The sequence below is a fragment of the Tenebrio molitor genome, chromosome 6 (genome assembly GCF_963966145.1).
Source record: "Tenebrio molitor chromosome 6, icTenMoli1.1, whole genome shotgun sequence".
Classification (NCBI taxonomy): Eukaryota; Metazoa; Arthropoda; class Insecta; order Coleoptera; family Tenebrionidae; genus Tenebrio; species Tenebrio molitor.
Window position 1 is genome coordinate 10,093,846 of NC_091051.1, and position 280,007 is coordinate 10,373,852.

General features: G+C 34.3%; 38 protein-coding genes, 6 long non-coding RNA genes and 2 pseudogenes across 74 annotated transcripts; 14 read left to right on the forward strand and 32 right to left on the reverse strand.

Moving 5' to 3' along the window:
* Positions 1-709: 709 nt before the first annotated feature.
* LOC138134130 (uncharacterized) lies at positions 710-1,413 on the reverse strand. The gene is made up of 2 exons (XR_011160648.1): positions 942-1,413; positions 710-890 (listed from the first exon to the last, which is right to left on the reverse strand). It is a non-coding gene; the product is annotated as an uncharacterized lncRNA (long non-coding RNA).
* A 5,938-nt stretch (positions 1,414-7,351) lies between these two features.
* Positions 7,352-7,829, reverse strand: LOC138133546 (uncharacterized). The gene is made up of 2 exons (XR_011160403.1): positions 7,547-7,829; positions 7,352-7,484 (listed from the first exon to the last, which is right to left on the reverse strand). It is a non-coding gene; the product is annotated as an uncharacterized lncRNA (long non-coding RNA).
* Positions 7,830-10,748: 2,919 nt separating this feature from the next.
* Positions 10,749-11,555, reverse strand: LOC138133307 (uncharacterized). Its single transcript, XR_011160318.1, has 2 exons — positions 11,054-11,555; positions 10,749-10,990 (listed from the first exon to the last, which is right to left on the reverse strand). It is a non-coding gene; the product is annotated as an uncharacterized lncRNA (long non-coding RNA).
* Positions 11,556-13,908: 2,353 nt separating this feature from the next.
* On the reverse strand, positions 13,909-15,277 carry LOC138133498 (uncharacterized). 2 transcript variants are annotated; one of them, XR_011160385.1, is made up of 3 exons: positions 14,749-15,277; positions 14,464-14,691; positions 13,909-14,409 (listed from the first exon to the last, which is right to left on the reverse strand). It is a non-coding gene; the product is annotated as an uncharacterized lncRNA (long non-coding RNA). The 2 variants fall into 2 exon arrangements; XR_011160384.1 differs by lacking the exon at positions 14,749-15,277 and having other exon boundaries at positions 14,464-14,742.
* Positions 15,278-16,850: 1,573 nt separating this feature from the next.
* On the reverse strand, positions 16,851-18,089 carry LOC138132820 (uncharacterized). Its single transcript, XM_069050480.1, has 3 exons — positions 17,900-18,089; positions 17,260-17,842; positions 16,851-17,206 (listed from the first exon to the last, which is right to left on the reverse strand). Exons 2-3 carry the CDS (start codon positions 17,498-17,500, stop codon positions 17,025-17,027), a joined length of 423 nt encoding a protein of 140 aa, XP_068906581.1. The 5' UTR covers positions 17,501-17,842; positions 17,900-18,089; the 3' UTR covers positions 16,851-17,024.
* Positions 18,090-18,472: 383 nt separating this feature from the next.
* Positions 18,473-23,244, reverse strand: LOC138132819 (myogenesis-regulating glycosidase-like). The gene is made up of 12 exons (XM_069050479.1): positions 22,766-23,244; positions 22,626-22,713; positions 22,428-22,579; positions 22,219-22,375; positions 21,867-22,164; positions 21,689-21,808; positions 21,494-21,632; positions 21,278-21,440; positions 20,250-21,224; positions 19,571-20,193; positions 18,728-19,523; positions 18,473-18,676 (listed from the first exon to the last, which is right to left on the reverse strand). The coding sequence occupies exons 1-9, from the start codon at positions 23,189-23,191 to the stop codon at positions 21,040-21,042; spliced, it is 1,728 nt and encodes a 575-aa protein (XP_068906580.1). The 5' UTR covers positions 23,192-23,244; the 3' UTR covers positions 18,473-18,676; positions 18,728-19,523; positions 19,571-20,193; positions 20,250-21,039.
* An 845-nt stretch (positions 23,245-24,089) lies between these two features.
* On the reverse strand, positions 24,090-26,567 carry LOC138133424 (myogenesis-regulating glycosidase-like). Its single transcript, XM_069051332.1, has 11 exons — positions 26,516-26,567; positions 26,345-26,455; positions 25,841-26,298; positions 25,701-25,788; positions 25,503-25,654; positions 25,298-25,451; positions 24,950-25,247; positions 24,780-24,899; positions 24,587-24,725; positions 24,369-24,531; positions 24,090-24,315 (listed from the first exon to the last, which is right to left on the reverse strand). The coding sequence occupies exons 1-11, from the start codon at positions 26,544-26,546 to the stop codon at positions 24,131-24,133; spliced, it is 1,899 nt and encodes a 632-aa protein (XP_068907433.1). The 5' UTR covers positions 26,547-26,567; the 3' UTR covers positions 24,090-24,130.
* A 332-nt stretch (positions 26,568-26,899) lies between these two features.
* LOC138133146 (myogenesis-regulating glycosidase-like) lies at positions 26,900-27,635 on the reverse strand. The gene is made up of 4 exons (XM_069050949.1): positions 27,544-27,635; positions 27,351-27,489; positions 27,160-27,295; positions 26,900-27,084 (listed from the first exon to the last, which is right to left on the reverse strand). Exons 1-4 carry the CDS (start codon positions 27,633-27,635, stop codon positions 26,900-26,902), a joined length of 552 nt encoding a protein of 183 aa, XP_068907050.1.
* Positions 27,636-29,580: 1,945 nt separating this feature from the next.
* LOC138133035 (myogenesis-regulating glycosidase-like) lies at positions 29,581-32,193 on the reverse strand. Its single transcript, XM_069050819.1, has 11 exons — positions 32,042-32,193; positions 31,882-31,992; positions 31,378-31,835; positions 31,238-31,325; positions 31,040-31,191; positions 30,831-30,987; positions 30,483-30,780; positions 30,307-30,426; positions 30,117-30,255; positions 29,893-30,055; positions 29,581-29,839 (listed from the first exon to the last, which is right to left on the reverse strand). Exons 1-11 carry the CDS (start codon positions 32,058-32,060, stop codon positions 29,649-29,651), a joined length of 1,896 nt encoding a protein of 631 aa, XP_068906920.1. The 5' UTR covers positions 32,061-32,193; the 3' UTR covers positions 29,581-29,648.
* A 1,061-nt stretch (positions 32,194-33,254) lies between these two features.
* On the reverse strand, positions 33,255-36,289 carry LOC138133147 (myogenesis-regulating glycosidase-like). The gene is made up of 11 exons (XM_069050950.1): positions 36,252-36,289; positions 35,521-35,675; positions 35,017-35,474; positions 34,877-34,964; positions 34,679-34,830; positions 34,467-34,623; positions 34,119-34,416; positions 33,943-34,062; positions 33,752-33,890; positions 33,530-33,692; positions 33,255-33,476 (listed from the first exon to the last, which is right to left on the reverse strand). Exons 1-11 carry the CDS (start codon positions 36,287-36,289, stop codon positions 33,292-33,294), a joined length of 1,953 nt encoding a protein of 650 aa, XP_068907051.1. The 3' UTR covers positions 33,255-33,291.
* Positions 36,290-36,625: 336 nt separating this feature from the next.
* On the reverse strand, positions 36,626-39,069 carry LOC138133149 (myogenesis-regulating glycosidase-like; annotated as a pseudogene).
* A 2,624-nt stretch (positions 39,070-41,693) lies between these two features.
* LOC138133151 (myogenesis-regulating glycosidase-like) lies at positions 41,694-55,316 on the reverse strand (annotated as a pseudogene).
* On the reverse strand, positions 52,915-54,259 carry LOC138133055 (myogenesis-regulating glycosidase-like). The gene is made up of 6 exons (XM_069050848.1): positions 54,085-54,259; positions 53,737-54,034; positions 53,561-53,680; positions 53,380-53,509; positions 53,153-53,315; positions 52,915-53,099 (listed from the first exon to the last, which is right to left on the reverse strand). The coding sequence occupies exons 1-6, from the start codon at positions 54,104-54,106 to the stop codon at positions 52,915-52,917; spliced, it is 918 nt and encodes a 305-aa protein (XP_068906949.1). The 5' UTR covers positions 54,107-54,259.
* LOC138133056 (myogenesis-regulating glycosidase-like) lies at positions 54,264-55,089 on the reverse strand. The gene is made up of 3 exons (XM_069050850.1): positions 54,636-55,089; positions 54,496-54,583; positions 54,264-54,448 (listed from the first exon to the last, which is right to left on the reverse strand). Exons 1-3 carry the CDS (start codon positions 55,059-55,061, stop codon positions 54,264-54,266), a joined length of 699 nt encoding a protein of 232 aa, XP_068906951.1. The 5' UTR covers positions 55,062-55,089.
* Positions 55,317-56,883: 1,567 nt separating the features above from the next.
* On the reverse strand, positions 56,884-59,420 carry LOC138133152 (myogenesis-regulating glycosidase-like). The gene is made up of 11 exons (XM_069050952.1): positions 59,402-59,420; positions 59,242-59,352; positions 58,738-59,195; positions 58,598-58,685; positions 58,400-58,551; positions 58,190-58,346; positions 57,826-58,123; positions 57,650-57,769; positions 57,468-57,597; positions 57,246-57,408; positions 56,884-57,191 (listed from the first exon to the last, which is right to left on the reverse strand). Exons 1-11 carry the CDS (start codon positions 59,418-59,420, stop codon positions 57,007-57,009), a joined length of 1,881 nt encoding a protein of 626 aa, XP_068907053.1. The 3' UTR covers positions 56,884-57,006.
* Positions 59,421-62,496: 3,076 nt separating this feature from the next.
* LOC138134019 (myogenesis-regulating glycosidase-like) lies at positions 62,497-64,956 on the reverse strand. Its single transcript, XM_069052083.1, has 11 exons — positions 64,914-64,956; positions 64,754-64,864; positions 64,250-64,707; positions 64,110-64,197; positions 63,912-64,063; positions 63,700-63,856; positions 63,352-63,649; positions 63,176-63,295; positions 62,994-63,123; positions 62,776-62,938; positions 62,497-62,722 (listed from the first exon to the last, which is right to left on the reverse strand). The coding sequence occupies exons 1-11, from the start codon at positions 64,930-64,932 to the stop codon at positions 62,538-62,540; spliced, it is 1,881 nt and encodes a 626-aa protein (XP_068908184.1). The 5' UTR covers positions 64,933-64,956; the 3' UTR covers positions 62,497-62,537.
* Positions 64,957-67,482: 2,526 nt separating this feature from the next.
* LOC138133117 (myogenesis-regulating glycosidase-like) lies at positions 67,483-70,582 on the reverse strand. Of its 2 annotated transcripts, XM_069050921.1 has the most exons (11): positions 70,360-70,582; positions 70,197-70,307; positions 69,693-70,150; positions 69,553-69,640; positions 69,355-69,506; positions 69,143-69,299; positions 68,786-69,083; positions 68,198-68,317; positions 68,003-68,141; positions 67,785-67,947; positions 67,483-67,731 (listed from the first exon to the last, which is right to left on the reverse strand). In XM_069050921.1, exons 1-11 carry the CDS (start codon positions 70,376-70,378, stop codon positions 67,547-67,549), a joined length of 1,890 nt encoding a protein of 629 aa, XP_068907022.1. In that variant the 5' UTR covers positions 70,379-70,582; the 3' UTR covers positions 67,483-67,546. The 2 variants fall into 2 exon arrangements, with proteins under 2 accessions (XP_068907022.1, XP_068907023.1); XM_069050922.1 differs by lacking the exon at positions 70,197-70,307 and having other exon boundaries at positions 70,360-70,419.
* A 1,340-nt stretch (positions 70,583-71,922) lies between these two features.
* On the reverse strand, positions 71,923-72,472 carry LOC138133119 (uncharacterized). The gene is made up of 2 exons (XR_011160251.1): positions 72,316-72,472; positions 71,923-72,259 (listed from the first exon to the last, which is right to left on the reverse strand). It is a non-coding gene; the product is annotated as an uncharacterized lncRNA (long non-coding RNA).
* Positions 72,473-72,569: 97 nt separating this feature from the next.
* On the forward strand, positions 72,570-73,403 carry LOC138133118 (uncharacterized). Its single transcript, XM_069050923.1, has 4 exons — positions 72,570-72,750; positions 72,799-72,927; positions 73,044-73,154; positions 73,205-73,403. The coding sequence occupies exons 1-4, from the start codon at positions 72,703-72,705 to the stop codon at positions 73,343-73,345; spliced, it is 429 nt and encodes a 142-aa protein (XP_068907024.1). The 5' UTR covers positions 72,570-72,702; the 3' UTR covers positions 73,346-73,403.
* Positions 73,404-81,395: 7,992 nt separating this feature from the next.
* Positions 81,396-82,303, forward strand: Rpi (Ribose-5-phosphate isomerase). The gene has a single exon (XM_069051066.1). It carries the CDS (start codon positions 81,450-81,452, stop codon positions 82,197-82,199), a length of 750 nt encoding a protein of 249 aa, XP_068907167.1. The 5' UTR covers positions 81,396-81,449; the 3' UTR covers positions 82,200-82,303.
* Positions 82,241-83,224, reverse strand: LOC138133234 (uncharacterized). Its single transcript, XM_069051067.1, has 2 exons — positions 83,063-83,224; positions 82,241-83,014 (listed from the first exon to the last, which is right to left on the reverse strand). The coding sequence occupies exons 1-2, from the start codon at positions 83,063-83,065 to the stop codon at positions 82,487-82,489; spliced, it is 531 nt and encodes a 176-aa protein (XP_068907168.1). The 5' UTR covers positions 83,066-83,224; the 3' UTR covers positions 82,241-82,486.
* A 1,403-nt stretch (positions 83,225-84,627) lies between these two features.
* On the forward strand, positions 84,628-88,789 carry Iswi (Imitation SWI). Its single transcript, XM_069049911.1, has 5 exons — positions 84,628-84,835; positions 84,936-85,517; positions 86,148-87,163; positions 87,214-87,448; positions 87,503-88,789. Exons 1-5 carry the CDS (start codon positions 84,785-84,787, stop codon positions 88,652-88,654), a joined length of 3,036 nt encoding a protein of 1,011 aa, XP_068906012.1. The 5' UTR covers positions 84,628-84,784; the 3' UTR covers positions 88,655-88,789.
* Positions 88,790-89,232: 443 nt separating this feature from the next.
* Positions 89,233-103,441, reverse strand: bbc (choline/ethanolaminephosphotransferase 1 bbc). Of its 6 annotated transcripts, none has more exons than XM_069049918.1 (9): positions 102,992-103,441; positions 93,087-93,327; positions 92,874-93,032; positions 92,502-92,633; positions 91,273-91,404; positions 90,833-90,991; positions 90,657-90,782; positions 90,414-90,564; positions 89,233-89,513 (listed from the first exon to the last, which is right to left on the reverse strand). In XM_069049918.1, the coding sequence occupies exons 1-9, from the start codon at positions 103,222-103,224 to the stop codon at positions 89,437-89,439; spliced, it is 1,410 nt and encodes a 469-aa protein (XP_068906019.1). In that variant the 5' UTR covers positions 103,225-103,441; the 3' UTR covers positions 89,233-89,436. The 6 variants fall into 6 exon arrangements, with proteins under 6 accessions (XP_068906019.1, XP_068906013.1, XP_068906018.1 ...); XM_069049912.1 differs by lacking the exon at positions 91,273-91,404 and adding an exon at positions 91,758-91,889 and having other exon boundaries at positions 102,992-103,440; XM_069049913.1 differs by lacking the exons at positions 89,233-89,513; positions 91,273-91,404 and adding exons at positions 89,812-90,156; positions 91,758-91,889.
* A 1,674-nt stretch (positions 103,442-105,115) lies between these two features.
* LOC138133111 (serine/threonine-protein phosphatase 6 regulatory ankyrin repeat subunit B-like) lies at positions 105,116-108,248 on the reverse strand. The gene is made up of 3 exons (XM_069050915.1): positions 108,123-108,248; positions 106,842-108,065; positions 105,116-106,793 (listed from the first exon to the last, which is right to left on the reverse strand). Exons 1-3 carry the CDS (start codon positions 108,139-108,141, stop codon positions 105,385-105,387), a joined length of 2,652 nt encoding a protein of 883 aa, XP_068907016.1. The 5' UTR covers positions 108,142-108,248; the 3' UTR covers positions 105,116-105,384.
* Positions 108,249-109,480: 1,232 nt separating this feature from the next.
* On the reverse strand, positions 109,481-112,888 carry HisRS (histidine--tRNA ligase). The gene is given in 8 exon segments (XM_069050632.1): positions 109,481-109,856; positions 109,907-110,232; positions 110,235-110,535; positions 110,635-110,841; positions 110,894-111,115; positions 111,397-111,618; positions 112,192-112,479; positions 112,664-112,888. Coding segments are annotated over 8 exon segments (1,881 nt in total). The 5' UTR covers positions 112,754-112,888; the 3' UTR covers positions 109,481-109,631.
* Positions 112,889-113,092: 204 nt separating this feature from the next.
* Positions 113,093-134,464, reverse strand: LOC138132909 (proton channel OtopLc-like). 13 transcript variants are annotated; one of them, XM_069050624.1, is made up of 15 exons: positions 134,313-134,464; positions 134,215-134,258; positions 128,351-128,515; positions 124,026-124,156; positions 121,165-121,564; positions 120,774-120,839; positions 119,974-120,271; positions 119,759-119,919; positions 117,025-117,181; positions 116,611-116,823; positions 116,289-116,525; positions 115,989-116,235; positions 115,652-115,933; positions 115,296-115,476; positions 113,093-115,239 (listed from the first exon to the last, which is right to left on the reverse strand). In XM_069050624.1, exons 3-15 carry the CDS (start codon positions 128,498-128,500, stop codon positions 114,931-114,933), a joined length of 2,832 nt encoding a protein of 943 aa, XP_068906725.1. In that variant the 5' UTR covers positions 128,501-128,515; positions 134,215-134,258; positions 134,313-134,464; the 3' UTR covers positions 113,093-114,930. The 13 variants fall into 13 exon arrangements, with proteins under 13 accessions (XP_068906725.1, XP_068906724.1, XP_068906719.1 ...); XM_069050623.1 differs by having other exon boundaries at positions 134,306-134,464; XM_069050618.1 differs by lacking the exons at positions 134,215-134,258; positions 134,313-134,464 and adding an exon at positions 132,981-133,162.
* A 4,850-nt stretch (positions 134,465-139,314) lies between these two features.
* LOC138134165 (proton channel OtopLc-like) lies at positions 139,315-146,689 on the reverse strand. 2 transcript variants are annotated; one of them, XM_069052266.1, is made up of 7 exons: positions 146,040-146,689; positions 143,786-143,977; positions 143,623-143,736; positions 142,946-143,169; positions 142,494-142,670; positions 142,282-142,442; positions 139,315-142,118 (listed from the first exon to the last, which is right to left on the reverse strand). In XM_069052266.1, the coding sequence occupies exons 1-7, from the start codon at positions 146,243-146,245 to the stop codon at positions 140,958-140,960; spliced, it is 2,235 nt and encodes a 744-aa protein (XP_068908367.1). In that variant the 5' UTR covers positions 146,246-146,689; the 3' UTR covers positions 139,315-140,957. The 2 variants fall into 2 exon arrangements, with proteins under 2 accessions (XP_068908367.1, XP_068908368.1); XM_069052267.1 differs by lacking the exon at positions 146,040-146,689 and adding an exon at positions 144,539-144,870.
* Positions 146,690-147,056: 367 nt separating this feature from the next.
* Vamp7 (Vesicle-associated membrane protein 7) lies at positions 147,057-148,351 on the reverse strand. 2 transcript variants are annotated; one of them, XM_069052274.1, is made up of 5 exons: positions 148,109-148,351; positions 147,856-148,059; positions 147,573-147,801; positions 147,454-147,521; positions 147,057-147,402 (listed from the first exon to the last, which is right to left on the reverse strand). In XM_069052274.1, exons 2-5 carry the CDS (start codon positions 148,057-148,059, stop codon positions 147,238-147,240), a joined length of 666 nt encoding a protein of 221 aa, XP_068908375.1. In that variant the 5' UTR covers positions 148,109-148,351; the 3' UTR covers positions 147,057-147,237. The 2 variants fall into 2 exon arrangements, with proteins under 2 accessions (XP_068908375.1, XP_068908374.1); XM_069052273.1 differs by having other exon boundaries at positions 148,131-148,343.
* LOC138134168 (ATPase ASNA1 homolog) lies at positions 147,928-156,093 on the forward strand. Its single transcript, XM_069052271.1, has 3 exons — positions 147,928-148,068; positions 154,880-155,145; positions 155,194-156,093. Exons 2-3 carry the CDS (start codon positions 155,036-155,038, stop codon positions 156,074-156,076), a joined length of 993 nt encoding a protein of 330 aa, XP_068908372.1. The 5' UTR covers positions 147,928-148,068; positions 154,880-155,035; the 3' UTR covers positions 156,077-156,093.
* On the forward strand, positions 149,166-153,978 carry LOC138134163 (uncharacterized protein PF3D7_1120000-like). Of its 3 annotated transcripts, none has more exons than XM_069052264.1 (3): positions 149,166-150,935; positions 150,984-151,619; positions 151,665-153,978. In XM_069052264.1, exons 1-3 carry the CDS (start codon positions 149,228-149,230, stop codon positions 153,803-153,805), a joined length of 4,485 nt encoding a protein of 1,494 aa, XP_068908365.1. In that variant the 5' UTR covers positions 149,166-149,227; the 3' UTR covers positions 153,806-153,978. The 3 variants fall into 3 exon arrangements, with proteins under 3 accessions (XP_068908365.1, XP_068908366.1, XP_068908364.1); XM_069052265.1 differs by having other exon boundaries at positions 151,671-153,978; XM_069052263.1 differs by having other exon boundaries at positions 150,984-153,978.
* LOC138134173 (cyclin-dependent kinases regulatory subunit-like) lies at positions 153,916-154,822 on the reverse strand. 3 transcript variants are annotated; one of them, XM_069052278.1, is made up of 2 exons: positions 154,463-154,822; positions 153,916-154,404 (listed from the first exon to the last, which is right to left on the reverse strand). In XM_069052278.1, the coding sequence occupies exon 2, from the start codon at positions 154,382-154,384 to the stop codon at positions 154,139-154,141; it is 246 nt and encodes an 81-aa protein (XP_068908379.1). In that variant the 5' UTR covers positions 154,385-154,404; positions 154,463-154,822; the 3' UTR covers positions 153,916-154,138. The 3 variants fall into 3 exon arrangements, with proteins under 3 accessions (XP_068908379.1, XP_068908378.1, XP_068908377.1); XM_069052277.1 differs by having other exon boundaries at positions 153,916-154,408; positions 154,463-154,807; XM_069052276.1 differs by having other exon boundaries at positions 153,916-154,414; positions 154,463-154,783.
* Positions 156,094-156,172: 79 nt separating the features above from the next.
* On the reverse strand, positions 156,173-157,783 carry Arp10 (Actin-related protein 10). Its single transcript, XM_069052269.1, has 5 exons — positions 157,632-157,783; positions 157,341-157,581; positions 157,099-157,295; positions 156,972-157,048; positions 156,173-156,919 (listed from the first exon to the last, which is right to left on the reverse strand). Exons 1-5 carry the CDS (start codon positions 157,697-157,699, stop codon positions 156,390-156,392), a joined length of 1,113 nt encoding a protein of 370 aa, XP_068908370.1. The 5' UTR covers positions 157,700-157,783; the 3' UTR covers positions 156,173-156,389.
* A 17-nt stretch (positions 157,784-157,800) lies between these two features.
* Positions 157,801-160,065, forward strand: LOC138134167 (transforming growth factor beta regulator 1). The gene is made up of 4 exons (XM_069052270.1): positions 157,801-158,001; positions 158,057-158,264; positions 158,320-158,596; positions 158,649-160,065. Exons 1-4 carry the CDS (start codon positions 157,876-157,878, stop codon positions 159,052-159,054), a joined length of 1,017 nt encoding a protein of 338 aa, XP_068908371.1. The 5' UTR covers positions 157,801-157,875; the 3' UTR covers positions 159,055-160,065.
* Positions 159,036-161,013, reverse strand: tank (EI24 domain-containing protein tank). Its single transcript, XM_069052272.1, has 7 exons — positions 160,907-161,013; positions 160,660-160,822; positions 160,418-160,605; positions 160,119-160,368; positions 159,719-160,062; positions 159,582-159,659; positions 159,036-159,304 (listed from the first exon to the last, which is right to left on the reverse strand). Exons 2-7 carry the CDS (start codon positions 160,672-160,674, stop codon positions 159,190-159,192), a joined length of 990 nt encoding a protein of 329 aa, XP_068908373.1. The 5' UTR covers positions 160,675-160,822; positions 160,907-161,013; the 3' UTR covers positions 159,036-159,189.
* Positions 161,014-161,029: 16 nt separating this feature from the next.
* On the forward strand, positions 161,030-161,958 carry Trs23 (trafficking protein particle complex subunit 4-like protein Trs23). Its single transcript, XM_069052275.1, has 2 exons — positions 161,030-161,348; positions 161,398-161,958. The coding sequence occupies exons 1-2, from the start codon at positions 161,174-161,176 to the stop codon at positions 161,874-161,876; spliced, it is 654 nt and encodes a 217-aa protein (XP_068908376.1). The 5' UTR covers positions 161,030-161,173; the 3' UTR covers positions 161,877-161,958.
* A 10,295-nt stretch (positions 161,959-172,253) lies between these two features.
* LOC138133043 (transcriptional regulator Erg-like) lies at positions 172,254-192,440 on the forward strand. Its single transcript, XM_069050829.1, has 4 exons — positions 172,254-173,394; positions 177,140-177,424; positions 188,404-188,641; positions 192,093-192,440. The coding sequence occupies exons 1-4, from the start codon at positions 172,518-172,520 to the stop codon at positions 192,409-192,411; spliced, it is 1,719 nt and encodes a 572-aa protein (XP_068906930.1). The 5' UTR covers positions 172,254-172,517; the 3' UTR covers positions 192,412-192,440.
* Positions 192,441-193,055: 615 nt separating this feature from the next.
* On the forward strand, positions 193,056-202,612 carry LOC138133044 (neuronal acetylcholine receptor subunit alpha-5-like). Its single transcript, XM_069050830.1, has 8 exons — positions 193,056-193,217; positions 200,938-201,131; positions 201,182-201,291; positions 201,347-201,563; positions 201,622-201,790; positions 201,844-201,996; positions 202,046-202,215; positions 202,263-202,612. Exons 1-8 carry the CDS (start codon positions 193,136-193,138, stop codon positions 202,482-202,484), a joined length of 1,317 nt encoding a protein of 438 aa, XP_068906931.1. The 5' UTR covers positions 193,056-193,135; the 3' UTR covers positions 202,485-202,612.
* A 4,025-nt stretch (positions 202,613-206,637) lies between these two features.
* LOC138133413 (leucine-rich repeat-containing protein 70-like) lies at positions 206,638-208,084 on the forward strand. Its single transcript, XM_069051321.1, has 2 exons — positions 206,638-206,885; positions 206,945-208,084. Exons 1-2 carry the CDS (start codon positions 206,876-206,878, stop codon positions 208,048-208,050), a joined length of 1,116 nt encoding a protein of 371 aa, XP_068907422.1. The 5' UTR covers positions 206,638-206,875; the 3' UTR covers positions 208,051-208,084.
* An 864-nt stretch (positions 208,085-208,948) lies between these two features.
* On the reverse strand, positions 208,949-216,146 carry lace (serine palmitoyltransferase long chain base subunit). Its single transcript, XM_069051320.1, has 7 exons — positions 215,985-216,146; positions 215,779-215,835; positions 215,669-215,722; positions 213,200-213,534; positions 210,699-211,063; positions 210,046-210,646; positions 208,949-209,990 (listed from the first exon to the last, which is right to left on the reverse strand). The coding sequence occupies exons 1-7, from the start codon at positions 216,123-216,125 to the stop codon at positions 209,750-209,752; spliced, it is 1,794 nt and encodes a 597-aa protein (XP_068907421.1). The 5' UTR covers positions 216,126-216,146; the 3' UTR covers positions 208,949-209,749.
* LOC138133415 (uncharacterized) lies at positions 215,141-215,570 on the forward strand. Its single transcript, XR_011160357.1, has 2 exons — positions 215,141-215,381; positions 215,435-215,570. It is a non-coding gene; the product is annotated as an uncharacterized lncRNA (long non-coding RNA).
* Positions 216,147-216,490: 344 nt separating the features above from the next.
* On the forward strand, positions 216,491-227,763 carry tho2 (THO complex subunit 2-like protein). 5 transcript variants are annotated; one of them, XM_069051316.1, is made up of 21 exons: positions 216,491-216,648; positions 216,844-217,009; positions 217,068-217,202; positions 217,255-217,370; positions 218,062-218,449; positions 218,499-218,818; positions 218,868-219,695; positions 219,746-219,863; positions 219,913-220,257; positions 220,653-221,240; positions 221,295-221,822; positions 221,874-221,937; positions 222,074-222,176; positions 222,232-222,376; positions 222,430-222,628; positions 222,689-222,726; positions 226,911-227,069; positions 227,122-227,182; positions 227,234-227,307; positions 227,361-227,422; positions 227,609-227,763. In XM_069051316.1, exons 1-21 carry the CDS (start codon positions 216,581-216,583, stop codon positions 227,637-227,639), a joined length of 4,536 nt encoding a protein of 1,511 aa, XP_068907417.1. In that variant the 5' UTR covers positions 216,491-216,580; the 3' UTR covers positions 227,640-227,763. The 5 variants fall into 5 exon arrangements, 4 of the variants coding, with proteins under 4 accessions (XP_068907417.1, XP_068907418.1, XP_068907419.1 ...); XM_069051317.1 differs by having other exon boundaries at positions 227,125-227,182; XM_069051318.1 differs by having other exon boundaries at positions 222,077-222,176.
* Positions 227,764-227,875: 112 nt separating this feature from the next.
* LOC138133414 (zinc finger protein 784-like) lies at positions 227,876-228,928 on the reverse strand. The gene is made up of 2 exons (XM_069051322.1): positions 228,787-228,928; positions 227,876-228,733 (listed from the first exon to the last, which is right to left on the reverse strand). Exons 1-2 carry the CDS (start codon positions 228,800-228,802, stop codon positions 228,180-228,182), a joined length of 570 nt encoding a protein of 189 aa, XP_068907423.1. The 5' UTR covers positions 228,803-228,928; the 3' UTR covers positions 227,876-228,179.
* A 50-nt stretch (positions 228,929-228,978) lies between these two features.
* ocm (over compensating males) lies at positions 228,979-239,981 on the forward strand. 2 transcript variants are annotated; one of them, XM_069051315.1, is made up of 6 exons: positions 228,979-229,113; positions 232,697-238,642; positions 238,696-238,822; positions 238,874-239,080; positions 239,132-239,410; positions 239,462-239,981. In XM_069051315.1, the coding sequence occupies exons 2-6, from the start codon at positions 232,716-232,718 to the stop codon at positions 239,663-239,665; spliced, it is 6,744 nt and encodes a 2,247-aa protein (XP_068907416.1). In that variant the 5' UTR covers positions 228,979-229,113; positions 232,697-232,715; the 3' UTR covers positions 239,666-239,981. The 2 variants fall into 2 exon arrangements, with proteins under 2 accessions (XP_068907416.1, XP_068907415.1); XM_069051314.1 differs by lacking the exon at positions 228,979-229,113 and adding an exon at positions 229,686-230,500.
* A 6,655-nt stretch (positions 239,982-246,636) lies between these two features.
* LOC138133416 (G1/S-specific cyclin-D2-like) lies at positions 246,637-261,984 on the forward strand. Its single transcript, XM_069051324.1, has 4 exons — positions 246,637-247,277; positions 247,329-247,544; positions 251,372-251,528; positions 260,944-261,984. Exons 1-4 carry the CDS (start codon positions 247,074-247,076, stop codon positions 261,228-261,230), a joined length of 864 nt encoding a protein of 287 aa, XP_068907425.1. The 5' UTR covers positions 246,637-247,073; the 3' UTR covers positions 261,231-261,984.
* A 71-nt stretch (positions 261,985-262,055) lies between these two features.
* On the reverse strand, positions 262,056-262,927 carry DCTN5-p25 (Dynactin 5, p25 subunit). Its single transcript, XM_069051325.1, has 4 exons — positions 262,762-262,927; positions 262,523-262,710; positions 262,361-262,472; positions 262,056-262,306 (listed from the first exon to the last, which is right to left on the reverse strand). The coding sequence occupies exons 1-4, from the start codon at positions 262,807-262,809 to the stop codon at positions 262,106-262,108; spliced, it is 549 nt and encodes a 182-aa protein (XP_068907426.1). The 5' UTR covers positions 262,810-262,927; the 3' UTR covers positions 262,056-262,105.
* A 76-nt stretch (positions 262,928-263,003) lies between these two features.
* RpL31 (ribosomal protein L31) lies at positions 263,004-263,796 on the reverse strand. Its single transcript, XM_069051326.1, has 3 exons — positions 263,661-263,796; positions 263,233-263,468; positions 263,004-263,180 (listed from the first exon to the last, which is right to left on the reverse strand). Exons 2-3 carry the CDS (start codon positions 263,454-263,456, stop codon positions 263,030-263,032), a joined length of 375 nt encoding a protein of 124 aa, XP_068907427.1. The 5' UTR covers positions 263,457-263,468; positions 263,661-263,796; the 3' UTR covers positions 263,004-263,029.
* Between the last annotated feature and the right edge of the window lie 16,211 nt (positions 263,797-280,007).

Here is a 280,007-nt window from a genome sequence, read left to right on the forward strand (position 1 = left end):
GTTGGGTTAAGTCAGCGAATTTTGGTAAATTACTGTCAAAATTATTTACGGAAAAATTAATAATTACTCCATACAGATTAAGACAAATTTCACTTAAAGTAAGTTTATGTAAATCGCGGATACTGAATATCCTCAGGAAGTACAAATATCATCCCTACAAGACACAGTGTCATCAACAGATTTTTGCTGTTGATGAAGAAAGTAAGAGTGAAACATGTTATGAAATAGAGAAGCGTTCTAATGATCGTTGCATTCTGTCGACAATTTGCTTCACAGACGAATCTACTTTTACACTAAATAACGAACCAAATGTTCAAAACACGCGATATTGGGCTCAAGAAAACCCTCGAGTAAATATTCCTACTAGAACTCGGTATCCTCAAAAAATTCATGTCTGGGCTGGGATTTTAATAACATTTGAAATAAAGGGAAATTTAAATTCAGCAAATTATTTAGATTTATTATTAACTAAGGTAGGAACTGCATTGTAATTTTTTCAAAGAATTTATAATAAAAACTGCTTAAACTGTTAATTACTTTTACCGGTTTCAGTATAGTTAAGCGTTGGTTTACATTCACAAAAGTTGGATGGTAGGTGAGTCATAACTGTACTAGTACAGTTATAGAATCATAACTGTACTAGTACAGTTATGCTGTAGGGTAATATTGCCATAGTGACAATAGTGACATGTCAACAACAATCAACAAATGAAGACAATATCTAACTTTATTCATTATTAATTCAAACAATCGGAACTAAAAACAACAATAATTACTTAAATAGACGGAACTCTGCCATAGTAAAAGTGAACTGCACTTCATAGCATGAGGCATCGGGTAGTACCTACGTCCAAAATGATGAGGGGCAGAGGGGCTATATTTCTTCGACTCTATAAACAAAAAGATAAATACGCTACGAAACTAACACTATGAGCACTTACCAGTTCATGAAAATACGCCAACATCACTGTCATTTACACTTGTAACCTTATTTAGATCCTGCCCTTGTTTGAGTGTCTCTATGATTTCAGATAAGTACCTCCTGCCTTTCGATTTTTCCGGTATTAAGCTATTTAAAGCTTGTTCTTCTTCATTTAAGACGTTTTCCGGTAAAACACTATCATTCAAACTCATTTTGCGAAATGTCTGTTTGTATAAACAACCAAATGTAACTATGACACTCGAACATATCATGCAAACGCGATCAACTCAATCTATTTGTGTGTTTGGATTTAATTGTTTTAAATTCTCTTCGGCTTATTCTGAAACCGGTAAACTATTGAACAAACCGCGGATGTTATGAATCATAACAACCTTAGATGTCTTAAAATCCTCGCTCTACGAGCTCGGATTTCAAACCGACATCTGCGGTAGTTATGATAGTCATAACATCGCTAGGTATGTTAATAGCTATAATATCATAGGTAATTTAATTTATGTATCACTGAATCATTATTTGTTTTTTATACCTTGACAACGAGATATATTAAGTAGGCTATAATGCCCTAGGGCGTATAAATCATAATGCCCGCTTATTACGCCCGCTCAAACAAGTCGTCATAGATACGAGCCACCGCAAACTAGGAAATTTAGCAAAATCAAGTTCACAATTTATAAATTTTTGAAATGTTCACAAATTCAAATGCAGTGAAACATAAAACGTTGTATGCACCACGGGCATTACTCGATGTTTATCCTCTCGGGCACCTTAAAAACTCTCGGGCCTGGCGGCCCTCGACCTTTTAAACTGGTTGCCCTCGAACATAAACATCTTCATAATGCCCTTGATACATAAATAACTATTTTAGGCAGAATATAGCCCAAGGGAGTCCGTTTCGGCTCAGGGACGTGAGGGTCACAGGTTCAATTCCGACCCAGGGCGAAATTAAAAAAAAAAAAGGCTATATTCTGTCTCGTGATTCGGAAGTCACGTTAAGCCATTGGTCCCGGTCTATTGAGTTGGTCATCATGCCCCTCATAGATTTGTAAAACTAGTCCTAGACTGTGTAACAAATTTTTTGATGTATCGAAATAATGGCATAATATCTATAAACTGAATGCACAGTGTTAATTGTCTATGTTCGACTTTGAGAGTGGACACCCGGTATAATAGGTAAGGAAGGGTTACTAAATTATATGGACTTTTTCAGATTAACTAAAAAATGCTTTATTACTCACAGTCATGTCTTTCTAATTTTTTACATGTGTTGTTTATTTAATAAAATGTTAATTTCAACTAACATTTACATTACACAAAGATTTTTTTCCAAAAACATTAGGTAATTAGTGTCTTCTTATTCTAATATTCTTTAAACGTAAATTAGGTACAACTTTGAATATTATTCTCTGCTGCTGATTATATAAATTTATAATAATTAAATATTTCTACTGGTAGTATAGAAGAACTTAAACTAATTTCAGGATTGTAACTATAAATTAAAAAAGCATGTTTTATTTCAAATACATATTTTATATCGTATAATTCCAACAATTACAATTATTTTTTATAATTACAAATAATTATATTCTTAGGAAATAAGTAACAAAAATGTGCTCATTTAATTTAATCGATCTAATTTCCAAAATTCTACACTAATTAATTATAGTCTCAGAATTTGCATGTTAAATAAATACTAAAAGAGAATGTATGCTTTCACCGTGCAGCAGTTGAGGCTGTTGTGGATTCTGTAAACATTAAAAAAAAATCAAAATTAGTACGAATACGAGTAGAATCAGATAGTTTGAATTACCGTTATTGTCATCGTTTGCTCCGCTGCTACTACCTCCATTTTCATTACAAGTACTATTTCGATTGGTTATTAGACTTCCCACCTGGTCCACAACACACAAAACTTCTTTGCCAGCGTCGGTCAAACCATCAACTACTCCACCAATAAGATCTCCAAGTAGTGGTTTCGATTCTACATCATTTGTGTAGAATGAAAAGAAGAACAAGCACAAGAATGTTACAGCGACCTTCATGATTACTTTTTTAGAGAAAAAATAAAACTGTTAACTTCGAAACCAATACATCCTTTTTATATAAATGAATGATACAAAACAGACATTGTTTTACACCTTGACAAATATTTTTATTTTGCATGATAAACATAACAATGACTGTTTTGGCGGTTATTTAATTGTTGAGATAATATTTTTAAGTGATCTTGACAATGAAGATTGTATAAAACAAATAATTGCATACGACGTCAAAAAATACAAAACATTACGTATTTTATTTATATGTAAATAAACAACAATGATACAGAGATAAAATGACGAAGTAAAAAGTCATATATTTTTTTTAACGATTAATGCGCTGAAAATAAAAAATAATAAATGAACGACTAGTTCAATAAAATTTAACAGCTGAAATAATGTTATCAAGACATGAAACCTTTCAATATGTGTAAGAGAAAAGAAACCCGGAACTCTAATGAAAAAGTTATAAAAAATTCAAATTCCCCAATAGATATGGTACACTTCTATTAAAAAAAAAAAGCGTATACGTATTGAGGGCTACTGTAAATGGGAATAAAATTAATTAATCGTTTCCAAGAAAACGTATTACTGACATTTTGTATGTATGTCAAATGTGTGAACACTGTTTTTTTATAAATTTTTAAATTGTTGTTAGATTGTTGAGAGTTGCCTTTTTCCATAAATTTGTGAATAAAAGTTTGAATTGTGTTTGTAGTAATTGGTAATACTTGCCTAATAAATAAGGCAAAACATTTACACACATTAAAATCTCTGAAGAATACATCGATCAAATCCAGCTATCATCACGGGTTTTGTTACAGGTTTCTAAGTAACAACAACTAAAAGATAGGTTTACGATATGGCAATCTAGCCAAAGTTGTGCTCACTACTTGTACACTTTTTTTTTTTAATAGAAGTGTACAGGGTCATTATAAATGATTGTCCCATCGCAGTTGGCGTTGGTGACAGGGTTTAATGTGCCGCAAACCTTATAAAATGAGTGAGACTAGTATCGCCGATAGGTGGCGCTCCTGGCGGCAGTGGAAATCAAATTTACAAAGTTTGCCTAACGTTGCGAGACTGCGGCAAATTCAAAATTTGAGTGGGTTTTCAATGCCAACTGCGATGGGACAATCATTTATAATGACCCTGTGGCCTGTAGTAACAAAGTAGGTAGCTATACTTCGTCCAGCGAGAGATTGGGAGATTTTAAACTTTAGACAACACTACAAAATCCACTAGTAGTACATTCAATAGGGACATAAAGATGGCTCCACCTTGCAAAAGGTACAGAAAAATTTATACTTGGCAGGTATCTTCTATTAGGCATGTAGTGACCCAGTTTAAAATTTAAAATTTTTAATTCCCGGTACCGCCACGAGAGCGCACCAAATGGGAAGGTACTAGCGGCTAGACTAGGAACTAAGGGATGGGGTTGGTACTCTTGGCGAGTTGTGGACGCTGTTGAAAAGCGGAAAGATAGGGGGGATGAAACGGGCTCGCGCGGGCGGTTGAAGGGGGTAGGTCACTTTTGTTTAGTTTTTCGAAACGAACACACCTTGCGAAGAGCGATCCAAGTTTCTCAAATTTGTAAGTTAAATCTGAACAATTACACTACCGTTCCGAGTAGATATTTGTGTCCCCGTGAGGAATTCGACATTTTTTTGAATTCACCTGGGTAATTTATTCCACTTTCGTTACTTTTTTTGTGTTTTGTTTTGGGACCAGGACCACGTGGTAAGGGTATGTTGTAGATTTCATTTTGTTGCATGCTGTTCCTTTAAGAAAGCGCCCATTTGTTAATTTTAAGCGTTATCTTTCTCCCGGGAGGTTCATTTTTTTTGCAATCTCGTAATTTCGAAAATTCGGAGCCGTCGTCCAAACCGCGTGCGTCCATTTTGTTTTTTTTTTTTTTCACGAACATTTTCTAACGGCACTCGACCCGCCATTTTCTTTTGTTTAACATTACCAGCGATTATTGTATCCGTGATTTATGTTGTTTACTTATATTTGTGCCATTTAAAGTGGTTTTATTTTATCGTTATTTAACTTCACGTTTTGTTCTCTTTTATTTCCTCATTGTTTGATGTTGCGGTTTGTTTTGCTTATGTTATCCTTGTTTAATGTTGTGTTTTGTTTTGTTTATTTGATCCTTGTTTAATGTTGCGCTTTGTTTTGTTGGATTTTTTTTCATCGTTTAATGTTACGCTTTGTTCGATAGAGTTAAACTCGGTTTTTTTTTTCCTTCGTGTTGTTGCTAGATTTCGGAAAAGTTAAAGTAAAATGTTGTAAGTGCGCCCCTGTGGGAGCTAGGTGACAATCAGGAAGTCGTGGGGTTTTTTTTTAGTAAATTTCTGTGGAAGCTACGGTTATTTAGAGCCGTTAGCGGGGACGGACCTTAGTCTTTGCGGGAGCGGCGTCGGGATGTTTTCGTGAAGCTTCCGTCGACGGTTATAGAGACTTCAGGGTTTTGTCCGGAAACGGTTGGTTGGGGACGGCGGACCTAGGTCTTTGCGGTTGCGGTCTAGGAATGCTAATCGTACGACCCCGAAACGCTCTGTCAATCTTGCTTGGTCGGTGAAATAGTCTGACGCTCATTAATACCCCGAATATCTATAAACGTCGCTTGATTTCAAGATGATTCAGATTATTCTTCTGAGTCCCCCCCGCGGCCGAAAGTTTGTTACCTCCAGCTCTAAGCTCCCGTTGGCGTACCTTGACCGCGTAGTTTCAAATAACCATTGTTTTTGTCATTAATCTAATTATGAAATATGAGTAATACCTGGGATACGGTTTTTGAAGAGGGTTTTTCATCCGTCCCTGTCTGTAATAACTGCCTTATAATTTGTTTACTTGTTTTGCAAGCTTTAACTGTCATTTTGTCTGTCATGTGCCCGTTTTTTTGTTATTTTAAATATTGTTGCATTCATCTTGTCGTTTATCTTTGTGATGTTCTCAACTAGTTAATTTCTCGTACTTCGTTAAACATAATTTCTGTCCTTTGTATTCGTTTCAATTTCTTTTTCATCAAAGTTATTACAGGCATTTTTAATAAAAGGTATTTTGCGTCCCTCACATGTGTGTTTTATTTGCGGCACTCTTCCAACTGGAACCCTCATCGTTTGCATTCCGAACCTTTTTTCCGCCAAAAGAGCGACACAACGTAGGGCTCCTCCGCTTCGATGACGATCACGACCACATTTGTTACCGTTTTGCGCAGGTTCAAATATTTGGCGGAAAAAGTAATGTATTCAAATCATTACAGGCATATTATTAATATTGCCGGGTTTGCGACCTTGGGGGGTTGCCGCTCGCCCCGCCATACTGGAGAATAGCGGTGGAAAATCACATTTCTGCGATTATTTCATTATCCGTGCGAGATACGTCTATCTAAGTTATTATAGAAAATGTAGAGCGTACAGCGTTAAGAAGTAGTTACCTTAGTATTTTTTCGATTTCCTTTAAAAAATAATAAAAGGTGCTTTTTTCAATATTTCTATACATCAACTTCAAATCCACATCTCTTGCATTTAATTTTTAGATTAGAAAAATGTATGTATAAGATTTTTTTTACCATCACACTGATAAAAAATGGATATAAGCAAAGTGTTTTTTGTCAATATTCCTAAAGATATAAATTGTGTAAACTGTTGGTAATTCATAATTGTAGTAATGCCATTATTTTCATTAATGTTTATAAATTACACATTTATTATTCACTTGTAGTTAATAGGTTCTAAGCTGAAACATGTGTGACAATATACAGGTGTCCCAAAAATGGCGTACAAACTACTTACTACGAGGATGTCTAAATGTACATGAAAAAATATGGAAAAAATGTTTCCGACAAAAAAATCAATTATTTTTATAATTATTATTAACGGTAATAGAATGTAAACAAAGATATATTTATACATCATTACTTTCAATGTTACCGTAGAGGTATAAAATAAAAACAGATGATATTCTTTCGGTTGATATTGTTCAACTTCCAGGAAGGATAAGGCATGTACATACTTGTATTACATAAATCTTCTTTATTTGATTAGGATTACTCTCTTTACTAAACAGTACTTAACTTCACAAAGAATCAAACCGGTAGATACTTTAAGATTTCGCATTTTACATTTTGAATTAAGATGAAAATCAATAATAAAAATCAAAATTTTAATAATAAATGTAACAATAAAAAGAAATTGCTATTATTCTACTTCATAATAGTATATTACAACTCACGGCTTTAGTACATATCAGATCTTTTTCCAAATTATTCTTTTTAATAAAATTAAAAGTAACATAACAAAAGTATGTTCTTTAAAACTCACAAACAAATAGGAAATACGCATAGTTACGATTAAATAAATCCAAATTTAGTAGATGTCAAAAATTGATTTATTTCATTTATAATTGATAATTAATATCTACATTAACGGTCAATCAGATTAAATAATTCTTTTGTCTCTACGTTGCTCCCTCATTGCTAGGTGACGTTTCTGAGGTCTCTGTAAAAAAAACATTTTTCGTTATATGTATGTATATGCTAGAAATTAAATTGCATAATTACCATTATTGTCATTGTTGTTATTGCTGTTACTTCCATCATTATTTTGACTGCAACCCTCACTTGGTCGTTCATTTACCAAATCGTCTAGTCCTTGTACAATGCATCCAACTTGATTGACAACATTAGTTAAATCATCGACTACCCCACCAATGATTTCATCCAGAATTGGTTTCGATTCCACATTTCTCAGTGAAATGCAAAAGAAGAAACACACAAAAACAGCAGCAAACTTCATTGTTCTCTTGGTGATGAAATACTTGAACTATTTAGTGTTGGATCGCACTCCACCTTTTTATACAAATGGAGATTAACTTTTTGGCATAACACTTTAATACATTGTAAACATGTATTATATTTTGTAAAGGAATGTTTTTAATGTTGTAATTTTTAAGTTCTTCTAAATCGTTATTAACACTTGACAAATAAACAGTAAAAATAAACCAAAAAACAGATTGGGCCGTATGATTTCCCTTTCATTAAAGTTAAAGAACGTCGTTAAATTGTTTTGTCTCTGTCTAACATAGTGCTTGACATATACTCTCACTTTGTCTAATCAATTATTTATCTAATGAAAGGCTTAACGAACGGGAAATCATACGGCCCAATGGATCTAAATTCAAATAAAAGTCTTACGTCCACTACATGTGCCTACTTGTTGCCATAAGTTTACGCACACAAACACAAGAAATGAAATTCCTCAGAATAGTGAAAGCATGTAGAAAATTTGTTAGATATAGAAGGAGAATATAAGAAATTCATTAAACATTTAAGTTCGATGAAAGAATTACAGAAAATTGAAGAAAATGCAAAAACGAAGGAAGAAGAAATGCAGTTAAACTGCCAAGAAATGAATACCGAAAGAAAAAACTTTACGTTAACGTTAACGTTAAGATTTTTTATTTTTTAATCCACATAAAATAATATTAATAATTAAGAGTGTAAAATATAAAATTGCCAATCAACAATTATAATTAATTATACTTAATAAACTTAATTATAATTATTATTAAGTTTACTATCCCACCTCCACCCGACGGCACGGCAATTTTGCCGGAGTACATACACTATTACGGATAATACTATCAAGTAATAGTGCAGAATATAGTTTATTAAAATTTATTAAGTAGCATTCATTGTCGATTAGGTTTGGTAATTTGAAGAGTCTAAAACGGCTGTACAGTTGAATTTTGTTTAATTGAAAATTTTAAGTCCTTTTGCTAAACACAAAAGATTAAAACACCTAGACCATCAAACCATTATGCTTATAGAATTATTCAATTAACTAACAAAAAACAAAATAAATGTATTGGAAGTTGTATTGTAAGTACTATTAAATAAGTGAAACGAAATAGCAGACTGATTCATATAGTGCTTGTAACTTCCTAAGAAACCCTGACTTAAGCCCTAAATAAACCGAACAAAGACCCTAGTTAAAGAAATTTATTGTCATAGTGTGCCTGTCAATCACTAGAAGGTCTCCGACAAATATTTTGAGTACTACCCCAGGTAATTTTTTTCTCCGAGACCGCCTAGTGATTGACAGGTACAATATCACAATAAATTTCTTTAAGTAGGGTCTTTGTTCGGTTTATTTATGACTTAAGCCAAAATTCCTTACGAATTTAAAAATACTATAACTGGCCTTTACTTTAGTATGGATTACAAATCATCTCTCCTCCAGTAGATGCACATCATAGTTACTTTCAACACCAATACCTGTTTACTATGAAGTCGTAACAATGTCGATTTTGAATATATTATAAGGTCTATAAAACACTAGGGCACTTATGAACCCATAATTAAACTGTTTTTCAAAAAATGTAATACATAAAATTAGAATTACAGAGTGTCTCAAAAATGGCGCCCAATCTCCTAAGGGTCTTAAAGAATAGAAATCTGGGAAGGTAAATCTCAATACAAAATTTGATCGGACCAACAGATTTTGTATAACTTGCTCTTAAATATGGTAATTTCAAAGAGATGTATCTCCTTTATTACCAAATTTTACAGCTGAATTATAAATTACTTTACAATGTTACTTTTTCTAAGACCCCTTTAGGTAGTGGAACAACACCGAAGTAATTCTTTTTAGAGTAATGACCTAGCAAAATGCGCTAAAATAACAGTGACAACATTGACCTCAAAGGAGAATTTATTTAGTTGATTATGCATACCAACCAATGTTGCCAAATTTGCTTATTTTAAAATGTGTATAACTTAGAAAATAGTCAAAGGAAAAAAAATTCACAACGAAATTGAACTCAACTCTTCAAATAGTTTAACCCCTCAAGAGATTGGGCGCCATTTTCGAGACACCCTGTATATGAAATAGGAATCTCAGATGAAATCATTTATTGAGGCTTACGTTAACATTTATATTAAAAAATAAAATAAATTTTTGGGTTTTGATGATGTTTTAACAGCAAATATGTAAGTCACTCAAGAAAAATTAGCTCACTCGAACAAGCACTCGTGGCTAAATATTTCTTTCGTGACTTATTTGCCTTATAAGACACTTGTATAATAAACAGCTATAAGCCATCAAAAATTAAACCATCACTCTTATATCTGTTATATTTCAATAGCATTCTAATCTAACATTTAAATGGCACTATAATATTGTTTTTTCTAATTAATTAAAAAACATCAATTTTAAACAAAACTGTTAATACGATCACAAAGAACATATTTTGTTGCAGGATAATTCCTTATAGCTACATTTATACTATATCAGAAACATTTTATTTCCTAATTTTAACTATAAATATACTTAACAGGTGTTTTTTTAAATTTGGTGTCGAAGTAGGCGTTGAACTGTCGATTGTGAACGCACTATATAGGTTAGGTTACGGATCACGGATAAGCTGTTTAAATCTTACGCTTACGAGTGGTGCGATCTCAATCGACTCTCCAACGCCTATTTCGACGACAAATGAAAAAAAAAACACCCTTTATAACTAAGTATAAAATTTTATTTACCAACATTGCCTTCTAATGTCTAGATCTAACCTGTGTTTTAACCGTGTTTTTTAGAACGTGGAGTTCAAGAAACGACATACGATTTCGGATTCATGGATAACTCGATTACAAATTAATTTGATGGCTCGATATTTCCACTTATACATATAATGGAGGAATTTATTCTTAAACTTATTGTAGGATTGTCGCTATAAATCAAGACACATATTAAGAACACGAATCATTTTACTTCCAGTTTTTATATTAAAACAAATAATTACAATAAATAATTTAAATTGAAAACTTTCTTACAGCTAAAATAATGACAATCATATTTGCAGGTTGTTAAACAAGTAATATAATTTTCAGTTTTTAACTATAATACGCAACAGTCACAGAATTCACACAAAATAAATTAAAATTAAATATATGTATTTAGGTTTTCGTACATATTTCACCGCGCTGCAGCTGAAGCTGTTGTTGCTTCTGAAAAAATTCCAAAACATTAAATTAGAATATATGCGAATAAAATAAAATAGTTTGAATTACCATTATCATTGTTATTTGTAGTATCATCATTTCCTCCGTTATCATTTTCATTACAAGTACTATTTTGGTTGGTTATTAGACTTCCCACCTGGTCCGCAACACATAAAATTTCTTTACCAGCGTCGGCCAAACCATCGACTACACCACCAATAAGGTCACCAACTAGAGGTTTCGATTCCACACAATTTGTGTGGAACGAGAAGAAGAACAAGCACAAAAATATTATTGCAAACTTCATTGTTACCCTTTTTAGAGAAAAAATAAAACTGTTACCTTTGAAAACATTGCATCCTTTTTATACGAATGAATAACACTGAACCGATATTACGTTTAAACCTAGGCAAATATTGTGTATAATAAACATAATAAAGATTGTTTTTTAATTGCTCAAATAATAATATTTTTAAGTGCTCTTGAGAATACAATATTATTTACGTGTAAATAAGCCACAATGACGTAGGGATGCTAGTATAAAAAAAAAGAATTATGAGATCAAATATTTTTTAAATTATGTATAACAACTGGTTCAATAAAATTCATTAGATTAGATATTTGCTTCGAGAATAGGAGTCGTTAAATTATTCTATTTTTAATGTAAAACATTGCAAAGACAGAAAAAAAAAAGATTTTTTGGGTCTACATTTTAGGTTAGCTGTCAACATGCTTCAATTAACGGTTTCCAATGCCTTCCCAGCCCAGGATTTCATTTGAACGCGCGATACAATAGTAGATTATATCATTTTTCTAACACTAATATCTTATACTGTTTCCATGGTGCATTTGAGCTCACACCTTATGTTTCCCATAAAATACGCTTTTCTCTATAAGACACGTCGTCAATAGCAACGTATCTTATAGAGTCATAAAATACGCTCACACATATTATTCAAGTAACATTTTATTCATCATTTTTACAGTAATTATCACAAAAGTGAAAAGTACAATTATTGAATTGGAACTGTCACATTAGCTTCGTGCTCTTGTTCCTAACATCTTCTTCTTTAACTTCTGCTGTTTCATCCAATGCAAGTGCCCGGTCATCGAAAACTGGCAATCTTTACATTTTCTTCAAATGATTCTTGCCGTAGTGTGAATTAACTTTTAATGACGTTCTACACACTTACCCCATATCAAGAAAAGCCAAAATGACATCTTCCGTTACCTCCGTGATGCTTTTTTTATTGTTCCGACCTTGAAACGATACATACACCTTTTCGTATGCACTTTTAGACTTCATTGGTAACAAATTGCCTCTTTTTTCTTATTTCTTCTGGAACGTTTTGGCACATTTCAACGATTAAAATTGTTTTTTTCCAAATTTGTTGATATTATTACCATAGTACCCACGGCAACCTCCGCATTTTGTGTATTGTGACGCGCCTCGAATAATTTCTGAATTTATTAAAATTTCTGATAAGATGTTAGTGTTAGAAAAAATCTTGAAGACAACGCGTGTTTTATAGTTTAAAAATCTCGATCTATTAAATCCTCGCTCCCTGCGGTCGCTCTGATTTAAACTACGATCTCGATTTTTAAATCGTCTATAAAACTCTTGTTGTCTTAATAGCTATAAGACTAAAAATGAGTCTTTTTGTGCTAAGCCCAGAGATTGAAGATCGAGACAAAGTCGTTTTTGTGATTAAACAAAATATTTATTTATTAATAATTCATAACAATTGTGTTTTATTTACGATGTATCATGTGTTTAACCAAAAAATTTAACTACCTTCGTTTTCATTTTGTAATTGAAGCAATCCACAACAAGAATTGATTTATTACACATTTATTACAGTACAATCTTTATTCATCTTTTCAAACATTTTATTCTAGGTATAATTTTACCGCAATGTAGTGAAAATTTTAAATTTAACAAAGATTCATAGAAATGCATCGAACACAATTTTTGCTTAAATTACTACTGCTGGTACAATATATCCTAACAATAAGGGAGTCCGTTTCGGCTCAGGGACGCGAGGGTCGCGGGTTCGATTCCGACCCAGGCCAAAATTTAAAATAATTATTAAAAAAAAAAAAAAAAAAAGGCTATATTCTGTCTCGTGATTCGGAAGTCACGTTAAGCCATTGGTCCCGGTCTATTGAGTTGGTCATCATGCCCCTCATAGATTTGTAAACCAGTCCTAGACTGTGTAACAAATTTTTTAATTTTATTTAGAAAAAGCATATTTTGAATTAAGTACAAAGAAAATAACAAAAGTCCATTCCAGAATCTACATTTTACATTTTTCATATACATTTTGTAAAATTAAACTGCAAAAAAAACATACAAATCACAAGTTTAAAGAAAATCTTGTGTTCTTACCGTTATTATTGTTGTCATTATTGGTACCACTAGACTTCTCATTTTGAGTATTTTGGTTACAAGAACTTTCTTGGTTAGTCAATGCGCCTTGAAGTCCACTGACAACACACTGGACTTGCTGACCGAGAGATCCCAGTGCATCAGTTAAACCGCTAATAAGATCACCAAGTGCCGGTCTCGACTCCACCGAATTCATGTGAACGGTGAATACAAATAGACACACAAAAATCGGAACAAATTTCATTGTTACAACCAATCCTGTTAAAATACTGACACGGGACACAAATTTAATAATAAATTTTTTCATCCTCCTATATATAGGTACCTAGCCTTTGAATAAAAATAATTAGGTTTGTCCTTGTTTTACTACTTTTGGTAAAATTTGCCAAGGAAAATTTGCTTAATTTTGGTAATTTTTCTACTGTGTTCAAATAAAAAATATTTTGAAGTATATTGTTTGTACAGATGATATCAATGCTAAGATAATTCAAATGGTGTCGGTTCATTGTCACAAACAGAGATAAAAACTCGACAATATTACATAAATAGTAGTGATATTATTTATTACATTATTAAAACAATATACAAAGGTGAGGATATTACAGAATTAAGTTACTTTAGTTCATGCAATTTTTTGCCAGTGCAATTATTTACTAGTCATACCAAGATCGAGACAACATCCAAATGTACAGGGAAAACAATTTTTATCACATAATTATTTATAAATTTTATCGATATTTTGAATAAGAATATAATTATGTGACACGTGATAACGTATATTTATAATTTTTTCAATTTTACAAATTGACTGCCATTAATTGCCCACTTTCTTAAAACTTGTATTTTATCATAAAACACTCAATTATTAATTATATTCCAAACTCTTAGGACAAAACTTTTAAAATTATTCCGATGAACTAGGTACTTTCTGAAGCTTTAGCTTCTGAAGACGATTTCTCTGAAGTAGTCGAAACCTTTTCTTCTACACTTGTTTTGGCGTCCCCATCATCTGGTATAATTGTGGTACTAGACTCTTCTAATTTAATCATCATTAATTATTGTTACGAATTAAATTTGTTAAATTAATTACCACTCTTATTGTCGGACGTGTTCTTTGTTTCAGTGTCACTCTTTTTTTCATCTTGTTTGTTTTCATCTGAAGCTTCGTTCTTGCCACCTCCTAGCACCCCACCGAAATCTTCAACTCCAGTTTTAACTTTCTTGTTAACATCTTCAATCCCGGTTTGGATTTTTTCTAGAATCAGGCCGGATTCCACAAGGCATGTTTGAAAAACGCACAAATATAAAAACAGAAAAACTACAACGAATTTCATTGTTACAATATTTATTGAAGTATGGAACTAGAATGTGTCACCTCCAGCTTCTGGAATTAATATAAGGACCAGAAGACACGGTATCAGTTAGTGTGTTTGGTAGTGATGTTCGAAAATAAAATTCTTATTATATAATTAAGATAATAATTGACTAAAAAAATTGTTTTTCATATTATTCAAGTGGTTAATTCCATTAACAATATGATAATAATTAGGAGATTGGTCAGTTTATAGAAATAACACCAAATGTTTTCAAAATAAGCATTTTTTTTAATTAACAAAAGCATTAAGTACTTGATAAAGAAAATTAATTATAAAACTTCTGGAGACAAAACAAGTCCAAGCTATGTCTTTTGGTGGTTCTAATGATGAAAAGACTCTCTCTGTTTGTACCACATTAAGCGGCACAAAGTACTGAAGTGTGACTAAGTTATTTGATTTAGTTCAACAAAAGCAAACATTTGTTAGTTGAGATAATAAATCTACAACCTAAGCCTGAGGAACTTTGTAGACCTTGTGCTTACTTTGTTGTATGCAGAACCATACTTAACTCAAAAGTTACCTTATAAACACAAACTTATAGAGATTTTCCTTTGCACCACTAAAAATTGCCATTATAAAATGAATAACTTAAAAATATTTCAAAATTCTCCAGAGACATTCGAAACATTCCTCCACCCTCTACAAAAATGTCTTCAGCATTCTGATTACATCATAAAACACTTCCAAGCAAAGCAGAGCACACCAGAAACCCGCAAATATTCCTTCTTCTCTCTTCAGCAGATTCTGTTTTTGGATTCATCTACTCATAATTCTTAAGAGTCTTTCTGAATTTTCAAAATCTGCAAAAGTTACGATTATTATAACACTGATGCAGAACCGGTCTGCTATTGGTTCAGTTTCGGAATGTGGAAGCACTCTCGATTGCTACCATCCCCACTCCCCGGAAGGTGCCCCAACAAAAATAAACTCATTAAAATATTTTCAATAAGTAAAAATAAATCCAAGAAACGAATTAAAACTTGCTGAATAATAAATATTCATAGTTTTTGATACTGGAAAATAATTCCCGTAGCACATATCTCTTTCAACATTCTTTGATTCGATTTATACAGTGTGGAACAAAATGATTGTCATCTAGTTAGCTTTGGAATTTTCGCACATCTAAATTTTCCTGTACCGCTCTACTGTTTTTAAAGTACCTAAAGTTGACTCATGTTGCAAAAAAACACTTGTCATTTGCAACAGCATTTTTTCAATATTTGTGAACCAAATAATGGACAAAACAACCAGAAAATCATTGTTTGGATTTAATATTTTCCATATAAGTACAGTTTTAAAGTAATTTCAAGTGACTAATTCCATAAAAGTGCTGTTGTGTTTTTTGTGGTTTTTTGCAACTTGTAATATGTAATTCTGTCAATAAATGTCATCAATCGAATTGACAATTGTTAAAATTTACTGAATTGAATTAACAAACGATGTTTGCCACTTTCAAGACTGTGTTGCATTCAAATCATCAAGTATATTTTCAAGTTAGGGTATTGCCTTTTTTTGTAGAACGGCACGTGTTTTTACAAAGGTAATAAAAGGTAATACAAGGTACCTAGATTAAAAAAAAATGTGTTCCACACTGTATTACTACAGGATTATTATGATATTCCATATATCGAAAAGTTTCATTCTGCTTTGACCACCAAGCACTTTTGAAAACAAGTAGGTACGTTTAACTAATACAAAACTTGCTAAAAAAAACCATCCTGAAGCTTTGTCATTTCAATGGTGCCTAACTATGAAAGATCTTGAAAAATTCTTCGTTGTGTCTCACAACATTCCTTTCACATTTAGCAAGAAGTACAATGTTTTTACATGATAGGACAGAGGTAGCGGTACTATTAGGACTTCCATTAATACATTTAAGCCTCTAAGTTATTAATTACCTACATATGTACCTGTTGATACGACGTTACAGTTTTTGCACAAAATGGGAAACATGAAAAAATAGAGTCAGTTTAGATCTAGCAACTATGATACCATTATTTTCAAATTTCGAAAATTTTCCATTTCTCATTGAGGCCCGAAGTTTATTTGAAATTCACACAAATATAAAATTATACAGAAAACATTAAGTCTAAACGCAATATAGATTGTTAAACAACATTTATTTTAACTAACAACGAGTTATTTAACAAAGATCAAAATTCTAAATTTTAATTATTTGTTTTTAAAAGTAGCAACACATTTTAATTGACAAAGCAATAACAACCATTATCTATATTTTTACATTCCATCAAAAATTATACCATCAATCTACTAATTAGTACTCTTCTCTGCAATTTCCCTTCCCATCACCGCGATATCCCTCAGGACAATTAGCACCCACTGATATGACTCTTCTCCCCTGAGAAACAGTAGCTCTTGTTGACTCACTTGTAACCGACACGTCATCAGTAGTTTTCTTAGTTACTTTTTCAGCTGTGGCTGGCGTTACGTCATGCCCTACAAGACAATATGTATTAGAATTTTTGAAACATTTGTCCAAAAAAAATTACCTTTTTTGCCAGGTTTCTCATCTGTGTCAATTTCGTTATTTTTCTCTTCTTGTCCATTCTCATCGCAACTACTGTCCTGATTTTGAGTTATCAGTCCTCCAAGTTTATGTACGCCACATTTGATTTTATGTCCGGTGTCGGATATGCCTGTTTTGATTTTATCAAAAAGTACACCTGATTCTACTAAACTCGATTGAAAAACATACAAAAATAAAAATAAGAAAATCACAGTGAGCTTCATTGTTCTGACTTCTATAAGATGAACTCAATTCTGTTATTTTCGAAGTATATAATCGTGCAGTTTAATGTAAACATCATATCATTTGTTTATGTTTCAAAATAATACCTAATCACAGATAACAATCCTTAATTAAAAAATTAATTGAAAGAACAAATCAACAAAGAGGACTCTCAGCTTTACGTATAAACACAATAAATAATTAAAATTCATACGATTGGACTACTTTTTATTTAAATGATTCTCTACATCGTCCATATTTATCCATACGTTCTCCCTCGTTACAATTTGACTTCACACTAAACAGATTTCTTTCTTGGACAAAAACGTTTGTTGAGTTGACACCTAAAATAATACCCTTTTCTCTTTTATTATACTTAACTATTTACGCCAAAAACAAACCTTCAATTTTCGATGGAATCTCATCAAAAAAATATATCCTAGACTCCGTGGAAGAATTTACTGCGTCCAGTTTACAAGAAGTGCATGAAGAATTTTTTTTTGGAAAACCCAAAGCTACATTTAAAATTATGACAAATAATAATACTTTCATTACGAATGTCGTCAAATGGAGCACACGTGAAGCACATAAATGATTTGTGATAAGGGTGACCGTTGAGAATAAGTTTATCAGTTATTTACGTCGCAAAAGATGTTTTTACTGTTTCCAAGAAATTATCAATTTTACTATTCTTCCTCGTACAAATTAATTGTCACATTTTTTTGAAATTGGTGCAAACGTTCTGACTGTGTATCAGAATGTTCTTTCACGTAAAAAGAATCAATTTGATAATGCTGATGATGTTTCACTGTTCCCTCAGATCCTGAGTAAACGACATCTAACGCCTTGTTTAGCTGCAAACAAACTTACGTGATTTTATCTATAAACACACCTGAATCCACACTATATGTTTGGAAAATATATGGAAGTAAGAGTACAAAGCTGATATCGCAAGAAAGAAAAATACCCCTCTGTATTTTGTACTACATATATTTTTATGAAACAGCTGTCATGATTTGTTTAAAAACAAAATTATTATATTACTGTCTACTTATCACATTTTTTTTAGAAAATAACAATTGACAATCACGGCCAAACCTCCACACACCTGTTGTTAACCAATGTTTGTGGGTACTGACAAGCCACAGCATCCAGTAAATGCCTCGACCCTACGGTAACTAATAAACATTAACATTTTTATTCTGCGTACAATTATTTCAGTTACTTACTTCCGGTGGTATTAATGAATTTTGTCTTATTCCTGTGAATTGTGGGAATTGCCGAGCATAATAACCCGAAAACCAAAACCACTAAAAATATGACAGTTTTTAGCCACATGATTATTTCGTTATACGAGGAATGATCTCATTAACTTATGTATATGTTTAATCGTTTAGTCCTTGCCGATAATTTCTGTTTACGCTTTAAAATGATTGGATGACACCATTAACATTCAAAAGATTGCATTTCAGAGAATTAAAATATCAGCGCATTTTTTCTCATTTTAATTTATTACTTAGATATTCTAGATCGCAGTTAACAGTAAAAACATGAAAACAAAATTTGTTTGTTCAAATTACAGACACAAGCAAAAATGCTATACTCCGTACGCTGATAGATTGCACGTTTTTTGACAGAAGACAGACACAGAAACAAGTATGGTCCGAATTAATCTGCAAGGCTACAACGGTTTTCTAAATAACGTGAAACAATTGAGATGGAGAGTTTAGTATTTTTCACTGCGTTATGTTTTGGAACTAGAATTTAAAAACGTGCAATCTATCAGCGTACGGACTATACGCTATTATTTATTAAACAATTCTGGACACATTCTGCTTGATTCTGTTGCTTAAATCTTATTCAGCTTGCGTGATGTGCACTTTTGGAATACTGTATAAAACAAAAATGAATAAAAAAATGTTTCATTACAATTATTTTATTTATTAAAAGTCATTCTGCATTTTCCGTTGATTAATCTTGCCTTGTGATGACAAAGAGGTTTGAATAGAGACTTTTCTGTTCTCGCTAAAAATATAAATAAAATAAAATTCTTACTGTCTTATACAACATACCCTGTTTAGAAGTCGTCTCTTCTTCCGAACCACTATCAAATGTTTCAGGAGATTCGCCTGCAACTGACGCAGTGTCAGTAATTGCTACTGTGGAAGTATTAACAGGGGTGGCATTAATTGGCTCCACAAACAAAACTAAAACTAGTGTCAAAACTAAAATTAACGCTAGAAGTCTCAACATACTGTTACAAAAACTAGAACACCAACTTAAATGAATCAGAACACTTGGGCATCTTCTTCATTCTTCTTTTGTCGTCTTATCAGATGCTTCGTATTGTCTTTCATTTTTAATCACCAAAAACCATTATTTAATTTAAGAGCCAGAAGCAATACAATTCATTCTTAATAAAATTGATTGCTGTGCTGATTCGTGACCTTTGATAAGAAGTTTAGACTATTAAACTTTATTTCAGTAAATAATTGTTTATTTCGTATATTTATAAAACGTATGCTCACTAAATAAAAATGTATCTTTTCTCATAATTCTCATTATGATCACTGAGAATTTGAAAGATAGTTGGAACCAAATGCAACTTATTCTCTTCCGGATCTTCCGAAACCTGCCTCAGTGATAATTTCTTCGTTTGGTAAATTAACCACCGGTGTTATGGATTCTCCATTGCCTATACCAAAACTGAGGAATTTAAATCTGGTATCGACAAATACATTTCTACGTTACCATTGTCATCGCCAACTTTGTTGTTGCTTTGGGACTTCTGACAAGGATCTTCTTCATGCTCGTGTTCAATTAATAAACTTTTTGCTTGATGTAGTCCACACTTGACAGTTTGTTTAACATTAGAATAAGTCGATTTAATTCGATCAGTTATTGCACCCGAATCCACTAAAGTCATTTGAAATACACAAACACATAGAAACAAACAAAGCAACAACTTCATTTTAAATAACAAAAAAATTACGTATTGTATCTTGTGCCACAACTTTTGAGTGATGGGATATACACCTCATCCGAAGCACAATTGGACTTTATATCGAATAATTTTTTTGTTGAAAACTTTTCTGTTGTGAATTTCTTCTGCCACTGCAGTGAAGATTGGGTGCTAGTGGTACGGAAGGTAGTCGCCTGTTCAATACGATAACTCGCCGGTACACAAATTATAATTTGACTCAAGAAGATTATAAGACAACAAAATTTTAATTTCATTTTCATTACTGAAGTCAAATGGACAGAACATGGAAAGAATCTTGTTTTCAATCTGACCTAAGAATGGGAATTTGCGGCGATAACCTTGTTTAATCCTCGCACATTCTTGTCGTTGTAAAATCCCGACTTATGGAGAAGTACGTCACATTCTCAAGAGATAGCTTTTGACCTAGCTCGATAACCAATACAAATAAATTACAACATGTTGTACTTTCGATTTTATTGAAAGACTTTCAAGGTGGTCTTAGACTAATTCAAAGAAAGGGAGGGGAATAATCGCAAAGAAATAATTTTTCAAAAAAAGTTATTGTTTAATGAAAAATGGGAGAACATCGATTGGTGCTGGATAAGCTTTCAAAATTTGTGGACCTTCGTATTCTGTACCGTCATTTCCATCCTTCCACGAACCACTAGGAAGAACTATATCTCTACTGGTGGCACCTTCTTCCACAATTGGAGCTACAAGTATTGTTTCTCCCAACAAGTACTCTGCAAGAAAGAAATCGTCTCAAGCTTTCAGTTTTCGAAATGCTTGTACTTACCATCGTTCACTTTTAAAGCGTCGGCATTAGTCGGATCAACCCACCAGATGGGCGGATTCACAGGAGTTCCATTTGCAATACTATTATCCATTGCATTTAAAATTTCATCAGCATACTCTTCATGTAAGGCGACAAATTTCTTGGTGATTGCAACTGCATCAAACTAAAATACATTTAATGACTAGTAGAGGTGGTAATATTTAAATACAACAATACATCGTCACTGGTTATGTCCCATGGTAAATAACTAAATTGCAAAGTGGGCATAAAGGTATTTGCTTGAGTCCATCTGGCAATTAGTTCTGCAGTTGGTTGTTCACTATAACCATTTCCTCCAATCATGTCAGGAAGAGCACTGAAAGAGGTCATAATAAGTATATGGAAAAGAACAAAAGAAAATCTAACACGTACAATACGTAACCGTTTATGTTGAATTGCAAAAGACTTGTAACTAAAGAATGAAGCCCATTATTGAGACCCCACCTTGAATCCTTGTCCAACATTCTGACAAATATTGGCAAGTCTTGTGTTCTAAAATATTTGGTAAGTCACAGCTCATTTACGATTCCAAATCAATAATTGTTGTTACCTCCACGCTGATCTAACTTCAATCGAACTACCAAATGTGGCACAATTTCTAACATAAGCTGAAGTAATAGAATTGGGACTTAATTCTACGTCCCCATTTAGAACTGGATTTGGTGGAGGATAATCACTTTCTCCTGCATCAAATTTAAAAGTATCAATTCCATGTAGCTCTTGTAATAATTTAAGCCTGTCAATAACCCACATTCTTGCTTCTTCGTTAGTGTAGTCGATATAATGAGCATTGTTGCTCTCCCACCAACTGGTCACGTCACCACCATCATCCGACTTCACAAAATAACCTATAATGTTTTAATTTAGATTGCTAAAAAAGAATTTTAACATTAAATAAGTACCATGTTCTTCACCGTATGTGCTTGGCTCTTCACAGTCATCATTTACAAATGGTGAATTCCATAAAGCTACACTAAATCCTAAATCTTTTAAAGTTTGTACTGTGTTGTTTATACCCGCGAATTTGTCGCTGCTAAAAGTAAGTGTACCAAAACACGTCTAAAAGTTTAAAAAATTATAGAGTCATCAAATTATTCTTGGTAGCTCGAACCTCCCAAAACTCGTCAATTTCTATTTGTCCTGTAAAACCGTGATCAGCAATATCTGTAGCGAAACCAACTACGATATCGTCGGTTATATCTTTTTTGTATTTAGCCCAAGTGGTCCAAATTGGATGACGAATTACCCATTCATCAGGATGACCTAAAATTCTAAGTCATTTTTTTGTCAAATCAATAAAAATTTTAACCTTCAGGTTTGCCCAAGAAGTTGTTGACTGCGTGTAAATGACCTTCTTTAGCATCATTCTTCGCAACGAGACTGTACTCCAAAAGAACCTTAAATTTGAATTAGGTTGCAAAATACAGTTTTAATCTTTGACCATATTACTCTATCACGTCGTATGTAAGGTCCTGATAATGAACCTAAGAAACAAATACCTCCTGGTTTCAAATTGTTTTGGTCCAGATATAATGGAACTCTGTCATCAACAAAAACGAAACCTCCTTTGGAATTTAACCAGTACCGTTCACCTACAGCTCCATTATCGCTCTTTATGGTTGTGTAAACTCTGTTTTGGATCGATACATTTTCTACAGGCCAATCAGCTTGCCACATTTCAGGACCACCAAACCAGTTCGTTTCTTCAGGATTTAAATCTAAACAATCTTGAAATGTTATTTCAACATCATTAGACTGCCACGAAATTGAAAAACCGCTGTCGATGCTATCAATTGTCAAGTTAACATTCTCATTTTGAAGATAACAACTGGAAGCTCCTTCACAGTTATCTGGTATATCTATACTTGTTGTCATACCAATTTGTCCAGAAATTTTCTCCTGATCGTCTGTAAATAAATCTTCAAACAACGTCTTTTTTCGGTAGAGGCGTCTTACCTAACGACAAGCTTATTCCAATTGAATTTTCACCATCAGTCAATTCTAGATTCACATTATCGTTATTCAATCGTATGCTATAAGCTTGCAGAAGAAAGCATAAGAACCAAGCTGCAATTTATAATTTAGGATATCGTTAAAGAATCTTGACAGTACTTACCAATAATTTGTAGTTTCATTTTTTTATGATTTATACGATCGCCTTTGACATCTGTATTTATATGTTTATCAAATATTATTTATCTAATTATTATTTTTTGTTAAACATTTAAGTGTTTTTCAATTTATAGATGCCGATATTATCTTTATATTTACCAAAGAGGTAAGGTAAAACAATTTTTCCACAACCTGTTACATACTTATAAAAGAGACAGTTTGGAAGATCTCCTCAGACATGCATTTGAAAATTATCTCAAATTTATCTTGGTTGGTGTGTTTTGCACTAATTGGAAAAATAATTTAAGGGCATCAGAAAAAAATTGTTTATATTAAGCAAAAAGAAACCGGAGGGGTCTCAACCTTGACCATCCAAAATCTAATCTTGATGAATTATTATAAATCGAAATCCTCTAGATTTCTCTTTAGTTTTGAAAAAATCTTAATTTTTTATTAAAATGTAACAACACGTCGAAAGCACTTAACTTTTTAAAAGGAGAATTGTTGGGTTTAAAACAATAATAAATACATATTACGAGTACCACTTGTCGACAGTGGTAGTACAAAGCTGATATGAAGTACAAATGTTTGATTAAACAATAACAGAGATAAAAATAAAAGATTTTATTCAGGATAACATTTTAAAGAATAAACAAATAAAACTACTTGAATCCATCTTTATTAAAATTATTACAAAAACAGTTACTGCTTAATAAAAAATGGAAGCACATCAATCGGTGCTGGATAAGCTTTCAAAACTTGAGGTCCTTCATATACCGTTCCGTCGTTTCCATCCTTCCACGAACCACTAGGAAGAACTACGTCTCTACTGGTAGCACCTTCTTCGATAATTGGCGCCACAAGTATTTTCTCTCCCAACAAGTACTCTGCAAGAAAGAAATCGTCTCAAGCTTTCACTTTTCAAAATGCTTGAACTTACCATCATTCACTTTTAAAGCGTCAGCATTAGTCGGATCGACCCACCAGATGGGTGGATTTACAGGAGTTCCATCTGTAATACTATTATTCATTGCATTTAAAATTTCATCAACATACTCTTCATGCAAGGCGACAAATTTCTTGATGATTGCCTCTCCGTCAAACTAAAATTAATTTAATTGGCTTAGAAAAAGTTATCACATTTAAATATAAAAATACATCGTCACTAGTTATCTCCCATGGTAGATAACTAAACTGCATGGAGGGCATAAAGGTATTCGCTTGAGTCCACCTGGCAATCAGTTCTGCAGTTGGGGGTACAAGATAACCGTTTCCTCCAATCATATCAGGAAGGACACTGAAACAGTTTGATATTACATACCCATAAAATCGAAACAAAGTCTAATCGTACAATACATAACCACTTGAATTTAACTGCAACAGAGCTGTAATTATAGAGTGGAGTCCATTAATGATACCCCAGCTTGAATCTCTGTCCCCCATTCGTATCAACATTGGCAAGTCTTGTGTTCTAAAATACTCGGTTCACATTCAAGATTGCAAGCTAATCATTTTTATTACCTCCATGCAATTCTAGTTTCAATTAGACCGCCGAAAGTTGCGCAAGTTCTAGCATAAGCTGAAGTTATAGAGTTGGGAGTTAATTCGACATCACCACCAAGAATTGTATTTGGTGGAGGATAATCACTTTCTCCTGCATCAAATTTAAAACCATCAATACCATGCTGTTCTTGTAATAACTTGAGCCTATCACTAAACCAGTTTTTTGCTTCTTCATTAAGAAAATCGATCCAATGAGTTGGGTTACCATCCCACCAATTCGTTTCGTCATTACCATCTTCTGACTTGACAAAATAACCTTTAACATATTCAGTTGCTAAAAATAAACACTAATGTGAAAATATATACCATGTTCTTGACCGTAGGTCACCATATCTTCACATTCATGGTTAACAAAAGGGTGAGCCCAGAGAGTAACAGTAAAACCTAATTCTTTTAACGTTTGTACGGTGTTATTTATATCAGAGAATTGTTCATTAAAAGTGAGTGTACCGTAGCATGTCTAGAAAAAAATTAATCATTTCGGATCAGATAAGGTTTGTGTAGACCCTACTTCCCAGTAATCGTCAATTTCTATTTGTCCTGTAAAACCATGATCAGCAATATCTTTAGCAAAAGCAACGACGATATCATCATTTATGTCTCTTTTGTATTTAGCCCAGGTGGTCCAAATTGGATGACGAATTATCCATTCGTCAGGGTGAGCTAAAACCCTATATTATTTGTTTATTATATCAATTAAAATCAAAACCTTTAGGTTTCCCCAAGAAATTATTGACGGCGTGTAAATGGGCGTCTTTAGCATCATTCTTCACGACTAGATTGTATTCCAAAAGAACCTTAAATTAAAATGGTGTTACACAATAAAATCTTAATACTTGACCGAATTACTCTATCTCGTCCGGTGTAAGGTCCCGATAAGGAACTTATAAAACAAATACCTCCTTGTTTCAAGTTATTTTGATCCAAAAATAATGGAACTTTATCGTCAACAAATACGAAACCTCCTTTGGAATTTAACCAGTACCGTTCACCTACAGCTCCATTATCGGACTTGATGATTGTATAAGCCCTGTTTCGAATTTTTACATTCTCTATAGGCCAATCAGCTTGCCACATTTCAGGACCACCAAACCAATTCATTTCTTCAGGATTTAAATCTAAACAATCCTGAAATGTTATTTCAACATCATTAGACTGCCATGAAATTGAAAAACCGCTGTCGATGCTATCAACTGTCAAATTAACATTCACATTTTGAAGATGGCAACTAGAAGCTCCTTCGCAGTCATCTGGTATGTCTACACTCGTTGTCATACCAATTTCTCCAGAAATTTTCTTCTCATCATCTATAAATAAACCTCAAAACAACGTCTTTAATCGATAGAATGTTACCTAAAAATAAACTTATTCCAAGTGAATTTTCACCAACAGTCAATTCTAGATTCACATTCTCGTTATTTAATCGTATGCTATTAGCTTGCACAAGAAAGCATAAGAACCAAGCTGGAATTTATAATTTCAGTTATCATTAAGGAATATATATAGTTAATTGACCATACTTACCAAAAATTTTTGGTTTCATCGTTTGGTTCATGTTGTTTAATTTCTTCGAATATCTTTATACTTGTTTTTATATGTTTGTCAAGTGTATTTTATCTAATCATTAACACTTGTAAAACAACTCGAAGAGTTTTTAAATTTATATAAAGACGCAGATAATACTCGTATCTTTATGTTTATAAAAGAGACACATAAATGAACAAATTTTCCATTACCTTATATTTCTTTATTTTAGCCCACAAAAACGACTATTTGGTGGACCTTAACGTTGACTATCGGGAATTTAATCTAGATAATCAGAGATTAAGTAGCAAAACTTATTAAAGATGGAATTATATAGGACAAACAAATACTCGAATGCATCTTTATTAAAATGTTGAAAATATGTTACTGTTTAATAAAACATGGAAGGACATCAATTGGTGCTGCGTAGTCTTCCAAAATTTGAGAACCTTCATATACCGTTCCGTCGTTTCCATCCTTCCAAGAACCACCAGGAAGAACTACATCTCTACTAGTAGCACCATCTTCGATAATTGGTGCGACAAGTATTGTCTCTCCCAACAAGTACTCTGCAAGAAAGAAACCGTCTCAAGCTTTCACTTTTCAAAATGCTTGAACATCATTCAATTTTAAAGCGTCAGCACTAGTCGGATCGACCCACCAGATGGGCAGATTTACAGGAGTTCCATCTGTAACAATATTATTCATTGCATTTAAAATTTTATCAGCATACTCTTCATGTAAGACAACATATTTCTTGATAATTGCCTCTCCGTCAAACTAAAATTAATTTAATCCGTTTAGAAAAAGTTATCACATTTAAATATCACAGTACATCGTTACTAGTTATCTCCCATGGTAAATAACTAAACTGCATGGTGGGCATGAAGGTATTTGCTTGAGTCCACCTGGCAATTAATTCTGCACTTGGGTCTCCATTATAACCGTTTCCTCCAATCATATCAGGAAGGACACTGAAACGATTTCATATTAGATGCCCATAAAATCAAAACAAAATGTAATCGTACAATACATAACCATTTATATTGAACAGCAACAGAGTTGTAATTATGGAGTGGAGTCCATTATTGACAGTCCAGCTTGAATCTCTGTCCCCCATTCTTAACAATGTTGGCAAGTCTTGGATTCTAAAATATTCGGTACTCATTCAAAATTACAATCTAATCATTTTAATTACCTCCGTGCAACTCTAGATTCAATGAGATCGCCAAAAGTAGCACAAGTCCTAACATCTGGGCGTCCAAACTGATGTGATATATACTGATTTTTCAAAAGCTTTTCATAGGCTGGACCATGAAATCCTTGTCAGAAAGCTAGGGACATTGGGTTGCTCTTCTAACTTTGTAAATTTTTTGTATTCTTACCTGAGTGGTCATAAGCAGTTTATTAGTGTTCATGGACATCGTTCTAATTTTTTTAATGCTCCGCTGGTGTGCCTCAAGGATCTGTGTTGGAACCGCTACTCTTCAATATTTTTATTGATGACATAATTTAGGATCTTTCAGTATCCTCTTTGCTGTACGCAGATGATATGAAGATTTTTACGTCTATTAGAGAAGTTGGTGATTGTGTCAAGTTGCAGAATAATATTGATTTAATCTCCAGTTCGTGCATACGAAGTAGCCTTCAGTTAAATATAGCCAAATGATTCTTAGTAATAAAAAACAAAAGAATTTGATTATAATAGTGCTGTTTTGGAGAGACCTGACTTCGTTTCTGACTTGAGAGTGCTGTCTGATAATAAGCTGTCTTTTACAGGCCACATCAACTCTGTTATAAAAAAATTCCTGGAAGACCTATGGCTATATTATTAGGAATACCAGAGATTTCTCTAGTACCTAGTACACTTATTTCAATCATTTGTCAGAAGTAAACTTGAATATGCGTCGATTGTTTGGTTTCCTCGTCATCTGTTCACATTGCTAGTATTGAACGTTGGCAGCGTAGATTCTTGAAATACTTATGTTTCAGAGAGGATGGATGCTATGCTCCTATTGGATATTCACAGACCATTTTATTGGAACGTTTCTCGTTTAAAAGTTTATCTGAACGCAATAAATTAATGAATTTATTGTTTTTGTACAAAATTCTTCATAACTTGATTGACTGTTGTTCTTTGCTCAGTCAGATTAATTTTTGTGTTGGAAAGCATTCTATTACTACTCGTAGTAAAAACTTATTCTATTTATCAACTCCAAGAACGGATTTTCTTAAATTTTCTCCTTTGAACAACATGCTTAATATTTCCAACTCTGTCGGTGATCTCGTTTATCTGTTCTCGTGTAATATTGAATTGTTGAAATCACTGGAATTCCTTTGGAATTTAACCAGTATCGTCCATTATCGATCTTTACGATTGTATTAATTCTGTTGTCAATTTTCACATTTTCGATTGGCTAATTGGCGTGCCACATTTCAGGTCTACCAAACCAGTTTGTTTCTCCAGAATTTAAATTTAAACAATCTTCAAGTGTTACTTCAGCGTTAGTGGTTTGCCATGAAATTGCAAAACCGCTGTCAATGCTATCAATTATCAAATCGCTTAAAATCCGTTCACACAGGAGAAAATTCTCAAATTCTGACAGTGTCAAACAAAAAAATATTTTTTGTAATATTCGTAACTAATTAGTATTTTTCATTCGATCTGCATCGTGCACCTCATCAACTCATTCGTCATTTATGGGACCGGATGGGTGACGATTTCGGAAATTGACGAATTATAGAAAATTCCAAGAAAACTAACTAAAACACATTTTGAAGTTGTACATGTACTGTTTTTATCATTTTAATTGATATAACTACATAACTTCTATGCATATTTGTATTTATGTAGTATTTTGACTTTTTTTCACTTGATTAAAAAAGAGGTGTATACATCACAACTATAACAGTTCAATCTTTTAAATGGTTAAAAAGCAGACCACCACGGTGCAGATAATCAAGTTTTTTTTTTTATTTACTGTAAACAGAAGTAAATCATAATAAGGATAGCATTGCTGTAATACATGAAATAAAAGTATTTAAATAAAATAATAACAGATAAATTTTGTCAAAGAAAGTTTATTATGGATAAAACAAATAAGCTCATAGAACAACGTTTATTAAAATATTTTTAAAAATATGTTTTAATAAAAAATGGAAGGACATCAATTGGGGCTGAATAATCTTTCAAAATTTGAGGACCTTCATATAATTTGCCGTCGTTTCCATCCTTCCAAAAACCTCTAGGAAGAACTATATCTCTACTAGTACTACCTTCTCCGACAATTGGCGCGACAAGTATTGTCTCTCCCAACAAGTACTCTGCAAGAAAGAAACCGTGTCAGGCTTTCACTTTTCAAAATACTTGAACTTACCATCATTGACTTTTAAAGCGTCAGCATTAGTCGGATCGACCCACCAGATAGGCGGATTTACAGGAGTTCCATCTGTAATACTATTATTCATTGCATTTAAAATTTCATCAGCATACTCTTCATGTAAGGCAACATATTTCTTGATAATTGCCTCTCCGTCAAACTAAAATTAATTTAATTCGATTAGAAAAAGTTACAATATTTCAATATATTGCAATATGTACATCGTCACTTGTGATATCCCATGGTAAATAGCTAAACTGCATGGTGGGCATAAAGGTATTCGCCTGAGTCCACCTGGCAATTAATTCTGCAGTTGGAGCTCCAGCATAACCGTTTCCTCCAATCATATCAGGAAGAGCACTGCAACATTTCACCATATATCCGTGAGGTCAAAATAAAAGATAATCGTACAATACGTAGCCATTTAAGTTGAACTGCAAAAGACTCGTAATTAGAGAGTGGAGTCCATTATTGAGACCCCATCTTGAATCTTTATCCAACATTCTCACAAATATAGGTAGATCCTGTGTTCTAAAAGATTTGATGTTCCATCATGCAATCATTGCAACATAAATATGTTTTATTACCTCGATGCAGATCTAACTTCAATTAAGCCACCAAAAGTAGCACAAGTCCTAACATAAGCTGAAGTTATAGAGTTGGGACTTAATTCTACGTCCCCATTAAATACTGGATTTGGGGGAGGATAATCACTTTCTCCTGCATCAAATTTAAAAGCATCAATACCATGCTGTTCTTGTAGTAATTTGAGCCTATCGGTGTACCATTTCGCTGCTTCTTCATTAGTAAAGTCGATGTAATGTGCTGGATTGCCATCCCACCAACTCGTTTGGTCACCTCCATCTTCTGATTTGACAAAATAACCTGTAACAATTTTAGTTGATGAAAATAAACACTACAGTAAAATAAAATACCATTCTCTTCACCAAAGGTCATTGTATCTTCACAGTCGTGGTTAACAAAAGGATGGGTCCACAGAGTAACAGTAAAACCTAAATCTTTTAATGCTTTTACCGTATCGTTTATACTCGCAAATTGTTCACTGTTAAAAATTAGTGAACCGTAACACGTCTACAAAATATTTGAATCATATTCACATCACGAATGTTTTTCTAGCCCTTACTTCCCAATAATCATCAATTTCTATTTGTCCTGTAAAACCGTGGTCAGCAATATCTTGAGCGAAACCAACAACGATATCGTCGTTAATGTCTTTTTTGTATTTAGCCCAAGTCGTCCAAATTGGATTACGGATTATCCATTCGTCAGGATGACCTAAAATTTGAAGTTATTTTTTTGTCAAATTAATTAAAATTTTAACCTTCAGGTTTGCCCAAGAAGTTGTTGACTGCATGCAGATGACCTTCTTTGGCATCATTCTTAGCAACAAGATTGTATTCCAAGAGAACCTTAAATTTTATGCAGGTTACACAATAAAGTTTTAATACTTGACTACATTACTCTATCTCGTCCGATGTAAGGTCCCGATAAGGAACTTATAAAACAAATACTTCCTTGCATCAAGTTGTTTTGATCCAAAGATAATGGAACCTTGTCATCAACAAATACGTAACCTCCTTTGGAATTTAACCAGTACCGTTCACCTACAGCTCCATTATCGGACTTTATGGTTGTATAAACTCTGTTTTTGATCGATACATTTTCAATAGGCCAATCAGCATTCCACATTTCAGGACCACCAAACCAGTTTGTTTCTCCAGAATTTAAATTTAAACAATCCTCAAGTGTTATTTCAGCGTTAGTGGTTTGCCATGAAATTGAAAAACCGCTATCAATGCTCTCCACTGTCAAGTTAACATCTCCATTATCAAGCTGGCAACTAGAGGCTCCGTCACAGTCATCTGGTATATCTATACTTGTGGTCAGACCAATTTGTCCAGAAATTTTCTCGTCATCACCTGTAAATTAATCTCAAAACAACATCTTTTCTTACTGAAGTGTTACCTAAGGTTAAAATTATTCCAATTGAATTGTCACCAGCGGTCAATTCTAGATTCACATTATCATTATTCAATCGTATGCTATTGGCTTGCACAAAAAGGCATAGGAATGAAACTGCAACATATAATTTAACATATCGTTGAAAACCATAGAGAGTACTTACCAATAGCTTTTAGTTTCATTTTTAATGTTCTACACACGAATACGTGTAAGACCTGTTTTTATATAATTCTCAAGTGTAATTTATCTAATCATTGATTCTTGTCAAAGCAGAGTTTTTAAATTTATAAAAATGAAAATTTTATCTTTATGTTTACAAAAGAGATAAATGAAAAATAAAAGCTTCATCAACCTGAATCACGACTATCGGAAATCTACCTAATCCAGATGTAGGTACTGTAAATAGAAATCTCTTAGATATCTTTTTAGCTTACAAGGAACTACTTTCACCTAAGTTGTCGCCTTCGCAACAATTTGTAGATACAGGCGAATGCGTTAGATAAGGACAACATAAAGTGCACAATGTTAGCTGCTGATGACTTTGTTGTTTGTTTATATAAAATAGCTATTTACGTTACAAGACCGGTAGTAACGTTTTTATGGACGAGCTAGTGAATTACAGGTCGAGCCCGATAGGGCGAGACTTGTAAACTAGCGAGGCCATAATGCGTCTACCGATCGTGTGACGTACAAGATTTTTTAGTATACTGAGACAATTATTTAAAAGAAAATAAATTTAAATAAAAAAATTTGGCTCTGAAAAAGATTGCTATGCCTTGTTACTATGATAACAAACGATTCATCAAAATTCAGTCTGTCGAAGTTTTTCATGTGATTTCTTTCATTTGCGCTAACTTCCTTTAATAAAATGAATTCTCCCAACCGAACCGAAGCAGAAGTCAAGTTTTCTTCCCAGACCACCTTTTGGAGAAGATAGATAGTGCGCGATCAAACTTATTGCTCCAAAAATCATCGGGAAGATATTTGACAGAGTACAGGTTGTTCTACAATTGGAGAATACGAAATAAAGTTGTTTGGATTGACAAAGGGTAATACTTGCCTTTAGAAAACCATTTCAATGATATAAGTAATTGTACATTTAATTTTTATATAAATAAAATCCAATAAATCTGACAAATTATTTGACATTTGCTACCGGCCGCCGTAGAAAGTAAAACGGACTAGACCACAAACATGTGTAAATCTGACAAATTATTTGACATTTGCTACCGGCCGCCGTGGAAAGTAAAACGGACTAGACCATAAACATGTGTCTACCGGACTCGTCGTCAGGGCAGTAGACACTGCTACCAGCACAGTATACTAAAAAATATATTTTCTATTATTTAAGTAAAAGATAGTATAGGACAAACAAATACTCGAATGCATCTTTATTCAAATGTTCAAAATATGTTACTGTTTAATAAAATATGGAAGGACATCAATCGGTGCTGAATAATCTTTCAAAGTTTGAGGACCTTCATATACCGTTCCGTCATTTCCGTCCTTCCACGAACCACTTGGAAGAACTATATCTCTACTAGTACCACCTTCTTCGATAATTGGCGCGACAAGTATTGTCTCGCCCAACAAGTACTCTACAAGAAAGAAACCGTCTCAAGCTTTCACTTTTCAAAAAGCTTGAACTTACCATCATTCACTTTTAAAGCGTCAGCATTAGTGGGATCAACCCACCAGATGGGCGGATTTACAGGTGTTCCATCTGTAATACTATTATTCATTGCATTTAAAATTTCATCAGCATACTCTTCATGTAACGCAACATATTTCTTGATAATAGCCTCCCCGTCAAACTAAAATTAATTAAATTCGATTAGAAAAAATTACAATATCAATATACATATTACATTACATCGTCACTTGTTATATCCCATGGTAAATAGCTAAACTGCATGGTGGGCATAAAGGTATTCGCCTGAGTCCACCTGGCAATTAATTCTGCAGTTGGAGCTCCAGCATAGCCGTTTCCTCCAATCATATCAGGCAGGACACTGCAACATTTCAGCATAATATCCATGAGATCAAAATAAAACATAATCGTACAATACGTAGCCATTTATATTGAACTGCAAAAGACTCGTAATTAGAGAGTGGAGTCCGTTGTTGAGACCCCATCTTGAGTCTTTATCCAACATTCTCACAAATATTGGTAGATCTTGGGTTCTAAAAGATTTGATGTTCGATCATCCAATCATCACAATAGAAAGATGTTTAATTACCTCGATGCAGATCTAACTTCAATTAAGCCCCCAAAAGTAGCACAAGTTCTAACATAAGCTGAAGTTATAGAGTTGGGACTTAATTCTACGTCACCATTATATACTGAATTTGGGGGAGGATAGTCACTTTCTCCTGCATCAAATTTAAAACCATCAATACCATGTTGTTCTTGTAGTGATTTGAGCCTATCGATATACCATTTCGCTGCGTGTTCATTAGTAAAGTCGACGTAATGTGCTGGATTGCCATCCCACCAACTCGTTTCGTCACCACCATCTTCTGACTTGACAAAATAACCTGTGACATTTTTAGTTAATAAAAATAAACGCTACACTAAAATTAAATACCATTCTCTTCACCATAGTTCATTGTATCTTCACAGTCGTGGTTAACAAAAGGATGAGTCCACAGAGTAACAGTAAAACCTAAATCTTTTAATGTTTTTACTGTATCGGTTATACTCGAAAATTGTTCATCGTTAAAAGTTAGTGAACCGTAACACGTCTAGAAAATATGTGAAACATATTCATATCATCACCAATGTTTTTCCAACTCTTACTTCCCAATAATCATCAATTTCTATTTGTCCTGTAAAACCGTGATCAGCAATATCTTGAGCGAAATCAACTACGGTATCGTCGTTTATGTCTTTTTTGTATTTGGCCCATGTCGTCCAAATTGGATTGCGAATTATCCATTCGTCAGGATGACCTAAAATTCTAAGTCAATTTTTTGTCAAATCATTTAAAATTTTAACCTTCAGGTTTCCCCAAGAAGTTGTTGACTGCATACAGATGACCTTCTTTAGCATCATTCTTAGCAACTAGATTGTATTCCAAAAGAACCTTAAATTTAATTGAGGTTACACAATGAAGTTTTAATATTTGAGTGTATTACTCTATCTCGTCCGACGTAAGGTCCCGATAAGGAACTTATAAAACAAATACTTCCGTCTATCAAGTTATTTTGGTCCAAAGATAATGGAACCTTGTCATCAACAAATACGAACCCTCCTTTCGAATTTAACCAGTACCGTTCACCTACAGCTCCATTATCGGACTTTAGGGTTGTATAAATTCTGTTTTTGATCGATACATCTTCAATAGGCCAATTAGCATTCCACATTTCAGGACCACCAAACCAGTTTGTTTCTCCAGAATTTAAATCTAAACAATCCTCAAATGTTATTTCAGCGTCAGTGGTTTCCCATGAAATTGAAAAACCGCTGTCAATGCTCTCCACTGTCAAACTAACATCTCCATTCTCAAGCTGGCAACTAGAGGCTCCGTCACAGTCATCTGGTATATCGATACTTGTGGTCAGACCAATTTGTCCAGAAATTTTCTCATCATCATCTGGAAATAAACCTTAAAACAACGTCTCTTAACTTTAAAGTCTTACCTAACGACAAGCTTATTCCAATTGAATTTTCACCAGCGGTCAATTCTAGATTCACATTATCATTATTCAATCGTATGCTACTGGCTTGCACAAGAAGGCATAGGAACGAAGCTGCAACATATAATTTAACATATCGTTGAAGAGCATTGACAATACTTACCAAAAAATTTTAGCTTCATTTTTATTGTTCTTAACACGAATACGTGGGAGACCTGTTTTTATATGATTGTCAAGTGTAATTTATCTAATCATTGATTCTTGTCAAGCTTTTAAGAGTTTCTAAATTTACAAAAATTAAAAACGATGATTTTATCTTTTTGTTTACAAAAGAGATAAATGAAAAACAAAATCTTCATCAATGACTATCGGAAATATACCTAATCTAAAGGTGCTGTAAATAGAAATCGTTTAGCTATCTTTTTAGCATACAAGGATATATTTTCGTCTTCGCAACAATTTGTAGATATAGGCGAATGTGTTAGATAAGGACTACATAAAGTGCACAATGTTAGCTGTTGATGATTTGTCCAACACGAAAAAAATGTTTAAAAAAATATTTTTATTGTTTAAGTAGAATATACAATGCCCCAAAAAAGTTAAGGATATTCTCGATATGTGAATGATAACGCTCGTCTGCACAGGATACGATTGGTTTTGGAAACCTTAGATTTGCAAGAAATTCAACATTTTCAGCTACCTGCACGATCTCCGGAGTTCAACCCTATTGAAACCGTCTGAGACCTTGGAAGCACTCGCAGAATATTTGCATTATCCAGAGAATATTCGGGTATTGAGTGACTTGTTCCCTATTTTGTGGCAACAGACCCCCAGGAAGAGATTGACAACTTAATTCGTCGTATTAGAGAGGTTATACGGGTACGAGGACGAAATACCGATTATTTGAAATTAAAACAAAAATTATTTCATTTCATTTAATTTTAATTTTATTTAATTTCAAGGGTTTTACTTTTTTTGGTTCCATTCTGTATTGATCTGGCTGAAAATGAATGGAATTACACATGTGTATCGATTATGATCCCTGTTCTTGTTCACATACAGCAATATCCTTAACTTTTTTGGGGCAGTGTAGTATAAGACAAACAAATACTCGAATGCATCTTTATTAAAATGTTCAAAATATGTTACTGTTTAATAAAATATGGAAGGATATCAATCGGTGCTGAATAATCTTTCAAAGTTTGAGGACCTTCATATACCGTTCCGTCATTTCCATCCTTCCACGAACCACTTGGAAAAACTATATCTCTACTAGTACCACCTTCTTCGATAATTGGTGCGACAAGTATTTTCTCTCCCAACAAGTACTCTGCAATCAAGTAATCGTCTCAAGCTTTCACGTTTCAAAATGCTTCAACTTACCATCATTCACTTTTAAAGCGTCAGCATTAGTCGGATCAACCCACCAGATGGGCGGATTTACAGGAGTTCCATCTGTCATACTATTATTTATTGCCTCTAAAATTTCATCAGCATACTCTTCATGCAAGGCGACATATTTCTTGATGATTGCCTCTCCGTCAAACTAAAATTAATTTAATTCCTTTAGAAAAAGTTATCACATTTAAATATCACAGTACATCGTCACTAGTTATCTCCCATGGCAAATAACTAAACTGCATGGTAGGCATAAAGGTATTTGCTTGAGTCCACCTGGCAATTAATTCTGCACTTGGGTCTCCATTATAACCGTTTCCTCCAATCATATCAGGAAGGACACTGAAAGGGTTTGATATTATTACATGTCCATAAAATCAAAACAAATTGTAATCGTACAATACATAACCCTGTATATTGAAGAGCAACAGAGTGGTAATTATAGAGTGGAGTCCATTATTGACGGTCCAGCTTGAATCTCTGTCCCATTCCATCCATTCTTAACAATGTTGGCAAGTCTTGGGTTCTAAAATAATCGGTATTTAATCAAGATTACAATCTAATTATTTTTATTACCTCCATGCAACTCTAGTTTCAATGAGACCGCCGAAAGTAGCGCAAGTTCTAACATAAGCTGAAGTTATGGAGTTGGGACTTAATTCTACATCACCAGAAAAAACTGAATCTGCTGGAGGGAAATCACTTTCTCCTGCATCGAATTTAAATCCGTCAATACCATGTTGTTCCTGTAATAATTTAAGCCTATCGACAAACCAATTTTTTGCATCATCATTAGTAAAATCGATGTAATGAGCTGGATTACCATCCCACCAATTCGTTTCGTCATTACCATCCGCTGACTTAGCAAAATAACCTTTAACATTTTCCGTTGCTTAAAATGAACACTAATGTAAAATTACATACCATGTTCTTCACCGTAATTCACTATATCTTCACAGTTTTCGTTAACAAAAGGATGAGCCCACAGAGTAACAGTAAAACCCAAATCTTTTAACGTTTTTACAGTGTCAGTTATACTAGAGAATTGTTCGTCGTTAAAGGTAAGACTACCGTAGCATGTCTAGAAAAATGTATTTTAATTTCAAATCTGATTAAATTTGTGTAGATTTTACCTCCCAGTAATCATCAATTTCTATTTGTCCTGTAAAACCATGATCAGCAATATCTTTAGCAAAATCAACGACGACATTGTCATTTATGTCTTTTTTGTATTTTGCCCAAGTCGTCCAAATTGGATGACGAATTATCCATTCGTCAGGTTGAGCTAAAACTCTGTATTATTTATTTATTACATAAATTAAAATCAAAACCTTTAGGTTTCCCCAAAAAATTATTGACGGCGTTCAGATGGGCTTCTTTAGCATCATTCTTAGCAACAAGATTGTATTCCAAAAGAACCTTAAATCAAAATCGAGTTACACAACAAAAACTTAATACTTGACTAAATTACTCGATCTCGTCCGACGTAAGGTTCCGATAAGGAACTTACAAAACAAATACTTCCTTCTTTCAATATATTTTGATCCAAAAATAATGGAACCTTGTCATCAACGAATACGAAACCTCCTTTGGAATTTAACCAGTATCGTTCATCTACAGCACCATTATCGGTTTTTACGACTGTATAAATTCTGTTGTCAATTTTCACATTTTCGATTGGCCAATCGGCGTGCCACATCTCAGGTCCACCAAACCAGTTTGTTTCTTCACGATTTAAATCTAAACAATCCTGAAATTTCATTTCAGTGTCATCAGACTGCCATGAAATTGAAAAACCACTGTCAATGCTACTAATCGTCAAGTCAACATTGTCATTTTGAAAATGGCAACTAGATTCTCCATCGCAATCATCTGGTATGTCTACACTCGTTGTCATACCAATTTCTCCAGAAATTTTCTCCTCATCATCTGTAAATAAGTGTCAAAACAACGTCTTATATCGTTAGAATCTCACCTAACGACACGCTAATTCTAATTGAATTTTCACCACCAGTCAATTCTAGATTGACATTATCATTATTCAATCGTATGCTATAAGCTTCCAGAAGGAAGCATAAGAAGCAAGCTGCAATTTATAATTTATGTTATAGTTAAAAACCTCTGACAATACTCACCAATGATTTGTAGTTTCATGTTTTAACGTTTTTAACACGGATACAGGGTAAGACATGTTTTTATATGATTGTCAACTACTATCTATCTAATCATTGATTCTTGTCAAACCTTTAAGAATTTTTAAGTGTACAAAAATAAAGATTTTATCCTTATGTTTACAAACGAAATAAATGAAAATCATAAACTTCGTCAACCTGAATCATGACTATCGGAAATTTAATCTAGATGAAGATGTAAATCGAAATTACTCAGCTATCTTTTTAGCTTACAAGGAAACGTTCTCACCTAAAGTGGTCGCCTTAGCAACAATTTGTGTGTATAGGCGAATGCGTTAGGTAATCACTACACATGAGTATAAAATCCATAATATTAGCTACTACTGACTTGTAGAACACGAGAAAAGCATGTTCAAAATTGTAGATTACGTTACGAGTTAAGAAAAGAGGAAGTTTACTAGACGAGTATGGCAAGTTCAAGTACCAGTGTCAGCGAGTTCTTAAATGCCATACGAGTCCAGTAAAATCACTTTTCTGACGAGGAGCATATACTATTTTTTTGCATTTTAAGAATACATATTAAAATTTGTTCGTATGCTGTAAAGTGAGCTATTACTATATAATATACTCGTAGTTCCTTATTGTATAAAATTCGAAAAAATATATTTTTGTAATATTAGTTACTAATTATTTTTCATTCGATCTGCATCTTGCATAATAGTAGTTTATTTCATGAGTTCGTGCGTAAATTGGGCCTTTTTTGGCTGGCACTAGTGGTCCATTTTAAAACGCGAGTGAAACGAGCGTTTTAAAGGCCCACGAGTGCCAAAAAAAGGCCCAATTTACACACGAACGAATTGAATACAACGTTTTTCTGTTCGACGAGACCCTTAAAGGCTCCAAATCGCTTAAAATCTTTAAAATTAGCTTGACGTTTCGTTTTGACAAGTTGTGACATTTATCAAAATAAGTTTTTTCTACAACCGTCAAGAAAAACGTGACATTTTTGCTTCCTTATCAAGTCGCAAAGTACATAGGTCATTTTTGGTAGATCAAAAATATTTGTCAAAAAGTTTCCTTGGATGCTTTAATAACTATTTTTGTAAAACAGTGAAAAAAAATAAGCATCCAAGGAAAATTTTACAAAAATTAAAAAATTGAAAAATTTAAAAATGCGGTTGAAGTACAAAATAATTGTGTTTTTCTATAACTGATTCAAAAAATTGGTATTCACGCATAGTTATCCATGCGTGAATTGGGTCATTTTCTTACGTGTATTTTTTTTTATTAATACTATAGTAACTATAGCATATAGTCAGTGTGTCAAAAGCGATTTCACTCACATAACTTTTTCTGTTTTTCACTTCACCCAGTGTTTTTTATTAGTTATCTAGCAACATGGTCACTGGTTGATATACTTCAGATCTCCTTCAAAAATTTGAATTTTAAAATTTAGTTTTGAAAGCAAATGTAGAAAAAATATTGTTTTTCTAATTCAGTTACGAAAAGTAACTATTGTGATATGTCATTTTAGTTGTCAAACGTGCTTCATTTAATAACTAGTCAAAAACGTGACATTATATTATCACTAGTGTTAAAAAGTGACATTATATTATCACTAGTGTTAAAAAGTGACATTAGTATTATTATCCCGGAAAATTATTGAAATAGCAGATTTAAACAGGATTTTAATTAGAATGTGGGCTTTTCGTAACTAAATTAGAAAAAATCTTGTATGAAACTTGTAGCAAAATGGCTATTTTTTTGCACACGACATGCTGGACCACTCGTTGACACTCGTAGTCGCTCATTTTGCAACTCGTTGCATAAATAGCTATTATATTTCGTGCGTGAAGATGTTTTTCGTGCATTGAAAGGCTTTTACTGCCTCGACCTACGTCTCGGCTTAAAAGACCTTTTCATGCACAAAAAACACTCTCTGCACGCGCTTAATATAAAAATAACTATTATATTCGAATGACTTTGAAGTCTCGACCAAAAACTCATTCTCATGCGCCAACAAAAAACAATCATTTTGCGCACTTAATACAAAAATAACTATTGTTGTAAGCACTTTATCAACTCCCATTATAGTAGAAATTCGGTCATTCGTCAGGTCCGGGAGCGGGTGGGTAACGAATTTCGGAAATTGACGAATTATAGAAAATTCCAGGAAAAATAAATAAAACAGATTTTGAAGTACAACATTATATTAATAACATAATTACACAACATTTTTGTTTTATAATACAAAAATTTCCGATAATATTGCGGAATCTGGAAAAGTACCCCGAATGCTTGTAGTGTTTCCACGTTGAATGGTAAGGGAAATCCTCTCGAAAAGGAATTTCTTTGAAGTACATATTATTATGTATTGTTTTCATAATTTTAATTGATGTAACTACGTAACTTTTACATTTGTATCTACTCGTATGTAGTATTTTGTCTTTTTTTCACTTGATTAAAGAAGCGGTGTAAACATCGCAACTGTAACAGTTCACTCTATTAAATCGTTAAAAAGCAGACCACCACGGTGCAGATAATGAAGATTTTTTTTTATTTATTGTAAACACAAGTAAATCATAATAAGGATAGTATTACTGTAATATGAAGTGAAAATATTTAAAGAAAATAATAACAGAGATCAACTTTGTCAAAGACAGTTTATTTTGGTTAAAACAAATAAGCTAGCAGAATCAACCTGTATTAAAATATTTTTTTAAATATGTTACTGTTTAATAAAAAATGGAAGGACATCAATTGGTGCTGAATAGTCTTTCAAAATTTGAGGACCTTCATATACTTTTCCATCGTTTCCATCCTTCCAAGAACCACTAGGAAGAACTATATCTCTACTAGTACTACCCTCTTTGACAATTGGCGCGACAAGTACTTTTTCTCCCAACAAGTATTCTGCAAGAAAGAAATCATCTCTAGCTTTCACGTTTCAAAATGCTTTAACTTACCATCATTCACTTTTAAAGCGTCAGCATTAGTCGGATCGACCCACCAGATGGGCGGATTTACGGGAGTTCCATCTGTAATACTATTATTCATTGCATTTAAAATTTCATCAGCATACTCTTCATGTAAGGCAACATATTTCTTGATGATTGCCTCTCCGTCAAACTAAAATTAATTGAATTCAATTAGAAAAAGATATAATGCCTAAATATCACAGTACATCGTCACTAGCTATTTCCCATGGTAAATTACTAAACTGCATGGTGGGCATAAATGTATTTGCTTGAGCCCACCTGACTATTAATTCTGCATTTGCGTCTCCGTTTCCTCCAATCATATCAGGAAGAACACTGCAACATTTGAGCATTATATCCATAATATCAAAATTAATAATAATCGTACAATCCGTAGCCAACTAAATTGAACTGCAAAAGATTCGTAATTAGAGATTGGAGCCCGTTATTGAGTCCCCACATTGAAGTTTTGTCCACCATTCTTACAAATATTGGTAGATCTTGTGTTCTAAAAAATCCCATATTCGATCATGCAATTATTTCAATTTAAATATCTCTTTTTACCTCCACGCTACTCTAACTTCAACTAAGCCACCAAAATAAGCACAAGTTCTAACGTAAGCTGAAGTTATAGAGTTGGGACTTAATTCTACGTCACCTTTAAATACTGGATTTGGAGGAGTGTAATAACTTTCCCCTGAATCAAATTTGAAACCATCAATACCATACTGTTCTTGTAATATCTTGAGCCTATCGATACACCATTGCGCTGCTTCCTCGTTTGTAAAGTCGATGTAATGTGCTGGTTTGCCATCCCACCAACTAGTTTCGTCACCACCATCTTCTGACTTGACAAAATAACCTTTAATATTTTTAGTTGATAAAACTAAACACTACAGTAAAATGAAATAAATACCATTCTCTTCACCATAGGTCATTGTATCTTCACACTCGTGGTTAACAAAAGGATGACTCCACAGAGTAACAGTAAAATCTAAATCTTTTAATGTTTTTATCGTATCGTTTATACCAGGAAATTTATCACTGTTAAAAGTTAATGAACCGTAACACGCCTAAAAAATATTTGCAACATATTCATATCATCACCAATGTTTTTCTACTTCTTACTTATCATCAATTTCTATTTGTCCTGTAAAACCGTGGTCAGCAATGTCTTTAGCGAAACCAACTATGATTTCGTCGTTTATGGCTTTATTGAATCTAGCCCAAGTCGACCAAATTGGATGACGAATTATCCATTCATCAGGATGATCTAAAATTTTTAAAGGAAAGTAAAAATTAAATTAAAAAAATTTTTTTTTGCTTGCCGAAAAAAACATGAAAAATATAAAATATTAAAGTCTGCGAATTTTATTTTCAAGGCACTTGCCTTCGAAACACTGGGTCCTTGGTGCGAAGAAACTAGAACTTTTATCAACACAATCGGCTCTAAGTTGGTTAAAGAAACTGGCAACGTCAGGGCAAAACAATTTCTTCGTCAAAGACTTTCTTTGGCCATTCAACGGGGCAATGCAACAAGCATTCGCGGCACCCTTCCTCATAGCCCATCATTGGATGAAATTTTTTTAATTTAATTTTTACTTTCCTTTAAAATTTTGTTCTTGTTTAAATTTTTATTTTTCATGTGTTATTATATTACAATCTAAAATTTTTAGGTTTTTTTTTTGTCAAATCTATTAAAATTTTAACCTTTAGGTTTGCCCAAGAAGTTGTTGACTGCATGCAAATGACCTTCTTTAGCATCTTTCTTGGCAACTAGATTGTATTCCAAAAGAACCTTAAATTAAAATCGAATTACACAATAAAGTATCAATACCTAATTGACTAAATTACTCTATCTCGTCCGATGTAACGGTCCGACAATGAACTTATAAAACACATACTTCCTTGTATCAAGTTATTTTGGTCCAAAAATAATGGAACCTTATCATCAACAAATACGAAACCTCCTTTGGAGTTTAACCAGTACCGTTCACTTACACCTCCATTATAGGACTTTGTGGATATATAGATTTGGTTTTCGAAGAAATCGTTTTCTATAGGCCAATCAGCCTGCTTCCTTTCACGACCCCCAAACCAGGTTGTTTCTTCAGGATTTAAATTTAAACAATCCTGAAATTTTATTTCAGTGTCATCAGACTGCCATGAAATTGAAAAACCACTGTCAATGCTATCAATCATCAAGTCAACATTGTCATTTTGAAGATGGCAACTAGATTCTCCATCGCAATCATCTGGTATATCTACACTCGTTGTCATACCAATTTGTCCAGAAATTTTCTCCTCATCATCTGTAAATAAGTCTCAAAACAACGTCTTATATCGTTAGACTCTTACCTAACAACTTACCTAACTTCACATTATCATTATTCAATCGTATGCTATAAGCTTCCAGAAGAAAGCATAAGAACCAAGCTGCAATTTATAATTTAGGATATCCTTAAAGACTTTTGACAATATTCACCAATTATTTGTAGTTTCATTTTTAAACGTTTTTGTTGGAAATATGCAAACTCCAATCTAGTTATATGTTTAAAGTTGCCTTAGCAACTACAGTTTGTTATGACAAAAGTTGTATTAATTACAAAAAGCTAGAAATAAAGACTCTACAAGTTATGGACCCACTGCGCTGAAAAATAAGAAATTGTACGAATTCCGCAACGAAAAAGTAACTTGAAGCTATTTGTGAGTACTACAAAAACGAAAAATGAGCTACACAAGCGTGAAAATCGAACCTCTTGGAAAAGAAAATTTCGATACTTGGAAAATTCAAATCGAAGCTTTGCTCATTAAGAATGATTCTTGGAAATACGTGAACGGAACAATTCCGAAACCAAAAGAACCACCAGAAGCCGTAACCACGTGGGAATCAAACGATGCGAAAGCCAGGTCAGATTTAATTTTAACAATCTGCCCATCAGAACTTAAACAGATCAAGAACTGTCCTACGTCAAAAGACATATGGAACAAATTACACAGCGTCTACCAGTCTCAGGGACCCGCTCGAAAAGCGATGATCCTGAAAACATTAATTTTGCTGAAAATGAAAAACGGTGAGGATATGAGGGATCACATCCGGAACTTCTTCGACGTCGTGGACAAACTCGAAGAGATGGAACTTTGTATCATCAATGACCTTCTTGCCATCCTTCTGCTCTACAGCATTCCCGACGAGTACGAAAATTTGCGAATTGCTATTGAAACTCAAGAGAAATTACCACAATTAGAAGCACTGAAGATGAAACTCCTGGAAGAGTATGAAGCTAGAAAACGAAATTCAAAGGAAAACGTCTCAGATGCCATGTTCATTAATAAAAATCCCGGTAGGTCAAGTCAACCCAAGAAATCTGAAGATTCTAAAACTCAACGTTCCAAATTCGCTTGTCACACATGTGGAATAATTGGCCACATGGCCAAGGATTGCAGATCGAAACTCTTCAAACCAAAAAATCCAAAAACGAAACCCACAGAATCAACCCGAAAGGCAGAAGTCGTTATGAAACTTCACGTCGAACACGATAAACGGTGGTGTTTAGACTCAGGTGCGTCTTCACATATGTGTTCTGAAAAGGCAAAATTCCAAGAAATGAAAACCCCGAAAGTGCAAACCCTGAATTTGGCCAACAGCTGCTCAACGAAAATTGTAGGAAGCGGTACTGTACAACTGAGTGTGGAAGAAAATCTCACTGTGAGACTAGACGAAACTCTGTACGTTCCTGACCTACGATCGAATCTCTTGTCAGTCGCGAAGATGACCGAACACGGTTTTGAAGTTATCTTCAGAAGAAACGAAGCCATCGTAACGAATCCCGACACCGGAGAAAATGTAATAGTAGCACGTCGAGATAAAGATATGTACTACATCGACGAGTTGTCCGAAGAAAGCAGAGTGTCGCAGATATCTATGTCATTACAAGAATGGCATGAACGTTTTGCCCACCTCAACGAAAAGGATTTGAAGAACATTATACGCAAGCAGAAAGCGACGAAGCTTTACCCGTTTGTGAAACGTGTGTGAACGGCAAGCAGACACAGAAGCCATTCGCAAGGTCGGTATCTCAATCTACTCGTACAGAATTTTTAGAACTCGTGCATACAGACGTTTGTGGACCCATGCGCGTGAACTCTCTCGCTGGTTCAAGATATTTCGTCACTTTCATAGATGACAAATCAAGATGGTGCGAAGTATATTTCATGAAAAAGAAAAGTGATGTTATCGAGAAATTCAAGGAGTACAAAAGCTTGGTTGAGAAGAAAACGGAGCGAAAAATTAAAACAGTCCGATCAGACAACGGAACCGAGTACACCAGCCACTACTTGAAAGATTTCCTGAAACAAGAAGGCATCAGACACGAACTTACTGTAGAATACACGCCACAACAAAATGGAGTAGCCGAAAGGAAAAACAGAAGCTTGGTGGAGATGGCGAGGTGCCTGATGATCCAATCGGGGCTCTCCGCAAGTTTTTGGGCTGAAGCAATTTTAACCGCAAATCACATCAGGAACAGGTGTCCTTCTCGAAGCCTGGGCGGTGAAATTCCATTTAAAATGTGGACGAGAAGAACCCCAATTGTCAGCTATGTCCGAAAGTTTGGTACAACAGCCTTTGCACTTGATAAAACGCCTAGAAAGGGAAAATTTGACTCAAGATCGAAGAAATGCATTTTTATCGGATACTCGGTACAATCGAAAGCGTATAGGCTTTGGGATCCAGAAGCAAGAAAAGTTATTCGAAGCAGAGACGTTACGTTCACAGGACGTAATCAAGCAGACAATGATTTCACTGATTTCATCGACGAAGAAATTTTCAAGAAAAACCCAGAAAACGTCATTGAATTCAACGTACCCGAAACACAAAAGGAAGATAAACAAACAGAAACCTGCGATCTAGAAGCAGATGGAGAAACTCTCGTGGAAGAAGAAAACGGAGAAGAAATTCCCGTGATAATGAAGAGAGGTCTAGGACGACCAAAGAAGGTTCTTACCGGCAAGCGGGGGAGACCGCGAAAACTGTTCAACATGATAGAGGTCAACGAACACGAGGCAGAACCAGAAGAAGAAGAAAACCACGAGAACGAAGAATTGCATGATGTAGCTGGTCTGATCGAGTTTGGCGACCCGCAGACAGTTTCAGAAGCTCTATCTAGTCCAGAAGCTGCCGACTGGAAAAAGGCAATGAACCAGAATACGAAGCTCTGAAAAGAAATCAAACTTGGATAATTGTAGATCGTCCCCAGGGAAAGAAAACCGTTGAATCGAGATAGGTTCTACGAACAAAATTCAAGAAGGACGGATCAGTCGATCGTCGCAAAGCCAGACTCGTGGCGAAAGGTTTTACTCAAAAACCTGGTATTGATTTCAACGAAACGTTTGCCCCCGTGGCAAGACTCGGATCAATTCGTTTGTTCATGGCAATAGCAGTCGAATTAGGTCTCCAAGTACACCAACTGGATTTCACAAGTGCCTATTTGAATGGCGAAATCGAAGAAGTGTTTATGGAGGTTCCAAGTGATTTCTACGACATACTAAATGAAAGGGAGTCACGAAAATTCAGAGGAAACAAAGTGTGTTTGATTAGAAAGGCACTTTATGGCCTGAAACAATCAGGCAGGCAGTGGTACAAGAAACTAGACGAAAAATTAAAACAACAAAAACTGAAACCATTGAACTCCGATCCCTGTGTTTACATCAATAAAGAAGACGGAAACATCGTCATAGTCGCATCGGACAACCCGAGAAAACTGCAACGATTAAAATCAGAACTGTCGAAGTCCTTCGAGATGAAAGATTTAGGTCCTTTGAGTTTTTGTCTTGGCATTAAATTCACGCAAGATGTCAAGAAACAAACAATTACCATGTCACAATCAAAGTACATCAAGGAAACCTTAAGTCGTTTCAACATGGAAAATTGTAAAGGTGTAACAACCCCGATTAACCCGAATGAAAAACTGTCGAAGGAAATGTGCCCGAAAACCGAAGAGGAGAAGAAAGCAGTTGAAATGTTACCATATCAGAGCCTCGTTGGTTCTCTAATGTATTTGGCTGTTTCAACTCGACCAGACATCGCACACGCCGTCAGCATGCTCAGCCAATTCAACGCAAACTTTGGGGAACAACACTGGAGAGCTGCGAAACGAGTACTGCGGTATCTGAAGAACACAGAAAATCTAGGCTTAATGTTCAAAAAGTCTGGACAAGAACTTGTAGGTTATGCCGATGCAGACTGGGGTGCAAGTATAGATGATAGAAGATCGTACACAGGATATGTTTTCAATTTCGCTAACGCCGCTGTCAGTTGGGAATCACGAAAACAAAGAACGGTTGCAATGTCCAGTACGGAAGCTGAATACATGGCTCTTTCTGAATCGACGAAGGAAGCTATTCATTTAAGGCGTTTCCTGTCTGAAGTCCTAGATCAGCCGTCAAGACGACCATTTTTAATGACAATCAAGGAGCCGGACAGTTAAGCAAAAATCACGTGTTTCATAACCGTACGAAACACGTAGATATTCGTCACCATTTCATACGAGAAGCCGTGGAGAGAGGACACATCAAGGTGGAGTACCTTCCCACTGATCAAATGCCAACCGATGTTTTGACAAAGGGATTGTCATCGCCAAAGCAGAATAAGTGCATCCATGCCCTTGGCATGGCTACGACTACATGAAGAAAGACACAAGATGCAGTTTGAGGGGGAGTGTTGGAAATATGCAAACTCCAATCTAGTTATATGTTTAAAGTTGCCTTAGCAACTACAGTTTGTTATGACAAAAGTTGTATTAATTACAAAAAGCTAGAAATAAAGACTCTACAGTTTTTAACATGGATACAGGTAACGCCGGTTTTTATTATGATTGTCAACTATAATTTATCTAATCATTGATTCTTGTCAAACTTTAAGCGTTTTTAAAAGTACAGAAATGACGATTTTATCCCTATGTTTACAAAAAAGATAAATGAAAAACAAAAGCTTCATACACCTGAACCGTGACCATCAGAAATATCCTGATAAATCGAAATCTCTTATAGCCAATCTCGCCGACATTCCATAAACCATATGGAATGTTTAAATTACTAAGCTCTCCTTATTGCGTTGCACCGGAACATAAACGTTGACAACCCTTTAATAAATTGGCGTTCCTTATTTTTAAGGAACGATTTGTTATGGAATGATTTAAGGAATGTCAGTGAGATTGGCTGTTAGCTTACAAGGAAACATTTTCACCTACAGGATGTCTCAAAATGCGCGAATTCCGAATTCAGAGCGTTGTAGGGGATCACTTCAGTAGTCCAAATGCGGAAATAAAAAAAAAATCGGTACTCCCCCCACCAAGATTCATTGGTCTGAAAGTGCACTCTTTGAACTGCGTTTTCTTCAATTACAGGCTGAAAAGTTCAGTGTTTATTGTTATTTATGATGTAGATGATTGTGGAAAATAATAACGTAAGAAGAATAGAGTAAAGTGCATATACATATCTTCTTCAGGAAGAGCGATTTTTTTTCTAAGTATTTGCGAGCTCCACTGGGTCCTTCCCTACCACGCTTTGAATTCGAAATTCGCCAATTTTGAAACACCCTGTATAGTGGTCGCCTTATTAACAATTTGTCGGTATAGGCGAATGCGTTATACCGTGTGTATTATGAAAAACCTTTGGTGCTATAACTTCCTTATTTTTTATCCGACTTTAATAAATGATATGTCAAACAAAATCGTTTTAAATGGGCTACAATTTGAATTCATCCAATATTTATTTTGTTCTTGAGTTCTGTTTTTGACAAATGATAGTCAACTTTTTTTTTTCAAATGGCACTATTAACTTTTTTTACTCAGTTTTATAGAGGTTTTTATTTTAAATATGAAAATGTAAACACCCATGCTCATGCATAGAAACAAAAAGAAGAAATTAAAAAATAATGTTTTTTTTTTAAATCAAGCAGTCACATTAAACTAATAAAAGTGCATTCTAATTTTGCAATAACAGAGATGATTTAATAAAAAGAATCGTAGCAGTATGTGGACAAATACCACCAGAATTTTTATTAAACGCCGCAATGGGCGTCAGTGGAAGGTGTCGAATGTGCCTTAAAGAGAATGGAGGTAATTTCAAACATTTGCTATAGTAAAGTTATGGTTACGTGATTTTTGGAAATTCTATTTTTTTTATTAAAAACAAATTTTTGATTTTTTATTTTAATGTTTGTGTATTCAGAAGATAAAAATCTATCAGAATAATGATAAAAAAATATACAGTGCCAACTTAAAAAAACAAAGTTAGCTCCGGTCTGTCAAAAAATATAATGTTAAAAAGAAATCATTGCATGTCGGGCTATAGTGTTTTTGAAACGATTTTGTTTGACGTATAATTTATTAAAATCGGATAAAAAATAAGGAAGTTATAGCACCAAAGGTTTTTCATAATACACCCGGTATAATGCGAGTTAGAAATGCGAGTAAAATGCACAATGTTAGCTGTTAATGACTTATACAACACGAGGAAAACATGTTCAAAAATAGTAATTTATTTAACGAGTTCGTGTGTAAATAGGGCTTTTTTTGGCATGAGTGGGTCATTTAAAACGCGAATGAAACGAGTGCCAAAAAAGCCCAATTTACACACGAACGAGTTGAATACAACGTTTTTTTGTTCGACTAGCCCCTTAAAGACTCCAAATCGCTTAATAGTAATTTATAGTATAAGTTTTATGAGACACCATTTTGTCGCACGCGCTTTTTAGAGCTCGACGAGCGATGCGAGAAGTACTATAAACAAACAAGTGCGATAAAATGTACAATGAGTGTAATACAATATTTTTTAGAAATTTTAAAAAACTTCTAAACATAATGCAAGGAAAATTATACAGGGTGTCTTAAAATTATCGTATTCCGAGTTCGGGGCTTAGTAGGGAACATCCTGTTGACCAAGTAAAAACGTTAGAAAAAAAAATTGCTGTCACTTTGAAAAAAATATCAAAGTTGTCAATATTTGTTCAAAAGTACCTGATTAATATTCTAGCTATGTTGTTCATACTTCCCTTTTGAACAAAAATTGGAAAAATACAACTTATTTCTTCGAGATAAAGCTGTTTTTTCAAGAAATGTTTTTTCATTTATATTTTAATATTTTACATAATCATCCTCACCATATTTCAAAATCAATATCAAGCATTTGTATTTTTTATTTGAAGACAACATGATGAAAAGTTTAAACCTTCAGACCCATATATCTTTGTAAAGACCCCCCCTCCCCTATTTATTTATTTTTTTTCGAGATTCCTGAGATTTTTCTCTACAAGACCCCCGACTTGGTATTTGGCAAAAATAAGGGTTGGTAACGCTGGTAACTAGAGGAACAATTGCAAGTTTTGAATTTAAAGTGTCGTGAAGTGCAGTGATCACATAGCAACTACTCACTGTGAGTCACTGCCAACATTAAAAAAGTTCCTGAGACGTGTATTGAAAAGAACTCCTTTTCGAAACCCGTTTGAATGTTATAATGACTGTGTTAAAGATGCAGAATAGAAAAAATACTTTCTACAAAGTTGAAATTTGCTTCATGTTGTTGCAGTAACCAATCACCGAACTGCACTCTGATAGGAAGATTTTCAGGCAAAAAAATTTGTACACGCATGTAATGATATCGATAAGCGTGTTGTCGATTATGTTTTACAGCGTGATCAACAATGACTGAGTCTGTTGGCAATGAAACAATTGAAAAGTACTGGTATTTTTTGTCTCGCAATTGGCACTGATCGGATTTTTTATGTTGAGAAGACATTAAAAACATTTTTGGTTATGCCGGTTATGTTTATGCTATTAAAAAAATGAATGTTTGTTGGTAAACTTCAAATTTGCCAAATTTCATTGTTACCAACAGACACAGTCATTCTTCATGATCACACCGTAGAATCAGCTGTGTTGTGCTTTTTGAAATGTTAAACATACTAGCAGCGCTTCTAATACTCAACGTTGCGACTTCCTCAAAAGCTTGAAGAACAGCCTCTTCATTTTATGGATTGCGAGCCTCTGGTGGAACACCACCAACTTTTTTAGTTTAGTTTAAAATTTCCAGTATTCCTTGCGCGATTCACCAAACGCAAAATGAGCTGTTTACCTAACGTATGCAGGAAGAGAAATTTCCCGCGTATAATATTATAATAAGTAGGATCTTCGACATTTTTTCTTTCAATTTTAGTCTTCATTTTCGCTACCAAATTTTCTATTAAAATATCATGCGGCAACTATAACAGTTCAATCTTTTAAGTCGTTAAAAAGCAGACCACCACACGTTAGACATGATTCACTTACCGAAGCGCGACAGTGGAGATAATGAAGAATTTAAAAAAAAGGTAAAATAAAACCAACACGTTTGTAACTGCAATTATAAAACTGTCTTGCAAATCAAAAAGAAAAAATTCTTTACATACATTTCAATAAAATATGTATTAATTTATTATCAGATTATCAGCTTTCACAAAGAGGAAGAAATTCAATATTTAATTAAAGAATAAACTGTTTTATTAATTTTTTTTTTGATGTAGGTACCACATTATAGTAACCTTCATTCTACAACATTTTGTATAAAAAGTAGAAAGCACATTCAATTTTCACCATAATTTAATGATAAAATTACAGTTTTATGAGCTTCATGACAATTTATTGTTCTTCTGAAACACACTTTTTTGAGTCTTTTTTAATTAATTTATTGTAAACAGAGGTAAATCATAGCAAGGATCGTATTACTGTAATATAAAGTGAAAATATTTAAATAAAATAATAACAGAGATAAACTTTGTCAAAGAGAGTTTATTTTGGATAAAACAAATAAGCTAGCAGAATCAAACTTTTATTAATATTTTTTAAAATATGTTACTGTTTAATAAAAAATGGAAGGACATCAATTGGAGCTGAATAGTCTTTCAAAATTTGAGGACCTTCATATAATTTTCCGTCGTTTCCATCCTTCCAAGAACCACTAGGAAGAACTATATCTCTACTAGTACTACCCTCTTCGACAATTGGCGCGACAAGTATTTTCTCTCCCAACAAGTATTCTGCAAGAAAGAATTCGTCTCAAGCTTTCAAGTTTCAAAATGCTTCAATTTACCATCATCCACTTTTAAAGCATCAGCATTAGTCGGATCAACCCACCAGATGGGCGGATTTACGGGAGTTCCATCTGTAATACTATTACTCATTGCATTTAAAATTTCATCAGCATACTCTTCATGTAAGGCAACATATTTCTTGATGATTTCCACTCCGTCAAACTAAAATTAATTTAATTCAGTTAGAAAAAGATAGATATAATGACTCATTTAAATATCACAGTACATCGTCACTAGTTATTTCCCACGGTAAATAGCTAAACTGCATGGTGGGCATAAAGGTGTTTGCTTGAGTCCACCTGGCAAGTAATTCTGCATTTGGGTTTGCATTTCCTCCAATCATATCAGGAAGGACACTGCAACATTTCAGCATATATCCATGATGTCAAAATTAATGATAATCGTACAATACGTAACCAACTAAGTTGAACTGCAAAAGATTCGTAATTATAGATTGGAGTCCATTATTGAGTCCCCACCTTGAAGATTTATCCAATATTCTCACAAATATTGGTAGATCTTGTGTTCTATAAAATTCGTTATTCAATCATGCAATGATCGCAATTTAAATATTTTTTTTTACCTCCACGCTGCTCTAACTTCAATTAAGCCACCAAAGGTAGCACAAGTTCTAACATAAGCTGAAGTTATAGAGTTGGGACTTAATTCTACGTCCCCTTTAAATACTGAATTTGCAGGGGTTGAATCACTTTCTCCTGAATCAAATTTGAAACCATCAATACCATGCTTTTCTTGTACTAACTTGAGCCTATCGATATACCATTGCGCTGCGTCCTCATTAGTAAAGTCGATGTAATGTGCTGGATTGCCATCCCACCAATTCGTTTCGTCATTACCATCTTCTGACTTGACAAAGTAACCTTTAACATTTTCAGTTGCTAAAAATATTCGCAACAGTAAAATTAAATACCATTCTCTTCACCATAGTTCATTGTATCTTCACAGTCGTGGTTCACAAAAGGATGACTCCACAGAGTAACAGTAAAACCTAAATCTTTTAATGTTTTTACCGTATCGTTTATATTCGCAAATTGTTTACTGTTAAAAGTTAGCGAACCGTAACAAATCTAGAAAATATTTGTAACATACTCATACTATCACCAATGTTTTTTTAGTTCTTACTTCCCATCTATCATCAATTTCTATTTGGCCTGTAAAACCGTGGTCAGCAATATCTTTAGCGAAATCAACTACGATATCGTCGTTTATATCTTGTTTGTATTTAGCCCAAGTCGTCCAAATTGGATGGCGAATTATCCATTCGTCAGGATGATCTAAAATTTTTAGGCTTTTTTTTTGTCAAATCAATTAAAATTGTAACCTTTAGGTTTGCCCAAGAAGTTGTTGACTGCATGCAAATGACCTTCTTTAGCATCATTCTTGGCAACTAGATTGTATTGCAAAAGAACCTTAAATTAAAATCGAATTACACAATAAAATCTTAATGCTTGACTAAATTACTCTATCTCGTCCGATGTAACGGTCCGACAATGAACTTATAAAACACATACTTCCTTGTGTCAAGTTATTTTGGTCGAAAAATAATGGAACCTTGTCATCAACAAATACGTAACCTCCTTTGGAGTTTAACCAATACCGTTCACTTACAGCCCCATTATTGGACGTTGTAGATATATAAATTCTCTTTTCGAGCAAGTCGTTTTCTATAGGCCAATCAGCTTGCCACATTTCACGACCCCCAAACCAGTTGGTTTCTTCAGGATTTAAATCTAAACAATCCTGAAATGTTGCTTCTGTGTCAGAAGTTTGCCATGAAATTGAAAAACCACTGTCAATACTATCAATCATCAAGTCAACATTGTCATTTTGAAGACGGCAACTAGACTCTCCATCGCAATCATCTGGTATGTCTACACTGGTTGTCATACCAATTTCTCCAGAAATTTTCTTCTCATCATCTGTAAATAAGTGTCAAAAGAACGTCTTCTATCGTTAGAGTCTCACCTAACGACAAGCTTATTCCAATTGAATTTTCACCAGCAGTCAATTCTAGATTCACATTATCATTATTTAATCGTATGCTATAAGCTTGCAGAAGGAAGCATAAGAACCAAGCTGCAATTTATAATTTAGGATATCGTTAAAGACTTGACAATACTCACCAAGGATTTGTAGTTTCATGTTTTAACGTTTTCAGCACGAACACAGCTACAGGCAAAACATGTTTTTATATGACTGGCAACTATAATTTATCTAATCATTGATTCTTGTCATATTTAAGAATTTTTAAATGTACAGAAATGAAGATTTTATCCCTATGTTTACAAAAAAGATAAATTAAAAACAAAAGATTCAGACACCTGAATCGTGACCATCGGAAATGACATCTTGATAAATCGAAATCTCTTAGCTATCTTTTTAGCTTACAAGGAAAGATTTTCACCTAAGGTGGTCGCCTTAGCAACAATTTTTGGGTATAGGCGAATGCGTAAGATAATGTTACCTAAACCTTGTCTAAGGTTTTCACCTATACCTCCTGTTTCTTGCGAAGTCATTCCCCAAGTGGGAACGCTTCCGAAAAAAATTGTTAAGTAACCCCAACTTGGCATTATACAGTTTCGAGCCTAAAATTCAGTTATTTGCCAACGAATTTTTTATGAAATTTAAAATGCATATATTTTAGACGGTCAAGATTCAATTATTAATAATAAAATTACCTCACACTGAAAAATGTAATTTTAACACATGTTTCCTTTATTGAAAATTAGACGCAATTATTATTAGATTGTGAATCATTAAAAAATAGGTGTTTCACAAACAAATAACTAAATCACTCGTCTAATCTAACGAAAAGATTAGATTTTGTTGTTAAAAATTTGACCTAAATTTTAACAGTCACCTTTTGAAACAATTTATGAAACATTCCCCAGCAACATTTTTACACACCTTAAAATATGTCAAAAGTGTAGGAGCTTTATTAGAAAAGCAAAATTGTATAAATTTATTGAAAATATGTACTTTAAGAATAGACAGAAATAGCAAAAATTTCAATATTGTTAAAAAGGAAACAATTTTTGCCAATGGAGAGTGTCGTAAGTGTTTGTAATGTTAAAAAGATAATCGTCAAATATCTCCTGTATTTGTGCGAAGAGGGGTGGCGAAAATTCGGCGGTAGTGCGAATTTGTTTCATACCCGTCTATGTTTCTGCACCCACATTTCACAGAGGTTTTTTTTTTCTTGGAAACCAGACGGTTTCAAGGACGAGTTTCTCCTTACAACATTTTTTATTGACGATCAATTTTTTGATATAAATCTTAAGTGATTTAACATTTTAAAAATGCATGTAAAAATTACATTTTTAAGACTTGGGTTATTGCATTAATGGAATTTTACTCTTTGCCTTCTAAAATATCTGTACCTATTAACAACACAAATTTCCATTTTTTAATAGCAACGATATTCAGTGCGACAATCAAATCAGAATTAATGTTTAATTTTTTATTAGATTGTCACAAGTTTATCTATATCTATAAATCATATAATTTAAATAGATACATATAAATTATATGCCTTTCCAAAAGCGGTGTAAACATCGCAACCATAATAGTTCAATTTTAAGGTGGTAAAAAGCAAAGCACCACACGTCAGACATGATCCATTTACCGACGGTGTAGATCAAGAAGAACTTTTTTTTAAATTAATTTATTGTAAACAGAACATGGTCATAATAAGAATAGATTTACTGTAATATAAAGTGAAAATATTTAAATAAAATAATAACAGCGATAAACTTTACAAAAGACAATTTTTTATAGACAAAACAAATAAAGCTAGTAGAATACATCATTATTAAATAAAATTTAAAATGTGTTACTGTCTAATAAAGAATGGAAGGACATCAATTGGTGCTTCATAGTCTTTCAAAGTTTGGGGACCTTCATATACCTTTCCATCGTTTCCATCCTTCCACGAACCACTAGGAAGAACTATATCTCTACTAGTACTACCCTCGTCGACAATTGGTGCGACAAGTATTTTCTCTCCCAACAAGTACTCTGCAAGGAAAGAAATCGTCTCAAGCTTTCACGTTTCAAAATGCTTCAACTCACCATCATTCACTTTTAAAGCGTCAGCATTAGTCGGATCAAGCCACCAGATGGGCGGATTTACAGGAGTTCCATCTGTAATACTATTATTCATTGCATTTAAAATTTCATCAACATACTCTTCATGTAACGCAACATATTTCTTGACGATTGCCTCTATGTCAAACTAAAATTAATTTAATTCGATTAGAAAAAGTTATAATATTTAAATATGTATAAGAATACATCGTCGCTAGTTTTTTCCCATGGTAGATTACTAAACTGCATGGTGGGCATAAAAGTATTTGCTTGAGTCCACCTGGCAATTAATTCTGCATTTGGGTCTTGGTTTCCTCCAATTATATCAGCAAGGACACTGCAAACATTTAAGCATATATCCATGATGTCAAAATTAATGATAATCGTACAATCCGTAGCCAACTAAGTTGAACTGCAAAAGATTCGTAATAATAGAGTGGAGTCCGTTATTGAGCCCCCATCTTGAATCTTTATCTATTACTCTCACAAATATTGGTAGATCTTGTGTTCTATAAAATTCGATAATCGATCATGTAATCATGGCAATATAAATATCTTTTATTACCTCCATGCAGCTCTAACTTCAATTAAGCCACCAAAGGTAGCACAAATTCTCATATAAGCTGAAGTTAAAGAGTTGGGACTTAATTCTACGTCACCATTTAATACTGCATTTGGGGGAGCGAAATCAGTTTCTCCTGAATCAAATTTGAAAGCATCAATACCATGCTTTTCTTGTAATAACTTAAGCCTATCGATATACCATTGCGCTGCGTCCTCATTAGTAAAGTCGATGTAATGTGCTGGATTGCCATCCCACCAACTCGTTTCGTCACCACCATCTTCTGACTTGACAAAGTAACCTTTAATATTTTTAGTAGATCAAAATAGACACTACAGTTTTTACTATATTTAATTTGTTTAAATACCATTTTCTTCACCATAGTTCATTGTATCTTCACAGTCGTGGTTAACAAAAGGATGACTCCACAGAGTAACAGTAAAACCTAAATCTTTTAATGTTTTTACCGTATCGTTTATACTCGAAAATTGTTCATCGTTAAAAGTTAGTGAACCGTAACACGTCTAGAAAATATGTGAAACATATTTATATCATCACCAATTTTCCTAGTTCTTACTTCCCAATAATCATCAATTTCTATTTGTCCTGTAAAACCATGATCAGCAATATCTGTAGCAAAATCAACGATGATACTGTCATTTATGTTATGTTGATATCTAGCACAAGTCGTCCAAATTGGATTACGAATTATCCATTCGTCAGGATGATCTAAAATTAAAAAGTTTTTTTTTGTCAAATTAATTAAAATTTGAACCTTTAGGTTTGCCCAAAAAATTGTTGACTGCATGCAAATGACCTTCTTTAACATCATTCTTGGCAACTAGATTGTATTCCAAAAGAACCTTAAATTAAAATCGAATTACACAATAAAATCTTAATACTTGACTAAATTACTCTATCTCGTCCGACGTAAGGTGACGCTAAGGAGCCTATAAAACAAAGCCCTCCGTCCATCAAGTTATTTTGGTCCAAAAATAATGGAACATTGTCATTAACAAACACATAACCTCCTTTGGAGTTTAACCAGTACCGTTCGCTTACAGCTCCCATACTGGTCTTGGTGGATACATATTGTCTGTTTTTGAACGTATCCCCTTCTATAGGCCAATTAGCGGTCGACCTTTCAGGACCTCCAAACCAGTTCATTTCTCTCCTATTTAAATCTAAACAATCCTGGAATGTTATTTCAACATCATTAGACTGCCATGAAATTGAAAAACCGCCGTCAATGCTATCAATTATCAAGTCAACATTGTCATTTTGAAGATGGCAACTAGATTCTCCATCACAATCATCTGGTATATCTACACTCGTTGTCATCCCAATTTCTCCAGAAATTTTCTCCTCATCATCTGTAAATAAGGGTCAAGACCACGTCATACATCGTAAGAATCTTACCTAACGACAAACTTATTTCAATTGAATTTTCACCACCAGTTAATTCTAGGTTGACATTATCATTATTCAATCGTATGCTATAAGCTTCCAGAAGGAAGCATAAGAACCAAGCTGCAATTTATAATTTAGGATATCGTTAAAGACTTTTGACAATACTCACCAATGGTTTGTAGTTTCATGTTTCAACGTTTTTAACACGAATACAGGCAAAACCTGTTTTTATATGATTGTCAACTATAATTTATCTAATCACTAATTCTTGTCATATTTTAAGAATTTGTAAATGAACAGAAATGAAGATTTTATCCCTATGTTTACAAAAAAGATAAATGAAAAACAAAAGATTCAGGCACCTGAATCGTGACAATCGGAAATAAAAATCGATAAATCGAAATCTCTTAGTTAGCTCTCTTTGTAGCTTACAAGTAAACATTTTCACCTAAAGTGGTCGCCTTAGCAACAATTTGTGGCTATAGGCGAATGCATTAGATAATGACTACGTGTGAGGAGAATGCACAATATTAGCTGATAATGACTTGCACAACACGAGAAAAACTTGTTCAAAAGAGAAATATTTTTATTATTTAAACAGAAATAATTTTTTTGCACGACCTGTATATAGTGAGCAACTTTACTCCCTGATTGTATGGAGTAAAGTGGCTCTTTTTTCCCCTTGGGCAAAAAACCGTAGCCAACTCAAGCTTTTAGTCATCTTTTTTCCCTTTGGGCAAAAAAACATAGCCTATTCAACCTTTTATGGTACACTGGCGGCCATTAATTTGGAAACACCGACCTAATCTAGTTTACTGGATATTTTTAATATTTGATAGTGTAAGCGTTATGTCATGAACTCATGTCACTCATGTCATCGTTGAGCGCATTCAACAGACTGTCGCAGCCGAAATTGATATGTCAATAACATTGTCAAAGTGACAAACAATTTACAATAGAAAAATCTTGGTGTTTCCAAATTAATGGCCGCCACTGTACATATTTATTTCGAATTAATTTGTTTTTTCACTCGAGATGCAGTTTGTAGCCCGAAGGCGAAGCCCGAGGCTTCTACAAAGCACCGACGGTAACAATCATGCAATCCCGAGGGGCAGATACTATTGTTTGCACGATCCAAAAATTTTAATTGAAAAAAGCCGAAAGGTTAAAAATTATTTTTAACTGTCAACATGACATTTAAATTTAGCTTGACAGTTAGTGATAATTTACAAATTTTCGTTTTTTTTTCTATTAAAATCGGTGAGTCGTGCAAAAAATAGTATATGGACCTCGAGAGTGAATGATTTTTACCCTCAGTGCTTTGTAGAACCCTCGGGCTACGCCCTCTCGCTACAAACTGCACCTCGGGTAAAAATCATCCACTTCACTTCCTCGGTACATAATATACTATTGTAACATTCGTAACTTCATAATTATTTTTCATTCTTGTATGTGCAACGTGTACAAAGCATTTATTTCCTCGTGCTACATGAGCCATTACCAGATAGTATCTTAAGGCGACCTTACACCAAGGCAACAATTGGCAACATTTTTTACTAATAACCGGCAACATTACTAAAAAATGTTGCAGGCAACATGTTGCCAATTGTTGCCTTGGTGTAAGGCCGCCTTTACATGTTACCTAACTAAACCTTATCTAAGGTTTTCAGATACAGGCTGCGTCCTAAAAAATCGAACCACAAATAACGGAGATATGGCTTGTGGCGTTTTTTAAGACACCCTGTATACCTTCTTCTGTTTCTTGCGAAGTCGTTCCCCAAGTGGGAACGCTTCCGAAAAAACCAGTAGGGAGTGTTCCTCTTCCACCTCAACATATCATTGTACAGAATACATTGTACACTTAAGACTTTCGAGCCTAATATCTCGGTTATTTCCCAACGGATTTTTGATAAAATTATTGAAAATGCAGATATTTTAAACGATGAAGATCAGTTAGTAATAATAAAATTGCGTCAAGTTAAAAAATGTAATTTTTTTGTTTGACACTGTCAGAATTTGAGAATTTTCTCCTGTGTGAACGGATTTTGATAAATGTGACAAATTGTCACAACGAAACGTCAAGCTAATTTTAAAAGTTTTAAGCGATTTTGAGCCCTTAAGTGTCTCATCGAACAAAAAAAACGTTGTATTTAACTATTAACACATGTTTCCTTTATTGAAAATTAGGCGCAATTATTATTATTAGATTGTTAATCATTAAAAATTAGGTGTTTACACAAACAATTAACTAAATCACTCATCTGATCCACCTAAAAGATTAGATTTTGTTGTTAAAAATTGTATCTAAATTTTGAAGGTATTTGAACAGTCACCTTTTGAAACAATTGATGAAATCTGTCAAAAGTGGACGCGCTTTATTAGAAAAGTAAAATTGTATAAATTTATTGAAAATACTTTAAAAAGAGACACAATAACAGAAATTTCAGTATTGTTGAAAAAGGAACCAACGTGTTGGCATTGAACAGTGAAGTAAGTGTTTGTAAGGTTAGAAAGGCAAAAGTTAAATGTCACCTGCGTTTGTGCCAAGAGGGGTGACCAAAATTCGGCGATAATGCGAATTTGTTTCATACCCCTCTACGTTTTTGCCTCCGCAGCCACGTTCAACAGAGTTTTTTATTTTTTCTTGCAAACTAGACGTCTTTGAAGGACGAGTTTCTCCAAACAGCATTTTTTATTGACAATCAATTTTTTGATATAAATTTTAAGTGATTTAACATTTTAAAAAGGCATATAAAAATTACGTTTTTAAGACTTGGGTTATTGTACTAATGGGATTTTACTCTTTCTGCCTGTCTTTTTACCTCTATCGCTCTAACAACACAACACAGAATTCAATATGCATTTGTTAGTTATACATTTAAGTGCATTGTTTAAATCATCACCTTCGAACCAGCAAACCACACAAATCTCCATTTTTTTTTATTCCAACCATATCCAGTGCGACAATCAAACCAGAATTAATCTTTAATTTTTTATTATCTCGTTACAAGAACATAAATCACATTATTTTAAAAAATACATTAAATATGGGTTTCTAAAAGCGATGTAAACATCGCAAATATAACAATTCAATCTTAAGTTGGTAAAAAGCAAAGCACCACACGTTAGACAGATCATGAACAATTTTCTTTTATAAATTTATTATAAAGAGGAGGTAGTCATAATGAAGTGAAACTATTTAAATAAAATAATAACAAAGATAAACTTTGTCAAAGACAGTTTATTTTGGATAAAACAAATAAGCTAGCAGAATCAACCTTTATTAAAATATTTTTCAAAATATGTTACTGTTTAATAAAAAATGGAAGGACATCAATTGGTGCTTCATAGTCTTTCAAAGTTTGAGGACCTTCATATACTTTTCCGTCGTTTCCATCCTTCCAAGAACCACTAGGAAGAACTATATCTCTACTAGTACTACCCTCGTCGACAATTGGTGCAACAAGTATTTTCTCTCCCAACAAGTACTCTACAAGTAAGAAATCGTCTCAAGTTTTCACGTTTCAAAATGTTTCAACTTACCATCATTCACTTTTAAAGCGTCAGCATTAGTGGGATCAACCCACCAGATGGGCGGATTCACAGGAGTTCCATCTTTAATACTATCATTCATTGCATTTAAAATTTCATCAGCATACTCTTCATGTAAGGCGATATATTTTTTTATGATTGCCTCTCCGTCAAACTAAAATTAATTTAATTCGATTAGAAAAAGTTATTATATTTAAATATAAGAATACATCGTCACTAGTTATCTCCCATGGGAAAAAACTGAACTGCATGGTGGGCATAAAGGTATTTGCTTGAGTCCACCTGGCAATTAATTCTGCAGTTGGGTCTCCGTTTCCTCCAATTATATCAGCAAGGACACTGCAAACATTCAAGCATATATCCATGATGTCAAAATTAATGATAATCATACAATACGTAGCCAACTGAGTTGAACTGCAAAAGATTCGTAATTATAGAGTGGAGTCCGTTATTGAGTCCCCATCTTGAATCTTTATCAATGATTCTCACAAATATTGGTAGATCTTGTGTTCTATAAAATTTTATATTCGATCATGCAATCCTGGCAATATAAATATCTTTTATTACCTCGATGCAGATCTCACTTCAATTAAGCCACCAAAGGTAGCACAAGTTCTAACATAAGTTGAAGTTATAGAGTTAGGACTTAATTCTACGTCACCTTTAAATACTGGATTTGAGGGAGTGAAATCAGTTTCTCCTGAATCAAATTTGAAACCATCAATACCATGCTTTTCTTGTACTAACTTGAGCCTATCGATATACCATTGCGCTGCGTCTTCATTAGTAAAGTCGATGTAATGTGCTGGATTGCCATCCCACCAACTCGTTTCGTCACCACCATCTTCTGACTTGACAAAGTAACCTTTAAGATTTTTAGTTAATACAAATAGACACTTCAGTAAAATTAAATACCATTTTCTTCGCCATATTTCATTGTATCTTCACAATCGTGGTTAACAAAAGGATGACTCCACAGAGTAACAGTAAAACCTAAATCTTTTAATGTTTTCACCGTATCGTTTATACTCGAAAATTGTTCATCGTTAAAAGTTAGTGAACCGTAACACGTCTAGAAAATATGTGAAACATATTCATATCATCACCAATGTTTTTCTAGTTCTTACTTCCCATCTATCATCAATTTCTATTTGTCCTGTAAAACCGTGATCAGCAATATCTTTAGCGAAATCAACTACGATATCGTCGTTTATATCTTTTTTGTATTTAGCCCATGTCGTCCAAATTGGATGACGAATTATCCATTCATCAGGATGATCTAAAATTCTAAGTCATATTTTTGTCAAATCAATTAAAATTTGAACCTTTAGGTTTCCCTAAGAAATTGTTCACTGCATGCAAATGACCTTCCTTAGCATCATTCTTGGCAACTAGATTGTATTCCAAAATAACCTTAAATTAAAATTGAATTATACAATAAAACCTTAATACTTGACTAAATTACTCTATCTCGTCCGATGTAAGGTTTCGATGCGGAACCTATAAAACAAATACCTCCATCCATCAAGTTATTTTGGTCAAAAACTAATGGAACCTTGTCATTAACAAATACGAAACCACCTTTGGAGTTTAACCAGTACCGTTCGCTTACAGCTCCCATACTGTTCTTTGTGGATACATAATTTCTGTTTTTGAACGTATCGCCTTCTATAGGCCAATTAGCGGTCGATCTTTCAGGACCTCCAAACCAGTTCATTTCTTTCCGATTTAAATCTAAACAATCCTGGAATTTTATTTCAGTGTCATCTGACTGCCATGAAATTGAAAAACCGCTGTCAATGCTATCAATTGTCAAGTCAACATTGTCATTTTGCAGATGGCAACTAGATTCTCCATCGCAATCATCTGGTATGTCTACACTCGTTGTCATACCAATTTGTCCAGAAATTTTCTCCTCATCATCTGTAAATAAGTCTCAAGACTACGTCTTACATCGTTAGAGTCTTACCTAACGACAAACTTATTTCAATTGAATTTTTACCAGCAGTCAGTTCTAAATTCACATTATCATGCTTCAATTGTATGCTATAAGCTTCCAGAAGGAAGCATGAGAACCAAGCTGCAATTTATAATTTAGGATATCGTTTAAGTCTTTTGACCATACTCACCAATGATTTGTAGTTTCATGTTTTAACGTTTTTAACATGGATACGGGTAACGCCGGTTTTTATATGATTGTCAACTAACTATAATTTATCTAATCATTGATTCTTGTCAAACTTCAAGAATTTTTAAATGTACGCAAATGGAAAAACAGCCTCATGCGCCTGAACCGTGACCATCGAAAATATGATCTCGATAATAAATCGAAATTCTTATTTTTATTTATTTTTGTTAAATTAACGTTTGAATCCATAAATATTGAGTTGTTTTGCACCCAATTTAGCTCCCGTGTGTGAACGGTGTGTACTCACTTATTCACATCATTTTGATGTGGAGCGCCAACCATAAATTTTACATTCAGTTTTCACACCTACTTCGACTACAATCATTTAGAATAACCCTGTACAACACGAGAAAAACAGGTTCAAAAATAGTTATTTATGTTATAAGGACAAAAAATAAAATATTTCGGACGACAATTTGTTGAAACAGCAATGAGTTCCAAATATGTTTTATTCCATTCCAAAAACTTTACAAAATCCAAAATAGTAGTTTATTTAACGAGTTACTGTAAATTTGGCTTTTTTTTGGCACGAGTGGCCCAGTTTACGGAAATTCTATTAAAATGTTTGCTATAGTGAACGATTTGATATTGAAGAATATGCAAAACAGGCCGAATACGTTAAAAAAGTAACAGCGCACGAATATTTAACAACATTTTTCATGTTAGTTTAAGGAGTCTATAAAAAAACATTGATTAGTTGCAAATTTTAAAATTATCTATGAGAGATTTCAAGTCACGTATCTCAGGAAATAATCAAAATTGAACTTTTATTGTTGAAACATTTTTTCTGCACTTGTTAGGAAATATTTCATTTTTCCTAACTCAAATTAGTAGGTACTCAAATATGTTAGTTTTCCAAACTCTAGTAGATAAAGTTATTTAAATCAAGAAGTCAGGCCACTACTATAAAAAAATTTAAATGTACAAAAATTAAGATTTTATCCTTATGTTTACAAAACAGATAAATAAAAAACAAAATCTTTATCAATCGGAACCATGACTATCGGAAATATAATCTAGATGTATTGTACTTCGAAATTACTCAGCTATCTTTTCAGCTTACAGGGAAATATTTGCGTCTAATGTACAGGTGTTCCAAAATTACTACCTTATCGAGGATGTTTAATTGTACATGAAAAATGGAACATAATTTTCAAACAAAAAAATCAATTGTTGTTATTATTAACGGTAATACAATGTAAACAATAGTTATTTACGAACCGAGTGCGAGAAGACATTTTTCGCACATGAGCGCATTATTTGAGGCACAAGCGACGAGAAGCTTCATTTGCGCGAATGTGCGGAATACGTCTTCGCGCATCGAGGTTTGTACAATATTTTTTGAAACGAACATTAGCATTTTAAAATTATTTCCAATAGTTTCCAATTTAGTGAATAGATGGCGCTTGCCCAAGTGTCAATCGAATTAATAGCGATTTATTTTCATTCTTTCGAAATTTTCAACATTCAAATTGGAGAAATGACGTTTTGTAAAGCATATTTTATTATTATCAAGTCAAATTATTTTCAGAATGCTCAAAAACACCAATGCTTTTTGGATCATTTTGAAGCACTAGTGCGCGAAGTCTACGTTCGCGGTTAACTGTTGCATTTGCGAAATGTCATTCTGAAGTTAGTGAGATCAAAAGATATACTCGTACATCATTACCTTCCAATGTTGCCGTAGTGGATTTAAGAAAAATTTTTCGATTTCCAAAGCTTCTAAATTCTCTATTATGCAGGATTAGATATTGATAGTGAGTGATTTTGTATTTTGTGATAATATGTACGATTAGAGGTAGCTGTCATGAAAATTTAATGTATTTTGAAATATTTGACCTGTTAAGTGCCACTTTCATAGACCGCCAAATCAGCAAATAAGTCCAATAGAATTTTTTTAACATTTTTCTGACGTTTACGGTAATCTCTTCTACACCGTAGTGCCCCGTTAGTACGCCATTTTTGGGACATCCTGTATATGTACTACCTAGACGAATGCATTAGATGATTTTATCCTGCAACAGTGGTTATTTTCCAAGTGATTTAAGCATTTATTTTTCGTGCTACATAATCCATTATCAGCTAATATCTTGCATGTTACTTAAACGTTATCTAAAGTTTTCATCCATACATTCTGTTTCTTGCAAAGTCAGAAATCACATTAAAATTAATCTTTAATTTTTTATTACATTATCACAACAAGTTTATAATTGTATAACTAATTATAATAAATACACATGACTATGTGTTTATTTTATAAAAGCGGTGTAAACATGGCAACTATAATAGTTCACTAGGTCACTGCGTTGATATTTCTGATTTCCTTCAAAAATTTGAATTTTAAAATTTAGTTTTGAAATCAATTATAAAAAAATATTGTTTATATTTCGTGCGTGAAGATGTTTTTTGTGCATTCAAAGGCTTTACTGCCTCGACCTGAGTCTTGGCGTAAAACACCTTTCATGCACAAAAAACACTCTTTTCACGCACTTAATACATAGAAAAAGAACTATTATAGATTGAACAAATAAAGATATTAGAATCCATGTTTATTAAAATGTTTTTAAAGATATCTTACTGTTTAATAAAAAATGGAAGAACATCAATTGGTGCTAGATAAGCTTTCAAAATTTGTGGACCTTCATATACCTTTCCATCGTTTCCATCCTTCCACGAACCACTAGGAAGAACTATATCTCTACTAGTACTACCTTCTTCGACAATTGGCGCGACAAGTATTTTCTCTCCCAACAAGTACTCTGCCAGAACGAAATCGTCTCAAGCTTTCACGTTTCAAAATACTTCAACTTACCATCATTCACTTTTAAAGCGTCAGCATTAGTCGGATCAACCCACCAGATGGGCGGATTTACAGGAGTTCCATCTGTAATACTATTATTCATTGCATTTAAAATTTCATCAGCATACTCTTCATGTAAGGCGACAAATTTCTTGATAATTGCCACTCCATCAAACTAAAATAAATTCGATTAGAAACAGTTACAAGATAGTTGCAATATATTGCAATACATCGTCACTTGTTATGTCCCATGGCAAATAACTAAACTGCAACGTGGGCATAAATGTGTTTGCTTGAGTCCACCTTGCAATCAATTCTGCAGTTGGAGCTTCAACATAACCATTTCCTCCAATCATATCAGGAAGTACACTGAAACACAGTCAGCATAGGTATATCCAGGAGATCAACAGAAAAGGTAATCGTACAATACGTATCCATTCAAGTTGAATTGCAAGAGACTCGTAATTAGAGAGTGGAGTCCATTGTTAAGACCCCACCTTGAATCTTTATCCAACATTCTCACAAATATTGGTAGATCTTGTGTCCTAAAATGTTTGGTATATTCAATCAAGATTACAATATACAGTATGTCCCGGGATTGAGTTTACAAGAGGGAAAAAAAATTTTTTTGATTTTACGCAAAAACTTCAGAGGAATAACTTTTTTTGCTTCATCTAGTCCCCCCATTTCTGTTATTAAAAAGTCTTTTTCAATACAGAGGAAGACTAATCATTAAAATCAAAGAAAATGCAGAAAAAATCAAATGATAATTGAATATAAAACTATTCTATTAACTATGCGCCGTTTTCTGTACATAATTCAAGTCCAAATTTTAACAAAAATGTGAATTTAAGAATACAGTGTATCAATACTGGGATTTTAATAACGGAAATGGGGGTTTCAAATGAAGCAAAAAATATGATTCCTCTGAAGTTTTTACGTAAAATCAAAAATAAAAAAAAATTTCTCTTGTGAACGCAATCTGAGGACATATTGTAGATAGTTTTTATTACCTCCATGCAGATCTGACTTCAATTAAGCCACCAAAGGTAGCACAAGTTCTAACATAAGCTGAAGTAATGGAGTTGGGACTTAACTCCACGTCCCCATTAAGAACTGGATTTGGTGGGGGATAATCACTTTCACCTGCATCAAATTTAAAACTATCAATACCGTGCTGTTCTTGTAATAACTTGAGCCTATCAATAAACCATTTTCCTGCTTCCTCATTAGTAAAGTCGATGTAATGTGATAGATTGCCATTCCACCAACTCGTTTGGTCACCTCCATCTTCTGACTTGACAAAATAATCTTCAATGTTAATTTTTAATTAACTGAACTGCACACTAATTTAAAATTAAATATGGTACCATGTTCTTGGCCGTAGGTCATTGTATCTTCACAGTTGTGGTTAACAAAAGGGTGAGTCCACAGCGTAACAGTGAAACCTAAATCTTTCAACGTTTGTACAGTATTATTTATACCAGAAAATTGTTCACTGTTAAAAATTAGTGAACCATAACATGTCTAGAAAATATTTGAAACATATTCATATCATCAGCAATGTTTTTCTAGCTCTTACTTCCCAATAATCATCAATTTCTATTTGTCCTGTAAAACCGTGGTCAGCAATATCTTTAGCGAAACCAAGTACGATATCGTCGTTTATATCTTTTTTGTATTTAGCCCATGTCGTCCAAATTTGGTTACGAATTATCCACTCGTCAGGATGACCTAAAATTCTATATTATTTATTTACTAAATCCATTAAAATCAAGACCTTGAGGTTTGCCCAAGAAATTATTGACGGCGTACAGATGCGCTTCTTTAGCATTACTCTTTGCAACTAGATTGTATTCCAAAATAACCTTAAATTAAGATCGAGTTACTCAATAAAAACTTACTGCTTGACTAAATTACTCTATTTCGCCCGATATAAGGGCCCGATAAGGAACTTATAAAACAAATACTTCCTTGTTTTAAGTTATTTTGGTCCAGAAATAATGGAACCTTGTCATTAACAAATACGAAACTTCCTTTGGAGTTTAACCAGTACCTTTCACCTACAGCTCCATTATCGGTCTTTGTGGTTGTATAAATTCTGTTTTTGATCGATAAATTTTCTATAGGCCAATCAGCTTGCCACATTTCAGGACCACCAAACCAGTTCATTTTTGCGCGACTTAAATCTAAACAATCCTGAAATGTTATTTCTGTGTCATTTGACTGCCATGAAATTGAAAAACCGCTGTTGATGCTGTCAACTGTCAAGTTAACATTTCCATTTTGAATATAACAACTGGAAGCTCCTTCACAAGCATCTGGAATATCTACATTTGTGGTCAGACCAATTTGTCCAGAAAGTTTCTCCTGGTCATCTGTAATTAAGTTTCAAAACAACGTTTTCTCGATTTACAGTATTACCAAAAGTTAAGCTTATTCCAATAGAATTTTCACCAGGAGTCAAGTTTAAAGTTACGTTTTCGTTATTCAATTGTATGCTGTTAGCTTGCACAATCGAGCATAAAAACCAAGCTACAATGTATAATAATTTTGTATGTTGTCCCAGCATGATGGCAACACTTACCAATAATTTTCACTTTCATTCTTTTATATTTCTAACACACCACCCGTACGACCTGTTTTTATATGACTGTCAAGAGATCTAATCACTGATCTGTTTTCAAATTCCTACGAACTACCATCATATTTCTAGAAGAAATAGGTGCAACACAATTAAACACATTAAACGTTATTTTATAAAAATATTTCCCAGAACTAGCATTGTGCAGTTTCTAAATTGTAGTTAAGTGTTCATTTCCTATGTTGCATTTGGAGATTATTTTAGAATACTAAAATTAACCATTTAGAATTGTTGGAATTAAGACGACGTTTAGACAAATTTTTATTTTTCTCTGCTTCGAGTTTAAAAAAAAACTACAAACATTACCATAAAAGATTCTATAAAATAGCAAAAGAAATTAGCAATTAATATCCATATACAGGGTGTATCTGAAATACGTGTGTTAATTTTAACGAGTGGAAAAACTCTATGTAACATTTTTACGAAAAAGTTTACAAACTGATTTAAAATTAAAAGCAAAGTGTCTATCGAACTGGTTCGATAAAATGTCACTTTACTGCCTTGTTCATAAATAGCTATTATTTATTTTAAGTAATCTCCAAAACCCCGACGTAACAAACAAACCAAAGGGTACACTTTCGTGGAAAATAATCATGTTATAAACATCTTCATCAGTTACTAAATTGATCATGCAATAAATTAACAAATTGGAACTCTATCTCCAGCAATAATAAATTTAATAACTTTTGATTTTTCATTGGGTTTGGTGTGATTTTATTAAGACACTTAAGGTTCTACTGAAACAATTTATTGATTATAATTGTCCAGTTTTAACATGATGAAGCTTTACCACACACTGCGCTATTACGTATCTCTCCCTGAATCATTTTTTTCTTGAACTAGTTACGTTTAAGATCTAATACTGCAAAATAATTCACAATAGATTCTCTTTATTTAAGCTGTTGACAAGTCTTTGCTTAGCAACTGTCTTGAGTACATAGATTGATAAAACTACGACACACAGTTGCTTGAAAATAAAATTTTATCTCTAACAACAAGATTAATTAGTGCCAAAAACATTTCGTGCCAAAAAACCACAACACATTTTAAAGACTTGGTATTTTAATTCAAATAAAAACAAAAAAATAAAAGTGGGATTAAAATTCTTTATCTTACAGGTGGAGTTTTTGAGCTAGCTTAGACCATTGTTTTCGGTGACAGAAGTCAAATTTTAATCACAAGTGAGATAAAGTACTCACTAGTGAGTAAATTTGGCAGCTGCCATTTTACTTGACTGAAACTTCATTTCTTGGATTTTTTGCAATAGTTGCACCTGTAAGATAAAACGTCGTATATCACACGTGATCGAAATGCCATTATGAAACTCGTGAGAAGTGTCCCACTCGTGCGCAAGCGAACTCGTCGGTCAAAATTCTCACTCTTGTATAATGCATTTCTATCACTTATAATATAATATACTATTCTTCTAAATTAATATTTATTAAAAAATTATATAAATTGAAAATGGCAGTTTCTTAACAATAGTTTAGCATTGTAAAAACAACATTTGTTTATATTTTTATTGAATCAGCAATAAATTATTAACTCTGCAAACATACATAGTTATCAATGTCAAATAGATGAATGGAAAAAAGATATCGATTTAGTAAACAAATTTCAGTAAAAAATTCTTCTGCATTTGCCGTGAATGTAACTGTGGTGTGATGGACACATTAATTTTCTAACGAAATGGTTAAGCTGTGGTCCTCCTGGTATTCCCCAAAGTATTTCTACTTGTCTCCTATTGGTTGCATGTTTACCACGCTGTAAAACATACTGCACAGAGTGTCCGACGATAACAAGCAGTAATAAGACGGTGACAATTCTGGACTGCATGATTCTTCTAAAATAAATGTCCCAGTGATTTTACCATAGCAAAAAGCGTTCAAACCAACTCACCAATTTTTTTCTACACACACACTTTATCCTGCACCTAAAGTACAAATCATATCGCCAAATATAACAAGGTGTACCCAACCACAAGAATCCGTCATATGAGATTATCTTGTGTTGAATTAGTTGTCACACCTATATTTAATGCCGACAAACGCTTTTTCTTAAAAAAATTCATTCATCATTACTGGAGGCCAAAGATTTATCTAGACTTTGAATTTTTCGTCTTTCCGTATGAGATAACTAGTTTAAATATACGTTTGCTGAATTATTAATTTATTATAATAATTACTGCGCTGCAGAAACTTTTAGCCAATTCAACAAAAATCTTATCAACTATGAGTAGTATAAAAGACCAAATCCGACAACACTATAAATCAATAAACCACCATCATGCACAAGAAATTAATTGTTTGTGTCACTTTTGTCATCGTTGTCACGGTAATTGTTTCTTTTTTTTAAACATTCTTTATTTATTATTTTTGTTAGTTGTGTGCTTCTGAAGGAGCACCGCAATGGGAAGAGTCTTGGTCCAAAACGCTGAGAAAACAGCAGAAAGAAAAAAGTCACAGCAACTTGCAGGATCCACCGATCTGGTTTCGCAGTCATCACCAACAGGTTACTTAACGTCAATATATACAGGGTGTTATGAAAAATAAGTGTACACGAGTCTCTTATTTATCGAAAGCCTTGTAGAATGTTTTGATTGTAACGTTTTTTTTTTTTTTTATCAGTTGGACGCTCATCAAGTTCGTTCTGATGACATACGAGTAAAAGGTAGTGATGAATCTGTAAGTCTAGACGAGATTGTATCGATAGGTCAGAAAACATCCAAACTATATCACGTAAGCATCATTGGTATTTTTCTTCGCTGGAAAATAATTCAATTCTTTAGGAGACTGACCCGGATGTTGCCAGAAATGGACATCAAAAGATGAACATTATGACTTCTCGAGCTGACCACCACAGATCAGACATGTACAACTTGCCCGTGGATGAGGACGACTTCACCAATAAAATTTCCAAACATGATTGATTATTTGTAAATATATTCGATGCAAATTGTGGTGAATAAATATGTGCAACTGAAGAAATTGTTTTTAAGAACAAAAGTTCCGTGAAAGAGTATCTAAACGGAAGTCTTACTTAGGAGCGATCGTCAGAGTCTGTACGTGCTTGGGTATCCCCGTGAGACGCTTGAATGCCTCTTGACGGATAGAGCCTGTCATTAAAGCTCTATTTAAATGCATTCCTTAACTCCACAGCCCGGGGACTAGCGAACAGAAAGCACTACTTTATTAAGCTCTCTTACAGTGCCACAAATTAGGATAATCAAATATCAGAGTGGAGCAAATTCGAAAAAAATTTTTATTTGCATATCTAAATAACATCGCGTCTGTTATCGTGATTCTTGCACAAGAACGTGTACCATCAGTCAAATTTGTTCCAACGGTATCTAATGAGAATCTGAGTAAAGAATTTTAATCTTAAAGTGTCATTTCCAGATCGAAAACCGTTTTATTCAGCCTGTTAGTATTCACGCGGTTCGGCTAAACTTATAGATAGATCAAAAATTCGTTTCTGACGGAACATTTCCTAATATTCAACCTCGTGGGCATAAATTTGTAATATTGCAAACGTTATACTCACTTGAGATCTTATTTTTTATTGTTTTGTCTGCAATATAACTTTAGCTACTCAAGTACATGCTGAGACAAAGAATATTGTCTTCTGCGGCTCGGAATAAGAGCACATTGAAGGATATTGCAATGGATTATTCAAGAAGTGCTTATACTGCTCGAGAACAACGCTTCAAAATTACCAGCAGCATTTTACTACTCTATACTTTTGCAGAAGCTCGAGTTTTCTACCACTTAACATCCATTAAAGACGCTTTAGAATTTAGATAGTTTCATTTCTGGGACATTGTGCTTTACATGCCGCAATTACTTCGTTTTTTACAACCCCGTTTCAGCGGAAACAAACTTAAATAAATTTAATTAAATGACGATGTCAATTTTAAAACAATGAACTAAAGCCAACCGTATTAATTTTCATCTCGAGAAAAATCAATACGTAACCCAACGTTTATCTTGTTAATCCTTTGGGACGCAAGATAAAAACTGAGAACGTGATTGTACTGCCTGATAGCGACTTTTCCTTGGCTTAATATTAGCCTGTCACATACATGACAACCGCAAAAATGAAATAACGATTTTATTGAATAACTTTAAACCAGTTTCTTTCAAAAACAACGTCTACCAATAATGAAGAGATATTTAAAATATATAATTAACCTAGGAAAATTCTAAGTGGATTTTCTACGTCTCGTGGCAGAGGCAGTATTGCTTAATAAAAGGAAATCCCGCCAGGAGAAAGAGTAATAGAAAAAGTTACCTACTACAGACTTAAAGTTCCAATGAAAATAAACTCACATTCCCGCAAATTATTACCATCGTTACAAAAGTCACGAAAGTAAACAACAGTTTGCAGCAACAAATCTTTAATTCCTACCACTAACACCATAAAATGAATTTCTTAAGTCCAGATAGGCACGCCAATTTTTTCCCTTAGTTTCAACAAAACTTCTTTAAGAACCACATATTAGGGGCGTATGAAACATAAAAAAAATGTCACTAATGGTGCAGAACATTGGCCAAACCTTTAAAAATTCAATAAAAAAAATAAATTATTTATTTCCAATGGTTCAGGAGTAATAATTTTTTCAATGAAGCCCTGCAACCCCGCTTTTTTGCGAAAAAGATGACATAGGTCAAAAACAATGACAGATAAGTATTGACAAAAGGACGTTCTAAAATTAGAATTTTGCGTAGAATCAAATTTGAAATCAAAATGTGGCTTTTCCATTTAAAAAAACAAAGATGGCGTCGATTTCCGGTATTTCCCAAAGTGTCGCCATTTTGAAAATATTTTATTTCAACTTGGAGCAGTCGATTATAGTCTGCTATGGTTCGTCCAGCGAGAGATTGGTTGACATAAAAGTAACTAAATTCTACGTAGAGAAAGGAGTAGCTAGCGCACGTAAAATTTGAAATACATATATCCTTCAAGCAGTAACATTTTTGCCCTGAAATTATGCTATAATTAATGTATTCTAGTGCATTTTGTAGTGTTGGGCTAATTTAATACAATTTAAAATCTCCCAATCTCTCGCTGGACGAAGTTTACCAATTTTCATATTACATAATACGATTTTGGGAAATCAGATAGTTTTTAACGAACGGACTACGTGAATCACTCTGCATAATCCGCAGAGGGCGTCAGTACGTTAGGAAGTACAAAGAAAACAAATCAGAACAGGCGTTGCAAATTATCGGTCATGTCGTAGCGGAATTCTATGTAAATAAGCGTTCAATGCATGACCGTAGAAAGACAGCAGATTTTTTCCTGAAATATCAAAAAACGTCATTTTAAAGCAACGGTTTGTTGTTGTTAACCTAGAAAACAACTTTTCCATTTCGTTTACTGTAATTGTAAGCAACAATTATTCCAAAATGAGTGGTAAAATGGGTTTTACCCTTGAACAGAAAGCATTAATAATTAATTGATTAATTAATTCTCAGCATTATCACTATAGCGAAATAGCAAAATAGAACACAACGTGACACAAATTTTGTGTTTTTTTTTACAAAATATTCTCCGTGGGGGAAAATGAGTGACCTCAATTTCCAAAACATTACAATGTGTCCATTCTTCGTTCTTTCTAAGAAACTATTCAAGATCGACAGTGTGTGAGAAATTTTTCCATAGAAGCAATACCGTTAACACTTTGTACATGATATAAAATCGCTCGACATTATTAAATGAACAAATCAATACGAGGCAAGAGGTTATCGTCTAGCCACAGTGTCTTAAAATTAACACATCAACGTTAAAATATGTAATAAATATAAGTAAATTACAGTTTCCTTGACAGAAAGATTCACCTTACATGACTGATAAAATACACATAATCTTCGTTTAATGTGTTTTTACATGTTAATTTATTAATTTATTTATTGAAAAGCTGCAATCAGTATTCCTGTTATCAATACATAAACATAATATACATATTCGATATTCGAGATCTGGTTAATTCGAATTGGAGGAAATTGGTATTCATTCTTTTTCTAACTAATTGACTGCCAATCATGGCCTAATTATTTTTAAAAATAACTTTAGTTGTTGTTGACAAGAAATATCTAATTGTGACAAATCCTTTAACGATGGTTTCCTTTTAGTTATAAAAATATCTATCCGATAATGTGGACAGAGATTTAGTGCGATTCTGTTTCAAAATTTAGCAATATTGTTATTGAACAACATTGATTTTGCATAGATCCAACCAATCAACAGCTTCATATCATAGCAACTGCAACCTTGTTATGTAGCAATATTGGTAAATTTTAAAACAGAATCGCACCAAATAACAAGCGAGCTTCACAAGATAAATTACTTTGCTGCAAATAGCCGTACTTGACGAGGATGTGTTTAAAGATTTTCATTTTAATTTCCGACTATACAGGTTAGGATTATACATATACCGCGTATTCACCCTAGAATTATTTTAAATTCATTATCATTACTCACACATATTATCTAAACTACACAGGTGAATTGTTTATTATATGTGGTTTAACGAAATTTTAATTAAATAATTTCTCGTTCTGCGTAACATTATAATCTCTTGCCTCGGGATAAAAGCGAAAAGCCAAAAAAAAATTGTCAATGCTTTCTACCTACTCTATATTTTGATTATTCGTTGAACTCGTTTTTGTTTGTTTTGTAGGTATGTATTTTAAATTAGTCCATTTTTTTAACATTATTTATATATTTTTCACAAATATTCTTAAAAAATAACAACACACTTCAAAAACATGTTTATCTGTGATAAAACAATGTACCTATACTCGTAGCTTTATTCAGTTATACTGTCATGCATGTAAGGTAAATAATATACGTCTTCGTTGAAATACATATGAATTATTATTAGTTTTAATGTTTGACGCTGTATTAAAACAAACATTTCTTTCCTTTTTTTACCTAATACAACTGTCAATAATAAACCAATCTTCTACATTTCTTTCAAATTTAGATGCATTATCTCGTAATCAAAATTTGATCTGTAGAGAAGTTCATGAATAGAGCAGATTATGTAAAATATAGAAAATAGACGAAAAACTGAACTTTGTAGTACATACTTTATACAGGATTAAGGGGCTTAGCGTTTAAATTAATTTGGCATGACTTAACATCACAAGTGCCTTCTTCTCAACGGTTTTTAATAATATACCTACGTAAATAGTGAAAAACATTAAAATATAAGCAGAGGTGTTAAACAAGAACCAATTCTAAAAATGATGTTACAGACTAAGTATATCCAAAAGAACAAAAAAAAAGTCGTTAAAGGACCGAAATACATACGACAAAAGTATGAGTACAATAATTGTTACAAATAATTGTATCTGTTCTTTCTCTTCTTTCTTTTTCTTTGATTTAATACTTGGCGCTCAAAATTTTTAATAAGAACCACACTGAAAATTTAAAATTAATTATTGGAAGTCCTCAAAAAATCCGACTTTTGTTGTCATTTGTGGTTATACCGGGTGTATTATGAAAAACCTTTGGTGCTATAACTTCCTTATTTTTTATTCGATTTTAATAAATGATATGTCAAACAAAATCGTTTTAAATGGGCTACAATTTGAATTGATCCAATATTTGTTCTTAAGTTCTGTTTTTGACAAATGATAGTCAACTTTTTTTTTCAAATGGCACTATTAACTTTTTTTGCTCAGTTTTATAGAGATTTTTATTTTAAATATGAAAATGTTAACAACCATGCTCATGCATAGAAACAAAAAGAAGAAATTACAAAATGATGATTTTTTTTTAAATCAAACAGTCACATTAAACAGTAATAAAAGTGCATTCTAATTTTGCAAAGTGACTAAGACCTATGGACATTCAAGACAACGTCTATTTGACTCCGGCCGATAACCCAGATGATTTAATAAAACGAATCGTAGCAGTATGTGAACAAATACCACCAGAATTTTTATTAAACGCCGCAATGGGCGTCAGTGGAAGGTGTCGAATGTGCCTTAGAGAAAATGGAGGTAATTTCAAACATTTGCTATAGTAAAGTTATGGTTACTTGATTTTTGGAAATTCTATTTTTTTTATTAAAAACAAATTTTTGATTTTTTATTTTAATGTTTGTGTATTCAGAAGATAAACATCTATCAGAATAAAGATAAAAAAAATATACAGTGCAACTTAAAAAAACAAAGTTAGCTGAAGTCTGTCAAAAAATATAATGTTAAAAAAAAATCATAGCATGTCGGGCTATAGTCTTTCTAAAACGATTTTGTTTGACGTATCATTTGTTAAAATCGGATAAAAAATAAGGAAGTTATAGCACCAAAGGTTTCTCATAATACACCCAGTAGAGATATTTTCATATTTGATGGCGGAAACAAAAGACTGAGAAATGTCACAAATTTGTATTGTCAGTGTCAAATTTCTCAAAGACGTTCGTGATTTCGACAGAAATGCAGCAAACTGGCAATAAGAAAGTTATTCATCGTCGAACTAGAGACAATAGTTATTTATTTAACGAGTTCGTGGACCTTTAAAACTCTCGTTTCACTCGAGTTTTAAACTGGTCCACTCATGCCAAAAAAAGCCCAAATTACACAAGAACGAGTTGAATACAACGTTTTTTTGTTCGACGAGCCCCTTAAAGGCTCCAAATCGCTAAAAATCTTTAAAATTAGCTTGACGTTTCGTTTTGACAAGTTGTCAAATTTATCAAAATCCGTTCACACAGGAGAAAATTCTCAAATTCTGACAGTGTCGAACAAAAAAATTTGTAATACGTTTGATTGATTATATGAGAATAACTTTTCCTTTTGAACCACTGACAAAAATAGGTTCCCTTAGAATTTATTTTTTCAATCAATTTAGCGAAAGTTTAAATTTACCTCGACATTCCTTTTTACGGCGTTTATGACAAATTTGACACTGACAATACATTTTTGTGATATTTCTCAGTCTTTTGTTTCCGCCACCAAATATGAAAATACAGAGTGATCAACAAGGACTGAAGCTGTTGGCAACAATGACAACATGATGAAAATTTCAGTGAAATTGGTAGCATTACATTTTTAGTTGTCAATTTTGACGGGCAAATTCAAACTTCAAAATCAAGTGTCATTTTTGTATCAATTTATTCATTAAAATGGTTTTTACACTAGAACAAGACATTTTAATTGGTATGGCGTACTTTCGGACTGGAAATTTTGATGCTGCTAACGGTTGGTAGTATTCCACCATGTATTCCACGGAGCATGGATGATGCATTTCACCAATTTCAACAAATGTTCCCCGAGCCAGTTGTTATACTCGTATACCTTAGTTGCGTTTAAGCAGCATTGCACGAGATTGGTGCAACGTTACCTACAAACCAGTGATGGAAAAAGGCAAAAGCTACTGGTAGAAAGAACATCATCTACACTTACAGAAGATGTAGTCGAGAATGTTCGAGGTAGAATGGAACAAAGCCCTCGAAAGTCAGTGCGAAAGCTTTCACTCCAAACAGGTGTGATTCTTATCTAAAACACACGCATCCAAAGTTCTTTGTTGGACACGTTTAATGCAGGGCCTAATAATTCTTACCATTAGAAATCCCGTCATTCCTTTTCCTTACTGTACAAGCTTGTCATATGGAAGTTGCCTAACCATTTTAAAGAAGAAATTAAAGTTCCACCCTTACAAATTTTCCCGGATCCAATCCCTGCATCATGTTTCTGTTTCTCAGGAGGGGCATGCGGGCACGGCCTGTCGCTTTGATGAATATCGAAACAGTGGGCCATTTAATTAAGTACGGCTAATTACTTTTTATACTGTTTTTGGTCGTTTTGTACGTATCGTGTTTTAAAACTACCAACTCGTAACATAACCTAAATTTTTTGACATTCACAACTTGCAGCGGATGCCAACACTGACGCACAAAAAATTTTCATACTTTGGGAATATTTTCCTGTCATTTGCTGCCAACAGCTTCAGTCCTTGTTGATCACGCTGTACCTCTATAACAAATATGTCTTCAGCATACCTAGTGAAAACCGTCTTCACACTTTACACTTTCGATGATAAAGTTATGTCGATTAAGTGGCTTTTGTACACATTTATTGTAACCCACAAAACCACTTCCTTTTGATTAATAACTTATCATCAGTGTTTAACGAAAACAAAAAGATAAAGAAACCTTGGTTTTCTACTTTTTGGTATTACAGCGAATTTCGTTTAAGGGTAGAAAACCCTATTATAATGTCATGTTAATCGGCAGTGAGGACGTAAAATGATCTTAGTGCATGTTGATTGTGGTGAAGTTGTCTTTTTTCCCATTTTAACACATTTAGATGTAGATATTGATCTTTGTAATATAATACTTGAAAAGATATATAAATTCACATGGATGAATCAGTTTTACCCCGATATGTCCCCCCAAATAAGGGAAATATACCTACCGTATATACATTTTATTATGTTTAATTAATGTACCTACCTACTCTTGCATCTTCATTTTACTAAATGTTATAGAGTTTTATATGGCATGGTTTTTTATTTTCTATTGTTAATATATTGTATGTAACTATATGTTCTTGCTCTTTTCCTCATTCTCTCTGCAACTTTACATAACTACAAGTGACGAAGTGACAAATCAGTTAAGTAAGAGTCAAAAACTGATGAACTCAACAGACAAAGAAAACATTAGGTATGTCCTTATTAATTACCTTACGTAATGTACTTACTGTTTAAAATAAAAACGTTAATATGTATCAAATAATAGATAAAAAATTTAATAATTCAATAAAGCGTGGTAGGTACTGATTCAAACGGAATTTAAAAAATATTCATATTCGCTAATAACTATAGTTTTTCTTTCCTAACTGACTAACTATTTATTTTTAGATTACGACAGTATCAGGATATTCTTTTAACAACCTTCAAATTCTTATCTTGTCTCTTACAAGGATGAGCCGTGTTTTGAAATTTGCCCCAAGAATTCTCTGACCCAAGATTGACGCATGAGCAGACGATAATGTTGAAGGTCTGTTAACGTTTTGAAATTAATGCATATATTTCGGTGTTTCACGCAAATTAGACGGCTGACAAAAATGACATCATTAGAGAGTGCAAAAAAGACCGCAGCCCACACAGCAGTAGATCTGCATGTGCAAAATAACACAATTGTGGGCATAGGAAGCGGTTCAACCGTAGTGTACGCTGTTGAGAGGTTAGCTGAAAGAGTAAAAGCCGAAAAATTGAAAGTACAGTGTGTTCCAACATCATTCCAAGCAAGACAACTTATTGTTCAACATAAGTTGACTCTGACCGATTTGGAAATAAATCCCAGGTTAGATGTCTGCATTGATGGTGCTGATGAAGTTGATAACAACCTGACCTTAATAAAAGGAGGTGGAGGTTGCTTATTGCAAGAAAAAATTGTGGCCAGTTGTGCAAGGGAACTTATAATCATTGCAGATTATACAAAGAATTCACAAAAACTGGGAGATCAGTATAAAAAAGGGATCCCAATTGAAGTTGTACCAATGGCATATGCACCAATCAAAACACAAATTGAGAATCTCTTTGGAGGTGCTGTTGAACTTCGAATGGCTAAAGCAAAAGCAGGGCCAGTGGTCACAGATAATGGAAATTTTATACTCGACTGGAAGAACTTCCAACAAGATTATAACTGGGAAAATGTTAATACAAAATTGAATCTCATTCCAGGAGTTGTGGAAACAGGATTATTTGTTAAAATGGCCAAGAAAGCATATTTTGGATTAGCAGATGGATCTATCAAAGAACAAGTTTGATTTATCTCAGACATTTATTTTTTAATTGAGAGGAATGTTGATTTACCTTCTTTAAAAAATATATATTGTATTTTTATATACCAATAAACTAATTTTTCTTAGTACTTTGTACCATGTTAAGTGAACTCAAGTAGAATCCATACATTTCATGCTTAGCACAACATTAAAGTACACTCAAAGCAGTGCAGATTGACTAGAATTTTCTCAAGTGAAGTGCTAATAATTGGTCATTGTAAAAAACTCTTGTATATAGTGAAAGATATGTTTAAAAACAATGACCAAGTGCTTTAATATAAACTTGTCTTTTTCATTATTCTTAAAAATTCCTCCTGATTAATTTCACCATCTCCATCTCTATCTGCCTCATCAATCATCTCTTGTAGCTCTTCATCTGTCAAATTTTCACCCAATTCTTTAGCAACGCGTTTTAGATTCTTAAAACTGATTTTCCCAGTTTCATCATCATCAAATAAACGGAATGCTTTCATTATTTCTTCCTTTGAATCCTTTTCAGCCATTTTCATTGTCATCAACTGAATAAAATCATCAAATGACAATTTACCAGTACCTTTAGTATCAATATCAGCAATCATTTTTTTGATCTCTTCTTTTTTTGGTTCAAATCCTAAAGCACGTATAGCAACTTTCAAGTCTTTAGCATCAATCTTGCCAGATCCATCATTATCAAACAAATCAAAAGCCTCTTTAATGTCATTTTTTTGTTCCTCAGTTAGCTCAAATTTTGAACCTGCCATTTTCTTCCGAACTGAAGACAGTGGACTCTTTTTAAACACAAAGGATGGGGATTGTTGCGTCTGAAAATTTACGTAATCATAAAAGTAATATCACAAATTGTAATCTACCATTATTTATTATATAATTCTATTAGATTGGACTAAGTTCTATTCGAAAATTAACAGGTTAGGAGACCTGAAATAAACTTCCGGACTTTTAAACAATATTGCCGACAGACAGTGGCACCACCATTGAAATTCTAATATACCTAAACAACCTCACATTTTGTTTAAAGGTTACTACAGCGTGATCAACAAGGACTGAAGCTGTTGGCAGCAAATGACAGCAAAATATTCCCAAAGTATGAAATTTTTTTTTGCGTCAGTGTTGGCACCCGCTGCAAGTTGTGAATGTCAAAAAATTTAGGTTATGTTACGAGTTGGTAGTTTTAAAACACGATACGTACAAAACCACCAAAAACAGTATAAAATCTAATTAGCGGTACTTAATAATGGCCCACTGTTTCGATATTCATAAAAGCGACAGGCCGTGCCCGCATGCCCCTCCTGAGAAACAGAAACATGTTTTATGCGTTATTATTTTCGAGCTGAAAGTCTGCGGGATGCAGGGATTAGATCCGGGAAAATTTGTAAGGGTGGAACTTTAATTTCTTCTTTAAAATGGTTAGGCAACTTCCATATGACAAGCCTGTAAAGTAAGGGAAAGGAATGACGGAATTTTTAATGGTAAGGATTATTCGGCCCTGCATTAAACGTGCCCAACAAAGAACTTTGGATGCGTGTTTTACATAAGAATCACGCCTGTTTGGAGTGAAAGCTTTCGCACTGACTTTCGAGGGTTTTGTTCCATTCTACCTCGAACATTCTCAACTACATCTTCTGTAAGTGTAGATGTTCTACCAGTAGGTTTGGCCTTTTTCACATCACCTGTTTGCAGGTAACGTTGCACCAATCTCGTGCAATGCTGCCTAAACGCGACTAAGGTACCGCGCCGCCCAAAGTACCAACTGGCTCGGGGAACATTTGTTGAAATTGGTGCAATGTATCGTCCGTGCTCCGTGAAATACTGCCAACGGTTGGCAGCATCAAAATTTCCAGTCCGAAAGTACGCCATACCAATAAAAATGTCTTGCTCTAGTGTAAAAACCATTTTCATTTATAAATTGATACAAAAATGACACTTGATTTTGAAGTTTAAATTTGCCCGTCAAAATTGACAACTGAAAATGTAATGCTGCCAACTTCACTGAAATTTTCATCATGTTGTCATTGTTGCCAACAGCTTCAGTCCTTGTTGATCACTCTGTATTAATTCATTTAAACAGGTCTAAACAAATCTAGCACAATTAACGTTAAAAATGTTCTGAAATTAACGATTTGAAACTTCATCTAAAAAATATAATGGACTCAATGCAAACCTAAGGCGCGCTACAAAACAATAGATTTAGGCGCCATATTCAAACAAGTTAACTACAAACAATACGTTGGCGTATATAGAGAAATCTACATGATGCGATTTAATCATATTACTACCATAATGTGAGAAGTTTTAAACTAGAATGTATTCTTTTTTGTTATTAGTCAAAAAACTGCAACAATCTGTAAAATAAATATATGTTTAGGAATATTTTAGCTTTCTATATTCCACCACAAGTGACATATTTGTCCCTGGATTGACATACCGGTCATAGATACCGGTCCTACGATTAGCTCGTTATTTCCCGCTTGTTGTTGTTCATGGACAGTTAAACGAACGCAACTTTTCTAAATTCTTGAACGTAATATCACATTCCAATAATTTAAGGAAATAAACCGAGTTGAAAAAACAAAATGTCGAAAACAGAAGAAGGCGGTGAAACCGCTGACACTGGCGAAAATTCGGTAAGTAATTCATTTCACCAAAACCTTTTGTTAGCTGGTAAAAAGTGATAGGTTCATTGACACTACGATTTTGTGTTTAATTCTTACCATCTTCTTTAAGAATGCATCATCTTCCGACACTTTGTCGTCCCGAGGTAAAGGTGAAGACTTTGAGACCAAACTCGAAACCGATCGTGGAAGACGATTCGATTACTTACTCAAACAAACTGAAATTTTCTCGCATTTTATGAACCAAAATAAAACACCATCTAAACCAAAATCAGGTCGGCCTAAGAAGGTCAAAGAAGATACAGTGGCTGACCATCGTCATCGCAAAACCGAACAGGAAGAAGATGAAGAACTCTTGGCTGAAAGCAATGCCAAGGCCAAACCCACAATTCGCTTTGAGTCATCACCATATTACATAAAAAATGGAGAAATGAGAGACTATCAGATTCGCGGCTTAAATTGGATGATTTCACTGTATGAAAATGGAATCAATGGAATTTTAGCTGATGAAATGGGTCTCGGGAAAACTCTACAAACCATTTCTTTACTAGGTTTTATGAAGCACTACAAAAATGTCCCATCCCCACATATTGTCATCGTTCCAAAGTCAACGTTGGCCAATTGGATGAATGAATTTAAAAAGTGGTGTCCCAGTATTCGTGCTGTTTGCCTCATCGGTGACCAGGAAGCAAGGGTAAGATACAAAATCGTGATTATTACACGATTATTACACAGTAATACCAATATAAGTAAGTCAAAATTGTAAAATTATCATTGGTAAGCAAAAAATATATATTTTAACCCTTCAGTGATCCTGCTATGTCCATTAAGAAATCATGTAGCACAAACTTTTCGTTTTTTATAGAAAAATATACTTCGAACCTTTTCTTTTTTTCCAAAAAAAATAAGGTAATTGTTGACTTGACCTACTTGTGGAATTGTCGCGTTTTTTCTGGCCTGACACCCTTAGGGCGTCCTCGTACATGGTTTCCCACCACTCAAACCTTCTGCAAATGCCCTTGTTTTTCTCTTTTGTTGTGTTTCAAGGTCGCCTCAAGGTGGCATCAATGTCTAGTAAACTAAAGGGCAAGGAAAATTCATTTGCACAAGGTTTGAGTGGTGGGAAACGATGTAGGAGGACGCCCTGAGGCTGTCTAGCCAGAAAAAACGCGAAAATTCCACAAGCAGGTAAAGTCAACAATTAACCAAAAAAAAAAATGTCAGCGCCACTATCCTTAAAAAGTATGGAACTCGTCCCGTTCGGTTCAATTTTATCAAATCTGTCTTTCAGCCGCGTTTTGATCGTTGATTAACGCATTTCCAGAACGCATTTATTCGGGACGTAATGATGCCGGGCGAATGGGACGTCTGCGTGACGTCATACGAAATGGTGATCAAAGAAAAATCAGTCTTCAAAAAATTCAATTGGAGATACATGGTAATCGACGAAGCCCACCGAATCAAAAACGAAAAGTCAAAGTTGTCCGAAATTTTGCGTGAGTTCAAAACGACAAATCGTCTCTTACTGACCGGAACTCCCCTGCAAAATAACTTACACGAGCTGTGGGCGCTGTTGAACTTCTTACTTCCCGACGTGTTCAACTCGGCAGATGACTTCGACGCCTGGTTCAATACCAATCAATGTTTGGGCGACAATCAACTAGTCGAACGCTTACACGCGGTATTAAAACCGTTTTTACTGAGACGTCTGAAATCTGAAGTGGAGAAAAAATTGAAACCCAAAAAAGAAATGAAAGTGTACGTGGGTTTGAGCAAAATGCAGCGAGAATGGTACACCAAGGTGTTGATGAAAGACATCGACATCGTCAACGGAGCCGGTAAAGTTGAGAAGATGCGACTCCAGAATATTCTTATGCAACTTCGTAAATGTTCTAATCATCCGTATCTGTTCGACGGTGCCGAACCGGGCCCACCGTACACGACCGACGAACATTTGGTCTACAATTGTGGAAAAATGGTCCTCTTGGATAAGCTTTTACCCAAACTTAAAGAACAAGGCTCCAGAGTACTTATCTTCTCGCAGATGACAAGAATGTTGGACATTTTGGAAGATTATTGTCACTGGAGGCAATACAACTATTGTAGATTAGACGGACAGACACCCCACGAAGACAGGCAGCGTCAGATCAACGAGTATAACGAGGATGACAGCTTGAAATTTATTTTCATGTTGTCAACAAGGGCTGGGGGTTTAGGTATTAATTTAGCTACGGCAGATGTAGTTATAATTTACGATTCCGACTGGAATCCCCAAATGGATCTTCAAGCAATGGACAGAGCTCACAGAATCGGTCAAAAGAAACAAGTTCGAGTATTTAGGTTGGTATTGTGGTAAAAATCGTCGCTCCTAATGTCTTGGGGTTGTGTAGATTCATCACCGAGAACACGGTTGAGGAGAAAATCGTTGAACGAGCAGAGGTCAAGCTGAGATTGGATAAATTGGTCATTCAGCAGGGCAGATTGGTCGACAACAAAACTCAATCCCTCAACAAAGACGAAATGTTGAACATGATCCGACACGGGGCCAATCACGTGTTCGCGTCAAAAGATTCAGAAATAACAGACGAAGATATCGATTCGATTTTGCAGAAGGGCGAAGCAAAGGTATAAGTGACGCGATTTGCGTACAGAGTTTTGTTTTATCAATTTGTTTTGCAGACGGCCGAGTTGAATCAAAAATTGGAAGCTTTGGGAGAATCTTCTTTGAGAAATTTCACAGTCGACACTCCGACCGAGTCAGTTTACAAATTCGAAGGAGAAGACTATCGCGAAAAGCAGAAAAACATCGGCTTGTGCACGTGGATCGAACCCCCAAAGCGTGAACGAAAAGCGAATTATGCCGTGGACGCTTATTTCCGAGAAGCTTTGCGGGTTTCAGAACCCAAGGCACCGAAAGCACCTCGTCCACCCAAACAACCGATCGTACAAGATTTTCAGTTTTTCCCCCCGAGACTTTTCGAGCTCTTAGACCAAGAAATTTACTACTACCGCAAAACGCTAGGATACAAAGTACCAAAAAATCTGGAGTTGGGACCAGAAGCCTCGAAACAACAACGAGAAGAACAAAGAAAAATCGACGAATCTGAGACGCTGACGGAAGACGAGCAACAAGAGAAAGAAGCTTTACTAACTCAGGGTTTTACCAATTGGAGCAAACGCGACTTCAATCAGTTCATTAAAGCCAATGAAAAGTACGGTAGAGACGATATCGAGAATATAGCGAAGGAAGTCGAAGGTAAAACTCCAGAGGAAGTGATGGAATATTCGGCTGTGTTTTGGGAGCGGTGTCACGAGCTGCAAGACATCGACAGGATCATGGCCCAGATTGAAAGAGGCGAGACGAAGATCCAGCGCCGCGCCAGCATTAAGAGAGCGTTGGACGCTAAAATGGCGCGTTACCGTGCACCGTTCCATCAATTACGAATCGCCTACGGCACCAACAAAGGCAAAAATTACATGGAAGACGAAGACAGATTCTTGGTATGCATGTTGCATAGATTAGGGTTCGATCGCGAAAACGTCTACGAGGAGTTGCGAGCTGCCGTTAGAGCGTCCCCGCAATTTCGATTTGATTGGTTCTTGAAGTCGCGCACAGCGATGGAATTACAAAGACGATGCAATACTTTGATCACATTAATTGAAAGAGAAAATGCCGAACTGGAAGAAAGAGAGAGGAATGAAAGGAAAAAGAAAGTGTCCAAGTCAAATACCGTGACAGGAGCACCGACGCAAGTCTCGTCGAAAAGCGGACAAAAACGTAAAAATGATAACAGTGGGGCAGCTGTTGAAAAGAAAAAGAAGAAGAAATGAGAATTACTGTACTTTTAAGTTTTCATTTTAGACATTTTTTGTATTGTATGAAAGTTTTGTGTGAAAGTTTATGGTATTTATTACTTCAATTGATGTATTTGCAAAAACCTCAATAAATTTTAAGTACACTGTAAATGGCTTATTTTTAAAGCCTCACCAACAAATACTTCGTGGGGGTTATTGGTGTGAAGTAAGTACAAAGATAGGTTTTTTTCAAATGGTTCTCAACGTAATGTTCTTACAAAACTGTAATTTATTAAGATAAAAAAATATATATTAACAAAAACAATATGTAATTACCTTGAAAATCCCGATTCGTGATTCATGTGTCAGTTTCGTGTTCGTTTGAACATTATCGATGATTTATGAATTGTTTGCGTCTCCATCGTTCTGTAGCAGATGTTGCTCTTCATGCAGTGAAAACAAGGCGTAATTCGTGGCATACCAGATGGCATGATTTGCAGAGCAGTGCACACTTTACTTGAAAAATGTGTGAAACCAGCTATATTGTTTGTTTGCTTCTGCATAAAAATATCAAAGCGGTTTTACTGTGCCAGTGGGTTAGTAATAAATGTATGTACGAAGCAAAAAAATTTAATAGCTTTTTGCAACTGAAACAGATGTATACAATTCACAATAACTTGCATGTTATTACTTAACAGGATATGGGGTAAAAATTAAATAAATTAAAAAATGACAATACTAATGTAAATATTTTACAAAATATATTCTGTAATTATAACGAGAAAATAAGGCACAGATTGCGGCAGCTGTGGAAATGTTTACGAGTGTTCTTCGTTTTGTAATAAAGGCACAACGTCTTCTCCATCAGATAAGTGAATTTTCTTTTCAGATTTACCTAAAAAAAAATTGGGACTAACAAAAAAAATTGTAATTATTGCACAAACGAGGCTTTGTAAATAGTGTTAGTAATAATTATTTATTGCACAGAACAAGCACATTCACCATTACTAATACGGCATTACTTTCTTTGTTCACAAATCTGTATCTCAGAGTAGAAAAGGTGCTGATTTTCACAAGCTCTAATTACACAAGTGTCAGGTAAGCACAAGCACTAGCAGGCCTCAACCTTTTGAGTTAAAAACGTGTAGGAAATGTTACGAGTGAAGGAAAGGATTTAAAATAATAGAGCAAAATAAATGTAATAATATTTTATGTCAAATTATACAGTAGTGTAATAACAAACTTGATGTGCGTGTTTTTCTTTGTAAACATTCAAATATCCATCACGACAATACAACTGTTAAAACAAGAATTATATACTGACAGGACACATGTTCGAATATTTTTCATCAAGATTGAACTGAAAGAGATTCGATCTTAGGACAGGAAATTTAAAAGGTGAAAATCATGACCCGCTACAATCAAATAGGCATTTAGATTGATAAATTAGAAACGTTGATGTATGTACAAAAAAAGCTAACAATTATTCGAATGATTAGTACGGCTGTGTAACTGTCATCGGTGTGTAAGAAATTTAACTAAAAAGAGAACAAACGTCAATAATAATTATATACAACAAAATCACGTGGGCAACAGACAATAAAAAATATTGATCTTCGACTAACACAATCATCACAAATTGGAATAAACCTAATTAAAACACCACTTTCAAAGTTTGGCACAAACTAACAACTTTAAAAAAATAACTTATCTCAAATCAAAAATAATGTTTACATTTGGTGTTAGCTTCAATAATGTTTACTTTTACGTGATTTTACTGACTTTAGGTGCGTACCATTTTTCTCTGTTGGGACTGTTACTACTGCAGGAAAGAATCTCTGTGGACCACCGGGATACGGTATTCTAAACAACTCCACGCGGAGGTATTCACAAATCTCCGTGCAAATCTGGTAACAGTAGCGCAGTAAATCTACCACCACCCATAACTGAAAATCAAATCGACTCGTTACAATAGACGATTAAATAATTTCCTCCGATTTATCTAATTCGTACAAAGCGAGTAAACTCGATAACTCACCATACACAACCACAATATGTAATGTTCTTTGACAAAAGTGTTAAAATATTGATTCAAAAACAGCATAGTGGGTCCCAGGAGAGACCAATCCATGTAGTCCATTTCACTTTTAGTCATATGTGCAACCTAAAAGTGCCGTATTAATTCTGACCGCCGTTCAATTCTTTTGTCCTTACCACCAAACGATTGGTTACTTTGGCGGCCACCAGTCCGAAAGCCAAAATATACAACGCCGGATGTTCTTCGTAGACGTGTTGTGGCGACTTTTGATAAATAATAAACGCAGGCACGAGCACCATTGAAAAAGGTATAACAGGTGATAAGACACTTGTTCCCTGTTACGACACAACAAACATGTAACAATCTGTATTGGAACTTTTTGATCGCGATCGATCCCAAAAACTGTTCGCGCATACACCAATCGAACAGTTTTTGAGACGATCCAAACACCTTTATTTAAGCTTATTAGGAAGCAAACAGCGTAAGGAAGCTTTGAAACTTGCATGCATTATAGTCGGACGAAAGTTGATTTGTTGGTTTATCCTTCTAGTTTCGAATCAACTTTCATCAAACGTGCAGTCACTACTACAACAGGTTGACATTGGAGCAATCTTACAGCGACCGTCGATCCATTTTTGCCCACTCCTCCCGTGAAAATAATAGAAACGTTAGCTTGGGCGAGAAGAAGAGCGACTGCACACGCCACACCAATGGGGATCAACTTCACTTCCATTTCCAAGCCGGGTATCTTCGATCACGAATTAACACACAATATTACTGCATTTATAACAAACATCTTTCTAATTTCTAAAGAATAATTCGTAGTCTACAACAGAAACGGCGATCGCAGCGCCGCCATCGAAGTTGACGTTTACGTCAACCGACCGATGGTGGCGCTAGGGTCGCCATTTGCAAGCGCGAATACAAAACACAAGACACAGCTATTTTCCAGTTTGAAACTAGATCAAGAGTTTCTGTTAACACACAAAATATTCGAAGCTACCACCACAGCCCCACGTTTATGTACAAGTTCTTTTTTTACATGTTGTATAAAATTATAACCATTGCTGCCACCGCTCAGAATCTGTTTAGTAATCTTACAGCGACTGTGGATCCATTCTTGCCGCATCCTCCACGTTTTAAATGTTCGTACAGTGTGTAAAACAACTGGAAAAATCCCACGTAAAATGCGGTAGAGATGACTTGACACCAACGGAAAGTAAGCCCGAAAACCTACAAAATTCGACATACAAAATTACACGAAGAAAAATCACGGTCCGGTATTGCTCCAACCAACCTGAGTAAGAAATGACTTACTCAACAGACGATTCAACTCCTCCACCAATTAATTAGTTGACCACCTAACCTGATCATCTACATTTGACGACCAAAACGAACAAAGTACAGAATAGCTCAAACAAACAAAAACAAGAACAGTGCCATGAGGTAAATCTGTTGTCAGTTCCAGTGTTGTTATCCACAAAACACAATGAAATTATTAACTGGTAGAATATTTACCCACACATCACTAGTATTTAGAGTCGACTAACAAAAACAACGTAACAAATATTTAAAAAAAAGTGTGTACAAAATTGTTTTCAACAGTATCAATCACTTCTAAAAGCCGTTCAAACGTTTCAGTGTAAATAAAGAACGTGTTTTAGTATGTTGTCCTTTTAAAAAACGAAACATAAAGACCTAAACATCCCCATGCACCCTCAAACTGTCCTAAAATAAATAAGACGGAACAAAAACGAAAATGTTAGTTTAAAAAATCAACGCTCTGTAGGCTTGCAGGCTGTTTATTTGTCCATGCTACTGCTGAATTGTGTTCTGAAAACTTACGGCGACTGTTGATCCATTCTTGCCAACACCTCCGGTGAATATCACAATAATACTTTGGTAAAGCGACCACAGGCCGCACATTAAAGTGCTTAATGGAATTAAGTACCATAAATATACTGTACCGCTAAAAAACTACATACAGGATCAGCATAAACATTTGACTGTAATCGATCGTTAAACCTAATTCTGCAAATTGAACACATTTTAAAAAAACAAATACTAAATGCATCTAACATCAAAATAATAATACAATTGTTCTCGCGTCATTTTTAAAATGTGACGGTTTTAAACGTTCCGACATCCAAAATTCGATATCATTCGAGCGAACAAATTTTAAACATGTCGGAACGTGTACCCGGTGGCGAGTCTCACCTTTGTCGACCATATGCTGGGCCCGAAGATCGTGGACAAGAGCAGGATTGCCATGATGGTGTATTGCGCTTCTGTGACGTCGATCCTTCCGAAACGCAACGTTCCAGAAACGTACGTTTGCCAATGAGCACAATAGAAAAGTGTCATGGCACAAAAACACTGCAAAAAATCGTTGTGTTGTACAATGTACTCATGAAAGTTGTTGTTACCGACCTGGAAAAACATCCATCCAGGGTAATATCCGAGTTGCACGGCGATGCATGCCGACAAGGCCACAAAAACTGTTGATATCGAATCGCAGCCGTGATCGAATAGTTCACCGAGCGGGTTCGCGGTGCCGGTCCTCCTGGCTTGTTTGCCATCTATTGCGTCCAGGCTTTGGTAGACGAAAAGACCGAAACCGCACAGTCCGCACGCCCATCTCGGAGCTTCTTTCTTTGCGTCTGGTGAATACCTGCAATGTAAATCAACGTTAGAATTCAAATATACACGAGCTTGTTGCATCGAAGAACAACCTAAACTTTCAACAAAATCTACCAAACTGACCGATGACTTGTCACTAAAGTAAATATTTAGCTTAAACTTGGATTGCGGCTGCAAACTGTAATTTATAACAATGTTGGCGACAAATAGCTTCAAGCGTGCTCAAGTTTTTGTTGCACAGTTTTAAATATATAGAAAAAGCGTCGCGCCGTCCGCTGCAAAATGACTTGACAATTTAACGCCTCAGCAGTTGCTCGGCCTTAAAAATGTTATGGTAACTTGGCCGAATAATTTACACATCTATGTATTTATGTACTCGTATGTGTGTCACTCTTAACATTCAAATTTTGGCTAATCTAAAATTAAATTCACGAAAGAATTTGAATAGCTTCATTAAAGTGGTGACTGCTGAGATAATAACCCACAAAAATAACAAGGCGAAGATAATGCAATCTTACATTTTGTCAGTGATTCATAAATCGAAACTCAATTATTGGGAACCTTATTCAATAAATCTTTTCCGCAGTTAGGTACGATGTATACATCATACAAAAACAATTTTCCCTTGTGGAAACGCAGTTATGTGTACATACCATAAATTTTAGTCTGTCATCGGTTGCTAATAAACGTTTATTTTTTTTTACTGCACAATGTTAATATCAATATCAAAATAAATCAATTTTCTCATAAAAGTTTGTTCAAAATATTCATCAAATTGTATCCCAAGGCATTGTTTAAATTCCAAGCTATCGCACAGTATTTCCTTCATACTGTTAAGAAAACAGTACATTTAGTCAAACGTTTTTTTTTTTTTGTAAACAAATAATACAGTAACATTTTTGACCTATACTACTTTTATCTTCGTAAGGAATTTTGGCTTAAGTCATAAATAAACCGAACAAAGACCCTACTTAAAGAAATTTATTGTGATATTGTACCTGTCAATCACTAGGCGGTCTCGGAGAAAAAAATTACCTGGGGTAGTACTCAAAATATTTGTCGGAGACCGTCTAGTGATTGACAGGCACAATATGACAATAAATTTCTTTAAGTAGGGTCTTTGTTCGTTTTATTTAGGGCTTAAGTCAGAATTCCTTAGGAATGTACTAGGTGTATTGTAGGATTTTGAAATACGCCAGTAATTGTAATTTAGTTTTAATTTACAAAAAGTCTTGTTGGCTCCGGCATGTATTTAGATATTTTTCAGGATCGTGCAAGTTTTACGTTTGAAAAAAAAAACAGAATAATTTTTTTTACAAGAATAAAACGAAGTCGTAATGACACGTGACGTGCACAAGTGGAACCGGTCGAACAAATCTTGGAGCAAGTCTAAAAATAAATAAAAATTTTAATTTACAGTTGTATTAAATGCATTTGGTTAAGACCTGTTTTATGTCAAAATAATGTACCGGGTGTCCCATCACTTGTGTCCCGTAGGAAAATGACTTTAAAACTAAATTATATTTATATGAAGGTATTATAGATGCATAAATACTGTTCACCGCCACAAAAATTGGGTATTACTTTTTTGTTAAAATTAATTACCTAGGTACAGCAGGCAAAAAACTATCACTCTAAAAATTAAATTTTGTTCAATGCAGTTCAAATTTAGTATACGTTTTGAAAAAATGGTAGAGCAATAAAATCCGTGATTAGAATTTAATTAAAATGTTTTGATGTAAAGATATTTGCTTAAATTAATTTGGGCCGTTCTATTTTATGAAAATTTATTGCAGACGAAGATTTATGAGGGGTTGCAGTGTGTTTGACGGCATAACAAAGGCAGGTACCGCTGGAACCCTCTTGAATGGTCTTCGTACCATAAATTGCGGACAAGAATAATACCCACAAACTTAACTTTGTCTTCCATAAATTTTTATAAAGTAGAAGGACCCAAATTAAATTAACCAAATATCTTTACATCAAAATTAAATTCTAATTACGGATTTTATTTCTCTATAACTATTTCATAACGTATACTAAATCTGAACTGCATCGAACAAAATTTAATTTTTAAAGTGATAGTTTTTTGCTTGCTGTACCTAGGTAATTAATTTTAACAAAAAAGTAATACCCAATTTTTGTGGCGGTGAACAGTATTTATGCATCTATAATACCTTCATATAAATATAATTTAGTTTTAAAGTCATTTTCCGACGGGACACAAGTGATGGGACACCCGGTACAGGGTGATTCAAGTTTTACCGCCCGAGCGAAAACACACTTCTAATCGATTTAAAATTCTCAAAAAATTCAGAAATGATTGTGTAACGCTGTAGAACATTCTGTAAAAATTTAAAAATTTTTAATGAAACTAGTAAATATTTCGTTTTAATTCAATAACCACTAGATTAATTTACATAATTTTTCACTGAGAATCCTTTCAAACATTTAGTAAAAATTTGATGTTATTGAAATCATGAAAGCATCACCGGTTTTTAAAATAAATGGAATTCGATATTAAAGTGCAAAAATGTAGCTATGATTTATTATCAAATTGGGCGATCACTTCCACAATAGAGGTTGACATGGGTTATTTATGGTACACTCGACCGATTTAGAAAAGCCCAGGCCCTCCGGCCAGGCATGCATTATTTGTTTGTCTAGTTGTATTTAGCCTAAGGAGACCAAAGGAGCAGGTAGTGTCGCCCCGTCTTATCAGTCTTATTTGCAAATGAGGACCAAAAATATTCACTTCGTTCGGCACCGAAACTAGCGGCCTCAGCACATAAAATTTCATTTTTGCTTGTAATACACTACTAATAAAAATACGGTGTGATCAAGAATTATTGAATCTGTTGGTAACAATGAAATTTGGTGAATTTGAAATTTACCATCAAAGGCTCATTTTTGTAATAGTATAAACATAACCGGCATAACCAAAAATGTTTTTAATGTCATCTCAAGTTAAAAAATCCGGTCAGTGCCAATTACGAGACAAAAAACACCAGTACTTTTCAATTGTTTCATTGCTAACAGACTCAGTCATTGTTGATCACGCTTTACATACTAAAAATTGTATTGTTTTCAAGTATTTTTTTTTTTAATTTAATTGATTTGATTGAAAAGATTATTATTCATATTTTTAACAGTTTTTAACCATTTAATCATTCAAGAATTTAATTTGCTAGAAATATTTGCAGATTTTTTTATTAACGACGTGCTTTGAACAATTAGACTAACAGTAAATTGTGGGTTTTTTGTCAAAAACTATCCAACACAAAGAGAATGTTGACAGTTGACTATTACGAATTAAGTATACCTACAGGCTGTACCTGAAATACGTGTGTTAATTTTAACCAGTGAAAGAACTCGCCAATTTATGAAACTTTTCTTTACAACATTTTGCAAAATTTGCAAAAGTATTCCAAGATTTTTTACCCCTCAATTTTTACCAAAGGAGTTGTTTTGTGTGATTAACTAGTTTCTACTTTTTGTAACCATGAGAATTTAAATTTTAATCATGTATTTAGTTTATTCTATAACAATGTAATTTTTTAATAAGGCTTCGTTTCTATTACAACAGAAAATTATCGCCCTTACCCATAGGCGGGTATACACTTTGATGGCTAATTTATTCCAAATTTTAAATCAATTTGTAATGCTTTTTCGTAAAAATGTTATAGAGAAAAGTTTCATGAATTTACGAGTTCTTCCACTGATTAAAATTAATACACGTATTTCACATACACCTGAATATATATTTTTTTTACCAAATTAGGCATCTTTAATGTTTAATTTAAATTAATAATAATTAGGCTATGATCTTTAAATTAGATCGCAGCCGCAGTGCAAATTAGAGGTTGTGTAAACATGTTGACGTTTAGAGTTCAATCGTTTTAATATGTGATTTAAAGGAAATTAAGCACTATAGTGAAATTTTTTTAATAAACAATTGTCAATTTCAAAATTAAGTAAAAAACCACTCTGTACCACCATAAAATGTGCGCATATGGAGCTATATAACAATTTGACACCAAATCGTAGTTAAGATTATGTTCACTTCACTTCTCGGACCTTTCTTCCGCGAATTCATTTGAATGAAAAATCATCAGAAATTTTTTTTTAATTTGAAATAAACTCTCGCTCGTCAAGGCGCAGGCTCAGTTAAATTAAAAAACTGTTGACACTCAGTGTAACTATTTTTTTTTTTATATAATCCTATTAGGTATTAATAGACAGGGAGATATTTCTAACAATTTAAAAATATGAACAATAATATGTACCTAATCTTTCCAATCAAATCAATTAAATTTTTTAAAAATATTATTACGAGCAAAAATGAAATTTTATGTGCTGAAGCTGGTAGTTTCGCTGCCGAAGGAAGTGAATATTTTTGGTCTTCATTCACGGTATTTATGCAAATAAGACTGGGTACACTACGGTACTACCTGCTGCTCTGGTCTCTTCAGGCAAAATACTACTGGACAAACAAATAATGCATGCCTGGCCGGAGGGCCTGGGCTTTTCTAAATCGGTCGAGTGTACCTTAAAGGGACTAAAGAATTACTGGAAAAGTTCTCAACATATCTTTCCCAACAATGAGGTATTTATTTATGACACTGCAGTTGTAAATCTTGATCATTTTTGGGTGTTAATATTAAAATTGGAATAATTCAAAAACGAATCATTTTCTTTTGATGCGAATTTCATAAATATGTTCTTTGAATTAATTGTGAATTATGAGCGTGCACGGAAAAACTTTTTTTTTTTGGTCAAAATCAATTTTTTAAATTTTATGACTCTGAATAAAGTGATACGGGAAAATTGAATGCACACATTTGAAGCCTTATGAAGGTAATGTAACCCTAAAGTTTCGTAATTTTTACTAATTTTTTAATAGGGTTAATCGTGCGGGCGGTGGAACTTGAATCACCCTGTACCGGGTGTCCCATCACTTGTGTCCCGTAGGAAAATGACTTTAAAACTAAATTATATTTATATGAAGGTATTATAGATGCATAAATACTGTTCACCGCCACAAAAATTGGGTATTACTTTTTTGTTAAAATTAATTACCTAGGTACAGCTGACAAAAAACTATCACTTTAAAAATTAAATTTTGTTCAATGCAGTTCAAATTTAGTATACGTTTTGAAAAAATGGTAGAGCAATAAAATCCGTGATTAGAATTTAATTAAAATGTTTTGATGTAAAGATATTTGGTTAAATTAATTTGGGCCGTTTTACTTTATGAAAATTTATTGCAGACGAAGATTTATGAGGGGTTGCAGTGTGTTTGACGCCGTAACACAGGCAGGTACCGCTGGAACCCTCTTGAATGGTCTTCGTACCATAAATTGCGGACAAGAATAATACCCACAAACTTAACTTTGTCTTCCATAAATTTTTATAAAGTAGAAGGACCCAAATTAAATTAACCAAATATCTTTACATCAAAACATTTTAATTAAATTCTAATTACGGATTTTATTTCTCTATAACTATTTCATAACGTATACTAAATTTGAACTGCATCAAACAAAATTTAATTTTTAAAGTGATAGTTTTTTGCTTTCTGTACCTAGGTAATTAATTTTAAGAAAAAAGTAATACCCAATTTTTGTGGCGGTGAACAGTATTTATGCATCTATAATACCTTCATATAAATATAATTTAGTTTTAAAGTCATTTTCCTACGGGACACAAGTGATGGGACACCCGATACATACCGGGTGGGGCATCGTATACGCGCACGCGAGAAATCGCGACTTCTAATTAAATAAAATTGGCCAAATTTTATATACCTGACTAATTATTGATAAGGTTTATTTGAGAATTTTTAAAAAATGTTTTGTTAATAAATAAGGCCGTAACAGTTTTATTAGTTTTCTGAAATTAACTGTTAATTTACCTATAAAGTTTTTACACTAAATGAATCTGTATCTGCTAGCCCATCAAACCCTGGTGGCACAATTACAAATTTTGACTTGGTTAGCTAAATAATTCACTTTTTTATTTAAACGTAAACCAGACGGGTGATTTACGGCACAATGGTATAATTTCCCAACAAAGGTATTGCCGACCGTTTTAAACCTTTTTGCCATAAAATTGACAGTTTCCATTGTCACCTAAATTTACGATAGCACAAGTAGCAGGTCATAAATAAAAATGATTTTGAAAGTTGAAATGTAAAACTGCGTTTAATTCAAAATCTAATTGGTATTTTTTTCCGTAGATTTCGTAAATAATTATAGGAAGTGAATCTGGGAAGGTTAGTATAAAAATCAGAATTTGACTTTTTGGTTGAAATTTACATTTTAATTTTTTTTGGCTTTGTTTGTAAGTGAAAAATTATCAAAAAATTATGAAATGTACCTTACCAATAGCCAGGTAAGTCTGAAAAATGTCGACAATTTTATTTAATTAGAAGTCGCGATTTCTCGCGTGCGCGTATACGATGCCCCACCCGGTATAAAAGGAAAGAGCAAATAGACATTTACAATCCATTTCAAAAGATTCACCAAAATTGATCTTTTCAATATCGAAACATCTTTTGGTTGATCAAACTTTTCACTTTAAATACATTCATATTTGACTGGGAAAAGAAACGCAAGCTCAATATTCGTAAAAGACAGCTGTTTACACAGTTTACTTACATACCAAGAATATACTTCCTATTTCATTTTCGTATACAGATTGTTCACAAAGCTCCTCTAAACCAGTTCACTTGAAATTATCTATAGAGTTATACACAGATTAAAGATAAGAAATTCACATATAATCTAAACAAAAAAAAAGGAAAACCACTTTTCATTACTACTTATAATATAAGGCAGGGTAGAGATTCTGTAATAATGTAGGGGTGAAGAATTTTACCCAAACTACAACAGGATAAGGACCTAAAACAGACCAAAAAATTCTATAAAACATGAAATGACAAAAATTATAGGTAACACCAAGGAATCAAGTGATTGAGGAACTTATGCGCAGAATTCGCAGGATCTGTGAAGCCGTTATCAAGGCCAAAGGACGATCATTAGACCAATGTGTATTTAATGTTTTTATTTTCATTTAGCTATGAATATTTACAACGAAACAATTCAAATACTTAAAGAATATTATTAGTATGAATTATTTCTGAAAAAAATGTTTGAAAAACCACTCGCAGTTCACCTCGATTTATAATTATAACACAATGCCGTCATACAATTACCTACTGTGTAATTTCGTTTTCAGGTACTAAGTTTATTAATTATTGTTATGTAGGTAGATCTCCATCAATTTAAAAGTGTGTGACGTTATCGATCTGTACGGATCATTTGCCATTTTTTCCACCAACTGTCGCATGTCTTTAATGAAAATTGCGATAAAACTGAAAAACCAGATATAACGACAATGACTGGCAATATTTAGCATAATATTGGAAAATCCAAATAACAAAGCTTAAAAGCTCTCCAAGATAATATCTGATTGTTCGCGCTTTTCCAACATATAATTTATATCGAGATATATTATTTATAATTTCAATAACTACTGCAACATAGTTATCCCAATTAGCACATCACACCATGTTCGATAACCTACTATCTTGTTGTAGCTAAATAACACCTGACAACATAGCTACCAAAGATTATTAAATGTCACGTTATCATCTTAAACTAAAATAAACTAAGCAAAAATGAATAGGGAATTTTTCCATTTTTGAATTTTTTATAAATACAGTTTAAAATGTGTAATGAAATGTGTTAGAAATACATATATTAATAATTTAATATACACATTAAATGTAAAGTTTCAAGTACCTGTATCATTTTAAATTTATCTTGTGTTTAAGAATATGTGGGAGGATTGGGGAAATTATTTTGCTTTCCAAGAAAAATTGTGGAATTCCCTATTCATTTTTGCCTAGTTTATCTAGAACTTTGAATAATGAAGTAGTACTTTTTCAAAATACATTGTAACAATACAATGAGTATTTGTTACATAAAATTAGGCTAATAATTGGTTAGCTGTAACTGAAATTAATCCACCACTGATTAGATAAGAACTTTTTCAAAATGACTGTCAATAATACAATTAAGTAATCCTTATGTAATGTTACTCTAAACTGTGAGCTATAAACTGTGAAACAATTATTTTACTAATTCTTATATTGTCAATAACAACTTTTATTTCGAAAATTATGGATAAGATAAAAACAGCGGAATTACTGAGGAAAAAATTACAAATCAATAGTGGCGCCAAGGTGTAAAAATAAAATATTAAATAAAAATTAAGTGAACGACAAGGCAAAAACAATCTGTTACAAAATATGAACACACAAAAAGCAAATTCTATGAGCCACACATTCAACGCTGTTTCATATGTGTAATTTCATAACACATAAGTTTTAAATTGGAGAGAACTATTACTTGTACTTATTTAATACAATAGAATTTAATCAATTGTGGCAAACGCGGCACCTAATGGTACCTCGTGTATCCTCGAACTCTGAGATTGACTCTTTTATTAAACCATTTAGACAACTCGCACTGTTATTTTTAAAACAGCGATCTGTAAAATGCATACTCCGCTAGGTTGAACTAATCGAAAAGAAAGTACTGTGTAAAAAAAAATCAGGGTAAAATAAAAATAAGATCGTAACCTGCAACCTTACACAACGTATTTTTATTTAAGTAGGTCGAGATGTTAATTTGCTTGCTAGTACCTACTCATAAATTTCCATGATTCGCTTCCTCTTACTTGCAAAAATCGATCATTCTAACCCACAATTCAAGGTTTCTATCTACTTGATACCACAAAACTTAGCAGCATGAAAAACGTTTCAGAAGTTCCAAAACGGATTTGTTAAGATTGGGAATTTCCTATTGACTGTTTAACCCACTTAAACTGGATTTAACAGTTAACAATTAAAAGATGAAAATAGGTGTTTCATTAGAACTCATCAGCCTGATCAAATAGAAAGTCTTTTATTCAAAATATGTACATTCTAAAAAAACACTTCAAGAGAAAGTTTATTTTTCAAGTTCGTTGATATAAACCCGAATGTTATGCTTTTGGCGTTCTAAAACCGCTGATGCAGTTAATTTAGTAGTGTGAATTTATACATTTCATATAATTTGTAGGAAAAAATCCCATTTCAAACTCCACTGATATGAGAGATTTGTGAATACATAATAGATTCAACAATATTTTTAGATTTGGTTTTAGATGTCAACTCATTGTTTGACATCCACCACGTTGTAGGAGATAATGCAACACATGTAATCAAAAATACATTTATTTTAAATTTTAATACAAGAAGATGAATTATGAATCGATGTATTGTACCACCACACTTTTGTTTCATTGTACAACCTACGCAATTAAAATGAAATTACGTTATCATTAAATTTTTGGTTTATGTTGCCGAAATAGATAAAATATTGAGGGAATCAAAAAAAAAATACAGCTCTTAAATAGGTATAACAGAAAAATTCTTTTTATATTTACATTCAGTCAGGAAAAAATACTATTCATTTCTTACACATAATGAAGCCAGTAGATCTATAAGTTTAGTTAGAAAGTTTGATTATCTCAAAAAATACATAATAGAAAGCTGTCCAAGTCTTTAACCCTTTCGTGTAAATATGAACCAGAAAGTGTCATTATTTTTAAGAATCTCCACAGAATAACACAACAGCAATACTTACCATATGAGTATCAAAGCAGTCACAATATTTACAATGAGCCCCAAAATAGTTATGAGGTTAGGTGCTAACCAAATGGGTACTTTCGACGTTAGCCAGTTCCAATAAGGTTGCAACAATTTGTCCAAAATACTAACACTTTGACACGAATACTGGTGTTCACCTAAACGTTTTAACTGGGCATCCGAGAGGAGTCTTTCCTTGTATAACTTCATCATGTTGAAGAACTTAACCATACATTAAAACAGTTCACAAAATGTATTTAATTAAATTAATTATCACTTGAAAAAACTATTCTTTATTGTGTGATGTTAACGTTGTAAAATCGCGTTGCGTCTTGACTGTTCACCGAAAATCCAACAACCATCCAGTACAATTAACAACGGATGATGTATCAAAACTTCTAATGTCAATTGGATCACGCCATATTGTGGTGGTAATGAAGTAGTAAAAATTTTTTTAATCCAGGATTTGTGTTGGTATCGCAGAAGTCACTAGGTTACGGTTGGCAACATTCGCTTTAACCATTTGAATTTCTGTGATTTGAATTTTGAATTTAACCTAACCTCAGATAAATACACGTGTTGCGGAATTTTGTAATTTACATCAACATCACATCTTTAGTCTGTGATTTACATGTTAATCACAGCACTCAGCCTTATTGCCCAGTTCCCCACGGCAATACTGCAACAATTTCTCCACTTTTACGTTAAAAATACCCTAAGAATTATTGAAATCATACGTGTCTCAGAAATAAATACTACCGCGGCCAGAATACATATTTTACTTTGGTCGTCAATGTGACATTAATCATGTATGTACTCCGGCAAAATTGCCGTGCCGCCGGGTGGAGGGGGGATATGAACATGATATTCAATTGTAAAGTTGAATAAGCTTTAGGGTGGTTAATCCTATTTTTGATTGTTGCCAAAATCATTTTAATCCGTCAGTGTCATACGGGTAGGGTAAATCCTAGCTCTTGATCCCAGCTGCGGAGGCAGGGCACAGAGGCAGGGTTCAAAAGCAAAAGATCCAACATCAATTTGTTCCATAGACAACCCTTCAGAAGCAAGTAAGACGATTCTATATTTATCAAAAACTGAAGGTGCCATATTTTCGACAAGAATAATTTGAAATTGTCATGTAGGTACATTGACATTAACTTGATTTACATTTGAAGTGTCAAAAAGTGACGTCCAATTAATTATTTGACAGATAATATTTAACATTTCTAGCATGGTAAAAAGGGTTTTTACTGGCGGCAGAAGGATATGACTGGAAGGCGAGCCAGTCACCTTCTGTACCATTTTTTCGAAATATAATTTTCATTTCAGTATTTTACCTCCCATAAATTAACGAGCTGTCTATTTTCTAATTATATGACTGAATGACAATGACCGTGAAATAATACATAGTTTTTGTAAAATCAACTCAAAACATCGTGTTTTTAGAATAAAGTTTTTTCGCTCCGCGGCCGAGGTAAAGACAAGATGATTATATTTTTAGTTAGTTTTATGCGACTCCACAAGGCAGGTGTTTACGTGTTAATTCTGTGTTTTAAATTAAAATTTTGTGAAAGTGGTGAGTTTGTTTTCGAATAGTGAATACATAGATGTTGTGTTGGTGTATGATGAACCGTGCGGGAGTGCTCCTCCAGCTCAGAGAATTTCCGTGCGACTTCTTGTGGGGATACACGAAGGACTTGGTATATTCGATCCCAATTGATACGATTGAAGTTTTAAGAGAACGGGTGGAAAATGCGGCCACAACAATTCGCAATAACAGAGGTATGCCGGAAAGAGTGTACGAATCTTTTCGTCGGCGCCTTCATTATTATTGTATTGACAATAACGGCGGTCACTTTAACACTTCGTGTAATGTTTAGTGATTACTCTGATTACTTCATGAGAATTTTTACGGATTAATACACTAACTTTAGAAGACATTTTGTCATTATTATAGGAGATTCAGTAGTCAGTTTAAAATATTTATCATTAAAATTGTTTTCATTTAATATCTACCATAATGATTCTCTTTTTTCTTCCACCCTTATCGTTATAGGTCACAGTAACGGGCGCAGCAGTTAGCCGCTGTACGTACATAAGTTAATTATATTATAAAGATGCCAACGTTTTCGTCAGATTTATTGAAAATTTTGTATTAAAACAAAAACACATGTATCACATTTCATTTTTTTCTTACATTATGCAAACAGTGAATCCGATTTAGTCAATAGGTATTTTTTTAAGAGCGAGAATAACGTATTTTCGTTTGGTCAAATTTTGTGTTATTTTTTATTTGTATCAAAAACTGGTCAACAAAAACTAAGGACATTGGTTACACTCTACATATTGTAAACGATAAAAAAATTCATTTAATAGTATAAAAAACCAGTTTTACCCCTTATTCTCGAGTAAGTGTATAATCGCTTCGTTCGATTTTTCTTTCGCTACATCCAACGGTGTTTTATTGTCTTTATTCTTCACATTTAGATTAACATTTAGTCCTGTCAGATACTCAACAATTGGTGCATGATCATTTTGAACAGCTTCATGTAACAAATTATTTCCTTCTGAATTAGTAACATTTAACGACGCTCCATATGAAAGTAATAATTTGACCACTTCTAAGTGACCCTTCGAAGCAGCTCCAATTATAGGAGTGTTCCCAACTATAATGTGATATCTCTCCTGTAAAGACAAATTCCCACTGTCATCCCTAATTACACCAGACTGAATTATGTATGAATCGATGTAAGAACCATTGTCTAACAATTCTTTCACAATGGCAGACGAACCGCAAATTGAGGCCAAATAAATAGGTAACACGTTTTCAGCACTGGCTGCGTTCACGTTTGCGTTATTCAACAGAAGTTCTTTAACACAGTTTACATCACCATCGTATACAACCGCATGCAGCGGTGTCCAACCACCAAGCGCGCGATGATTCACATCAGCTTTTTCTTCAACGAGCGCTTTAATAATCGTTGTACTTTCCGTAGCCAGAAATAATGCTGTTTCACCGTCACTGTTACAAGCATCAACACAAACCCCCGCTTTGATCAGTTCGATGGCAGCTTTGTCGAAATTTGTAGAGCAAACGTGATGTAAAACAGTCCATTTTGATTCCGATTGCACATTGGGGTCAGCTCCCTTTGCTAAAAAACTCTTTATTATATCTAAATTCTTGTAATAACTTGCACACATGAGAGGCGTGTCTTTGAAGTTATCAACAACGTTGACATCCGCACCGTGCGTAAGCAAAATCTCGACTAATTGGTAATCTTCAAATCGACAAGCGTTGTGTAACGGAGTTTCTCCCCATTTGTTGGTACAATTCGGGTTTGCTTTATGCTCCAAAAGAAACTTGACTACGTTTGTTTTATGATTGGACGTCGCCTCGACCAGTACCGGGCTCTGCGAATCGTGTTCATTTTTTATTTCAATATCACAGTTATGTTTGATGAGTTCTAATATACAGTCGATTGATTCCTCCTCTGCTGCGTAATGCAAGGCAAGTCCGAGATTGACATCGGCTCCATTGTCGATGAGAAGTCTGAGCATTCTTACGTTGTTTCTAGCTGCGGCGACGGACAGTGGCGTGCGCCTGTACTTATCCAAAGAATTAACAGACACACCCTTATTCATTAATTCGCAAGACATTTCGTACAGATTCTTTGCAACTGAATGATGTAAAGCAGACCAACCCACTAAATCTGTTGCACTACGACAATCAACATCGGACACGTTTTTGATTTCGTTTAAATTATTTGATCTGACCAACTCAAGGATGTCGTTGCAAGGCCCTGAAAATTACCAACTGCAAAAACATAAATTACGTAACGTTCACTTACAATCTCTCGTTCTCTTGGTTGATTTTAACTCAACAATCTCTAAAGGCAGCGACGAAATGCCACCGCAATCTGCGCCATGTGACACCAAAAGCTTGCAAACCTCGACATGTTGATTTGACGCTGCTATAGCAAGAGGAGTGAATCCGTCAGAAATAGAATCGCGTTTAACAAAATGAGGCACGGAGTAATTAATATCAGGTAAGTCTATGATAGGCATATCAATCAGAGAACCATTTTCTAGTAACTTTGTGACAATTTGGAGATGACCGTTCAGAGCGGCAAGATGTAGAGGGATAATATTTCTTGAGCTTGCTGCGTTAACGTCCGCTTTCCACTTTATCAACTCTTCTACAAAATCCAAGTTGTCTTCTGCAGTTGCAATATGTAATGGCGTCCATCCACCATTTGCTACTACGTTAGGATCGGCACCATTCTGTAGAAGCGCTTTAGCACAATCAAAGTGACCGTAGAACGATAAATTATACAGGGGTGTTTCTTTGTATACATTTTGTGCGTTAATATCTGCACCATATTTGACTAATTCCAGAGCACTTTCAACATTTTCTACACTGTGCAAGTAGGTACAACCCTGATCATCGGCCACATTAGCGGAAGCTCCTTTTTTCAATAGAAGTCTTACCAATTCTGGTTCGTTTTCTTTGCGTATTAGGCATATGGACAATGGTGTCATAGAGTACCTGTCTGTAATATTCACGTCACATCCAGCATCTATCAGAAGAGAGATTATGTCTTCACTGCCATTATCGCAAGCCCAATGAAGTGCAGTTTCTTTATTTTCGTCGACAACGTGTACGTCTGCCCCATTATCGATTAACACTTTTGTCGCTTCTAAATGTCCTCTAGCCGCTGCTATCAGAAGCGGATAGTTATCGTCTCTTTCCAAATTTACATCTGCTCCGTTTTTAATTAGATGTTGGGCTATTTCGGCGTGACCGTTTTCGCAAGCGTAATGGAGTGGAAACCCATCATTACTATTGGCCCCTTCCTCTAGTAACAATTTTACTACTTCTAAATTACCCTTACAAGCAGCGATGGATAATGGAGTCCTGTTGAAATTGTCGTGAGCGCTTACAATTTCACCTTGTCGCAACAACTCCTTAATTACAGCTACATTTTCTTTTTCAACCATACAATGCAAAGGAGTCCATCCTAAATCTTTCATCATTTCTACAAACTCTCCATTTTTTCCTACACGTTCAGATTCTATTAAAAAAAAATATGATAAGTACTTTTGCACAATATAATATTTTGAACAATTACCAGTTACTGCTTCATTCATGATGATTTTTTTACGCTGATACTTTTTGTTAGAAAAAAATTCACATTGCAGCTAATTGCACAATCTTAATTTGCATTTCTAAAACGGTTATTTTCTCTTAGAACATACTTTATTGAAATATTTGTTAAACAAAAAAAAAATTGGTAGAATGTGTACTTACGGATGAACTGGTTGACGAAGTGGTGAGAACTACTCCTAACTTCTGAAGTGGTTCCCGCAAACAGGTATGACTCACGGTTCAGATAATCATTAGTTTCGAGGTTATTTCCCCCCACACGATCCTGAATTGGATCAAAATAGATAATAAACCGGATTTTACATTTTATTTTTGACCAAATCAACTGAATTTATTATTTTTATTGTCCGTTCAAAAGTGTCTTAAAAGAACTGTAAAATCCTTTACCTAATGGGTTCTCGGTCACCGCAAGGAGCAATAACTTCTTATCCTTTAAATGACCTTTTAATGCAATTCTAATTGCAGAGGTTTTTACAAACATACTTAGTGGATTGGGTTTTCACCAAATTTACATTTGACTTAAATACACGCCACGAATATCACTTTATTCCATTTTTTTTAATTCGTTCATTAAAAAAAATGATTTTTGAATTCACTGGCCACATTCGAAAACGGGACTTCTTGTATGTCTTTATATTTGTGTAGACAAATGTCTCTGGGTATTTTATTACACATATTGTAAAAAAAAATGGTCTCAAGACCTGTTAATCTATAGCAAAAACCCCTATACCCGGTGTTATTGGAAGACCACGTAATAACTTTAATCACCAATTGGACTCGTTAAAATACACATTTTTCTTATTTATCATTTTTTCCGAAAACTGTTTAAAACAGAATTAGATATAATTTGAATCCTAAAATTCATATCCGCTAATGCGTTTACTTACACATCCATTGACAACGAAGCACGAAAAAAAAATACTCGAATGAAAAAAAGTAAAAACTGTTACTATTGGAACAGCGATCGTACTTTTTTCAAAAAATTGGAAGGTTTTTATCGCACAAAACATGTTCACTCACTCTTTCGTGTCAATTGATGATTATCCATTATTAAATTAGGGCTTAGAAAAGTGCAAGTAAAAGAAAATATTCGATTAATAAATTTATTACGTGGACTTCCGTGACACCATAAGTTTATATTTTCCCAGGATTTGTGGGGATTTTCTTAAATGACTTCCTTAAATTCTGTCTATTATCACTAAAGTGTAAATCAAAGCGCAAAATCGTAACACGACTTATTTCTATCGGGAATATTGCTATTGGGAAGAGATGTTACTTGAAAGATGGAATACGGTAGATGTGGCTTTAGATATTAACAGTAAAAAGAGAAAAAAATTTATTGCAAAACATCTGGGACATTTTGAATTTGAAAATGACCATAATAATAAATTAAATAATTAATTAATTCTTGGATAATAAATATGTCAAAAATATTTTAACTTGTATTATTTCCTTATACAAATGCTACAAACGATCACGACGATCCATTCATGCAATAATTTTGTAACCTTTTCCTAATTTCATCTGGTAGTTGCGTGCGTGAAACTTCTACTTCAGCTCTCGAATTAACTTCCCGCAACTTGACTACACCCTTCTGAATTTCCGATTCACCCAAAATAACAGCTAACGGAACGCTATACTCCTCACAGTGTTGCAACTGTGCGAGAAGTTTCGGATTTTTCTTGTAAGAGTGCTCCACCTTAACACAAAAAGATTACCACGCTGCGTCAAACTCCCAACAACACTTACTTTGAACCCTTCGTCCCACAACTGCCGACAAAGCTTCATCCGTTCTTCGACCAGATTTTTCTGAGCGGTGGCCACGTAAACTTGAATTTCTGTCGTGCGAATTTTCTTATTGGTAGCCGCATATTTCGCTTCGAGGACGGCGAAAATGCGTTCGACCCCGATTGACACACCGACACATGGAACCTGTTTGTGTTTCGAATCGAACATGCCGACTAAGTTGTCGTATCTACCGCCACCAGCTATGGACCCCACTGAAGATTCGGAGTCGCCCATTGAATCACCTGCCGAGCAAATTAATAACTGTTGGACACTTTCTGGTGTGGAACAGTACCTCCAGACAATACAGCTTCGTAAATAATTCCGGTGTAGTAGTCTAACCCTCGTGCCAAACTCAAATCGAACGAAACTCGATCGGATGTTCCGTAAATGTCACAATAGTGCAAAATTAATTTCATCGCTTCGAGTCCCTCGACTGCAACTTTACTTTTGGTCAAGTGTTCGTCTTTTAACAGCTTCTCCACGAGCTCCTCCTTTCCGCTCAGTTGCACATACTCGCCAATTCTCTCGGCGACTTTTTCAGATAAACCTTTTTCTTCGATCATTTCCTTTTTTACTTCTTCCCAAGGTGACTATCAATGGAACGCACGATTAATTAAGTAAATTCATTAATTAGGCGTGTGAAATGAAAGTGTTTTAATTTGAAACTTTCTACGAACCTAAATACAAACCTTATCTAATTTGTCCACCGCTGAACATATCGACCTGAATTTATCTTTTGGAACACCACAAGCTTCAAACAAACCATCCAATAATAATCTGTGGTTTAACTTGATAACAAACTGATCCAGTCCCAAAATCTCCAAGATTTCGTAAACTATCTTAATGCACTCTGCATCCGGAATCATTGGATCGTAGGCCCCAGCTATATCAAAATCCTAAAATTTGACCGATGATTGGAAGAACTGGTTATTAAGGGTGGAAACCTACACATTGGTAAAATTCTCGGTAACGACCTCTTGCTATTGAAGGGTTGTCCCTGCGGTATACTTTAGCGATGTGGTAACGTTTTATGTTGGTGATTTTGTTCATAGCTAGATACCTAGCGAAAGGAACTGTTAAGTCATAGCGTAAAGAAAGGATTTCGCCACCTTGATCCTTCAGATCGTAAATCAATTTCGAATCCTCTCCATATTTACCCGTTAATACTTCCTGACAACATAACATTATGCATTAATTAAAAAGAATCGAAATTCCGCAACTTAAAAAAGTAACCATCGGAAAATCTTCCGGTATTAGTCACTAGTTGGCAAACAGAACCGTGAAAGTACCGCATTTTTCTTGATTTACATAAACTGCATACTTAAATGCGTAATAATGTAACGTAATCGGCATTAATGACATAAGTAATGAAATGGAGTGTATGAGGTGCAGACACACCTCCAGAATCAAGGTCATCCACTTGAATTAATAATTTCGATCCAGCTACTCACTTTCAACTCAAAAATGGGCGTATCTATCGTTTCAGCTCCGTGTTTTTTGAATACTGATATGATTTTGTTGAGAACAGAAGATCTGACGGCCATCTGTTCCGGCGAAAAATCTCTGGTTCCCTTTGGCGTTTTGAGGATGAACTTTTGAGAACCCACCGGTGGAGTTTCATCTTCGTTCAGTTTGGCTTTGAGCTCCAACAATTTGCTCACTTCTTCGGCGATCTACGATAAAAATAGCTGATTTGTGGGTGATTTACGAGCACGTGTTAAACGCTGAACTAGTTAGTTTCCAGTTAATGTCAATTACCCACTTTTGTGTATTGGAATTAAATTTATTACTCTTTCGCAACGGTTTCAATTAGAAAACAGAACAGAAAACGTGGTATCAAGTTATCTTTAAAATTTCACAATCAAGGTCAGAGGGGCCTGTTGCATAGTAAAATTCTTATTTTACACGAATTGCAGGCGAGTTCAGCATTTAACGGGAAATATTCCTGTTCTTATCAGTGTCTATTTTCGAAACGGTCGAGGTCAACTGCATGCAAATTGAGGTTTTCTACGGCAAAGATTCGGGGAATGTCTACTTAAAAATGGGTCAAATACTCCAACGTGAAAAGCATCGCAAGAAAAATAAATAAAAATTCACTGACCTGTGGTTTTCCAGTGAAAGTTGCGGAAGAGGGGCTTAAAATATTGGTAAATCCCACAGGCCGTGACAAGCGACAAATGGAGCGCAACATTGTTGAGCCAACCAAAAATTTCAGCACTTCAAAGATAGAAAAATTAAACAATTACCTGCACATCCAGATAGGAAGGAATTAGATTTTTCAACCGACTATATTCTACAGCGAGAAAATTTCGTTTCTCGTCTTGGGAAAAGCTTTTAATGTGATTGTACCATCGGTTCAGATGATTGTATTTTTTTAGGTCGATTTTACATCCGCAAACCGATTTTAACAACTCTTCATCTCCTGTTGTGGGGCAATATCCACAAACGTAACTGCGACTCGACAAATAATCGTTCAAGAATTGGCAGTGCTTTTCGGTTACTTTTGTTGGGAAAGATGAAAATCCGTTCTGACCCTGAGGAATTTGTACCTTTCAGAATTCGAGGTCTTCTGTCATATGTAATAGGATATGTAACGTGAACCGGAATAACCTTTATACGGACAATCGGCTTAACATTAAAAAACCAAAATTTTTATGCAACTCTAGTGTCCCTGACATTTGTTAAATTTTCCTAAGCCTGATACAAACGGATCCTTACCTTTTCTTTACTTTCTTTGGCCGCTTTGTACTTTCTCACGATTTCACCCTGTGCCTTTATCTGTTGCTCCAGAATCTGTTTATTTGACATTGCACGATCTTTTCAATAATTTACACAAAATAATTTAACGCGAATACAATTATTTTGAATTCGTTTCAATTCAACAAGCAAAACGTGCTCCGCTACGCCGCGTCGAACACAATCTGAATAATCTGATGAAATTCTGAAACTGATGTCTCGAGTTCTGACGTTTGTTCGATTTAGTTATTCTGGTTGTAATTGTGGTGGCACTGGAGAGCGCGAAAATTTAAACGTACCAAAAGTGGTTAGAGTCAGAGTTAGAGTGTTTGAGTTCCAAACAAAGTGATATCTTCACACGCAGTTTAAAGTGTTTGTTGTAAAATTAGTTGTAAAGTAAAAGAAATGTGGTTTTATTTTTGGACTTTTATTAATCTAAATAAATAAACAATGTAAATTTTAATAAAATGACTGGTTATTCTACATGTTTATTATGCTTATTACGGTAAAGTACACACAACTTACTAAAATATCAAATGTACGAAGATTTGTATTGAACTAATTGTAGTAGTTAACGTTAAGCATCGAACATAGTAAAAATGTAATGGTAAAACGCTGAACATTTAGAGAAAACGGCAGTGTTGAGTACGATCCAAGCCCATCTACACAGTAGTAGTTTTTAAAGATTATCAATTTAATTGGACATTTGAGCGTAAGTTTTAAGTACCTACTACACATCACGACCTTACTTGAATCTTATTAATCTTTTTCTCGACAATTTAAAATAGAAATAAATACATTATGATTTAAAATATATACATTTATATGGGTATATTCTTCAATATCTAGCTCTATCTATAACATTACTTATAATATGTAATATTAATGTTATATATCTTTTCACGGTGATATAACACAGATTTCACAAGACAGTAATGTAGTACATGTAAAATTTTGATGAGAACAATGACTGATTTCATATTAACTTAACGCTAGTTTTTTAATAATTACAATGGAATCACATTTTTAACGATTATTTGCATGTTCATATTCTAATTCGAGACCTTGTAAATGTTTGCATTAAAAATTTTTGTTCTAACTTTAATGTTGTACCAAACGTTTGGTCATTTACTTACGTATTATTAATGAAACTAATGAATGAAAATGCAAAACTTACCAAAAATAAATTCTACCTATCTTTTGTTCATTACTTGGAGTAATATAAAAGCGCTTCTACATTCGTCGTGCACACACGGATTCGAGGTGTAGAAGCGAGCAACATAGGTAAAATAAATTCTGGCAAGACGGGAGAGATTAAAAAGAACAAAAATTAAATGACGTAGGTATGTTCAAGTCTTTTAGTTTAACATTCAGTATTTGGTGGTCCACAAAAATTACAAGCAGTACATTGTAACGTCTACAGAACTAGTGATGTGGCGGTACAAAAGTGACAATGAAATTAATCTCATTTTTCCTGTGAATATATAAATATTGTTTATTTTATTATGGTAACAAATTTCCTTTCAAACAAATCACATAAATTCCACCAATATGGTTTGATTTTTTTTTATTTTGTTATATACACACACATATACCAACATCTAACTAGACTACAATTCAATATTATTAGTAGCGCTCACTTGAAATGTTTATAAAAATGTTGGAATTATATGTTTATTTTAAACTTCTATAAATGTAAATGGCCAAGCAAAAATATTGCGAAAATCATTAAGAAATATTTTCACTTCGCGATTACAAGTCAACTATTCTATGTTTACACTAAAACAGTTATCTGCAACACTGATCTAATATTGTATTGGATGGGTCTGTTCTTTGTTAAGTAGCAAAACGTCTACGGGTTCATCTAAGTACTTTGGTTTAATGAAAAATGTGCGTGTAACAAGGGTCACAACCCTCATAAAGAAAAATGTGAGAATTACACTCTTCATTTTTTTTCACAGCGACGTACGAATGAACAAGTGTGAGCACGAACCACGGTGAGAAATGAACAAACAAAACTAAAACTCTAAAATGTACGTAACAGTGGGATGTATAAATAATATGTACAAAACAAACAAAAAATAAACTTTGCTAGTACGATAAACTATAAATTAAATAAAACAAATAAAATTTTGCTTACTTTAGATGAGCAAAACCATCAGACTTATGTATTTTAATTTTTAAGGGAGTGTATGTGTTAGCTGATCCCTTAAAAACATAAATGCTACTTGATTTTTTTTAAGTACGAATTATTCAAGTCTCGCTTTATAACTAGTTTTCCAAATCTCGGCTAGTGTTACAGCTGAATGGAATCGATGGAAAATGCAAAGTGGCAACGTGAACCGTTGGACTATAGCCCAGGCTAGAAATCCGTAAAACTTCAGTTGCACCGGGTTTGCCTTGACTTTTTGCATTTCAAACGTGTAAATGATCCACATGGTAACGTTGCAAATGAGCAAAAACGTGACGACTTGACGTCCAGGCTTTGAACGATCGTGTTCAGGAAGGTGAACACGGCGACGCGAAACGTCGGCAATGAAAAGCAGCTGGAGAATCACCTTCAAAACAAATACAATTAGTACTGCTTGTGAGCGAGTGCAGATCAATTTTCCACCTGAACGACTGACAGAATTCCGGTTATCATCACCAGCAAATTAGATTCGTTGGTGAAAGCGTTCAGATGTCCTGCAATGACACTGAACACTGCATAGATGAACAAACCAAAAGCTGAGACGCGTAGGAGGATATCATTGAGATCACTTTGTTCTTCAGATTTGAACTTGAGTGATTGTACCCTGTAATTGAGGCGTGTAGACGTCAGGTGCATTCTTGTTTGTGTGTGAAATGATTTGATGAGCGGCAAAGAAAAACAAAGCATGAAATGAAGAAGCAAAATCATCATTAGTTCGTCTGCGCGTTCAACGAGGTAAGGTAATGAAATGTTGACAGTTCAGATGATGATTGACTCACCTTATAAATCCAATAATAATCGCTATTATACTGAGCACCATAAGAACACAGTGAGATACGTCCGCAAGATATATTGCCAAAAGTTTGAAGTTCGGGTGGTGAATGAGCACGAAGAATAATATCAAACATATCAGCGATCCGACCAGGAGGAGTAATCCGAAGAACAAGCCTTTAGAAGCTCCGACGCAGTCGACGCGACCTTGTTGAGCGTGAGCTAAAGCAACGGCTCGTCTTGACAGCATCACTTCCAGACGATGCTCTAGATCCTCTTGGGTAACATATCTGAAATGTGTCAGGTCCAGAAAACCGGAATAAAAATCGCTCGTGCGATTAATACCTCGGGTTCCTTCCGATATGTTTCCACATGACGTATATGACCGCCGCTCCGATGAGCGAATACTCGATAATGAAGGGGAATAAATAAGGAGCAGATTCTTGAACTATTGTTCCCATTATGTTCACTCTACCACAGCTCAAAGGGCTTTCAACGGTGCCATTTGTGGTATTTAAAGCTTTCAATGCCTGAGGTATTATGTCGTCAATGAATTCCGAACCGTTGAAGGCATTTACAGGTTCTTCCGCCACTAAAAGAAAACCCACCCAAATTAACAATTCCACCGTCGAAGGGAACGCCTACCGTTAACAATATTGTTAGTATCAAAATTATTGAAACTTCTAAAGTCAAAGAAGTTTCGGTGAGTTGTGGATGCGGTACTAGTAGTCGTTGCAAGGGTACTTGTTACAGCTTTCCAAAATTTAGCAGCTGCCGTGGTGGTAGAAGTTGTAGATGGCGTTGTAGGGATGGTAGTGGGACTAGTTTGGAATATTCGCCATAAAGTTGTTGGTACAGTTCTTGTGGGAGTTGTGAACACACCTTGTTGGTTAATAAAGGGTTAGTAGAATGCGGCGACAGTTAGTCAGAAACATGCTTCGTTTCGAGGTAACATCAAGCGACTTACGTCTAACGATGGTGGTAGTTGGCAGAGTGGTAGCTAAACTACGCAACGTAGTCGTAGCAGTGCTAGCTGTTGTTTGCACAACAGTTCTTAACGTCGATGTGATTACAGGTGCTGTGGTGATAGCAGCTGCTGTTGTGGTTATTACGTCTGGTACTGCAACGTGATTGCCTAACACTGTGTTTGCGTTACGCAAGTTGTGCATACGTATGCTGTCTGCAATTTGTACAAAAGCGGCTTAACTATCGATGCACTTTATAAGGTACTTCTTATTTTTACATCGACTTGTTTTCAATTTCTCAATGGAAAATGACACCAAATTTACCAAATTAAAACGTGTCCCATTCTCGGATTCCATCAGGAGAAATTAAAGTTTCTGGTGTACAGACATGTGGGTAATGCCATTAAGAGACTTACCTGAAAGCTCAATCGTCTCGTTAAACTCGTCTTTGTGATAGATTGTAATCTCCTTAAGATATTCAAGCACAAGAGTCCGAATCCAGACACAAATATTTGTGGCAACAACATGCATCAAACCGAAACGTGCTATGACTTTAAATCGATGGATGTTTAACTGAAATAATTTAAAAATATGTTAGAGCTTGACTTTATACCGCTAGGGGTCACAGACGACCCTAGGTTGCAGCAAATAAGAAAATCTTGACATCTTTTATTTTTGGTAAAAATAATATTGGGAGTCGAATAATTAGACAATAACCAACAGTAATAAATAATTTAGATTAGCACACATAAACATGAAAACAAAAAATAGAGTATATTGTTATACGAATTGCACAAGACAGTCTATTGTCGAACGAGAGCACGACGAGCGTACCTTCTAAAAGAACGAGTTAGACAACATGTCTTGTAAACAAGTGTAACATGCTGTTTTTTCTACTTCGCCTTCATTAATTTAATCTTTTTAAATTTAGAAATACTCCTATAAAATAATTATCTAGTGACTTATTTTAATGGGATTGGGTTGGTATGATTCATGAGCATTTCATTGAAAATTAAATTTCAAATTGTCTCCCAAATTTTGTTACAATAATAATCTACCCCCGTAATAGTTTATTTTGATCCTACAACATGGATTCAAATTTATTTTTGACATCACATTTTATGTTGACATTTACAGTAATTCTACTAACAGTACCAACCCCATATTCAATAATCACTAGAACGATGATTCAAAATTGAATTTTGTCCAACTGTTTTCAATTTCAAAATGCACAAAATGCTCTTTATAACAATGAAATAGAAAAAATATATTCATAATGTGATTTCATGTGAGCAGAAAATGCAGATATCTATAAAAAATAAACTTCCTGAAAACTGCAAAGAGTAGATTGTTTACGTATTCTTTTCAACAACCATTGAGTATAACAGAAGACATCAGTACTACTTTGAGGTTGTCATAAGAAATTGGAAAGAAAGTACTTTTAGAAATGTACAGTCGGTGGACAAATAAAACTGGGACAAAAATGACAATCACATACGTCAAAATTTATAAATTTGCATCGTTTAATTATGGGGCTTTATCACAAATAGGTTAACTTTGGTATGACATATTATATAGACACTGACAAATATATTGACAATTTAATGGTCTGATTTACATAGATTAAATTTTAAGTGTCCCAGTTTTATTTGTCCACCGACCGTACCACTTCAAACATTCGCTTGCTTTGCTGGTGCCTAGAGCCGACTCCTTTGACAATTAACTAAAAACTAATGTTTTTCAACCATAGATATAAAAAAAAATCTATTAGTTGGAATTAACGAACCCGTTAGAATGATAGAGATATTTTCATATCTGATGGCGGAAACAAAAGACTGAGAAATGTCACAAATTTGTATTGCCAGTGTCAAATTTCTCAAAGACGTTCGTGATTTCGACAGAAATGCAGAAAATTTGCAATAAGAAAGTTATTCATCGTCGAACTAGAGAAATAATTTGTAATACGTTTGATTATATGAGAATAACTTTTCCTTTTGAAGCACTGACAAAAACTGGTTTCCTTAGAATTTGTTTTTTCTATCTATTTAGCGAAAATTTAAATTTACCTAGACATTCCTTTTTACGGCGTTTATCAGAAATTTGACACTGACAATACATTTTTGTGACATTTCTCAGTCTTTTGTTTCCGCCACCAAATATGAAAATACCTCTAGTTCCGTATACAAATTATTTAATGCATATATTTTAAATAACATTCTTATTGGCCGTCATCCAGTTTTCAACACAATTACAGCTGCTTCTTACTTCCATTGAAGACTAAAATAGACGTTGCGACGAATTTCCGAATAGTAAACAACAGTTGCAGTCGAAGACCGTTAGAAGACGACTTTAAGAGTCAAGTTAGTTTAAAAAGGAATAAAAGACAAAAATAAAGAGTAAACAATTTCCTGATTTTTACATCACCTTCCTTTCTGAGAGCTATTGAAAGTTTTAGTCGGTAGATCCATTCCAAATGGACTAAGTAGTCGTAAATTCTTATTACTCTAATGTTCCATTGAAAACTAATCGGACTACCAAAAGGTATCTTTCCCTTTTCGTTTCTCCAATTACCACAGAGAAAGGCAAAGGTTTAATCCCACTATTTTTATGTTACATTTTTATTTTTAAGAAAATAATATTTAAATTCTTCTTTATTGACTACTTGGGTCATATAAAGGAATCGACAAAGAGGATGTGCAAGTAATTACTGTGCACTGGTTCATAAATTCATAATCTCTTACTTTTTACTTTTAAAAATGACATAATTTGGTACTTGTACTTAACAAACTGATCTATTATACGTCTGTACCAAGTGCTAGGTGCGAACAGATTATTTATACCAAATGATGACAAAAACTCATTCACCTCAGTGAACATTTTAAATATTCTGAAAGTAATTCATATTTTATTACTTTGTGCGTTCTCAATAATGACTTTATAATTGAGCCAGAATTGAGTTTATGAAACGACCCGACTAAAAAATGATGGAAATGGAAAAACATGTATCAAATGTGTAACCGTAATGACTAAAGTAATCGTTACGTGGATGAAGAGGTAAATCGTTGTTGCTACCAATAGTATTTTACCTTGAAATGAATTTTCTGGTGGCACCTATTTATTTTAAAAGGAGGTGTGCATGTGCAAACTTACCCGAGAGTTCATGAAAATAAAGTACATCTGCATGAAAGTGAAGATCATTTGAAGAACGGGATTGACCCCTCGAAGAATCATGTAACAAGGAGAAGTGAACGGCACTTCGAAAAACGTTCCGAACTCGAGTCCGTTATAAATCATCGTGCCCAAACCGAAGGCTGAAACCAACAGATGGGTTTAAAGATTGCGACCGTACCTTGCTCGCCACTCACCGATGGCACCGATTCTAAGAAAGAAACTACCATGACTGTGATCATTCTGAGTGGTTTTCCTCTTTTTCTTGCATTTTGAAACAGTTCCAGCCTCGACGTCGGTGTTGTTTGTCGACGGAGCTGGAGCTGGAAGAGCGGCAGGTTGTGGTGTTGTGGGTGGTGGAACAGGTACGGCAGGAGCGGTTTGTTCCTGCGATACAACAGGGGCGTCAGATTGTGCACTGATTTCAGCCACAGGCACCGGCACTGTAGCCCAACCTGCGTCAACCACCCCTTCGGAGTTGCGCCGGTATGTGCTCTACCCCCACAAAACCAAATAAAATAATGAATAAAAGAAACGAGTGTTGAGGTGCAACATGTTTGTGCGTGTAAGTTTCGATGGGAAATTTTATTTTGTTTTATGGCAGATTCGGCGGAAAAAGGATGTGATCGAGACAATTACACGATAACACTGAATATGGGGCGCGTCTATTCAAGAGGTTCACGTCAATCAACTGTCAAAGAATTATTGTCAACACCACAATAGAGCTTGAATCGATTCGCCTCTCGCATAGATGGGCTCTAACACCAACTTCACATACTTTTTCTTACTACAGAGTTGAATAGAAGGGGAAGCGTAAACAAAAAGATAATTTCCTTTTTTCATGCTTTCCAAGCAAACGCGTCATAAAAAGTTTATTTGTTCAAGTGGTTGCAACGGTAAGTCCATCAAACTTTTTATGACGCCAGACAGGAACGAAGAAGCCAATTGATTGTAGGAAGAGGGTAGGAGAGTTAATTAGGCACCAACCTTCGCTCACCTGGTGAGTTGGGGATGTTGCCTTCTGCTGGACCATGTCACGCATCTTACGTGGAAATCTCTCCCTCTACACGCACAACATGCTCAACAACGCAAAATAACTCAAACTTAATAAATAAAGTTAAACAGAAAACATATATAAAAAAATAATCACACAAAAATGTTAATGTGAAACAAATAAGGAACATAAAATAAATTAATCAAAATAACAAAGACCACCCCTTCATGTTTTTTTTTTGAGTAAAGACACGAATTTTTATTTAGTTCTCACTCACAAATAAGTTATACATCCTTGACCACTTTTCAATCTATAATAATAATCGAAGCTATAACTTATTTATGTTTGAAATGTTATTAAAAATGTATGGTATTCATGACGAAAAACGAATTACCTTTTCCTGCTTTTTACTCTTCTTATCTTTGTCCTTTTCTTTCTCTTTCTCCTTCTCCTTTTCTTTTTCCTTCTTCTCTTTCTTGAGCCGTTCTTTCTCTTCCTTCTTCTTCTTCTCTTCTTCCTTCTTCTTCTCTTTTTCCTTCTGTTTGGGTTTTTCTTTGGGTGGCTTTTTCACTTTCTCTTTATTCTCACTCTCCGAACAACATGTACTTTCTTGAAGCAGAAAACAGAAGACGTAGAGCAGAAACAATATGCTCAGGGCGTAGAGATACGTAAAGAAACCTTCGTAATAATAAAGTGGTATGTTGTGAGTGACTACATCTGATATTACGTATGCTATACAGATAACGATCAATAGTTTTGCATACACAAAACTCATGATTATGAATAAGGAAGTCCTGAAAAGAAGAAAAAACAAACTTAGAATTGACCCAAGAGAACATCTAATAACACCAATATCATGTGTGTATTTAGTACACATTTGGCATTGAAATTTCTTTAACTTTGATTTCACGAAGTTATTCTAAATATTTTTGGAACCGTTAGGCGGAAATTCCTTAATTAAATGTTATCGTTGTCATCGAGTTAAATTTGCTCGCTCCTGTTTTCCTCTCGTGAAATATTTAAAACAACAACGATATGCAAGGAATCAGCAAAAAGTAACGTGATTTCGACAACCCCAATAGATCAAGATCATGAAGTGAAGTACATTGTGTTGAAAATGCCCAATTATTTTGAAAATGAGTAATTATTCTCGACTCGGTCGAAAGCTTTGTGGCGGAAATACATACCGAGATTCATCGGAAATATAAGAAAGCTCATACATTGTGACTAGACACAAACACTCTGACTAACACTACTGCACTAATTTTCTATAAATAATCTGGAAATTTTAGATTATAGTTCGCACAGTCAACCGTGCTCCCACCCTGCTTCCTGGCCGCTTAATTAAAAGCACTTTTGCTTCGTTATAAATTCCAGATGGTCTGTCTTCTTGCAATAATAATTTGATCATTACAGCTTAACGTTAAGTGCACGAGACAATTTGAAAACATACAATTTCACTGTTTCTTTTTGAAAAATGTTGAAAGTAAAAAAAATGACTTAAAATCTTTGCCACCTAACAGTAAGAGGTATGAAGAGTGAATTCCCGCCAATTTGAATTTATTATCAGCTTCTGAGCAAGTTCATTAACACTAGACTATAAAATCTGAAAGGAGTTTGCATTTTTGTTTTAAAATAACTAGATGCCTCTGTGTGCAACTATCTATCACATAGACAGAGTGCAAATTACGGAATTTCAGACTATAAATTGGCAATTAATTAATTAAAACTTTGCAATGTTATGTGCGGCAAAAGGAAACAACCGAGCTTTCAACGCCAGCTTTGAGAACTAATCGGATTATTATTCAGCTAACAAAGCTCGGCGAGTATCCTTGGAAATTCCTGCTTGACAAGGACCAGCAGTGGAGACCCAATAGACCTGCGGAATTTCTAAACGATTTGTAATGTATACCTTTTGTACGGCTTGGGTTGAACGTTTTTCAGCTCCATTTCTTTGTTAGTGGCATTGTTTTTTTCAGCAACAGAATCATTTCCTCCGTGGGCCCGCGATACCGGAAGTGTCGCCATATTGTCGACAGACTCCACCTCAACAGTGGCAACCTTGAGTTCACCACCGCCCACCATTTTAATTCAAATAAATCCAATAACAATTTCGAAAAATAGCCAAATTTTGAATTCGTTGGTAGGTGGATCACATTTTTTAATATTGTTTTAAACGTATCGATGTCTTTTAGGCCGGATCAACTATTATTATTGTTATTGTTTTGTTTGTATTAATCAATTACATGTTCGAACTTCATTGTATGAATGAAACATTAAAAAGGGACTGTACAAATTTATCTACAATTCACATGTTTACGAGGACGCTTATCTACCCGTTTATGTCACACTTAGCACCAATTAATGACAATTCACCGTGTTTTTTTTTATTTGAATGGTAAAAGCTCGGCGTTAGACGCCTCGATACCGTGAACTAGAAAGCTCGCGAGAGCCGATAAAGGAAGGGATGCTGCAGGAGAGTCACGTGCCGCGCCAGACTTGTTGGTATTGGTCCATGAGAAAAGCTGGCCCGGGATTTCGACCTAGTGACCTCCGTGACCTCACCCAAAACAATGCCCGAAACAACAATATTTCGATCTTAAACAACGACAAAATGACAGTTTGAGCACCCCCCAAAGCACCAACCCCCCCGAACAAAATTTGAATTTTTGTGGAAAAAATCTCGACTCGAAGGAGCCAAAAGAGATCAGATGCGACACACTCGGTGAGTCCTGAAAAGCTCTGGACGATTGTTGTTGTGTATAATCCAGTTCATAGCGTATTTATTATGAAGTCTATCGTAGAAAAAGGGATGCTGCGTGGTCCGTTATTGATCAATAGCACCCCCACTCCCATTTATGAGGGCGTAGCAGCCACTTCAGCTACTCTCTAGAACGGCAAATGGAGCTTATTATGTTGCTCTGTAGTACACGCAACATGATCTCTTTACGCCAAACTTTGAGAAGGATCACCCACTGGTCTGGAAAGATTTACGGCCTGATTACACATCACGTAAAAAGGGTTCGACCTTTTGAAAATTAACTGACATTATATGTGCACTTTCATAATGAGTGGAGGCTTTCACGTTTTAATATATTTTTAATCTTCCCACAAATTTTTTAACTGAGCTGTCACTCTCCATTTGAAAAATCTCCTCCCGTCGTCACAGAAAAACGAATACATTTGTGCAAAGAATACAAAATCCGATGATCTCTTTTTCGACGCCGGTTGCTGCGACATAAATTCTCTACTTACTTGGCATTCTTTGGGACAACCGACGTCTCCACGCAGTGGAAGTCATCTTCTGGGTCTTTAGGCATTAAGGGTGTTCGATCGGCTCTGTGATGAGTTGGTGATGTATGAGAACCGTAACCGTCAGCATTGAGCTGCAAAGAAGCAACAGATGGAGGACACATTATAGTACTATACCGTAAACTGCCAAATTAAAAAAACATCATCAATTGTTTCAGTAAGAAACCTCTCGGGGCTTAAACGGAAAACGAGATAAACTAATTTATTTCCACTATTATCGTACATCAATCGACTCTCATAAAATTATTATTATTATTTCCGTTTGGTAGAGATATAACTTTATTGATGCAACATAAAAATGATTTAGATGTTGTTTCACTTTTATCGCTTTGTAATGATGCGGACGTACAACAGGTGGTTTTGATTTAAAAATAGAGATGGTCCAGCGAGTATTGAGCGACAAATTATGACGTATTTTGCCCATTTAAAACTGAAAATTCTCCGCATTTTATTTTTCTTGTTGTCGCTTAACATCAACCACATACAGGGTGTTTTGGAAATGCGTGCACAAATTTTAATCACGAGCTACTGGCTTCATGTAGGACTCGGAAAAAATATTTAAAAAATACTATGTCAAAAAATAATATGACATTTATTTTTTGAGCTACATTTTTTTTTAATTGCTTTTAGTTTTCTACGTTGTCCTACCACCTCGTAGGTAAAATTTCGGCACATTTTAAAAATACACCCTGTATATCATGTCTTATAAAATGTACGCCAATGCGAAGTAACCTATAGGAAATATGCTTTAAAACAAAGAAACCGCATTGGTGTACGTTTTATAAAATATGATATGCAGGGTGTATTTTTAAAATGTGCCGAAATTTTACCTATGAGGTTGTTTGACAACACAGAAGAGTAAAAGCAATTAAAAAAAAATTGGAGCTCAAAAAATAAATGTCATTTTATTTTTTGACATATAATTTTTTAGATATTTTTTCCAAGTTCTTCATGAAGCTCGTGGTTAAAATTTGTGCACGCATTTCAAAAACACCCTGTATTTTCACCCTCAAAATCGCAACTGCTAATTAAACAAAATTAATGAAATTTGGTACACTCAAATGGTTAATCACAAGAACTTTTTTTTTTATTTTTCGTTAATAAATAAAACCATTGATTTAAAATAAAACCAATTTTAGCCTAATTTTCAGTTTCTGATTTTTACACTGATGTAGGTATGCATAAATTATTTGATTGATTTGTTTTGCAATTCAAAAACGCAATTATTTAACAAACTAGATTAATTTTTGTAATTTTCATGCTAAAATAATTAAAAAACGATGTGCTTTATAATTTCATACTTATAGGTGGACCATCGTATAGCATATTTTCAATAAACCATATTTCTAATCATCCTAGAAATTTGAATTTTGCGGTCAATAATCTAGACTGAAAGTACTACTACATGAATTTTTTATTTTTTCAAACAGACGCTCCAAATGGCGTCAGGACACGAAAAAATGAAAAAACTAATTACTTAATTTTTTTTATCGACTCCCTGGATTGAAAATACCACATAGACCTCATTTCTGATATTAAAAATTATGAAGGACTCATTGATTTCAAATTAATTGACATAATAATTTTTGGTAGCAAAATGTGAGTAATTTATGACGGCGACCCTCGATTGGTCATAATTCCTGATTGACAATGGTCGCTTACCACAAACAACCAGCTGTAAATCATAACTGGCGGTACGGTTCTGGATTTGTATGGTATTGGAGTCTGGAGACCCTTGTAAATCAGACTTTACCACCGTTTGATGATTTCCGTCATTTTAAAATACTACCATAAATGCTACCATTTTGTTCGTAGATGTTAAATGTCGATTTATTCAGTTACTTATTATCCTGATTTAAATACCAACTTTTCTATAATCAAAATCGACATTGTCCTGTGGGTGAGATCTTAAGAAAAAAGACCGAATTGCTTTATTATGTTAATAATAAAACGCTATCAAAGTCAAATTTCACATTTATTTTATTTTATAAAAAATGATCGGCCGTCTCATGATTATAGCCAGAGCGCTAAGATTAGAGCCCGAGGCGTGCCGAGGGTTCTAAGGCGCGAAGGCTATAAGGGACTTCTTCACCGTGGTTTATATATTATTTTTTCCATTACTAGATACGTTAAAACCCTTTCGGATAATAACTATTAATTAAATTATTTTGTCCGATGCGACGATCCGAGTTCTCATTTTTCAACGGTTGCTATGAAAATCGTCTACGTTAACCAGTGAAATCAACGAAAATCTTTCGTTGCTAGGTGATGGCTGTTCATTATTCACCTAGGTTAATAATGAAAATTATTATTAACCTTGGGAGAGAAATTCTACTTCTGGGGTCGGTTCGAGAGTCAATAATGAAGCCTTCTGAGACTAGTAGTGGAAAAAAGGGTTTTATCGCAAATATGCTATACGATTATCCATCCTGTACCTGTATCGGGTGTTCATTTAAATTTCTCTTCAAAGTTGGCGTTGAAGAATCGATTGTAAACGCACCACGGATTATAGATCACGATAAGCTATTTAAATCTAACCTCACTTTTTATATTGTTTGTGCGTTCACAATCGACTCTTGAGAAGAAATTTAAATGAACACCTTTACAACTGAGTACCATTTTTGGTTAATTTTGTGTAAATAGAACTGAGGATTTTGATGGTGGAAGTAAAACTTGCCCCACGCTGTATAGTATTCAAAAATGATGTGATTTTTTATTGAACAGGTATTTTTAAGTGGAAGTTAATGGTACTCAAATTTCCTCACCGTTAAAATGTTATAGCGGAAGTGAATTCAATTACAGAGTCGTTTACGACTGCTATCATAATTAGCAAAAACAGTACTGTTTACGCTACAGTTGTTGAATTTTCGGGCGAATGTTTTCATTTTGTTTGTTAACAGTTTACGTCCGCACGCAAATGTTTAACGTACGTGAAAATGAAACAGCATAGGAAATAGCAAGTCAGGTGTTTATGTTCAAATATGTGGTAGGTACCGATATTTTTAATTTCTTGTTGAAATGATTTAAAACATTCGACTAAGAGGTGATGGTTTAATTTTAGAAAAATTTCCTAATAAATGTACGTCTACTATGAGAAGATGAGTGTTACTTGTCTTCAAATAGTACAGCATAAATAAACTTTGGTCGTTTATGAGCAATAAATCGGTAGCGATCTTAATAGGGTAAGGCTGTAAATTATAACAGTACCACCGAGCACAGAGCCGTTAGGATCGTTCATTTTTAAAAATAACTTGCTAATTTTATCCCGCATTTTTAGTAAATTATAAGACTGTATGTATTATGGTTGATGATGTAATTAAAAATACATCAAATTCCGATTTATTTATAAGATTTCAGCGAAGCAGCCAATTTTCAATTTATTTTTCAAAAATGAAATTTAAAATACATACATATACATATGTATTTAATTTCGTTGGCTACATGTTTGGTAACATTGAATGCAAAACTTCTTAATTTGACGAAAATCGCAGCAACACAACTGACATCTGTCAAAGAAAGCATCATCCATTTTTCGCTCTCTCTTTCATCAAAAAGTCATTGATGAATTTTTAATTTGAACACCCGTTATGTAGTAAAGGTGAATGGACATATCCTTATTTATAAAGTGTAAAAGAGTAAAATAAATATCTTCATACATTGTATGAAGATCTCTACTTCTGAATACATTAAGAGAAAACAATTAAATAATTATTATCTACATATTTGTTATAATTTCAAAATTAGCTGTTAAACCAACACTAATTTTGAATTTAAATCTAATTACAAATAAGACAAAAGGAACGTGCTCTTTTAATAACACATATGTAATTACTTAGGCTTTTATAAATAATAAAACCTGCAAAAAATGATAAATTCACCACAAAAATTTCATTTAGCAATGTTCAGATTCTGTCTGGCTTGTCATCAACCTGGCAACAAAGCCTAAAGATAATTAATAATAGAGTAATTAAAATTCAAATACCAAACCGGTCATCGCCGTCGAAACTCAACAGAATACCAAACGTCAAACTAACCGTGCTGCTCGTTAAAAAATTCGTTTACTTTTAGTCATAAAACCAAGCCCGTATCCCCTAGAATTAGACTGTTGCAGAAAATTACACTCGGCTTTGCACCACAAAGAGCATCATCATGATGTGCACCAGACTCGATAACAGCTCGTCCAACATAACGTTTTGTCCTGGACACGGATGAAGCGTTTCGGTGTCGGATGACAATCGACATTTGAAAAACAACAAAACGGTGCTTACTCTAACAATGGTGGCTACCGGTTGCTGATGATGCGGTTGGTCCATTGCGAAAGGCGGCGGCGTTGGTATTTTTTTCGGAAGCGGTTCCATCGGTATCTGCTCCCCTAGGAGGCGCTCTTTCATCTCGTGAATGTACGGACAGCGTTGCATGTTCGTGATTTTGTACTGCAACAGAAAATTAAGATCGTAAATAGGAGAAATGAGGGTTTTTGCGCTGCTGTCAGTCGGTGGTAATGTCTGACATCCTGAAAATCGACGAACTGGAGCAATTACGATAATGGGCATAATAGTATCTAAAGGCTTGGTCGCGTAATTGATCGGGTTGTTGGGTTGGTTTGCACGCTGTTAGTTGGGGTAAATGCGATAGAGTTTTCGTTAAAAACTACCAACAAGTGGTTGGGTGCATAAACACTGGCTTTATGTGGGTTTTAGGGGTTTGTACATTTGTCAATGAATAAACGAAAGCTGTACTGTTTTAATCGTGCAACGGGAAACGACGGTGAAACGGGCTGATGAGAGTTGAAACAGAATGTTGAACAAATAAGGAACTGGGGTCCGCCGGAAATATGTCAGGAAGTTATTTGGTTTGCATAGCAAATATTTATAAGAACTTTCTGCAACTGATGTTTGAATTCTATCTAATATCTTCCATTATACTCCATCAACAAACAAATTTTCTAATATCTACGGAAGCAAATATTTACACAATTTACAAACAATAATTTAATTTAAAATAATTAAATGTTAAACGTTTCTTGAAAGCAAAATACCAAACGATGTAATGTTGTTTCGATTAAAATTACATTAACATATTAATGAATATCAAATGATCGTTATCTCATTCACTATCAATGTTACTCACGTTACTTCACAAAGAATACGTAATCAATCAGTCATAATATTAATGTAATTAACAGTGCGGTAGGTCGGCATTAAAAAAACATACTTATCAAGTTTCCTTTGCGCTGTACTGCATCACACAATTTGAGATTCTTATGTGTTACGACTCTTGGGAATTACGTCAGAACTTTATCCGAAGTTGTCCTAACACGTTAAACTCTCTACACAAAGAAACGTGCAAAATATTGTTCCTTGATTTTTTTCCCATTTGAAACTGATATTTGTTTGATGAATCAAAGAGAGAATAAAGTTCGTTTGTGAAATTGAACTATTAAATTTCTACATTTCCTTTTTCGCTGGAAATTGGCACAGGTGTGACATTTTAAATGAAGAATCCCACATATTTTTATATTTTTGCAATCAGGATCAAATATGGATATCTTGATGTAACTTGTTTACCACTTTGTTCACGTAGTCTATTTAAACGTGGGACATTTATTTTCAAATAAGTAGCTTTAAAAAAGTAAACATTATATTTCTGGAAGGTAATGAGCGTTCAAAAAAATTTGTAGTAATAGCAGAGCGTGGTTCTTTCTCTCTCTTCTACAAACGAGGTATTTTTATTATTTTTGTTTAGTATGTTGTATTTTAAGAATTAAGAAAACTCTCGTAGTTTTAAAAATGACGTTTGATATTTGTGATTTGACAGCTGATGAAGGTTAACGGAAACAAAAGCAAGCATCGGACCACATGGCCGTACATTTCTTTGAACGTTCTTTACTTTTACCTTAAATTTAGTTGTTACGAAATTTAAAAAAAAAACATATCCGGTGTTCATTTAAATTTTTCCTCAAAGCTGGCGTTGACGAGTCGATTGTGAACGCACCACTCGTCAGTCTGCAGAGTAAAAATATTGGGTGTTTTTTAAAATTTCACCTCAGGCGTTGAAGAGTCGATTGTGAACGCACTATACAGGTTACGGATCAAGGATCAGCTGTTTAAATCTTACGTTTTACACGAGTGGTGCGTTCATAATTTACTCTTCAAGGCCTACTACGAGGTGAAATTTATAAAAACACCCGATATAAACAACGCAAAAAGTGAGGGTAGATTTAAACAGCTAATCCGTGATCTGTAATTCATGGTGCATTCACAATCGACCCTTCAACGCCAACTTTGCGTTTAAGTGATATTTAAATTATTACCAGAACCCGCACAAAGAATTTAACTGCCAATGTTTGCACCAAATACATAAATATACTTATACGTAAAGAACATAACTGCATATTTTGTATTTTTGCATTTTAGTATTTTAAAATAACACGTAAACTGCTGCTAGGTTTTTAGTTTTCATTTATTTTTTACCAATTTGTCCAAAATCATTAAAGTGAAATGAAAGGAAATCGTAGAAATATTATGCTGTAAAATGTGTAAATTGTTTGTACTTAATGAAATATCATTTCCTATTAAATTTTATAAATACGGAAATATTTGCTTTGTAAATATTGATTCAGTTTAAAAAGGATTTAAAAAACATTACGGTTACAAGAAATTCGAAATTCATAATGTCTTTTAACGCAGTTAATAAAATATTTATTCTGGTAGGACGACTCGTGAATAAACATTACCTGAGACAAAAATATAAAATTAACTGAACTGGTTGTTTCCTTTTAACACACATTTCTTTATTCTTAAAAAAAAGAAAATAATGGGTGTTTGTCCTAGATATTGTTGATTTCAACAATATTTTTCGTTCACAATGATGAATAGCGAAAAAGCTAAGTCGTGCAACTTTCAAATACAAGTTTATTGGATAGCGTACTTACTCACAAAATTCTTTTTAGTTTTTTATAGAAATGTGTTTATAAATTTGGCGATAATAATAATCAATTTCTTACTTTTTAAAGAAAAGGACAATTTTTGCATTAATTTACAAGGCGTGTAAAGTCTGAAACCTCTGCAGACTATCAATGTAACTGGTCTTTAGTGTGAACACAAAAATCCAATTATTATCTGTGTCATGTCAGTGAATCTTCTAAAATTCAATTAAACCCAACAATACAATAATTTTACGTCATACTCCACCACCGTCTGTACTACGTAAGTATAGGTTAAAAGGGGTCAGCACGTAATGGACTTCGAAAGTTGATTCGAGGGCACATCCAAAAAGAATCAACTCATTAGTCCACTTAAATTACATCGATCTGAGTATTGCCAACGACAACTAGCAATTCTAAGTAACATGTTTCCAATGCTAAAATCATCAGAGAACATGAACAACCTGTTGTAACGTATTGTATTGTCTTGCAATTTGTAGATATTATTCAACTGTTCGTGAAATGAAATTCATGGAAGGGAAATGTTAAATGTCATTACCATGCATAACAAATCTGTCACTACAACTCAATTAATCTGGCAGAGTGCACCCTGTCCACGCATAAGCAACCACCACAGGCACCGACACTCGTAACGTTTGTGTTGAATTGTACCAGACACTGCAGCGTTCATGAATGATTTTAGTAGTTTGTAATTGATTGAAATTTATGTGTACTTCAAAACCCATTAACACCTACGTCTTTATTACCTTCCCGCTGTAATTAAGTCACCTTGAATTGTAATTCGCTTTAAACGAATTGAAAACAATAATATCGACACGTCGAACTGTAGTCTTTACTTAATTCAGCGCACAGTATAAATTCCAAAACAGACGCAACTTTGCCAGATGTTGTTACATTTTAGGGAAGAATAGGACCGTAGAGACGTTGTTTTAATTCGGCTCAAAATTAATGTATTTCTGCGTACGTTGAATCTGACATGGGTTTTTAAATTAAAAAATGTAGGTCACACCCTACCCCATATTGATCAAAACAAAAAGCGCAAAGCTGAACGCATTTTTGACCTAGTTTGAGCGATTCACAGGATACGCTTGAAAGTGGTATATTTTTGTTTGGAAAACATCTGGGACCTTTGGTACAGATTAATTGCTGCGGCAAAGAATTGCAGCGGAAGTAAAACAGAAAGATATATTTTGGATGAACTCACCTAACAGCTAGGAATAGCCGGCTCCAAGATATGTGTAGCTAGTGCATCAGAGGTGCATGGTGCGAAGACAACAAAAACAAAAGAACGGGCCATCCCGAGGCCGAAGAGGCTCCCCGGAAACGCGGTCGGAGGAGTTGCAGACGTGCTTTGGCGGTTAACATAAACAAACCGGAAATAAGTCCGGATATATTCACAAAATAAAGCAACAAAAGTGCGTGCGTACAACTAGTCTACTGCGATTAGGTCGACGGACTCGGGGCCAAGTTGATGGCAGCTTTGCCACTGCGCTGCGCATTTGTCCCGGATTCCCCGCTCTCTTGCGATTACTGACAATTTTCGCTAATTCCCTGTTTCATAGGTTATATAAGGGGGATGAAGGTCGCACGCTGTTTGCACACCCTGCGTGGCCGCGTGGGCAGACGTGGGCGGCCAAACCATCGACATTTCAAATCTCTCCACTCTAAAAATACCCCTCTGAAAGTTTGAAAAGTCGGCCGAAATGTCAAAGGTCCGAATTCAAAAAACTCAAACATTTTCAAAATCTGCGACACCGAGCTTGATACTGGCCAGACTCGATACTTAACGAAACACAGATATAAGTAGGCATGCAGCAATGTTTAGATTAACATCTATAACTGTGTGAGCAGCATGACCCTATTTCTAAAATAATTAGAAGCCTGACTCAACTCAAAACGGAAGGGAAAAGGAAGAATAAGAATCAAGGCACAAGAACAAAACCTCGACTTACAATTTTAACTTTACATTTGATGGCTTTCTGGAATCTGTCATCGTTTATGCTTTCGATGTTGCTATCAACAGAGCTGTTCATTTTTTGTTTTTCGCATTATAACCGAAGATGCATCAACTGGTTACAAGTGCATGATGATTGAAGAATGCACTTGTACTAACATCTGAAATCGTTACACGCGAATGTGTGTTGGTCTGTTGGTTGGAACGTCCACCGTCAGCCACCGTCGCGGCGCCACTATCTAGCGCCGAGCAGTCTGATTGCATAACAAGGACCGCGTTGCTCCGGAAGAAGCTTTTATAAGCGGCTCATTACGAGACGCATAGGGGCATAACGTTATTAATCTTCTTCTAAATTACTAATTTGTCTCCATTTCACAGAAAACTTGCACAGCTAATGGAACGCTAATTGCGACATTTCCAAATCAAAATTCGATTATGGTGCAAATGAAGACTGTTAAAACGGCCGTCTTGAAGAGGCAAAACGCACTCAATCAACTTTGACGCAAGACTATTCAATGTGATTCTCGCGAAACTTGTTACGGTGGGGTCAACACACATGTGGACACTTTCAAAGAATCCCTTTTGTCGTTGGGGTATCTTTTGATTTTTAGTCAAGTATTACACGCTCGAGTCATTCGCACGTAGGGAGGGTGGCTATTTCTGTCCCTCGTGCTTCAGAACCCTCCGTAGTCCTCACCCACATTATTTCACATCAAGTGTTCCAAATATAGTCCTATCTCTAATAATTAGATTTTCGGAACAAATCGTCCAAATATAGATCCATAATGGTGCTATTATGGAGTGAGTTATGGAAGGTCCCAGATGGTTGCGTTCAAAGAAATACAAATTAATCAAACCGAGATGTTCGCAAAAAGAAACTGGAATGTGACGCAATAAATACGGAAGTGCATTTAATGCGGCAACCTCGGGGGTCGTTTATCCCCTCCAAACACCTGTTTCTGTAAGTGAACAAAGAAGCATCGGGACGCCGATCGAACTCCACTACTACCCTCACGGAAAAAGTTCGATCCAAAACGCGAATTTTCAGGGAACAACGCAAAAACTTGGATTTTCGCCAACACGTGCCCCAAAATTTTCGATTCTGTCCCAGCACTATTTCGAGTTTTGTTCTGGTATTGTTATTTGTGTTTTCTTCACATTTTATTCCGTCACAGCTGACGAGCAATTTAAAAATCGTGTCGTGTCGTGTTTACTAAATTAAAACAACTTACCACTCCATATTTCCGACAATTACAATAATTTTCTTCCCATTGACCTGAAATTTGTGGCTGTTGTTTCAAATTTCTTCATGAAATCACTTACAAATTACGATATGAATCACCGATATGTGCTTTGGTTTGTTTTAATAACTGCTAAAGCGTGCCTAAATGAAACATTATGTTCACTTCGTGTTCTAGAGGAAAAAGCTCGCGTGTTACCGCACCTAACTCTGGAATTACTATACTCGGCGATGCATTGCGTTACTGGCTGTAGAATGCGTTTTGGTGTTTTGGTTTCCCCCTACTACTGTTGGTGTCACGTGACTTGGCTTAGGGGCTTTCCAGTGGACCCTTGCGTCTCGTGGACCAAGCCACCCTCTACTCACTCCGCTCATTCCAAATGTAAATTTTTTAACACCACGAAGTACAGTTTTTTCATTATCACCCATCCACATAATATTTTTTCGCTCCCATTTCGTGTTCTCAAAAAGTTGTAATTTAATACACTTTGTTTCTGACGTCTGGCTTTTAACCGTATGTACTTCAAGTACGCAACATTAAACACAACACTGAAGTGGGTTTATTTATTTCTTGCTCTGCTACCAGCAATCCCATTTAAAAAAAAATTAATTTCATATTTACCTCCACACAATTGTTCGTTTTCGTAAACTATTCAAGAGTTTTCTGTTTAAATTTTGACAAGATTCTTTAGAACGAAAGCATCTTTTATTCATATCAGTTGGCTTCTTTTTCTGGTCACATTTAGGTCCAACCCTTACCAAAACCATATCAAATACTGTTTCGCACTGTAAAACCCGGAAACTATCTAGTCTGAACACCGTATCTCCTAAATGATGCAAGCTTTCACTACTGTCCGTCCCTTTTCATTGTTCACTCCACATTTTATTCTTCGTTCGAATTCTCCTACTACCTTCTCGTATTTGCTTTCGAATTCCAACTTCGCACTGGAATCTTAACGGTCGATAATTAAGTGACCAGGGTCAAGGTTTCTTTCAATCTTAATTAAAGCTGTGGATAAAATTAATCCAGACAGACTGTCTCTTCGTTTTCCTGCGTTTATGTTCCGGATCTGAGCCTTGATGAAAGCAGGAGACTGCGTTTTTAGCAAAATGTTGCCACTCCTGTTTCTATTTCCGTTTTAATTAATCGTTGATACCTGTGAAGGCATCTTGAATCCGATAGGCACACCTGAGGAAAAAGCAATTTCATTTTATAAACATTCATTTGCTGCTCGAAAGGAAATAAAACTGTATTGCAAAAGTTTTTATTAGGTACTTTGTGAAATTGGGAAAGACGAAGCACAGACTACGGAGATTTTTTCTCAATGATGCGTTAACGGGATTAATCTGAAAGTGCCAAGGTAAAACTAAATTTCTTGTATTTTTTCAGTTGTTAACATTACTATATGGGCTGTTCAGTACAACAGTTAAAATTTTAAGGATTCTACCTTGTTTTTCAATATAGTTTTCAAAAAGTAAAAATATCGATGATTCTACCCTGTTTTAAGGTATTTTTAAAAAAGTTAAAATTCACCTTCGGCTCATGAAGCTGTGCTGAATTTCAAGGCATTTCGGTCTGTTTGTGTCAAAAAAGCATCACTCAGAAAGAAAAAAGATAAATTTTTGTAATATAAAGACCGATAGATACAAACTTTTTTTTTTGTTCGACACTGTCGAAATTTGAGAATTTTCTCCTGTGTGAACGGATTTTGATAAATGTCACAACTTGTCAAAACGAAACGTCAAGCTAATTTTAAAGATTTTAAGCGATTTGAAGCATTATGTTTTAAAAAATTAACTACGTAACTAAATGGAGAACAGATTAAAGTGTCCCAGAAAGGACTGATGGTCTGTATCCTAAAGTTGTTTCATTACTTGCTAATAAATTAGGTTCATTCCTTTTCGATTTAGGGTACAGAAACGATATACATTGTGAACATCAAGTTTGGAACAAAATTCATTATTGCGGTATGTGATGTTTTTAAGAAAATCGCTCGGACAGATCGATTTTATTTAGAAAAATTCCATCTCGTGGCGTGCAATTTGTTTAAATAACATGATTGGTTTTTGCGTAATTACATCATCACCAATTTTTTTAATGACAACCCCCGCTTTTCTTTTCATCTTTTGATAGACCTTCCTACTACCCAAAAGTTGAATTAAAAAAATTTAAATTAATAACAATTTTTTGCAGAAAATGACAAATTTTACAAATTTTTAATTTTTTCAAAAAATGTAATTTAATTTTTAATGCAATTTTTTTTTGTATGAGTTTATTTAAAATCGAGTGTTTGTTTTAATAGACCAAACAATTTAGAAGATTTACGGCAGAGAATTCGGACAGAAATGGAACAAATCAGCCCTCACATTATCGACGGCAGTGTACAAAATTTTTACACTCGTATCCTTGGGTGCCAAAGGGTTGGCGGGGGGCAATTTCAACATTAGCGTTAAATGTTATTGTTAACTTTAGATGATTATTTGTTCTTGTTTGAGCTCAATTAAAATTTTTACAGTAAAAAAAATTACATTTTGGAATTAAAATTTGTCATTTTCTCAAAAAAAATAATGTTATGTAAGGTAACAATTTTTTTCATTCATCGTTTAGCTTAGCTAGGAGGAAGGTCTATCATAGAGAGAAGAAAAAAGTTGGGGTTGTCAAATAAAAGAATTCGTTATGACGTCATTGCGCAAAAACCAATGACGTTATTTAAACAAATTGCACGTCACACAAAATCGAGCTGTCATGTCCGAGCGATTTTCTGAAAACTATCAGATAACTTTATGTTCACACTGTAGGTATGTATTTAATACTGCAACAACCACAGAGGCAAATATCAAGTTAGGACGAATAGGGGTTGCCCCTCGTTGAATAGACACCGTCAAATGACATGTTCTTTACTATACTAAGGACAACGTAACATTTTATCTGCCCCGCCCATTACATTTTCTTAGTTACCATTTACCAATCAAATAGGTTGTTAAGACGATCTGATTTACACAGAAAAAAAATTCTGACATTTGAATTGTCATAATGACATTTTATTTTTTAAAACCTAAAACAATAATTGTGGACTTGACAGCAAAATTATAACCTTAAGTTTTTACGTGGCAAATGTGATGAAAAATTATACAGATTGAATCTGCCTTTGATTCTCATTGGTCAATTTATGTGGGCGGAGCAGATAAAAAGTTATAACGCCAATATTATAACCTGAGCTTTTTTCGCTTGCATTGAAAATCACGAAATTCCACTATCAGTTTTTTCATATCCATTTTATCAAAAATAAAATACTGGCTATTGGCTTTTATCCTTGTTTTTATACGTATGTATTATTAATCTTAATTTTGATTTTTGTGTCAATTCTGAAAATGAAAACATTCAAGAAATTTTAAAAATCAGACAAATGGAATAGAACGAGGTTTTAATTATGTAATAAAAAATATTATAAAATAAATAAACAAAAATTAAAAAGTGAATATTTTAAACGTGTGGCATATTGACAAATTGTAGACAAATTTGACAACAATTTCATCATTCATGTGACAATTTGAATAAAGAAGCATAATTTTTAGAGTAATTTTTTTTATGTGACAGAAAAATGACATCCAAAATTTAATGATCGTAATACAATAGGTAGTGGGACAGTTTATAGAAAAAGAATTAAATTTTAATGGGCGTTTAACCCGTGAATTCGAACCTCGATTGGTTCGATCTTATCACGTGTTCAGTTAATCTCACATTTGACATTTAATTACGATTAACTTAATTTCGCTTTTGTAAATTGGCTCAGTATGTTGTAGGTATACAAAATCACTCTACAATTATCAAATCAGAATATGTTAATAATTTTGAAATTATGTACAGTCCCGGAATTAAAATTTCGGGCAGTATTGTCGGGCGCACTCGAATTCCCGTCTGACTTATTTCTTGTCATAAAGTAATGCAAGAATTCCCGTCAGGTAATTATCAACTGATATAATCCATAACTCGAGTTCCCGTCAATCCCTTACTTACCTTCCCCTCTAGCCGTTGCCCGGTACCATTGTTGTTTACCATTACGTGGACCAAAAAAATGTTTAAAATTTTAAAAAGTTACAAATACCCTGTGATCAACAATTATATACTTAGATAAGGGGCGGCTGTGACTTTGACAGTGTCAGATTTTTCGTATCTTTGCTATATATAATAGAAGATTCATCATTGAATCTTACTTTCGTAACAGTGCTTTCAATAACCAAGATTTTTTTCTGACGGGAATTCGAGTCTAGAATTTGTGGTGCATTTTTGCCTTGACGGGAATTCGTGTGCAGAATTAAAGGGCCTATGTCCAAGCCCAGGTATAAAATATTATGCTGACGGGAACTCGTGTGCACCGGTATTGTCAATGTTATAATATAAACTCTAAAACAACCTTTACGTTAATAACCTCATTTTTTACTCTTGTCATGTTTTTGTCTTTTTAGCGTTCAAAAATTGTGATTTGTGGCATAATAACGGGTGGAGAACATATTAAAGCGATGATTTAATTACACTCAGTGCAATTAGTAGTCACGATGACAGAAAAAGGTGGTTTACAGAGATTTTGTTGAAGTGACAGAAAAATACTGCCCGAAATTTTAATTCCGCAACTGTACATACTTGTGACAGGTGGTTTTGACTGAATAAATTTGAAACCTCTACGCAGCTGAATTTTTTTAAATGTCATTTCCTTTGATTTTAGTCCCCATCTGCAGTGGTGATGTTTTGGTTTGTTCTTTATCATGTACTAGGTACTAGGATATCTTTAACCTTTGCTTGGTTTTTTCAAACATGTAGCGAGCAAATAGGCTTCGTTTTACTATCAGCAGTTCTTTATTGGCTACATTCCAGCTGATACTCCAGTAGCTCCGCCTCTCTAGGTATAACGAGCTCCTTGTTCTTCCTAGCTATAGCTAGTTTCGCATTCTTCTTAGATTTACTAAAAATAAATATGTACTAAAAAAACTATATTGCAAAACTTTTCAGAGGAACAAATTAGGGCGATATTTTTGCAGTGAGCGTGTTGTCGGGATTAAATGGGAAATGTCAGCGGTGTAAATAAATAAATAATTGTATTTTTTCAATTGTATAATAGTTATTTACGATACATTTATGCATTAAATAACTTGCAATTAAAATTAACATTTGAAATAAATAAAATGATAGCTATATACAATAAAATTTAAATATATAACAAATAATTATGTGGATAAATTATTTACAAATTTCAAAAAACCCTAAACTAATATGGCACAGAAAACATAATTTGAATAAACATTTTTGATTGGCACCATAAATTTTCCGAAAAACAAAGACACAAATTCAACATTTAGAAACTACCTTTAATCCTATAGGTATACCATATCAAAATCGTTAAGACGCTTCTAATAGTTCATAAACTACAAAATATTGTTCCCCAAAATTTGTACATAACAAAGGATCATCATCACTAAATTCAACGAGATCAACAACAAAAAGTCATAACAAAAATCTCGTTGTTTCAAGAGATTTAACTATCGACTGTTGTACTAGAGTTAAAAAGCAGTTGAGCAATGTGAGTGGTGATATGGTGCTAATATTATTCTCGCATAGGCTGGACCGTGGTGTCTGGACAAAGTGGTTTAGGAATCTTCATTATTTGCAAATTTGTACTCTCTGTGGTTACTATGCAGGAAGACGGACTTGTAAATTGCTATAAAAACGTGTAAAACGTGTGGAGTATAAAAAGGTCATATACAGCGATGAAGGAGGGTTACTAATTTTATTTTACAAACACTAGTATGAAAATATTTTTGGTGTAAATCTCATGTTTCCAGAAAATTATTGTTTGAACATTGTAAACCCTGTTCTAATCGATCAAACTTTTGTTACTAGACTACGAAACAACCATTTAACTGTTTAATATTCCTCGACCTTTGTACTGAACACACCGAACCGTTCCTTTGACGTCGAAGACATTAATGTGATTTATGAGACATTATACAGGTGGATGTTACGCAACTTTTCATTTAAACAGTCAAATAGATCGTCCTTACAGTGGCTACCACTATATTAGGCGCACTTATTTAATTCAATGACAGACAGATTTAACACTAAAAATCGCAGCAGTTCTAATCGGTCTAATATTTTTCAAAAGCCCTCCGAAAATATGACCTTGCCCTACGCTGTACGTGTAAATATTGATGCAGATAATAGTAGGAAACTTACAACTCACTCAAAATGAAATCAAACGAGGAACTACGCGGATGTTTTTGAGCATTTTAAAGGAGTCAGTCTTAATAAGCGATCAAAATAATGTAATGTTAGGGTTACATGTCGTGTGGGTTACAGGATATGTATAGTACTACTCTACGTTAGAATGTCCGCTTGGGGGATATGAACGCAAAAAATCCTTGAAAATCTGCACTGGATTTTGCATATCCGATTTCCCTGAAGTCTTTCAACTACCCAGTTATTACGTAATATACACTCGTAATACATTGTCATAAAATACAAGATTTAATTAAGAACGACTTACACGTTACCTGAAACTAGATAAGATTTTCTTGATCAATAAAAGATATTTATGACGTCTGAGACAAGCGGTAATATAAAAACTGCGCTGACATAGATAGTGTAAACATCGATTCGCAACTCCATCGCTAACAAATCAGTCTTGAACAAAAACTCCACTAAGCAAAGACAACGCAAGACTAGATTGCATCCGACCGCTACTACATGTAAGTCGGCTTAATTTTATAAGCACGTTTCCAAATTTCACACAAGCACACAGTTGAATGGAATCTATAAAAAATCGCCAGAGGCATGGAGACGTGGGTGATGATGGTCCAGGCCCACAGACCGTAAAAGTGCAGCTGGATGGGATGCGACTCTGCTCTGGACTTTTCCAGAGTGTTGATCGCCCACATCGCCAAATTCGTGACTAAAAGGAACGTAACAATCTCTCTTCCAGGTTTCCTCCGGATCTGCTCCGGAGTGACGCAGCTCCTACGCGAAGCGTCCAGTATAAAAATAGTCTGACAAGTGGTTTGCAAAAGCGACACCAAAGCTGTGACCAGTACCAGAACGGTGTTTCTCTGTATGGTGAACTGGCCACCGATTATAGTGAACGTACTATAAATAAACATTCCAGTTTGGGCACCGATCAGAAGAATGTTATCCAACTGCAAGTTCTTGCTGCCGTCGTACTTGAGTTGGCGGACCTGCCACATGCCTATTATGGACGCCAAAGTGGTCAACCCGTACAAAGACAACTCGCAGATGTTCACCTCGATGACCGCCAACCCCACGAATTCCACCCGCGATATTAAAACGAAAAATAGAATGAGCGAGATGATTGTCAGAACCAAAAGCAAGATCCCGACGAAGAGACCTTTGTGGGCCCGCGCGCAATCCACCGAGTAATGGTGCGGACTCCTCTTGTACGCGGTCAAATCCGATTTGGCTTTAGCGCTGCCAGTAAGAGGCAGCTTCGATATATTTTTCCACATCACGTACAAAATGGCGGCGCAGATCAGACTGTACTCAATAGTGCAGGGAAAAAGAAAGGGCGACGCGTCCTGGACCAACGAGCCGATGATGTTGGTGCGTCTGCACTCGTAGAGGTGGTGCGGCCCTTTGAGCCCCCTGGCCACGATGTGGTGGCCGTGCGCTTCAGGTGGATGGTCCGCTGGGACCGCGGGCAAGCCCAGAATGTTGGTCTTGTACGGGATCCTGTGGGAAATCCGGAGCGAGTTGTTCTCCGGATTGTAAAAAGTCAAAATCTCGTGTTTGGTCTCCTGCACCAAGACGTTCAACCAGACGGAAAGATTCGTCCCGATCATGTGCATCAGACCGAACCTAGCGGCGATTTTGTGCCGGTAGACTCGCATTTGCTGCAACAAAGACAACTCGTCACTAGATGGACCTGTTGGGGCGCAGGATCAATACTGTAGGTTTGAATCGAAGCGGAAGAGGTCGCGGTTGTGCAAGTGGGTCGATACCACCGCAACCAACAGGTATAAAACTGCTGCGGGAAATTGGTCGAGGCGTGCTTACCTCGTTATTCAGGAAGATGAAATACATTTGTATAAAAATAAACGCCATTCTGGTCGCCGGCGTCAAAGCTAAGAGTACGTTGTGGCATTTGGTGTCTCTTTCTAATTCGAAGTATTGTCCAAATTCTAAACCTGAATAGATCATGCTCCCAATTCCGAATGCTACAATAAAACCAGTTAATTCCGGTTGGTGATCTACTTGGGGTCTATTACCGACAGCCCCCATGCGCAGATAAAAGCTTCCGTAGTGGTTCTGTTTGGTAACTGTCGGCAAAGAACTTCTTCTTGACCGATTGTACAGTTGCGAACTGACTGTATCTGCACTGGTTTCCCCCGTGTCATTATCGGATTCTTCATCCGAAATACTCTCTTCCTTCCCTTTAGAAGTTTCTGAAAACAGAGGAGAGACTCTTTACGAATCATTTGCATTTGATTGTTGGGGGGACGTGAGCGTACCGCTACGACAAAGCTTACACAAGAACTGAAGCACGAATGTCTAATGAGATGTCGATTTATGAGCGTGATTTGCTACAGCAAACCATGTGTGCAATTAACTACTCGATAACAAGAAACTGAATCCACACGACACAAGTTATGAAACTAATAAACAGATATTACGTTTCACGAACTGGTTATGACTCGACGAATTAATGTAAAGTTCTTACTGTTGCTCGCTTCCACTTCACGTTTCCTTTTCCTCTTATCGCGAAGCAGCACCGTGTACATGTACAGGAGGAAGAACATGCTCCCGATGTAGAGATAAAGATAGTACGCTTCGTAAAATGATGGAGGAACGTACGTTGAAATCACTTCCGCCATCGGAAATGCTGTTCCCATCACCACCAATAATTTCCCGTAGAGAGCCGACAAAGTCGTCGCCAAAGCGTCTCTGTAATAGATCAATCAGCGTTGCAATCAAAAGCTTAATCAAAACCGTCAAACAATTTTATGCTGTACAATAAAAACTCGCGCATTTCATTTTCACCAATGTTTCGGATCCTGCCGTAAAATGTGACGGGAGTAATATATCGCAGAGTGCAATATGGTTCCCCTTCAGATCGTGTCTTGGCATGCATTTAGAGATGATCAAAATTATTACAAACGCACTCAATAACATGACAGGAACAGTCATTTTTCTCGGTTGCGAAGAACAGGGTAAGAAGTAGGGAGAAGGAAAAATCAATAAAGATAAAGGGGACAAGTGGCAATAAGCCATTTAGAAGAATCACTTTAAGACTCGTGAAGTAAAAGAGTTTTAACAGTGAAGTTGGGACAATTAAGGTTTATGTCTTAATTCGCGCCAACATTGACAATTCTAGCTGTCATGAATAATTAAACTTACGCCCCGAGTTGCCTCCATTCTATCTGTTTCTCGGCACGCGAGAGTCGTCTCATAACTGGAAACTGCTGATGGTAGCCCAACGGAGCGACGGCTAAAGGGCCGGGCGACAAAACTCTGAAAGTAGATTTATGAATACTTCTTTGTTAGGAAAATTCCGTCTTACTTTGGGGGCGACGCAATTTGAACATGTGCGGTCGGTTTGGTGGATTTTGACGGAGAAGAATGATGACTCAACGTTTCTGGAGATACTATAACGGCAGAAGGGGACGCCGGAGATGGTAGCAAAGGGTCACCACCCCCCAGCGCACTGCTCCGACTACCGCCGCTCATGTTTTGGGGCGGTATCGTTGGCCAACTACAAATAAAATCACAATTAATGTTGGGTGTCGTTTTGGAAATTTAGTCGCCCTTGTTTCGTTTGTCACCCCCAGCGCCTGATTTATGGTCGAAAGACGACATTTATGTCTGTTGTACCCGCGCCTTTTGTGCAATAATTTAAACGCGACGTCGTGAATGACACTATCACGGCTGCAAACATTGAATTATACATTTTGATCAATAATGTGGACTCTAAACTACACGGTTCTATTTTAGGACACCTACGAGTATCATTGTGAACAGATAAACATCCCCTATTTGTTACCACGAGCTTTCCTACGAGAGATAAAAGGTTCAAACTGTTAATTGGTTGAGAAGCTCTTCTGGTTTAATAGCAAAAAATTACAGCCTCAAGTCACCACACATGCCAGTACTTGCTTCCTCTTTAACAAGAAACTATATTTAAATTAAAGCACTCTTAAAATAAGCCACATGTGCCCAACAAATTACAAACGTGATAAAAATAGTAGAAAATGTCGTGGAATTAACACAATGGTTTAAAAGTTTTGTTGGGGCGCGTTACAGGAATTGTCATTACCTTAAATGGCCTTCAGATAAGCGGGTTAGATACGTCGGTCCACCATCATGACCCCCTACCAGACAAACTAAAGGGTTACTAAAGCTGATGGGGCAATTATTCCATTGAGCTAAATCAAACCATTAAAAGAGCGAATTGTTTCCCACATGCCGTGTCAAATAATGGAAGGCCCTCGTACTCGACCACGTGCGAATTATTTGGCTCTTTGTTCCGAAGACATTTTACGCATGCAATTATATTCTTTCCAGTGAAAAACTCCAGTGCATGATTCACGTGGTCATGTGTGTAAAATCCTACTTTGCAGATACGATTATAGGGTCAGCGAACTTTAACATAATTCATTGAACATAGAACTAAAGGGTAACTTGTAAAGTAAAAAACAAACGCGTTGGTAGACGCTGAAAAACTTTATCCCATTAGAGCGGATTTTAAATGTTTCGCAATAGTCGATCCAAAGTTTACTCGACCTAACAAAGCTTAACTTTCATTTTCTTCTTCATCGCACAACGCCGATGAACAAAGGAAAACATTCTTGTCGATTTATTAAAGAATAAGCGCACCGAAATTGCGCTGTGTAATCGACAAAATGTCGAATATTTAACATCGTGTTCCAAGCGTTTGAAGCTTTCACCTCGAGCATTAATTAAACTTGCAACAGCATTTGAAATGAGCTTTCCAGACCCGAAACTTTCATTTTTCGATTCATTAATTATGAACGTCTTTTTAATGTGAAAAGATTTATACACCTGCAACTCAAATATTCGATAAGGTGTATTTTACAAAAGGCGTCATGCAACGGGTGCGATCTTGGGGATGTTTATTTTTATTACAAGCCACAACGTTGCTTTTATTGTCTCCTTTTCTTATTTATTTAAATAAGTAACCCGGCAAGGGAGTCGTAAATTATTAGGTTTCTCTCTACAAAAGCTCGGGTTTGCTTGTTTTGGTGTTTCTGTAAAAGCCTTTGTAAAACATGCACGCACGACAACTAGCATGTTAAAAAAACAACCCCCACCTCCCCCAGTAATTGAAACACACCTACGCGAGATTTTTATTGTCTTTTCTATCGGAGCCGGCGTAAGTTATTGCCGAACGTGTTTAAAACGTCCCTAACAGGAACGAGTCATTTGAAACTTTGTCATTTTAATGTGGTGTTCTCCACGCTAGAACTCACTCGATGCATGAGCATTTATAAATCAATTCAGACACCGTTACAATTTTTTCTTCAGCATTCTCGCCTAATAACAGATAAGGCCGATTGATTGCATTGCTTTCCTTTTAAGGCAGTTAATCCACGCCAATCCGTTATAAGCGGTCGGGTATTTTGTGTGTGGAAAAAATCAGCAACTCTGAAATATGTTGATGAGCGCCTTGTGGGGATAAAAAATGCGAGTTACGAGAGAGTGTGGGAGTGTTTGTGCGGAAAGCCGCGAGACTTCCACGTTTCAGCAGCAGCGCTTTCTTTCAGGACTCGAGTAAACAGACATCATAAATCACGTACCTCTCGCCTTCAGTCTTTCCGTGCCCCAGAGCGGTGGGGGTTGCTGTAGTTTCAGCGGTAGTGTCCCCGGGGTCAGCGGCGGAAGTAGTTGCCATTTCTTCGATATCGGAATCGATGCCTTTATCGAAATCCATATAAAACGAATCCCTCGAATCGCTTGATCCCCGTCGCAGCTTCAGACTCAAATCAGGAGAACTATCATCCATTGTGATTGTTTTATAGCGATTATTATTCCAGCATTAACACACACTTCCGGTTCTTAACATCCGAGATTTTTCGAATGCATTGTTTTTGGCCGCGTGACGTAGTACCAAATGGTACTACTTCAGTTGGAACCTGTTAATAATTAAAGACTCACATCACGATCATTCTCTTGATAGGAAAATACCGATCGTTGTGTGTTTTTTCAGTTTCTGATGCTGTTTCGATTCGTAAAGGACTACATTACACGAGTTGTGTACGTCTTCATCACTCGTTTCTTTTCGATCGCGATCTTTTACATTTTCACGCTTTCAACATCGACCGTGTAGTTCACACACCATCCACACACCACTGATGCTCGGCTCTCTTTTATGTTGAAGCGGTAGCTGCAGCGGAGTCAACGACATAGCTATACATCCTACAGAGTAGGGGGTGTGTACCACCAGAGGGTAGATGTTACGGGGTGAGACCAACACTCGGAAAATTACGAGGGTGCGAACATCGATTTTAACTCCTTTTCGGGTCGGTCCACCTTTGTATCAAACCGTTGCATCTCGCTTCTAGTACAAGTTCATTCATGAACTGCTGTTTTGTTTAGAAATTTCGCCTTTTTAATTAGCATTTCTTCCTAAACATTCGATTCCGAAAAAATTTAAACTACTTTCTTGTTGATAAACGAAAAAACCAATTTTTAATTGGGTTGTTTTAACTTATTTCATTTTATTATCTCAAAACTGACTTACTTAGATTTAAAAAAAATGTCTTTCATCAGCTTCAGGTTTAAATATTTTTTTATTTGAAAATAAATAAGAGACGTTGCAACATATATTCGTTTTATTAAATAACAATACCTTAAGACTTATAAAATTATAAATTAAATGTGGATAACCTACATACATTTAAAATAAGGTAATTCATTATTGGTGGAATTATTTACAGGTAATGAAGAGATAAAAATAGTACTTGAAGTAATAAAATAAAAGCGTGAATTTTATCTTTATTTCTTAGCAAGACAACCTTTCCAGAGGAGCCCTCCACAAGCCATGCAAACAATAAAATAAACAATCACAGTGATAATAACTCCAATAATAACATAGAGTTTGACATTTTTCCAAAACATGGACCTAGCCAAATTGCGGCTTGTTTTTCTAAATGTCACAGACTAGAAAAAAATGTTATGAAATAAAATAATTTCATTGCTTCAGATACCTACTCCACTATTCAAACTTTCTGCTTTGTTCACCAGAAGTTCCAGTCTTTCCCCTCTCATAGCCACATTATCTAAACATGATAAAATGTATTATCTGGTTTAAGGACAACCAGAGTGCTTACCAATATTCTTAACCATAATATTTTTGAGTTCATCCAGCTCCCCATGGACCCTTGAAATTGTATCAACATCATGAGAATCTGAGTAATGCTTCATTTCATTAGCCAGAACTCTGGCAAATTCAGAGTTCATAGCATATGCAATAGCATTATCAGTTGCCTCTCCATATGATGATTTAAATCGCCTTTTGATTTCATTGAGGAATAAAAATGCTCGTGATCTTTCAAATTCCTGAAACAACCTTCATACAATGAAATGCACTTGCATACTTCCATGTCACAATACATCATCAGTTATGCACATGTATATAAGGTGACCCTCGCAAATATAATGGAACAGATAGTTTCCATGAGAGTAGGTGAGTTTATCATCATGTGGTGGAATTTTCCCTATGATTTGTTCAGTTACTTCGGCAAAATTTCCCGCACATGAAGCGTATCTGACTAGAACAGTGGTTCCCCGTGAAATTACGCTGTAGAGAATGGGCATCTAAAATCGGTAATTGTTTATTGATCTCAATTGCAAAATACGTTATTACGTTTTATTTTTGTTAGACTTACCTCGACAATTGCACATAAACGAGTCACGAAGATGTGTACTTAAACAATAATATTGCACGATTAAAACTAGAGAAAATATCTTTGAGGCTATTTATTGTTATCAAAAATAAATCTTTGAATGTTTGTCAGTTTAATAACAAAAACGTCAGATAATCATGTGTAACAATGACGTTTCGCTGTTTTTATGGTTGGTATGCGCATGCGTCGAGTGTCATGAGTCACCCTGTGCCAATTATTGTTGGCCAGTGGCGGCTCGGGTCGAAATAAATCTGCAGTATTTGTTTAAATATTTCTTTCAAAATCATTAATATTCATTCAATAAATCTTTCGGTAATACAATTTTTTTGGTAGCAGCAAAATGTATAAATAATAAATGTAACAAATGTAAAATAAAAATTAACTGTTTGGCTTTTATTTCTTCCCCATAAAATAATTTTGTTTGCAAATTACAAAGTAAACATTAAAGTAATATTTGGAATTTAGGATGAATTTTTAAAGCATTTTACTTAAAACATTGGGCTCTGGGTGTAGAACTTTTTTCTCTGGAAACCTTAGTCGTATTTAAGTCGTAACAAATCAGTAGGTACTGCCTTAAAATTTTCTAAATGACAACTTATCTTGTTATTAGCTTTCAACAATTCAAAACAGATTCTATTGGGACTACTCCATGAAACACAAAATATTTCTGAAAAGAGAGACAAAAAATAATATTTCGTAAGCCAAAACTATCCGACCGCATTTAATACCAAAAAGGATGTTATTGATCTGTACAGATTTGTAGCATTACTTTGATTATTCGTAGTCTCTTACAGAAGAAGCGAGAGCGGAACCTGAAACTACTGTCTAAGTGTAAGAAATTACTCTCGAAATTTCATGATGATTAAATGTAATACAGTAATTTATGTGAACTAATAGAATTTAAAGAAGTATGTTGCTCAATTTTGCAAAAAACTCTTTAGTTTACATAATTATTTCATACATTAAATTGGAATTTTGTTCCTAACTAGAGGAAGTTTCCAATGGAACATATTTTTTAATCGAGTCAGCGAACGTCAGTTTTTCTGAAAAAAATGTGGGTGTGAAAACATTTTTACTTCATGGCGCAAATTATGGAATTTCTTTTAAATTTGCTGTTATTACGGGGGAAATTTTTAACAACAACAGCGACCGAGACTTTTCACGAAGCAATCAAGAAATGTATGCAATTTAAACGAAGAATTTCTATGGAATACACCACTGCCACGCAGATGATAGGTCCATTCGAAAATATGTTGGAATTTATCAATTACAACGCAAGCCAATACACATGTGAAGGGGAGAATTTCGTTGTAACGAGTGAAGTCCATTATCAATTATACGAACACTTAAACAAAATGAAAAGTCAAGAGATGAACAGCCAAAATTACCTAAAATGTGATGCGCCCACAAAGTCTAACAAGACAATCGAACCAGCCAATATGAAGATCGAAGAGTTATCCAAGAATAAAAATATTAACGCTGTTCCTGAATGGTTCCGTCGTGAAAAAGATAAACTTAAAAAGAAGGAGAAAGTGGAGAATCAAGACTACATCGTCGACAACTTGCATGCAATTCTCAAATCGCAAGAATTTCTGTTCAAAAACATCATCAAACTCGTCAATATTTTGGAAAAAGACGAAGTGCTCAACACTGAAAGTCAAAGGTTGGAAAAAATCAAAAAGAAATTGAGTGCGTGTACGGATGTTTTGGCAAACAGTGCTCATTCGCGAAAATTTTCCAACATCATCAACAACATCATAGAAGAAGAAATCACCCGTTGCAGATTCAGACATGGTGAGAGCAAAACCAGTGCTGAAATAAATCTGAAAATACCAAAGCCTGAAGGTATCGAAGCTGCTTTGGACAGCTCACATAAGAAAAATGATGTGCGAAGAATTAGAAGCAAGCGTGAAAGCAAAACAACGAAAGGGAAAACAGCACAACCAGTACTTAATCCAAATCGAATACCGAAATCCGAAACAATCCAACTAAATGAGAGAGGAAAGGAGATTTTAAGACGCCACGCACTTGATTTGGAAGTTAGAAGTAATTCAGAAAATTTGTTGAAGCGTGCAAAATCTGAACCAATTTTATCAAAATTACTAGAAAAACAGAACAAAAAAGTTACAAAGGATTATGGCGTTATCAAAGACAAACTCCACCCGGAGATTGAAAATTCTAGAAAAATGATAGAAACAAACGAAGAACATTTCAACCAGTTTGAAGACGCGCTCTGGCACTCGTTAACAACGATGAAATTTATGTCGCTGAAAAATGACTATCTGAATATGTGTAAATGCGCCTTTTATAATAAAAGACAATTTACGGCGACAGAATCAGCGATTTCGAAAAAAGTCAATAAAGATGATACAGAACGTTGTCAAAAAATTTTGACTATGAGCGATTCCATGTTTCAGATTATGGAGCGAAAATTACTGTTTGAAGAAGTAGAAGAAAAAGTACATAAAAGTGACGAACAAGTCGTTAAAACAGAAATGACAATGGACAAAATGAAAACTAAGAATAATCCTCAGTTGGGCAACAAATTGCACGAAACTGAAACTAAAGCGGAACAGCACGTTGTAATAACGAGAATAGAAGAAAATTCAAGAATATTATATGAAAATCCTTTCAAAAAATTAAAAGAGGAATATTCAGAATATGAGTTAAAACACCACCTCGAGAAATTACCAAAAACTGAAAACCTTCAACAAGTAAATCCTTTTCAGGAATTGAAAACTGCTACTGTACAATTAGAGCAGCAACTCAAAGAAATTAAAGAGACAAGTAAGTCGCAAAAGAATTATTATTTACAATTACAACAAACATTTTCAGATGAAGAAATACACAACCCCAGCAATACCGAAAAGTCGAAAAGGAAGAATACTGTACAATTGAGTAAAGGCGAAGAACAACTCAAAATAAAAGGAGATGTAAAAGTCGGTTCTTTTAGTTCAGAAAACCAAGAACTGCACAGGAAAATTGATGAAAAGGGTTCAAAAACTGCTGAAAGTGTATCTACGGAAATTTTAGAAGTGAAAGAAAATGCGAAAGAGCAAAATCGTAACACAACTGAGAATAGCGATTTACAAAAATTAAATCCGAACATTTCTGGAAGTGTTTCTTTTGTCGTTCCAGAGAAAAGGGATAAGGATATTGCTGAAGGACGTCAAAAAGTTACCGATTCGGTTCAAACTGATCAAGAAACAAATACCATAATCAACGGTAATCATTTAGCGAAAATTGTTGAAAATATTTCTGAAGCAACTAAGCTGAGACAACCGTTGAATGAGGAAGTATCTTCTTATCCAACGAAAAAACCTGAAAGTGTTAGCAGTGAGCAAAAGATCCAAATGATAAAAGATGAAAAAGAACAAAAAATGTCAACAAAAGTGTCTGAAGGCGAAAAGGCAAATACTCACTTGCCAGATACGAAACAGAAATCAACAGACAAAAATGTTGCAAGTGCTGGTAATAGTGTAATTGAAGAATGGTTGATAAAAAATGTTAAAAAAGTTGTAGTTCCAGATACAATTAACGTCGCTAACGCTTCAAATGCGAAGAAAATTGGTACCATTTTATCAGAAGATGATTTGAGAAAGAAAGAAGAAGAAAAACTCTTTCAAGCTATGTTGAAAATAGTTGAAGAATCTCCGCATAATGAAATTCATAATATGCCACAAATTAACCAAGGTAGTAGTACCAATGTCAAAGGAAATCCTGCCGTTGAAGAGTTCAAAAAAGACTTAGCTGAATTGAAACAAAAACAAGATACCCAATCAAATCTTCAAAAAGCCGCAGGAAATGATTCTCTCTTGAGTATCAAGACGAATGAACCTGACTTGAAAATTAAAAAAGAAAATGATCTGCAAAAAAAATCTTCCAGTCGTCTTGAAACTAAATCTTCTGAAGCTATAAAAAAACCAGAAGCTGGCGACGCAGAACAAATACGACATCTTCACGTAGGTAAATTATCTGAGAGTGCGTCGCAATTGAAAACGTCGGAAACTACGCAAGCAGAACAAAAACCTCAAATCTTCGTTCAGACTCATAAAAAGGAATCAAAAAAAGCCGCCAGTGTTGTAAGTGTTAGTGGTTTCCCTGATAAGAAGAAGGAAAAAACTGAATTGGACCGGAGAGTGGATGGGCATAAAAAATTAGAGAAATTTGTGGAAAATGTTGCTTCTCCCATTGTCAAGAGTAAAGATGTTCCTGACGTCGGAAAAAAAATACATACTTATTCTAAGAATAATAAAAAAATTGCAGTGAGTCCTAGAAGGGATACTAAAAAAGTGGAAGAAAATGAAAAAGGAAAACGTGGTGCGTTTAAAAATTTTGACGCAGAAAGGCAATCTCCGAAGATTTCTCCAAGATTTAAAGATGCTTCTGAAAAGGTATTTAAGTTTCCAGTTAAGGATGCCAAGTTAATTCCGAATTCTGTTGAAAATGCTCTTTCAAATATTAACAAAAACAATGCAACTGAATTACAAAAGAAACGTAAAAAAACCCCTCTGAAGGATCAACAATACAGTAAGTTAAAAACGGAGGAAAAAGCGCGTTCAAATTTTTCAAAAATTATTACTCCCAAAATAACCGAAATTAAAAATAAAGAGAGTATAATACATCCAGGGCAAATACGCCAAGAAAAGAATTCTAAACTTCAAACTGTCACTAAAGATGGAAAAGTGATTACTCTCGATGGAGAATCACCGAAAAAACAAGAAGATACAAACGACAAATCCGTCACTCTTCTTGAATTGAAAAGTGAAGCTGATCTGTTAGATATGAATAAGAAAGCGTTTGAGGAACTTGAGAATACAATACGCACTGTTCGAATATTCATCAATAAGAGTCCGGCCAAGTCAAGTTCGAAACCAGCTGTAAAATCAACGACAGAAAGTAAGAAACGGAAAATTGACGAACCTGTAAAGAAAAGTATGTCAACTAAATATCTCGCTACTATCATAAAACAAAAGTCTGCTTCGCATAAGATCACCAACCAAGAAAAAAAATTTCACGCCATATCCAAGGCGGGGGGTGACGATGGACCACGCAAGGCAACATCTACCGCCACATCACTTAAGAAAAATAAACGAAGTCTTACTCTCGTAACAAACAAAGACGCTACCAAATACGCTCTGCCAAATGAAAAGTGCAAAACCTTTTTAAAAAAGTCCACAAAACCGATTTCCTTAAAAACCAAAGATCCTCTCTCGCACAAAATCGAAGCTAGAAAATCTGCCCATTCGTTGTCGAGCGGTTTGCCTCACGGAAATGATGAGAAAAGCAAATCCTCTTCGCAGATGAGGCGGACCACAAAAAACGCTATGAAGAGGCAACAAGTGTTGACTATTTTTCCCAAAATTTCCAGAGAAGGTGACGACAAAAAGAAACCACACGTAAGTTTGGTCGAAACAGAAGAAATGAAAGCGGCAAAAACGGCGCAAACGCAAAAACAGTTTGAAAGTAGCGGTCGAAGGTCCGCCACAAAGAAAGAAACAAAGTTCGGTACAGCCCCTAAAACTATTTCACCCCAAAATATATTTCGTAATTACTTAACAAATAAGATGCCACATAAGGAGTCTTGTGAAAAAATTAACAGTGCTAGTTGGGAAGAAGAAGAAGATTTGAAAATTGATGATATCTTGAAGGATTAATCATTTGTGTCCGTTTTCATGTTCTTGTGTATCGTGATGTATGTGAGGATGTGAATGTGGAGTAAATAGGAAATAAATGGTCAAAATCGCTGCTTCAAAAACAAAATAACTGTACATGAAATTATTCTATTTTAAAATTGTAACAAAATAAAAAATAATTACTAAACTATAAACAGTTGCTCATTTCTGTACAAGTATTTGCATTACAATTGTCTATATTAGTATACATATAAAATAACAATGATTAAAAACTTCCATGAAAATAAGTTTTTTTTTTGTACCTGATATATCAAGAATTCACAGCATCAGTTCTCATAAATCTATTGCAGTTCATCATGAACCTTGTGCATTGTTTTGTGACAGGGGGCGTCTGAAAAGTAAAATGTGTGGTTCAGGTGTATGAAGCATGTAATGTACCCAATTTGGACTTTGTTGTACTCCTAAATTTCTCCATTCAGTTTCTGTCATCAAATGCTGTCTAGGAACTAACTTTGCCAAATCTGGGGGTAAAATAACATGACGATATTCGAAATGTTCGTCCGAATATTTTTCAGAGTACAATATATTTTCCACCGGCATTTTGACTTTGGAAAAAAAACCTGACTAAAACTAACCTCAAAAAATAAATGTCGAAAATAGTTAACAGCGATTTTATACCTTTTCACAAATTCTCTTTTAATATGAACATCCACTCTTGGACAACCAAATTTTTTAGTTTTGTTTTTTTGTTGACAAACACGATTTAATAATCAACACGTGACACTTGCAAAACCGTTTTTATTGGAGCATGCATTGCTACCAATCGTTACCGCTAATAATTGCCGTTTTATTAATCTTTGAATATTAAATTTTACAAATAAAAATCGTAGATTTCTCACAATGGAAAACCTTGTTTCAACATCGCAACAGCAAATTCTCTTATATTCTTTTAATCAACAGATATTTTCGACTGAAAAAATAGGTTTATTACCAGAATAAAAATTTAAATAGAGAATATTTATTATTCGTATTCCATTTAATATTTATACTTTTGATTTAGTTATAACAGATTATCCAACGTGTGTGTTTTTATAGAGAACCCACTAATTATTTTGAGACACGTAACAAACTGTTCAGCCATGCAACCTTGAAAAACAAAACAATTTCATCGTCATCGTGTCATCGTTTTCGACAAGTGTTGAGGTTAAGCCAAAAATTTTATGATCGGCAAAAACATTATCAGAGCTTACGATGAGCGATTTTGAGCCATTAGACCCGTCTTTAAAAAACGTAATCGACCAAACAACATTAAAATGGATATTTGTTGGAGGAAAGGGCGGTGTAGGGAAAACAACTTGCAGGTAAGCGCCTGTGGCACCTGTCGCAAATGTACATAAATCTGTCTGCAGTTGCAGTTTAGCGGTACAGCTGTCAAAAGTTCGAGAATCTGTTTTAATCATATCCACTGATCCAGCTCACAATATATCAGATGCTTTTGACCAAAAATTCACAAAAGTGCCAACTCTAGTAAAAGGTTTTAATAACCTTTATGCTATGGAAATTGATCCAAATGTTGGTTTCAATGAGCTTCCTGATGAATATTTTGATGGGGAACCAGAAGCTATGAGGATGAGCAAAGGAATTATTCAGGAAATCATCGGTGCATTCCCTGGTATTGATGAAGCAATGAGCTATGCTGAAGTAATGAAGCTCATCAAAAGCATGAATTTTTCAACTGTTGTGTTTGATACTGCACCTACTGGTCACACTTTACGTCTTCTCTCATTTCCACAAGTGGTAGAAAAAGGATTAGGAAAACTGTTGAGATTAAAACTGAAAATTTCACCTCTTGTTTCCCAAATAAGTGGTCTCTTGGGAATACAAGATTTTAATGCTGATACTTTATCATCAAAAATGGAGGAAATGCTCACAGTTATTAAGCAAGTTAATGAACAGTTTAAAAATCCTGACCAGACAACTTTTGTATGTGTCTGCATAGCTGAATTTCTGTCTTTATATGAAACAGAAAGACTTGTTCAGGAATTAACCAAATGCAAGATAGACACCCACAACATAATAGTAAATCAATTACTTTTCAAGAAATCAGATGAACATCCTTGCAAGATGTGTTTAGCAAGGTTTAAAATTCAAGAGAAGTATCTTGATCAGATAAGTGATTTATATGAAGACTTCCATGTTACCAAACTGCCATTGTTGGAAAAAGAAGTCAGAGGTGCTGATAATGTTAAAGCTTTTTCAGAGTATTTAATTCAACCATATTCCATACAATAAACCATTCATACTCTTTTCATGAGATTATTATTTCAGTTAATTTTGGATTATATAATTTATTAAGGTTTTATAGATTAGTGGATATTGAAAATAAACTTTTTTCCTTCACAATTTTTTCATTTAATGTTATCAAAAAACATACATTTGTTTTTATATCACAAAAAAAGAGATTGTACAATTTGAATGTTATGTACAGTTTTCCTGTAGTACCTTTTTAGTTTGTTTCCAGTGTTTTACAAATGATTATTTTACTTTTCTTAAAATAGGAAATAAATTAACAAAAAATAAATTTTAGAATAAAATAAAAAAGAAATTAAAGTGTCCTATTGTCTTTCATATTGGGCCAATCAGGTAAGCGGTTTTCTTTAAAATACTTTTCCCTGGTTAAAGCTTTCATGCTCAACAATTCTGTAGCACCATAAATTGCCCCTCCCAGCCATGCTGTGTAATTTTCCTTACATGGAGGAGTATGAAATTTGAAACTGGTAATTCTCAACTTTTTGTATCTGTCATATTTCAGCTGTTTATGCAGTTCCTCTTTCAACCTAGCCTTAAATCCAGGCGTCATTACAGTACCCCCAATAAGAAAAATATTTTCAGCAAGCTTGTTCCTCAAATGAACATCTACTTTCACTATAGCATCCAAAATCATTGTGGAAATGCATAAATGATCATTATCTTCATCATATAAAATTTCATAAACCTTTTCACGAACTTTTCCAGAAACTGTAATAATATCAGAGCCACCAATTGGGTATTTTACTTCAGGTGCTAAAGTTATTTCTGGTTTTGCTGAAGACAGCTGTTCAGCACGTTTTTGTTTAGTCACAAAGCAACAGCGCACTAAAATATTATTGCAAGAATTTTTTTTTCAACTATTGTTTTGTACTGTTACCTTTAATATCTTCAATAACAGATTCAGGTAAAGTGTTGATTCCAGTATTTTCAAGATTTAACAGTGTTCTTAAATTGCTAAAAAAATATTTTTAACTAAGAAATAATTGAAAAAATTGATAATTTACTTGTGAATTGCTTGTGCTCCTAGTGATAAGGCTTGCCAAGCATGTATTACTGGGAAGCCATGACATATAGGGATTGCTACAGCTTCAAGATATCCCACATCAAGAACTAAAGCTGTTTCAGCCCCTAAAGTTGACAAACTGACCAAATGTGTAGGTAAAACCAACATCATTGATATTTCATAATGTACAAATAATACCTGTAATCTAATACTTATTGGTTGCAAAAACTAATTTTTACATACCTTAGCTAGAGTTTCTCTGAACAAAGTAGGGCATAAGAGGGACTCAACAATGACAATTGGCTTATCCTTGGGGCTAAACAATGCATACTTGAAATACAGAACATGTACAAAATCCACAAGTAAATCATAGAGATCTTTTTCGTCTTTATAATCTAAAATGCGTCTTATTGTATTTGTTTTCTTACAACAGACTTCAGATCGAATTATACATCTTGGGGCGTACTCGCCGCTAAACCCGAATCTACAAAATTTTATTTTCAGATGTAATTTTTCACCTTTTTTACAACTAACTTTGTATACGCTGATCCTATATCCAACACTACGGTTAATTTATCGCTTAGTGCTTCGTATATCGGCATTTTCTCTTATTCTTATTACCTTCGCTGTTTTATTACCACTGATTGACAATTCTAAAAAAATATTGTTGAGAACATAACAAAATTAAAGTCCCAAAACAATTGTCAAGTCAAATTTAGTAGGTTGTCAATTCTGACAGTTTGTTTTGTTGACAAGTGAGGCCTCCACAAAAATAATTATGGCAAATGCATATGAAAATTATATTAGAAATGTTAATATTAATAAAAACTTAGCAGACCGTTCCCCAGGGAAGTATAAGGAAAAGTTGAACTATCTCAAGCAACTAATTAGAGAATATGTTCATGTAAATGGTGCTACAAATAATGGTTGTTTTTAACCTAAAATGCATTTATTTTTAGGAAAATGCTGCTTTGGTTGATGAATTGGAAGAAGTTCAGACAAAAATTATAATCAGAAAAGAAGAAAGGAAATTCCTTTTGAGAAAGTTGTGTGAATATGAACCCCAAGTGGCAGCAGAAGTACAAAGTGTGGCTAAGACTGGATTCAGTCATGGTGCATGTATTGATCAGAAAAAAGGAAAAAAACGCTCAAATGCTGATTCTTCAGGTACTTATTATAGTTTAGTAAAATGTATAAAAATAGTGATAATGTACAATTACAGATAGAAAGTCAAAATCAAGAAGAAATTCAAGATCACGTAAAAAAATTGTACAACCCATTCCACTGGATAACTCAGGGCGCCCAATATTTCCAATTGAGTTAGGTAATCTGACTATTCATTGTTTAGGAGAAGTTATCTCAGATCACTCAGAATTTCACTGTGAAGAGGTTATCTATCCAGTTGGTTTCATTTCTACTAGAATTTATGGCAGCTTAGATGATCCCACTGTAAAATGTATCTACAGTTGCAAGGTTTCTGAAGTAAATGGTCTACCAAGGTATTTATTGTTTATCAACAACCTGTACAGTCTGTAATATTGTTTTTTACAGATTTGAAATAGAAATGGATGATAATTCTAATCCTATTATTGGTGACACCCCTGATGTATGTCATTCTTTGTTGCTTCAAAAAATTAATGACTCTCTTTCATTAAATGTAGTAAGCACAAGACCTAGAGGTAATGACTTCTTTGGTCTGTCACATCCCACAGTATTAAATCTTTTACAAAGTTTTCCTGGAAGCCGAAAATGCTCCAATTATAAATGGAACAAATTTGAAGTTTCTCGAAGTGGTGATGTGCATACTGAAGATAATGATGCTGCTCTCAGTTATGAATATTTACAAAGAAGTATAAATTTTTGTAAATATAAAATGGCCCCAGATGTGTTGCAAAAGCCATCAGATGAATACCTAGATAATAAGGACAACTTACATGATTATTTACTGAATAATTAGTTTATATTTTGTTTTGAAATAAAAAAATCACAATTATAAGTTTAAAAATAAAAGTATATGTGGTAAGTCATGAACAGTTCCAATTAACTTAATATTTTCCATGTCCTGGTCAGTAAAAAATATAGCCAATAAGAATCATCTTCTTGGCTGAGTAAGATTTCGTTGTCCAGAAAGTTTATTGTTTCTTCTTAAAACGCTAAATATTGAATTAGATATTGTGACTACAGGCGAGAAAAATTTTATATGGGCACTAGAAAAAAAAAGAAAAATATAATTGTTAGTTATGTAACAAGTGAGTAAAGTAATACTTTTTTTTACGAGAAGGAAAATTTGCCGCACGAGCGAGCGAGTGCGCAAACCGCCGAGTAAAAAAAGGATTAGTAACGAGTTGCAGACAAATTTTTTTTGGCGCCCGTACGTTTAAATTTAATTTGATCATAATTTATGAATGAAAAATTTTATAATTGCGTTAAAAAATGGCACGCTACGGCACGGACGCCAAAAAAATTAATTTAAGAACTATTTACCAAAATTCCACCATCTTGGGAGTAGCTTCATTAGCACCAACTATGTAAAACGGGAACAAAATGGAGAAAATGCAAGCTCTACAAATGAAATACAGATAGTATTAAAGTTTTAAATTGGAAATGTAATTTTCAATTACTTGATTATCCAATAGTTGAACACTTGAGTGGTCAGTGCAAGAGGCAAGCCATATCCAATAAAATATATCCAATGCATTTCGATGTAGGTTAATCTTCGATCAATTTCCCAACCCATTTCAATCCATTTGTATTCAAAAGCATATAAGGAATACAACAGACTTAAATGAACTGAATATAGAACATGTTGCATGTGATAAAAATGGATATATGTAATAACATCTGCCTGAATCAGAAACAGAATTTCAACTACAGAGCTAAATATAAAATCTGCTATTGTTTTGCTGAGACTTAGTGAGACACTAGGTCTGCCTCTACTGTATTTATATGCAGTCTGACCTATGTTCTGTTAAGAAAACACAAATTAGAAAATAAACTGAGATTAAAAGGTGAGATACTCACTTGAAAATAGAGATTATTTATAATTTTTGATACAGCAAAAAAAGGAACAATCCAAACAGACTGGAATAAAAAGTACAAGATTGATTCGATCGTTGACCAAACACTATTAATATCAGAATTGAACTCTCCAAAAATTTTTACAATAAAAAAACGTAGAGTTGGCAAGAATACATAATTGTAGAAAATCAAACTCAGTAAAAATAACATCCCAAGAAAAAGACATTGTTGTATGTTGTATTTAACTGTGTCTCTGAAAATAAACAATTACTAGTTCAACCATCCACCTTACACAATCTTACTTTTGTTTTGGTGTTTTTTTAACAGGAGTTTGTTCTTTAAGTTCTAAGTATTTGCGACGAATGGGCGAATTAGAATGGGCGGGAGATATCCGAGATCTTCTTTGATGGAAATCATCGTCTAAATTATATGCTACGAAGAAACCCTTAAAACCGTCATAAAATCCACAAAGAAATGCGGAGCCAACGTCCTATACCAAAACAACTCATTACAAAAACAAAAAACAAGTATTTACATCAACAACCTTTATGGTTTCCATCACGTTCTAAATTGTCAACGGTTTTATTTATTTTGGAAATACGTTTTTGTTCATTATAACGTATCTGTGTTACGTTTTCGTACAAAAGTGCTGTGTGTTATCAGTGACATGGACTGTCCTGTCTAGAATAACCAGCTGATATTCTAACCTACAATTGAGTTCTTCATTAAAAGTGCGAAACAACTCGAGTAACGTCAGCACAAATACGCGTGATATAAATAAGAAAACTTGCCTGTAATCGGTAGATGCCCTGAAGTTCTAAACAATAAAAAAATGGAGAAATTTTGAAAAACACAAATTAAGAACTCGCTTTGCGCGTGCCCGCAAAAGCGAAATATTTGACAATTTGACATGTTGCAGTGTCACCAACTGTGAAAACTGACAAAAATTGTGCTCTTGTCTTTTCGTCAAAAAGTCATCGATTTGAAAATGAAGGTGGATCAGAATCTGTAAAATTTGCAAAAAAATAGAAATTTTCAGTAAAGGTCAACGGTGAAAAATGGTGGTTTATGGCGTTTACATAGTATCGAAATCGGGCGGTTTGATTTTCAATCATGACCACAACGTTCCAAAAATCGAGACTGAGAAGACGTTTTCATACCCCCTAGATATAAAACTGCATTGTGAAAATAAGAAAATTGTTGTAGAGTTTGGCCAAAGGGACGGAATTCACGGTACTGGTTCTTGTCAAAGTAACTTTCTGTTCTTAATTGTGCTTTTAAGTGGGACATGTTTTGTATGCGATCAATGGAATTCCTATCACTGGGAGGCAGCTAGATGATGGGCGGGATGCCTTTGAAGTGTTGGAAAACAAGGAAAACTATCCAATCAACTTGAAATTTGGGAGACCAAAAATGACTACCAACGAAAAAATATTTCTTGCTAGTATGTTTTATCCTCTATTTGCCATTGCAAGCCAACTGAGTCCTGAGCCAAAATCATCAGGCATAGAGGTTCTGGAAGCTGATACCTTTAAGCTGCATTGTTTTCAAACTTTGACAGGAGTCAAAATGATGATTGTTTCAGATAGGAGTCAAGCAGGTGTAGAGATACTCTTAAAAAGGATATATGAAATTTATGCTGATTATGCTCTAAAAAATCCGTTCTATTCCCTAGAGATGCCCATAAGGTGTGAGTTATTCGATCTTAACTTGAAAAGTATTTTAGATCAACTTGAAAAATCTGGCATTTCAAATATTTAGTAATAAAATTATTATAATTAGATAATTATAGTACATAGTTGCCACTATTGAACATTATAATTAAATACATTTTTAAATCGTATGTGATTTGTTTTATTATTAGTCTTGAATAGGCAACCAGTAAAACAATATAGCGGTTCTATGAATTCGGTAATTATGAATGAATGACTCATACGACAAATTTATTTTCTTTACAGTGATTGACTAACGAAATTACTTTAAGAGGAAAATAACTCTCCATTACTTCCTGTTATCATGACACACCGAATTATTCATCATAGAATTACTTTTAAATTCACGACTAAGAACCGATATTACTCAAATTTGGTGGCGCATAACAATTTTCGCAGAATTTTTTTTATTGATTGTTAGTAATGCATCATGCATTTATGGCTTAGTAAACATGCCAAGTACTTTTCTGAACAGACGAAGCGGTAAACGGATTTAAAATTTCAATTAATTCAATGTTTATTGTATTTAACCACAAGTATTCATTCGAGTTTGGAGATTCGTCCTTGCCGGGAATTACACAATTGACCAGGCAGGTAAATTTTTTAGACCCGAACGCAAAGTAAATATTACAAACATTACTGGGCAAAAAAGAAACTATTATGACCACATTTTGACGCGTTTAAAGCGGCATCACATAAGCGCCAAAAATTAGAGATAATTATTTTTTGTACAAAATTAATCTAAACAAGACAAATCGCGATATTTGAACAGAAGTCAGCGTACGTTACTGGTGCGGATACACATCCTGCGTTAAGAAAAAAGTTGTTATAATTATTTTTTTTCAGTTTCCTGTAAAATTCGCTATTTCCGTTGTCCTGCCTTGAACGTAATTTTATAAATTATTCAAAGTCTTGGTTGTTATAGTTGTTATGAATTAGGAAATCGGTTAATATGACGTAAATGAGACTGAACTTTGTCTCTCGATTATGTGATAAGTGAAAAAACAATAATTTCAATGGATAAAAATTCATTTGTGTCGTAAGCGTAAACGGTTTCATTTATTTTGTGATACAACAACCCCACACACCTTTTAATTATAAAATTATCTACCGTAACGCACACTGCATATAGATCTCAAATTATTTTTAAATTGTATATCACTTTTCAAATAAATAACCCAGAAATTATACACCCATATAGATACCCATCTTAATAAGAAGTTTTAGCCTCGGGTGTAGTGCACAGGACCGAATTCCAAAAATCTCCGCAGTAAATTTACAGAAAATGGCTGTGAAAATTAAGTAGTTTATCAAAGCTTATTTATTCTTGTATAATTGTCATTTTTACAATACTGGAGTCATCATAATTGTAAGATGTATTTGCGGATAAAAAGTCACTTACAAAGTAAATTGGAAAAGACAAACTTTTAAGAGCAATTCTGTCTCTGTGGATAGTAGGTGGTTATCAAAATTCCCTTTTTTTTGAAAGGCTTTTATAGATAATAAGTGTGAATCCAGTCCTGTAAAAATCTTTTTGGCGCGTACAAAAATGCCATGGGAACATTCCTCAGGAGCTACTCATATAATCATTATCATACTGTCCGCATTCCTGACTGCGGAACAAGATTTTTATGAACGAACCTCCCTCTCTTTACAATAAGAATGTATGGTACTTCGCGTCACAGCTCTTCCATCGGCGATCCATAAATTCCACCGGCCAAATATGGATAATTTACCATCGATGGTCCGAGAATCCAGAGCACGCTTTCTCGTTAAAACCTGTGACGAACGACAAAAACGCGGGGCACATTTGGAAGTGTGTCAAGATGCTGTAAGACTCGGGGTTGCGAAATATTCCTTTGATTTAAAGAAACACACCAACAGTTGACATTTTCAACGGTTCAAGCAGACGAAATAAAAGCATTCAAATTAATGATGTAACTTCTGGCTTGGCAAACAGGATTCTAGGAATCGACTACAACATAATTAACCACAAAATTTCCGAATAACAGAATTACTAAATATAAACCCACTCGAAATGTTGGGCAGTAGGTGAAAGATTGGGTAATTAGGAAAATTTCTGGAAAAATCAATTGCCCAAGATATTCTAGATCCAAAAATAAACTGGTGCCGTGTTTGATATAAAGTACGCTACTACAACGGTTTTTATTATGTAATAGTCTCGACCCTATAATTATTATTACCACGATAATTTGCAAAAAAATAAAGGACAAGGTTTTTCAACCATAATACAGTTGGTTAAATTATTCTTACCGTGAAAAATTTGGGTTGGTGATATTTTATCCTTTTTTCTTACTCTAATGATCATTTTACCACACATTAACTCACCTTTCGTGCTACAGATGTATTTATAGTTTAATAATTGGTAACTGACCACACACCTCTGCGCCACGTGTTTTGGCCTTTTGGAGTATGATCCGACTTGTATTTTCGTAAGTTGTTCCGTCTGTTCCAAGAAAATAGAAGGAAGGTCAAATGACACTTTTCTGAGTATTTCAGTTTCCTGGTTGTTTCTGAATTACCTAGTTAATGGAGTCATTCAGTGACTTTTAATTATCTTCCGTTTACCGCCTCAGATGCAAAAATAATAACCATTCCAGCGAAAAACTTTTTATTCTTCTTAATTATTTACAAATCAACGACAAAATTAATAGCACTGAATACTTACGTAAATAGCAACCGAAAAAACATTAAATGTGTTCGTTAGAAATCTACTTATGTAGACACATGTTAATTTAATGGCGCTAATTAATTTGTCACCTTCACAAACCTGGATGACAAGTTATTTTTAAGATCCAACATTTACAATCACTTTTTGAAGATGAGAGGATGAAAATTATTTACCTAATTTATTTTATGTAGAGCAACTTTAATTTCAGTTCGGTGGAGTTTTTTTAAATGAAATGTATTCTACGAATAGCGACATTTTACAAATTCAGATGCCGTAGACAAATAAGAAAGAAAGTAGGACAATGCTTGTTGATATCCTTTTAAGTTGAAAGTCGCTTTATTCTTTGCAAAATGCAGTAGTCTCTAGTCACCCACTTTCTCTGAAATAATTAAAATATACTGAGTGAACCACCGATGCACTATTTTGTTTAAAATTTTTGAAAAACTTGAACTCGGGAGAGCTGAAATGTCACTTTTTAAGCATTTCCGGTTTCACCGGATATGACTTTTACCAACCGAAATCCTGTAGTTGTACAACTGTCAAAATTAGATTGTTGAGTTGGTAAAACTTTTTTGGTGATTTTTTGACAATCCGACCAAAAATGACCAGATCTCTGAATTTATTGGATAATTTTTTAATTGTATACACGGATGATCAAACGCAGATTGATTAAAATTGAATCATTTGCGTTAAAAACTGAAGACAATTGTTTGTGGCTGTATAGTTTTAATGTTTACTCGACGTGGGTTGTCGGCACCGATAATAATGAACTTGCCTCACCGCGAGCAGGCGCCAAAAATAAGAAAGAACATATCGTGACGGATTAACCGCAAACTTCCTGTGTGTTTTGCATGTGTTAAGTTGGCACCAGATCCGAAACCACGAGGATTACAGCCTCCCGCGCGGCAACTGGCGCGTCGATTCCCGTCCATTTCTCGGAATTACTTTCGAAAATGGTAATGTTACTGATGGAAACCTAATTACATGCTTTATAAGACGTCAGGGTTTGATAAATAATGTATTGCTCTATTCGTTTATTGTTTAGCCGCCTATCCGCCAATTTCATAGAACCGAAACGTCGGACTGTTTTTTCTTTTTGCCGCTTTTTTATCGCTTCCGACTTTATCTGCCACCCAAGATCTCTTCTACCCCACATAACGAAGTATCTATCTGGTCGTCGTCCGCGGCTTGAGTGGTGAATATTTTATTGCTCACGTTTTGGATAGGTAGATGTCATAAAATTTGAATGTCACTCTTAGTAAATGGCTAAGTTGTTTTGACCACAAGTATTTTAAGAATTCAGACAGAAAATTTATGTGCCCACTCTTTAGTTCTAAATAAAATATCGCCAGGGACGCATCAATGTAGGTATTCACCAAACAATAATATCCTTAGTCATATTTCATTCCAAAACCATTCGACCAAGGTGGTATCCTTCTCTTGATTGATACACTAAAAAGTTAATCCATTCCTGACTTATTAGCATCACTAATCAAGTGTAGAAAAGAGCGGCGAAAACTCCTTTAATCCTTCGTCCATAACTCGATAAATATAATTCGCATCATTATACCATCAAATTATGGTGAGAAATAACAGAATGTGTTCATTTGGATTTTTGGATTTTTTTTTTGTTCCAGATTGTTATCACGTTAAACCTATCTCAAATATTTTCGTTAAGAGTAATTATAATAATAAAACAGGCAAACAATGGTCGCCATATGTGACAGAATTTATTTTTAAGTTAGCTAAAGTTCTTAGTGGCGCCAGCGTCTTGTGATTCATAAAAATTGTTGTAATTATTCATAGAATACCAAGAAACTATCTACTCTTAGATCGCAAATATGTTGTAGGAGTAGTTAGTTTGATTCGTGAAATATTCATGAATGTACACTGTGGTACAGAATTAATAAAAAAGTAACACAAACTGTTTACATTTGCGTCAACAATTTTTAACGTTTTACTGGAAATAATAAAGTACAGTAATTTGGACGCTTTCTGTATTAGCTTATCTAGCCATAAGGAAATAATATTTGCAGGTTGCATACTTTCACAGATAATTACTTAGATAAACAAAGAGTAATCATTTCTGGGATTAGACGATTTTGGTACATATGATATCATTATAAACAGATTACGTTTAAAATTTTAAAAGATTACTTACCATTTTTTAGTTATAAGTGTTCCCAAAGAACCGTCAACAAAATATTAGGTACGGTATTGTTATTATTTTGTGGTCCTACTTAACTGAGATTATTTCCTTTATAAGAAATCTGACCAATTACAGCGCCGTATCTAGACAATTATTTTGGTTTAAATAAACGATTATTGCACTCTAGGTCCGATTATTGCATCTTAGCTTTTCTTTCAAAATTCAAAAGAAATGCAAACCTCTTCAACACAATGAAAATTCTATTGTTTATCAAAATTGTAACTGCACAAATTTAACAAAAAATAATTGATTTTACGGTGAAAGGTATGATTTTTTTTCCAGTTTGTGTTCTTATGTTTAATAAAAAATAGTAGTATAATTCTCGTCTCATGTTTTACTTCTGTTCTATTCTGGAAACAATCTTGTCATATACCCCTCGTGCAACGAGTACCTATAATCTGTAAAAGTTGAACTGCCACATCATTTTCAAAATTTTGCTTTGAAGTAAATGCTGCTTTCATGCTTAATAATTTTAGATAAAACCTATCAAATTATTAATCATTTACTAGCAAAATTTTTCAAACGATGGGCAGCACACACTTTAATCGATTATACTCATTGCACTCGGGATATAACTACTGATTTATTAACTTATTTCAAAATACGTGGGTGACTACCACCGATTTATTAAAATGTAAAAAAATCAGTGAAGTGGTTTGAACTATTATTTACAAGATACATAACATTATTTTTACAACCTATGATACAGACTTTTGTGTAAACTTAAACGTAACAGAACAAGAACTTTGACATTAACAAATAAGTTTTTCTTAACACCTTTTCGTAGGTATAGGTTGTTGAGTTACTTTGGGTCATAATGCAATCTTACCTCATTCTCTTCAAACTTCAATTGTATCAATTTGGATTGAATATACCAAGTCCTACATGTATCCCCCATAAGAAATTTCTGGGCTCGAGGAGCACTCCCGCACGCTTCACCATCGCCGTACACTATACAATATCAATGTATTCACTATGAGAAAATAAACGTGCCATTTTCACAAAATTTTAGCTTAAATCACAGAATCAACACGTAAACACCTGCCTTTTGAAGTCGGACAAAACTAACTAAAAATGTAATCCTCTCTACCTCGGCCGCAGAGCGAAAAAACTTTATTCTAAAAAACACAGTGTTTTGCTCTGATTTTACAAAAACTATTATCTCACCACGGGCGCCGTCATTAGGTCATATAATTAGGAAATAGACAACTCGTTCATTTATGACGGGGTAAAATACTGAAATGATAATTAGATTTCGAAAAAAGGTACATAACAATGTTATTGTTCTTGACGAGATCTGTCTCTAGTTAAAATTAATGTGCTTATTTCTGAGACACGTTCTATCTTGGAGAGAGTATCAAAATATGTGACCCCAAAAAAATGACTCAAGAAGATTGATTATAACAATTTCAAATTTTTAGATATTTCCTTTTCAACATCCAATGTAATAAAATCAGTTCAAGATACAAAAAAAAAATACTTGGATTATTTTTTCGCAGAACTGGTCAAAGTTCGTTACTGATCTTTTTGTTTTTATAAAATATCAATAAAAATATACTCTTAAAATTTTTGAAAATAATCATAAATTTCGAAGATTTAATGTATGCAGAAAAAATATGCTGCAGTGTGAACATTTGTATGAGCCCTTCTTCATCAAATTTGTTGTAATCGTAACTTCATGAGATATTAAAATTTTACGGAAGCGGCTTGAGCAATTTTCACAACACTCTAATGGTCGGTCAACGCCGTAAGCAGTAAAGTGCCACGCGAGGGCGAGCTTCACTTAAAAATTAATGTGCCAAAGTAATGGAGAATTACAAAAAATTGGACGAGGAAAGATTTTGTGAAATATTCAGGTTACAATTTTTTTTTCGCATAAATAAAAATATGACAATGCTCGCGCAGTTTCACTAAAAAATTTATATTTCAAAAAGTTATAAAGATTACAACAAATTTTATGAAGCAAGATTTTCATAAATGTTGATGCTAAAACATATATTTTTTTGGCGTAATTCAAAGTCTGATAAATATTCTAAATTTATGATTTTCTGTTTAAAAATAAAAAAGTATATTATTATTGACATTTTGTGACCATAAACAATTCCAGGATAAATTTTGAATGTTTCTATAATTCCACGATAAATGTTTCTACATTTTTGTGTTGAGTTTATCAAGGACTTTGATAATATCTTTTATCGCCTACGAGTCTATCAATTAGAAGCTAAATTGAAGCTGAGTTTGCTTAATTTTTGCTCGAATAATGAATTAGCGACATCTTGTCATGTGTAATATTGTTTTTGTTCGACACTGTCAGAATTTGACAATTTTCTCCTGTGTGAATGGATTTTGATAAATGTCACTTGTCAAAACGAAACGTCAAGTTAATTTTAAAGATTTTAAGCGATTTGGAGCCTTTAAGGGGCTCGTCGAACAAAAAAACGTTGTATTCAACTTGTTCGTGTGTAAATTGGGCTTTTTTGGGCATGAGTGGGCCAGTTTAAAATGCGAGTGAAACGAGCCAAAAAAGCCCAATTTACAAACGAACTCGTTAAATAAACTACTATTTGATGAGAGACAATTTTTTAAAAAAGTGATTATTCACAACCATTTTTTATAACAGTGTTATTTCTTATTTTTTATTATGATCAAACTTAACTTAACTGCAGATGTTGCAAATAAATCTATGAAAAGTCTTCAGGTTGTTAAATAACTATTTTCACTCATCACCTGAAATAACAAATGAGCTCTAAATTGTTTTCATGCAGGGTTATTATAAATGATTGTAGTCCAAGTAGGCGTAAAAACTGAATGTAAAATTTATGGTTGCCGCTCCATATAAAAAACATCAAAATGGTGTGAATAAGTGAGTACACACCGTTCACACACAGGAATTAAATTGGGTGCAAAATAACTCAATATTGTTGGATTCAATCTTTAATTTTAAAAAAATTAATAAAATGCTCATCACCGCACTTTTCACCTGAAAAATGACAGTGACAGCGACAAAAATTGACAGTTCACATGAAAGCGGCAAAAATTTCACAACATGGGCATGGCCTGCTTCGACTACAATCATTTATAATTACCCTGTGTATTTGCATTTAGAATTTGCAAATCGTGTGTTGTATCGTAGAATGACAGTCGTTTGACGAAACACTGAAATTTCCAGCAGGATATACATACTTCAAATAATCAAAAAAAGCTAATTTAGTTCTAACTGACATATCCAGAAACCCAGAGATTGCAGAATACTTGGTCATAAATTTGCTAAGGAATAGTCCAAAATCAATATTCTAAAATAGTTTAAGATTTGTAATAAAATGAAAAGTGAAGTGGATACCATAGTGCGCGACGAATCCAGATTCACAACAACATCGATATGAGATTATTGCTGCTGTGTAAAATTTCCGAAAGACTTTCTAAACATTTCTTCTTCGCAAAGTTTTTTTTAGAAGCCTAATTATTAAGACGTTAACCTTCTAATGCTAGAGACAAGGTACAAGAATTAAAACTACATATATTATTTAGTATTTACATCAATATAATGTGATTAGACTATCAATCTGATCTTAGTTTTGTCCGAAACTGGACTTGGATATGATATGTTCTTGTTCGTTATATAAATAATTTAAAATCTTTTTGAAGGATTAATATAAAAACAGTTTTTTTATAGACTCAATGTTTTTTTTAATGTAATAGAATATGTAATTGAGGTTGCATAACGTTCACATTCACATTCACACTCGCGTTTTAAAATGGCCCACGCATGCCAAAAAAGGCCCAATTTACACACGAACGAGTTGAATACAACGTTTTTTTTGTTCGACGAGCCCCTTAAAGGCTCCAAATCGCTTAAAACCTTTAAAATTAGCTTGACGTTTCGTTTTGACAAGTTGTGACATTTATCAAAATCCGTTCACATAGGAGAAAATTCTCAAATTCTGACAGTGTCGAACAAAAACAATATTACACATGACAAGATGTCGCTAATTCATTATTCGAGCAAAAATTAAGCAAACTCAGCTTCAATTATATACTTAAAAAAGCATCTTTTGTGCTCCCAAACGAACAATTATATTTATATCGTTTAAATAAAATAATAAAAATGAAATAGTTAAAAAAAAATTAAAAGTATATACTTACTTGATCTGATATAACCTGTGACCCCATGATTTTAGTTTTATTTTGAAAAATGTAAAAAACAAATGAGTCAGTCAAATTTCAGATAAACTTTAACTGACTGACAAGATTTGAAAAACCAACTCAGTGTATTGATTTATTAGTTTGATTAATCAAATTCTGCAATCACTTAAAATACAAACTTAGTGCACATATACTTATTTACAACTTTAAAACACTGATTGTATTAATTTTTACACAATAAGATATTTTATTTAAAATCAATAATTTGTTATCGAAATTATATCAGAAAGGAGACCTTGAAGAAAGTTATTCTTTTTTAAGGTTTTTTTCAATACCTTTGGAAGATCCTTGACACTACATTATGTTGTATAATAAGAGTTATGTTATGCATAAGTGACTCCTGATCCAAACGCCTAGATCGTCTGGAAAAAGCGTTTATGTATACCCCGCTTAAGGGTACCTGCAAATGTCATTTTCGCTAACGGCGTTTTCACATAAGGCGAAATGGAAATCTACACTGTGAACAATACAAGGTCGTTGAAATAAACGAATGTTAATGACTCATGTATGATATTTTAATAATATATTTCCGAATAATTTTCATGAAACATACTGGTATATTATGTGTTCTTTTGTGATAAATGGAATTCTTAGAAAAATATAAATATGCATGGTCTAAATTTAAATTTAAATTTAACCAAATTATCTATGTGGTGTTTTAAGATAACGACGCTAATGTGAGTAAGAAAATCTAAAAATTAATCATTCAAGACATATCTTTTAAAAAGCTATTTGGTCACCAGAAATTTTAATTGTATATTATTAAAAAACGAGGTGACATTATTTCTTTCTGCTAAATAGTTGCAGTTTTATATCGAGGTGGTATTTTCAGAATCAAGAGCAGCAGAACAAAGTGTGAATAAAAAGGACATCCAAAACACATGTCTACATTAATGTTGACTACTTTGGGCGAATAAAGCGGGTTTTATATCTTTTTAAACCAGTAATTTACGACGTAAGATGACCGTTAAAGCTTTGATCCTAATAAGAGAACGTTTCGGTTTCTTTTACCGTGATTTAAGGACAATACGAAAATCGGCAAGGTTAAACAACAATAACAAACAACCTACACATCCTGTTTTTTTGCTCATCACTGAGCCTGCGTTAAAAAGAGCAACATAATAATTTATAGTAATAAATTCGGTTGATAATAAACGCCTTTTCTAAAATTGATCCAATGAAATTTGGGGAATTATTTTTTTTGTGTTGAAGAGGAGTGCCGTATTTTTTGGGTACTCGAGTTTAGCCAATTGATTGCTGCTTCAACTTCATTCATAACAACTGGTTTAAGAAGGTGTTTTATTTCAGTACTACAACAGCATCCGAACGTGCACGGTTCAATGTGCAAATAATGTAACATGTAAACTATCGTATATTTACAAATGAATCATTATCTGTGTGGAAAGACTGTATTTAAGAGCGGAAGATAATTAAGTAGTTCGAAAAAAATGAGAGGATGTAAGAACGCCGGTCCGTTGGGTTTTACCGAATGTTAACCGCCAAGAACTAAATTGCATCGAAAGTCGGGTGCGTTGCTCATATAAAATTAAAGTTTTCCCAGAATTTGATGCGTGAATCAGTTAGCAATGATCTCTGAAAGTGGTGAATCAACGGTCAGTAGAAACACCGCTCCAAATGGTTTCACATCGAACGTGGATGCCAATCGGAACAATAACAGTGAAGATTCATTGTTTCAGAGACTGAAAACTTCCGAACTGCTCAAACATTTACTGAGTAGTCGGATCGAAAAAAAATCGGACGTTAAACCGTGTGAATCACGCCGTAAGAAGAACAAATCTGCATCACTACTTCCCCCAGTGAGTCAACTCAAAAAGAACGGAACTTTTTATCGGGCGCAAGATGAGTCGATAAATAAATCTGTGAAGGTACCGCCGATAGTGAGCAGTTCTCATCCCGGGCCAGTGCTAAGTGGTGTTAAAGGTAGCGATAATGGAATTATGGACAAACCCCAAAGTGATAACAGTGAAACCAGTGGCGAAACGCAAAGTTACAGAGACAGCTTGCAACGATTTCTCAGTGACGAAAGTTCCCAATCGACGGGCCAAAATGACAGGCTCTCCGAAGAAGATTTACCGATTATACCAAACGACATGTTTTCGACGGAGACGATGGATTTTATCTTGTCCGAAGCAGAAAAGAATCTACACATACAATCACCACCCTCTAGTCAAGTTTCTCAGGACAGTGATAGCTACGAATTTACGGAATTGTTGCCAGTATCTAAACTACCCTCATATTTCGAAGCATCGTTTCATTTACAACCATCCACATCAAAAGATGATAGTTCCTCTAACGTGTTCTTCGATCCGACGGCTGCTGACGATAGTATAAGAAACAAATCCACCGAAAGTATTATTTCAAGCCAAAATACTGATAAAGTTGCTGGAAAAGACAGCGACAGTGATAGCGATGTAGACAGAGAAATGGTTTTAGTTCCTTCCGGTAAGTAGACTTCTCTAAATGCAAACACAGTCTGCATTTATAATTAGCTTGCAGAATGTGACTTCCTAATTCTTTGTTTTCTTGAAATTAAATTACACTCGGTTTTATAATTTTAATTATTTAATTTAAAAAAATCCTACTCATTCTCAACAAAAAAAAATAATTCTTTTTGTTTTCATGGCTTGTAGCTAAGACAACTGCTTAAAGAATAGTATTTATTTTAATGTAATAAATTTTAGAGAAAATCTCCAAGAAGTAGACTACACTGCACTACCAAAGTGGTTAACACAACTTCAATTTGAGTTGTTTGGTTTGGAGAGAAGTTTTGTGATGGTTTTGCTGTCAGTCTTCCTCCTACATAATTTATTATAAGCCTTATTTTACAGGTTTAATAAAAATATTATTTGCTAGTTTTATTTATTTTACATCTCACGTATTTGGTATAATCCGCAATGGTTGAGAAAATAAAGGTTTTTATTAGTTTCGACAATAAACATTTATCAGATTTGACTAATTTAAAAAAAAAATGAGATTCCACAGAATAAGAATTGTCGAACTAAGCATCGTTCACGTTGTTTCAGCATAATGGGCGGCCATTATTTATTTTTTTAACGTTGGACACACTGTTTGGTTTCCGTCACTAAAGTACCTGACCTGACCTGACATGCGGACCTATCAAAATGAAGATAACATGTTGCTGAATCTCCCGCGATGTCTGAGTATTCTTCTATTACAAACTAGTAAAACTGACAACAATACACTAGACATTGATGCTATTTATAACCTCAAACTTAGAAAAACATAACCTAATTCAACAGACAGCCTTACCACCAAATTAGTAAATGCAAATTTCCATGGCCTCGCATTATGCCAAAACAACTTGAATGCATTTTGCCTAAAAAATGTAAAAAGTAAATATCCATATTTGATTTAATAACAGAAAACCGCAGTCAATTTTCAATTAACAATAAAATTGGATAATTTCCTTTTTAACGTGGGAAACATATTTTTTCTTATTATGAAAGTTAGTCTTTAGCAAAGCTTTTAAGTACCTTAGATTGATTAAAATTGTACAGTTTAGGTACAAATAAATATTTTATTGCAAATAGATTATAGCCCAAGGCTCTAAAACTGAACTTTTATTTGGACAATATTTTTTACAGAAAAAATTTTAGCCCAATTTTTTTAGTGTATTTCAGTAAACTCTCTCGGAGAGATCTGCATGAGTTAATGGTGTTATCCTATCAACTCTTACTAATTCTTTGGTATCATTTAGAATAATCCAAAGTTGAAAAAGAAATATCTGAACTGTATCTTGTACAAATTTTGATTTCTCATTTTAAACCAGTGGCTTCTGGATTATTTTGAACATTTATTTTTGGAGACCCAAGCACTGTCCAAAGAACTTGTCAACACTTAGCCATGAAGCAAATGTGCATTCCTAGAATTAATCAAGTGTATAGTGTGAGCACACATAATGAAAACATTATGCAAATGTGAATAATTTGAGCCTCGCCCTCTTTATTGTAGTAGATGACCAGTCGATGACATAAATAATGACACGAACCTGACATCTTTAATATTTATTAAGAGAACTTTTGAATGAAAAATATTTTACACTGAATTTAAGTTTAATTTTGAACGCTTCTTGATTGATTTGTCTTAATCCTTGATTATTATTCATGTGTATAAGAGCTGTATAAAAGACAGAGACCATGTGACAAAAAATGCTTCTAAAATAATCCGATTAACATTATGAAATCCACCAAAGGTGAATCAGGCTCTAAGAAAATAAGAAACAGCTGGCACAGCTGTAGCGGACGTTCAAAATTCAAAAAGGACGTAAAGCTCATTAAAATTTACTAAAAGGATGTACTCAAAAACGTAATTATTAGAACAAATTAGAAATAAAAACTGAATCTGTCATGATAACAATTTTAGCTTGAGTGCCACTTCACACAAGAGTGCAGCTGCAACAGCATTAAACAGATAAGAAACAAAAAGACTCAGTGGTGCATTTTCGAAATATTTTTATTGGTTAATTTTTTATTGAAACTGAAATGACATGAAAATTGGTCAGTTTTTCACGATTTGTAAAAAAAAAAATTATAAATGATATTCTTTTCCAACATCATAATAACATTAAAACTGCAAACTTGTAAATCAAAGAATTTTGAAAGTATCGTTTTGATGAAATATAAAAACACAAAATAACAGCGAAGACTTAAAGGCAAAGGATCATAGCTTCAAGCATAATTTCAAGATGTGATAACTTTAAGTTAGTGTAAATCATCTTTACAAAAGCAAAGAAGAGTAAAAGAACCTAAAGAAAAAAATATCCTAAAGTTGTTTCTCGGTTGCAATCTGCAGATGGCTATTTTATTACACGTTATTCTTTTTTAGGTCGAGTTAATGGTTTAACATTTTTTAAGCTAATTGTAAGAATTTATATTGAAATGAGTCCAAGTGTGCGATTTTTTTGATTTTCTGAAAATTTATCAAAGTACTATAAACTTCCTATTTATCACATGGACATTTCTGTTTCATTTAAAATAATCCAGAGGCATTCAAAAAGTTTCATTTTTATCCCAAAGTTCTTATATTTTAGAACTTTGTTCTGTAAAAAAAAAACAATCGACTAACTACCCAAAGCAGCTTCTAACGTCTTTAAATTATTAACTATTGCAACGAAAGGGTCAATATTTGATTGCTCTGGTTGTGCATTTCTCAGTAGAAAATTGTCTCTGCTAGATCTGTTTAGAAAGACATAAAAACAACTTTCGTCAATTCTTTGTATTGCTCAAAAATCTTAAATATATCGGGCGTTCATTTAAATGTATCCTCAAAGTTGGCGCTGAAGAGTCGATTGTGAACGCACCACGGATTACATATCACGGATCAGCTGTTTAAATCTAACCTCGCTTTTTGCGTTGTTTGTGTTTTTACTCTGCAGACTACGTGGAGCAGACTCCAGCAGGTGGTGCGTTCACAATCGACTCTTTGAGGATTAAATGAACACCCGATACTTTCATAAAAGTAAAAAGTAAAACAAACAATTTTTCTTTTCTGAAATTAAATATATTTTAATCAGAAGGAAAATAACAGACATTCCTTCTTATGCACTTTAGCTGCGGAAGTAATACTTGTATTATTAAATATGTATCACAAAAATGGTACCTTTAATGGTTGACAGTTTGCTCTCAATTAGCATTTTGTCAACAGTTGAATTGCTTTTAATTAATTATACGTAGAAAAATTAGTCTATTTTTTTTTTAATAATATGGAATATTCACAACAAGAACAAAGGAAGGGGTGGGGTACCAACTGCAAAGGTAAATGTGGTCTAAATTTTTCGACCTTAAAAATTTAACCAGCGCTAACCCAACTTACTGAAGAAGATTTAAAGTTAGGAAGTTTCGTATGTACGAGGCCCCCCTTTAAAAAAATTGCAAATAGTTGTAAGCTATATAATTTTCATTCTTGGCGTGCACTAACCTTTAATTCCTAAAACATTCTTCTGGTCTTGACACATCTTCTTTTTTGAGTAAATTAGATTATTAGATTTTTTAAATCATTACTTAATAAAAATATTGCATTATTTCTAAACTTATCTGTTCCTTTATAATATTTATATAATTTTTTATATTGATTCTGATATTTTTTTAATAACATTGTGAACAATTACGCTGCCCTGTTATTATCTAATGAAGAGCCTTCTAGTTTACCAGCGCCGTTTTTCTTGTAGATCCACTCGAATGGACCAACACCCACATTAAATCTTGGCTGTCATGGTGTTCTCGGAAATTCTCGCTCAATCCGAAACCCGATTTCGAGAAGTTTCCGAAGACCGGAACCGAACTATGCGAACTAACAAGAAGTGATTTTGAAACCAAAGCAGGTTGCTCGAGAACAGGTACCATTCTTGCCAAACACATCGCCCATCTTCGACACAGCGTCACTGGTAGATCAACCAGTCCACTGAACGTCGAATGTAAAGTTTTCGAAGACGACGATGATGACGACGAAAAAGGTAAAAATTAAACCGATCAATTAACTCCCTTAGGGTCCTGCACTGTCCGAATAGACCGGACGTTGTTATTTCCCCCTGGGGAGAATCCCAATCCGTTAATCCCTCAGAAAATCTCTGATAGCAATAATGATGATTGCCAGTCTTATCAATCAGAGGATTGGTATTTTGGGGTGCGAAAGCATTAACTTTCAAATTTTCATTGTTATTATGGTTACGGGTTGTGAATTCTTCATTTAACACCACAATGATGTTGGCTTCGGACGTATAAACACTTCTAAGAATAGGCAAGGTGGTTGTGAGGTTGGAATTAAAAGTTGTGGGTTTTCCAATGCAGGAAGACTTTGGAGTGCATACTGATTGTTTTTTTCAATGGTCGTGATTAATTGCTTCCAGTTTGAATGGAGAAGCGAAAACTTCACTAATTATTACACATCATCACATCCAACAGAAAAATAATTACATTTTACCATTATCATTTTCAAGCCAGAAATAATACATCTTTAGCAAATTATTTTCTGCAGCAACATCATTTACGTCATATTATTCAAATAGATTTGTCACAGGCACAAGCGTCAGCATAATGAATTATTATTATTATTATTATTATTATTATTTATTAGTAATCGGGAATAAATTAATCTACATCGTGGTAAAAGTTAAAATGCTAATATTATTTGCGATCGGTACTGGCGCATCCACCAATTTTTACATCGTACCGAAATTCGATACTGCATTTTTCATATTGTTTTGTAAGGTCAATACTCGTATGTCATAATTAATTACAAGATAAAATCGCCTCAAAATTGTTCTCGACCGGACCAAGTATTCGATAGGTACGTAAAAGAACTGGATGACCTTCACTCTGAGATATATTCTAAATACTTTGTGTTATCTAGATCTGAACACTTCTTCACTTCAATTCAATCTTTTTTTTTATATTTGCCACAGATTCGTCTTGCTATAATTAAATAACCGTTCCTCTGAAGTAACTCATTGATCCTGTATTTCACAAAGGATGAAGGACATCATACTACTGATTTATTGTTCCAAAAATAATAACGGCTAGTCTAGATAAAAGTATCGTAACGGGTCGTGTTGCGATAGGAAATGGGGAAATCGTCAAAAAGGCCCTAGGTCGCAAGAAATAATTAGTAAATGAGAAATTACATAAACCAAAGGAGCAGGACGATTCTGTAACCAATCCTAAAATGAATTATACAGACGAACAAAGTATTTCCTCGGTCATGACAAAAGCCAAAAAAATCAAGTCAGTTTACCTTGCGCTTTACTTTCCCACACTAGTATGGTAAAGTATGTCATTACGACGAATGTAGCGGTAATGAAATTATTACCGCACTAGTGGGTATACCTATTTGTTGTTAAATAGATTATATCGTCATATACATAGAATTTATGAAAGAATCTGATGAACAATTGGTGTTTTTTTTTGTACTTACCTACTTTTCAGTTCTTTGCAATAGGTACTAGCAATTTATTCTGTTGCTTTATTGCTAAATAATAATTGTCATAATAAACTATTGACAACATCTTGAATATTGTTTTTATAACATCAACAAACAACCCACAGTTTTATTAACGTCATCACATTTTATGTGAGCAAGAGATAATAAATTAATTTCTACTGCAACTCATACTTTTTTTGGATAATTTTTGAGGAAAGGGTCGGGATCTGCACAACTAAGTAATTTATGTGTAATGTTTGTTTTCATGACTGTAAACGCGCCTAAATCTATTAAGCAATTTAACGATAAGACTGATAAGAACCCTCCGGAACGCGTAAATCGGTTTTGCCGGAAAACGACTGGAATTGGAAATGGAAGCGATTACGTGGAGGAAGAAAGAAGTAAATTGAACCTTTCGGAAAGACTATTATCACATTGAACAATTGTACGATTGAGATAAGCACGAGAATAATAATCTCATATCGAACCGTAATTAGTCCAGATTGGATTTGAGAAAGTGATCAAGTAAGATTATTTATTATTTGACATAATAATGGAAGTTGTCCTCCTGGTCACATGTTGATTTTTACGAGGCGACTTTCAACCTTCGACCCGAGCAAAAGCAGAGAAAAGCCGGTGTAAATACCACTTGAAATTCAGCAAGAGCTCCGATATAAGGGTAATATATAACTCGTTCCCGCCACCCTTCCTTCCTTCCTACGTGCCGAGTTTCCTTCCTCGACACCGGCGTACTTCCGAAACTTTCCACATTCCAGATAATGCCACAATATTAATGATCATTTTATATCAAACGACGCTCGAAAATATGAATGTGCCACCGCTTGATAAATATCTCGACGTATAAACGTGATAATTGCATTATTATACGCCCTAAATGCACCCCGGATCAAGCCACTTCACGCCTCAAATCGTTTTAATGCACCCTCGCATAAACAGCGGATTACACGAATGCAACAAATAAAATTTCATTTTTGCCCTCGCAAAATCCACGATTGACACCTTAGTCTGCAAACAAGATTTTATGTATTTTCGTTAAATGTTTTGTACAAAATAAAAAATAAATATGATATAAATATGATATTTAAAAAAAAATCAGGATTCTCCGAAATTAACTGATATTAATTTTTATCTCTAGATTTTTATTCCTCTGTCACGTCAGATCGAAAAATGCGATTGACAATGTGATATAAAAATTTTCTCACATTTTAAAATAATAACTTGTGGCAATATACTGGGTGCCTTTTAATGATTGAAATAATTTTTATTTGGTTGGCAACACATTTACGATTTTATGTTGGTACACTTGACTGTCAAATTCAAATATCACAGTTCTAACGTCAAAATAAATCAAATTGTTATTATCTATTTCTAGAATCTTGAAAGCGAATCAACACACAACTCTTTGACCAATGACTATGCGTACCAATTATTCGGAAGTGCCAACCCACTAAATTTGTCTCAATCATTAAAAATCACCCGGTATTACACCTATGTTTTTCATAATCAGGGAACAAATAGGTTAAGAACGGCTTTCGTAATTATCCAGAAAGATGTATTGAAAGTAGTGAAAAAATAATCTAATATGAACAATTTGTATTGTAAGGCACGAAATAGTGATTGGAGTAGGTACTCTTTGAAAAGATTTCATGTCTCATACAAGACAAATGAAATAGGAAGAAAATCATATGCATACGTTTTATCTACTATGAGTTATTATTATCATAAGAAATAATTAGTAAACGAGAAAAAATGGTATTACACAAACCAAAGTATGTACCCGTGTAGACAGTTTATGCATTGAATATCTACTCATTCAACAGTTACTGGAATTCTTTGCAAGAAGATGAAGAATTCTCAGAAAACAAAAAAGTCTTGGTATCCTAATAAGAATAAGCATAATGCCCAGATATTGCCGAGAAATTATCAAAAATTAAGGATGGTGTTTTTATTATTAAAAAAAATAATTTTGTTTAAAAGCTTCAAAATATTTTTACACAACTTTTGTTCATAAATTTGAGGATAGTACAGTGATGATTGCACAGTTTCTCTTATTTGCTGCATTGTTTCTTTTACATGGAAACTCTTTGTTACTCTGATTGTTTTAGAACAATTACATCTTGTCCAGTTTAATAATTGTTTTTTTAATCTACCTGATAATTCGTTTTCGACAACAATTTCAGTGGTCAAAACATTTGATTAGCTTAATTCTTGTTTAATAAACCGTCGCTGCCGATGGAAATGTCTGAGGGAGTTTACAGGAGCGACACTTGCCGACTTAATTACTGGGTAATAAATAACTTAGTAGGCTAATATGGTAGTTGAAACGGCGCCCCAAATCCGGGCCGGAGATAATCCTGCCACGCCGGGGTTTATCGTAATCCTGGCCCTGTCTCATTATGCAGCACAGCGGGACTCGCGATATTGTTTTCTTGATTACCTGTGCCCTTAAATTCCCAGTACTTAAACACACGGAACACCTTGAGCTTTCGATTAAATAGTCTAACAGACATGCGGACGGTTATGGGGCGAAATGGGTGGAAAGTATCGAGTACGAACGTCCATTTGATCCATCGGAGCGGAGACCGGGTATCAGTTTTCGGATTACACCCCAGCGGGGGCACATCTAAAAGTCAAATACTGTCACTCGACCCGCAGACTTTACAGGGCTTAGATGTTTGGCCCCTCGCCCTTCAACTTGCATTGTCAGACTTTCGGCCTTTTGTATTAATGGCGTTGATTCAATTTCGACCCTCGGTGAGCAGAAATACCATCAATTATTGTTTATTACAATACATCACGGTTAGCCGACAAGAAGGTTCCTGAAGAGCAATTTAGTTTACAAAAAAGTACCAACTTTGGATGACATCAACAATTGATACTCTTAAAAATATTTAGTAGATATCATACAGTACGAGTGTAAAGTAAGGAATAAAATAAATTGAATTGTTGTGGCAGCATTTTCCATCCGTTCTCTTAAGACTGCAATTGCATCAATTGGGATCGAATACACCAAGTCCTTCATGTACCCCCACAAGAAGAAGTAGCAGGGAAATTCTTTAGACTCGAGGAGCACTCCCGCACACTTCACCATACGCCAACACAATATCTATGTATTCACTATTCGAAAATAAACGCGCCATTTTCACAAAATTTTAGCTTAAATCACAGAATCAACACCTGCCTTTTGGAGTCGAACAAACTAAAAATGTAATCCTCTCTACCTCGGCCGCAGAGCGAAAAAACTCTATTTTAAAAAACACAATGTTTTGCGCTAATTTTACAATAGTATATTATTATACGAATTTTACAAGACGTTTGACTGTGACACAAGTTGGCTGGGGCACGACGAACGCAGTGAGGAGTGAGCCAACAGAACCAGTGTCACAGTGCGGCTTATAAAATGAGTTTAATATACTATTTTTTCTACTTTGGTCGCATTAATTTGATAAAAACTCAAAAATCTAATTAATCTAGGGACTTTTGTGTGGCATGAGTTACGGTGGCATTTCTGTGAAATTCTGTCAAATGTCAAATGTTAGTTTTAATTGTTAGGAGCTCGCTAGAGAATCCAGCGTGCTATTACAGCAATACCAACATTATACGTATTAAAAAAACCCAAAAACAGTTTCACAAAAAGTTCCTTTATGACACTACTTTTAGTTTCACAAAAACTCATGTATGATACCAAAGCAGAAAAAAAAACGATTATTTCACGGTCACTGTCATCATATAGACAGCTCGTTAATTTATGATGAGGTAAAATACTGAAATGATAATTAGATTTCGAAAAAATGGTACATAACAATTTTGTTGTTCTTGACGAGATCTGTCACTGGTTAAAATTAATGTACTTATTTCTGAGACATGTATGTGTCTATTGAAAGCATAAAAAGTGGGACATCAAATTTCTCTCAGTTTTGAAAAATTCGATGTAGTTCAAGGTTTATTGTCATTTTGCCTTTGATTACTGTCATAGAAATTTGACTTTTTTGTTCGACACTGTCAGAATTTGAGAATTTTCTTCTGTGTGAACGGATTTTGATAAATGGATAACTTGTCAAAACGAAACGTCAAGTTAATTTTAAAGATTTTAGGCGATTTGGAGCCTTTAAGGGGGTCGTCGAACAAAAGAACGTTGTATTCAACTCGTTTTTGTGTAAATTGGACTTTTTTTGGCACTCGTGGGCCTTAAAAAAACAATTTACACAGGAACTCGTTAAATAAATAACTATTTATACTCCTATTTTCCATTTCTAAATGCCCTCTTCTTTTGATAAAGGTAGATTTTGATTGGGACTTTGCATTAAATAAATATTCACTACGTGCTTACTTACAGTCATTTCCTACAACCTACAATACTTAGTGACAACGTCAATCAATTCAAAGTAGGGTTAGAAACAGATAATGGTCATTTCACATTAAAAGTCAAGACAGTGCCGTTAATGTCCCACTTTTTTTGCTCCCAATAGCACAAAATCATATTTTAGTAAAAATTTTAGATCCTAGAAGTACAGTCAGTATTAGTATTAATGCTATACAGCATGATTACTAGTGCATTCGCTGATAATGACATGAAAATTTTCTAACGGAATGGTGTAGAAGCGAAGGAAAAAGCATGTTATTTAAAGGAGATAGAAACCACAATCTATGATGCACTTTAGAAAAACAACAAAATTTCCACGTTGTTTCGGGGAAAAATGCGTCTTGTGGTAACTTTATCTAAAAAAGTAAACTATGATTATGCAAATCCTGCTGTCACCTTAAAGATTTGTTTAATACCTGTGTGCACAATTTAAGTATTAATTTTTATCGGTTGGTCAAAAATTTATGTGTGGTACAGTCACGGCCACGGAATTTCGTCAGTCGTTGTCATTCAACTGACATTAGCTGTAAAACAGGTTTTATATATTTCTAACCCCACATTGGAATTTTTGACATGGGTGTCAATTTGTCAATCAATTTTTATCGTACGTGCCAGAATTTCTGTCACAAACATTTTGTATGTCAGTCATAATGACAATAAAGCTTAGGCTACACAAGTTTTTTCGAATTGACAGTAAAATAACTGACGAAATTCCGTGGCTGTAACTGTACATAACATCTTTTAAGTTATTGTTAATTTAATGTAAGATATAGTGGATTCCAAAAATATCCGTGCTGTCAAGTGTCACAATTTGTGAACATTTATTATTCCCAATGTACCCGGCTGAAAGTTGAAACACAATTTTTGATTGAAAGTGTACCATGCTTTATTTTTTGTGAGGTTGTGTATGATATGGGTGTTTCTGTCAAATTTCGGTCTGATCAAAATTTATTTTGGCTGCTGTTCTCTTTTGTTTTTCCATTTTTTTTTTCGAATTGTTGACAAATTGTAATTGACACTGTGTCATAAAAATTTGGCGGAGTTTGTATTGTCGCAGGGTGGTTAACCAAGTACCGTGCGATCGAATAAAAAAAAAATCAGAGCAGGCGAAAATGGTGGTTTGAACAGCATAAGAGTAGCACAATCCAGGTAACTCAGTTTTTTTTTTATTCGATCGCACGTTACATTGAAAAGTACTAGAACAGCTTTGTCAATAATCAGTGTGACAACTTGACGGAACTTTGATAGTTCGGATGTTTTTGGAATTAACTAGGTATAGCAAATTATTCTGCTACGAAAAATGTACACATATTTTGACCATATTTATGATTTTGCCTAATTTAATACCTTAAGGCTCCCATACACAAAGAGGATGCATGAAAGGAAAGCTCGGGGAAGGAAGGAAGGATGAGAACTCGAGAACTTCCTACCGCTGTTAATAAGACACCACGTGACCAACTCCAACCAATCCAAACTCTCCTAACATAATTTGTCTGGAAAATTTATTATTTCAAGTTTATCCTTCTGGCGAAATTTAGACTTTGTTTATTTTCCAAAAAAAATCAGAGAACTCAATGTACCTTAGGTTCACAGTTATTTTAACTTTCAAACGTTTTTTTTCGTTTGGCGAAGATGTCATTGCAAGACATTTATGTGTGATCAGGGTTGATTGGAGGGGGTGAATTTGAAAGAGAAACGTCGGCGTCGTGGCGCCATTCCACGTTTAACTTCGACGTGATTGAGACGAGGACGTGTCGACGTTGTAAGATTTTGTTGATTTTGTTTAAAAAATGTTAAGTGAATAAGTGGCAGCCATGTGGAGGCTGCCGGGTTGTAGCCCCGAAGATTTATTAGTGGCGAGGCGATTGGCGGTTCGATCTCACCCTGTTCATCACAAATTACACGCAGGAACTATGATCTACAACGGTATGTCCGTCAACATTAATTGCGTCTCGCCAAAAATAGCTAACAACCATAATTTTAAAAGGCACTATTTTTTTAGTTTTCAAAATTTTCAGTATCAATAGAATGGTATCATAAAGTATATACATAATGTTATTTCAAATTTACTGGGAGCTCTCGAAGCATAGATGAATTATTTTTTTAGTTCACTTAATGACAACAGTAACAAATGCACAAAGTACTCGTACTAGTCAAGAACTGATCTATGTATTGTGTGGTAAGACCGTATCAGTAATTTACAAATACATGTTCTAGTTTGTGATTCTTTCATTATAAACCAATTACCAGATACTGTTTTGCTTTCACCTAAATAATATAAATAGTTTATAATCAAATTTCCACAAATGTATGACTTTTTAAAATTATCTAAAATAAAAAAAAAATGAAATGAATATAAATATTTTTTATCCACAATTACCTTATAATTGAAGTTTTATCCACACTTATGAACCGTATAAAGTAACACTTTATCCACTAGTGGAATAATGAAATCACTTTATTCCACTAGTGGAATAATGAAAAAATACAATCTTAAATCAATCGAACAGGATCACTTTCTTTCATTTTCACCAACTTGCACAGCGTTTTGTACAAATGGAGTCGATAAACAATCAAAAATAAATAGCGACTATTCAACACCTCCCATGTTTTTTAGTTAATTTCAATGATTTTTGAGGTGACATCCGCTGTCAGAGTGTAATGTCAAATCATTTTTTGATGACGAGATGAAATTTTGGCGATTCTGATTTTAAATCGCTGTAATTGTGGATAAAACGTTGTATTGCATTCGTGTTTTAGTCGCATTTTATCCACTTAAGAATATTAAACGCTCGTGCGTTCGCACTCGCGGTTAAAAATTCTTGCGTGGATAAAATGCTATCTAAAACACTTATACAATAAATAACTATAACCACTTCTTATTCAATCAGACATAACATAATACAATTACTGAAGATGTCTGATTATAAATTTTATTATATAAATATTTTAAAAAGTTGTTTAACTAGGACATCATTTCATTATTATACAATACTTTATTTTAAAAACATTAAACTTCGCATAAAAATAATACACTTTTAAACTTTTATTGCAGTATGCTGAAAACCATTAAAAACATTCTTCTGTGTTGGAATTTGTTTAATAGAACAGAACACTCTAGCTAGATTTGAATTTGAAAGAAAAAAATTTTCTGGGTTCTAAGAACGTTTTGTGGGAAACAAATCATAACTAAATGCTTAGCAATCAACCCTTATTAAAAAAATCCTCAAAACATGAATCCAATTTTGAACTTGGTAATATCATAACAGTATATTAAAAAACAAGTTTCATAAGACCAGTCTTGAAGCACGAATTCAAGTTTAAAAAACGAGTGCCGTAGCCACGAGTTATTTTAAAGAATGAGTACTTCAAGGTCTTATGAAACAAGTTTTTTATACAATTTTTTGTAATTTGGCCTTTTTAAGCGGTTTTTAAACAAAAATGTTTACTTTAGTCGATTTAGGGATTTTTGTGGCGGTTGGTAATGTCTTAATTTTAAAAGTAAAAATTTGATCTAGTCGCCTTTTGTTTTATTCAAATTCTGTCACAAAACACGAATATGCAAGATAATCAAGATAATCTTGCATGTAAACCCTTTAAAATACGTGAAATTGCTAAAAATACGGTCAAATTTTTCCACTAGACACTTCCTGTTCTTGACAGATTTTCTAATTTAAACTGACATGCATGGCAAGATAATTCCGCGTCAAGCTTTGCCAACCTAAAAATTTTCGTAAAATGTTCCGTAAAATAATGGCTATACCTAATGACATTGCAGATAATAACGTCGCGTTCGCTAATATGTCTATTAGGCAATCAAAATGGAGGCAAATTACAAATAATCTCTTTAAAAACCTCTGAATTTATCTGCAAAGTTTACCTTTTCACACTATTTTTTTTTAATTTTTATTTAAGATACAATGAAGCGATTGTGACTTTGAACTACGTAAATTAGAAAATTGATGAGACTTAAATTCAACAAATGTCCAAATTAGAGATGATAAACATCCAATAAAAAATTTGAACAACAGAAATTTTGTTAGAAAATTGTGAAAATGTTCTAGTTTTTTATTCATGTTTCCAACTTTTTAATTTTTATTGGAAATACATTATACATACTTAGTTATTTTGGAGTTATAATTTTGTACTTACCTACATACATATTTGTTTCAATACTGCAACTATAAAAGTATCTACCAGCTCCGCATACCCTATTTTCAACAATAATATAACAAGTGGTATTATTAGTATGATTATGATGATCGATATCTATGAGTGAAATGCGCTGCTCCGGCTTCACGAGTCATATCATCGATCATTAACCATATCATGAGTTTACATCTGATGAAAGAATATAACTAATTAATGAACGAGAAACATTTCAATCCATAATTGTGAGACTGAGAATGGGTTACCGATTGCTATCAAATTTGATAATTGTTACTGTTAGAAATGGATCAAAATTAGATGACTCGTTCTTTTGTTTTATATTAACGCTGCGATATCTCCTTACCTTACTACCCTATTTCAACCAATTGAAACCGTTGAAAAGGGACCATGTGACACATGAATTATATTCTCTTTAAAAAAGGGACCAACTAATTACGAGTACAATACAAAAATAAAGCATTCGATTTCCATTCTAATGAAATAAAAAATTGGACTTTATTTAAAATTAAATGCGCATCTAACTTTGCTCCTTGCTCAAATAATCCAAAGTGTCTGGTTGTAAAAAATATTTTAATAGGCATAATTATGAAGGCGCTAATACTTGTTTTTGAAACACCATTATACAAAATAATGTAGTAGAAAATTGCTTTTTTTCCACATAAATATGCGAAAATTAAGTGACTATAAAAATTGCCTTGCCTTGTAATTACCCATCTGAAATAACAGAAAAATGTTTTAAACACAATTTATTTATTAATCTGTCTATAAGCAAAAAGTGCACAACATTTCATGACTTGTATTTTTGATAAATCTGAATGAAAATAATGATGTGTGGTTGTAGTCGAATCTGGCACCCCTTTATGGCACATTTCACCAGGTAAATCAATTTATTTCATATGCAACATTTAACGGCGACATTATTTTGTATAAATTCGAGATATTTAAAGATGGCTTCTTTATAGATCCCTATCAACTGTTAAATGCGGCATCGAGCCGATTGGTGGCTCAAGGATCGGGTCAGATCCAACTGTGGCAGTTTCTCTTGGAACTGCTTGGCGATTCGTCGAACTCAGCTTGCATAACGTGGGAAGGCACCAATGGTGAATTCAAGCTCACGGATCCTGACGAAGTTGCACGTAGATGGGGAGAACGAAAGTCAAAACCGAATATGAACTATGATAAACTCAGCAGGGCGCTTAGGTGAGACAATAAAACTATATTATTTTTTGTTTCGTACGAAGCTCGACATAGATTTCGTGCCAAATAAAACTTTAAATTCGTATGAATTCAAACAGTATTATGGAATTCTTTCATAAAGTGCTTTCTGGCCAAGATTCTTACCTAGTCGTTTTTATTTTTATAGCAATATTGTGGCATACACAGAAAATGGAGAAGATAAGCCAAAAATATTTGTTTCGCAGAATTATTTAGGTATATCTACCTAGATATGCCAGATGACTACAGTTTAACATTTTCAAAATTAATTAATAAAGTAAAAATCATATCAAATTACTTATAAGAGAGGAAATAACATTTATTAGATAAAAATACTAAAGATAATAACAGTGGTCTCATTAATTATTGTGGCGCTTTGAAGGCTGAAAGATTCGCTTGACATTTACAAATTAAGACAACTTTCATAGAAAAAATTTTTTTTTTCACTTTTTTACTGAACAAAGTGTTAAACTTTGGAAGGTCTGCTTAATAATACATTAATTAATAATTATACATCGAACCACATTTTTTGCATCACTCCTTTATTAAATATTAAATAAAAATCCTTGGGCCGGTTTATTTATATTTCAACATTGTCATCTTTTGGTATGTTACATGTTTCTATTCCACTTCGTGGCGGCGCGAAGGGGGGGCAACTAAAAAATTTCAAATGGCAACAGATCAAATGTTATATTTTTTGAAAGGTCTTTTTATTCTCTGTCTAATCCTGAAAGCATTTTTAAAATTGGTGAATTAAAAGAAAAATTGATAGGTATGTATTTGTAAATTTCGATGACATCGACTTAAAGGTGAGAATTAGATAGGAAATTCAATAAATTGGACTACAGGTAATGTTCTAAATGAATTTGAATCAATTAATTTGAATTTGATGAGATATATTTTTATTTATACAAAAGTTTACTGACTTTCATTTTTCTTTTAATCGACCGATTTAAAGTGTTTTTATTAATAGACAGACAATAAAAAAATCTTCCAAACAATATTACATTTAGCTCCTGTTGCTACTTAAAATTTTTGAGTTGTTTCCTTTGCGCCTGGTGCAACGGAAAAGAGTAATTTACGCCAAAGATCCAGGAATTTTATTTCTTACTTTACACTCGCACTATACAGAGTGTCCCCAGAGAAAAAGGGGAATATTTGGATAAATTTAATAATCTGAATTTTAAAGAAAAAAGTCCTATCACAAGCGATAATTGAGAAAAGACATCCTAAACTTGACAAATCAGATTTTTCTTTTTTCTATCCCCATTTTTCTGTGAAAATCTCTTAACCATTCTTCCACGATAATAGAAGTTATCCAAACCCTTCTATTACTTTCCCAGACGTGCTTTACCAATCACTAACAATTTTTCTTTGTCGCCGGCCATACTCGTATTTAGGCAACGTAACTCTTTCCTTTAATAGTTTTCCGCCGACGCAATTTTCTTGTTATGTAAGAGTCTTTTCCGATAAAGCGCGAAAAAAATTAGCCTGTTTTATTCGCATTGAAAATGTTTTTTTGGCAAATAATCTTTCACAAGCAAAAGGCATTTTATATCTTCAACATTCACACTTTCAGCTTTAGCTTTAAATGTTTTAAATGCTGTGTTATAATAACGTTTGCGAAATTTCTCGAGCCAGCCAGATAAAGCACTAAAATTTTCATAACCCAAACTCTCCAATTTTTTTCACTTTACCTCGAATTTAACCTGAAAATCCAAATCAGAGAAAAACTTTACATTGTTTCTATGAATTTTACCTGACAAAGAAACTTCCTTGCTTCTCGCTTTTCTAAACCAACCATAGCACATTTTATCGATATTTAAACTTTTCGTATTCAAAAATGTCCTCTTTACATCGAGGTTTACATTGTAATGCCATTTATTTAAAAGTTCGGTTCTTTTTTTAACGATTTCAGCTGTTTGCGTATTTCCCATGTTTAATCGTTTGGAAAGGTCCCTTTTCTTTAGATATTATAAACATTCACTATTTCAACTTTTTCTTTAAGTGTCAAACTGTGGCGTTTCGCGGACATTTTTAATAAGTATGTATTTTAAACAGGCATAAGCTATACTAAGACACTCTACACTCAATAACCACACAATTCGGGAAACTACTTGATGAGAGAAAGCCCTTGTGCATCCATCGTCATAATTTGATAATGTTCGTTCAACGGAGTTTTTTGCGTCATTCGTGATTATCGTGCCCGCGTCCACCCAATGGAGAGTCCATTTAACAGAGGCTACTATTTACGAGACTTCCTATTTCTGAGATTGGGACTATAGTGTCCGTTGAATAGAGGTGTCCATTCATCGGGGTGTAGTTACTCCTATTTCACTGTATTTACTTCATTGTATTGTTTTAAAATGAAATTATGAATCCATGATGGCTTTGCTTCCAATAATTTTATTTATGTAATAAAAATACTTCTGCCGTTGCGCGTTTATGCAAACAATAAACATTTTTCCAAAAACTCTTGGTTTTTTCACAATTTCATTTAATCAAGCGAATGACGTTTATGTCAAAATTTACGAAACTGCACAGCTATAACTATGTTTTATGTTTTTTAAATGAAAATATTCATGTTAACTTTGCAAATGTATTGTGGGTTGCATATTCAATTCAGTCGGGCTCATTATCACTCGTGTAATACCCTGTCCTGGATATTCTTAGAATTCACTGTACACAATTAATATATTTGTTCTAATTAATTCATTTTACGATATAACATCTACAGCTAAATTTAAAAAAAAAAACGGGAAATGTCAAAAAAATGACACGGTTTTTTAAAATTTGTGTCATAGTTTGAAAATGGCTTTTAGAAATAGGTTAGAATTATTTGACGGTATGTCAGTTTATAAATAAATAATTCGACATTTTTCAAAATTATTTGATAGGTCAGGTCAGGTAAAATGACAAATATTTAAAACCAAATTTACATTACGAAAAATTTCGTTTCCCATTTGTTTTAAATTAAGCTGTAAGTCATTTTCAAATTAAAATACATTTCGGAATACATAATTATGTATGAATTATTATTTTTAATTAGATACTATTTCTTTATTTAAATCGGACACTGTTTCAAATAATCAGATGATTTATTTCGCTCTTTATTTATTATTGATGCGTGCATCCCATCTGTTTGTAAAGGCAAAAAGTGTTATGTCAATTGGCAAGAATACAGAAGGTATTCCATTCAAAAATAAACCGTATGGGTCGTATCCGGTGAAACCAGAAGTAAAAATATATTCCCATTAGCGAAAAGATATGGATTATTTTTTCTCGGAAGACTTTTATTTACTTAAGCATATTTAAACTGAAGTGTTTCTTCCAAAATGGCATTCTTATGATTTTTTCTCTTTTTATGATTTACTTACATTTATGCAAATTCTTTACATAACGACAAACATGGTTGCATAACGTTTTATATTTGCAGGTATTACTATGATAAAAATATAATGTCAAAAGTACACGGAAAAAGATACGCTTACAAATTCGACTTCCATGGACTAATGGCAGCCTGCCAGGCTCAGGCTCAAGGTCAGACTGATGTCGCTCCCGGATACCATAAATATCAGCCTCACCAAAGCGAATTAGGAGCAGCTCTGTATCCTACAGGACACACAACCACCCCCAAGATACCCAGCATACTTCCACCCAGCGCACAGCACACGCAATCCAGTTTATTTCCACCTCCAACTTATTGGCCCTACTCACCTGGATCTTTCGACCCAAGAGGGCCACCGTTTAATTGAATGCCATTATTTCCACATTCCAGACGTACGGTCAAAAATTAATCGAATCGAGATGTGTGCACTTAATCAAACAATTCAAGTTGTAGTCAATTTATGATAATTTTTGATCGTACTTTGAAGCGATAACTTAAATAAATAATGTTAGAGATTGTTTAGCTGTTATTACTGATCTGAAGAAAACGTGTTTTAATCACGACGTGATTAAACGGAAGATATCGCAGACGATATTTTTGTGTTACTGCATTTTTTACGTTAAGTTCCTTTAGTATTGACTACGTTGTGTTTTTAACTTGTACATATGTTTGTGTTTGAATGTTGGTATTGTTCTTAGTTGATTAGTTATGTAGGTAATTGTAATAATTCTAATAAATGGTAACGTTACTGTTAGTAAAAATTATTTTAAAATAGTACGAGCGCTTTTGTTTCCTTGTGAACCCTAAAAATTAACAATAATTAAATGTTGCAGTGCGATGCAATAATTTATTTTGAACACTTGTTGAGCAAATGACTGCAGTGGTTATCTCACAAATAGAACCAATTTGAATATCAAGTAATGTAGTCACATGAAGACGAGGACCACAATTACAATAACTTTGCACCAGTTGTAGGCGACAAAAGATAAAAACGTCCGTTGCAGGAAGCACTTATCGAATAAACTTGATGGTCAATAGACCATCAGCATCTCTCATAGCAACTACAGTTCAGTATGTTTTAATCGAATAGGATGGCAAACGTATGGACCTTAGTGATCGTGCTAAGTGTTATCAACGAATCGAATATCGTTAATGCAGGATTTACCACCACAAGTGAGCGTTTCATTTCATTTATTCATCTGGACTTGTAATTACAAGTTTTATTTTATTTAATCAGTCCAATATGCGTACTATGTCTAAATCAATTTATTTCACTATACAACAAATTAACTAAAAGGTCAATATACCGGGTGTTATGGAAATCCACGTAATTAATTTAAAAACCAATAGAACTCTTTAAAATAAACATTGATTGATCATTTTTAATCGTAATCGTATATATTTTTTTACATTTTTCTAAGCCCTAATTTGACGCTTCGCTCATGGGATAATCATGAATTGAAACGAAAGAGTGAGTGAAAATGTTTTTGTGATCCGGTAAAAACTTTTGTTTTTTGAAGAAAGAACGATCGCTGTTCTAATACTAACAATATTTATACGGTTTTTTATTCATGCTTCGTTATCAATGGATGTGTAAACACACGAGCGGGTATCAATTTTAGAGTTGACATTATATTTAATTTTAACTCTGTTTGGAAGAATTTGCGAAAAAAATAAAAAATAAAAAAAAACGTTTATTTTATTTAATTGGTGGTTAAATTTATTACATACGTGGACTTCCATAGCACCCGGTTTATCACAAAATATGCCAAAAATTATATAAGACCGAAAATACTTCAAAATAAAAATTAATAAATAATGAAAAAAAATCTGAATGAAATACATAAAGCGAAACCATTTTTTTAAAACAAGCTGTTGATAATAAAGATATATTTAATGGCATCATTAAGAGAATAATTTTTAGTAGAATATAGGTTTATCCAAAATTAATATATGTACATATTTTTAATAGAAATCTAAATTTTCTTTGGATTTAAAGTTGTCTGAAGAAGTTGTATACTTTGGAATTGGAACTATAAATAAATATACATCGAGCACACATTTTGCGGTTTTTGTTCTTTTTCTTAAGATTTTATTTAATCACTACTAAAAGGACTTTAGCTTGGTACTAAAAAGAATAGTCCATCTACAGAAAGTAATTAATTGTATAATTTCCAAAAAATTTCCTTTTTGCTTTCCGGTTTACCCATCGATCTTTTGTTTAATATTTAATTTAGGAACAATAAAGTTTTACACTTCAACAGAATCTATGATTTATACAGGGTGTATTATAAAAAACAGGCTCAGACCCAATTAATAGATCGGAGAAAACACAGCTTGCAATGCTAGCTAAACAAGAAACAAAAAAAGAATGGGAAAATTTATCCCTCAAACAAAAATAAAGATAAATACAAGTGAAGCAAACCAGCTAAACCCAAATTTTCAAATAGTGACATTCACGAACAGCTTTAAAAAAAGTTACTGTTGGCTTATTCGAGCAGTCTCTCACTACAAGACACCCTCAAAGAAGATTTAATTAAATGTATGGTATGGTATTTTAGAGAATAGATTAGAGGGGCTATTTTTCACACATGGATTTTCAAATCAGGACAATTCTTTGTTTAGGCAAGATGTAGGTAAAGTCCATGTAAGTCCAAGGCAGTAAAATATAATTATCTAGCGTAAGAATTTTGGATGAAACGGAAAACTATTAAAAAAATACGCATCTCATGCATATGGATTTTATAATTAAAAATACGTATATACATACTATAATTGTACTTAACTTGGAGTATTACATGGACTTTACATACCTACAGATTTATTACGTACGAAAATAATTCGATAAAGATTGAATTGACCTGTAGGAACCAATCCAGTGGATTGCTCCTTCGCCAGATTTGTTTGCCTTAGATTTCTTCCTTTGGGAATATATTTATTATATCCATAATAAAGTACTTTTGTCGTGAATAATATTTTGTTGAACTTTTTATTGAAGTTTAGTGATCACTTCATTTTTAATTATTTTTAAGTTCATAGTCTGTTTAGTTGTCTCCAACGTCCCGTTTTACTTTTTGCGTGGGAAATAGCATTCCAATGATGGTGTCCCTTTTTACATCCTGTATAAATTAGAAAAAAATAGCTTCGTTCAGTTAATCAGTTAATCACTTTTAATTTGCAATTTAATTTTTTGCAATAACATTGTAACCAACCTAATTTGATTCTGTCCTTCTCAATTTATAATATGGTATAGTTTTACCAATTGTCCAGAGCATGTGACAGTTAAATCCAGTTTTCTCAAAATAGAAAATAAAACAATCCACTTCATTAAGAGATAGTAATAGTAATTTCGTATCCCACCTCCACCCGGCGGGCGGCACGGCAATTTTGCCGGAGTACATACACTATTACGGATAATACTATCAAGTAATAGTGTAGTGTTTATCAACATAATTACCGTCGTCTCGCCTCCACATTTTGACTTTTTTGTGTTTTATGTTCTGTGTCAATGTTAAGGAATTTCCTCACGATATGACATGAGTATAATAATATACTTTTTAGAATTTCAACCACCAATGTATTCTCTAAGTCCAAAATTTTTAAATTTTTAAAAAGAGATTGCGGTACTATTCCTGTTGCTGAAATTATAAATGGTAAAATCGAAATTTGTGCTAAACACCAAAGATTTCTCATAGCAACGGAGAGTTCTAAATATTTATTAATTTTTGTATTATATGTCTGTGTTATATTGTGTGAATTTGGAACAGCTATATCTAAAAGATATGCTTGCTTTTGTTGTTTATTTAAAATAATAATGTCTGGTCTGTTATGCTGAATATGAATGTCAGTTAAAACTGTACGATCAAAATATAATTTGTAATTGTCATTTTCCAAACAACTTTCTGGTTTATAAATATAATGTGGTTGTGTATCCTTTAATAAGTTGAATTTAACTGCTAAATTCATGTGTATAATTTTTGCGAATATATCATGACGTTTTTTATATTCGCTTTGAGCCAAAACGGTGCAAGAAGAAATGATGTGTTCAATGTTCAATTTAACATATGTATTTGTCCACAAATTGAAGGATTGCACTGGTAAGAGAAAACTAAAAGCAAAAAATATTAGCACAAAGCAAAAAATGAGAATTCACATTCACGTACGTATTAGGTTTTTTAACGTGCAACAAAAAATCAGATGTTGAGACAAGGGCAAAATCTTTTTATGAAACTGTCATTGCTTCAACTGTGTTATCATTATCAAACAAAGTTATAGATCATCCGATACTTGTGAGGCAAAAAACCCCAATGAAGAACATCATAACGATGAAAAATAATGAACGACAGTTTACGGGCATGGGTCACTTGCGCGCCGCGGTCAGAAAAATCTAAGGGTGGCCTTAATCCTACAGGACACTTGCGCGCCAGGTCGAAATAAGATTTTGGTCAGTAGCACAGTATTGCGCGGCGATCAGTTTACCTGTTAATCACATTTAGGTAACAGATTTGAAAATAAAATGTAAGGTGGAAATATTTTACTTATTTATTGTTATATTGGTAACAGACACTTTTTACAAAATCAAATCGGTCGATAGCATAATTCTTATAGAACATAATTAATTGGTTACGTAAATATTTGTAACGTTTCCTATATTTTCAATTTTTGGACTAAAGAGGCAAATCAGTGCTATTTATTTTAACATACTTGTAAGTATGTATGTAGTTGTACATCCTTCAATACGTCTATAAATTTAAAAATTTCTGAATGTGGAACATACAAACTTTATTTATTGTATTTATCCACTCCCTGAAGATTTTTTCAAATTTCGGAATTTCTCGAACTCCACAAAACAACCCGGCTTTACCTATAGATTTTACTAAGAATACCAGGATGAAAAGACACATGTTCGAGTTGGAATACGCTTGGAATGACGCAGTTTGCATTTGCAAGCACCAAATGTATAGGCAATGGACAATAAGTAGACCTACCTGTTTAACGGTATAGGTATGGTTTGGGAACGAGAAATTGGAACTTTAGCTTCTTCGCTTGCAATGGGTAGGTTGTAAAGATTACAATAAGGAAGATTTATGACTATGAGCACTTCATTCCAGGAGGCACAAACAATCTGCATTTTGCCGATACATATTCGGTACCCCTTTTTTCTAAACTTTTCCCTAAACCCATTGCAAATTGCAACTGAAGAAGCTAAAGTTCCAATTTCTCGTTCCCAAACTATACCTACATACCTACATACCTACATTTTAACCTCTTACTTAATCCCTCATTCGCGCGCAAGTGTCCTGTACCTTTTGGGGGACTCAAATTTGTAGCAAAGGGTAAACTGACCGCGGCGCGCTACTGACCAATACCCCAATTTACAGTCAATAAGAAACGATGAAAGAAAGCAAACGAAAACAAACGAAGTTATAGTTTTCAACCTAGTCAAAATACAGGGTTAGTCACGAGAAACTTCCGATGAAAATGTCGTTATATGCAACCGAAACTACAATTTCCAATGGTTTCTAGCTTCCTAAATTTATAAAAAGTAATACTTCAATCAACGATTGCTGGCCCTTATTGTTTATCATGTCAGTTTTCACATTTATATTAACTTTTGCTCATAACCTCAATAAAGAGAAGGTGTCATGATTAATCTTATTCGCCAAGCTACTTGGATTGCTAGCTTATTTCGAATTAAACAAAATATCAAGTTCTAGGCTCTAGGGGCTTTTTTTTATAAAAAAAATTATAAATACACCTAATATGTATCCATTCCTGTTAACATGCAAACATTACCTACTCTATAATTCTTGTCACTAGATTAAATATCTATACAGGGTGTATTAAAAATGGCGCATAATATTTATATCGCATGATTCTATGTTCAAATACAACCAAAGAACTCTAGTACCAATTTACTGTTAACCCTCTGTTCATAGAGTTATTAACAGTCAAACTTGGAAATTTGTTTCGATTGTAATGGACAAATACATTTGTATAAAAATTGTATCAAAAACACATAATTCAACAAGTAAACTAAATATTCAAACACCAATTTTAACATTTTGATTATTGGTTTATTAATGCTTAAATAATAATAATACATATGCTGTTCCATTGTTGACCTATTCTTTTGGTATTATAAAATGGTCCAAAACTAATTTACAGAATATAAATATTCAAACTAGAGTTCTCTTTACAAAATTTTGTAAACATCACCCCAAATCTGCTATCGAAAGATTTAATTTACCACGCGAAAATGGTGGTAGGGGTTTTTCAAATCTAGAAATTCTACAACATAATCAAATTGCTTCACTAAAAAATTATTTTCTCAATAGAGCTCGTGATAACACTTTTTTTAATGCTTTGGTTTCAGCGGATAAAGATTACACACCTTTAAATTTAAGTGATAATATAATTTCAGATATTGTTGAGCCAAATAACGGGTGTTTTTTTTAAATTTGGCGTCGAAGTAGGCGTTGAAGTGTCGATTGTGAACGCACTATACAGGTTACGGATCACGGATCAGCTGTTTAAATCTTACGCTTTTACATGAGTGGTGCGATCTCAATCGACTCTCCAACGCCTACTTCGACGCCAAATTTAAAAAAACACCCTTTATTTTATACCTGACACTATAGCAAATATAAAACAAAAGTCTTTACATGAGAGATATTTTAAAGAGCTAGAACAGCCAGAAATTAATATTCAAGCTTCTCATGCATGGCTTAAAAAATCAAATATTCATCCTGAGACTGAGGGTTTTATATTTGCAATACAAGATCGTGTTATAAATACAAGAAATTATAAAAAACACATATGCGGTTTACAATCGATCATTGATAAATGTAGGATTTGCGGAACTGAAGGGGAAACCATTGAACATATAATTTCTTCTTGCACCGTTTTGGCTCAAAGCGAATATAAAAAACGTCATGATATATTCGCAACAATTATACACATGAATTTAGCAGTTAAATTCAATTTATTACAGGATAAACAACCACATTACATTTATAAACCAGAAAGTTGTTTGGAAAATGACAATTACAAATTATATTTTGATCGGACAGTTTTAACTGACATTCACATTCAGCATAACAGACCAGACATTATTATTTTAAATAAACAACAAAAGCAAGCATATCTTTTAGATATAGCTGTTCCAAATTCACACAATATAACACAGACATATAATACAAAAATTAATAAATATTTAGAACTCTCCGTTGCTATGAGAAATCTTTGGTGTTTAGAAAAAATTTCGATTTTACCATTTATAATTTCAGTAACAGGAATAGTACCGCAATCTCTTTTTAAAAATTTAAAAATTTTGGACTTAGAGAACACATTGGTGGTTGAAATTCAAAAAGGTATATTATTATACTCATGTCACATCGTTAGGAAATTCCTTAACATTGACACAGAACATAAAACACAAAAAAGTCAAAATGTGGAGGCGAGACGACGGTAATTATGTTGATAAACACTACACTATTACTTGATAGTATTATCCGTAATAGTGTATGTACTCCGGCAAAATTGCCGTGCCGCCGGGTGGAGGTGGGATACGAAAAATATATTGTTGTAATAACAATGTAGTTAGATTACACAATTATGTAAAATTTTAAAAAATATAAAATATTTCTTCTAATTTGTCATTGCTTGAATCTTGTACTGTTCCAAGGACTGACGCTGCATTACCCCGTTGTACTGCAATGCTTATTCTTTGGCTCAAATAAGAAGTTGATCTTGATTCATTAGTAATCTTCTGTATTTTCTGACCAATCTCATTAATTATTTTTTTGCGTCATCACCCCAAGGACCCAAAGTCTTAATAGCAATAGGTACGAAATGGTAATTATTATAAGTCTCCACAGTTACGTATTTCGATTTTTTTTGCATTTTCTCGTAGGCAAGCAGCTTCTCCAGCTTTTTTTTTGAAGATAATTCAATATATGATTTAGCCAATGTATCCGTGCATGTTACATCCCATAAAAGAGGTTTGCCACATAACCAGGGAATTAAAGTTATACCGTCTGGTCTTTTGTTGTCTTTTCGATAGTATCCATTTGGTTCTCGTATCGACGGAATTTCAGCAGATGTTAGAGCTCGTTTAACAAGGTTTATTTGTAATTTTATTTAAAAAAATGCTTTTCATAAATTTTTAAGCTATTGAAACATTGCAACCAAGCTGGAGTGATTTTTCGAACTTTAGTAAAGTCAGAAAATAATAAGGATTGCCATTAATGTCATTTTTAATTATAATAATAATTTAAAAATTATTCGTCTAAGACCCAATTCACATTAGAATTTTTTATTTGCTTTCAACGTAGATTCGAGATTTGGGCCATAAATCACGCGTTTAAGTAAAAAAGCCAATTATTTAGCTAACCACGTCAAAATTTGTAATTGTGTCATTTGTAATTAGGTAACAGTTAATATCAGAAAACTAAAAAAACTGTTACGGCCTTATTTATTAACAAAAAAAAATTTTTAATTCTCAAATATACCTTATCAATAATAATTAGTTCGGTATATAAAATTTCGAAAATTTTATTTAATTAGAAGTCGTGATTTTTCGCGTGCGCGTATACGACGCCCCACCTGTACATAAATGTTACAAAAGTACCTATAAAGTAAAAATTTGAGTTGATGTAGATGTAGTTTTTGTTTTGATACAAAATAATGACAGAAGTGTTTATATCGAGTAACAAATAATTGGTTGAATATTAACAGATAGGTACATACGATTATAAACTTAAACTACATTGAGAAAGATACATTTTCCTACAAAATAGTTTCATGAACTAAAACATAAAACTGTACTGTACATATTTTAATGAAAGTTCTTGGCCGCAACATTGTATTTAATCGGTTCGTTATCTTGCAGAAATAGGCCCCCAGCCCATATGGAATTCCACTCACACTGATAAGTTAAGACAAGACCTCCTGCTTAATTATGATAAATTTGCAAGGCCAGCTCAACACTACAACGTAACGAAAGTCCGCTTCGGTTTAACGATTAGACATATAGAACTGAACGAATTCAAATCGTCTCTTGTGGTCCACACCTGGATTCGTCTGGTACCTGTGCAACATCCACATCTACGATTCATAATTTCCGCTGATTTCAGGCATGGAAAGATGAGAAATTGAAGTGGAACTCGTCCAATTACGGTGGACTTACAACTCTCAACTTGGCCGATCACGAGATTTGGCAGCCGGACATATTTTTGTACAACAGGTGTGACAAACACACTGAAGTCTTTTGGTTTTCTAATTTTTAAAATATCTTGTAGTGCGACTAGCACAGCGATTACTCATTATGGGAATATTCATTGTGTTGTTCACAATCAAGGGGACGTCCTGTGGGTTCCTCCGTCGCAGTTTAGTGTGTTATGTAGCCTCAATTTAAAATACTGGCCATTCGATACCCAACACTGCGAGATGATTTTTGGTTCGTGGACCTATGCGGGCGACCAAATAGACATCGATCTGATTGAAAATAAGACCAAAGTAAAACGTCCACCGGAACCCAGTTTTAAATGATTTTCATTACGATTTGTCCTCGTAGTTAGACCTCCTCATCGCTAACTCTGAATGGGAAATTGTTAAAACATCGATATCGAAAACTTTCAAATACTACCCCTGTTGTCCAGATCCGTATCCAGAAGTCTCCGTCCGGATTATTCTCAATCGTATATCACCTTCTTACAAAGCCTTAATAATCACACCGGCGTTTGGTAATAAAACGTGAGACTCACTGACCCACTAATAATAATTGTAACAATTTTAGTTATAATAATCTTAATTTTGACAAACTTTTGGTTGCCACCCCAGTCAGGTGAAAAAATTATTTTAATCGGATGCACTGCCTTGATTATTTGTTTATTTATGTTGTATTTCACACAGAAAATTCCCGCTATGGGTACACACACCCCCCTGATCGGTAAGCACCTTTACTTAAAATTAAGCAAATAACTGAGTTGGATTTCCAGTGCTGTTTTATAGCAGTTCCTTGTATGTGGTCGCATTTTCGTTGATTACCTCAGTCGTTGTGATCTGGTTATCAAGAACTAAGCACAGTTCTCCACTGCCGTGGGTCATCAAACAACCACTGACCGGAACTTTCGGCAAATTATTGGGATTGAACACCTACATACAACAGGTAAAACAATTAAAAGTATTTGCCTGTTAATACTGTCGGTTTCGTAGTCATCGCTGACGTCACACAGAGTAACAGCTGAAGAAATGCGAGACCACCAAGTGACAGATTTTGAAGAAAACAACAGCGGCGACGAACACCATATTATAAGATCTTCTAATAAGATGCCGATACAGCAGGATTGGATTTTGTTTGCTGCAGCCATAGATCGACTGTCGTTTTGCTTTTTCTGTTTCCTGTTCATCATTTTAACCATTGTTTATTCGGTTTAATTTAATTTTCGAAATTCATGATTAATGAAGTCTTAAAAAAATAAAATCTGAAAGTGTCTGCTTATGTACGTTTTAAAATTTGAAAATTGTATCGTTTCTTAAGAGAGTTAATATCAAATACTTTTAAAGCCTTGTGTTTTTATTACTGCTTCCACTGCTTCACCGGTTATTCCTTAAATCTGCTTAGAACTTCGAGAGAGCAGAAATTTCTTTGGCAGAAATGAGATGTGAGGCTCCGACCAGTAAAACTAGTCATTCATGTTTTACAATCCCACTTTTGTTCGAAGATTTAAGGACTACATACAAAATAAAATTTATGTCTACGAATTAAACAAATAACTATTAAAAGAAGAAAGAAACATGTTTTAAAATACAAAGGGGTTAGAAAAGGGCCAAAAAAAAAACCAAATGAGCAAATATTGACACTATATCAACTCGTTTCCAACTCTTCCTTTTATTGCATATTTACCTACTTCAATTTTACATTGATATGCATATTTGTAAAACACTCTATCTGGATTTTGCACTAAGAGATGAGGGTGATACTATTGCGACAATATAATTCATGTATCACGTGATCATGAATAATCCAATCAAAACGCGTAAAGTCTTTAGTTGCATGGCTATCACAGCGATAATCAAAAACAAAAAAAATATTATCTTGTTTACTTTCGTCGTTACGATTTTTGATTGAAATAAATTTGTCAGTTTGACAAATAAATGAATAATTTTGTATTTCATTCATTATATTGTCTCATCGAATATAACACGTGGTATGATTAATCATCGATGATATTAAATTCGTGAAATTGAAGCAGGACAGCTCAATTTCACTCATAATATCTACGATAATAATCATACCACTAGTTATATTATACCCGAAAATACAGACGATATACCCGATACAAACCAAAAGCAATTCCTCAGCTGTTAAGATTGCAGCAAAATCACAAAAGTAGAAAATTTTTACCTTGCATGACACTTTAACGCATGTATTCAACGGTTTGTACGGGGTCATTATAAATGATTGTACCATTTGTAGGTGGCTGTGCGCTATGTTTCAGGTGCGCCGCTACGCCCACTAGTTGTTACAAACATTTATAATCACCCCGTAGAATACTTTTCAAGAAGATGAACAACTCTCAAAAAACAAAAAACTGAATATCTTGAGATTCAGCACAAGGGCCGGGTATTGCCGAGGTAGGAGGTAGGTACCGTTGGTTTCAGTTTCCAAGTTTAAAAACACAAGAAGAGTTCATTGATTTAATTCGTGTAGGCATCAAGGTAAGAAAATGTACTAACAGTTATTATTGTACAGGTGTTCCAAAAGAATAATTATATGTATTTTTTTGTGTAACGAGAAAAGCAGTGAGTCAGGAGTGTCAGACGACGATTCGATTTCAATACCTGAGAAACCACCTATGTAAATGTAATTTTTTATGCATTTCAATGAAATGAAAATGAATAAAAACGCGGTACTAGCACCTGCGATAACAAAACTTTTTGCACTTTATTGCGTTATACTCGACAACTTTTTAATCTTACTAGGTATTCTTCTTAGAGTGATATCAGTGACGTACTCAACTTTTGTACTTGAACTTAGGGTGACCAGACGTCCGGATAAAGCCGGACATGTCCTCCTTTTTGACCAAAATTAAAATGTCCGGCCGGCTTTTTTTTTACGTCCGGCTTTTTCACTCTTGATCTTGAAAGCAAAATTTTTGTCCCTCACACAAACTCAAAACTTAAGTCTTTACTGGACTCAACAAAATGATCATCAATATTACTTTCCTCGACGTTCACGTTCGCCGTTCGTATTTCAATCGTCAAAATTCTCAATTATTTAATCTAGGTATTCCTATGGTCAGCGGGAAATACAATACTATCGGGTGTTTTTTTTAATTTCACCTCAAAGTAGGCGTTGAAGAGTCGATTGTGAACGCACTATACGGATCAGCTGTTTAAATCATGCCTTTTTGCACGAGTGGTGCATTCACAGTCAACTCTTCGACGCCTACTTTGAGGTAAAAATTAAAAAAAAAGCCTTAATTTATATACTTTTTTTGTTTGTTCACTAATTGTCATCCTTTTTTAATAAAAATCACCCTTTTTTGTCTTGTTTGTCCTCTTTTGTCATGTTGACTTCTGGTCACCCTATTGAACTGTACATGGCATTTCTACCCTCATGCGGATGTATAGCTCAAAACTGAATGCACGTGATTTTCATAATTGATCTCAAGATCCTAATGTTTTAATATTCTGATGTATTTCGATTTCAGCCTGTATATTTTCTAATATTTATTTCTTGACAAATCCATTTGTTCCGGATTTAGTGGCTTCTGCAACCATAAATACACATTTTGATGTATTTATGGTTGCAAAGAAACAAATTCCGTTCATAACATTGCATTAGATCTTTTTTTACATGGCCTGACCTAACAAAATTAACCTATCTTAATCTAAAAAAACCTCAACCCATTTAACTACAAAACTACCCCCTATTCTTGGAGAACTTGGAGAACGAAGAGCGATCTCCACTCCGCCCGCGATAAGATAACGGCGGCCGCGATCCGCCTTGCCCTCGGAGGACAAATAAAAAGACACGGTGATATGGACACAAGAAGAGATACAAAAAAGGGTTAACAAGGGTATAAAAAGGGAAACTAAATCAACAATTCCACAAGGAAAAGTTCCCTGTTCCGTCCAGCGGCGTCTCGACGTCCTTGGTGGTAGGGCAAAAAATAGAAAACGTTACCGCTCTTCTTCTCATCCAGGAAAAGGCGGTTATGGGGTACTCCTCACGTTCCAGGGGAAGAATGTGGAGGTGTGCCTCTTCGTCGAGTGGACACGACGTCCTAGTGCTCAAGGGGGAAAACAAATCGGTTTCTTCCAAACCTTCGGTGCGAGGGGTCCTTAAATCCGCCGTGGCCTTTGGCATCTATCTCCCTGGGTCCCTGGCCGAACCCTTGAGAGAGTTCGACCCTACGAAGACCCCACCGCGTTTTTTCACCATCACATTTGATCGGCGGTGCACTAGTGACCACTGACTATTCCTCGGCCTCCCCAACACCCCCCGTGTCTCTTTGGCACCTCTCGCGTGGGGTTTTGCAAAAAAACTTCCTTTCCGGGCCATGCGCGCGGTGTTTGAAAATGTTTTTAGATATGGAGTCTATTCAGAAACAAATTTAATAAAATCGTACCTAGGTGTTTGAGGTCTTCTAGACGTGATTGCCACAATATTTAATACGTTTTGAAACAATTCTTAACCTTTATGCACTTATGTGCTAAACAGAAACCAAATTATTATATTAGAAAATCTAAAGTTTTTCCGTTTTCGTTTCATGTTCTCTTACATAAGTGTTTATTGAACAATTAATCAGGACCTTGCAGTGAGTAAACGATATGAGCGATCCTTTCATAACGTATCCATTATCCAACTGCCAAATAAACGACGGTAATAAAAAAGCAATTGTAGTAAAAAAGATGGTTACTCTTTAGGGTGAGATTTCAATTTCTCTTTTGTTTTAATTCTGTCCTTATCTTCAATAGTCCATTTTAACAATAACAGAAACAATTTAATTCATCAAGTAAGTACATCGAATAAGTATCTAAGTAGTAATTATAAATATTTACCTACCTGTGTATTTAATAAGCCATGTAGGTACTACTGTACATACTACTGACTGTAGTCGTTACATCTTTTACAAGTAATTGAGTTCATCATTTTTGTAGTTCACTTTTTTAATCATAACTACTTATTTCATGTTAACGAAAAAGAAAACGATTAATAATTTATTGGTGATGTCACAAGATAATGTAATCAAATAAATAGAGAATTTGGTTCAAATAATTTTCACAGCGATCAATGCTCAGTCATACTAGACAATTTTCGACTGATCAATTTACACTAAACATACGAGTATTTTGTAATTTATGTATTCGAACATTTTAAATAGCTGCATTACAGAAAAAAAATTCTTAAGATTCACTTGTAGCTGAGCTTTTAATAATATTTAGTTTAGTTTAGGTTTGGTAAAATTACACCGCACTAAAACGTGTCGTTTAATTATTGTCTGGTACAGTAGCGCTTCTGTTAAATTAAAAAATTAGTCGTACAAAGGAAGAATGTTATTATACACATGTTGTTGCTTACCACGCCACAAATCTAAAAGTTTTATTCGACGTTGTTGCAGTAATCATTACAGACATTTGATTTCAAAGTTCATTAGTTCACTGTTATCCATTTTCATCAACAATCACTATTGAAAACATTTAAATCATAACCCAGTTTAAAAATAAAATGAACATCCTCAATAAGTCATATTAATATAAGCAGTGACAACAAGAACATTGCAAAAACATCAAGTTTAATCTGGTGTTGTTCACATAAAATGCAGGCAGGTTTGTGACTGTGATTTTACTATAACTGTTGAAATATTAATACAATAATTGTATTTTAGCAATGAAGTATATAACTTTATTTTTAATTCTCGGAACGTTAATCTTTTGCCGAGTTTATTCACAAGAATTTCAAGCTATTTGTGATTATCAACACGACATCAGGACTTATTTTTGTAAGAATGTTCGCGACAATTTTCCCAACATTTTCTACGGAAACTATCACCTACAATGCGTCAAATGTCACATCAGGACCTTCAGCAACAAGACTTTTCCGTCCACCAACAATCTGGTCTCTTTCAATGTTTCTGACAGTGGAATAAGATTCATAACTGGAAGAGCTTTTTCGACTTTATCAAATGTACAATACATCTATCTGCAGAGTAACAGTATCCAAGAAATTGCACCGGAAGCTTTTTGGGGATTGCGTCAAGTTTACGAACTACACTTGGAGAATAATCAAATCAGTGGCCTCAATCCAGGATTTCTCGACGACTTAGAAGCAAACACAGTTGATTTGAGTAATAATAAAATCAAGATTTTACCGAACAGTGCTTTTGAAGGATCTTTGGGCATATTGATCCTTGACTTGTCAAAAAATCTTATCAAGACTGTAGAGGCAGATGCGTTTGTTGGCTTGGAAAGTTTAGAAGTGTTGAATTTAGAGCATAATCAAATCTGTCATTTGACTCTAGGAGTTTTCAAACATTCATCCACACTGCGACGACTAAATCTAGCAGATAACAAATTAACAAAGTTTACTATTGGCACGTTTTCAGGTTTGACGAATCTGAACAGTTTGATTTTAGCAAACAATACTATCTCAGTTTTCGACGGAAATATCTTGATACCATTCAATCATTTATCAAAGTTGGACGTTTCTCACAATGGGATTTATTATTTTGATGCCAACTCTATTCACATCAATGTACCAACGTTGAAAACACTGCGGATAGACGACAATCTACTGTCTTGCATTCATTTGACAAATGTTATTCAATTTTTTAAGAAGGTTCACGTGGAAGTGGTCAACACGGTTGGGCGATATCACGTACAAAACGTCAACGGTATCGCTTGTACTGAAATAGTTCTCACCCAGGCTGTTGATTTTGAACAATTCCTCAAAGTAGCGAACGAAGATACCAAGAAATCTATTGTATATTGTTAATTTCGTTTTGTATGAATTAAAATTTTGTCATAAACTGTTGTGTATTCAATAATTAAGTTTTTGGGACACCAACATTTTATTTCAAGGACTTCCTAATTCTAAGCTGTTGTATCTTTCAATCACACCACAGTTACAAATCTCATAACTTAGTTTGTAAACACATTTTGTATACTTACCCAAATACTGGTTATAATGATGTAAACTTACGTTATGATTTTACCTTTGCGTTATAAAATGTTAAACGGGTAATTAGGTACCTACGCAAATATTTCAAAACCGTGAGGCTCAATAATTAAAGGGTGTATTACTACAAAAACTAGTTTAAAAGAAATTTAAAAGCTCTGTAATGTACATATCTTTCTTTAGGCTAACAACCGTAAAATAATTTAAAACTAAATAGAGTTATTAAAATAAACAAGACTGATCGGTTGGGGATGAATTATCCGCCATGTTAAGAAATTTTGGCTTTGACTTTCTTTAAAAAATACTACACCTTTTTCAGATTAATTTGGAAAGACCTAATTAAAAACATATTTGTAAAGGGACGATAAAGTTTAATGCACCTTATTATTCGACCTATGAACACTATAATGTAGATAACCTACAATAATTAACCTCGTTGCATTTGCTACAAACTACACATTACTTATTTAGTTTATTTACCAGGAAAAATTGTACTTACCGTCTTCCATGTTTGCATATTTCTACGATTTTACGCAATAAATTATTAGAAAGACAGAACTTTTATTTAAAACAAAATGGCTCCAGGGAAGAGTAAACAGTTACATATAAAAAAAAAAAGATATTTGAATTATCCACTCAAATTAATTGAAGGACAATATATTAAGGCGTTTGAATCGAAGAATTTCTTTAACTAATCGATATTAAATGCTAAACATTATAATAAAGATTTATTTTTCTTTAATGTTTAACAATAACAGTAAGGTGTTAAAAACGAGGTGATAATAATACAGGTAAAGAAAATACACGGCTGAATATAAAAAGAGGTTGGTAAGAATCACATAGCAGAAAATAAAACAGGAATGGCTGTCCTTAACATTCTAAACAAGAATAGACACGAATAACATAGTATCAATAAATAATAAAATAATAAAAAAATAAAGAGACAATAACACAAACTCCAAGGCATTCATTACTGCTTTTGCATTACCTTCTATGTAAGTCACCTATGAAGCAATTCTATGATTGTAAGTATAACTTGATATGTTTTTAAGTCATTGTCATCTACAAAAAGCAGAAATTCGGTAATACTGTAACATTTGTGCCTTATAAATTTAGACAATACTGAAATTTATCTGTAAGTAGAACTGTGGATCTTAAGATATGAAGAACTCTGAACATGCGCTAGTAGCAAACTGGTACAAACGAAAAATACACTAAAATTACGAAAAAACATACATTTCAAATAATTGGGTACTTTTTATTCTGAAAAGTTTTCATTGAATCGTTAAGTCGAACGGATAGTTGTTTTCCATAGTTTAAATGAAATTTTCTTGGTGGGTGAGAAACATTCTAACGAACAAGTCAATTGCAAAATGTGTATAAACCTTAATAAAAGTTTATAAAAGTCTTCAATCATCAAAAATTCAATAAAAAAATATTTGCCTATGTATCAAAAATGTTAACAAGCATGACGTAAACATTGTATTAAGCTATTATTTTGATTTGAAAATTTATTTTACTCCGCGTACACTTTAATCTTGTCGTAATCGACTGGTTCAGAATTGATTGGTTTACGAGAATATTTTAACCCTAATTCGTCTGCGACCTTCTCGATTACCTGCAGAGCGTAATCTAACTGTTCTTTGGTATGCGCTGCGGACAGGCATATTCTGATCCTGCCTTCCATCAGCGGCGTGGCTGGATAACCGACACCGACCGTTGCGATTTTTTCCTGAATCAACGTCCTCACCATGGCTCTGCAAACCGCCACTGTTACCTCCAACTCGAACCCGTGACACCGCATGTACTTACGCAATTTTCGAATACAAATAGACAAGAATCGGTACCACTGGTGAATCCTCATTGCCGTGAATAATGATGCCCATTTGCTCGATTCTTCTCCTGAAATATCTGGTATTTCGGGCGAGCGTTTCGATCCGTTTTTGTCCTTCGTTGGTCCCGTCTCTTCCCATAAGTATTTTTAGCACGGCGATGATCTGAGCGGCGACAGGTGGCGCCATCGCCCAAGCGTGCTTCGACGCGAAACTATTCTGACGCAAATACGTTATCAACTCTTTGGTTCCAGCTAAATAACCGCCGGCAGATCCGAAACTTTTCGTGAATGTCCCCATCAATATGTCGATATCTTTCGGATCGCACCCGAAATAATCAACGACTCCGCGACCGTGCTTGCCCATTGCCCCGATGCTGTGCGCTTCGTCCAGATATAAGTAGGCCTTGTACTTCTTCTTAAGTGCAATTATTTCCGGTAGACGAACGATTGTGCCCTCCATGCTGTAAACGCCCTCTACCACGATGAGAATCTTCTTCCAGGGTTTGTACTGACCTTTGGGTTGATTCGGTTGGCCGTTGTAAATACTGTCACGAAGGATCTGTTCCAAATGCTTGACGTCTGCGACAAAAGAAAACATAAAACAGATTCGACACAGTCTGGCATTATTCACCGTTATGTTTAAACACCTTGACCGTGGCTCCTGGCAGACGGATACCAAGAATGAGTGATGCGTGATTCTTTTCGTCGCTTATGACCAAACAACCGGGTGACACTAAAGTGGGAATATTCAGAGCGTTGGTCGCGAAACCCATGCCGAAGGTGATGGCATCGTCGACTCCCAAAAACTCGGCAGTCAGTTTTTCAAGTTCTACGTGTAAATCACAGGTGCCATATTGCTGTCGCGTACCGCCAGTAGTAACGCCATATTTGTATATGGAATTTATAGCGGCTTCGGCACAAGGTCCCGAGTTCTCAGCAAACCCTAAATAGTTATATGATGCCAAATTGAGACATTTGGTTTTAGAGCCGGTGAACCTACAAGAACGACCATCTGTCAATAACATTCTAATTTGGACTTTAATGTGGTGACTTATCGATTCGTCAACCGTCGCAAGTACCTACTTTAAATTTGTTTTATCACTTTGTCTTACGTACTTAAAGATGTCAGTGATAAGGTACCTATTAGTAATACAGTCTGTCGCAAATGTCCACATCGTTAGATAACAAAGTAGATAAAATATGTCCCTAATAATTTACATTTGACATGCAAATTTCTATTTTAGAATTCAGTGTCTGGGTCTACGTTTTCTATTTGTTTTTTAAATATACAAAACAGAAATATGTAATGAATCCCTCTGCAATTATATAAAAAATTACAACAATGTCTTCAATTTTAAATCAAATTAATATTATGGATAATTTACAATGAAATCTTAAAGCGAAAAAAAAAATATTGAAGCTCCCAACAAGCAGGTTGATGAGAGAAAATAAGCAAGTATTTTTTTTCAAACAAGATTTTCCAAATACAACAATTATGTTCTTGACTGTAGTGTGTAGGTGGATTATCTAAAAAGATGAAACAAGATACCTAGGTACTATGGCCGCCACAAAATTTTGGCCGTCACTTTCTTGACATTCAAGAAAAGTGTAAATAAACCTTTAGGAATCGTAACCCTACTTTCGATTCTTGTCATTTTGACAATCAATTTAAACTGTTTGAAGCTCAGATATTCCAAAAATCCGACATGAATGAACAAAATTAGAGCAATCGTACATAGATAACCTGAGGTAAACGTTCTATGTAGTAGAAATGACAAAATAATTTTGAGTTTTGCAATTTACCACCCAAAAAATAACGTTCATAATCAAGACGGTAATCATGATGACAATAAAGTACGGATTACAATTATTTTTTTTTTGAATTGACAGACGATGACGGCCAAAATTTTTTGGCCGGCATAGTACTATACGTGTAAAAAAAAGTGTGATACAAATGCGTCGTTGTTTACACTAGACAACTGATAATTACACAAAGTGTGATTTAGCGATGAATGAAATTTCAGCTTCTTCGGTAGCGCTAAGAAAACATTACGTCATGTTAACGGTCGGTAATACAATGTTTTCGGATCTTATTAACAATATTAAATATTTATTTCAGCATCAATAAATGTGCCAACATCAAAAAAATACCAATACCCAAAATTTCAACCAGCAACACTGTTTCGTGGAAAATAAAAAAGTAGTGTTACGTTAACACCGTGGTTGTCGGTCTATTACAAGTTGGCTATCATTGACTTTTTTTTTAATCTTTAGGCGTTTTTATCAAAATCTATGAGTCTGAACACGGCAACTTAACTATTTAAATTATGAATCTTTACATGCGTTCAAGTCAACCATATAAACAAAAATTACTAACTGGAGCTGGTGATTTTTTTTATTTGACAACCTAATTAAACAGGTGGTGACTTTTTGATTTCATATAATAACATTTTTTACTGAATTTATGTTATGTGGACATTTGCAATACAAACAAGTTTTTCTACTTTGGTATCATAAAGTGAGTCTTTGTGAAATTAAAAGTAAAAGGAATATTTTTGTGATTTTTTTTAAAATACGTATTATGTTGGTATTGTTGTAATACTACGCTGGCCGGTGTCCGGCATCTCGAGCGAGCTCCTATTAACAATTAAAACATTTGAAATTTGACATAAATTCCACAGAAATGCCACCACAACTCATGCCACACAATAGTCCCTAGATTATTTCGTAATTAGATTTTTGAGTTTTTATCAAATTAATGCGACCAAAGTAGAAAAAAATAGTATATTACACTCGTTTTATAAGACTCACTGTGACACTCGTGTCACAATCAAGCGTCTTATAATAATATACTACAGCGTGATCAACAATGACTGAGTCTGTTGGCAATGAAACAATTGAAAATACTGGTGATTTTTGTCTAGTAATTGGCACTGACTACGCACTGACCAAATTTTTAAACTTGAGATGACATTAAAAACATTCTTGGTTATGCAGGTTATGTTATTATACTATTACAAAAATGAACCTTCGTTGCTAAATTTTAAATTTGCCAAATTTCATTGTTACCAACAGACTCAGTCATTCTTGATCACTCCGTATTTATTGACGTACAACATTCAAAAAACTCACTCGAAAGTCCAACAGTTGTCATTTGTAATACGGTCTTTTAAAACCACTTCGTTGCCAGGTACACTGCATATGGGATAATTCCAGCAATCACGTATTCTTCTATAAACATATCGTGAATAAAAACTAGCGAATCTATCGAACAGCGGGGGGTAACCATCACGATTCTTTTCTTTGACTATCTTTGGTGGGAACAATGCTTGGCTCAAATACCCCAAAAACATCAATATATAGAAACTAATGTGTGTCAGTGCAGACGTTAGAAGAGTTGGAGGTTCAAATGATTCTTTCAGTATTCGTGATTTTTGTGCCGGTTTTTCCGAAGTTTTTATATAACCCTGAAAAATAAACTCACATTTGTAACTTCAGCATTTAACATAATTGTTGCAACATGCAATATGCTCGTTTTTGTGTTCTATAGTCAATTAAAAGTTAACATCTCAAATAGATTCATCCTACTGGAACTGGTGGGATATGAAATTACTCCCCCATTCACAGCAGCGTCGCTATTATAAAAAATTAAAAATATTTCGAGTCGTCAAGTCTTTTAAATGTTAGTTTTGTATCAAATGAACAACCCACGTAGTAACAAATAGCCGAGCAGCATCTGCTTCTTGTCATACATAAAACAAATCAAAAACAGCCATATTTCATATACAACATTTTAAACAATCAAAAAACATAACTAATCTAATGTTCTAATGATTCTTAGGAATAAAATTAGCAAACATTTTGTTACACTACGTAAAATTTTGTTTTTATTTATCTACCAAAATTTTATGGTGTAGTGACCTCGTTATTTCTTTTAGTAATATGTATAACTTAATAGTTGTGTTTATTGTATAACATAAATTGTTGAAAGTTGAACATGTGCAAAATAGAATTGAAAAATAATATATGTATTCTTTTTTTTTTATTTAAGAAATTGATAAACATAACAGAAAGACGCTAAATGAAATACACACCATTCTCGTACTGGTGCCACCTGCCGTAAAACATTGACCACCTTGTAACGCTAAGATCGTATTAGGTACTAATTCGCGCAGGAAATGCATATCGGATTAGATGCGTTCATGTCAGCAAAAACAAATGGCGCTACGTTGTTTACTGAACTTATTGAAAAATTCAAATACATACTTATACATATGTAATGTAGTCAAATTTAAAATGTCTTCCAAGTCAACTACATATAAAAATCTGAGAGCACGAGGCGACGTACACTTCTGTTCACGGAAAAAGCATACAAGTCTTGAGAGAGATTTTTGCGATTTTTTGATTGTATAAATTTACCTGATGTTTGTTTCCATGTTTACCCATATTAAGTTACCAGGTAAGAATTTACAAACGAATTTTGATTATACCAAACCAACAATAAACCTTGAAAATAAAGGATAATATGTACCTATAATGTTGATAACAGTAACATCAGAGGGCACTTTTACTCACTGAAATCGAATTATTTCAATTACCTGGCACTGACCAGGACAGCGACATCAGGTAATGGTAAATCTGATTTACACAAGCAAAATGTAAGTGTATGCTTTTTCAGTGAACAGAAGTGTATGTGGGCGCTAGAATTTTAGATACATCTATTACGACACATTTTTCCTGAGATTGTCGACAAATGTTAATGTAAAAAAGAAAAAAATGTCGAAATCAACTTTTCAAACCAAACCAAACACGGGTCGGCCAAAATTTGTTTACTGTAACTGAAAAATGTCGTTTTTCAAATATAAAAAATTTAAATTGCAAACGAAACTATTAACTGCAACTAACAGCTTCTATACACTGGTTTATTGTAATAGAAAATAAATAAACAAAATTAGGTACGACACGGTTTTATAAACAATGCGATGTTTGTGTTTGACTATGTTACATTGCTTACAAGAAAATTTACAAGACCATGAAACTTGTAACAAACTAATATGAATATGAGTGTTGTTTCAAAACCGACAAAATTCAATCCATTTAATTTGCCAAAAATTATGCTTTGATATTCAATTTTCTCAATTATGTACCTAATTTTACACCGTTCCACGTGTACTACAAACGCAGGTAATCTGTACATATACACAGAGATAATCTCGATTCTTATCAAAAATAAATATTGGCTGTAGTCAAAATTGGCCAATTTAGCTTTATTGGAAATAATGTTTGAGTAAAATCATCAAGCAGGAATTTGGACGTAAGTGTATATTAAATTATCCTTTCAATAATCCCTATCTTATTCTTATCTAGACTGTTCTGAGAAGGTATTATTACCTAACCATGAGTGGATATTCTAAATAAATCATAGATAAGGAGGAAATCTGTTGGTGTTCTTGGAATTATACTGAAGACGTTAATTGACTGCCAACAGCATTGGAATTTTTTTTACAAAATAAACATTTTTACTATAGCTTTACAAGTAAAGTAAACTTGTAGAATAAACTAGCAATAAATAATTTAAGACAACAACAAAATAAAACTCACGTTTTTTATTGGTCCCTTCATGTTTTTAATGGTACATTCCTCATCAGAAGATGCCTGTGGAATAAATAAAAACAAAGTAGTTAGAAAAATCTAGGGCACACTTTAATTACCAACACATGGCCGTTCTGTAGTGCTCCTCTGGTGTAACCATTTTTCTTATTGATGCACTGAAATATTAATTAATTTATTATTAATACCAGAGATCAATTTTACTCGATCAGCAGAATTGAATTGTTAATGGCTTGATGAGCCACCCAAAACTAAAACGCCGGATACATTGTAAATTGCCGAATATTTTTGAAAATAAAATAGTTACCGTGTATCCATGCGTAAGGGTTCCTGCGTAGGGTCCATATCCGTTCGAAATAACACTTTGGTGTTTAGAATTTTCAAAGTCTACCCCATTTATCAGTTCCGTCACAGTATCACCTGCACCCTCTTCCATTCTCGTTTCCATACTGAGCTGTTGTACCGCGCATGCACCTCAAATTTACAAACGCAAATTTTTTGTTGGTTGATCACCGCTCGCGTGATACCGCATAGCGACCTTGTATTTAAACAGATGTGGTTTTCGGTCATTTCGACTAAATATTAAGTAAAGTCTAAAAAAAGCAATTTCGGAACCGATAAAACATATAACCTTGATGACTAGCTTTGTAAGCGGACCGACAACCTGGTAATTCAGGGACTGCAAAATTCCTTCCGCTAAACTATAAAATAACGTTGTCAGGCCAAGAAAATCCTATTAAGATATTTTCTTATTTTAACCTCATTTTAATTTTGAAGTCATCTGTCAGTAGTGTCAGTCAAAATCACAAATTTGAGTTTAGGAACTTTTCGAAATTTGGTGACATTTGAGTTATTTGACATACTTTTTACGATTGGCATCCGTGTACTAAAGATGCTTGGTTGATGAAAATGGCAGGTGTTGTTAGTAACGATGTTTGGAAAAATTGGGATAAAACGGGAAAAAATGAATTGTAAGTGTTGAAATAAATAACATAAAATCGATTGAACGATTGCATTATGAAATTTTCGTAAAACATTGTGCTTTTTGTTTTGAAAAGTATGAACAACGGTAAATACATTGAGCACACTGCATTGTTGATTTTACACTAATAACTAATGTGTCTAATAAAAATGATGTACAATACGCCAATTTCTTCTTGTTTCAGCGTGAAGTTGTGTATCCAGTTGTTAAAAGATGAAACTAAGTCACCAGTTTTTGACAAATCTGGGAAAGTTTCAAGTATCATAACCAACATAAATGCATTGATCGATAAGGGACTTAAGGGACAATTGAAAGTGGAAGCTGTTGTATCCACTCTTCAAGAGCTTGTGGTAAGTTGTAATACTAGCAAATGAACATGATTAACCTCCAGAATGTGAATATTTGTAGACATTACATCCTGACATACCTTCAATAATATTAGATGTATTAAGCATAACTGATGCATCATGTATACCAGATAATAGTAATGAAGACTCAAAAGAAAGAAGTAATCTGTGTTATATTATCAAAGAATGTGAAAAGGTTTATAAAAATCTTGTTAAAAATTGTTGGTTATTAAGTAGTAAATTTGTAGCTCCTTTCTGATCAACTGTTGAAAGAACGCTTGGAAATTGACAGTTTACAAGAAGTAGGGATTCTCAAAAATAAGACGTTTTATTCAAAGTTTATTAAAGTTAAAACAAAACTATAGTAAGTACCTCAGCTAGTACATTTGCACAATTGTCAAAAAAATTAATTGTGAAGAGTAAAATTAGTTTTGTCAATGTGCTAAATTATTAGCTTCATAAGACTGTCTCATTTTAAACCTTTGAGATTTTGAATGAGGCAAACATGTCCACAATTGTCCAGATTTAGCATTGACAGTTTTATTTGAATTTTATAGTAAAAAAAAATATACTGGGTGTTATGGAAGTCCACATAATAAAATCACCAGTAGAACTCTTTAAAATAAACGCTTTTTACATATTGATCTTTTTTTAATTATTTTTTTTTTTTACATTTGTGTAACCTCTAATTTGACACTTCCCTCATGGGATAATCATGATTTGAAATGAAAGAGCGAGTGAAAAGCTTTTTTGCGATAAAAACTTAAAAGTTTTTTTTTCGTTTTTCATTTGAGTATTTAATTGAGTAATTTTTTTTTCGTAATTCGTTATCTCTGGATATCAATGAGCGGGTATGAATTTTAGCGTTCAAATTATATTTAACTCTGTTTTGGAGAATTTGCGGAAAAAAATATAAATAAAAAAAATGTTCATTTTAACGAGTCCTATTGGTGATTAAATTTATTACGTGGACTTTCATAACACCCGGTATACATAAATGATAAGTCTGGAACAAGTTGTGTGCAAGGCTTCCATCAAGTATTTTAATTTTTTAGTTATAAGCAGCGGAAGTTTAATTTATTCCGTGAAGAATGTGAAGGTTTTGCTAAACTGCAAACTGAACTGAACCAAGAATTCAGTGAAAACATCAGTCATGAAAATGTGCTAGATATTGTTCAATCACTTATTGGTTGTTTTAATTTAGATCCAAACAGAGTTTTGGATATAATTCTTGAAAGTTTTGAAAACAAACCAAAAGATGCCAAGTTATTTGTTCCTCTAATATGTTCGTATATGAAAGATCCAAAAATCGTGAGTGAAGTTTTAGCTTCAAAATTTACATTCTTGAGAAATAGTGAAACTAGTGTACCTCGATCTTTGTACATATTGACGGCACAGTTGCTGCAGCATAGTATCATATCACTAGATGATATCTATCTATGGGTAAATATTGTAATATCAATTGAAGAACCAGTTGTAATGTAGTTTTTAGTTAACGCCTGAAGATAAAGTAATGTACAAAGAGTGTGAAAAAGCTATGAGAGATGCAAAAGAGTATGTTCGTAAATTACAAATAATATCCATCAATAATAAAGAAAAGGAAGAAGCACCTGAAGAACCAGAAAATTTAACTGAGAAGTACAATTCAAATCAAAAATTAGGACTGTGTGAAGCTTTGTTGTTGATAGGCGATTGGGAAAACGCAAAAAATTTAATTACCAGATTACCTGAACACTATGCATTATCATTCCAACCAATTGCATTAGCTCTTTGTAATTTATTACATTATATAATCGAACCTGTGTATAGAGAGTAAGTTGCAACGATTTTACAAGTACGATTTCTATTAAATAATTTATAGATTTTGTAAACTGGGACCAAAAATCAAAGGCAAACCTATTCCACGTCACGAAAATCCGCTTAGTCCTAAACAGGCAACAACGTTTTTAGAACTTCGGGACTACGCGATACCAATGTTAACAACTCTAGGGGCTTCACTACGTTTTGATCCTGTTTTAATGTATAAAGTAATAAGAATAGCTAAAGCGGCGTTAACTTCATACGGGATTGAGTCTTCAAAGTCCCCTTGCCCCAACGGCGACACCATATATTACGACATTTTAACTCTATTGGACTCGACAATTTTATCGTCTTTGTCATATATGGATTGTAACTGTTGCATAGCGGAAGAAGTGTGGACCGTTCTAAAACTTTATCCATATCAAAATCGATATTGTCTCTATAGCAGGTGGAAAAATGAGACTTACTCCCTCTATCCTGATTTGTTACGAAAGAGGGGAGATTCAGAAAAGCAAATAAAAAACATAATGAAGCGTGTCAGTAAAGAGAACATCAAGCCAGTGGGAAGATTGATTGGAAAGCTCACACATTGTTCGCCTGGATTTTTGTTTGATTATATTTTGTTGCAAATTCAAGTTTACAGTAACTTAATACATCCTGTCGTTGATTCTTTAAAATATCTAACGAGTTTATCATACGACGTTTTGGGATTTTGTCTAGTTGAATGTTTAGCAAATGCCGACAAAAAACGAGTAAAACACGACAGCACGTCGATCTCGAGTTGGTTGCAAAGTCTTTCTAGTTTTTGTGGGGCAGTTTATAAAAAATACATCATAGAACTGACGGGGCTGTTGCAATACGTCGCCAATCAATTAAAAGCGCAGAAAAGGTAAACGAAACAATAAAGAAAGAAAAACAATTTCTACCTGTCGATTTTAGTTTGGACTTGTTGATTTTGAAGGAAGTAGTTCAGAAAATGGCGGGAGTTGAAGCTGCTGAAGACTTGACCATGGAGCAAGTTAATGCGATGGCTGGAGGTGAACTTTTGAAAGCTGAGGTAATAGCAACAATCACTTAAATGTTTTGTTCTACTCGATTTTGTGCAGGCCGGTTATTTGAGTCAAGTCCGTAACACGAAGAAGTCGTCATTGCGGCTGAAAGAAGCAATGTCCGATCATAATCTAGCTGTCGCATTGTGTTTGTTAATGGCGCAACAGAACTACTGTGTTGTTTATAGGGAGACTCAAAAAAATCATTTGAAATTAGTTGGTAAATTGGCCGACCAGTGCCAGGATACATTAGTGCAATTTGGAACGTTCCTGGGATCGTCACTTTCTGTTGATGAATACGTTAATAAGCTTCCGACAATACAGAGTATGCTCTTGGACTATCACATCCCAAACGAGGTGGCGTTCTTTTTGGCGCGACCGATGTTTAATCACGCCATAAATGTAAGTATCCATTAAATACTTAAGGCGGCAAAATAAATTCTGCTACAAAAATGTAGTTAAGAGTGTTACAGCGACAACTGCCAGCTTACCAATTAGTATTTGAAATTATTATAGTTATAAAATGTTATGTCTGTAAACTCAGACAGTTAGTTACGCATTATTAACAACCAATCGACCTAAAAAGAAATTAATATGAAAATGAAATTGAAAGCAAAAAGTGAATAAGTACATAACGCACCATTATTCCTATTCTAAAAATAAACCAAATCTTGCACCATAAAAAGTCAAGCCTAACAATAGTGTTGTAAAAGAAAAATAATTCGACTCGCTTTATATTGATTGATCTGTAAAATTTAAATGAGTGCTCACGCGTTTCTTCCCTCTGTTTTTTGTAGATAAAATATGACCAATTGCGTAAATCTGATCCCAATTACAAAAAACTTTCCACAAACGTAAAAAATCAGAAATACTTCGAAGCAGTGAACGAAGTGATGGAACCCATTCATAAATCAATAATTCCCCTTCATCCCGTAAAAATCTGGGAGGACATTTCGCCCCAATTTCTCACAACATTCTGGTCTTTAACGATGTATGATCTTTATGTACCTGATGAAACGTACCAACAAGTGATAACGAAGACGCGTCAGCAATCTTTAGCCACGATGGAGTCTAGTAACAACAATAAAGGCAAAAAAGAGCAAGAACGCTACGTAACGTTAGTGGAGAAATTACAAGACGAGAAGAAAAAACAACACGAACACGTCGAAAAAGTGATGTACCGATTAAGACAAGAGAAAGACAGTTGGTTTTTGTCTAGATCGGCCAAGTCGGCTAAAAACGAAACAATCACTAGATTTTTGCAATTGTGTCTTTTCCCTCGATGTACTTTTACGTCTATCGATGCCGTATATTGTGCTAAATTTGTTCACGTGATTCACATGCTTAAGACGCCTAATTTTTCGACGCTGCTGTGTTACGACAGGGTAAGTAGTTGTCAGTTTTTTGAGCGTCGATTTACTGTCTCCATTTTTATTCAGCTGTTTTGCGACGTGACGTACTCGATTACTTCGTGTAGCGAAAACGAAGCGATGCGTTACGGACGGTTCTTGTATGCCATGCTTGAAACTGTGATGCGTTGGCACAAATCGAAAGAGCTTTTCGACAGGGAATGTGCTAATTATCCAGGTTTTGTTACCAAATACCGTTTGAACAATCAACACGCCGACAATTTGGATAACGTTGGTTACGAGAATTACAGACACGTTTGCCACAAGTGGCATTACAAACTAGCCAAAGCCATGGTGACATGTCTGGACTCGAAAGATTACGTACAAATCAGAAATTCTTTGATTATCTTGATTAAGATCATTCCATTTTTCCCCGTGTTGCAAAAGGTCGGTCAGTTTATTGAGAAACGGATAGAGAAGGTCAGAGATGAAGAGAAAAATAACAGACAGGACTTGTTCACTTTGTCCAGTAGTTATTTGGGATTGCTAAAGCAGAGGATCATGAGTGGGCATATGGTGAAAGAAAGCGACTTTCACATTTTGGTTGAAAAGGAAAAGGTGTGTCTGTAAGATATTTTGTGTAATTAAGACTGATAACTTCGGTTTTAGGTTATGAAAAGCCACGAGAGTAAGAATGAGTCCAATTCAAACAAGCATAATGGCGAAGTTAAAGGTAACCGTTTTTGTTTTATGAATATTTAAAAAATTATAAAACGATAGTTTGATCGAATTTTTTACTGCGTTTAGTAATGATTATTTTTTATTGTATTATGTTTTCTTGGCATTAAATAAAGGTGTCTTTTTTCCAGAAGACAGCATCAAAGAAAAAGTTGACAAAAAAATCAAAGTGGAAGATTTGAAAGTGGTGTCAAGAACATCTCAAGGTTCCCAAGGTTCTGGCGATTATAACACGTAAATACATAAAGTAGTACCTTTACGATTTTTTTTAAATTATTTGGTTTTACAGTTGGGAAAGAGTATACAAAGAGGAGCCCAGAGAAAAACACAGAAGAGAAGAAAAACGCGATGATTTCGAAAAAGAACGAGAGAGAGAAAAGCGCAGAGAACGCAAGGAAGAAAAGTTGGCAAAGCAGGAAGAAAGACAATACAGAGTAATTTTTGTAAATTTGTTTGTTTGATATTTACTGTATCGGTTGAATTCCAGGATGAGAGATACACAGAAATCAGTCCTAAAGACGAAATGCGCTATTCGAGTGACAGACAAGTGGATAGATATTATGACGAAAGAGGGGGTGGTCATTACTACAGGGAAGTCCGTGATGAAAGGGAAATCGGGTTGACCGGGAGTAACAATGGATCGAGTAGTATGGGAAGACACAGTCAAGAACCCGAGACCGATAGAGGTAAAGAACTTGATAATTGAGCTCTGTAAAATTTTGACCGTGTTTAATTTGATTCCTCAGATGTAAAAAGAAGAAAAATGGATAGTTCTTCTTTGAAGGTTAGTATCGGAGTGACGTAACAACGATGCAGATTTCAGGGTTCGAACACCCACTCTGGTATTTTCTTTGTCCGACACTGGGAGATTGGGCTGAAATTGTCATAACCGTGCCGTAAAAGTGTAAAATCTGTCGCAAAAGTGTTTTAGACTCGAGTGTTTTGTGTGTATGAGAAACTTTTCCCTGTTTCAATGGTCGCCAACAAGTTCTGCACGAGTTTTTGTTTTTGAACACGGGGTCCCACACAGTAGTCATTCCGTCCATTTTCTAACAATTCACTATCAAATTTGACGGAAATAAAGTAAAACGACTTCGTCGCAAATCATCATCTCTGTCACGCCAGTAAATTCAAAGTTAACGAGAGATAAAGAAATTACGCATTACACGAGAAAGTTTGGCGTACGTACCGTTGTCAAATCTCAAATACTGAATGGAGGATTAGTCGGAAATTCAGATCTGTCCACCTATATTTTCAACGTTAGGATTGTCTCAAGAAGTCCGTTTCGTAAATAGACGATAATCCTCGCTAGTTGCAAACAGTATAAATCATCAATGGAATGGAATCATCGTGGAAGATTATGAAATGAATGCGTCTACCATGGGTTGAGAATATTAGAAATGGAGAAAGCAAACGGGGGAGCCGGTTTTGTGGATGCTTGCGTCTGTCCAAGGGCCATGAAGATCCGTTAATGTTTAAGTGTCGAAAGTGACAATTGTGTAAGGGACAGTCTGCAATCAGCCCAATCTTCCATTTTGTTAATAATTTTGGGAAGGGATCCAGTTACAGGTAGGTCTCGGATTGAATAGGGATTTACTCAGACACGTGCAGGTCCTTTATGAATTACATTCTTTAAATAATTTTATTTCAATCGAAACGTGCTTTTCAATCGAATGTATTTGCTTGAATTGATTTTGCAAGTGTACCAGTTTTCATGTTTTGCACGTTTCTTTTAATTTTTTTTTATAATAGAATAAGTTTTAAGTTGTTTAATTTTGCTTCATTGTTTTTGACCATTTTATAGTTTGGAAAATTTTCAGTTCCTTCGATTACTTTCAGATTGTGAAGTTTATTTCATTATTATTATAATCCTTCGTTTGAGGTATTTGTTATATTGTTTATTTTGTGTATTTTGTATTAAAAATCCTAATGAACTAATACACAATGACAATGCTATCATTAATTACAACTGTAAAATATTGTGTTATCCCAAATCTGTGGTGACTCATTTTCTACGTTTTTGTTTTTTTCGTTTCGAGTGTCTCGATTGCATGACGACTCAAAGAATAAATCATCGATTAAAAATTGTCAGGTGATATGGAACTGCAATAATTAAGTTGATAAGAAAAATTCTGTGAAATCTGTTAGGTAATTGTACATGAAATTTCATGTTTACTATTTATCCTGATTTAAATAGAAACTTATATCACCCAGCTGTCAAAGATAAAAAAAATGTGTTTAGATAAAACTCGGTGATGAAACATTCGAGGACTTGTAGTATAAAATTCTATTTTACATATTCTAATCTCTATTAATTTCAGTACACCAAAAATTTAATCATTTATGCAAATGGCATTATGAAAGATCAATGAAAAGGTGTTCAGTTTTGTTAATAATTTGATCAACTCGTAGCATCTTTGCTACGTACTCGTCTGCCCACAGAAAAAAGATAATTGCATCCAAAGTTCTAACATCAAAAATAGTAGAAAAACGGTGCTTTGCACAATTATTTGTTGTTTTTTTATTTTGAAAATATTAATTTATTATACGAGTTTTATAAGACACCATTTTGTCGCACGCGTTTTTTAGAGCAAACAAGTGCGCCAAATGGCTTATAAAACGAGTATGATACAATATTTTTTCTATTTTGCCCCTTAAATTTTAAAAAAGTTCAAAACAATGCTAGGAAAATTATATTTGGCAAATATAAGGGTTGGTAACGCTGGTAAATAGACGAACAATTGTAAATTTTGAATTTAAAGTGTAGTGAAGTGCAGTGATCACGTATTTAGTAACAACTCACTATGAGTCACTGCCAACATTAAAAATTTAAGTAAATGTTCCTGAAACGCGTATCGAACAGAGCTCCTTTTCGAAACCCGTTTGAGTATTATTCTGACTGTGTTATAGGTGCAAAATAGAAAAACGAATAATACGGTCTTGTAAGGTGTTTTGGAAACATATTGAAATTAAAGGAAGGTTGAAAAAACGTAACTTTTTTTTGTCATATTGATCAACAAATTTGCCGTGATCAATAATTTTCACAACCGTATCTCAGTAATATTAGACTAAGAAAAGTCGTATTTAATAATCAATAAATAATCATTTTATAACTAAAAAATATCGTTTAACGTAAGTCATTAATTTGTAAAACAACTGAGGGTTATATAATGGATGTTGGTACCACTTTAAAAAAATAAGATGTACGTCTTTTTCAAGTGACGTTTTACTAACAGCTTCGTCAACGCTGTAAAAGTAGTAAATAAGCAAATAATAAAAGTTTGCATTTTGTCAGAGCTTACACAGAGTGTTGTGGAAGTCCACGTAATAAATTAATCATCAATAGAACTCTTTAAAATAAACATTTTTTACATGTTGATCTTTTTTGTTCGATTTTTTTTTTACATTTTTCAAACCCCTAATTTGACACTTCGCTCATGAGATAATATTGTGTGGTAAAAACTTTACAGTTTTTTGAAGACAAAACGACCGCTGTTCTAATACTCCCTAACAGTTTTTACTGTTTTTCATTCGAGTATTTTAATCGAGTAATTCTTTTTTCGTTCTTCGTTATTAATGGATGATGCACACGTTCAAATTATATTTAATTTTAACTCTAGAAAAATTTACAGGAAAAATGATAATTTATTTTAACGACTCCTATTGGTGGTTGTGGACTTCCATAACACATGGTATAGTAAAAATGTAAGTTTGTTTTTTCGTTAAGTGACCGACTGTTGATTTTTATTTTCTTATCCTAACCCAAAATTTTGTTTTGTAAAATTTAAGTAATAAAAGAAAATAATATTTAGCTAATGACTAGAGAAATTCAATAAATTGTGATAAGCAAGAAAGTTCAACTTCTCATTTAGAGGTTTTTTTTACAAAAATATGCTAATTTGTGTTAAAACCAAACTGACTGTACGCATGTTAAATGTTTAAATTGGAAAATATGGAAAATAATTTTTATTTTTAGCGTGGACAGCAGTGATACATCGCTAAACGCATGTGCATAAAGTATCCACATATTTTACGGCTGCATATTAAAATACTGTCTAGGTGGTTAATATATTTTTTTAATTTCCATACCTCGCATTCCATTTGGTTGTTTATCTGGGCATTAAGACTTCAAAACAACTTACTCTAATTGGTCATATCCTTTTAAAATTTCAGATAATTCGTAAACAAATGATTTTAGATACCACTACCTGCAGACATTTTCAACTACCATAATAGTAAAATCATTAATGTTTTTTTTTTTTCACTGAATATAAAACTAAATTTGTTGCGATCATTTATTTTATGTTTTTACGTGAGTTGGAAAGTTTGTGTTTGACATGAAAGCTTTTTTAATATGTTTAAGTTGCTTTTGAAACTTTTTCCATTGTCTTCATTGACAAAACCATAAATAGGTCACAGGTTTCGGTATTTGATTGCCTGCAATAAATTAATATTTTTTCCTAATTACCTGTTGGAAAAGTGGATGGATTTGCTGCGTTAAGTCCAGGAAAAAGAAGTCATCTCCCGACAATCCCCCAGATCTGATAAGTGTTGGCTTTGTTATTTAGTAGAAGGAACCCTATAAGAAGACAAGCGAAATCAGCTGCAGGATGAAATGAAGAATGTCAGAGAAAAAAATGACCGTAGTTGGGAAAATACGTTATTTTATTGTAGCTTTCATCAGAATCAGCTGAAACACCGTGACTTTTTTAAAACAATAAAGACAAAGGGAAGATGGAATTATTTAGACGAATGTAATTTAAGGAAAATCTCCCGTGCACGTTCACATGGACGCCTAAACTACCTAACGATCCATTAATTTATTATAAACTATAGAGATTTAATTGGTATTGTGCCAAAAAGCAAGTCGAGTTGACAGCTAGTACAAAGCAAGCGCAACCGGAGGCTGCTATTGTGCAACACTGTTTCAACCCGCACGTCTAATGCAGTACCCCTGGTTGTCTGCAGAGTTCGAAACATGAAGAGAGGAAGCTTCAACAACAACTCGATTACATGTTAGAGAAGACGGACAAAAAAGAACGATCCGGCAAAGCGAAAGAGAAACGGGAAAAACTGAGCGACGAGGAAAAAGAGCTTAGGAAAGAGAGAAAGTTGGGCAGAAAAAGGGTAAACTGGAACATTCACAAAGAACGTAATATGTATTAAATTAAAAATTCAGCAGGATCGTACAGAAGAAGCGCTCCAGGTTGAAATGAAAAGGCGAAGGGAAGAGGAGAAAGGTAATTTGGCATCGTGATTGGTCCGATTGGTCTTAATTGATTTGTTAACAGCGGCGAAATTGTCACACCAAAATGGAGAAATTATGGAACCCGTCCATCAAAGAGAAAAACATCATCGCTCGAGGGTAACTGATAGGTTTTTGTGTCGCGTTTTATATTAGTAATTTTAAACGTTTAGGACTTGTCGCCATACCCAAGGGAAAGGTCGCACGACGACAGAATGGAGTTGAGAGAAAAACAATATCCTTTTTACAGACAATTTTAGCCATGCTTGTGGTCTTTTTGTTACACCTTCATTTGTAACTGTTATTTATTAAATTTCTTCACACTTTTTAGTTTGTCTTTTTTCCGTTTTGTTCTCATAAAGGTTTATTTCATTTCAATGCATGTCCAATCTATGATAGTTTTTTCCTTAATGATGCTTACCAGAAGAAGTGCCGAAAATAAGAGGAGATGATAATTTTTTTAAGAATGCGGTGTATTTAATATTATTTTTTAGTAATTTCTTAAGATGTATTAAATATGGAATGTACGTTACTGATGTGATTTGTAGAATATAAAATATGATTCAAAAGTAAAAATGGTTGTGATACATTATTACACACCCATCAACTTCCACCCATGCTCCTCATCCTTTCAACCACTTGTATTGGTTAAATTGTTCTGATATATCGTGGAAAATAAAACGCTTGCTACATTTTAGAGGCACTTTATTCCACAAAATATGAAAAATGTACAATAATATGTAAATTTAATATAAATATATAAATCTATTAAGTACTAATTTGGCCCTGTTTGACTAGGATTAGGCACACAGTATTGTTTTCATATAAAAAAAGTTAATATAAACAAAAACGTAATAATCACATCCTTGTTATCTTAGAAAATATCTTTGGCAAAACAAATGTAGTAATAATTGTTGATTTTTTGGAGCAATCTCTTAACTCATATCACTGTACGAAACATAACCTTACAAACTATACATACATACATTCTTCTAACTTTGGTACTCATATTTGCTCTCAGTCACAAATCTTTTAATTTTACTTTTTTCTTGTTTCCGCGATTTCGCGGTCAAAAGTGGTTTTAAATCAGGTATAATACTACTTCCATTACTTTCACTATGGCATTTCCTTTGGTGCTTTTTTAACAAGAAATTTCGTGTAAATGTAGAATCACAGCTTTGACATCGGAAAGGGCGCTCCCCAGTGTGAATCAAAGTGTGTCTCTTTAAGTCAGTTGGCCAACCAAATTTTTTAGAACAGTAGGTACATTGATATTTTCGAACTTTATCTTCCATTTTTGTTTCATCTGCCATTGTGACCAGACAGAATTTAATTGGATTAACGTCTTCAACGCCCGAATCGCTTTCTACATCTGAATCTGCTTTTTTTCGAAAATTAATGGGATATAGATCTGGCAGCTTCTTAGGGGTCATTGGCTTCTCTTTATTCATTGAGTTGATGAGACAATTTGATGCGTGTAAAGCGAAATGTTGTAGTAATGCGGCTGCTGACTTGAATTCGCTTTTACATTCTGAACAAGTTAAATCTGAAACAGCCCTAGTCGCAAAAACACAAATCAAAAAGTTCTAATTTACTCACCCTGCAGCGCCTGCATTACTGCAAGAATCGAGGTTAAGTAAAGGCCTGTGAATCACTGCATTTTTAATGCGGTTTCAACAACACTTCTTGCGGAAGATCATATTTATTTGTTTTTTTTGCTTTTCGATGATTCAGTATGACGTTAGGTAGACATTTCTCGTCATGTTACCCATAAGTCATTGTTTATACCGGAACATCCGTTACATGGCAGTCGCCATTATTGTTTTTGACGATTTAACACCGATAAATAAATACGTTTTTCTACTACATCGAACTTCGTTAGAAACAAACAGAAACAAGAACAAAAGTACAAATCAATGACAAAGGGTAAGTCTACAATACCACATTACTTCCGTACTCACGTATGACTCAGATGTTTACCGTGAAAGTTAAATTTTTAAGATTAATCGCCATTATTACAACATATTTTTATTGCCAACCATATAATATAAAATATTTATTTTAAAATAACAATAATTGTTTTTGTCCCGTTATCTATCACTTCAAAAATTCTCCAGGATCGCCAAAAATTTAATTCCCAAAAATTAAATTTATATTATTTTTTTTAAGTAAAAAAATTAATGAAAAGTAGATGTTGGTATCAGCCATCGATGACCTTTTTTCCAAAATGTGAATTTTAAATATGTATTGGCAATTAGCGAAAGACACAGTCCGGCATTGAAATCATTGACCAACAGAATATAAACTGCACTACTGCAGGTATACCAACTTTGGAAGTTGCTCATATCCACGAATCAATGCGTTGAAGAGAAATTAATTTTTAAGAAATCTTATACTTATTTATTAATGATTATTCATACAAAAACTTAAAAAAAATAACTTCTTTCATAAATACTACTAATAATCTATAATGGTACAAAATATTGTCATAAAACTTATTGTTCATGATGGTCACGTGATTGACATTGGGCTATAAAAAATGGATCTGAATACCTGAATACCAGAAAGTCAGCAGGTATACATTATGTAATACTTTCATTTGAGCTAATGTGCGATAAAAAATGATACATAAATTATTGCATCTATCGTATTACACAACGTCATGTCTCGACAAGATGTTGCATTCGCAAAAAATAATCAGACTTTTTAAACCAAAGGACAGTTTCAAAATTTAATATCACTCCAATTTTGCTGACGTGGGTTCGAAAGGCAATGCATTTTATCATTTTTATCTTGGTAGTCAGCCATGTTGCAGTGCCACCTCTTGGCGATTTGAGACAGTCCAAGCCAGAGGCTTCCCACGAAATTTCACAAATAATCGATGAGACTGTTGAAAAGTCGTATATTTCCCTTGAAATGTAACAATTCTATGTTTATCCATTTAGTGTAAACAGAGAACGTCAAGGACGCAGGTTTAATCCGTGCAAACATCATGTTGCGTCGGTGATAACTGGCTTACAAAGAATCGCGTTCGTTTGCTTCGGTTTAAATACGCCGCACAGGAAACATCTGGATCTGGCGCGTTTCCGCTTCAACATGTGATCCTGCCGCCATTTTGTTCAGTACACGAAAATAAAAATTATACTTGTAGTACGCGTCAAAAAAAATCGCATTTTGCATAACATGATCAACCGGTGAAATGCTTGCATGATCAAAATCATGTAATTTCGGAAATTAACTGTAAATATCACGCTGTTGAAGAAAAATTGTACAGCATCCAGAAGTTTCGTCAATGTTGGGTTGACACCATCAGGTAAGTCTTTTGTAGGATGTTTTTAATAACGAAATACGAAGTGTGGTGTGAAGTAGGCTCAAATTGAAAGTTATTAAAAAAGAATTGTTTGTGAAAGACAGATTATGAACGGTTCTACAGAATTACCTGTGCTACTACAGAATTAGTGAGTAGATCTAGAAGACTGCCATGACCTGGATGACATTTCAGATTCTTGCGGACATATATCACTGCCAATATAAATTAATTATACGAGTTTATTTTTCTATCGATTGTAGTGTTTCTTCCGGACTACAAGTTATTAACTGCAATTAATGATTAAAAGAGTAAATTAGGTCATTTAAATAAAGCTCCTCAATACACTTATAAGGTAATAATAGATTTCGATCAGTAGATTCCCCTTCAAATCAATAATAAGTAACAAGTAATAATCATCCTTACCAAATCCAAAGATACGTGGATTATAAAATTTTACACCTTCTATTTTACGTCTTTTTAAAGTTTAGCAGTGTTACACTACGGTGCTTTATGCAACACATTATACAAGTGTGTGTTCCATATTTTTCTTTAATAAAATTGAAGTTATTTTACAGATATTTAATTAAAACGAACAAGGAAATAAATCGTTTTCGAAGTGACATTTTTATACCATTTAACAAAAAACGATAAATGCCGTTAGAACTTAGAACCAAAATGAAATGTTTACTCCATACCGGAATCAATATCCATAAGCACGTGTGATCGTTATGTACGGAATATCTTTTCTTTTATTTATTTTATGAATGTAAGGAAATTCCTGAGTGGTGAAGTTATTGATACGTTGTACAAATTTTACGTAATTGAACCAAAATGCAAAAATCAATTGTACAAGATGTAGCAATAATTTCTGGGACATGTACGTTTTAATAAAGATTTCATTTGGTGTTGAAATTATGTAAAACACTTAAAATATCGATATGTAGGTGTAATTCATTGAGTGTTTTTGCTTAATAACTGGCAATAAAATTTTCAAAAAACCTAATACCGAGTTTAATTGAATATACGTGTTCAAACGTAACAAACAAATTACACAAATTCCACAAAAAAATACTTGTAGACTTTACTTCACTTGAACAATAAAGTGTACTTCAGAGTTCATAGTAATAATTTGATATGATAATCGTACCTACTATTTGTTTTCGACAATAAAGGAAATATTTACTAAGAATTGAAGCCAAATTTTTTGTGCTTTTGAACTTCTTGTTAAATTTTGTCTTGTAAAAAATAAAGATTGTAGATGAGGAGAAACTTACCAGATGCTTTTGTTTTGTTGTTAAAGATTTAGGAATTAATTTGCAGATGTTTCTTTTCTATTTTGCCTAGTTCAGAAATATTTATATCAAACAATAAGAAAGATGTCGTCGATAATTTTCTCGAGTGTCCTAATGCGCGAATGCGAAGGTGATAGGTCCACGTCACAATTTTTTTAAGAGCAAATTAATTACTTCCTATACATGTCCTATAGCGGGTGTTGTGGAAGTCCACGTAATAAATTTAATCACCAATAGAATTCTTTAAAATAAACATTTTTTACATATTGATCTTTTTTTAATCGAATATTTTTTTACATTTTTATGACATTTATCACATATTTGACATTTCACTCATGGGATAATTATCAATTGAAACGAAAGAATGAGTGAAAATATTTTCGTGCAATAGAAACTTTACAGCTTTTTTGAAGAAAGGACGATCGCTGTTCTAATACTAACTGTTTTTATTGTTTTTCAGTCGAGTAATTTTTTTTTTTTTTCGTGCTTTGTTATCAATGGACGTGTATATTATATTTAATTTTATCTCTGTTTTGAAGAATTTGCGGAAAAAATGGTAAATAAAAAAAATGTTTATTTCAGCGAGTCCTATTGCTGGTTAAATTTATTACGTGGACTTCCATAACACTCTGTATATATGTATTTAATCTAAAGATTGAAAAAATTAAGAGATTCAAGATCTATTGTCTCAATTGTTGACCTTGTAAGCATGGATATAATTGATATTTTTTCTGTGATAATAATAACATGAGAAAATGTATCGAAGTTAGTCTGATGCGACTTAGGTATATTAAGACCCTATAATTTGTGTGACTGTGAGGTTATGTGAAGATTACCTACGGTAGTATCATATTTCGCTACACGCTAAATGAAATAACAACCCTTTCAATAGGTAAGTTTTTTGCAGGTGTGCAGAAAAAGTAGAAATGGATGCTCCAGACAACTGCGAAATGATAGAGAAACTTTTACAATCAACGGGTTTGTCTTGTGACGATTTACTAACTAAATTGCAACTGTATAAATCACTTCAAACCACTCAGTCTAAACAAGTTGACGAAGAAACTGCTCCTCGACCATCTTTAGAAGAAAACTGCAACTGTAATGAACAACAAAGCACCGCAAATAATGATACCTCTGTGATATTAGAAACCAAAAGTTCCAGTGTAGATTTTAATAGCGACGTAAACTTTAAAAACACTCAATCACAAGTAGAAACGGGAGATAATAATGAAAATAGTTCTGCTCTTTGTCCTTTAATATTCAACGAAGAATTGAAGATGGAGGTGGAGGCATGTCGGGACTCGAAGGATGGCTTAAATAGTAAAAAAAGTGAAAAAGTTGATGTGCCTGACGTAGAAAAAGTTACAGTACGAGAAGAAGATTCTAATCAAATTAAAGAAAATGCAGAAAGTGGTGAAAAAGAGCCGCCGAAGAGTAATCATGATTTCTACAGTATAAGTGACCATAACTATAGTAATCCGAAAAGTCGTTTACATTTAGAAAATGAAACTTCAACGTGTAGTGGGAAGGAATTGGCCAAACCAGATTCAAACAATTCTGCAGACTCTGTCGGTTTAGAACAGGAAATAGCAGCTACCACCGTGGAAGATTTACCCAATTCGGAAGATAATTTAAGAAGTATACTCAGGATGCAACTTTCTTCTTTGCGAAATATGAAAAAAAGTAGCGGCTATCTCCCAGATTTTAAGAAGAAATCTATGTTTTTCCATAATTTAAAAAAGAAACGAAAGTCCTGCGATGTAAATCCACTCACATCTCTGAATACCAATGATGATGAAGATGATTACGACCGTGATGAGAGTAACGGTGTTAAAGATCGTGATGAGAGTAACTGTGTTAAAGATCGTGATGAGAGTAACGGTGTTAAAGATCATGATGAGAGTAACGGTGTTAAAGATCGTGATGAAAGTAACGGTGTTCAAGATCGTGATGAGAGTAACGGTGTTAAGAATGAAGCAGAAAACAAAAATAAAAATTCAGATATTAAAGACCACATTGCGAATACCAGTTCACTTGTGTCGTTAACAGATGAAACGGAATTTATAATATTGAACGTAACAGGAGGTATAGATCGACTGACACCCGTCTTGGAACCAGAAAAGACCGAAGTGAGAAGATTTGCGGCTGTGAGTGACAGTAACAGTAAAAGTGAAGAAAAAATGGAGACGTTAAATAATGATAATGCCAAAAGCTCACTTTGTGACGACAAGAAGAAAAAGGAGGCCTCTCCGAGAAAGGAAATTAAAGCAATTCTTTCAAATTATAGACGGAAAATGCCATTTTTAGATGTAAGTCGTTATAATTTGGGAATTTCACGTTCCGAAAAAAAACCGGCCACATTAACAGTGAAGAAGAATATTTCCGAAAACTTTAACGAAGACCCCGGTATAAACAAATCCATAAAAAATAACGAAAAATCACCGTTTGTCAGTGATTCACTGGAGGATTTCTTGAACGAGAGTTCCCAGTTGAAAATAAGTTACCCTATTCCCAAATTGGGAGCAGAAGAGGGGCTTATTGAAAATACTAAAAAAAGTCCGTACGATAATGTTGTGAACAAAATGCCGAAAGTTGAAAGCAGCGTCGAGCAGGATGTGCCACCAAGGGAAAGACCAAAACTAATTAAAGCCAAAACTTTGGCAGAAATGAGAAGACATTTTGAAAAATTAAAGACAACAGAGAAAAATGCAGCTCCATACAGCAAAAAAATGAAAGCAAGTACGGAGACTTCATCGAAAAACTGTAATAAGTTAGGAGCTTCACTGAGTGAAGATAATTATACAAGTATTTCTCCACATAGAAATAATTTTGTCATATACAACAATAAGAAAATTTGGATAGTTTGCGAGTTCAAAAATAAACATATGTCTCTTGTCGATGCTAAAGAAAAATCAGACATTTCAGCCACACCAAAAGCTGGAAAAATAACCAACAGAAAGCCATCTCTCCTTTCGGCTTTAACGCAGAATAAAAATTGTGCCGTCAAGTACAAACCTGGACCGCTCTGTAAAAAGATTAAGTTACAAAATGTAGAAAGCAGAGATCAGTGGGTTACGGAACTAAAAACCTTACCTAAAATTTATTTGGAGATTGTTCCCGAAATAAACAAACCAGTTGATCCGACCCTGCGACATTTGTTGCCAGTCTTTGATGATCCAGTGATCACCGAAGAAAGAGTCGATTTTGCATTGAGTGCATTAAAACCAAAAAACCAAACTACTACTGAACCAAAATCGTTTAAATTTCATGTTGCATACAATAATAAACAAGAACAAATGGTTGTGAGAAGACGTTTCCAGCCACCAGTTTATAAAGGACCTACGACTAAGAATGAAGTAGATCCGTTAGCAGACATTGCCGGTGTGCTTAACGACATTATCAGTTATGTAGAAATAAAAGAAATCGAAAATACATTAATAAAGGAAGATGACACGGTTGTTAAAGAACCGGAGAAAAAATTGATTGAAGGACCTAAGGGCAGAGGTCGTAATAAGATCAAAAGGAAAAAGCTAGATTTAGAATTACTTAGACTCAACTGTAAGGTAATAGATGTTGGAACAAATGAAACAGATGATAAACAATGTTCAAAACCGTATTGTAAAATGGGATGTCTTTGCAAGAGTTTACTTTGCGAGAGTGCCTTCTCCAATCACTGTCAGTTGGTTGAATGCATGTTCGGATGCAGTTGTCCACCCGTGGCGTCAAGTGACGCTAATAATTCTTTGTCTGCTCATACTGTTAATCATCTGGAGGATAAAGCCAAGAAAGATTTAGCCAAAGTAGAACGAGAATTTACTCAGACTCTGATCCACACGGATAACGATGTGATACTTGTGGGTACCGGAAAAATAAGAAGAACTTCTAAACTACCGAAAAAATACACAGATTACGTGGGGGATATCGACATAATTCTAGACGAACCTAAACCGGTGGCACTTGAAAAGGAACAAACTAAGTTTAAGAATTGTTCGGTCGTTCTACAAAAACTGAGCTTGAATAACATCGTACCTTACTGTCTGCATCATAAACAATACAGTTGTTATTGCAAAGGGGAGAGCGTTTACGCACCCGCAATTGCAACGGTCAATCACATTCCCAAAATTCGGATTATTAAAACGAAAGAAGATTTGAATAAATCGTGGTATGACAGTTGTGCTAGGATACGAAAAATTTTCCCCGAATACAAGGTCAGGAACAAAGATCCTCTGTACAACGAAAAGCTGCGTACTAAAAACATAGGTTTTAAAACTCGAACTTTTGACTCAAGCAAAGAGCAAATGGACGAGATTGAACTTGACGAAGCGAAAAATCACTCAGATATCAAAGCAGAACCTGTTAAGAGGGCTAGCAAGCGTAAGCAATCTTTCAATATTCGAGAAGACGTTACAAAATCTTCGGAAAATGTTGAAGAAAAAGAGTTTGCCCTTCAGAGGCGGAAGAAAAAGATAAAACCTAACGTGGTGAAAACGAATTTCGAGCTGCCCACGTTATATCATCGTATTTTTGACGGAGAGATAAGGGTACATCTCCAAGAAAATAAAGATATGTTGGCATATATAGGGGAGGGAAATGCTGCTTTAGAATATCTCCGAATTTTGCCGTGGACAAAACTAATCGAAAACTTTCATCAGCGAAAAATATCGATTTGGGCCAGAGAAAAGAGACCATTGGCGTTGCTGTGCAACGCAGCAGGATATTTTCCACCTAAACATTTTGTCGATATTAGAAAAGTACAGCGCAAGTCGGAACTCATAAATTGGATTTTGGGAGACTATTTGCCTCCTGACAGACCAAGAGAACAAATGCACATTATATTGACACCTACCAAAAATAACTTCTTGATTTCTGGATATTGCTTAAAGAAGATAAGTACGGATTGTAAAAATGTAGATGAGTTAGGGAGTGGAAAACAATGCAATTTGAACCTTGAATCGACGGAATTGCCTCTGCACAGTTTTCAACCGAGTATTACAAAAACTAGATCAGAATTGGTAACTCCTAGCAGCTCATCTGAGTTTTCCAGCAGCATTGAAGAAGTTTCTACATCCGAGGAAATTATAGTAGACGATAGAATCAAGTCACAAGCTAGTTCAATTCTGAAACCGTTACAATTTCGAACTGACGACAAATTGAAACAGCCAGCTGGACCTGTCAACGCATCGCAGATGAGACGAAACAGCAAACCAATGCAGCCAGTTATACTTAGTAAATTACTCGAACGTGAATCAGAAACGACGACCCAATTTCAACCCGTTGCAACGTCGGATACTTTATCACCTTCAAAGACGTTGGGAGTTAAGAAAATTAAGTTGCTGTCGTCGCCACCATTTAAATCACTGTCATCGATCGCGAAGGTTAAAGGGAATCGGAAAAAATTCGAGTTTGTTCCAAGTCTCCAGACAATAGCATCCCTTAAATCAAAAATTAAACCAATGGAACAATCGACAGGGTCAAACGGCGAGAAAAATGTAAAGCATTTGCAGAAGATTTTAGGCGTGAAACAGTTGTTTGTAAAGGAGCCAACACCAAAGCTAGAAGTCCAAGCGAGAACACAACTTAATGAATCTAGTGCAAGCGCAGCAGCAGCAGAACTGTCAAGTTCAGAGTCGACCCATGATACTGATAAGACAGAAATTCGTGTGAAAGAAGAAAGTTCTAATTGCAAAGAAGAGACTATAGAAGTGCAATCTTCGTCTAGTCCGGAGTCTTCTGAAGACTATTTACCTGTTCAGAAGCAACCACAAAGGATCATTAATTCTAAGAAAACTCAGCAGGATCAGCCAAGAGAAGCAGCGGTAACTGTACAGTTAAAGAAGTCTCCGTCGCTCCTGAAACAATCTTTATCTGAACCGATCGCAGCTCATCAGAAGCCAAAATGTGTTATATCAAGCGTTAAAAAATTTGCACTTAAACCACATTCTAAGCAAATCGTTTCCAAGTTGGAATTGGGTCGAGGCGCTGGCCAACAAAAAGTAATTCCCAGTAGAAGTCTCAAGTGTACCCACAAGGACAGGCACAACAAAAATAAAACTTTGGTTTTGACCAACAAGGAGTTTGTTAAACGTAAACTGTACTACGGCGAAGGAACTGAAATCGCAGCTCCGTTACCCAAAGTGGGTAAACACTTTAGATGGCGGATGATTTATCTAAATTCTGACTTCACGTTTTTGTCCTTCGTCAAACCGGACTATTCTATTAAGTACACGGATTTGATGGACGTCGTAAAAATGTCAAATAACATAAAATCAACGATAACGTTGAGGAATAGAGAGTTTAGCGATCACTACAAGCATCCAATGTTTGGGATTTTCTGCGTGCCGGAATTTGAAGACCGCCTTTTCATTGGACCGTATTTGCCAACAGAACAACACAGCATCGAGACGTTAAGATACTTGCAAGGAAAATTGATAGACACTCAAATTTTTAACAAAATGGTCGGAAAGAAGGTGAACGAGAAATGTCCTCTTTGGATATACGAATCGCTCACGAAATCTAAGAATCTATCCAATACCATTGTCATAGACATAACGGAAGATGACGATGAGGTGTCGGGTTCTGTAGGTGACGTAGATGCTGATGTTTCTGATGGAAATAAGGACGTGGGGTCGGACTATATGTCCAACTGTTTGCTTTGTCCGCCATTCGTGGAGGAGTTAACTCAAGAGGAAGTAAAGTCAAGACATATCAACAGATACATCGTTACCAATATTCCTCATTTGGGGTATTTCGGGGCTTGTCAACGCGACAGTAAAGCTATCGAAGTGTTCTGGCCCAACGAGACTAAAGGCTACAGATTTCCTAACGTTACATTTGCAAAGCACTTGCTGATACAGTAAGTATTACTTCGTTCAATGTAATTGGAAAACTTCAAAACATCTGTTTCAGCTATTTGTCCAAAATTTTCTGTCCGATTCCCCAAGAGTCTAAAATTAACGTGATTATTATGACGCATGTAGATCTAAACACCAATAAACCGGTTGATTTAAAATATTTTTCTCAAAATGGCCCTTTCGTAAGTTTCACAAGTTTCCTAAAATACCGTTTTGTTCATTTTTCAATTTAGTTGTGTGGTGAGTTTGGCATTTACGACAAAGATTCCATACCCGACGACGTATTACAAAAGTATAAAGTGTCTTCGGTGGAGACACTTTTAAAAACGTACCAAGACGTGCAAGAAAGTGAAAATGTGATGATCCGACTTTTTGGATTATTTTTGATGTCGAATGAAGAGTTGAGGAAGCATTCCGAACCTGGGGATATATTGCAATGGGTACATTTTTGCTTTTTGTACTGTTGTCGCATGTTACACTTTAAATTTTAGGCGACGTCTGAAATATACATATTGAAGAAACTTTGTGAAAACTATGAATCCGAAAAAGCCGACTTGCAAAATATAATTCGCACCAATTGTCAAAAACTTAAGGAAAGACGTAAGGCGTTAAAAAAAGATGACACTCGGCTTCTCGATAAAAGTAAGGAAGGAGTTACTTTGAAAGTGTCAGAAACCATAGAAATTAAGGATTCTGATGAAGAAGACGAAGCTTCGAGCAGAGAAAATACGAGTCCGCCTAGGTTTAAGAAAATTTGTAAGAGTGGAAGGGTAACACATTTGAATCGTTGAATGGTTCATCACTATTGATCAATTTTGCAGATCCAAAGTGGTACCAGTTCCATTTACAAGAAAAATGATGACAGGTCATTACTAAAACCCAAACTTTTGATACAATCCGGGCGCTCTTTGCTGAAAACTGGTGATGATGTGAAGAAGTTTAGGACTTTGGGGGACAAATCGCCCGTTTCAGGAAAATCAATGGTTTTGAACACCAACAAAGTGTTGATAACTGAAATGAAATAGAACTAGTTGCTCATATTTTTTTTGTGATCAAATATAGGTAATTTAGTTTTGTTTTGTAAATTAACTGAATTGTTAAAAGACTGCAGAATTACATAGTAATCTTGTTTACATGAAGTTAGCAATAGATTGTACAAATTGAAATTTTTATATGTATATAAACACGATACTAAATATCACAAAATATCACAACGCTTTATGCATGTTCGTTTCATACTTCTGTAAGTAGGCCATTTTGTTCTGAACGTGGGAAGTCCCCAAATATATGTTATATTATTAATGTTTGTTATTTTTCCATTGAATAAAATCATTTACTACCCGCCTTTTATTTTGATAACCCTTAATTCGGTAAACAATTAAAAATGAATTAAGTGAGATGGTAAAGCATGTGCAGCAATTCATGTATGAATAAAGGGGTGGCGTTTGGGGTCGTTGAGCAAATTAGTCATGTGTCTTATTTAGTTAATACGAGTATATGTGTGCAGTGAAGATTTAAATACCTACTACATTTAAGGAAACAGAAATATATATTAACGAAAAAAATTGTTACACGGTTCTTATACCCGAACGATACAATTACTGAGATTTTTTCACATATAGGTATCCCAAGTGCAAAATTTTTTGCTAATGAACGAAAATATCCATAAATGAGGTCAGAAGACCAATTATTATCAAATAAGAGCACGAGACGAAGTCGAGGGCTTTTATTTGATAATATAATTGGTCTTCTTGACCGAATAATCTATGGATGTTTAAGTTCATTAGCAAAAAAGTTGCCGATATTAAAATTTTGCACGAGGGGTATACGGCTGATTATTTCCTGAATAGAATGAAAACAAACGCATTATTTCCAATCCTTTTTATTCAAAATAATTAAAAAAAAAATCAGGTACGGACATTTTTTATCCGACTATTTCACAGTGTGCATTTTAGAGAAATTTTATCGGGTTATTTTTTGTTTTCTCGTTTTGATTGGTCAATATTTGTCACGCAATTGGTTGCTAGACACATGAAGGAAATAATCATCAATAAATTATAAAATCCTAGGAATCTAGGGTTTGTTTTTATCATACACATATTTTGTGAATAAATTAAAGTATGAATAAAAAGCTTCAAACTAAAACATTTTCTCTTTTATTTCTTTATTCATCTCATCATCCCCAGTCAAATTCTGGAAATGAAATCAAGTGTGGTATTCTTGGACCCTTAAACGTAAATAGGATTTTAAGTACTTGTTACTGGAAAAGATCAAAATTAAGATTTAATTGTTCGGTCATTTTCCGCAGGTAGGTATATCCAATTAGGTGCAGGAAAAGACTAACGTCCGACATAAGCTGAGAGATTGTTTTACTGAACATCATAAATTTCGTTGAGGCTCACCGAAGTAGCACATATTCAAAATTTTATGGGCCAGACTCAATAAAACAGAAACGTATACAGTGCATTTTTTTTAACTGTTGCCATAGGGAATTGCATGGTAAAACTTATACCCCCTGTTAACTTTTGTTCTGATGAAAATATTCAAACCATTTTTGGAACAAAGTTGGAAGATTTTTTAAACTACCGGATAGTTTACAATTCAATATCCTAAACTGTCGAAAAAGTTGTGAAAAAATATTTTAAAGCGCGCCGGAATAATAGTACGTCGAGCGGCCGCCAGAATAGCGTCCCTATCGGCTTAACCTGACCAAATTCCATTCCAGTGCGACATTTACAAAATAGTCGAAGAAACACATTTCGAACAATTCCTTTGATAATTTCTGTTAATGTGTTGAATTATTTGTGAGTTAACGTTTTTACGTTTTGTTTTTTTTATAAAGAAATTTAATCATAGCCACCAGAAGATCTCGCTATTTATTTTTTAAATGAAACTGACAAAAATCAAAAGTGGGGATAGGCAGTTGCTGGTTGAGCCGACAAGGACGCTATTCTGGCGGCCGCTCGACGTACTATTATTCCGGCGCGCTTTAAAATATTTTTTCACAACTTTTTCGACAGTTTAGGATATTGAATTGTAAACTATCCGGTAGTTTAAAAAATTTTCCAACTTTGTTCCAAAAATGGTTTGAATATTTTCATCAGAACAAAAGTTAACAGCGGGTATAAGTTTTACCATGCAATTCCCTATGGCAACAGTTAAAAAAAATGCACTGTAGAAGCTGTTTCATTATAACTTATAAGTATGTAGGATATAGTATATTCCACTATAAGTGATGAAAGTGCCTGATTTTTCAACGAGCAATTCATGATATACTCTCGAGCGCCAGCGAGTGAGGATAGTACTGCGAGTTGAAAAATCGCACTTTGATCACGAATTGTGTATACTATGTATTTTTTCCAACATCGCTTATGAAAATGAGTCTCAATTTTAAATTTCTTTATAATTATTTTACTCCCCTATTTTTTGGATTTTCCGGATCTGGAGTTTCAATTAATGCAAATATAGTTTGTCCAGTGATAGATTGGTTGACATAAAAGTCACTAAATTCTACGTAGAGAAAGGAGTAGCTAGCGCACGTAAAATTTGAAATATATCCTTCAAGCAGTAACATTTTTGCCCTGAAATGATGCTATAATTAATGTATTCTAGTGCATTTTGTCGTGTTGGGCTAATTTAATAAAATTTAAAATCTCCCAATCTCTCGCTGGACGAAGTTTAACAGTGTTTTAAATTTTTATATAGTACGATCAAAAAGTCTTTGGATCAGAGTAGCCGTGGAATTAACAAGCTATCTAGGAAATTATTATTTCAATGATTTTTGACATTTATTTGACAACTTTCAAGTTAGCAGGTTATATTTCAAAATATTTCAAAGAACATACAATTTTTATTATTAAATCATACTACAGTAATGGAAATCGTGGTGAAAATGGTGATTGGATTTATTCGCCTCGTTTATGTATAAACGAGTTTGAAATACACGTAAAAACTACGGACAGTAGAAGTAAATAATTCTATAGATGGTTTTTACATTTAATGGCTACCGCGATCCAAAGACTTTTTGATCATACGATATTAATAAGTAGCAAGTAGGTAATAGATTGTTAATGTAGTAGATTGTTAAATAAATTTTCCTCACTAGTGAGTTTACTTTCTCCATTTTCCTCACTAGTGATGCAAACGCCTATTTTCCTTACTAGGTAAATTGAGTGATGAAAGTATCATTTGTTTTTACTTGTGTGTTGTTTCGCCATCTGTCCAACAAATGTAGTTGTTTTATTTCTATTCTAATTTATTTCGCTATGTGCACAATTGTCATTTGACAACTGATTGTCAGATTGTGAATCAAACCAATCGGATTGTTTACTAGAACATCGATCTTGCAATCGAAATCGAAATGTTAACAAAACACCTTGAGATTCATTGTGATTTCAAATTTAAAGGAAGAAAATAAATCATTTGTTTGACACGAAATTCTGACTTCATTAAATGATATGATTTTAAGTTTATTAAACGTTTTTGAACTATTTTAAACTTCTTCCTTAGTTTTAAGTGAGCCGTAAAACTCAAATTGTGTGTGAAAATTACATGTTTAGTTTCCACCATGTGCTTGGTTCAAGCGAATCGCGCTGGAGGTGTATACCTAAATAAAACCTGGAAAGCGTTTATACTTACTGTTGGTGAAGGAAAGAAAGAATATTCTCTTCGGGAAAATTTTCACATTACCTGTCCTTCGTGCAAAGTTTAGTGCATCCAAAAAGGGCAGATTTTTGGCACGTTTAATCCCGTTACCTGCCCGGACAAGACAACGTCTGTTGGGTGAGCTAGTTGTAAATAATTATGTTTGAGCCAAATCCAACTCTGGGAAAAGGGTCTGTCATTAACTTAAGAAGTTCCCAGTGGCTAATCTTTCTTCTTTTGCCATTTTCTATACTTTTACGACGCAGTTATTGCAGTTCGACTTTCCAGATAGGAATTTTACTTTATATCAATTATATCTTTATATTAAACAAAAATACATATTTTGATTTATACTTGCATAGAGTATGTACCTAAGTACCTACGTGAACCATCGTACATTTGCATGATATCTAATATCAGAAATGTTGGATACCACGTGATATACCGGGTGGGGCATCGTATACACGCACGCTAGAAATCGCGACTTCTAAATAAATAAAATTGGCGAAATTTTATATACCTGACTAATTATTGATAAGGTATATTTGAGAACTTTTTAATTTTTTTTTGTTAATAAATAAGGCCGTAACAGTTTTATTAGTTTTCTGAAATTAACTGTTAATTTACCTATAAAGTTTTTACACTAAATGAATCTGTATCTGCTAGCCCATCAAACCCTGGTGGCACAATTACAAATTTTGACTTGGTTAGCTAAATAATTCGCTTTTTTATTTAAACGTAAACCAGACGGGTGATTTACGGCACAATGGTATAATTTCCCAACAAAGGTATAGCCGACCGTTTTAAACCTTTTTGCCATAAAATTGACAGTTTCCATTGTCACCTAAATTTACGACAGCACAAGTAGCAGGTCATAAATAAAAATTATTTTGAAAGTTGAAATGTAAAACTGCGTTTAATTCAAAATCTAATCGGTATTTTTTTCCGTAGATTTCGTAAATAATTATAGGAAGTGAATCTGGGTAGGTTAGTATAAAAATCAGAATTTGACTTTTTGGTTGAAATTTACATTTTAATTTTTTTGGCTTTGTTTGTAAGTGAAAAATTATGAAAAAATTATGAAATGTACCTTACCAACAGCCAGGTAAGTCTGAAAAATTTCGGCAATTTTATTTAATTAGAAGTCGCCCCACCCGGTACAGGGTGGACTATCGTAAAGCATATTCTCAAAAAACCATAATTTCTAATCATTCTATAAATTTGAATTTTGCGGTCAATAATCTACACTGAAAGTGCTACAACATGAATGTTTTATTTTTTCAAACAGACGCTCCAAATGGCGTCAGGATGCTAAAAACTGAAAAAAATAAAATTACTTAATTTTTTTGGTAATTGTTCACTTTAACTGCTTCTGGAATTTTCGCGTTTTTTCTGGATAGCAGCCTCAGGGCGTCCTCCTAGATCGTGTCCCACCATTCAAACCTTGCGCAAATGCCTTTTTTTTCTCTCTTGTTGTGTTTCAAGGTCGCCCCAAGTCTTAGTACCTGAAGTAACTAAAGGATAAGGAAAATTTTTATTTGCACAAGGTTTGACTGGTGGGAACCGATGTAGGAGGACGTTCTGCGGCTGTCTAGCCAGAAAAAACGCGAAAATTCCAGAAGTAGTTAAAGTGAACAATTACCATTTTTTTATCCACTCCCTGGGTTGAAAATAAGACAGAGAACTCATTTCTGATATTAAAAATTATCAAGGAGTCATTGGTTTAAAATTAATTGATATAATAGTTTTTGGTACCAAAATGTGGGTAATTTATTACGACAACCCTCGATGGGTCATAATTCCTTATTGACAATGGTCGCTTACCGCAAACAACCAGCTGTAAATCATAACTGGCGGTACGGTCCTGGATTTTAAGGTATTGGAGACCCTCGTAAATCAAACTTTACCACCGTTTGATGATTTCCGTCATTTTAAAATATGTACTACGATAAATATGCTATACTCCGTACTCTGATAGATTGTACGTTTTTTGACAGAAGACAGACCCAGAGAGTAGTGTGGCGGGAATTAATCTGCAGGGATACAACGGTTTTCTCCATAACGTGAAACAATTGAGATGGAGAGTTTAGTATTTTTCACTGCTTTATGTTTTGGAGCTAGAATTTAAAAACGTACAATCTATCACCGTACGGAGTTTACTACTTTATTCGTAGATCTTAAATGTCGATTTATTCAGTTATTATCCTAAATCCCAACTTTTGTATAATCAAAATCGACATTGTCCTGTAGGTGAGATTGTATGAAAAAAGCCCGGATTGCTTTATTACTTTGATAATAAAACGCTATCAAAGTCAAATTTCACGTTTAAAATAATTCGGCCAATTCGTACATCTGAAATTGGAGATTATGCCTTCTAAATTTTTTTTGGCAATTAAAAAAGGGTTTTATCGCAAATATGTTATACGATGGTCCACCCTGTATATGTACTTTTCTTTTTGAGGGTGCTATATGGGCAGTTGACGAACTGCACAATAGACTGATATTGTGTTTCTTAAAACAAAAAATTAATATATTTTTAAGTACGTATGTATTAAGTTTGTGCAATTAGGGTTTTAAAGTCGTAAGTTAATAGTTTCGAAGAAAAAAACGTACCTATTGAGAAATGGCCTTACAGATTTTCTTGAGTTTTCTTTTGTACTTAAATAGCAAATACATACAATGTTAAATCGTGGTAATAATAGTTTTAAAATTACGGACATTTCAATAAAGAAGTGAAGAAATCAGAATTTTATGAAATCTTTGTTTAATATTCTAGCGCTGAAAAGGCCAAATATTCTTCTGTTGCTATGTATTTCTAAGGATTTTTTACGCTTTGTTGAGTAAAAATATAAATTACCTTTACTTACATGAGATAGTGGAAGACGAGGAAATGCCACTGGAGCCTAAACTATTGAATAAAAAAGTTTTACACAAAGATATTAGGTAAGGGCTAGTTTACAGAAAGAGAATTAAATATTTAATTCGAATTAAATTTTAATGCTCGATAAACCCATGAATCCGGAACTGCGATTGGTTCAATCTGATCACGTGTTCAGTTGATCTCGGATTTGATTACGATTAACTTAATTTCGCTTCTGTAAACTGGCCCTTAGTGTTATAAAATAACATGAAGTCAGTTAGGGTTGAACTTGAACGCGAGGTAAACCGTTGACTTTTTTACTGTCAAAGCGGTGTATAAATTATTACTATTTTTCTAGTGACGCGGCTATAGAATGTTCTTCTGAGTAAACCATTAAAATATTTTCACTAGAAAGGTATTAACGACGATCCATTCTTCAATAAACTGCGCCAGTTGTGAACATTTTATTAATTAGATAAATTAACAATCAAATAATTTACATATTTCAAGTGTAGTTAAAACGTGAAATGAATAAAGTTGTGAGGAAGGACCATTAAACAAGTAGTTTGTGTGAATAAAAGAAGAATAAAAAACGAATTTTGATGGTCGTGCTAGCAAACGAGATTATTAAAAAAATGTAGCAGATGTTGCCAGTATTACACACAGGTAGAAGTGGAAACTAGAAGTGCAGGTCCTTTCCTGCCCACCAGCCCAGGTGTCATATTCTCTTAACGCGCCTGCGCCTTCCCCACACGTGTAACGTGGTGGTAGTAATATCCAATTGTCTTTCCGTTTTCCACCAGTTGCCAAAGAATCTTCGTGAGAGGAGGAGGTTACTCGTTGTCAGACCGTGCGTCTACCCACGTGAATCCTACGAAACCTGTGTTGTTTTCTTGTGACAACTTTATTTTGTTTATTTTTTAACCATCATGGACATGGACCTCGCCTGTAACGAACAAATGAGCGTTTCGAATTACGCTCCCAAGGACCCGAACATCTTCAACGACTTCCGAGTCATGAAACACTTGTTGAACGACGAATCCTTGTACACTCCTCACACCAACTATTTTCAAAATGTACAAACTGACATCGAGCCCTTCATGCGAAAAGTCGTCGCTACTTGGATGCTGGAGGTAAGGTTTCCGAAAGTTTTCGTCGGGGTTTGTTCAAAGCGTGGCTTTTAGGTGTGCGAGGAGCAAATGTGCGAAGACCAGGTCTTACCCTTGGCTGTCAACTTGATGGACCGTTTTCTCTGCGTTTGCAATATCAAGAGGCAACAGTTGCAGCTTCTGGGGGCTACCTGTCTTCTGATTGCGTCGAAAGTTCGAAGTACCAATGTTTTGCCGGTGTATTTGCTCTGTGCCTATACAGACTACAGTGTCAGCTGTGAGCTCTTAGTGGTAAGTTTTTTAATGCTAATAAATTACGCCAACTAGACCGGATATATTTTTTAATTGATTGGCGCCCATTTAATTTTCGTATTTACTGGGGACACTTCAACAATTCCTAGCAGAAATGCTTATTTCATTTTCGTAATCATTTCGTAATGGAACGTGTTAAAAATAGAACGTTTTTCCAACATCCGACGTCGTCCAAACAGTAATCTCTTTGTCGATAAATGACTGAAGCCTATATTACATTCCCTATCAAAAATTTACATTGGTTCATCATCATAAATCAGATACCTACATTTCCAATCAAATCATCGTTTTCACAATCAGTTGAAGCTTTGTGACACATATGTAATTATAAGTTTATCAGTTCATTATTTGCATAAAGAGTAAATTTGACAGTTAATTAACAGTAAATAGCCTAATTAATTGGTCCGAAGATAATTAACATTTCGATTAATTTTGTTCCACTGGGAATGCTCATTTACATAATCATTGTTGTTACAGTGGACACTTGAATAATGATTAGGTACTTATCCGCAGATTTTTTATTTTTATTTTACCAGTTGATCGTTTAGTTAGTAACTGATAGACCTGATTTCCGTCTGTTTACCAAAAAAAAAATCTAAACGTGTACCTGGAAGTAAATAATTACCAAGAGGAAAACAATTTACTTGCATTGTATTTTTTCCGCCTCATTTTTGAGACCTCATTCTAGTCAAACACTTCAATTACCGATTCCAAAATAGGATTGCTCGTTTGATTTTGAGTAGTATGTTTAAAATACGTTCGTGGAATCAGTAAATAAAGATTTTTCTTTATTGGCATTATTAAAGGTTTTAATTATCCAGCAATAAACAACGATCAAAGGCAATTTGTGATGTATTTACTCGTAGATCTGCTTTCTAAAGTTAATACCGACAGAATGAAATAAATTCATTGGTTTACCTTCTTAACAAAATTAACTGTCGATATATGTATTAGCAAGAATTGTGGAACTAAAGTACAGTGGCGGCCACGTAATTTCGTACATCAATGTCATTTCACTGGCAAAAGTTATGAAATGGAGTAACCTCACTTTTAACTTGTGACATGCCTGTCAGTGTATATTTGTCTCCAGTACTTTTTGGAACACCCAGTATTTCCGAAATACGCCCATAAGTTGCCATTTTGGAAAAGAGTTATTGTTTTAACTTTATAAAGTTAGAAATTGGAGGAATTCTGACAATTTTGACAGATTAGAAAACAAGCTTCAAAATTCAATTCAAAACATCAATCATAATGACAATAAAGCATGAAGTACTATTCCGGACACGGAATCTTTAAGGTATGTACTATTGAGATCAAAAAATTTTGGACACTAATGTCATCGTGCTGTCATACATTCTAAAACGACCCTTATGTAGTAATAACCTCAATTTTGATTGTGTCAATTTTAAAAATGTGAATGTCAGATTTACCGAGAAAATATTCAAAAATTTGTAAAAATCAGACAAATGGAATAGAACGAGGTTTTAATTAATAAAAAATATAAAAGAAATACCCAAATGTACTCGCATATTAAAAAAATTATATTTTAAACCGGTGTCAAATTGACAACAATTTCATCTTTCATGTGACAGTTTCAATAAAGCATGATTTAGAGTAATTTTTTTAATGTGACAGAAGTTTGATGTCCAAAATTTTAAGATCGTAATAGTACTATATCTTTAGAAGGTAGCGTCATTCCGCTCCACAATTTTTCGCCTCGAAATTAAAAGAGAGGACATTATCGATAAATCCCGTGAGTGTGACACAGATTTTGCAAAATTATATGTTGGCGAGTTCTTCCACGGGTTAAAATTAACACACGTATTTCACAGATACACCCTGTATATTTGACCCCAAATAAAAAGCTAGGGTGAAAACAAAAGCCCTTATATGTAATAATAAAATAATTTGGATGACATCAAATAATTGTCATAATTATAGCAATATAGCATGGAAAAATAACTATTTAGGGTATTTTTTATTTTAAGTGGAAGTGTTATTTTTGAACGAACTATCGCGTGAGCTACAACTAAGCATTTCAGTTGGAAATAAAAAAATTTACTTGAAAGACTGAATTGTAGCTATTTTTTTTGTTCTATTATCATTATTGACATCTGAGATAAATTTCAAATTTAAACATCTTGGTTTTTGTAATCTTAACTTAAACAGTAATCGTTGCTCACGCGGTTTATGTATTATGTATTAGGTATTCTAAATAACGGGTGACTATTAAAATTTTCACTTGGAGTTGGCTATTAAAGATAATCTTAAAATTACAGGATTTACAGAGTGTCAATAATCGCGAAATCCTTCCGATTTCATCTCGCATCGTTGTTATTCTTCTAATTCTAATTCAACTACAGACAGATAATTCTTAAAACCCATATCGAGTCCATCTTCCCGAAATTCTATTATCCTGTGACACTTCGTCACCTTTGTTTGTTTTTTCTACGCACATCATGCGTCATTTTTCATTTCCTTTTTAATATCGTGTGTCTCGGAAGGATGTAACAAATTTCTTCAAGATATTAAGACAATACTGCATACTTCCGGACATCACATTATCTGCTCATCTTGAGTGGAAGACATCGCATGCCTCGGGCTACCCATTGTCCGGTTATTATTTTGATTGTCGCTTCCTTAAACTGCAACTACACTCTGACCGCAAATTGGTCGTGTAGGTGCAAGCACTAACTTGGGGTGCCCAACCACCCTGAATCCTGTAATGTAAAGATGATATCCTCGACTACCTTCACGCTCGTCCTGGATTCCTTTCGATTCGCTAATAATCGGTTTACGTATTATTTGTTATGCGTATGTTAATATATCGGATGCTGGATGGGAAGAACCAGAAACCTTTCTTTATAGTTCCGGTCCTTTCTGGGACCCTGTCTGCCCTTCGGCTGGTTATTATTACCTTGTCCAAGTGGTCCCGTATTGGAATATATGACAAAAGATGCTCTTTCTCACACGGGAATTTCTAGACTGATGCCAAGGGTTGCAATAGCTAACACCAACAAGTGACCTTCTTCGGCCGTTATTTAACTGATTAACTGGGACGTCAAACGTATTCAAGCGTGACGTAACAAGTGGTGCCGTTTCTCAGGGGTTTTTCTGTATTATTATTTAGAGCAGACGGGAAGGAAATAGGGGAAGAAACGAACATTTCTCACAAACGGTGGATTTTTTTTTCTTGAAAACGTTACAATTGCAACTGGTCGTTATCATTGGAACAGTGACCTAATCAGTCTAGACTTAACACAGACGTTAATAAGAAACAGTCATCTGTCGTCGATAAGAGAACAATAATAATTGTCGATTATTAGATTGTTAAAAATGAAGTTGCGGAAGTGGTTGTGACATCTGTCCGCATTAATTAATTTTGAAAAACATCAACCTCTATAATGGAAATTGTATGTTAGCTTTGGCTAATCGGACTTGACCTTCAGACGAAAGATCGACGATACAATCTCCTTTTCCTTTTGAAAATTTGTTTCTAGCATCAAAACTGATAGTATCCGTTTATTACTGTAATTTTTCCCCGATGTCGCGTTTCCAACGACCACAAATTAGCATTAATTGTGCTGGGGCGACCGCAACGATATGCGACAAATTTGAATGGTCATCTGGTGGCCCCGTGAGAACAAAGCGCAGCAAAATCGGAACATCTTGATGGGGAGATCGGTACGCCGTTAAGGAGGGTCTTGGGACAATACGGCCGCGTCTGTGGGAATCTGGGGAGGGGGAGTGCAATAATAATTAATTAAGAGGGTCTCGAGAGGTTGACACAAGTTTCTTTTTCGCAGAGTTGGGAGCTGTTGGTCCTGTCCAAACTGAAGTGGAACGTTGCCTCCATCACCGGGTTCGACTACATCGACCAGATCATCGAGAGGTGCTCGTGGGGCGGCGAGAGCAATTTGTTAAGGAGGCACGCGCACACCCTCGTATCCATCTGTTACACAGGTAAGACCTAACACCTGACGTCGACCAATTAACTCGACGAAATGATCGTCTTCCGTCAAAGGCGATTAATAAACGTAGACTGGCATCGAGGAAATTTCCATTCGGAACTAAGTGGAAATGAAGAATGCAGTTTCGATGGTCTGAAATGTAATTTTGCGTTTCCACGAGTAATAGGGTTGTTCAAAGGGTGGTCGAAATGACGTCATTTCGTTAAGTACTATTTTTGGACAAGGTCATTTCAAAATCCAATTAATGGAAAAGTGTTGCTTAAAACCCACTTTACAACAATTACTATTCACGGTCCGCGGCAATATAAAACTGATAGGCAGCTGTAGAGTAATGCATGTGTGTCACCGAGCCCCCCTAAAACGAGGGCTTCCCCCAGCAGCTGTAGATTTTGGCAGATATACCAAACATACACATACCGTAAGAGCACAATGCTCTTTTAATAACTTCATATCAAAAATCGAAACAAGAGCGTGTTTCCATATCACGAACGAAGCTAGGCGTAGTACCAAAATCGTAATCAGCGCTTAGACACCATTGACATGCAAATAGTACCCATTGTTGTACCTCCAGGACTCGGGCAAGGTGCTGCTCGCGTTCCGCCCCTCGGGTTATTCTTATAGGAGAGAAAGGGATTCCTGTTGGATTTGCAATCTGGTAGTTGGACCAGTTTGGCGCCCGCTCGCTGATGGATGCAGCAGATGCCGTGGTGTATATTTTTTATTTTGGACCCGCTGCGTTGATTTGAAGCACCAGGTGTGCGGGCGCACATGCTATCCGCGGACATTTAAATCGACCACCATTTTTAAATGGCTTTTGTACTGGCACGTGGACTTTTACAAGTTTTAGTCGAGCGTGCGGAACATTTAGTTTTATGGCTTCCGATCTCGGCTGTGTCCTCTCAAGGTGCAGTTAATTTATAAAATTACGATCATCTTTTTTTGTCGGAAGATCTGGAGTTCTTGACAATTATCTACGCTTTCGTGAATTCAATCAGTTGTGTATTGACTTTTATTGTTTAACATTAACATATCCCGTTAACGTGATAGAAAGTTTCATATTTTCTTTTTAGGAAATTAATTAACATCCCTTCAATTATTTGCATTTAAAAATCGCTTAATTTTGAAAATACAAGTTTACAATAATACAATTAATTCAAAAACCCAATATTTGTATGAAAATATGCTTAATTATATGTAATATGAAATAAAAATAATGATATGTAGAAATCCTTCAGATATTGTGACTTTTTTTTTGTTAAGTTGTCAGCATATTTTAACATTTATGTTGGCATATTCGATTTTTAAATTCAAATGTGTCAAACCAAAAGTCAAATTAAATACCTTGTCATTCACATGCTTTATTTTAAAATGTTAAAAAATTGTTTTTACTACATACTTAGCACAATGCACAATACACACAATACAATTGTAATGGCTAATTTTCGAAGCAGATTGCAAAGTGAAAATTAATTCCCGCTACTAAGTACCATGAGATCATTTAAATTTATAATTAAAGTAGGCTATGACTTTTAAATTAAGTTGGCAACACCGTGGACGTTTAGGGTTCTCTAAAGTTAGTATATTAAATAGAGTTGGCTCCATCCTGGTTCCTAGGGGCGTTTTTCGATTGATAATTGGGTGCACTTTTATTGTCAAAATTGGCACTATTTGTGTTTAAATAAAATTGTTAATTATCAAAATGTTTCTAGAGTGAAAAATAAATTATAAATATTATGTTAACTATTTAGATTTGCTTGCATTTACTTCACAAAGTCTGTGGCAACCAGGCTGCCAATACAAATTTAACTCTCAAAAACTCCACTAAGAACCAGGATCGAGCCTACTTTCTCGTATATACCACTCTAGGGTTCTCATATTCAGTCGTTTTAATTTAAAAGAAATGAAGCACTAGAAAATAATACAGTTTTATTGACAATCATATAAAATGGCTTGGATACAACTGTTAATTCGCCGTTTCATATTTTGTATCGAATTTTCAAGCGTCACTTTGACAATTCGAATCAAGTTGTCAACAGTGTTGTCAATCTAATTTAAAAGTCATAACCTACATTAATTATAAATTTAAATGATCTCACGGCAACTTGTTTACACCATTATTTTGCAAAATCTTATTTTTAATAACGGTAATTTGCCACCTACAATATACAGTGCATTTTTTTTAACTGTTGCCATAGGGAATTGCATGGTAAAACTTATACCCCCTGTTAACTTTTGTTCTGATGAAAATATTCAAACCATTTTTGGAACAAAGTTGGAAGATTTTTTAAACTATCGGATAGTTTACAATTCAATATCCTAAACTGTCGAAAAAGTTGTGAAAAAATATTTTAAAGCGCGCCGGAATAATAGTACGTCGAGCGGCCGCCAGAATAGCGTCCCTGTCGGCTCAACCAGCACCTGACCAAATTCCATTACAGTGCGACATTTACAAAATAGTGGAAGAAAAACATTTAGAACAATTCCTTTGATAATTTCTGTTAATTTGTTGAATTATTTGTTTGTTAACGTTTTTACGTTTTGTTTTTTTTATAAAGAAATTTAATTATAGCCACGAGAAGATCTCGCTATTTATTTTTTAATTGAAACTGACAAAAATCAAAAGTGGGGATAGGCAGTTGCTGGTTGAGCCGACAAGGACGCTATTCTGGCGGCCGCTCGACGCACTATTATTCCGGCGTGGTACAAATATTTTTTCACAACTTTTTCGACAGTTTAGGATATTGAATTGTAATCTATCCGATAGTTTAAAAAATCTTCCAACTTTGTTCCAAAAATGGTTTGAATATTTTCAACAGAACAAAAGTTAACAGGGGGTATAAATTTTACCATGCAATTCCCTATGGCAACAGTTAAAAAAAATGCACTGTATAGTGTAACTGTACTATAAAAAAATGTAAACGTAAATTGAGGTGATTATTTTAGTTCGTAATAACAAGAAACTTTAAGATAATATAATTTGAAAATAAAAGAATCCTTGCAAAAAATTTAAGTCAAACCCCACAACAGATTTCGTCTATTCAGTTAAAAATCTTTATTAAAATTTAACATAAAATAACATTTTTAATTTACAATGCGAAAATTTCCGATAATAATGCGGAATCTGGAAAAGTGCCCCGAATGCTTGCAGCGTTTCCACGTTGAATGGCAAGGGAAATCCTCTCAAAAAGAAATTTCTTAGATTTTGAATCCCCTGATTCCGCGATAAGTCGGTCTCCGATGACATTAATGAAATCTATTGTTTCTTTGCACCAAGGGCCTAAGGTTTCAAAGGCTAAACCTTTAAATATGTAGTTTGACGAAATAATTGAACGATATTTGTTATGTTTGCGTTTGCAAGCCATTTCAGCGGCAAAACCTGAGACTTCAGATGTTTTCAATACGTAACTGTCTGCAAGTGTATCTACGACAGTAACGTCCCAAACCAAAGGTTGACCTTTATTCCACGGTACTAAAGTCTATTCAGTTGATTATAGATATTAAAAAATGACAAAAAAAATAGCAGAAGAATGATATTACAATAAATGTATCCTGTTTCAGGGAGTAAATCATTTTCATTTGTTTGCTAAAGTGAGAAAGTGTTTATGTGTAAGTGTAAACAAAATGTTTAATATTTACCACAGTAAATAATGCTCCGTACGAAATAGTCTTGCAAAAGACTCTTTTGCTACCTTCACTAACGCAAAACATCTAATGAATACTTTGAAAAATGATAAACAATGATTTCAAAGTGACAAGTGTAGGCTGTCAAATGTCAAATTTACAACCAAGTAATGGTGTTCATTATTTAAGATAAAATCTAATTTCGTCGTTCTAGATGAAGTTCAAGTTCTTTTCCACAAGTTGCCAACAGTTTTAATCGAGAATAATTTGAAAAAAAAAAGATTTGAATTTTTCTCGAGTCGCAAAGAAAATTGTAGTCAACGGAACTCCTCTTGAAAAATAAATTTTGTTGAAGACAAATAATTTGAAACGAATGCGTATGTTAATTTTGTATGATTATAAACAAAAGAGATTGGACGGGTGTGCCTCGTTATCAGACAGACAACTGATACAACTTGAACCGGGTCACTCCTTCGTGTACAGTTCGGCGCTGGTCAAATCTGCACGCGCGACTTCGGACCTTAACCTACCGCAATTCGCTTTCTCCGGATTTATCTTTACCTGGATTGGCCCTTGAAGGCCGCGTCTTGCCGTCTGATCCAGCCGGCGAGACGCGCAGATGCTCCCTTAGGGTGTTTCTTCGGGGGTCGCGTGCCCCACCGCCACCCATCTTAAGTCACAATGGCCAATCCCAGACGGTATTGTCCTTTCCGTTCTCGCAGCATCTTGGTAGACGACACGAGCCCCGCCAGGTGTTATGCAAGTAGTTAGTAGGGAACCCCACGGTCGCATTGTGAAGAAAAATAAGGACCATCAGGCAAAAAGTCCTGTACTTTGGTCCTTTGTATTGTGGTGCGCAAGACGACTAATCGAAGGGTGCCAAAGGAAAAAAAAGTTGGTTCGTTTACTACCCCTCCGGTCAGGCTCGCTCTTTGTGGGGCTTGCTTCCAAGTTTCGATTATGATTACGAGCTTTTGTCAAAGGACAGGATGGTTTTCTTTCGCGACTGCTTGGGGTTGGGGGATGCAGACGCTCGAGCTGGTTTGGAACCGTCTACCGTTAGGGGTTCGTGCTTGCAAGGCGCGGAATTGTATTACTTGTACCGTTATGTTTAGACATGAATAGTAATAAACTGATACATATATTTACTACCAGACACAGCTAGACTACCCACATAAATAAACTTACAAACAATAAAATAATATTAACACATATTATGTCAAAATCAAAACTGAAAACTGTTTCTTGAATCACCCAGTATCACATACCTACATCTAGTGGTAAATAAAAAAAAATTGGAGATTGCAATGAGAAACTGTTTTCATTATTTTTACGAAACTAAGACATTTTTAACAAATACATTTGGAAATCGTGTACTGACTTGACTAGACTATTTTTTTTTTAAATATGTCTGGAAATTATTTTTGTCTCTTTGAGAACCAACAGGTAAATCATGAGATTCTTTTGATTGTCAGTACTATATGCGGTAGCCCAATTAACGGGACAAGTTTTTATGCAGTTCCTGGAAGTTCTGTTGCGACCAGTGCATAATGTGCGAAAGGGATGCAACTTGTTTCTTTCTCATTTGACGTACATCAAACCGTCTGGTGCAGGTTAAATTCAAAGAAGTCCAAACAAAGCAAAAAATTTGTGTAGCATCATCGATGCAGTCGCGTGACATTTAACGTGAACGCGCTTGTTGCATTTTGACAAAAGGGGATTGTAATTATTGTGTGGCGCAGATGGGTTTATTGGTTTTTCGGTATTTAGATGTATTGGCACGAATGTCTCTTCGCTTGACCACACCGGGAAGTGGGTTGTGTTTTATTGCCGCTTTCGGTGTAAAGTTATCTGCAGTGGGTATTAATCAGGTGGGGTGACGTAGGTGACGCGAGTCCAACTCCGGGCACCACCCCAAAACACCCCGGATCCAGATGTGTGATCCGGTGATCGAGCAGCTGGACATCGTCCGCCCCTTGCCTACCACCCCGTAATAGTTTTGACCACAAACACGTAAAAGAATTCACTAGCACAAGTGTATTTGTCCGCGAATGCAAATGATCCCTCTTAATCTATGGATCGATGGAGAATATCGTTAGGCAGGTGGTGTCGCAAGAAATAACCGAAGTATATTTTGGGGCAAAAGGGGGACGAAATTCGGCAACAATAGAAAATTCAGACCCGCACCGTTAGTCAATAAGAATTGCTTCAACAATGAAACCAAGACGGTTCGCAGGATGGCCCAGAACTAATATTGATTATGATGTAACTTATTGGGTCAATGTGTGAATGCGCGGACGGCTGTGCTTGATAAAGACCAACAGCTGCAATTCCTTTGTCTGATAATGCAATAACGCGTATACCTGTGCGGCGATTTGTTCAAGACACTGAATTATATCTTGGGATGGTTTTGTCGGCGTTCGTAAACACAAAGGAAAAATATGCATATGTGCGAATCGACGAAACATCCGGATCGGCCCAACCACAGCGTTTTATGAACGTAAACATAAATTTCTTTCGGCGGCCGGACTTTCAACACTTCCAATAATAGAACGATTAAATTCAAATTAATGATATTGATGATTCGTCGGAAGGTTGCATTTTCAATTTTTTCAAAGTCGCACAGTTGTCCAAGTGAGACTTGCATTCGTAAACATTGCAATCTGTACGATATCTACGAAGGATGTTTGATGTTATCTGGTGTTTCTTGTCATAAAAAATACTGAAGCGATGTTTCAATCATACGCAATATTACAGTTATCTCCTCACATTCTTCGTTGCAACAACTTCAAGATAGATGGGGATGTTGCCCTTTATTTATTTTATAAGATTGCATATCACTAGACAGCTAATACAGCTGGTTTTACAGAAATCTTATTCATTCATAATGTTTGTTGCGTAGTTAGGTACTTTATGATCCTTCAAATACATTTTTTTCTTGGTCGTTGATCTCTACCATACTGATTTTTTTCATCAACTTCTCTTTATAAGTACTAAATCGAAAAAGTTATAATGAAGCTCTTCGATAAGTTATACTTAATAAAAATTGAAGTGAAAGAAGAATACGCAAGAGCAAAATTAAAAATTATTAGTTATAAATAGTTACACTACCGTGTGAACAACAATTACTGATTGAGTTGGCAATAAATTCTGGTGACTTTTGGTGACTTTTATGTCATGTTCCAATGAGAAAACCATTTTATTAATAAAAGAATACAAAAACCAAGACGTTTAAATATGAAATGTATACCAGCTGTCAATAGTGTCAATAAAACAAACCGAAATAAGTATGTACAATTCAGTCTTGAAAATTTTATGTAAAATTTTTTATTGCCAATTGAAACAGTTATTGTTGCTCACCCTGTAGTTTATGCGCTGATAATGCAATTAATCACCAAATTCGAAACATTTACTGTAAAATTATTCCATTTTAAAATTGCCTTATAAAAATGAAAAACTGTTAATAAAAAAAAAAAAAAAAACAAGAACCTTTTTTCAGATTTAGTTTTAATTTACATTTCCAATAATGCCAAAGGAGTCAAAGGACTATAAAAGGTTGTGACATTTTTTCATATGTTGGTATTACGAATGTTGTTCATCTTGATGACAGTTCCGTGTTTGACAACAGACATTGGCGTGCGCGCTTATTTTAGAAAGATGAACTAACAATAATTGTCAAAATATTATACATATTTTATGTTATTAATAGTCACAACCTTTTGTCACCTAGTAATTTATTTTAACAATAAACAATTAACAATATCATTCTACCTTTATTTTTATCAAGATGATGAGTTGGTAATCTTCAATAAGGTAGAGTTGTTCACAAACAAGTCGAATTTAGATAAACAACAAAAGCTGACGAAGCTTCCTTTTAATTTGTCATTTCATATTCATTTGACCTGTTTTTCGATCAATTAGAATTTCGTCAATCGTCGATCCAGTAGTTTTTCTTTTATAATTAAACCAACATAAACATTTTTGGGTGTCAGTGTACACCTGCGTTCTTGAGCAACAACATTAACATATTGCTTACAAGTTTCTATGCCTCTGATTAGAATTATGTAGCATCTGGAACAATTCCAAAAATTCTCACCTCGACACGGTTTCACTTGCATCTGCTTGTATTATAATGGCATTCTTGCGAATCGAGAGTACCATCCTGTACGCCAAGATTTGAACCTTTATTCGTTTTAAATTTAACTAAGCCTCGCCTCTGGGGGTGAAAGTTCTTTTGATATTCATATGAGGTGCCCGTGCACGTTTAAAAAACCGAATTGGGGTGACACAACCCTAGAGGAGGAGTGGAGAAGAAGGATGTGTGCACTAAATCTTAATTACACACACCCTGCAAAAAATACGCCTCGCAAGAATTCACGAGATCTCGTTTCTGCGCTATTGTTGAAAGTGTGGAAAAAATACTTTACCTGGAGTTGCATTGTTGTAGTAAATCAGGGGTACGCTTTTGTCCGAATTCGTGTGAAATATTCGATGTTTTGCAGCAAAATAAAACGTCGGTCGACGACTTGTAGCGTCGAATCCAAAGTTCATGTCAGAGGGTAATTTCTGAGTTCAGTAATTATGTCCGAGGCAGGTGGCAGACATAAGGCAGGTAGCATTACGTCCGCTTTATAGAATGCACCTTGCGTCGTCCGCGAGATGCTCATTAAGCTGTTTTTAAATCTCCAGCGCTGCGCACATGCCGTCCAGCAGCAGCCTCTTGTCAGGACCACTTTCCGATTTGATTTATTTTGTATTGACTTAAGTGGATCAGATATGCCACGACATTTGTCTTGGCGCGTGTACCGGTAAAACCAACTGTTGCACTCTGCCCTAATTAATTGAATGTCTTGGCAGAAACCGAAAACCGATCTGTTGTAAGTGCATCAAGCGTAACCATCAACGTACTACGAGCGCGTGTCTTGACGGCGTGTGCTGTCTTCGGCGGCTCCACCGGGCATGACCCATAAATTAGACCGCAGAGTCGTCCGAATTATTCGCGTCATTCTGTGAATAATTTTTCCCAATGATATAACGAGACAAGAAATCGAATGTACCGGACGGAACGAAAGCAACAGGTTCGGGGGTGAAACCGTGGATATGGGCACAAAAAATTGACGCGCCACCTGCTCCTCGTACTATTTTCCTACCTTTGCCTTGGCATATGTTTCTAGTTTCTTAACCTCGCATGCTTTTATCGAGGGAATTAAGCGAAGGAAACTCTCTGACGACACAGTAAAATTAATAAAACATAAAGATAGGGGCGAGCAGGGACAACGACATCGTGACACCTGGAATACGTTCCTGCGGCAAGGCAGGCGATTAACGAACGATACCGCTTACAAAAAATTCTTTGATAGCAAGGAACCCTTTTAAAATGTGTCACCGAAAACATGTCCAAACGTGTATGTAGACACGGCAAACAAGCCTGTAGGACAAATGTACGAATATGTTTCAAGGAATAGTCGCAGGAGTTGTTTAGTCTTCATGATTAACTCTAAAAGAAAATTACAAATATTTTGCTATTTATGTGCGGTGGAACTTCAACACCGACTTAATATGTATGTAATAATGCGTGCTGATAGAGTTGGAGCTACCGCCCTGCGGAATTGCAAATTTCGAATTATTTTAATCACCAAAGGGATTTTTATCGTTTTAATTTTCGCAACGGAAACTATTTCAGCAACTGTCAAAAAATACAAGACAAGTTTAAAAATAAAAACTACATTCTTATTGCTTATATAATTTTGGTTTGCGTTGCGTTATGTTGATCTTTTTTGTTACAGAACCATCCCTGGTGCAAACTCCTCCATCCGCCATCGCCGCAGCGTGCATTTGCTCGGCTGTCAGAGGTCTTAAGCTGACGTCGTCAAGCGACGCGACAAGAGACGTCTGCTCGATGGTCGGTGTGGAGAGTGCAACTCTGGAGTTTCTTGTCGCCATTGTAGACAACGCCGTCGAGAAAGTAGTGCCGAAAACGCCAGAGAAAACCGAGAAGACAGTGGAGGAGTACGACAGTCCTCAGTATCCCCAGCCGGAAACTCCGACCGAAGTTGAGAACATTTACTTCTAATTTGTTGAGGGTCAATTTGTTTGTGTTGAATGTTTAGATTTAATTTTATTGACGAATTTTAGACAAGTTTGAAGTAATGTTATGTTGCTGAAATTTTGAATAACCAAAAAAGAAAGGATTCGAGCTGCTCGCCTCGACTCCTTGTAAAACATGATCTCTTTTTTACCAGTAGTATTGAACTATTATAGCATAGATTTAAATGACTTCATAATAGAAATATATTCCTGAGGATGTTTAAGTGTTTGATCTCAAATTCATTAATGTTTAAAATAGTGCTGCGGGTGCGCGCCACTTAGCGTATTTATGTAATATAAAAATTCGTGGCCGCATCTTATTATATTTAAGAACTCTTCTGTGATTCCATCAAACCACTCTAAAAATTCAATGAAATTACTGGTAGTTTGGGTGTAAAAATTTTTAAAAACTTTTTTGGCCCCCATTTTTTTTTTTTTTTGGTTATTGGTTTGTTATCTAGTCTTTAGTTTTGTATTCACATTAGTTAATTTTTTTTATCACATATTTATAGTAGTATAATATACTCAAATTGCATTTATACTTTATGTAAGTATGTTGTATTGCTCTACATGTACTATGTATTTATTTTATAATCTAATAACTTATTATAAGACCAAAGTTTTTTTAAGTTGAGTACTTAAAGTGTTCAAGTATTATTTTTATATGTAATTTTTAATGTCATTTTCATAAAATGTACCGTGTTCAAATGAGTTTTCTATTAAAACTGATTTTTTTTTAATCACTTTTTAATTATCCCAAAAAAGTGCTTCATCATTACATGAATATATAAAAATAGGAAAAACGAACGAATAACGGGGTAATAATTGTTATAAATATGTATAAATAAGTAAAAATAATATTCAAATTATTTTTGTGGGTTGGAAATGCTGATAGTAACTGCGTGTATAGTCAACCATCAAATCAGCGTGGCACTCGGGTAGGTCGCCTATATTTGTTCCTGGATTACCGCCGTATCTTGAAAACGGCGGTACAACAGTCTCTGGAGCTAAAATTGTATTATCCTCAATAACACAACAATCTTTTAAAATACATCTTCGCCCCTATAAACATTCCATTTTTTCAAATAGTCATCTTAAATATAATATAATACTTACAATAACACAGTTTTTGCCTATATAAACATAAGAACCTACTACAGCAGCACTGACAACAGATCTTTCCCCAACAAATACATGATCACCCATTGTTAATGGGAAAAATGCTACACTAAAATTAAATTCATTATTACAGGGTTTTTTTCTCGAATTGCTCAATACCCTTTGCTGAATTTTTTGTAAGGAGGCCTTATAACAGCTTCCTTGCTTATTATACAATATCGGCCTGTTCTCACATTTGCCAAGTCCCCTCTTATTATAGCTTCTGATTGAACAATTACTTTTCCTTGTAGGATAATATTTTGAGAGCCACATAATACTGTCTGTCGGCACACTTTATTACCGGAAGCCTAAAAATTACATTTTAACATAACCTCAAAAATCAAATTTCAATACATTACCGTTTCGACGTATTCATTTTTATTGTAGTTCATTTCACGCAACTCCATTTTATGTAAATACTGATATATTTGTTAATATACTTAAATTAGAAAATTAAAACTCAATGTTTCGCATTAACTTGACATTTGCTTGACAGTTTAACGTCAAACGTCAATTTGACATTTCACGTCACTATGACCAGCGCATGCGCATATAACTAAAACTTCAACTCGTTCGAAAACATGAATAAAAAATTAAAAACTACTGAAAAAACTTTATTTCCAACGTTTATTCTTGACTTGCGTCAACATTTTCTGTTTGTAATTCTTTAAAAGTAGCTACAGGGACGTATGTAACCAAAGTGAATAGTTTGTTTACGGAATCTTCATCATCGTTTCTCCTACGAGACAAACGGACACGAACTCTGAATGGTACATTCCTACAACAATAACAATCAATATCTTTCCTTGCAATACTTTAAGAAAACTCACCTGATTCCTTTTGACCACAATTGTTTGTTCAAACGGGTGTCGATCCTGACATCAGGAGTGCCCATTTGCTGTTCTGCAAACTTCCTAATTTCCTTGATAGCGCGAGGAGCACGCTTTTTGAAACTAATTCCATGTAACCTTTTGTGAAGGTTTACGGTATATTCGCGAGTTACCACCTCGTTAATCGCAGATTTTCTGCTTTTCTCACCCTTTTGCTTGGCCATTTCACCCGATACCTGTAATGAACATAACCTATACTTTCTAATCTTCAAATTGTCACAAAGTTAAGTAAAAAATGACAAAATTTTAACTAAAACTACATGAAACAGAATAATCACGACGTACTCCAATTGCTCAAATCAAAATTTATAGATTGTGTAATTAGATGTTTGCAGATTATTTGAAAAATTAAAAACCTGACAACATACCTTTGACAATTGTCAACACGAAGGAGCGATACTAGCGCCCCTTCTGTCACAGCTTCGAAAGGTCAAAAGAAAGGTGCGTCGGTAAAATAGAATTCTGCTTACAACAGTCCGTTGAAGAAGAATTTTTATGGAATTCTTTTGAAGAGGACACTATATTCAATTTTAAAGAAATTAACAAATGGAAGGAACGTTGGCGTCAGATTTAAAATGTGTCTCAACAGGAATTTACTGGTAAGTTTGTTCTCATTTTTTCACACACCGTCTTTTGAAGACTCAAAGAGTGCAGCAATTAACAAAATAAATGCTACTAACTGATACGCTTTCTAACAAAGAATATCTGCACATTTAATAGTTTATTTTTTTAGGTAGCGAATGGCAATCGTTTTCTGCATGTGAAAAAGTAGAAGCTAAAATGCATGACGATGGGCGCCGTATATGAAGGAGTTTATTTTTCTGGAGCAAGTTCTTGTTTTTGCTATTTTTAGTCTTTTCGTGTGCATTGTCTGCAAGCCGGATTCGACTGATCCTGTTAAGTTATTTAATCGCTGTTTCGGAGCATTTGCGCGTAATGTTGGAAGACTGCGTCTGGTGGATGATGTCTGGTGCATGAGTAAACAAGCGACGGAGCGAAGTAGGGTTATATGTGGAGGCCAATGCTCTGCCGAATGCAACGCGGTCGCGACTGTTGAAGGACAAGGGTCTAAATTCAATGACCTAACTTTAGAGGACCTTTAGAGGACATGCAATGCGTATGCAAGCCGCGGCGGTTCCGGGGAGACGCGGGGACTTCACACACAAGCGGGGCCAGATGCCGGTACATTCAATCTAGAAATTATCTAAGAATAAAAAAGCCAAGAGCCGCGGGGACCTTGAAAGCTAGTTTTTACAGTTTTAAAACTAACACGCCGCGCGCTATCTCGAATTCTAGGACAAGTGAGGAATTATTGGAGAAAATTCGAAAATCAGGTCCGGATCGGGGAGGAGACGACTGCCGACCGTAGAAAACGCTAATTTACAACCCATTTAACGCTATACGGGCAGATAATGGGACTCATGAGCAGTTTACTGAATGACGCATCCGCTTTTTACTCCATATGTTGCACACGATTGAGCAAATCTAATGCAATTTGATATCCAATTAGGTCTCGATGCGACGCCGACGCCATCTCATTGATTAGTTTACAATGCGCCCTCATGTCTACCAAAAACAGGCGACCGTTTGAAATTCACCAAAGATTTTTTATTAGACAATTGTTGAAAATGGAGGCGAGAGCCAACCCCCAACTTCTTCAATTTCTCTCGCATTATGTTCGACCCGCAATGAGGAAAATGGAGGAACTTCAATGCTACATCAAGCAGGTGCACTGATTTTTTTTCGTTCCATCACCAAACACTACGTTAAAATAAAATTTAATTTCAACAAGTGCACAAGAAATATTGAGAGAAAGCTGAAGATAAGTCGGACAACTTCCGGTAAGATCTTGTTGCAAAGTATCAAATGTCCATTGTAGGTAAGTCGCGTTTAGTGCTTTGATAATTTTTTTTGTTTGAAATAATGACGTAGCAAATATCTTTGTAAGTGTAAATAGAAGAAAAATACTAACAACTTCGGTGTTTACTCAACGCTGTAAACATTATAGGTATTTAAAAGCGCAAGTTTAGTGACCCTTTACAGTTTAATTGAGCAGGAAAATACGTTTTTTTACAATCGCTGATTTACTTTTCAACTTTCCATTTTCTACTGTGGTAAATAAAGACAAAAATGGAAAATATTGAAAAATACTCGATTTGTGAAAATACCTGCTTGATGGTGTATTTTGAAAAAAAAAATAGGCTTTAGTAATGTTGACTAAAGAGAATGATTGACACAGTAATATTTTTGTTATGGTGGTAACTGAATTACATACCAAGTAGTAATCTTCGAAAAGGTTTACGGGTTGGGTCTGTGAGACCCAGGATATGTGAAAATAGGCTTATTCTCATTACGTTTTAAGTAATGTAGTTGGACTTATTGGAATCTTAACTTTTACTTACCTACTCTAGTAATTTTCTTCTTTACTATCTACAAATAAGCTGTTGGTGTTTTTTCTGCAATATGTAATGGAAACAGTAATAATGCATTTATCGAGATATTTATTTATTTATAGGTTTTTATATGTCTACATTTTATACGTCGAAGCGTTCAACAATCCGGCATTCGCCTGACCGGACTTCCGGAGGAATAGCACCCGGAGCCGCCCTCAATCATCGAGGTCGTTGTAAACACTGTAGACATCTCAAAAACAAATGTTTTTATAAATTTTTCAAGGCCTGAAGGAGTTCAGAACACATTGTAGTGTACTACAGTGAGTGCTTTGAAAATTCTCCTAGTGAACTTTGAGACCCTATTAAATTTCCGCTCTGACAATCTATATCCACCATCTCCAGAAAAAAAGTAAACCTATATAAAATTATTCAGAATTAAACAAGTTATATTGTAATAATGCAGCGTTTTTTATAACATTACAAAACGTAATTTTAAGACAAAATTTATAACAGGGTAAAAGATAAAAAAGATTAAATAACGACCTAATGGCAACAGAAACTGTTGCATCATCTGATTTGTAATAGAAAATTTTGGATCTGAGAGACCCAATCTTGAATCTTGTTATTTGGAAATAACCAGCGGAACGGAGAGTTAAGTTGTCCATCGAGTCATTTAAGGCATTTAGGGAGATGTCAAATTCGTGTAAAATTTTGCTGTTGCGATTGTATACTTTTTGGGTGTGTTTCTATACGCGTAAGTCTGTGTTTTTGAATGAGAGTGGAGAGTTGGGCGTTTGGCAGTGACGGCCGTCCATCCGTGACACGTTTAGGCTAGGCCAAGCAGGCGTCTGGTGTATAGGCACCATGGCCGCAGTCCCTTGGTCCCCCTTCTGCGTTCGCATCCTCTTTATTCATAACCCTTGACAACCGTCCGATGATCTTCCGGTTACAACCCGCAAGAAACATCGCCATGAAAGTCAAATGAAGTGGCGGTAGATAGACGCGACGCGGCATCTTTGACACCCTACGTGATATTCACCGTCGGAATGGTTAACACGAAAAAAATTGAGTAATATCGACTGTCTGCAGCAGCTCCGAGGATGATGACAGTCTGCGTTCCCACCAGCCAATTAGTCCTGCAGCCTCGCCGTATTAAAATAATTTGCCTTATCTAAGAGAGATAGACGGGCGAAGGTCGTAAAGGCCACACTCCACCCCGCACCCGCAACAACGTATCTCTTATTAAAGAGTAAAAAACGCATACGTCTTGTTAGAACGTCAATTTGAGAGACTGCGGGAGGCTTTGTATCTGTGGGCCGATAATTGAGAGGTGCGCCGCCCCTCGATTCGCTAAACTGTTTGTCTACACTATTTGAAAAGTGTGTAGAAATCGGACACGTGACGTCTGTCGGTGAAAGTAGTCAATTATGTCACGAGTGTCGAAATCATTGCCAACATTCGCTTAAATTTGGAGGCCGACAACAAAAACTCTTTTTAAAACTCATCTATATGCACAATTAATTACCGAATTATGTAAATTTTTACTTCACCATTGCCTTAATGCTTTAAAAATACGTTTATGTGGTGTTAAACTATGTTAGGTTAACTCAAGTTGCGTTTGCTGAGGCCAATAACCTTGTCCTAACTATCTAATCCATGTGCATAAGCGATCTTGGCACCATGTATCTTTCAGTTTAAACAACTGGAAAAAACAGGGATAAATATTTAAAAACGAACTGTCTTATACAAACTATAAATCCAGTGATTCGACAGCGAAAAGAAAGAAAACAATTAAACTGGATGCATTTATGACGCCCAATTCGTGACGAAAGCGATGCGGAAGTCTTCCCTGCATCATGATTTCGTATCGTTTAAAAATACTTCATTCAGATTCAGCCAAACGAGTCCAATGAACTTTTCGCAAAGTTATTTTTCTTCTCGCATAAACAATTTTAACGTTTGGTGCAACAGATCAGATCAAAAGAGAAATTTACTCGCACCAAAATCATCATTTGCAACTAATGTTTTTCTTTTTCTTCGTCCTGGTTCCGATGGCGAACCCATTTTAATAAGGACCTCGCCCCGATACTTTGAACGGTTGAAGATTCAGCCCTCTAATGGCTCAATTACAGAACAATGAAAACTAACAATTAAATACAGTCATCAAGTTGGACGTGACGTGACGTCCACCCAGAATTCTGCCACCGATAATAACAGCGATGTCGGAAATTTATTGCATCTTACTGGGAACCCTTCCGCAAGCAAAACACTCCATCTGCACCCTTTACCTTCAAGGCCGGCGCGCAATAAATTCACACAAAAAACTTGCCCAGCACCCATGGAAAAAGGATGCGAAAGGGTAGAATGACGCCATAAAATATGCAATTTTTTTTACTGCGCCCAGCAAAATTCTTCAGACTTTCGGATTTTTTTGGTCGTAAAAGCGGCAAGGGTTGCGGTTTGATGAGGGTGCGATTGCCCCAACGACCATCTCCAAATTGCATTTCGACGTAACGGGATCTGAAGTTTAACACAAATAAATTGCGCTCTCCTAGGGAGGGCCCTAAAAAAAGGGTTCGCTTGCGTTTTTTATGGTGATGGGAATTTTTCGTATAATTGCCGGACTATCTGTTATGACTTATGTTTATGTTTATTGTAGCTTCACCGGTAAATTACCGTTCACTGATTAAAATACATTTACACACGTTAAGCCCCGGTAATAGCGGGTTTGCAAATTAAATATGTAACTTCATTAATGGTAACTAATTCCAACAGAAAGCGCGACTTTTAGTCGTTCATTATAAATTTACAATTTAATTTGTACACAGTCAATCAAATATGTATTCTTATTTGATACCATTCCTGTTGAAATATTCATGGAGTGATGAAATCGCCACATAATCTATCCCTACACGCGAAAAAAAAAAGATCTTATCACCTGCATTAATTTTGTATGGACATACGCAGTTATTTTATCTTCTTTACACTAGTATTTTGCGATAGCTAATTATGATTAGACTTTCGTAAGAATAACTCATTAAAACCGACATAATTAATATATTCTGTTATTTATGAATGCATGAACAGATGAACAACAGGCATGTTAAAAACGCAATCCCCATCAAATAAAACTGCCAATGCACTTACCAAATTAATATTAAAATTTTCAATCTATCAGATATAAATCGATTTCGAAATAAAAATATATGGATCATAAATATACAATAACATCTGGTCCATAAAATTGATAGATTGTCCTGTTGTGCAATGATAAGAAGTAAGAAAGTACAAGCTACCCTGTTTGTATAACCATAATTGTCATTTAAATATGGGATAGGTAATAAACCACGTAAACAAAAAACTGATGATTTTTAAACTATCCTCACCACTTGTTCGTCTATTTTTCGTTATAAAAATGACATTTTGTGCCTCTTAATTTAATCAGCATTCGACAAACCCTTTTTGATACATTTGAAAATTTATTGATAGTTTTGATTTTCTTTAAATTATCTTTTCTCATGATTTCCACTTGAAATGTTTTAGACACCTATTCATACATTTTCTGTGCAAAAAACACAAATAGTTAACATCTGAGAGTTTAAAACGTAATGTTATCCAAATTTTGTTAAAATGCAAAAACCTATAATGTAAGAGAATTCCACTATCTAAAAGTAAAAAAAAAAGAAACAGGAACACTAATTTGCTGTTTTAACAGAGCTGTTAACGCATGCGTTAATAAACCATTAACACATCCGAAATCTAGAAACTTTTTTCAGTTTCACATTGAATGGAATCTTAAATGTCAGTGTGAATTTGAGGTTATAGTTTTTTATTTATTGTGTGATTTTGTCAGCAGCAAATTTACTGTGCTCTGCTGTGGTATTCTCTGTAATTTGCCGTATTATGTTTAGTCTAGATTCAAATTTAAAGTTTTACTTTGAATGTCCACTTTGAAATAAAAGTGTCACCAACTGTCACAAAATTCCCTAAATTACCAAAATTGATTTTATTTTTAAAAACATGAATTTGATGTGGAAATTAGAAAAAATAGCATAAAAAACCTCGTTTTATAAAACTTAAGAACACTCGTCGTTTACAGGCATTTCTACCCGCGGCAGTTGTGCTCTAATCTGACTCGTGTCTTAATAATATTAAGTTTTATCAAACTCGTGTTTTAATATACTATTACACACTTTGAAATCTTTTTTTTTAATATGGATATTTGTAATTTTTTCTTGTTTATTCTTAGTTTGCTTAAAAAACTGAAGAATAATTGTAAATCCTGCTCAAATTAACAATAATTTTATCAACATATGAAACAAACATTTTTTGGTGCTTTTTTTAAGTTATAAAACTGTAAACCAGATTATGTTTGTTGCTTCAACTTTAGTAAACTTGTAGTCATTTCCGGCAAAAGCATCTATCTCAAGAAATTGTTTTAAATAAATTGTCAAAGGCAAATTTTATCTGTAACAGTACCGAACAACTACAAGATTCTTTACTTTAAATTTTAAACCAATCAGCTCTTGTCCCACTGTTTAAAAAATGTTGGTAAGTGTGGCTTCAAGATTTGCAACCCTGACAAGAATTATCGGTACCGCGCTTAATAACGAGACAATTTTTTAAAATTCAAAAACACACAGCACACTTTTTCAGTTATGTTTCCGGTCTTTTGAACGAAAAATTTCTCCCTAAAACAACTAACTGTAAGAGTCACGGCTGACGTCACAATTTTTCACGGTTTTCGGGTAAAAACCATGACTCGTTGCGAAACCTACCGAGAAATCTAAAATTTAACTGACTGTCATTCTGGATCGAATCAACACCTTGGCCGATTTTAGCTGAAGAAAGAGTTTCTGGGAGAAAAACTCTTATTTGATAACGGCTTAACCTAAATTAACGCATTAAGCAAATATTGCACCTCAAATAAATCTTTCACTTTCGTCACAGCTTGTTTAAAATACACTGATGTTACCAAAGTTTGGTCCATCTGCTTTTGCTTCCTTCTCTCTTAACAGCGACATATTTTTAAAATTTGCGCTACAGCGTGTACCACAAAAATTATTAAGTAGAAGATTAGATAAAGTTAAATGATTTCAGTTTAATCTCTATGATTGTTGCCAAATTTAACAATTAAAATTATCCAAAAATGTATCACGGTTGGATCGGTGCTTGGAGTGGTAATGTGGACCAGGTGCAAAGATTGTTAACACAGTCTTGTAGACAGATATGTTGATGCTACCCATGTTTAAAATTTACACAAAATATTTGTACTGGCATTCAAAGTTAATTGAATGATGCAGTTGGATTTAATTTAAATTTAGGCCCGAGGGCAACCTGTCGGAACCGCTCCATTTGTAGAACTCGTTATAATTTTTTGTAAGAGTGTCGATAGCTTCTGAGGTCCCAAGATAAATTTCGTAATATTATGCGTGGCGGTTTTATTCAACCTCCCTCGGCTACGGTTGAATCGTCCCCTTTGCCCACCTACCCCCGATCCGTCTGGTCGGCCGAGGGCAGGAACGGGGTAAATCTGTAAAAGAACGCTGAAATCCAGCATCACAAAAAACTGCCAGACCCAGACGGTACGCCCCGACCCCCGGATCACAAGAATCCACTTGGTTATTCAAACCTGCCCCAAAATATCATAAAAAGGCGATTTTCGGCGGCCATACGCTTATGATTTATTGTTTGTTTTAACGATTCCATAAAATTTGATTTAAAAAAAAATAAGAAACTTTCAAAAAGCGCAGTAAACATTTGATATATTGTGATGAGTTTTTTTTTGGGAAAAAATTAGATTTTTGAGATTTTTGGGGTGGATGTTGTCGATAGCGAAAATTCCGGGCGTAGAGGATTCGTGATGTCGTAAGGGGGCAATCGACGACCCCGCCCCTCATTCCTCGTCTTTGTATAAGGGTTCAGGTAGACGTCCGTTCCACCTGACACTTTTACTTTTATTTGTATAAAACATAGTTTTGTTTTTATCGTCTGGAGGAATCGGCCACTGCAAACAGGAAAAACGTTTAACCTCGATTATGCCAAAATCGGGCAAATGGCGGAAATGCAGAATAGAGAAGTCGATAAATCACGCAGCGAAACAAAAAGAGGTAAAGGTCAAAAAAAGACGGCCGACAACAACAACGTCGAATCATGATGGCGGCTTCTTATTTTTGTGTCTGTTGCGTTATTTTTAAACATCTGTAGTTCAATACACTCTGCCTTTGTTTGCAAAATACTGTAAACATCCTTTTTTGAGGGATGTAAGGCGTGCTTTTATGGCGCGTCGCTCTGGCATTATGCGCGACGAGGGGCACAATAACGATCCGGTTTAAAAAAAATTTAATCCGACGCTGTATCCGCGTTCATGGTCTCGCAACCTGCACGCATTTTAGAAAGGTGTTTAGCCATGCCATTGCTCCACTTCCACTATTAATAATTTTACGTGGAAATAGAGACGGATCTGGACTGATTAAGTTAAGGGTCTTGGGGCTGACCCTAAAGTTTCTATTATCAGATCAGAGCAAATCTTGCGGTTCTGTCGAACTTGCCAGTCATTGGTAACGGTTCTCTGGAAAATCGCACCTAAAATCTAACAATACGATAAAATCAATAACATTTCTGCATCTTTTAGACCTCCAAATGTGAGACTAAAATATACATTTTAGTATTTAAACAATTTCATCCTTGGAGCATTTATTTTACTTATTATAAGAGATATCAATGGAAATTTATTATCATTAATATAATACATTAATTATTTTTTATTATACAGGGTGTCCCAGAACTGCCTCTCCAGAGAAAAATGGGAGTATTTGGGTAAATGTGATAATTTAAATTTTAAAGAAAAAAAGTCGTATCTCAAGTGATAATCGAGAAAAGACATTCTGAACTTGACCAATCAGAGTTGAGCACCATCAAGGTAGAATGACCGCAATTTTCCGTAATTTTGACAAAAAGGCATTCTATGTAATTACCATTTTTTGTCTGGAAAAAATGAAAAGATTTTTTTAATGTATTTGTGTTTAAAAAAGTTGTGAAAAACCTTCCAAACCATTACCTTTAAATATGTAGTGAAAAAAAATTGTCAAAATGATACATATTTATATTTCAAAAAACTAGACTTGTTTGTTATTGTTCAACCGAGAGAGCCGAGCTAGATTTTTGTATTTCAAGCTTTAATAATAATAATTTTTCATATTTCGGTTAAATTTGTTTCAAAAATTCCGTCAAATCGGGTCTGAAATGGTGCGTGAAGCTGCATAATAGGTCTGTTATGTCACAGTCCTCAGATTTCCGCCCTTGGGGTCTAGCCAGACTAGAATGCGGAATGCAAGTGCAGGGGGGCGGTACGCGGTTCGGGGGGAGTGTCTGCCAGATCCTGACCTGACCCTGACTGCGAGACAAGTGTCTGAAAGGGTAAAATCTGTGTCGGGTTTGTAAAAAACAAAAAAAAAGAAGGGGGGTGGCTGCTCTGCATCTAGATTCGCCGTGTTTCCCAGGCTAGACGTTTCAAGGCCGCATCCACCCCTAACCTGCATCAGCATCAACCCTTTCTTTTACCTCCCGCCTTGATCGCGATAAAAAACCGAATTTATCGCGAGTCATTGGTGGAGCGGAACGATTTATAGGAATTATATAGAAAAAAGGGCTGTTCTCGAGCAAACACCTGTTGTGATTTATACACAGAGAGACCGGAGGCATTTTTATATAAAAGCCGCGAATAAAGCTTCGAAATCTCTTTCCCAGGCCAGCTTAGTCGTAACAGTGTTAAAGGAGCGTGAAAGTCCCAAGATTCGTGCAAAAGTCAGGCATCCCACCTGAGATCTAACGGTATTATAAGATAGCGGTCCGCATTAATGATCCCTTTTTGGCAGACAGGTTGACTTTGGATGGACCCCTGTGGGAAGTGCATAAAGAAAAACATTAATCACGACCCCCAACGAGACAACGATTTTCTGGTCGAAATTCCTAAACGGAAAGGCAAAAAACTCTACTTCAGCATTAATTACGTCTCAATAAGCCCGCTTGTCTCTTATCGCAAAGTGAAGAGGGTTGAGCTCTGGTGCATCGAAAAAAATTCGTTGGGAAAAGTCTATTGAGCTATTTCCCTTCATGGGTGTCTGTATTTGGGTGATTATAGGCGCCGAATGGTGCTATCGGTTAGTGAACTCGCTAATCGCACTGTTGCACTATCTTATTTACAGAAACGAATTAGCCAATGAAATTCACCAAGATATAATTCGGTTGTAAACAACTATGTTGGCCAACGTGACCTAAAACAGATCGCGAGCCTCTGTTTGACAATTGCATTATAGCATGTCGCCACGTTGTTCAACATTAAAAAGAAAACAAACCACAAATTAAGACGTGCAGTATCTCCAAATATTTTAACACACATTTTTCTGCATAATTTTATTGGAATACCAAAAAAAAATCATAAATTTTACCATTTTTTTCATCTAAAGCATTATCTTCTAAAATTAACTACCACAAAATCTCTACAATGCATTTGATATAAAATAAAAATCAAGTTGCAACTCATTGTGATTTAATCCTCTTTGGGTTGACAGGAAATGACTGCACTGTTAAAACTTAAATATAATTTATTTCCTCCAGCAGGTAATGAATGACTTTTTATTTAACATTTTGAATAGAGAATTATCTACTAGTTGCCAAATTTATTTTTAAAATTTTGAGTTTAGGTGTTGTTGATTATTATCCAGAATTGTCCTGAGATTAAAATGAAGTCGAAATCCAAGAATAATCACATGTCATATTTTGTAGGCATCAAAAACTTCTTAACATCACTGCACGTAAATTATTATCTAAAGAATTCAGATCTGCAGATCTTGCTGGGTTCTTTTAATTTAGTACTCTTTGTGATTATGTGTGGTAGATATGCGATAATTTTTAATCGAAGGTAAAATAACAAGACCTTTTTTTTAATTTTACAAAAATCTTTTACTTTGACAATTTTACGAGTTGAATTTGGGCCTTTTTATTCTGGTTAGGCCGGAAAGCTTTAGCTCGAGGGTTTAACCTTTGAATGCCCAAATATGTATTAAGTATTTATTTATTTATAATACAGTTATTAAAAACACAAATATTAAAAATAATTTGAGAATCTGACAGGAGTAGCATGCATTTTTAATCACTTTTGATAGGAGTAGTAGGACGTTTTTATCGCGATAAACATTTTTGATTGGATGAAGGCAAGCGCTCTGATTGGCTGAACACTCACGTTTGATGTATGTGGGAATTAATCAACTTTAAACTTAAGAGTAAAGAGTTTTCTTTCATTTATTCGGATAAAAAAAGTCCACAAACAGAAACTATTTAGCCTTAAGTCTTTCATTTATTTTGAACTTACAATATTTGGTAAAAGAAAAAAAAATCTCATTTTGCACTAAAACAGCGTAATTTTTAATTTTATGGGTCCTAACCTAACGAGAAGTGTCAAAATATTTGACAATTGAACTTCTCGTTGGGTTGATATTCAAAATGGTATACATATTATCATATGAGTCTTTTAAAAAGCATTTTCTAGCACGCACGGATGAAGGAGTAAGTGCTACAAAATGCCGAGATATCATATACAATTTTTTTCTACTTTGCACCTTTTAAGTCATTTTTAAATGAAAATGAACAATTTTCGCATTTGGGGAATTTTGTCGGGGTTTACAACAAATGGCATATTGTTTGGAAACAGCTTAAATAAAAATTTGTTTTGTTTTCGTGTTTATTTTGCCATCTCATTTTCGTCATGCCAAGATCAGGAATGCCAACCTTGAAAAAGTAAAATGTACTAGTTTGTTTCAAAACGGAATTTATACCACAGCAGCCAAAATGGGTTTTGTAATAGCTTTCATACAGAGGCAAAGTAGAAAAATAACTTTTTTGTATTATCATTCTCTTGAAAAATTTCATAATGACAGAAAACTGAAATACATATTTAACTAACCATAAAAAATAAAAGCGTAAGTAACTCGTCTCATAATTTGCATTGTTTGATAACAAAACATTTTTTAGTTATAATTGACTATATCACGAATTACCATAACTAATTAGATTTTATCTTTAGAATTGGATTATTATTGTAATTTTCTTCACAGCTTGCCAATACATTTCCCTTTAATTAAGAAATTAAAATCATTGTTTCATTGGCTCGTATTCCAATTCTATTGATTCACAAAACTAACACTAATTTACAAAGATCATTTTTAAAAAATATATTTGTAAAGAAAATTCTGTTCTTTTTATATATTTTTTTAAATTAGTGCAATGTACAGCGTGGTACATTTTTTAAAAACACACACAGTACGCAACTTGTTTTTCTTCGTGCTACACATATTTAATAAATTTATTACGTTAATTATTCACGGGTCATCATAAATTGTTAATAAGTAATCATCTAGTAAATATTTAATAATTTGGGTTTTAATTAGTTAGTGTTTGTCAGTACTTGCATTTCGTGGTAAAGGCAAACTCCACAGATAATACAATTGTTGTCGAAAGAAAGGAAGCACACGCGTTTGACGCAAGAAAAATAACAATATTAAACTTTAGTTACGGTTATGAAAGAAAAGAAAGTTAACACAAACTAATCAAGTTTGATGTCTGACGGGTCTGTCTGTGCCAAAAAAATCCCAATTGGAAAGTACAGCAATCGAAATTAATTGAGTTTATTAAAAACACTTTTCATCATAATAAAGTTGCACGAACAGGTCTTTTATTGAACGTTTTTGATTGTCAATCTTTCCGGTGCAGTGGCCAAATTAAGAAACGGTACTAGATTTGAAGTTTCGTCATCGTGATTTTTGCTTTCTTCAAGCCGCACACTCAATTAGAAACAGTTGGGTACCGTCTAATTTTTGCCACTTGAGCATTTTCATATTTAATTATTCTTCGGTCTTAGCTTTACGTCTTACTAATATTTATACTTACCACAAGAACAAACGTCGTTAAGATTCACAGTTATAATGACGCTTATTTAAATTCAGATAGCGTAAATACAAGAATATCTATGGTACAGACAATTTATGTTCATTCAGTTTATTGAGTGTAATGCGCCACTGAAAAGAGTTGTAAAAAAACAAAACACTATAATGCTTCCACGATAGGTGATTAAGTGAAAATAAAATGATATGTCGGAGATAATGATATGTTTAAAAAAAAATAGATAAGAATAATATTGTTGGGAGGAAATGAGTTGCCAAGCACAAGCGCAAAAGCTGTCGTACATACATTTGCAACAACGAGATTTTTTGTTATTTTATTGGTTTCAACTTAATCAGGGCGCTTTTATTGTTTGTGGGATGAGATTTGACAATAAAATTGAACTTTTGCCAGCCGCATCGCCTGATCTCAAACCTATTGGAAACGTATGGGATTTACTGGTAAAACAAATACATTCTTTTTTCTCTGTCACAGCGTGGTTCCAGCGGATTGTTGATGGTTCTTGCACGTGGCCCGGATGGTGAAAGAATTAGCTGTCGGTATTTTTGCCAGCAGGCGCCACAAGAAACCGTTCAACGTGATGAACTCGCCTGTGGTCTCAATTTTTCAGTTGAAGAGAAGATTAGCGAGAGCGTCTCTTGCAACATTGATGTACAAAATTGTAGAGTCACTCTTCGTTTAGAAATGTCCATGTCCATCGTTGGCAGTCGTGGGCGTACCTTAACATAGTATGTTATTTTTACATGGCTTTATTTTCGTACGAAAACACTTTGTTTGTACCACGTCTCCATAAATATTTAATTGCCAATGCGCATTGGCTTTTGCGGCAAATTACTGTTATTTCCAATCGATACCAAAACTCGTTACATTGCTCGTATACTTCACGTGTTTGCTATTTATTAAGTATTCTGTTGGCAATATTCACCGTAATTGATTTTTCAATAAAATATTCCCCTGAAACGTCATTGAAGGGCGAAATGTTTGTATCAACAAAATGCCTTTGTCCTCTGCATTTCATTACCAACATCTAGTTCTTCCACTGACGGAAAACCGGACACCACGATTATTAGAAAAGTAAATTATTTGAGCAATTCTCGTATTTATTCATGGGATAAGGTTACCGTTACTACTCTTACTTGCTAATTAGCCTAATCACGAGGACACCGTCTTTGACACTCGATCCTCGGCCCAGTTTCAATCACAAATCAATCGTCACCAGTTATTGAAAAGTCTGACGCGTCACTGACGAAAGAATTTCCAATTTTTGTTTGCCTCGCACTAGAAACTGTCAGAAAATCTAAAGCTCTTAGCTTCCCTTTTCATTTTAATATTTCTTGACCATTTTTTCAAAAAGACGCATTTTATTTAACGTTTTTCCACGATTTGAGGAACTTAAACCAGTAACAATCGCTAAATCCAGAAAATTAAATTTAAAAAAATATGTTTTTGAAAACTTCAACAAGAGAAAGCTTTTGGATTGCTCCAATCCGAGGAAAACGCAATTATGAATAGATTTTATTGTCAGCTATAATACAGGTTGTCCCAGAATGAACCAGCATAATTTTAACCACGAGCTAGTGGCTTCATGTAGAACTCGGACAAAATATTTAAAAAATTCTGTCAAAAAATAAAATGACATTTAATTTTTGAGGTACAAATTTTTAATTGCTTTTAGTATTCTACGTTATCAATTTCGGCCCATTTTAAAAATATGTACGCCCTTGTATATCATATTTTATAAAATGTACACTAGTGCGGTTTCCTTGTTTTGAAGCATCTTTCCTAGAGATTACTTCGCATTGGCGTACATTTTATAAAATGTGCCGAAATTTTACCTACGAGGTTGTGGGACAACGTAGAAGACTAAGAACAATTTAAAAAAATTAAATGTCATTTTATTTTTTGACAGAATTTTTTAAATATTTTTTCCCAGTTCTACATGAAGCCAGTAGCTCGTGGTTAAAATTATGCTGGTTTATTCTGGAACACTCTGTATAACAAGAGATCATCGATGATATCTACGAGTGAAACCGAGCTGCAGATTCAGCGAGTTCGTAGGACGAGCTGCAGGTGCTGCCCCAGTTTCGCGAGTCGTATCGTCGATTTGTCGATTATATTAATCATAATGCATGTATAAAATCTAGATTCAAAACCAGTGTTTATTACGACCCTAAACAATTTGAAAAACTATTTACCAACATAGTTCATCTTATATTTTAATATTTCTCCTATAGTGAAAAGTTTTTTTTTCAGAACAGTCCAGATAGTTAAAAATATGTTGTTTTCGTGCTGAAATTTCAAACAAATGCCAACACTGTATCCCAATTTCCTAGTTTCTCTGACACCTTCTGCTCCCACAAGCCAATCAATCATCGTCAGCTCCCGAAAAATTTGACGCACCAAGCAGGAGTGTAAAAAGCAAGCTTGAAATTTTGGTCGAAGCCCCCCAAAGCTTCACAGTGGAGCCATCCGAGACCGTTTGCGTTTTTGATAAATCCGTCTCGGGGAGAGGTCCGATTCGCCTTAGCCAGATGTTTTCTAGAAGATTAGTAATTTGGATTTGGTGGCCCCGAAAGTGCAGTGACCTCGGCGCAAGTAGGAACACATTGTGCTTCGCGCCTCCGCGACTTGCGACTCGGAGCCAGCTTAGCAAGATTTTGGACAAGGGTGCTGAAGGGGACAGAGAGACGGAGGAAACAGCTAGCTATGTGTGACGGTGAAACTGAGCCCGTTGTGTTCGTCCGCGATGCATCCCAGACGAAGAGAAAGCGTCATCTCAGATCACCAAATTTATCACAATTTTCTCTGGCATTCACAATTTAAATCCACAGAACATTCTGACGCTGCATTGCAAAATTTTTGCAAAGTGCCCCATGGAATGACCGAAGAAACGTCTGTTGCTACTGCTATAATCATTCTTCCCATCACTCTTGTTCCAGAAGAACTCACCAAACACACTACAACCGAAATTTTGTGCAAAATTTGATCCGAGGAACTCTGTGGAATGAATCACGTCCTGAATTACGCCGGAGCAAGCAGTCGGAACAAATCTCAGATGGGAATTTCTTCATTAGGTCAAGTTGAACGAAGAGCCAGAAAGTGTTGAGACTGTTTTTTTCCCGTGGTTATGACCTAATAAAGTCAACAAAAAGTCACATTCCCAAAACAGATCTCTCCCAGTTATTACATAAAGTGTTTCATGCTGAGCGAATCTTACACAATTGTTTTTTCCTATTGTTGAACGTTTCATTTATAGTTTTTGTCTCGTTGTTAATGGTACTGTGTCTGTTTTAAATTAACTAAAAGTATTTGTCTCGGATTTTATGTCTTATTTTCAGAATTCGAGAAGAGAGAAAAAGCTGA

Excerpts from the sequence above, each read along its gene's own strand:
- LOC138133111 (XM_069050915.1), bottom strand. Across the intron at positions 106,794-106,841 it reads AACCAAGAGAACGAGAGATT|GGCCTTGCAACGACATCCTT; the intron begins GTAAGTGAACGT and ends GGTAATTTTCAG.
- LOC138134165 (XM_069052266.1), bottom strand. The coding sequence starts at position 146,245 with ATGGATGATAGTTCTCCTGATTTGAGTCTGAAGCTGCGACGGGGATCA. Across the intron at positions 142,671-142,945 it reads TGAAGTGGAAGCGAGCAACA|AAACTTCTAAAGGGAAGGAA; the intron begins GTAAGAACTTTA and ends CTCTGTTTTCAG. Across the intron at positions 142,119-142,281 it reads TCATCTTCCTGAATAACGAG|CAAATGCGAGTCTACCGGCA; the intron begins GTAAGCACGCCT and ends TCTTTGTTGCAG.
- Iswi (XM_069049911.1), top strand. The coding sequence starts at position 84,785 with ATGTCGAAAACAGAAGAAGGCGGTGAAACCGCTGACACTGGCGAAAAT. Across the intron at positions 85,518-86,147 it reads TCGGTGACCAGGAAGCAAGG|AACGCATTTATTCGGGACGT; the intron begins GTAAGATACAAA and ends ACGCATTTCCAG. Across the intron at positions 87,164-87,213 it reads AAACAAGTTCGAGTATTTAG|ATTCATCACCGAGAACACGG; the intron begins GTTGGTATTGTG and ends GGGGTTGTGTAG.
- lace (XM_069051320.1), bottom strand. The coding sequence starts at position 216,125 with ATGGAAACGAGAATGGAAGAGGGTGCAGGTGATACTGTGACGGAACTG. Across the intron at positions 215,723-215,778 it reads TACAGAACGGCCATGTGTTG|GCATCTTCTGATGAGGAATG; the intron begins GTAATTAAAGTG and ends TTTATTCCACAG. Across the intron at positions 211,064-213,199 it reads GACAACTGTTGGACTTTCGA|GTTCACCGGCTCTAAAACCA; the intron begins GTGAGTTTTTTG and ends TCGTTCTTGTAG.
- ocm (XM_069051315.1), top strand. The coding sequence starts at position 232,716 with ATGGATGCTCCAGACAACTGCGAAATGATAGAGAAACTTTTACAATCA. Across the intron at positions 238,643-238,695 it reads GCAAAGCACTTGCTGATACA|CTATTTGTCCAAAATTTTCT; the intron begins GTAAGTATTACT and ends CATCTGTTTCAG. Across the intron at positions 239,411-239,461 it reads AAATTTGTAAGAGTGGAAGG|ATCCAAAGTGGTACCAGTTC; the intron begins GTAACACATTTG and ends TCAATTTTGCAG.
- LOC138133424 (XM_069051332.1), bottom strand. The coding sequence starts at position 26,546 with ATGAACCAAACGATGAAACCAAAAATTTTTG. Across the intron at positions 25,248-25,297 it reads GACCTACGGTCAAGAACATG|GTTATTTTGTCAAGTCAGAA; the intron begins GTATATATTTTC and ends AATATGTTAAAG. Across the intron at positions 24,532-24,586 it reads GGGAGATAACTAGTGACGAT|TTTGACGGAGAGGCAATCAT; the intron begins GTATTTTTATAT and ends AATTAATTTTAG.
- bbc (XM_069049918.1), bottom strand. The coding sequence starts at position 103,224 with ATGGTTAAGTTCTTCAACATGATGAAGTTATACAAGGAAAGACTCCTC. Across the intron at positions 90,783-90,832 it reads AAGTAACCAATCGTTTGGTG|GTTGCACATATGACTAAAAG; the intron begins GTAAGGACAAAA and ends CGGCACTTTTAG. Across the intron at positions 90,565-90,656 it reads ACATATTGTGGTTGTGTATG|TTATGGGTGGTGGTAGATTT; the intron begins GTGAGTTATCGA and ends TTTGATTTTCAG.
- LOC138133147 (XM_069050950.1), bottom strand. The coding sequence starts at position 36,289 with ATGCAAATATTCTGCGAGTGCTTCCAAGGTCTCAGACG. Across the intron at positions 33,891-33,942 it reads AATATAAATGGCTACGTATT|TGTCCTGCCTGATATGATTG; the intron begins GTACGATTATGT and ends GAAATGTTGCAG. Across the intron at positions 33,477-33,529 it reads CGCTTTAAAAGTGAATGATG|AGTACTTGTTGGGCGAGACA; the intron begins GTAAGTTCAAGC and ends TCTTTCTTGTAG.
- LOC138134168 (XM_069052271.1), top strand. The coding sequence starts at position 155,036 with ATGAGCGATTTTGAGCCATTAGACCCGTCTTTAAAAAACGTAATCGAC. Across the intron at positions 155,146-155,193 it reads GTAGGGAAAACAACTTGCAG|TTGCAGTTTAGCGGTACAGC; the intron begins GTAAGCGCCTGT and ends ATCTGTCTGCAG.
- LOC138133152 (XM_069050952.1), bottom strand. Across the intron at positions 58,347-58,399 it reads AAATTGATGATTATTGGGAA|ACGTGTTACGGTTCACTAAC; the intron begins GTAAGAACTAGG and ends CATATTTTCTAG. Across the intron at positions 58,124-58,189 it reads GAACTATGGTGAAGAAAATG|GTTACTTTGTCAAGTCAGAA; the intron begins GTATTTAAACAA and ends AAAATATTAAAG.
- LOC138133035 (XM_069050819.1), bottom strand. Across the intron at positions 31,192-31,237 it reads CTTCTTGGGCAAACCTGAAG|GTCATCCTGACGAATGGATA; the intron begins GTTAAAATTTTA and ends TTCAAATTTTAG. Across the intron at positions 30,427-30,482 it reads GAAGTTAGATCTGCATCGAG|AACACAGGATCTACCTATAT; the intron begins GTAATAAAACAT and ends CAAATCTTTTAG.
- LOC138133416 (XM_069051324.1), top strand. The coding sequence starts at position 247,074 with ATGGACATGGACCTCGCCTGTAACGAACAAATGAGCGTTTCGAATTAC. Across the intron at positions 247,278-247,328 it reads TCGCTACTTGGATGCTGGAG|GTGTGCGAGGAGCAAATGTG; the intron begins GTAAGGTTTCCG and ends CGTGGCTTTTAG. Across the intron at positions 251,529-260,943 it reads CGTATCCATCTGTTACACAG|AACCATCCCTGGTGCAAACT; the intron begins GTAAGACCTAAC and ends TTTTTGTTACAG.
- LOC138132909 (XM_069050618.1), bottom strand. The coding sequence starts at position 133,061 with ATGAACAGCTCTGTTGATAGCAACATCGAAAGCATAAACGATGACAGA. Across the intron at positions 120,272-120,773 it reads CAACATCCCCAACTCACCAG|AGCACATACCGGCGCAACTC; the intron begins GTGAGCGAAGGT and ends TTGTGGGGGTAG. Across the intron at positions 115,240-115,295 it reads GAATTCTGTCAGTCGTTCAG|GTGATTCTCCAGCTGCTTTT; the intron begins GTGGAAAATTGA and ends TTTGTTTTGAAG.
- LOC138134019 (XM_069052083.1), bottom strand. Across the intron at positions 64,064-64,109 it reads TTTCTTAGGGAAACCTAAAG|ATCATCCTGATGAATGGATA; the intron begins GTTCAAATTTTA and ends TTAGAATTTTAG. Across the intron at positions 63,857-63,911 it reads AAATTGATGATAGATGGGAA|ACGTGTTACGGTTCACTAAC; the intron begins GTAAGAACTAGA and ends CATATTTTCTAG.
- RpL31 (XM_069051326.1), bottom strand. The coding sequence starts at position 263,456 with ATGGCCAAGCAAAAGGGTGAGAAAAGCAGAAAATCTGCGATTAACGAG. Across the intron at positions 263,181-263,232 it reads TTGTGGTCAAAAGGAATCAG|GAATGTACCATTCAGAGTTC; the intron begins GTGAGTTTTCTT and ends TTATTGTTGTAG.
- LOC138132820 (XM_069050480.1), bottom strand. The coding sequence starts at position 17,500 with ATGAAGCTCACTGTGATTTTCTTATTTTTATTTTTGTATGTTTTTCAA. Across the intron at positions 17,207-17,259 it reads TGAGAAACCTGGCAAAAAAG|GGCATGACGTAACGCCAGCC; the intron begins GTAATTTTTTTT and ends ATTGTCTTGTAG.
- LOC138133056 (XM_069050850.1), bottom strand. The coding sequence starts at position 55,061 with ATGACAACCAGTGTAGACATACCAGATGATTGCGATGGAGAGTCTAGT. Across the intron at positions 54,584-54,635 it reads GTTACATCGGACGAGATAGA|GTTCTTTTGCAATACAATCT; the intron begins GTAATTTAGTCA and ends TTTTAATTTAAG. Across the intron at positions 54,449-54,495 it reads CTTCTTGGGCAAACCTAAAG|ATCATCCTGACGAATGGATA; the intron begins GTTACAATTTTA and ends TAAAAATTTTAG.
- tho2 (XM_069051316.1), top strand. The coding sequence starts at position 216,581 with ATGAAAATGGCAGGTGTTGTTAGTAACGATGTTTGGAAAAATTGGGAT. Across the intron at positions 221,938-222,073 it reads GCATAATGGCGAAGTTAAAG|AAGACAGCATCAAAGAAAAA; the intron begins GTAACCGTTTTT and ends TCTTTTTTCCAG. Across the intron at positions 227,183-227,233 it reads GCGAAGGGAAGAGGAGAAAG|CGGCGAAATTGTCACACCAA; the intron begins GTAATTTGGCAT and ends ATTTGTTAACAG.
- Rpi (XM_069051066.1), top strand. The coding sequence starts at position 81,450 with ATGCATATATTTCGGTGTTTCACGCAAATTAGACGGCTGACAAAAATG.
- Arp10 (XM_069052269.1), bottom strand. The coding sequence starts at position 157,699 with ATGCCGATATACGAAGCACTAAGCGATAAATTAACCGTAGTGTTGGAT. Across the intron at positions 157,582-157,631 it reads ATAGGATCAGCGTATACAAA|ATTCGGGTTTAGCGGCGAGT; the intron begins GTTAGTTGTAAA and ends AAAATTTTGTAG. Across the intron at positions 157,296-157,340 it reads TCAGAGAAACTCTAGCTAAG|GTATTATTTGTACATTATGA; the intron begins GTATGTAAAAAT and ends ATTAGATTACAG.
- Trs23 (XM_069052275.1), top strand. The coding sequence starts at position 161,174 with ATGGTGGTTTATGGCGTTTACATAGTATCGAAATCGGGCGGTTTGATT. Across the intron at positions 161,349-161,397 it reads CCAAAGGGACGGAATTCACG|TGGGACATGTTTTGTATGCG; the intron begins GTACTGGTTCTT and ends TGTGCTTTTAAG.
- LOC138133044 (XM_069050830.1), top strand. The coding sequence starts at position 193,136 with ATGGCAAACGTATGGACCTTAGTGATCGTGCTAAGTGTTATCAACGAA. Across the intron at positions 193,218-200,937 it reads TGCAGGATTTACCACCACAA|AAATAGGCCCCCAGCCCATA; the intron begins GTGAGCGTTTCA and ends GTTATCTTGCAG. Across the intron at positions 201,791-201,843 it reads AATAATCACACCGGCGTTTG|TTATAATAATCTTAATTTTG; the intron begins GTAATAAAACGT and ends TAACAATTTTAG.
- DCTN5-p25 (XM_069051325.1), bottom strand. The coding sequence starts at position 262,809 with ATGGAGTTGCGTGAAATGAACTACAATAAAAATGAATACGTCGAAACG. Across the intron at positions 262,473-262,522 it reads TACAAAAAATTCAGCAAAGG|TGTAGCATTTTTCCCATTAA; the intron begins GTATTGAGCAAT and ends ATTTAATTTTAG. Across the intron at positions 262,307-262,360 it reads TAGGCAAAAACTGTGTTATT|GGGCGAAGATGTATTTTAAA; the intron begins GTAAGTATTATA and ends GAATGTTTATAG.
- LOC138134163 (XM_069052263.1), top strand. The coding sequence starts at position 149,228 with ATGGCGCAAATTATGGAATTTCTTTTAAATTTGCTGTTATTACGGGGG. Across the intron at positions 150,936-150,983 it reads CAAAGAAATTAAAGAGACAA|ATGAAGAAATACACAACCCC; the intron begins GTAAGTCGCAAA and ends AAACATTTTCAG.
- tank (XM_069052272.1), bottom strand. Across the intron at positions 160,369-160,417 it reads AAAAAAACACCAAAACAAAA|AGACACAGTTAAATACAACA; the intron begins GTAAGATTGTGT and ends GTTTATTTTCAG. Across the intron at positions 159,660-159,718 it reads TTCAACTATTGGATAATCAA|AGCTTGCATTTTCTCCATTT; the intron begins GTAATTGAAAAT and ends TTTCATTTGTAG.
- LOC138133043 (XM_069050829.1), top strand. The coding sequence starts at position 172,518 with ATGATCTCTGAAAGTGGTGAATCAACGGTCAGTAGAAACACCGCTCCA. Across the intron at positions 177,425-188,403 it reads CGATGATGACGACGAAAAAG|ATCCCTATCAACTGTTAAAT; the intron begins GTAAAAATTAAA and ends GCTTCTTTATAG. Across the intron at positions 188,642-192,092 it reads AAACTCAGCAGGGCGCTTAG|GTATTACTATGATAAAAATA; the intron begins GTGAGACAATAA and ends TTATATTTGCAG.
- LOC138133118 (XM_069050923.1), top strand. The coding sequence starts at position 72,703 with ATGCACAAGAAATTAATTGTTTGTGTCACTTTTGTCATCGTTGTCACG. Across the intron at positions 72,928-73,043 it reads TTCGCAGTCATCACCAACAG|TTGGACGCTCATCAAGTTCG; the intron begins GTTACTTAACGT and ends TTTTTTTATCAG. Across the intron at positions 73,155-73,204 it reads AAACATCCAAACTATATCAC|GAGACTGACCCGGATGTTGC; the intron begins GTAAGCATCATT and ends TCAATTCTTTAG.
- LOC138133146 (XM_069050949.1), bottom strand. The coding sequence starts at position 27,635 with ATGGGGGACAGAGATTCAAGCTGGACTGTCAATAATGGACTCCACTCC. Across the intron at positions 27,296-27,350 it reads GGGAGATAACTAGTAACGAT|TTTGACGGAGAGGCAATTAT; the intron begins GTACTGTGATAT and ends AATTAATTTTAG. Across the intron at positions 27,085-27,159 it reads CTGGTGGGTCGATCCGACTA|AGTACTTGTTGGGAGAGACA; the intron begins GTGCTGACGCTT and ends TCTTTCTTGCAG.
- LOC138134167 (XM_069052270.1), top strand. The coding sequence starts at position 157,876 with ATGGCAAATGCATATGAAAATTATATTAGAAATGTTAATATTAATAAA. Across the intron at positions 158,002-158,056 it reads TAATTAGAGAATATGTTCAT|GAAAATGCTGCTTTGGTTGA; the intron begins GTAAATGGTGCT and ends ATTTATTTTTAG. Across the intron at positions 158,265-158,319 it reads CTCAAATGCTGATTCTTCAG|ATAGAAAGTCAAAATCAAGA; the intron begins GTACTTATTATA and ends GTACAATTACAG.
- LOC138133117 (XM_069050921.1), bottom strand. Across the intron at positions 69,300-69,354 it reads AAATTGATGATTATTGGGAA|ACATGTTATGGTTCACTAAT; the intron begins GTAAGAGCTAGA and ends AATATTTTCTAG. Across the intron at positions 67,732-67,784 it reads CGCTTTAAAAGTGAATGATG|AGTACTTGTTGGGAGAGAAA; the intron begins GTAAGTTGAAGT and ends TCGTTCTGGCAG.
- LOC138132819 (XM_069050479.1), bottom strand. The coding sequence starts at position 23,191 with ATGACAACAAGTATAGATATACCAGATAACTGTGAAGGAGCTTCCAGT. Across the intron at positions 22,376-22,427 it reads AAATTGACGAGTTTTGGGAG|ACGTGTTTTGGTACACTTAC; the intron begins GTTCGAGCTACC and ends TTAAACTTTTAG. Across the intron at positions 22,165-22,218 it reads CACATACGGTGAAGAACATG|GTTATTTTGTGAAGTCGGAT; the intron begins GTACTTATTTAA and ends AAAACATTATAG.
- LOC138134173 (XM_069052278.1), bottom strand. The coding sequence starts at position 154,384 with ATGCCGGTGGAAAATATATTGTACTCTGAAAAATATTCGGACGAACAT.
- Vamp7 (XM_069052274.1), bottom strand. The coding sequence starts at position 148,059 with ATGCCCATTCTCTACAGCGTAATTTCACGGGGAACCACTGTTCTAGTC. Across the intron at positions 147,522-147,572 it reads TATTATGGTTAAGAATATTG|ATAATGTGGCTATGAGAGGG; the intron begins GTAAGCACTCTG and ends TATCATGTTTAG. Across the intron at positions 147,403-147,453 it reads CAGAAAGTTTGAATAGTGGA|TCTGTGACATTTAGAAAAAC; the intron begins GTAGGTATCTGA and ends ATTTTTTTCTAG.
- LOC138133055 (XM_069050848.1), bottom strand. The coding sequence starts at position 54,106 with ATGAACTATGGTGAAGAGAATG. Across the intron at positions 53,681-53,736 it reads GAAGTTAGAGCAGCGTGGAG|AACACAAGATCTACCAATAT; the intron begins GTAAAAAAAAAT and ends CGAATTTTATAG. Across the intron at positions 53,510-53,560 it reads AACTTAGTTGGTTACGTATT|TGTCCTTCCTGATATGATTG; the intron begins GTACGATTATCA and ends GAAATGTTGCAG.